The sequence below is a fragment of the Neolamprologus brichardi genome, chromosome 8 (assembly GCF_056152115.1).
Source record: "Neolamprologus brichardi isolate AB-2024 chromosome 8, ASM5615211v1, whole genome shotgun sequence".
Lineage (NCBI taxonomy): Eukaryota > Metazoa > Chordata > Actinopteri > Cichliformes > Cichlidae > Neolamprologus > Neolamprologus brichardi.
Window position 1 is genome coordinate 7,506,910 of NC_142111.1, and position 284,809 is coordinate 7,791,718.

The 284,809-nt window shown below is 40.6% G+C and overlaps 16 protein-coding genes, 1 long non-coding RNA gene and 3 other non-coding genes across 43 annotated transcripts in view; 8 read left to right on the plus strand and 12 right to left on the minus strand.

Moving 5' to 3' along the window:
* Positions 1 to 26,057: 26,057 nt before the first annotated feature.
* rhbdf1b (rhomboid 5 homolog 1b (Drosophila)) lies at positions 26,058 to 65,992 on the minus strand. Of its 3 annotated transcripts, XM_087845354.1 has the most exons (20): positions 65,708 to 65,992; positions 44,866 to 45,007; positions 44,146 to 44,279; positions 43,688 to 43,834; positions 37,247 to 37,475; positions 36,165 to 36,371; positions 34,759 to 34,881; positions 34,359 to 34,501; positions 34,018 to 34,272; positions 33,829 to 33,940; positions 33,661 to 33,735; positions 31,312 to 31,473; positions 30,827 to 30,927; positions 30,571 to 30,634; positions 29,106 to 29,200; positions 28,884 to 28,959; positions 28,448 to 28,548; positions 28,141 to 28,294; positions 27,814 to 28,037; positions 26,058 to 27,015 (listed from the first exon to the last, which is right to left on the minus strand). In XM_087845354.1, exons 2-20 carry the CDS (start codon positions 44,977 to 44,979, stop codon positions 26,820 to 26,822), a joined length of 2,712 nt encoding a protein of 903 aa, XP_087701480.1. In that variant the 5' UTR covers positions 44,980 to 45,007; positions 65,708 to 65,992; the 3' UTR covers positions 26,058 to 26,819. The 3 variants fall into 3 exon arrangements, with proteins under 3 accessions (XP_087701480.1, XP_087701481.1, XP_087701479.1); XM_087845355.1 differs by lacking the exon at positions 43,688 to 43,834; XM_087845353.1 differs by having other exon boundaries at positions 33,661 to 33,940.
* Positions 28,688 to 28,781, plus strand: trnai-uau (transfer RNA isoleucine (anticodon UAU)). Its single transcript has 2 exons — positions 28,688 to 28,725; positions 28,746 to 28,781. It is a non-coding gene; the product is annotated as a tRNA-Ile (tRNA).
* Positions 46,483 to 46,576, minus strand: trnai-uau (transfer RNA isoleucine (anticodon UAU)). Its single transcript has 2 exons — positions 46,539 to 46,576; positions 46,483 to 46,518 (listed from the first exon to the last, which is right to left on the minus strand). It is a non-coding gene; the product is annotated as a tRNA-Ile (tRNA).
* A 6,505-nt stretch (positions 65,993 to 72,497) lies between the features above and the next one.
* Positions 72,498 to 85,258, plus strand: hbae4 (hemoglobin alpha embryonic-4). Of its 2 annotated transcripts, XM_006800899.3 has the most exons (4): positions 72,498 to 72,609; positions 72,757 to 72,872; positions 73,337 to 73,541; positions 84,755 to 85,258. In XM_006800899.3, exons 2-4 carry the CDS (start codon positions 72,781 to 72,783, stop codon positions 84,881 to 84,883), a joined length of 426 nt encoding a protein of 141 aa, XP_006800962.1. In that variant the 5' UTR covers positions 72,498 to 72,609; positions 72,757 to 72,780; the 3' UTR covers positions 84,884 to 85,258. The 2 variants fall into 2 exon arrangements, with proteins under 2 accessions (XP_006800962.1, XP_006800961.1); XM_006800898.3 differs by having other exon boundaries at positions 72,520 to 72,872.
* On the minus strand, positions 74,687 to 81,281 carry LOC148101731 (uncharacterized). The gene is made up of 4 exons (XR_015719455.1): positions 81,199 to 81,281; positions 79,389 to 79,421; positions 75,239 to 75,398; positions 74,687 to 75,022 (listed from the first exon to the last, which is right to left on the minus strand). It is a non-coding gene; the product is annotated as an uncharacterized LOC148101731 (long non-coding RNA).
* Positions 85,259 to 93,467: 8,209 nt separating the features above from the next.
* On the minus strand, positions 93,468 to 94,245 carry hbbe2 (hemoglobin beta embryonic-2). Its single transcript, XM_006800901.3, has 3 exons — positions 94,087 to 94,245; positions 93,784 to 94,006; positions 93,468 to 93,698 (listed from the first exon to the last, which is right to left on the minus strand). The coding sequence occupies exons 1-3, from the start codon at positions 94,176 to 94,178 to the stop codon at positions 93,570 to 93,572; spliced, it is 444 nt and encodes a 147-aa protein (XP_006800964.1). The 5' UTR covers positions 94,179 to 94,245; the 3' UTR covers positions 93,468 to 93,569.
* A 1,910-nt stretch (positions 94,246 to 96,155) lies between these two features.
* On the plus strand, positions 96,156 to 97,242 carry hbae5 (hemoglobin, alpha embryonic 5). The gene is made up of 3 exons (XM_006800900.3): positions 96,156 to 96,315; positions 96,584 to 96,791; positions 97,033 to 97,242. The coding sequence occupies exons 1-3, from the start codon at positions 96,221 to 96,223 to the stop codon at positions 97,159 to 97,161; spliced, it is 432 nt and encodes a 143-aa protein (XP_006800963.1). The 5' UTR covers positions 96,156 to 96,220; the 3' UTR covers positions 97,162 to 97,242.
* On the minus strand, positions 96,456 to 96,549 carry trnai-uau (transfer RNA isoleucine (anticodon UAU)). The gene is made up of 2 exons: positions 96,512 to 96,549; positions 96,456 to 96,491 (listed from the first exon to the last, which is right to left on the minus strand). It is a non-coding gene; the product is annotated as a tRNA-Ile (tRNA).
* Positions 97,243 to 97,496: 254 nt separating the features above from the next.
* Positions 97,497 to 100,260, minus strand: aqp8a.2 (aquaporin 8a, tandem duplicate 2). Its single transcript, XM_006800902.3, has 5 exons — positions 99,956 to 100,260; positions 99,077 to 99,203; positions 98,771 to 98,985; positions 97,701 to 97,835; positions 97,497 to 97,615 (listed from the first exon to the last, which is right to left on the minus strand). The coding sequence occupies exons 1-5, from the start codon at positions 100,210 to 100,212 to the stop codon at positions 97,573 to 97,575; spliced, it is 777 nt and encodes a 258-aa protein (XP_006800965.2). The 5' UTR covers positions 100,213 to 100,260; the 3' UTR covers positions 97,497 to 97,572.
* Positions 100,261 to 104,439: 4,179 nt separating this feature from the next.
* LOC102798950 (aquaporin-8-like) lies at positions 104,440 to 108,359 on the minus strand. Its single transcript, XM_035912156.2, has 5 exons — positions 107,654 to 108,359; positions 107,105 to 107,231; positions 106,094 to 106,302; positions 105,249 to 105,383; positions 104,440 to 104,675 (listed from the first exon to the last, which is right to left on the minus strand). The coding sequence occupies exons 1-5, from the start codon at positions 107,923 to 107,925 to the stop codon at positions 104,633 to 104,635; spliced, it is 786 nt and encodes a 261-aa protein (XP_035768049.2). The 5' UTR covers positions 107,926 to 108,359; the 3' UTR covers positions 104,440 to 104,632.
* Positions 108,360 to 108,492: 133 nt separating this feature from the next.
* Positions 108,493 to 115,710, minus strand: lcmt1 (leucine carboxyl methyltransferase 1). The gene is made up of 11 exons (XM_006800904.3): positions 115,392 to 115,710; positions 115,025 to 115,116; positions 114,716 to 114,837; positions 114,476 to 114,552; positions 113,738 to 113,799; positions 113,525 to 113,627; positions 111,728 to 111,848; positions 111,412 to 111,513; positions 110,935 to 111,026; positions 109,258 to 109,355; positions 108,493 to 109,030 (listed from the first exon to the last, which is right to left on the minus strand). Exons 1-11 carry the CDS (start codon positions 115,475 to 115,477, stop codon positions 109,008 to 109,010), a joined length of 978 nt encoding a protein of 325 aa, XP_006800967.1. The 5' UTR covers positions 115,478 to 115,710; the 3' UTR covers positions 108,493 to 109,007.
* A 3,582-nt stretch (positions 115,711 to 119,292) lies between these two features.
* Positions 119,293 to 153,115, plus strand: arhgap17a (Rho GTPase activating protein 17a). 6 transcript variants are annotated; one of them, XM_087845356.1, is made up of 22 exons: positions 119,293 to 119,823; positions 127,074 to 127,113; positions 134,740 to 134,844; positions 135,051 to 135,083; positions 135,512 to 135,588; positions 136,299 to 136,410; positions 136,977 to 137,053; positions 137,241 to 137,358; positions 138,026 to 138,094; positions 138,269 to 138,350; positions 139,785 to 139,912; positions 143,795 to 143,906; positions 144,191 to 144,272; positions 144,609 to 144,689; positions 144,782 to 144,895; positions 145,107 to 145,198; positions 146,503 to 146,650; positions 146,854 to 147,126; positions 147,945 to 148,087; positions 148,561 to 149,091; positions 149,193 to 149,212; positions 150,714 to 150,826. In XM_087845356.1, exons 1-21 carry the CDS (start codon positions 119,771 to 119,773, stop codon positions 149,195 to 149,197), a joined length of 2,475 nt encoding a protein of 824 aa, XP_087701482.1. In that variant the 5' UTR covers positions 119,293 to 119,770; the 3' UTR covers positions 149,198 to 149,212; positions 150,714 to 150,826. The 6 variants fall into 6 exon arrangements, with proteins under 6 accessions (XP_087701482.1, XP_006800968.2, XP_035768040.2 ...); XM_006800905.3 differs by lacking the exon at positions 149,193 to 149,212 and having other exon boundaries at positions 150,714 to 153,115; XM_035912147.2 differs by lacking the exon at positions 149,193 to 149,212 and having other exon boundaries at positions 147,948 to 148,087; positions 150,714 to 153,115.
* Positions 153,116 to 154,070: 955 nt separating this feature from the next.
* On the minus strand, positions 154,071 to 192,907 carry grid2ipb (glutamate receptor, ionotropic, delta 2 (Grid2) interacting protein, b). Of its 5 annotated transcripts, none has more exons than XM_087845357.1 (25): positions 192,785 to 192,907; positions 192,309 to 192,638; positions 189,726 to 189,880; positions 177,437 to 177,718; positions 174,545 to 174,630; positions 172,903 to 172,972; positions 169,246 to 169,398; positions 168,958 to 169,113; positions 168,340 to 168,491; positions 168,057 to 168,191; positions 166,912 to 166,997; positions 166,541 to 166,664; positions 165,753 to 166,054; positions 164,885 to 164,929; positions 163,105 to 163,851; positions 161,691 to 161,843; positions 161,203 to 161,290; positions 160,668 to 160,745; positions 159,249 to 159,445; positions 159,009 to 159,164; positions 158,832 to 158,918; positions 158,617 to 158,746; positions 158,350 to 158,468; positions 157,134 to 157,298; positions 154,071 to 156,852 (listed from the first exon to the last, which is right to left on the minus strand). In XM_087845357.1, exons 2-25 carry the CDS (start codon positions 192,636 to 192,638, stop codon positions 156,781 to 156,783), a joined length of 4,068 nt encoding a protein of 1,355 aa, XP_087701483.1. In that variant the 5' UTR covers positions 192,785 to 192,907; the 3' UTR covers positions 154,071 to 156,780. The 5 variants fall into 5 exon arrangements, with proteins under 5 accessions (XP_087701483.1, XP_006800972.2, XP_087701484.1 ...); XM_006800909.3 differs by having other exon boundaries at positions 160,668 to 160,757; XM_087845358.1 differs by lacking the exon at positions 164,885 to 164,929 and having other exon boundaries at positions 160,668 to 160,757.
* A 4,784-nt stretch (positions 192,908 to 197,691) lies between these two features.
* On the plus strand, positions 197,692 to 199,760 carry zdhhc4 (zDHHC palmitoyltransferase 4). The gene is made up of 7 exons (XM_006800914.3): positions 197,692 to 197,853; positions 198,134 to 198,263; positions 198,402 to 198,475; positions 198,556 to 198,734; positions 198,825 to 198,950; positions 199,051 to 199,295; positions 199,393 to 199,760. The coding sequence occupies exons 2-7, from the start codon at positions 198,141 to 198,143 to the stop codon at positions 199,690 to 199,692; spliced, it is 1,047 nt and encodes a 348-aa protein (XP_006800977.1). The 5' UTR covers positions 197,692 to 197,853; positions 198,134 to 198,140; the 3' UTR covers positions 199,693 to 199,760.
* A 622-nt stretch (positions 199,761 to 200,382) lies between these two features.
* On the plus strand, positions 200,383 to 202,577 carry pgp (phosphoglycolate phosphatase). The gene is made up of 2 exons (XM_006800915.3): positions 200,383 to 201,247; positions 201,557 to 202,577. The coding sequence occupies exons 1-2, from the start codon at positions 200,653 to 200,655 to the stop codon at positions 201,880 to 201,882; spliced, it is 921 nt and encodes a 306-aa protein (XP_006800978.2). The 5' UTR covers positions 200,383 to 200,652; the 3' UTR covers positions 201,883 to 202,577.
* A 2,169-nt stretch (positions 202,578 to 204,746) lies between these two features.
* bricd5 (BRICHOS domain containing 5) lies at positions 204,747 to 209,040 on the plus strand. Its single transcript, XM_006800916.3, has 6 exons — positions 204,747 to 204,888; positions 205,089 to 205,226; positions 205,304 to 205,453; positions 205,546 to 205,653; positions 206,794 to 206,944; positions 208,469 to 209,040. The coding sequence occupies exons 1-6, from the start codon at positions 204,835 to 204,837 to the stop codon at positions 208,561 to 208,563; spliced, it is 696 nt and encodes a 231-aa protein (XP_006800979.2). The 5' UTR covers positions 204,747 to 204,834; the 3' UTR covers positions 208,564 to 209,040.
* mlst8 (MTOR associated protein, LST8 homolog (S. cerevisiae)) lies at positions 208,960 to 213,502 on the minus strand. 3 transcript variants are annotated; one of them, XM_087845360.1, is made up of 10 exons: positions 212,261 to 212,359; positions 212,161 to 212,174; positions 211,918 to 212,065; positions 211,011 to 211,062; positions 210,758 to 210,920; positions 210,603 to 210,678; positions 210,347 to 210,499; positions 210,110 to 210,234; positions 209,862 to 210,025; positions 208,960 to 209,551 (listed from the first exon to the last, which is right to left on the minus strand). In XM_087845360.1, the coding sequence occupies exons 1-10, from the start codon at positions 212,357 to 212,359 to the stop codon at positions 209,433 to 209,435; spliced, it is 1,113 nt and encodes a 370-aa protein (XP_087701486.1). In that variant the 3' UTR covers positions 208,960 to 209,432. The 3 variants fall into 3 exon arrangements, with proteins under 3 accessions (XP_087701486.1, XP_006800981.1, XP_006800980.1); XM_006800918.2 differs by lacking the exons at positions 212,161 to 212,174; positions 212,261 to 212,359 and adding an exon at positions 213,470 to 213,502; XM_006800917.3 differs by lacking the exon at positions 212,161 to 212,174 and having other exon boundaries at positions 212,264 to 212,360.
* A 30-nt stretch (positions 213,503 to 213,532) lies between these two features.
* Positions 213,533 to 234,462, plus strand: LOC102799539 (voltage-dependent T-type calcium channel subunit alpha-1I-like). Of its 7 annotated transcripts, none has more exons than XM_087845363.1 (33): positions 213,533 to 213,615; positions 215,385 to 215,563; positions 215,772 to 215,835; positions 216,816 to 216,952; positions 217,700 to 217,788; positions 218,845 to 219,004; positions 220,386 to 220,671; positions 220,864 to 220,956; positions 221,120 to 221,277; positions 221,582 to 221,624; positions 221,709 to 221,834; positions 222,071 to 222,219; positions 222,547 to 222,732; positions 223,345 to 223,462; positions 225,455 to 225,610; positions 225,724 to 225,798; positions 225,919 to 226,035; positions 226,145 to 226,230; positions 227,098 to 227,221; positions 227,667 to 227,735; positions 227,887 to 228,071; positions 228,217 to 228,343; positions 228,548 to 228,673; positions 229,144 to 229,233; positions 230,079 to 230,250; positions 230,381 to 230,529; positions 230,634 to 230,743; positions 230,833 to 230,966; positions 231,081 to 231,139; positions 231,281 to 231,359; positions 231,616 to 231,737; positions 231,890 to 232,048; positions 234,004 to 234,462. In XM_087845363.1, exons 2-33 carry the CDS (start codon positions 215,559 to 215,561, stop codon positions 234,109 to 234,111), a joined length of 3,861 nt encoding a protein of 1,286 aa, XP_087701489.1. In that variant the 5' UTR covers positions 213,533 to 213,615; positions 215,385 to 215,558; the 3' UTR covers positions 234,112 to 234,462. The 7 variants fall into 7 exon arrangements, with proteins under 7 accessions (XP_087701489.1, XP_087701487.1, XP_087701490.1 ...); XM_087845361.1 differs by having other exon boundaries at positions 215,385 to 215,539; positions 215,732 to 215,835; XM_087845362.1 differs by lacking the exon at positions 213,533 to 213,615 and adding an exon at positions 214,073 to 214,111 and having other exon boundaries at positions 215,385 to 215,539; positions 215,732 to 215,835.
* A 148-nt stretch (positions 234,463 to 234,610) lies between these two features.
* On the minus strand, positions 234,611 to 242,949 carry meiob (meiosis specific with OB-fold). Of its 4 annotated transcripts, none has more exons than XM_035912182.2 (14): positions 242,874 to 242,949; positions 242,464 to 242,546; positions 242,244 to 242,301; positions 241,940 to 242,071; positions 241,702 to 241,774; positions 241,350 to 241,545; positions 239,096 to 239,196; positions 238,810 to 238,862; positions 238,525 to 238,620; positions 238,236 to 238,328; positions 236,182 to 236,323; positions 235,903 to 236,089; positions 235,610 to 235,696; positions 234,611 to 235,529 (listed from the first exon to the last, which is right to left on the minus strand). In XM_035912182.2, exons 2-14 carry the CDS (start codon positions 242,518 to 242,520, stop codon positions 235,413 to 235,415), a joined length of 1,392 nt encoding a protein of 463 aa, XP_035768075.1. In that variant the 5' UTR covers positions 242,521 to 242,546; positions 242,874 to 242,949; the 3' UTR covers positions 234,611 to 235,412. The 4 variants fall into 4 exon arrangements, with proteins under 4 accessions (XP_035768075.1, XP_035768076.1, XP_035768074.1 ...); XM_035912183.2 differs by having other exon boundaries at positions 236,185 to 236,326; XM_035912181.2 differs by having other exon boundaries at positions 234,612 to 235,529; positions 236,182 to 236,326.
* Positions 242,950 to 270,738: 27,789 nt separating this feature from the next.
* The window catches only part of si:dkey-121b10.7 (heparan sulfate glucosamine 3-O-sulfotransferase 6), a 19,639-nt gene continuing 5,568 nt past the window's right edge, over positions 270,739 to 284,809 (minus strand). Inside the window, exon 2 of the mRNA XM_006800921.3 lies at positions 270,739 to 272,280. Within this exon, the coding sequence (XP_006800984.1) occupies positions 271,638 to 272,280 (643 nt within the window). The 3' untranslated portion in view covers positions 270,739 to 271,637. The remainder of the gene's footprint in view (positions 272,281 to 284,809) is intronic.

Below are 284,809 nucleotides of genomic sequence, written 5' to 3' on the forward strand. Positions count from 1 at the left end.
TATGTGCAAGGAGCTCGGGGGGGGGGGGGGGGGGGGGGGGTAGGAAAGGTTGTTGCGGATGAACAGATGAATACAGCAATGTAATTGTATCTTGAGACAAGATGTAAAGTTCTATTAACTGAAGTAAGCCAAGGTTAGAAAATGAAAGTGAATTAACTACAGTGACAGTGAAAAGGATGAAATACTTCATCTCAGTATACTAAAGTTTCACACTGGGATCATATATTAGCATGTATCTATGGGAGTGATAATGGTCATCTAACGGCTGGTAACATTTGAAGCAGGTTTGATGACTTGGTTCCAAATTTCCCCCATTGCTAAGAAAACATGAGGCTGTGTATCAACAGATGGGAATGTAGAAGTCAGGTTTAGGTGGGATCTATCTCATAAATGGCCTGGATAAAACTTGGCCCACTTGGATTTTGCAGATCTTTGTCTACTAAAGAAATTCAAATATGTTTAAGTTCCATTTATGCAAGCCAATCAGCTTTTGTCAAAATAGGTTTATTAGGGTTAACAGTTCATTGCTTAGAGTTTGGGGGTTTTCATTGAGTTTAGGTCCTTGTCACACAAGGGCTAGAGACTGGTTGGCAACCACCAGGCAACCACTGGTCACTTTGGAAAAATGAGTATTCCCAACCAGTTTCAAGTTATTGCTGGAGATCAGTGACAGTTGCTGTGAAATCAATTGCCAAAGCTCCAGCCATGTAAGCCTAGAGCCCGGACAATGACCTCCACCCCAGCCCTAGTTAACTACTGTTCACTAGACCAAAATGTTTATTTCCAGAAGGGAGGCTGCTCCTGACTCTAGGTGAAATTGGTTGCAAAAAGGTATACACCGAAAACCTCCTTGCAATTTTTTAGGTAATAATTCTGTAGCTTTCTGCAGTAATTTGCAACTATGAAGTGGAACAGGCTCGATTTGGTTTGCTTCACACTAAAGCTTCGCCATGGCTAAGTGATTACTTAGTGTTTCCATGCATACTACAGATGACTGTGTCTATCTGCAAGTGACCAAAGCAATCGCCCACTGACCAACTTTACCTAGCAACAGCCAAGAACCTTTAGTTACCACTCACCACCAGTTAGGTCAATCTACATTTTACCTTACCAACTGATGGGGGGCGCTCATTGTGTTGACCTAGATCTTACATAAAAAAAGGTTCAGCTGACCTTCAGATAGACTCACATAACACTTTCTGTGTCTTGTTTAAGGGCATGGTGCTTAACCTCTAGAGCAGGTGTGTCGAACTCCAGGCCTCGAGGGCCAATGTCCTGCAGGTTTTAGATATCACCCTGGGTCAACACACCTGAATCAAATGATTAGTTCATTAACAGGCTTCTGGAGAACCCCAAGACATATTGAGGTGGTAATTTAGGCATTTAAATCAACTGTGTTGGATCAAGGACACATCTAAAACCTGCAGGACATCGGCCCTCGAGGCCTGGAGTCCGACACCTGTGCTCTAGAGGGCATAACACATGCAAGCAGGTCTATCTCATAACTTGGTGTATAGATTTGGAGAAAAAATACAAAATAAATTCCACAACTTAATCTTACTAAATTATCCAGTCAGTGTAAACATTAAGAATAAGTGAGTCCAAAAAATATTGTTAACGCCTAAATATTCGCATGGATTTTACGCATATGATGTGTAAAGTTGCGCACTCAGTTAATGCATAAAGGTTTAATAAAGAGTAGTTAAAGTAGGTTTAACCTATTGCAGATATTTTACATTTCAAACTGTCCCAATATGTGACTAGAGTTTGCCTAACTATGATAGTCACATAAGAATTGTTATCTAGACATCATTTGTTCAAAATATTCTGTTTCATTGGGTTCGGTTATGGTAAACAATGAATCCATAGCAACATTCGGTGTTTTACTGCAAAATCACTATTTTCTGTTTTGGCAAATGCTGAATTGAATGTCACCAAAATATACACCAGTACACTTTTATCGTCTTGAAAGATGTCGGTTTTCTACATTTAAAAAAAGGACAAACAAAAAGTAGTTTTGATTACGTGATATCAAAACTAGTATCTTATTCAGGGTCACAAGTCCTGTTTGTCAACGATAGCAAGTTTTCAAGTTGTTATTGAAAATAATGGTGTAAGTATAATATCTAATCTATGCTTGGATTTCACTTATTGCCCTCAGCAGCTGTATTTTTGGTTAACCCTGTGCCGAACATGTGTCAGTGCCAATTTCATTCCCAGTGCATCTAATACACTTCAAAAGTATAGCTGAAAACATCTGAGCAAGTAGATGTTGTGCCAAAAATGTTGTTACATTTTAAAAGGTTTTCAACATGAGGCGGTCTAAGCTGCCTAATAGTGGCGTAATGATTGAAAACCTCCCAGTGGAACAGCTTTTAACTTTTGTTTTAATCTGACAAGTTTTCTTGCTTCGGATGTAGAAAACCTTTCATTTTTGGCATATGCTGCATGCTGTTGACTATTTACCTTTTTAAAAAATGTCACTAAGAGAGCAACGTGTGCACAAACAAACTTAGTTTGCAAGATAAATTAATTTAATATTGTGGATAAAATGTCACGCCATAAAAAAAGGTTCAGCTGACCTTCAGATAGACTCACATAACACTTTCTGTGTCTGAAGAGATCTTGTTATGCTTCAAGGCTAGACAGTTCTCCCTCTGATGTCAAATAATAAACGACACAGCAGTCGTTGTAGTTAGGGACTGCACTGTGAAAAAGGGATTTGGTTTTACACTTTACACTTTGATTTATTTGAAAGGTAATGTCAGAAAATGCATGTTTCTGAAGGCTGAGCTGTTGTCTCACAAGTAAGCTGCATTTGAAAGCAACATGCCGACAGTCAGGGGTCACCAGATGTGAATGTAGAGGACAAAGGTTCTACTTGTGCCTCTTTGGCACAACATAGAAGTCATACAAAGCCCAATGTGGTTCCATGAAAAGGACATGGCCTCTGTTTTTCAGTTAGTGTCAAAGCCTTTCATGCATGGTTACATTCTTTATATCAGTCCAATACACAAACACATAAATTCAATTTTCTATTTTTCCTCCTCATTATAATCGCAGTCCTTCACATTCATCGCTGAATCCTTGCTTGGTTGTGAGCCTCTACAAAAGTGTTTGGAACCAGGGCATCATGGCACTTGTGAACAGGCATCACAAAATTGGAAGTTCTTGCTTGCTGTGGGGAACTTTACATTAATGGTAAATATAAATATTCAGTCTGAGGTATTTGTAGATTAGATTATACTCACGTTCACTGTTGTGCCGAGTTGCTGAGACTGACACAGATAAGTTAAAGTTACACTTAAGGACCAACTTAACATAACATAACCTGTAAACCCCTGCTAAGTAATTATTTACATTCTGTGTAATAGCATTCATAGCTAAGATATGCACAAACAGCTATGGGCAGTTGAGAGTATAGCGAGTTTGTGGGGCTCCAGGAACCTGTCTCTTTTTCTGTACATGCTAGCTTAGTAGCAGCAATTATAGCAACAGTTTGCTATTGTACTGCTTAGCTAAATTTAATTAGTTTTACTTTCCATTCTATTTTCTGTGTTGTTGTTTGCCCTATGTCATGATACTTGATGTTACCATGCAAGATCTGCGGATGGTTTTATAGCCATGACAACCTAAAAACACAAGGGTGCTAGCACAATAGGATTATCATGCTAAGGTTAGCTTATTGAAGTTTTGCAGACACATGATCGCTAACAACATGATGTGAACTTGCCCACTATTTTGGACGTGTGACAAGTGATTAAAGTCTCAATCACTCAATCTCAATCTCTGACCATTCGCAAACCATCTGGTGGTAGGGAAAAGCATATTCCCTAATCAGTTGGTAAAAACCTGCTTGTTATTCCCTTGGTAGCTAGCATATTGCTATGGTCATAGTTTGAATGGAAGTGATGGACTTGCATACAAACACTTTCCAGCTACTCTCTGAGCTGTAGTGAAACTAAAAAGTGTGACACAACCTTGAAATGGGGACCGTTTGGTTGCCTTCAAATTAAATGTCGCACCTTTTGAAACATGCATTTACTACTGCTCAGGTTGTATTTATAAGAAAAACTACAGGCAACCATGGTAATCTGCAGCCAGCGGAATTGCCAAGAGGTTTTTGGTCCAGCACCTTCTTTACATCAGATTTCACTGAGCAAGAGCCAGCAACCCCCATGAACAACTGCAACCTAATCAATGAACACACATTTTTCCATAGCAACCAGAGGCTGAATCACGTCAGATATAGTGGACAACCTCTCCTGCAAAGTGTGCTTGATATCACGTGACAAACATAAATACATGAACTTACATTCTTTTATTTGTTCACTGTGGTACATAATTCTTGCTAGTTTTTACTCTGTTTTCTGTGCTTCAAATGTTTTCCATTTGAAGTGCCTTGAGGCGACCGATGTGATTATTAGATGAATAGAACTGAGTTAAAGAGTATTTCATGTCATACTTTGACATTAGAATTTTCACAGAACATTCACTTTCTCTGCCTGTCAACTATGGCATTGCTGGGTTTGCATTGACAATGCACACCCATGAATTTGGAGGCTGCAGCTTCTAAAGGTGGACTTTTTAAAAAAAAAATTTTTGGCTTTACCAACCTTTAAAACAACCAAATACAACACGTGTTGCTTGGCTTTAGTGACCAGAATTTGAGTTTTGATTTTTAGAAGCAGTCAGTTAGATGACTTCAGAAACCAGTATCCTCTGCACTTCTTTCTAGAGTCAGATTAGCTGGGTTTCTGTTAGCCTGTTTCTGCTACTTTCTTACCCTTTTTAGATTTTCGTTTTAGCCACTTGGGAAACAATAAGATGATACATTTCAAATAAATTCTAAAACATTTCATCATTAAATGTCTTCCATTTGGTTTTTCCAAACAGGTGAAAAAACAGGTGTTAACAGAACCCCACCAACCCTAACCCTAGATCAGTTGCCACTGACCTGGGTGATGTTAAGACTGATACCCTCTCACCTGATACTCACAATGACTGCTGGGCAGAGATGAGGAAGGAACCATGGATTAATCTTTCCCAGTGCCCCTGCTATCATCATTATCATTAATATATAATTTGTACATGCATACAAATTGTATATCATCCATGTTGCAGAACACTTGTTACAACAATAATGAGAAAAACCTCTAAAAGGACACTTAACTACCCAGTTCTGATATTTAACCTTAAGGTTCTTATACCACCCGTGGGTGATCTCTTTCAATCACAAGGCTGACTGGAATCACTCTCAGACAAATTTGAGAAGATTTGCAAATATTGCTGCCTAATTTAGAAATACAGACAGACTGTTAGCACATACTGAGTGAGTCTGCGCTGATGATCACAGCTCATGTCATGTTCCAACAGAGGACTCAGCTGTCTGACATCTGATTGTCCATCCATCCATCCATTCGCTTCCGCTTATCCTTTTCAGGGTCGCGGGGGGCGCTGGAGCCTATCCCAGCTGTCATAGGGCGAGAGGCGGGACAGGCGGGACAGGTCGCCAGTCTGTCGCAGGGCCAACACACAGGGACAGACAACCATTCGCGCTCACATTCACTCGCACATTTACACCTAATGGCAATTTGGATTTTCCAATTAACCTATCCCCACAAGCTGCATGTCTTTGGACGGTGGGAGGAAGCCGGAGTACCCGGAGAGAACCCACACAAACACGGGGAGAACATGTAAACTCCACACAGAAAGACCCCGGCCTGATGTTGGAATTGAACTCAGGACCTTCTTGCTGTGCGGCAACTGTGCTAACCACCGTGCCACCGTGCCACCGTGCTGCCTCATCTGATTGTATTCTGATAATGTTTATATATAAAAAAAACGAGGTTGGACACAACTGCAGTTTTGATGACTCATCACAGTTATTTACAATGTTGATGTAATTGCCAGTTAAAACCCATTCAGTTGCAAAAACCGATCAACCAAACTGATTCTGCCAAAGTTGCTTTAAAGACAGCAACTGTCTGCAAGGGGCTGGTCCGTCTTCAAAGCAACTAATTCAAAGGCAACAAGATCAGAAGTTCATTGTGCCTAATCATGCCATGATCTCCAACCACTATTTCCCCCTAGTGTGATGGTTTATTAAAGAGACTCGGTTCTGTCTTTTTACTATTTCGATACATGAACGCTCCCCCATATAATCTCTTGGACTAAAGCAGAAAAGGAGGATCAGGTAGGAGAGACAGTCATATTCTCTGTAATGAGTCGGGCTGAGCCTGAGCCAAATTTGGACCAGACCCACGGCAGCTTGGTCCAGCTAATTATGCAAGACTGCAGGCAGCTCTGGCAGACAGAGCGGGACGGCAAAAGAAGAGAAGCGATGAGGAAAATGAAAGAGAACGAAGGGAAACGAATGAAGAGAAGATAGAGACTAAATAAGTGACATGTCTAGAGAAAGCAGATGAAAGACAGGGGGTACAGGCAGGACAAAGAAGGAAGGAGTGAAGGGGGAGACCAGCACAAAGAGAGGATGAGAGGGAGCGGGGGGAGGGATGCAGCAGAAAGGGGTGAGGTTTGTCCTTTGGTCGATGGTCAATTAGTGGTGGGGAGAGTAAAAGGCCACGGTGATCTGTGTGAGCGGCTGCAGAAAGCTCTCAGCTTGTTTACTCTTCTCCTGAGGGAGACAGCTGAAGAGACAACACCGAGGCCAGCGAACGTCATCAAGGGAAATATTAATGGGGATGAAAAGTTTCATGTATTTAAGCAGAAGAGAGAAACAAATCCATCCACTTTATATTCAGTGCAGATTCAGCTTTGTAACTATTGCAGTTTAAAAAAAAAAACGAAATTACTACATTTGAATTCTGGAAGAAAAAAAGCTAGGAATGAACTTTTGGGAAGCATTTTAGGATGAACTGGGAATCACAGATTTTATGTAAGCAAATGTAAAACTTCTGGGAAGGTGTAGGACACTTGTTCCAGTTCCAGCATTTTCCCTTTCAGACTTTAGAGTCACACAGTAAAAAGAGAAAAGGGAGAAAAAAACAAAAAGAGAAACCCCACTTTACTATTTTACTCTTACAGGGCCAGTTTACGCGTTCCTGGCCAATCTCTATTGAGTGCTGGCTGATGTGGGCAGACGTACCGTTTGCACCATCCTCTCTCCAAGCATTCCTCTGTTTGTCTGCACCTCCATTAAGGGCATGCAGTCTGGCCTTTCTGTGTTTGTGTGACTGGCCGGACTTGGCTAGATGGCTGGCACAGGCCTGGGCGAAAGAGGTGCGTATGTGTGGGCGGAATGCTAACTCGGTTTTAATTGTTCAGTAGTATCAAAGCATGTAAAAGTGTGTGGGTGTGTAGGACTGTAGTCATGTTTGAGTCATGTTTGAGGACACCAAGGTAATTTTTCTTGAAAATCCCACCCTCCCTTCTCTTACTGGGTTGATTTTGGAAGCCCCTAGTCTACATTTAATGGATGAAGAAAGCCGATACAAATGAGGTAATGACAAGTAAACCCTCTGAAGCTTTTCGGGAATAGATGAAAGCATGATGCCAGTAGGCTATAAAGAGGAAAAAAACAAAGAAAAAGAGCACACAAATACATGTGATTGAGGATGATGGACTCAAAGAGAGGCTGTCACAAGGGGAGTCTTTGCTCTGGGTTTACACAAGAAGGATTCATGTCATTCATATCTACTCCATAACTGTAAATATAATTAAATAAAACAAACAAGGGCGTCTTTTACTTTAAACACCCTAGATGAATACAAATGATGTGCAAATGCTGGAAATGTCCTAACCAGTAACAGAACAGCTTGCGGTGCAGGAGACTTGAGAAAATGTAGCACTTTTAATTTTCTTGATATCCTGCCTGAAAACAAAGGGAAGAGTGGGGAACATCTTTTGTGAAAGCTCCAGTTTCTCTGCGACACCCCTTCTGTGCTTCCCTGTGATTAGGTTCAGAGCACATCGCACGGGGGGGTGAGGGGCGTGAAATCATTTGTGGTTGTAATTATGGCCTCCCCTCTCCAGAGTAATCACGAGCTATTAAAAACCACCCTGAGCTCAGCCCCGCCACCCCAACAATACCAGTTAACGTCTGGGTTTCCTCTGGGAAGCTGGAAGAAGGAAGAGGAAACCTACCTTTAAAATGACGACAAATGTTAAGCGGTAGTAAAAGTGCATTAAGATAGGAAAAAGATGCAGAATATATGACACACAAATGCATTGTTTTCCCTGCTATGGTGCAAGTTCCCCATTTAGACTCAGGTGCTGAAAAGCTTTTGCACCACAAGTTGCTGGGCCCAAAGTTGGAACCTTTTAAATCATTGGTTACATAAAAGAATAATGCATGAAATTCAATCACAGCATTTCTGTCCATCATGAACTTCCAATTCCTAAAGCTACAAAACATTTTAATAGGTTCTCAGGGCTGAAATGTACTCTGGCTTTCAAAATGATGGGTTCGTTATTGCAGTGGTAATGACAGTAGAACAGTGGAAAATAGCAATCAAAGAAAAACAAAAATGTCAAAATGTGTGCTGCTCTAATGCAATGAAATGTCTGGTGAATTTCATACACTCCTTTAAGCAATCTTCATATAAGAAATATAAGGGAAGGTGTCATTATATAAATGTATAAGAGTGCGGTGCTAAGAGGATATAAAGTATAAGTATACACTTTTGTATATAAAGTAGCATTGTTCCAAGGTTATTAAAGGGCAACATACATACAGAAATATATGAAAACAGTGTCATAAATTTCTGTATTTTTCGGTCTAACCTTGTATTGTTCAGCCAGGTTTAAAAAAACAAAATTAAACCTCACAATTTATATTATTTTTGTAAGTACATTCTAAACTCTAAACATGAGAATATATAAACAGAATACACACACATTTGTTTCATGTACGTTTATATTAACCCTGCTGGATCAGCTGGTGCTGTTTGTTTCTGCATGTTGCAAACAGGGAAATAGCAGAGTGCCCTCTGGTGGCTAAACTATGCAACGTCAATGCCCGTAACACAGTTGAAGGGTGTTTCTCCAGTCTCTCGTTTACACTATTCATTCTAATTTATCCGCAGCTATATATGCCAACACCCATTAGCAAGTAACTAATATAAATAAAGTGGCTGTGGTCTGACAGACAATGAATGATGCCCTCATTCACACCTACATCTGATTTAGAATCGGTAGTTAACCTAAAAGTACGCCTTCTTAGGTCTCGTGAGAGAACCCATGCAGATACTGGGAGAACAGCGTGGATTCAATCCTAGGATGTTCTTGCTGTGAAGTCAGAGTGCCAAACACTGTATCATACTAATTATTAAAATATCAAAAATCTAAATGTTATGACTGACTAAAAAATATAAAGGATTAAAGTGAGCATGGGAATCTTCACTTTAACAACTTCTGAAAAACATAACAAAAACAAAAACTAAAAACTAAAAAGCTAGAAAAGAAATTCAAAAATTTGTCTTTTTATTGAAAATTATGGGATGAAAATGCAAATAAGAAATCTGGACGTCATTAGGAAAGAGGATCATGTTTTCTCTCCAGCCTCTCTGACAGGTTCATGGGCTGTGTGCTGTCCTTCATAGCACCCTAGTTCAATAAACCTAATACCATTATCAGTGACAGTCAATTAAACATCTAAATGCCAATTTCTGAATGCTTTATGCTACGGCACAGAGGGCAATTGAAGATCGTTGGCCATTGACTGATTGAATATGCTTTGGGGGAAATATTGAACTAGAGACACACTGAAAACATGCTTCATTTCTCTAGATGTAACCTTTGTAGTATCGCCTTCTTCTTCTTGCCCGCACATACGTTGCTTTTTTTCAATACAGCTGTCATTACGGGCTCATTTTGTGGATGAAAAAAAGGTCGTTTTTCTGGTCTCGCCGCAGCGTGGTATACAGAAAGTTTTGTCTCGCGAGGCGGCCCCACTGCCCGCAAAGACAGGCCGCGGCAAACAGCACAAGTAAGAAAGGGCAGAACAAGACGAAGACGGATGAAAAGGTTGTATCATGTGTTTGCTTTATTGAGAGGGAACACTGGTGAAAATTTCTGTCACATTGTATTGACACAGCAGGGAGTGGGAGAAAGGAGAAGCAGAAGAGGGGCTGAGCGATACAGAGAAGAAACAGTGAGAAGGAGGAGTGTTTGTTCTCTTTTTCTTCCCTCCTCAGCCTCAGACTTTTCCCTCCCTTTTTGTCCATTTGATGGTGTATGTGCTTCTGTGTGTGTGTGTGTGTGTGTGTGTGTGTGTGTGTGCGTACACAGTCTCTGGCACACTTGAATCTTTTACTGATTACTTCGCACACGTCACGTCTTTTTGAAGGGCTTTTAACGCTGGAGGATTATCAGGCAGTCGGGCGCTTTTTAACCCTTTTTCTGCCCTCCCTGCTGCAAGCAGGCAGTTGATGAATGCTTCAATGACGTCCCCATTCCAAAAACTTTGACATGCACTTTTTTCTAATCTTAACGACAAATTAATACACAGTTATTAAGCAACAGGACGTCCTCATGTTACTCGACGCGGCTGTTATACACCCCGTTGTTGTCTTCTCCTGTTCACAGTTCAAATAGGAATTGAAAATGCTGCATGAACAGAGAACTATCGAGCATCATTGGCATCAGCAGTCATGCTTAATATATTGTTTTCACTTGTTTTGATACGATTTTTTGTGTCTCTATATACTGATTACACATTAGCAGCTCCTTTTTGCAATGCAGTGCAAAATCAAAGGCAAAAAGCCTGAAAACCCCCCAATAGATACATATTTAACGTTCAATCAAATGAAGATCATTTCATGTGTCTGAGATGAGACCTAACGCACAAATTTGTAAATTTGCACCTAATTGACAGCCTTGCAATTACTGGCACTGCAGATGTCATTCGTTGACTTCAACTTGAGGACATTTTCGAGATCCTTCCTCCTAGAAATAATAGCGAAATCTCGAAGCCTGGATTTTTAAAGCTTTTGATTAAAGACGGAAGATTTGTCAAGTTTAGTGGGGGCGTAGGGGAGTGACCAAATTAAATACGGGAAATGAGACAATGCCTTTCTGCTTGCTCACATGTGTCATCTCTAAGGTGGTCGTGTGTTTTGTCTCCGCTCCCTCCTTCTCCTCCTCATGTTTTCCTCTGTTTTATGTGTGTGTCCTGCTCATCCTTTTCCATTCAAACCCCCGTTTACCATGACAATAGTTGCCCTGCAGAGACCCTCTCCCATGTATAGCCCGACCACCGCTACTGGCAGGAGCCCATTCAATCCCACAACTCGACTCAGGCTATAAAGACCCTGGCAAGACCAACCAGGCCCCCCTGTAAATGGTCGAAACCACACTTGTTCTGTCTGTTGGCTATACTATCAGGGAGAGGAGGCAGGGTGGTAGAGCAATTGGGTTTAAATACTTGGCTTTGTCAGGGGTAAAAAGGAGGCGTTCAGCTTTATGTGCCCAACAGTATAGAGCTGCAGATTGAATGGACAGGAAAACTGTTAAGGACAAACTGTCAAGTGTTTACTTTGAAAAGGAGGAACAAAGGAAATGGTGTATGACCAGATTGTTTCAAGATGAGATGTGATCATGTGAGCTTATGTGCTAATTTACTCTCAGAAACCTTTATTATGCTGTATAACAAGTACTGGGGTTACCTTTTTAACTATGTGACCGTTCGCATCTAACTTGAAATGTCAGAGAAAGTCCCAAATTATTAGCTAATCTTGTTTTAAAGGATGAGCTAAGATTAGCTAAGATTAGCTAAGATTAGCTAACTAGCTAAATGATGTCTACTTTTCATGTACACATTAATCTATCTTCTGACTTTCAGGGAAATTTGAACTCATTACCAACTTTTAAAGACAGTAAAACGACAGATGGAGTTGCCTTTTATAACAGTATATAACCAGTAAGGAAAATATGGATAAAAACTTGGTCCCTCAAGTCAGGTAAAAAGAGGCCTCAAAGCCCCTTCTTAATGAAGTTAAACAGCTACAATGCACACTAAAACATAATTTCTTTGTACCCTTTCATCAATTTAGACTTATTACAAACTTGCATATGACTACTGTATCCTTACGTTCTTTTGCTTACCATGTATAAGTTTAAAAAAATACTGCTATATTAGTGTTGCCTACAGTTTTTCTTGCTTACTTACTATTCAAGATTTGTTGAAAACTATAATTTACTTACTGTTGCTTGGTGACTGCACCGAATTATTTGGTAGCTGCGGTGACCAACTCCTTCAATCGCAGTTTGATTACATGAGTCACCTGTTGGAAGGCAACCTGGCTCTAAATGATCATGGCCAGAATGACTGCAGTCTCTCAGATTTGCAAGGTTTGCAAATAATCACAGTCTAGTCTTTAAACACAAACTTGACTGCAACTTTTTTGCAACAATTTTTTTGTAGCGGGGAACTGTACTCAGGTTGCTAACTGCTCGAATTCCTGTTGTATTCCTACATAAAAGCAATGAATCTCTGTAGACAGCGACAGATTTGCTGTGTTTGCTGATTTTTCACATTTTGTGATCTTGTTGCCATTTTATTGCCATCTTGACCAGTATTACCATGTATAGACGCATTACATAGTAATGTGTTGATGTAACATTTCAGTAAAACTTACCTTTTTGTTCCTGCACACCTGTAGCACAGTCGCGTGATTTCAGTTCCTGCACTGGGAAGAGGAAAATTGTGGGTTTTTGAAAAACCTTTTTAAAACTCAAATAAATATTTTCCTGTCACGTTATCTTTTTAATTACACATTTGTCACTGTCTCACACTCACATCTATGCATTAGACAAATGTAAGTCTATCATTCTTATTTTTTAGGGGCTTGTATTACTGGGCACCATGGGTGAACTGCTAGTGTCAATGCTTTAGGTCATTTTTACAAATCTTTCCTAAAATGCTCTGAGCAAAATGAGTTACAGCTGCAGAAAAGAAGTCAATTCAAAATCCAGCTTGCCTTAAAAATGCAGCCTGACAGTCTAAAATGAGGACGTTTGAAACTGTAATGTACCCACTGATTCTGGAGGTCATTCTGTTTTGTGCAGATGATTGCCAAATTATAAGAAACGCAGTCATAAAATGTTGCCCGCTCTCTTTGGTGATACTTGGAGGTCATACGGGTTAGCAGGCAACTGTAGCCTCTTTAGCAGAAGCCATGTATGATTGCTCCCCATCTGAAGAGCTGCAAATCAGTAATTTACTTGTGGGGCTTTTGCAAGGTCTCCATTTGATTGGGCAAGCTGTGTTTTGTGTGTGTGTGTGTGTGTGTGTGTGTGTGTGTGTGTGTGTGTGTGCATGCCTTAGACCTTGGGAGGGCTGGCTGTGCAAGTCCCAGCTTGCCCCAGCGATGCCACACAGCCTGTCAGAAATGAAAGATAATGGCAGCCTACAGAGGGGAAATGTACGACATACACCAGTAATTCTTATGAGAACAAATACACAGCCAGCTGTAACACAAAAGCTGTGATATATGATCCAGCCACACTTACTGGCCTTTTTTTATCCTGTTACAAATCTGCGATTATCTCTCTAGAGAGAGAGAAAGAGCTGAGAAAAGAAAGAACAAGGCATTTATCTGGAGGAAGAGTTGCATCCAACCGTTATTGACGGACGCAGGTGACCCACAGTCAACAGATTGCAGTGTTTAAGATTAAACAGCTGACAAGTACTGCTTGTGTATCAGTGTGTGTGTGTTTGACTGTGTGTGTTCACTGACCTCACACAGCCAAACACCTATAAAGAAACAGAGCACAAATGCCTACAAATAAGCAATGAGAGGAAAGAGATTGTCGTTGATTTTACCTTAATCCTTTTTAGAGGGACGACAGAAGTTGTCGCAGAAGTTGTGATCAATTGGAGGCACCAGGTCGGATGTGGGATTTTCCACCAATTTGACCCAGGAAGTGTCACTTTTGTCTCTAGACTGAATCCTCTGAGCTGTCAGAGGCCAGTTAGCCAATTACATGATCCTGGTATACAGTAACAAAGTAACGAAGAAGAAAACCAATCAATACTATAGCTCATCAATGTTAGAATTTTCAAGCAAGTGTCAGAAATACAAAGCAAGGGAGTTTTAAAGATTAAAGCAGCATGGCTGGTGATAGTGTTTGGTCTGAACTCATCTTATGGATGAGTTCATGAAGCTGTGCCAAAAATATTCATGAGATGCCGAATTGCCTGTCAAATTGTATCTCCGAAAGGAGAGGCTCTGATTTGTTGCTCTGTGGAGAGATAATGGGAGCAGATGAGGAATAAGAGCGATGGGATGTTAAGACATTTCAAGAACTAAAATTGGGATTGAGCTTGATTTGGATTGTGATCATCGGAAGCTGAATGCATTTTCTTTGCATAAATTTGCAACGGAGATAAACATACAGTATCTGATCCAGTTTTGTGGTCGTCCTGCTATAAAAAAAACAAAAACAAAAACCCAAAAACCCAAAAACTGAAGTGAAGTTTTACATTAAAAAAACAAATAATCTGCTGCTTAAATAAAACTAAAATGGGTGAATACAACCACATTGTGTCTTTATTAATGGAATAGAAACTGAGCCAAAAAGCATTTTATGTGATGTTATTAATCTGTCATGTGGCAAACATTAAATCCTGCTACAGCATTTCAGTCAGGTTGAGGTCTGGACTTTGACTGGGTCATTTCAGCACCTTTATTCTTTTCTTTTTCAGCCACGCTGTAGTAGATTTACTGCTGAGCTTGGGACCATTGATCTGTTGTATGATCTAATTTCTACCAAGCTTTAGCTGTTGCACACATTGTCTCACATTAGACTGTAGAATATTTTCAGCATACAGAGTTCAAGGTTGACTCAGGGATTCCAGGTGCTGTGGCTACAAATCATCGCTCCTTCACAGCTGATGTGACGTTTTTGTGCTGATGTGTTGTGGCTGTTTTTCACTGTGCATTATAATCGGAAATCTCCACTTTGGTATTCTTAGTCCATTGTTCCAGAAGCCTTGTATTTCATTCGGGTGCAACTTTGCAAGGTTAAACCATGCTGCCATGTTCTCTTTTAAGAGGAGAAGCTTTCTCCTGGCAACCCTTCCAAACAAGTCCTACTTGTTTAGTCTTTTTCTAATTGTGCTGTCATCTTTAACATTTAACATACTAACTGAGGCCTGCAGAGCCTGAGATGTAGAGATGTAGCTCTTGGGTTTGTTGCAGTTTGACAGAGATGGGCAGTAACGCGTTACTGTAATCTGATTACTTTTTTGAAGTAACGAGTAAAGTAAGGGATTACTATTGCATTACTGCATTACTAAAACCGTGATTTTTTTTGCGAGAATGTCTCATGACAGTGACGTAAGCGAGTGCGACGTTTGTGACAACAGCTGTGTGCAGATCAACAATGGATCATATATCGAGTGCGGGAGAGAGTATGAGCGTGCAGCGTTTAAAGCATGGAAGTACTGACCTTACTTTGAGTTTGATTCCATAAAAAGTGACAAAAACATTAGTGTCCATTGTGCGTGGAAAGAAAACTTATTTTTACAGCGAAAAAAACCCCCTAAACAAGCACCGAGTGCGCAACGACGTAATGGGAAATTTACAGAGAAACTTGTGGATTCTTACATTGACCGCTGCCATACACCTGCACCAGGGCACACCTCCGCCTACCCCACTCCTGCTTTACACCTGAAAATAGAGCAAAAGGACCGCTAGTCTTTGATTTTATTTATTTTCTGCTGTGTTTTACTTGCATCTATTTGAAAGAGTGAGTGTAAACACAAAAAATATTTTATTTTATGTGCTGGAATGTGCAGAAAATAGGTTTAAGTGTTAAAACTAATTTCTTCAAGTCAGAGAATGGTCCATATAATTTATTTTTTACTTGATGCATAAAGTTAAAAGATTAAAACTGATAAAACAAGTTTAAAAAAAGAGACTTTTCCATTTGAAAAGGGAAGAATAGCATCAGTAGTTCAATAACGATGTAATTTCTGTCAAATTTCATAAATGTAAGCTATACACTGTTAAAATTAGCCCAGTCTTATCCCCCCTGTGAAAACTTTATTTATTGACAGGTACAGGTGTAGTAAATGACTTAATAAAAAAAAAATCATCATTTAAAAACTGCATTTTGCATTTACTCTGGTTATGTTTGATTAATATTAAAACTCGCTTGATGATCTGAAACATGTAAGTGTGACAAATATGCCAAAAATTAAGAAATCAGGAAGGGCATAGGATGTGAACAAGTGGCCTCAAGCCCAAGTGATGGACTGTGATGTGCTTAGTTCCTTCAAGTACCACAATCAAAAGAAGAACTGAGGACATGTCAGATGGTACAGATGGTTTTTTACGCAGGTATGATGATGGCGTGCTTTGTGTGCAAAATGTTTGCAAAGCAGTCACTTAGAGAACGAAACAATTAAAATGCTCAAGTTTTGTTTGGATCAAGAATACCAGCTGCACTGGTTTTACTTTCACCACGTGTCCATATCCTTCACATATGCTGAGTCGTAATGGCCCCATAACACCATCGTGACTGACTGGTAACAGCCAGCAGCTGCTCCTCAGTCCGGGCAGGTCCAGGCTTGCCTTGTTCAATGATTATTCCTGCTTGTCTTACACTGGACACAATGGCCCCTTCCTCTTAGCCTCGCACAGCTATTGACCCAGTGCTAACCAATTGGAACAGAATGAAACGAGCGGGGTAACCAAACCGTTTCATTAAGAACAATAAGAGAAGTGCGATGTGGGAGAGCCACATTCCTGATGTCTGTAATGACTGCGTATATTAGTGGAAATGTGACAGGCTGTTGCCATTCTCATTCACCTCACAGAACTACGCAGTGCTTTAGTGGATACTTGGCACTGTCACATCATTCAAGCCTGTGACATACTAGATAGTAAGGATATAGTAATGATATCTCTGCAATAACTTTAAGGTACTTTGTTAAAGTCCGGGGCACTATTTAGAAATAGATTTACTTTTTATATCCAAGACAGGGATCTAGTAGCTCCCTTATTCATTCATTTATTCAAATTTTCCAGAAATTGAGCATTTGGTTTGTTTGGTTAGTTAGCAAATCCTACCATGTCAGCTGATCTCAGTTCCTGCCCACATCAGCTGAAGGCTCAGCTGATACCCTTCTGTACATATGTCTGGCAAATCTCATAGCAGTTACAGCACCTGTGCAGGCCGCTTTGCAACCCACATCCAATTCAGCTTTTAGTCCTCTACCATTATCATATCTGTTGTTCCATCATATCATGGATGATATTCCATCATATCATGGATGCCTCCTCTTTTCTTAGTGGAGGTTATGTTTCCTAAAATAAACTTAAAACCAGTGGTGGACCATTATGTCTTTGTTCTGGACACTGCAGATCTTCTGCCTCAATTTCACCTTATCCCTAGCATCCCTAGCGCCAACGGTCCACATGTCTTCCTCCACTACATCCCACAACTTCCTCTGAGGTCTTCCCATTTTCTCTATATTGACTATTCTTTGTCCAGTATATCCACTATCCCTCCTCTGCACATGTCCAAACCATCTCAGCTTTGCCCCTCTACACCAAAATCCTAAAAAACAGTAATATTCCAGCAGCTGGAGCGCCAAAATAATACCATAAAATAACAGAAAATAACTTTCTCATAAAAATATGGTTATTTTCAGTAATGACAATACAGTTTGTTGCCCTAATTTTCCATGGGATTTTGCCTTTTTCAAGTGCTTTTAAACATTAAATTAGGAACAATTTAATGTGATTAAACAATGAAATTACCTATAAACAAGGTCAATGAATGCAGCAATATGAATAATAATACTTAAATGTACAGAAATATACAGTTAACAGTTGGTTTAAATAATAATGGCTTGCATTCATATAGTGCTTTATGAGACCCTCAAAGCACTTTATAATTCCCCTCTGGCCATCACCAGTAGGTGGTAGGTGAAGTGTCTTGCCCAAGGACACAACGACCGAGAGTGTCCTCAAACCGCATCCTTCTGATTGCAAGGCAAACTGCCAACTCTTGAGCCACGATCACCCTAAATAACAATGATAATAATAATTATTTGATGTAAAAAAAAGTTTATACGAATCATTTTATATATTTTTCCATTACATTTAACAGTTCAATCTTTCAAATAACGGACAAATATTTGTGAAATTATGATGCATTTGTGAATGTATTTTAACAATCTAAATATGCATATGTACAGGCAAATACATTTAAAAAACAAGATAATTATGTTTTATTACATTTACAGTGATTTTACGTTAATTTACATTTGAAATGTAAGATCACAGTCTATTTATGTGAATTTAATGATATTCTAGAAAAACAGTACAAAACTGTGAAATACACAGTAAACTACTTTTATATTACAATTTGTTTTTCAGTGTAATTTAGTCTCCAAACCGCTCAACCCGAGTTGTCCCTCTAATATACCATCTTGTAAACCTTCTCTTTCACTCTTGCTGCTATGCTTCTGTCACAAATCCCCCCTGATGCTTTACTCCACCCTGACCACCCTTCACCTCCCTTGTACACAGTCCATTGTTGGCGTAATACTACAAATTTCAGTTTACAATTGCTGGGCAGATCAAATTTAACGGCACAATGACAGAACAGCACTTTACATGTATACACACTTCAGCATTGTTTTTTTTGTTTGTTTGGCAAACACAAGCACAAATCTTTGCATAAAAAGCAAAATAAGGAAAAAGAAGAGGACGTGGTTAAACAGCTGAGTCACAGATTGGCTGGCTTTCTTTCTTGCAGCTCAGCGTTGATTCCAAACTGCAGTTTAATGAAAAGTTTGTATGAACTATTAGAGGGTTTTTTTTAGTAAGAAGAACAAATATATTAAATAGGTGAATTGAATATGATGATATAGATCCATCCTTTTATTTATAGCTTTTAAGATTCGTTTGAAAAGGGACTGCTGGTATAATTATTGCTTCCATAGCATCCATCCTATATGTAATACACTGATGTTAGTACTGAATTTCTCTAAATTTTATTTTGCAAATGTACTATTTTATTTACTGATGAAAAAACTGTGTTAATGGGCTGCACATTGGCTTCAAATCATTTCTATTGTCTTGTTAATATTTAAACCAGGACAGAACAGGTCAAGCTGCTATGTTAACCTTTCCATAGCCGTTCTCACTGTTGCTTCACAGCTGTTAACTCAACTGTGTAAACCATGTCTGTCTAAGTAGTTTTTGCACTTATGGACAGAGGCAGTGAAATAGTTGCTGCACATTTAAAATTTGCATCAGAGTCTGCAGGAGACAACTGGGTTAGATGTTGGGTGTTCACAGAGACCAGCTCAGAGACCTGGCTTTGCATTCTGGGTTTGGGCAATGATCCCATGGTGGATTTGTGTTTCCAAGAAGCTACCAACGGTGTTTCTGCCTCTTGGCAGAAATCTTAGTCCTTGTCCTCTTCTTCCCTTTTTGCCTCTAAAGTGACCGCCTATAGGATTCTCACTTGACATCATGTCCATATTGCTTGAGATCTGAAACGGCCACCTGTTGTTGGAGAAAAATATGGATTTCCTAACTGAGGGACACTGGTTCCTGGAGGTTGCTGGTGTCATTACTCTAAAAAAATAGATGTATTACACACATTACACAGAACACTTTTCTTAAAAGTAATTCAGTACGTTACTCAATTATTTCCAGGTCTGTTTGCTGGACATTCACTCAGCTGTAACATCACATAACATGCCTAGCTTAGTGTCTGCATGCTTTCTGCGCAGATGCTTGCAAAGAGCCAAAGTTGTGTTAGCAGCATAATGCAGTTGTTTCTGTCCTGGGTGCAGTTTGCACTTTAGCATTGCGCTCTCATCCTTTTGTGCAATAAAAATAAAAGTCATGTCCCTATCCACACCGTAGACTGCAGCACTGCTTTCCTCCTCTGGCACAAGAACTCAAATCAGCTGATTGTAGTGCAAGTGCAAGAACCAATAAGCAGAATCAATCGGTAAGCAGACTAACAATTCCAAGAAATTGTTTGTTACTTTAGAAAGACAATGCACCACTTACCTATCTAAAGCATCAAAACCAATGTTAGCGCATGAAGTCTGGACTCCATTTACAGCTGCTCAGCACTATAGGGGTGTGCTGCAACAAACTAGAGATGCAGCCCTAAATCACTTTCTTTATATTTGCAAGAGTGTGCACTTGCAGATGACCACGCTCTCTTAATACGCTTTGAGCTTTGCTTTCATTTTTGGGAAGGGACTTGCTGTTCAGAGGCATTTGGTATATGCTACTAGTATATCAGTTACTCTATAAACATAAGTGGAAAAGAAAAGTTTAACAATGCTGCAGCATGCAACAAGGGGATATTGTTACTAGAAATTTGTTATAACTTTCTTCACAGTGTGGATAGAAAGCATCATCGGGTTACAAATGATGTTTGGTTCAGAATGTAGCTGTGTATATGTAATGTAATTCCTCTGATGCAATGTGTGTTACAGTGTAAGTGTTATTGTTATTTTTTTGTCACAGTTCAGTTGTGGAATATTACAACATATAACCTAAATAATAGGGGTCCTAATAAAGTTCCTTGAGGAGCACCCACTGATGACTTCATGTCAGCCCACTTAGTGCACGGTTAATTTTAGCACGCTTTTCTATTTTGCTTTTGAACGTTCTCTTCTCTTTCCCCTCCTCCCGTGTGTACTGTGTGAACATCACATAACAATTCCATGAAAATGAATCCAGTGAGACGTAACCTACACACAGGGGGGAGCACAGGAAGGAGGGGGTGGGTGGTCACAAAAACATGGACACGCAGAGCGAGGAGAAGAAAGAGAATTACTAACCATCGGAGAGAGTCTGAGAGAGGAGGAGAGGAGAGGGAGAGAGCATTGTCAGAGTGATCACTAATGAGGTACGTGCATGTCGGTGCACCTATGTGTGAGTGTTTGTTTGTTTGTGTGTGTATGTGAGTGTGTGTGTAATTAGTGACTGTGAGCCCATGAGTGCAGGATAAGAGCAAGTCTTCAGGGCGGCTGGAGGACACATGGCATAGAAGGGGAGGATTGTCCTCTGGAGATGACAGAGAGGTGTGTGTGTGTGTGTGTTCGTGTGTGTGCGCGTGTGTGTGGACGGTGTTGCACCACTTTGATATTATTTGGCACAACTATCAACAAGATAATGTTGCATATAACAAAGTCCATTAAGAAACTAATGTCAAACCCAGCCCACAATTTCATGGAAAACATGAAACAAGACACACACAGACACACACACACACAGACACACGCAGACACACGCACGCACATATATGTGCATGACTACTTGTTTGGAAGGTCTGTGACCACTCGCAGTCAGTTGCCACCCTCATCTTGAGTGTATCAAGATGGCAATAAAACAATCATTTGCTATCAGCCTGCTATGAGTTTGCAACTGAATGGGGTCAAGTCGGCAATTATATGCAGTCTGTGATGATACGGCAATTAAATGTGATACATTGGCAAAGAGCAGGCACAGAAATTTGCATGAACTAACTCATATTCAGAGTCCATTCAGAACCTCATTGATTTGAAGCAGAAATTCAAATATTTTTCCAAGATTGGTGACATCACATAGGTGCTCTGCAACCTAGCTTTTATGCAGAAATGTAACCAAAATGCAACCAGATGGCAACCTATTGCAAACAGACACGCTGCATATGAGTTGCACTTAGCAGCGTAGGCTGACCGACCGCAGCGTGTTGCCAATCATCAAGCAATCATCAGTTTTTTTCTAGTTGCAAGGAGTTTGCTATCTTATTTTTGCTCTGGTGTGACTGAGCCATAATGGATCCAAGCTTTAAAGAAATGCAAATGAGCTACAGCTATAGTTGCAAATAGACAAGCTGGAACATTAGTACAAAAATGTCACTGTGGATACACATCTTACAGTTTCAGAGAGCAGAGATTGTCTTATAACCTGCACGTGCTTGATGTTTGTGAAGCTCGCAGATTAAGCAGCTACTAGATAAAGATTTACAGTGAATACACACACACACACACACACACACACACACACACACACTAGCGGGAGAAGGTTTTTCAGCATTAGTCCAGGTGGTGTATGGGACCATGTTGGGGGAGGGTGCTATAACATTACTCTCCATCAGCTCTGACATAGGTGGGATCATCAGCCAGGTGTGTGCAAGCCCTGCGGTACAGGTACACCTCCCCCACCTCTCTCTCTCTCTCTCTCACACACACACACACACACGCACACATATAAATACAGCCACCCCTCCCTTGCCCACTTAGTAGACTCCTTCACCTGATGGCCAGGGTGCTGAGTCGGAGGAGTCTGTGTGTATTATTATGTGTTCCAGGCACAATGAAGAGAGAGGGTCTGTCAGTTGCCACCTGTTGGCCAGCTGTCAGGGTCCCATTTCAGGGTCATCTTTCCACGCAGTAGTTACATCTATCTATCTATCTATCTATCTATCTATCTATCTATCTATCTATCTATCTATCTATCTATCTATCTATCTTACCTGCAAGTGACATAAGTTTAATTTACTCCTATCAGGCCCGAAAAACCAACCAACCATTACGACACTACACAAGGAGGTGGAGGAAGAGGAGGTGGGGGGAGGTTCAGGGAGCACCGAAGGGGTATCTAAATGTGTCTCGTTTGATGCTGATCAATGGGTCGCAGATACCACCCTCTTCATGTTACATTACCATCTCTATGGGAGCCTTGATGGAGAGTTTGAGGGGTGGGGGTGTGCAAAATGGATGGATGGACTAGAAAAACCAAATGATGAATGAGTGATGGAAAAAGGGAGGCATGAAATGAGCATGAGGTGGAGGAGGAGGTGGACGTGACAGGGGTTGGATTGGAGAAGGGATAGGTGCAGAAGTGTGTGTGCGTGTTTTGCGGGGGCGGGGGGGTCGTGAGAAGGGAGAGATAATTTCCTCTGAGGAGTCTGAGTGGTGAGGTTGGGATGGGGAGGTGGGCAGGGTGGTGGTTGTTGTTGGGCGGGGGGGGTAATGGCTTTGGGTGCTGCCTTAATTACACCAAGCAGCCAGTAGATGACAGAATGAGATTATTTTTCAGGAATTGTACGCAGGGTCATTAACTTGTCACTATTAGTTGCTCAACCATACAGCATAGACACAACACAGAAAAAGGAGATCATAGGAGACGTCTTATAGTATAAAATCACAAATCACCACAAAGTTTTAGTTTATGAAATTTAAATAAGCCCATAGAGAAAAAGGAGGTTGAACTAGGCGCCTTCTTCGTGTGAGGCAACAGTGTTACCCATTTATCCACCCACTGTGCCACCATGCAAAGAGTCCAAACAGTTCCAACTGTAGAAAGTGTGCAAACAAAGCAGTTCAGTGATTTTTTATCTACTTATAGTGCTAAAGTTTTATTTCACTTAAATGCTACGTATAAAAATCTCAACTCGGTTACTGGCAGTCTCGACTTGATCAACGTATAATCAAATTAATTAAAAAAAAAAAACACTGCAAGTTAACACAATCTGCTGGTGATTACAAAACAACAAACAAACAAAAAACAGCCTTTGGAACAATAGGTTTGGGGTTTGAATCCTGACCACGGCATGCCTCCAGTAACTGTCCCCTGGCTAAGTCCTTCATGCTACTCAAGCTTACTTTGGGGTATGATTGAGAGACACATAACTGAAGCTATACCGGCTCAGTTGTTGAGGAACCAGGACACCACACCAGGCAGGTCTCCAGATACAGGGTGTGCAAAGATACCCCTGAGACTATCCAGCACATAACAGCAGGGAGCAAGAGGCTAGAAGCAGGGCATACATGGAACACCAGAACCAAGTGGCTGGCATAGTAAAGGGGAAAATGGGAGTCAAAATGGAAGATGGCCCTAGAAGTTCCACGGGATCTTTGCTTGGTTATGGTCAACCACCCTAGGTTGACCATAACCAAGCAAAGATCCCGTGGAACTTCTAGATACAGACAGACAAACCAAGTGATAGTGATAGAAAGTGACAGCAAGATCAGGAAGAAGGAAGAGGAGAAGCTGGGGAAATAGGGTGGAGGGTGAAGGCAACAGTGGTCTCAGTGGTAATCGCAGCAGTCGGGGCAGAAACCCCAAACTGGGCCAGTGTCTCCAGATCCCCGGAACATCCAAGATCTCGGTCCAGAAGAGCGCAGTCGTAGGAACAGTAAAGATAATGCGCAGGAGTGGGGAACTTTCTTTTTTTTTATGCATTCATATATAATTATTATTTGTTTGTTTCTTATAATTACAATTCAATTTAAAGTCCATTTAATTACTGGGGAATTACACCCTTGCACAGGCTGTATTATGAAGCATTACTGTTTTTTCTTTCATGCTTGCAGAACTGGCTTAAAGCAGCTAATCAAGCCGGATTTTGATCAAATATGAGATTTTTAGATCAATTAATTAATTGTCAATTAATTAATCCTGCATTCCTGACCCAATTGCATATTAATAATATTAAGAGAATAGGACAACAATTATCACAACACCAAAGTCAACTCCAGCTAGTCGTACAAAGACGACTTCTGCTCCATTGTGTATGCAGATCAGTGTTGTCTGTGTTTGTGCCGTTTGTCCTCTCAGCTCCTCTCTAGCATAAGTGCGCACTTATTTAGAGTCAATTACAGACAAGACTTAATGAATGCCAGAGCAATCACACGTGTGTATGTGCATGCAAACGCCAGCATGTGCGTGTGTCCGTGCGCGCTCAAAGAGAGGAGGAAGAAAACGTCGGCGTCAACAAGCCCATCGGTGCAACACGCGGTGAGCATCAGGGGCCGCAATAAGCGCTCTGCACGCTGATAAACCTTCTGCTTGAATTAATGACATTCAAATCCCCGAAAACACCACAACAGCATTGCTGTAATTTGAGCTTCGCACCCTCAGCGGCGGTCATGTTGCACCCCAACCTGTAAGTTATTGGTCTCGGTTTGCCATCTATTGGCCGTTCCCCAAACGCAGCAAGACTTCTATTTGTCCGGCTCTGACCAGTGTTAAGAAATTAGCCATCAGTATTTAATGGTGTTTATAGTTTCAGTGTAAAAGGGCACTATTATCATTGTCGGCTTACGTTATTGCACTCACAAGGCATCACATCTGATTTGATTCTTTCTGCGTGCCCAAGAGAGGGTTACTGATTATCTGACAAACCGAAAAGGTCAGTTTATATGCCAATTTCATTATGATATACCATACTCAGAATTTTAAAAAGAATCACTTCTGTTAGCAGTAACATAAAGTAAAATATCTATATTCACTGAAACAAAAAAAAAAGTGTCTTTGAATTCTGTGTGAGTGATTAATGATGTTAATGTATTAAAAACACAACTTCAAAGTTAAGAAATAAATGTGCAAAATGACAGAAAATGATCTGGTAGCTCATTGGCCAGACTGTCCTGTAATTATAAAACAAAGTTTCTGTGTTAACTCACAGAAAATGGCCTTTTTTGTGTATTTGTTGTAAATAAATATACATTTACATAGTCAGTAGTGAAAAAACAGGAACTTTTTTGTTATTTTATTGTTTATATTACTTGATTACTGTGGTGCAATATGAGCAGCTGTGGTGGTGGGGATGGGGCAAAAATGCGGCTTTTCCAAAGCCATTCAGCGGACCAGATTGGAGTCTTTTCCAGGCCAGTTCTGCCCCTGGTTGTCAACCGTGGTCTAAAATGGGGAGGGGGAACTCCAGGCTTCAACGGCTGGAGTCCTGCAGGTTTTAGATCGCACCCTGGGTCAACACACCTGAATCAAATGATTAGTTCATTACCAGGCCTCTGGAGAACTTCAAGACATGTTGAGGAGGTCATTTAGCCATTTAAATCAGCTGTGTTGGATCAAGGACACATCTAAAACCTGCAGGACACCGGCCCTCGAGGCCTGGAGTTCCCCACCCCCTGGTCTAAAAGATCTGTGCGAGACACAGTCATTCATGACAAAAACCACAGACACAGTGGGCTCCAGTGGTGCAGTCTGGTAGCGTGGAGTACTAACTTATGAAGCAATGCTGAGGTTGTGAGTTTAAGCATCAGTCTCTGGCTATCTGAGAACAGACAACACACAGTCACGGATTTTGTCCTCTTGTGTTCATTGCCAGGTAGCTAAAACGCCACCACTTTTAATAAAACACACACACATACACAAATTCACCTTTTAACAGCTTTCTACAATTGAGCGCATGAACCCACCTGTTTTTGTTGTTGTTTTTTGAAAACATATATATATATATATAAAAAAAGAGGTGAATATTAAAAAAACAGAACATCCATTTGTGACTGGAGTGCTTTAAAGGCTGTGGTTTCCAGAGTGGTAAACAAATAAACAAAAATGGCATTCCAGCCTCCAAATACTGAAGTAAAAAACATATTTGACATGATTTGTGTCTGAAAGCAGTTTCCACAGACATTAAAGTCAGAGGCTGTGCTGTATCAGTAAGGCACGCTGATGAATTTAGAGCCTCGTGTCCTTAGAGTTCACGGCAGAGCGTCCAGGAAGCTGTGACTGCTGGGTAAAAAGTACCAAATAAAACTTCCATATGGCCACTAAGGTGTACCGTTACTGGCCAGTGCAAGTGGACATTGATTAGCCCAGGACAACATCAGTCACACACAGATCAGTTATTAGTCCATTGTTCTCCTTGTTTCCATGCATATTGATATATTCAGTCAAACTCCTAAAGGCTTTCATGCATGATGTTTTGTATATTGAAAAAATACATCTGGAATTCACCAGTCCGTACAAAATCTAGAAATACTGATGGTTTTATGAGTCGTAAGTGCTACCAAGCACCATTTCACACATCCTATCTTATCAGTGGACATCAGCTTGGACTCCAAGGACTAACAGTCAGAGGAGGTGTGCGTTTAGGTCGTACTTCTCGCAGAACTTGTCTGTGATGGGGATGCAGGTGAGGTACTCGCACCAGTCGCACTTCACGGGGTAGATGTAGAAGAGAACGGCCAGAGCGGAGAACAGACCCAGGAAGATCAGCAGGAAGACGCAGATTTGGACTCGCTTTCGGTACATATCGGAACGGCCGAAACTGGTGGGTGAAAAAAACAACAACAAAACAACAGTGACATCATTACTTCCCTCAGAGAACTGTCATTGTTTCGCATCAAACCTCTTAAATCATGAAAGACATAAAGGGAGTGAAAACTGCATATAGACGGAGGTCAGACTGAGGAAACGTTCAGTCAAAGGAAAGAATAAAGAATCTAGAGGTAAGCCAAGTGAATGCTAAGCTAAGCTAACTAGCGCCAGCTTAATTTAGCTTTAAATATAAAGTGGCAACAGTTTTCAGTCTCTTCAATTTCCACAACATGTGAACCATTCCTTTCATTTCTTTATATTTTGCTTCCAAGGAGTCAGACCTTCCTTCAGCAATAGTCCTCCAGGCTTTCTGAAGGTCTTTCAAAGCTTTTCTTTGGACACTGACTGCTTTTTCACTCGTATTCAGAATCTGTTTTAAACTGTATCTTTAGGCACTTTGTTACTAGCAGCCTGTCTTAAAAAACATAGAAAAGATAAAAGAAAAGAGGAAAGGAGAAGTAGTAGAAGCAGATAAACAGTAGATGAAAGCGTTTAAGAGATGCATCTGGCCCTTCAGTTAATCCCTCTACTCCATCAGACAACACTGAGGTATGCTAGCTATAAGAGCTACACAAGAACTGGACTGAACACACATAAAAGTGCAGTCACATTTTGACCTACCATGTAATACCACCTAGAAAGCATCTGATTAGCAGCTGCTTCATTTCTTAGCATCAAAATAGCCTCGAATGTACTGCCAATGCAGTAAAGCCTGGATAGAAAAGCACACAGAGCAATAATCACTTACCTGATGTATGGGAGGAAGGCAAAGGACAGGAAGAATCCGGAAACGAAACCACAGATGTGGGCAAAGTTGTCGATCCAGGGAAGCAAACCGAAAGAGAAGAAGAACACAGAGATGGCCAACAGCTTAGCAAACGCTCGCCACGGTCGCTCGAGGATCTGCCAGCTCTGAAACAGCTCCACAAAAAGACAAGCCAGGATGCCGAACTGGCTGCCAGCAGGACCCACCTGCAAGGAAAAAGACAGGCACCTATAGATCGCACACAGATCGACTAAATGAAAACAATGTATAACTATGATGTTTTTTGGTAACATCAACATCAGCTTGTACCTCTGCTCTATAGGGCAGGAAGATGGCAGAGGCCAGGTTGCCAGTGATGCCACTGAGCATGTAGATAATAGAGATTCTGAGCCAGCCAGCCAACTTCTCTATATCCCTCAGCACCGTCATCTGGAACAACACCGAAACCAAGCAGTGCAGAATTCTGCAGGGACAAGACAGGCAACCAGTTATCCTTAACATTCCACAAATGCATGCACAATTTCACTGAAGTATTCAGGCAACTAAGTTTTTCCCATAATTTAACATCTTCATGGCTGCTTTAAATACTGAAGAGAGAAAGGAAGAGTGCAGTCACCCAGCATGAAGAAACAGGGACAACCAGAGCCGAGAGAACTGATCAGGGACCTCTGGGTTGAGGAAAGGCAGCAAACCGCAGACATCGTCCATGCAGGCCACCTGCGACCAATGAAAACAACAATACAATCAGTCAGGGTTACGGCTACAACAGTCAGTGATGCTCTGCTGCCACCTTATGGTGGAACATGCCAGAGGTGAATGCAGTCCACAGTCCATTCTGTTGCATTGTGCACTGCAGGCTCCAGTGGCGCAATCGGTCAGCGCGCGGTACTTATACGACAGTAACCTGCAGAGCAATGCCGAGGTTGTGAGTTCGAGCCTCACCTGGAGCAACAATGTTTTAAATCACCAGGCTCTCACTTAAAGGAGCAAATTTACACTAGCCACTGTTTTTAAACATGCAGGTAAAGGTGTGTGCGTGCTGTTTGTCCTACCTGTGAGCAGAGAGTAGCCTCCTCATGGAAGTAGCCATGCATAAAATCACAGTACTCTCTAGAAGTTATTTCACACCTGCAACACGAATTCAGGTTTTTAAGTAGAGATCAGAGTACTAATCTTTTATTCAAACACATTTATTATGTAATCAAAAGGTGGATCAGTTCCTTTTTTCACTGCACCATAAAGATGTGTTGTAAATAAGTGATCCCGATCCTCACCGTCCTTTGGTTCCGATGCAGCAGGGCCGGCCTGTGATGGTGCAATCAATGTGGGGGAGGTTAGTGTGATTCCCAGAGTTGAACCTTGTGCAAACCTACAGATCAAAACCACAGTGAAAGTTTCTCATCGGATTACATGTCTGTGAAGGTTCTCAGTCATCCAGGTGATCGTAGTCAAAGGAGCTTGCAAAGAAAAGCGTCTGGACTTCTTTAAGTTACTTGAAGACGTTTCACCTCTCATCCGAGAAGCTTCTTCAGTTCTAAGGAAGACCCAGCAACACGCTCAGACAAAAACTGGTTCACCCGAAAGACAAAACTCCAAAACACAGACTTAACAATGTGGTATATGCTGTACAGTGCAGCGAGGAATGCCCAGACCTCTACATTGGAGAGACCAAACAGCCACTTCACAAGCGCATGGCACAACACAGAAGAGCCACCTCCACAGGACAAGACTCAGCTGTCCATCTGCATCTTAAGGATAAAGGACACTCTTTCAAGGATGCCAATGTTCACATTTTGGACAGAGAGGACAGATGGTTTGAAAGAGGAGTGAAAGAAGCCATCTATGTCAACTGTGAGCGACCATCTTTGAACAGATGCGGTGGTTTACGACACCAACTCTCTGCCATCTATAATCCAGTTTTGAGTTCCCTTCCCAGACGCCTTAACACCCACTCACATCCTGGGCCATCTGACCTCAGGAATTCGCTGGTGGTGGGGCCAGGTTTCACAATGAACTCATCCGAAACTCTGGCTGATTGGGACCCACACCCAGTTTCACACCTTGGCTCAGGTGATTAGAGGATCATCAGGGGGTCCTTTTGTCCCTCTGTGGGGGGACACTCCCACCAGGTTTATATCTGGGACTCTCCACCATTTGACCTTAGAACTGAAGAAGCTTCTTGGATGAGAGGTGAAACGTCTTCAAGTAACTTAAAGAAGTCCAGACGCTTTTCTTTGCAAGCTCCTTTGACTCATCGGATTACAGTTACAACAGTTTAGAAACAAAAAAACACACACAAGGAGAACAAGGAGACAACTGTTTGCCTCACATTGACTTGAACCAAACCACTTAAATGCAATATTACATTAGTCTTTAGAGACTCTCTTGACTCTCTTGCAGTACAGTTGTACTGAGCTACAGTTGTATAATCAGACATCTTAGCCTTTTGGTATATGACTGGCTTAGAAACAGAATCATTGCTACCTGATCCATGTATCTACTCGTTGATAAATAATAGTATCAGATGAACACTTGGCCCATCTGGAGTTAGGGGTAGGGTTTGGCTTTGGTTACGAATTTTAGCTGTAACACTGAAAAATGCTTAAAGACTTCAGTGGAAATGTATCTCCTAGTTTCCAAACAGTGGCCTGTTCAGCATTTGTTTTATATAAAACCAAACCCTTAATCTAACCCTGTGGATGTTGTGAGGTTAAACTGTTAACATGTTAGTGCGCTTACAGGCCAAGAAGTGATGTCATCCGGCCACTCATGCGGTGAAACAGAGGCTGGCTCCAGACAGATTCTGCAAAATCAAAAGTACAAGAACTAAGAGTGAACACTGACGTCTTCCAGCAGGGTAAGTCGGCTCCAACAGCTCAGCCCACACATGGATAAAAACAAAGTCTGTCCAGCAGACTGTTGCTCTTGTCTTAAGTTATGAGTCCTTCATCCAAAATTGTTTTCTATTAAAGCTGAAGAATGATAATCATGTTACCTGGGGTCCTGATGGCAAACGGCACCATGTTGCCGGAGTTCACTGTTCAAAGAAGGAGCGCTGGGGTGCTGAGGCCACTTCACCCACACTGCCAGTGTGCTCTGCAGAGCAAAGACATGCCATGTATATTCAGAATGCACTGACACTATACGTCAATGGACTGGTTCTTGTATAGCACTATCTGAGTACTGAAAGTGCTTTACACAACTTGCTTTACACAACTTGCTTCATTCACTGTTTTCTCCAACAGCATCAGAGAGCAACTTGGGGGAATATCTTTCCCAAAAATATTTAGCATGCAGACTGGAGCAGACAGGGATCAAACCATCAATTGGTAGGTGACCTGCCCTACCAGCCAAGTTCTGCGTAGCATCAGTAAGGTATCGTTTTCTAAGCACAAGTTTCAATAAAATCATAGTGTGCCTGAAATAATCAGGTCGTGGTCGGTGCTGAGACTCTTTCAAATCTAAGCTGGTGTCACCGACCGAACACTCCTCCTGTAGAGTCTGCAGGCAGCCGGAGCGATCATTCCTCACACAGCAGCCCGATTCTCTCTCTAGTGCTCGCTTCTCCTGGATCAGCTTGTGGATCTCTTCATCCTGACGCATGCACGGGGAAAACTTGGCTCCCAGGTGAATCAGCGCTTCCTGTGGCGAAGAAGAGATGACGTGACAACACTAACACTACGCCTCTGTCAAAATAAGTCTTTCAAGACACCAGCCACAGAAAACAAACAAATACATTTGTGCATTCATTTCAACTGAACATTGTGTGATTGATTTAAATATGGAACCTGGTGTGTTTAAATCCTACTACAACAGAAAATGTATATTTCAACCATTTATTCCTTTATTTAGTCAAAAATCCTACATGCATTTACAGTGGGGCAAAAAAGTATTTAGTCAGCCACCGATTGTGCAAGTTCCCCCACTTAAAATGATGACAGAGGTCAGTAATTTGCACCAGAGGTACACTTCAACTGTGAGAGACAGAATGTGAAAAAAAAAATCCATGAATTCACATGGTAGGATTTGTAAAGAATTTATTCGTAAATCAGGGTGGAAAATAAGTATTTGGTCAATAACAAAAATACAACTCAATACTTTGTAACATAACCTTTGTTGGCAATAACAGAGGTCAAACGTTTACTATAGGTCTTTACCAGGTTTGCACACACAGTAGCTGGTATTTTGGCCCATTCCTCCATGCAGATCTTCTCAAGAGCAGTGATGTTTTGGGGCTGTCGCCGAGCAACATGGACTTTCAACTCCCGCCACAGATTTTCTATGGGGTTGAGGTCTGGAGACTGGCTAGGCCACTCCAGGACTTTCAAATGCTTCTTACGGAGCCACTCCTTTGTTGCCCGGGCGGTGTGTTTTGGATCATTGTCATGTTGGAAGACCCAGCCTCGTTTCATCTTCAAAGTTCTCACTGATGGAAGGAGGTTTTGGCTCAAAATCTCACGATACTTGGCCCCATTCATTCTGTCCTTAACACGGATCAGTCGTCCTGTCCCCTTGGCAGAAAAACAGCCCCATAGCATGATGTTTCCACCCCCATGCTTCACAGTAGGTATGGTGTTCTTGGGATGCAACTCAGTATTCTTTTTCCTCCAAACACGACGAGTTGAGTTTATACCAAAAAGTTCTACTTTGGTTTCATCTGACCACATGACATTCTCCCAATCCTCTGCTGTATCATCCATGTGCTCTCTGGCAAACTTCAGACGGGCCTGGACATGCACTGGCTTCAGCAGCGGAACACGTCTGGCACTGCGGGATTTGATTCCCTGCCGTTGTAGTGTGTTACTGATGGTGACCTTTGTTACTTTGGTCCCAGCTCTCTGCAGGTCATTCACCAGGTCCCCCCGTGTGGTTCTGGGATCTTTGCTCACCGTTCTCATGATCATTTTGACCCCACGGGATGAGATCTTGCGTGGAGCCCCAGATCGAGGGAGATTATCAGTGGTCTTGTATGTCTTCCATTTCCTGATGATTGCTCCCACAGTTGATTTTTTCACACCAAGCTGCTTGCCTATTGTAGATTCACTCTTCCCAGTCTGGTGCAGGTCTACAATTCTTTTCCTGGTGTCCTTCGAAAGCTCTTTGGTCTTGGCCATGGCGGAGTTTGGAGTCTGACTGGTTGAGGCTGTGGACAGGTGTCTTTTATACAGATGATGAGGTCAAACAGGTGCCATTCATACAGGTAATGAGTGGGGGACAGAAAAGCTTCTTACAGAAGACGTTACAGGTCTGTGAGAGCCAGGGATTTTCCTTGTTTGAGGTGACCAAATACTTATTTTCCACCCTGATTTACGAATAAATTCTTTACAAATCCTACCATGTGAATTCATGGATTTTTTTTTCACATTCTGTCTCTCACAGTTGAAGTGTACCTCTGGTGCAAATTACTGACCTCTGTCATCATTTTAAGTGGGGGAACTTGCACAATCGGTGGCTGACTAAATACTTTTTTGCCCCACTGTAATTTCGACATGCGTTTGAATCATTTAACTTTTAACTAACACTTAACCATTTTTCCATTGCTTTATTGTACTATTTATACATTATATTTATATGATATTTGTGTGTATTAGTAGCTAATGCAACAAGTGTTCATGAATGCATGAGCAGATTATACACACTTATGGTTAAAGAGGGCGTACAGCCTCTTTCAATTCTACATCACTTTGTTCTTTAATTATCGCATTCACAAGATTTTTAGAAGACTCGACTTCTGACCTCTGACCTTGAGGCAGAGGTCACTGAGATTCAAACTCGCCTGGGATTTTTAGTAGTGTGAAAGGCGGTGGATAAAAGACTGGAAGTACTTACAGAGCTCGGACCCACCCAGAAGTTTTGCTGTTGCACAAACTTCACGTTTTCGTAAACCCCCTTGTTCCTCAGCACCTCAAAAATGAAAAAAAAATATAAATTTTTAATATTCAAAAATTTGTAACAAAGCAGCATTGAACTCTTATAAAAGTCGAACAGTTTACTTACCGAGTCGACAGTTTCGTGTTGCGAGAAGCCGATAGGGGCAATACCGTAAATGGTGACAGCCAGAATGGTAATGAGCAGGTGGACGCAGGTGATCCAGTAGGTAAAAAAAGGCCTGGAGAGGGAAGCATTGTTAATGCATTGTTTACTTTTTGCATTTAAACATTTCTAAACAGCCACATCCCATCTCACCTGTGATCATCCATGTCTTCAATCTGCCGCTTGACGTAGCTGTCTATGCGTTTGCGATACGACCGGTTAGTGAGACGTCCGACTATGCCCAGCCCGTACGGTCTCTTCTCTCTGGCAAAAAGCTTCTTAACCGGAACCACAATTCTTTGCCCTCGCTGCTGATGGCTGTTGACGCTCACCACCTCCTGTTTCAGGCGGACTTTGGGTTGGACCGCAGAGCCGGATTTTGCCTTCCGCCACCCTCGCTCTAAAGGCCTGAATCGGGGAGGAGGAAGCATTGTAAGGGATTGCAGCTCCTTTCATTTTTTTGTGTGCATGTGAAGGATACGGTGGAGACCTACATCATGAGATGACTCCTCTCTAGTTCATTCCTATCCAGAGCGCTTCCCGTGAGCTCGCTCTCATCTAGCTGTTTGAGGGCAGCCTCCGATGGAGTCTCAAAAACCTCGTCAGCATAGCTGGACAACTCATCCTGCAGGCCTTCCTGCAAAGACTCATCTCATAAATACACCGTAGACAGTATTTTTAATTTATTTCACAGAAATAAGCACACATGCTTTTGCTACATAAAGTCTCTGCGGGCTATCGCATTCAGAAGATTGCAGAAGACTGCAGAACTGAAAATTATGCTGCAGGAAGTTCTTATACTGAACGAAAAAATGCAAGCTTTATCAATCTGTGAATTCAAATGAATGTCACAGTGACTAAAAGTCGCTTTGGGAGAGTGTGTCCACTGCTCACTCTGGTGAAGAAAGAAGTATCTAGTTCATCGGGGAAATCCGCAGTGTCATCTTCGAAGAAACTAGGAGGCATGAAACTCCGTCTGCGGCACCGCCCAGCGGTGCTCTCGCCTAACGTCCGGCCCTGAGAAACGATCATAAACACGACAATTCAAACAAAGATGGAGGAAATTTTCTAAATCACATCGACAAAAGCACCTTAATAATAAAGGTATTACTTTATCATTGCGAAATGAGAGCTGGTTTCTATTAATGGAGACAAAATATCACCATTTTTTTGTCAAAGCTACTGGTGACACAAATGCACACAAGGTGGCTCACTGGGTTCATGGTAATAGTGAAAAAGCTCTAACCTGCTCACCTATGAACCCCTCGGCGTCACACTTAACCCTGGAGAACCAATGGGGTCAGAGCCGACCCCATTGGTTTTCTAGGGAAACCATGGGGTCAAATTTGACCTAAATCGAAGTATCATGTAAAATGTCCTTTCTGTATTTCTTTTTCTAAATCTTTTTTTTGGCCTGTCTGTCGTTGTAGCAACCAGAAAAATGCCCAACAGATTTACTTTCCCAAGTGGATCATTATGGCTTTTCCCATACTGGTCTACTTGATTGTCATTGCTTGTTCGATCTGCATTATTTATTTATTTTACTTTTATGAAAAGAGAAGTTGGGAAGAGGCTCAACAGAAGGAGAGGGAAAGAAAAACAGAGGAGAAGAGAGACAGAGAGAAAAGATACAAAAGATCAGTTTGTAAAAAGAGAACAACACAGTAGTGAAACTTTTCCTAAATCTTCCCCAAGTAGTTTTTGGTAACTAAACCTAAGCACTGACGCAAAAGAGCGAGACGGCGTATCGTTTCTTAATGATGCGATGTGGCCTCTGCAGGTTTGCACCTACATGAGCTCAGCTCTTCCAGAGTGCTCTGAAAACAAAGCAGCAGATAACTGAGCATTCGCTGGTGTTATCACGGACCATCTGCTGGTAAAACCCCCAGTAATCCCCACCCACCACACACACACACTCTGAACAGCAGCATAATTCCTTTACATATGTGTTCTGTAGCTCGTGGTTCACACTAGGACAGTCACGTCCACACTGCTGTAAAGTATAGCGCCTGACTTTAATCCCCAACAGGACACGCAAATCTCCTGTATTACACAACATGCTTGTGTACATAAAAAAAAAAACTGCCAAATCATTATGGTAAGTGTATTTTTTCTGGGACAAATAAGAAATAACTTAATGTAAATCAAAGTCCTTTTATGGGCTATCTTACTAGAATCTGCTTTTAATACCAAGAATGAGGAACATGCATGAATATCTTGACAGGCAGCAGCGTAGAAGAATTCAAAGGACAGCAAGACCGTCTTAGGTAGGAATTCTGGAATAAACAACAAATATGCACCTTCATTAGCGCCGCCGCCGCCTTGAGACTCATGACGGCGACAGATTCTCGCTTGCGTCGTCGTGGGAGACGATTGAGGGCGGAGCGGGAGCTGGAAAATGAGCAGAGGGAAGCTGTGCCGGGCGTCATGGGAGTTTGCAGGGCGCTCAAGCCGTCTACTTCTTCCACATTGCGGAAGGCACGACCCCGAGCCAGGGGGTCCACGATCTGCACACAAACACAACGCGTCACACAAGTGTGTCGGTTCACCACAACCTTTTTCTTTTAAGCTCGATTGACACGACAGAACAGAAGAGGCAACAGGGACGCACATACACATCGATATTAGGGTTAAATTGATGTAAAAGTAGATTTTACTTCACATGTGCTTTATGTTTTACGTCTGATATTATCTTTTATACTAAAATTAAGGGCAAAGTTTCAGATAAATTTGCTAAACCAAGGGCTTTTTAGGCTACTAGCACTACGCTGACATGCTATTAGCTACACAGAATTCACAATGAAAGGAGTACAGAATTATTAGCAGAAGATTATTAGCATTATTTTGCAGTTTTAACTTGGGACTGATGCTTTCTAAAGTGACGGCTCAAAGTTTTGCAGTTTTAACTTGGGGCTGATGATATTAACCCTGGTAATTTTTCTTTTTTTCTGAAATAATTATATTTTTCTGTGACAACAGAAATAATTGATGCTTTCTAAAGAAGTCTAATGTGTTTAAAAATGCTACTTGGAAAAACCATGAGAAAAACGTACAATTTCATAGGGTGGCAATTAATTCTGCCGTCATCTGTAACTGTATAATTAATATCAGTGCTGCACTCATTATTGTGACTTTCAGTGGCTTGTTGTTTTTGCGGTTAGTCAAACAAATCGTCAATAAAACGTTCTTTCTCTGTTAAGACCCCATCAATTGAACCCTACGAAAGCGGACAAAGCAAGGCGCTAAAGCGACCCCGATTTTCAAGATGTGACATGAAGAACAGGAGGAGAGAGGTGGGGGAGAAATGTGACGAAAGAAAAGGTGCCCATCTACGTCTCCATCCCTCTAACATGCTCCCCCCCCCACATTGGCGCAGGCCTACCCTCTGCATGCCATAGTGGTGATGACTGGGGTGGAGGGGTGGGAGGTAGAGGGGAGGAGGGGTCTCAGTGCTGGCAAGGGAGAGATTGTCTTGGCTGTGAAGCTCCATCTCCCTCATCACCTGCGTCTTCAGACCCCCGTACAGATGACTGCAGTGCTGCAGGCTCTTCCTCCTCCATCGCTGGGTGCTGTCGCTGTCTTTACTCACCCCAAACCAGTCAGCCGTACCCCTGGGGGAGAGGACACACTCTGCTTAGTGAAAGCATATACTTTTTTTGATGTAGAGGTAGTGTGTCAGAAATGAATCAGGTTCATCTTGGCACAAGAACTTAATAATGAATCAGGATGAAATACGGGCCATGATTTTAAAAAGTCAAGAAAACAACACTTTTATATTATAACATCTAAGATGCTCTTCTTGTACTTTTATCTCTATCTAATGTGTGCAAGTTTGAACCCAGCTTTGAGAGCCTGGATGACATACACTGTCTTGTTTCCTTATATAATTTACAGCCCTCTGCTGGCAGAAAAGAAGCAGATGTTGCCTCATATTCCCAGAGTAGATGACACAATATGGGTCTTTGTTTATTACATTCAGTTCGATAAATGTGCATTCAGGTCCCCCTTTTTCCAAGAACTGTGTCCGCACATCAGGCTGCGTGTTAACCGATCAGTGGGAGGAGGGGGAGGCTGTTTAGAGAGCAGAACGTTTAGTAATAAACACTCAGCCCTCATCATCAAGAAAAACGCCAGCTGGGGAAGCCTTTTAAGGCTGCACAAGGACAGGGTGGGGGAGCCCTGATTACTGTCCCTCCAGAGAGGAATCTCTTAAAAAGAGGAAACAGGTTTGGAACAAAAACAAAACAACGGTAGGATTTAGACTGGATGCCTTGAGCAAGAACGGAGACGTAAACAGCGGGATTAGAGACAGAGAAATAAGGAGGACAGGAGACCCAGATTTGAAATTCTGAAAAACTTTTGCACAGTTACAAAATGTTTGTTTCCTTAAATGAAGCTAGCAATCACACAAACCTCATAAACAATATTAAATCCTGGTGGAACGACAAGGCCAAATTTCAGAAATGGGCTCATTTCAGGGTCGGTGACAGTTGTTTGTTTAGAAAAGCAGTTCTTTTTCTTTTTGGGCACACGCACGAGGAAGCGAGCACGTCTTTTTCTTTCTTTTCTTTTTCTTAGTCACCCACACAAAACGCGAACAAAACATTCAGACTGCTTGACGACAGCACGAGACAACCACACATCGCAGAAGATTAAAGCAGTTTTAACACGCGTGAATTAGTCTCCACATCCTCCAGGTAAGGCTGGTACACATGAAACAACAGTCGACGTAATTATGGGCTCACACGGCATTTTGGGCATCAGGGAGAAGAAACGGCAGAAGGGTAAAGCTTTGCACAATCCAAACAAACACTACACAAAAAATCCAGGTAGCTATCAAACAATTAGACTACTGCTGGTTCAGTTTGCACATGCCCAGTCTCATTCATTCATAGCCACATGTGGAGGCAGCAAGTGTGACCACTGATAAAATTACTATTAAAGTCAAAATAGACATTATTTTAAGAATGCATTGTAACTCATTCAAGTTGTTTTCATATGTACGACTTTATGTTGGTTTACATTTTTCCTATAATTTAATATTTACTTTTCAACTTTTATGTTTTCTAGAAACAATACGAGTTTTTTTAACTACAAAGAACAACATTGTGCTGTGAGGTAGGTAAAAGGTTCATCTGCCCTAGTCTGAGAAGTCCAAAGTCTCTCTCATGAGTTACATTTTCTAAAGCCTGAAAAACGTGTGCAGCACTCTAGTTCCCTCTAATACTTTTGAACCACAATATGCTGAAAGGTCATCGGGGATTTATTTGTCCATCCATTGAAAGCTGGTTGTCTACACCACTTTTTAAAAGGCCAGCATGTCAATGACGTAGTGTCTCATTTTGCCATTAAAGAGACAAAAAAAATATAGAAAATTACTCATAAAACTCATAAAAGTATGAACTTAACATTGACCTTGGTTCATAATTTGGATTAGTTGATGATTCTGTGCAAGTTTCACAAAAATCCTGTAGAGATTCTTGTGAACTGTGGATGGACGGACATAGAGACGGATCAGTGTCTCGCAGTTGTATAAACTTGTTGGTCCTTCAGCTCAATGAGCCTAATAATGGCACCTTTAAATGTCACAAGTTAACAAGTTTAATCGTTTTTGTTTAACTTCCATAGACAGCTAAAAAAAACAAAAATTATATGCTACCACTGAACAGAGCTGTTTCAGTGGCAGTGGGTTACGCTAGTAACCAATTATTATACACTTTGATTAGATCACAGTTAATCATCTCCTGGCTACAGTTTAATTTATATTTATCCCACATATATGACAGCTTTTATCAGTCTTCTTACTGAACTTCCTAAAGCAAAGCAAATAAGCCACTTTATCAGAACTATTCTCTTCAAAACTTCCAATTTTTAAAGAGATGGCATAAACCAGATGAGATCTACATGCTGGCAATCACAAACCCTTCCGTAAAACTCAACATATAAGACTGAAAGCAATTTAAAATGTGAGCTGCTAGTGACTCTAAATCCTGTAGTTAATTTTGAGAAAATCTTAATCCCCCTCAAAGACAGAACAAGTGCTTTGTTGAGAATTTTCACTGACTTTCCAAAGCATCTCATGCTGAGCCAGATGTTTTGCTCTGCTCCAGTTTGCCTCAGCTTACTCACCTGTCCTGAGATCTCCAAGAGGGCTTTAGGGTATGGCTCATTCCTGATTGGGCTGGGGACTCTGGAGCTGAGTGATCTCCATCGCCAGTACTGTCCCCGCTTAACCCCTGACCCCTAATAAACCTCAATCTGCCAAATACAAACTGATCCTTCACAAATCCCACATACAATGTTCCATAAGGGGATTTCCTGATATCCAGGCCAGCTCTACGTCAGCAAAGAGCGGAGGATCAGCACATGTCTGGAGTCTGCTGAACATCCCTTTCTTCTACAGTGCTCTCCTGGTTAATCAAAGTTTGAGAGAATCCAGTGCTAAACTCCTCAGTCAGTCGGGAGGCTGATGTCTACATCATGACGTGAAAAGAAATCCACAGAGAGCTTCCGATTTCATCCAGCTGGACTATATAACACACAATGAGTGGGTGGATCTTTGTTTTCTGAACTTGTGTCACCAGCACACACAGCCTAAATTTCCATACCCGACAAAGAGCGTTAATTTGTCTGGAGACGTCCCTCCTTAAGAGCTCACATGAAAGGATGTGACCTACTGGGCAAAAAAGACGGCGATGCTGGTCCTCGTCAAACTGAACATTTTCCCACATCAACAGCCCCCAACGATCTCTATCAGTGAGTCCCCTCTCCCTCTGCCTGCCTGAGTCTCTGCCTTGTTTTGCAGGAGTGAATGTAAACACCAGTTCTCCCTCTAACATACCACAGGAAATGGAACGTTAGAAGGAGGGAGAGAAGAAAGATCATCATTTGCATTAGGAGGGAGAAACGATGAAGGGAGTGCACCTTGGACATGCCTGGACATGACACATACACACATACTGTATATACACACACTACCGGAGAGGTTTATTTTCTCATCGCTCCAAGCTAAAACCCCAACGTGCTCTGCAGTTCGGAAACTCGCGTCAGCTTCTTTAAGGAAGTCAAACTGAGCATGTGAACTTGCGGTGAATGGCAAAGTTATCTACCGTTTAATTTTGTGGCCTCCTTAACATGAATAATGACCCGTAAAGAGCGCTCCGCTTGTCCTCCAGATAAACATCAGGGTGTCCTCCAAGATACCCCGCGAGCACACAACAAATCACACTCAGAGACGTGCTTTGTTTGAATAGTAAAGATTTAGCATGGATTCATGAACTCTTGCGGAGGAGAGACCTCAGCTAACCTCCACGAGTCACATACAATCGCATTAATTCTCTCACAAACATCAAACGCGTCCTGTGCTTCTTCCACAAATGCAAATAAAAAGCTAATACATTTCTGCAAGATGAAATTAAGACATTAGGACACTCTCTTTTGAAGAGTATCTGCAGGTTTGAGTTGCGGCTCCGTCTTCAAACGTTTACATTCAATTTAATTCTGCTTAAGCAGCCGCTTTGAAGTGGTGTGACGCACATAAGATAGCCAGAATGAGCGTTTGTGTTATGTTGTCTCCTACAAACCACGTGGTCCTGTGTATGACCTGGACTGACACCAACAAACCCTCATAGCTGTGGCATGAAGAAAATGTGACCAATGAGTGTGAAAATCTTTTAAACCACGATGTCAACTAAAAACATAACAAAGACAACACATTAAATGCTGAAATTTGTACATCTTAATGTTTTTTTGGAAAAGAAGTTGGGACAGTAATGTGTTTTCCTTTGTGTCGCATCAAGTGTGAACCAAAGACGTCAGTAGTTTTAGTTTTGAAAAACATGTTTGCACAGTTATTGCTTGACACGCAGTTTCAGCCACTCAACGCTGTCATATTTAATAATGTATCAGTTACTGCAGGCAGGCCAGTTTAGTACTGTCATACAGTACTGAGCAAAACTCATGAGTCACCCCTCATTTCTTTATGTTTTGCTTCCAAGGAGACTGACTTTTCCTATCATTTTTTAAAGTGTTCTTCTCTGGGCTTTCTCAGGCTCTTTCATTGGCTGCTTTCAGTCCCATCCTTGTATCTGACCATTTTCAGATGAATAATATTTTTGTTTGTAAAGCCACTTAACACTGACCTATGAATCATTCAAGCATAAAACAGGATGAATAGGATGAACCAGTGTTGTTTCTACACGTAACAGACAACTTAGCAGTAACCTATTGTAAACTGTATATTTGGACACTTACTAACAGCCTTCTAAGTCAGGAACACATAATTTGTTCCAGTTTCTTTGGCTGAATCAATGAAAAATGCCAAAAGTAAAACAGTTTTGACAGACCTAAAATAGCATTTTTGCATTCATAAATGATGACTGACATTAGGGCTGTTCGATATAACGATATATATCGGATGACGATCGTTTCATTTTACGCTATTGTTTGTTTTGTGGTGTAAATAAACTGTTTACGGCAATATTTTTTCATCGTTTTGATGGTCACTGTAGTGGTTATATTAATTTCTTAAAGTTCTCTCTTTCTCTTATATTTTATATAACCACAGACGGACAAGTGCCTGTTTTTATGCGTTGTCATTAGCAACAACGATGGTAACACCATCGCATGTCCGCTTGTTTATGTTCCACTTAAACCTTTCACAATAAAGCTCAAGATCCTGTTGAGACTTTTCAAAATAAACTGAATCACGTGAAAGAGCAGATTATTTACGGATGAGAAGTAAAAAAAGAGCCGCCAGGTGCTAAAAAATAAACCTTAGACTCAAACGTTACAACAGGCTTTTCCCCACAGCACGCCGTGTAATAAATACTCACAAAGAAAACGGCGGCCTTTACAACTTATGTCTAAAAATGTGTAGTTTCATGCATCGGTTAAAACACTCGACTCCAGGTACACGACGCGCAGCTGGAAACACTTCACGCAAGTCGAGCTGCCCGAGATTCACAAAATTTACAGAAAATGTTACATTTTTGTGATTTATATCGTTATCAGGACGATAGAATTCTTATATCAGGATATGAGATTTTGGTCATATCGCACAGCCCTAACTGACATAATGTAAATATAAATATGACATTAAGCGTTCTGGGTGATAAACATGTCATCATCATAAAATGTATCAAATCTTATATGAACATTTCAAAATAAAATCATTTTTTAATTTATTTCTATTATTTTCAATATAGCGTGTAAATGCTTCACCAATCAGCTCCATTTTTACTGAGAATATCAACATGTTTTAAAGATAAAGCACAAACACAACACAGATATGTCACCTTTGGAGTTAAAGGTGTGATCTTACAAGCAAACAGCAGCTGTTTTGAAGACTCAGTAGTTATTTGATGTCTGTACGTTAGTCCACCAGCTTTCAGTCTCAGTTTAGCTGTTTTACTCAATGTTAAGGCTGGATTAGACATTAAGCAACAAACATATTTTTAGCATCACTGGACAAAAAAATAAACCTAAATTAACCTTTCAGCATACTGCAAATCAAGTGGAGTGACAGAGAACTGGACTCCTTTACTTCCTTTTGGGCTTTGTCTTTGGGATTTAGGAAATCGAACCTGTGCTGAAAGCCCATTTTCAGGTCCTGTTTTAGATCAGGTGAGTAGTTTAAAGGATAGAATTTGCGTTGCAACGGGTTAAGCAGTAGCTTTTCACCTGAAAGTCTGAGTCAAGACTCACTTGACAAGATGTTTCAACTAAGTAAGTCCATGCTGGCATCCCTGGAGCTTGCTGAAGCCCAATAACTAACAGCTTCTACTCGCTGTTATCCTGGCCCCCTACTTCACCTCTCATGTACCTGATGATTTGTTTTGGTATAGATGAACGCCGCCGGGTCAGTATCTTGGGGATACAGGACCGCCTTCGGATGGCTGACACCCTCCTGGGGCTCCTCTGGCCCTTTGGGGGAACGGTGTTGATGCGTTCAAAGTGCACCCTTTTCTCACTACGTTCACGTCGGAGTAAGAGGTTTGAAGGGAGACAAAAAGGGAAAGAAAAAAGAAAAAAGCAAGGCCAAAGTAAAAGGGGGGAAAAGAGAAAAAAGAGAGCAGGATTAATTGAAAGGAAGCAAAAGCATCTAATAGTTTAGTTGAGGAATTATTAGAATTATGGATTTTGCTTGCTGAAGCAGAAAGAGGAAATTAGCAGCTGGAGAAAATAGGAAGAGAGGACAGAGGAGTTCTCTTTATATACCCGTGTGTGTGTGTGTCTGTGTGTGTGTGTGTGTGTGTCTGTCTGTCTGTGTGTGTGTCTAACCTTTTAATGGACTGAGTGATGGAGGGCAATCTCTCCGCAGGAGGTCTGAGGTAGTTGTTGGAAGTTTCCAAGGCAGCAATGCAAGTCTGAGGGTTTTCCCCTGGCATGCTGACGCTGCGCAGGCGCCTCGCTGGCTGTAACGAGCACATAAACACACATAAACACACACACAAATGATACAATCATGCTCTGTACCACTGGGAATGAGTGGCTGCATGTCAAGAAACAAGCTAATTCCACACAGAAGAAGCAGGGTTAGAGTTTTCAGTGCTACGGTCTTCTTCATTTGCTGGAATTTACTGAGTTGCCACCAGAGATGGGCAGTATTGTGTTACAAGTAACGCGTTACTGTAATCCGATTACTTTTTTCAGAAAAAGTAGAATTGGGCTGAAAGATCTATCGCTTTATCACCTATTCAGGTTGTAAATCATGTTTTTAAAAAGTAACTAAGTAACTAAGTAATTAATTACTCTTGAAAAGAAGTAATCAGTAAAGTAACGGGATTACTTTTTGGGGGAAGTAATCAGTAATTAGTTACTGATTACTTTTTTCAAGTAACTTGACCAACACTGGTTGCCACCACGTGAAAGTCGCCAGATGTTGTTGAAAGCGCTCAAAAACATTGATTTTTTTCCAGTATAACGTGTGCTTGTAGTCAGAATTTTACACCTCTTATCTTCCTTTTACTCCTGACATGCTTTTGAGTCCTGTGCCTTCACCTGGTTGGGTGCTGGCGTGTCATCCGGTGTCAGCTGGATGGTTGGGATGTCCAGTTTCAGCCATGGTGGCTTCTTCCTCTGGAGGCTGCTGTTCCCGCTGCTCGGCTCATCCATGCTCGCTGCCTCTCCTGACACCTGCCAGCTGGGCAACACAAACAGAGAAGGAAATGGGTTTTTGGAAAAAGTGCTCAGACAAATTACCGAACTGTCACAAGCCAAAAAATCCAAAGTTGGTCGATTAATCGCAGACAGTAGACAGAGCGTGCTAACAATAAACAGTTGTAATCCACATGATGTGACCCAGACACAGTACTGAGGCAAATTCCTGAATAATCCAAATTATGAGCCACTAGTCTGCCAACAACTTGAAGTCTTTTCCTAACAAACTGAATCACAATGTGGCGTGACACTGAACCACAGTTGAGCAGATCTACTATTATGATCTTCTTTCAGATGATTGTGTCGACTGAATTACTGAGACTGAAATAAACATACTGATAGTATTAGGAGCAGCGGCCCACTATTTTCTTATTCTGGCCACAAGCAAGCTGCACCGTTACGCCTCTGGTGTCCTGAAGTTTAACTCCTCAACACTGATAGCTTCAGTTTGCTCCTTTGCTCCAGGTAGGGCTCAAACTCACAACCTTAGCATTCCTCTGCTGTTTGCTGTCTTACAAGCAGCACATTATTTCAGCTGAGCTTAAACTTTTCCCAAACACCAGTTAATATTTTGTCCATTCCCACAGGATACTGAGCATTTATCTGCAAACTAAGATCTACCAGTACTTACTCCTCCCCTGGAGTTTTGGAGGCACGTTGGTGCAGCTATGTTTCACAACCACAAGGTGGCACTAAGCTGCACACATGGAAGGCTTGTGCTCAGAAAAAACACAAGCACGCCACTTGTGTGGAGAGAAAAGGATGCTGTTGCACTGCAGGCCTCCCGTTAACAGACAGCATCAGACAGAAAATTTGACCCAAGCTGAGCCACACCAGCAGACGGAAAGACAAAAAATAAAATAAAATAAAAGGCCGAAGCTTCCACTGATCCCAGTTGCTCACTGGTTTATGACTTTGAAGGCATTCAGAGAGTGAAAATGGGTTTTCCTGTTTATCTGTTTCCACGGCAGCTGTATGGGAATTCATGAGACGTTTCCTCAGTTTGTGAATGTTTGCTCTGGAACTTTTTAATAATGTGCAAAACCAAAACTGTCATTTCTTTCTCAAAGCTGCTGCTGCTTGATGATGTGTGCACATTTTGCCTGTTTACTGTCTCACTCTTTATTTAGTTACTCTACTCTAAAAACGATCCTGATCTACTGGCATATGTGGATTATCTGATTAATGATCTGTGTTGGTGTAACTGATGTTCTATATGTGATATATTGTGAAAAGTTCTTGCACCGTCTTTAGTGTAATTTTTAAACTAGTTTGTGCTCATTGCTTAAAGAATATCAGACAAAGTATTGTGTAGTTATCAAAAGCCAGCAGTGGGATGAGTGTTTTTGGTTTGTGAGGTTCAAGTTGTCATCAACTTAGCACTACTCTACCCTCCCACGCACACACACACAAACGGTCTGGCTTAAATCTCATAAACCAAGGAGCATAAAACTTGACTGCTCCAGGTGAGGCTCGAACTCACAACCTCGGCATCACTCTGCAGGTTACTGTCTTATAAGTACCGCGCGCTGACCAGTTGCGCCACTGGAGCCCCTGCAGGATGTTTGCATTTCAGCTCATTTTGAGAAGTCTTTCTCAGATCACAGTTACAGCCTGTGCCAAGTGGAAGTCCTTATGCATGAGTGAAGGGGACTATTACTGCATAATAGGACATCTGCATGGGGCTCCGGTGAGAAGTAATGGGCGACCACCGCCAAGGAGCTCCCGTAGGTTTCAGCTGCGAATTGTTCTGTAATTCGTGGCGGTGAGTGAAATTACAGGCTCTCCTCTTTTGCCATAAAGTCATTAAAGTTAACAATAATCTCTTCCATCATAGGTGATCCCGGAGCTGATATTCAGACTTCTGGCCAGAAAATCAAAGGCGGCAGCAGGAGTACTTCTTGATGCAAACGAATCCAGACAGGATACTTCCAAAGCCCAAGAACTCCTGCACAACCTATAGAATTGCAGCAAAACCGTGAAGGAATCTCTTTTTTGGATAACTTGGCTTGTCATTTCGAGAGTGTATTTTTCAGTAAAATCCGTGTATCTGCTCTCAGGCGAAAAGGCCGTGTCTATTTTGATAGTGATCTTTACATGGCAGTGCCTACAGAGCAGGTGTGAACTCGATGTTGTCAGTATAGGGTGGGCGTTTGCACAAATAAAGCGTGATTACTCAGCTGCAGATGGGAGTAGGAGTAGTGACACAACAAGGAGCGTGAGTTGTGCATGTTCTTTGTTGTAGACAGTATGTTTAGCTGTATTATATGCTGGAGCTATTACGGTTGGTGGAGTCTGGGAGGTTTGGTTTGGCTAAAACAAACTCATTTCTGCTAAGCACAGTTTATTTTGGAGGGGTTGTGACAGATTTAAATGAAAAGTGGAAGGGTTCACCACAATCATTTGTCTAGGTGGTAAAAACGTCAGTCCTGACAGAATAATTGTACCTTCTGTTGGATTGCTTCAACCTTAACTGTATTGTTCTCTAATACTCAGCCTACACTATAAATATTCATGTTAAATATCAACACAAGCCGTTAGTGACAGCAGAACATAAGACTGAAGGAGCGGCAGCGTCATCCCTTATCAAATAATGTATCTCAATATCGCCTTAGACTGCCAAATATTTTGTGCAGACATTCATGGTTCCCAGGGGATAAGTCTACTGACTTTGACGATCCCCCCGATTGCTCAGCCGCCACCATGAGGTTTATATTTGTGGTTTTGCATGAGCTGTCTAGACTGCCATGAAATTTTGCACAGATGTTTCTCTCTCTCGAGGTAAATCGTTAGGCTTAATTTTCACCTTATCCAGTACTTTGTTTTGCATTTAAAGTCTGCAAAACTAATCACAGCTGGCTCTTTGCGCTTTGTCTTTAGTCCAGCAAGATTTCTTAATGACCTGTTTAAGATTATTATAAATGCTTTTTAAGACTTATTTCACATCCATATTGGCAGAAGAAAAGGATGAGGGATACAAATGAGAATCACAGAGCCAGAATTAGTCCAGAGCACCACCACTTTAATGTCAGCATAGCTCCAAATTCTGTCTGGAGCTATAGGAGTGATGCTGCTAATGCAGAGTGGGTTTCACTGGAGTGGGATTTTCGGTACTGCTGTTGGTGTGTTATGGCAACCAATGTTTTTCTGACTTCCTGTGCAACTGTACAGCTTTAACACCTAACATGTTCACTTATGAGTGGGTATGTCGCATTAGCAGGCACCCCACACTGCAAAACAAAACACAAGCCCCCCCCCCTCCAAAAGAAAAAGATAATTAACAAATTTATAAAAATAACTTCAGAATGTGGAGGTTTTTAGACACTTTAAGGCCCAAAATTAATGTGACTGGAATTTACACTTTAAAGACCCTCTTATAAATACCTACTAACATGGTAGAACACTAACAAAAATTTTCTATCCAGAAATGGAAATTTTTACTCTATTGGCAGCATGTTTGGGATCATTGTCATACTGGATCAGTAATTCCATCTATTTTGAGAAGATCTTCAACACTGCTGTCTGAAATGCAGCCTCAACCCATGAAAGAGCCTCCACTGTGTTTTACAGATGGCTGTAGACACTATTTGACCTCTTTCCTGACCTACATGAGAATCTGAAGCAAAAAAAAAATAGACCTAAAAAAGACCTAAGGCAACTGATTTTAAATCCAATTCTTGTTTAATTTGGCACATCTCTGTCTTTTCCTGTTTCCTTTCCTTAAGAATAATGGCTTCTTGACAGCCGCTCTTCACTGAGACAGACTGATGAACCAAAAGGCCAGATGCATCTCTAAGGTCCTGTGTCAGGTCTTTGTTGGATTATTTCCTATTTCTGTAAATCATGACTTTCATGTACTGTTCATCTGCTGTAAATAGCATTTAGGCCTGCCACTTCTTCTCTTGCCCTCCACTTGTCTAGTTTCCTCAAACTTTTCAAGGAAACACTGCACAGCATGCTCAGATTAGACCAAGTTTTAGGCTTTTTGTAAAAATGTACGGTTTATTGGTGCAAAAATACTGTTTTACGTCTGTCAAACATTTTTTATAGATTCAACTAAAGAAAACGTGTTTTTTCAACTGGCTGCTAGCAAAGTAATTCAGTTTAAAATGGGTTCTTTGCTATGTTGTCTGCTATGTGTAGACACAACACTCTCTCCTCCTTTGAATTGGGTTCTTTTTCATGATTGAATGATTCATAGGTCAGTGTTAAGTGGTTTTACAAACAAAACATTCCTCTGAAAAGGTCCGGTACAAGGACTGGACTGAAAATAAGTGCTGATTAAAGACTGAAAGGCCTTTAGAAAGCCTGCAGAACAGTTGCTCAGGACCACTTTTTAAAAATTACAAGAAACTCTGGGACAGTACAGTATACAGTAAACACTAGCGTGCTACTGCCAAGTTTCAAGATGATCAAACAGATGTAATTACAATGTGGCTTTGAACTCAGATTATCTAATAAAGTATTTTAGAATTCTTCTTTGAAAGTTGAGAATGCACATGTAGATGTAGAGTGCATTCATGCACCGGGCCAACGCAATTTTAAAATATCAAAAAGTAAAATATCAAACAAAAGTTGGATTCCGTTCTTTTCGCCTCTCAGCTGCCTGTGTCAGTGTTATGGTCCCTCTGCGGTCACATGAAGGAGTCTGCGCGTTCTTTTATAAACACACCCCTGCAAATAGAAGGCTTCACTAAAATCCTTTGCTTCACCACATCCTTTGCTTATTTTGTAGTGGTGATATTGTGTGTGCACGGCAACATGAACTCAGGCACTCTGATATGCACTTTTCAAGTAAGGTCAAAATTCGCTCACATGCATATACTACACAGCGCTCGCCTCAGCCCCCTCGCATCAGGTCTTTGCAGGTCTCTGCTTGAAGGTGCAAAGCGGTCCAAAATCAATATCCCCATTTTTCATCTTGTTTTGTAACATTCGCCATTTGTTATTCTATAATCTTGATCTCTTTCCTCTTTTTTTCCTCTAGTTGGATTTTTCATGACAGGCAGATTAGGGTATGTAATCCCCGTGCTGTATGCCACATGACATCGCCCTGCTGTTCAGCCACAGAAGCTTGTACTGCCCACCGATTCGATGGAGGTGATGCTGTGATAGTGTCGTGAGCAGGATGTGGTGTCACTGATATCAATGAGTCAAATTCAGCAAAAAAGCAAAAGATGGTGTCATCGCATAATCCAACTTGCCAGTAAAGAGCTTCATATTTCAGTTCTGAAAATTATCCTCTCCTTTTGAAAGCATTAAGACTGACTACTTGCTCTGGATGAAGTAGCATACTTTTTATGATAGCAAAAAAGAACATTTAAAGGCTTTTAAGTTCTTATTTTGGCTTCAATTTGCCATCAAAACTCCAATGTTGTCAAAGTGTTACCTCAAAGGAAATATGAACTTCTGTGCACAGCCTGCTGTGCTTTCAGGGGACTACAGCAGAATGGTAGCGTAATTGGATCTGCTTTACATGGAGTGACATTTGCTGACGTGTCGAGAATAAAACAAAGGCATCTCTTTGGCACCGAAGCAAGACTTGTCCTGACACTGCTCCCTGATCCTTTGCCTTTGGGGTCGCTGTAGCTCAGGTGGCGGAGCATGTCATCTACTGATCGGAAGGTTGGTGGTTCAATTCCTGGCTTCCCCTAGTCTACATGCCAAATATCCTTGGGCGAGATACTAACCCCAAATTGGTCTCTAATGCATCAATCGGAGTATGAATGTGTGTTATTTAGCTAGAAAGCATTTAGACAAATGTGCTCGGGTGAATGCACAAGTTGTGTAAAGTGCTTTGAGTGCTCAGAAGAGTAGAAAAGCGCTATATAAGAACCAGTCCATTTACCATTCTGGTCTTTGAGGCTGCAACCAGTAACTGTGCCATGTAAAGCTACCGTGACTGCATGTCAGTAAGCTTTGATATTCAGTGGCTCATCATGTTAAGCAGCCCACAATCTGCTCTCTGCACTGTCTCCCTTTTATTCTCTAAATCTCTTGCCTTCTTTGTTCTCTTTCTTTCTTTCTGGCTCCTCTTTGAGGGTGCAAGACTTTCATTTACTCTGCTTTTTAATATTCAGTGTACTGCCCAAAAAGTGTTTGGGTGCTTTGGTAGGATGGCTAAAAACAAATTCTGGATATGCAATATCTAGCTATATTTAAATCAAAGTGCTGTATTACATCAACTTCTTTCATGCAAAGACCGAATAACACAGTTAACTTAATCCATGCATCTTTAGAATATTTAGCTTTAAAAGCTCTGTGACAATGTGACACTTGGTAAACTAGCGTACCTGCCAGCCCAGCTGCTGCTCCTGCCAGCCAGGCAAAAAACAGTCAATTAAAACACCCAGGCATCAACTGTTTCCTGCTGTCCAGTATAATCTCTGGGCAATGGGTTGGTTTTAGTGTTACTTTTCATTGTTTCCATTGGCAGGATCCATCTGAGCTTCTTTTCTATTTTCTCTCCGGTAGCACATTTAGCACCCCTGGCATTTTATCTGTAATTGTGCAGAATTTCATTCAGTAAGAAATCACAGAAGAGCAAAAAAAGGCTTTTAGAGTACTGGGAAGTAAGCAGGCTTAGCTTAGCTAGATTCCCACAACACAAGATGTCAATGCGTCTCTGTATCAGTGACTCCAGGCACTCTTCTACTTTTTGTAACAATTCATGTTCTCAGAGAGAAATGTTTTCTTCATTTTAAAACTCTTGGCTCGCTTTCCCTCAAAGATCAATAATGTCTGGCTAAATTTCTGTGCTTTTGTTTCATTGCTGGAAGCAAATCCACAAATCCCAATGATTCCACTTGATTTAAATACACTTGCATGGTGTGGCCTTAATACCAGCATAATTTTATTTTTACATATTTTGAATTGTGGAAAACCAATAAAAGTTTTTCAGCTGGCTGAAGCCAATTTCATTGCAACCTTAATATACTGACTTTAGACAGATTGCCTAGACTAGTCTTTTGCATTACTGTTGCCTTTGATAGCAAAGCAACAGCAACTCAAAAAACAATTCGTTACAAACCAAGATGTGCAGAAGAGCATCTTTGAATGCGCAGTATACTGAACTTGAAGCAAATGGGCTACAGCAGCAGAAGACCACACTGCGTACCTGTCAGCTAAGAACAGGAAACTGAGGCTACAGTTTGTACCAGCTCACCAACTGCTACCAGTTGGACAAGATTGTAAAAGCATTGATGGTTTGATGTGTCTTGATTCCTGCTGCAATATTCTGATGGTGGGTCAAGGATTTGGCGTGAACAACATGAGGACATGGATCCATCCTGCCTTCTAGCTTGCTTCAGGGTGGTGATGTAATGGTGTAGGAGATATGTTTTTGGCAAACGCTGGGCCCCTTAGTACCAACTGAGCACCATTTAAACATCACAGCCTACCAGAGTATTGTTGCTGACCATGCTCATCCCTTTATGACCACATGGTATCCATCAAGATCACATAGTATGTCACATTCCTCAAATCAACTCAAACTGGTTTCTTGAACATAACGATGAGTTCACCGTAAATAAACGGCCTCCACAGTCACCAGCTCTAAATCCAACAGAGCACTTCTGGTATGTGGTGTAATGGGAGATTCATAACCTGAGTGTGCAGCCAGCAAATCTGCAGCAACCGTGTGATGTTATCATGTCAATATGGACCAAAATCACTGATGGATGCCACAAAGAATTAGGGCAGATCTGAGGGCAAGAGAGCAAGCTCTACCTACTACTGTATCCACTGAGTGTTAGTGAAGTTGTTACTTGGATTTTATTTGTGCAGTTCTTTCTAATGATAATGCCAGACAACTGTTAAATTTCAGATCATATGTTTATTTTCATTTGATGGATGTATGGTATATTTAGTAAAGAGCCCCGGTGTTTCCTTTGCTCTCCAGCAAGAACGTTTTATAAAACTGACAATTATCAGTGCAGTTCCAAGTTGACTGGCTTGGACTCAGCATAAGATTAAAACTCAGACAGCCCAGGAGGGTTTGAACTTTATTACATTGGCACTGCTCTGTTCTAATAGGCACTACAACCTGCCAAACAGCACCACTGGGCCCATTTCAACTTCAGTGTTAAAGTAGTTTTTCTTCGCAGGGCAGCGCTTTTCTGAATTGCTGCCATTTCATTGCATTCATCTGTTCCTACAGATCCTTTTGCACACAAAAACCCTTCTTCCCACAACTGTGCATCTTTTCTTTTAATTATTTGTTATGGTTATGTAACAATGCATGAAAATTGAATTGCATCGAATTATCTTGCGTGCTTCTATCATCCTACCCTCAATCCCAACCCCCTACAAAGGGACTACATTTGCTCTGGGCTCTCATCTGTGCCAGATGTTAGTCATAACACAGTAGGTCATTTCCTTTCTGTTTGCAGAGTTTGGATGATGAGTGCATGTGTGTGTTTCTCTAATCTGCTACTACCTCTAAAACAAACACTAATAAATGATTAAACATCTGCCGCTACAGAAACAGAATTTCGGTCATGTCAGTAAGTAAAAACAAGGAATGATGAATGACAAATAAAACAGAAAAGCAGTCACGTCTTTCCTTGCCAAAAACATTAATTAAAATTGTATGTTGACTTTTGGACTTCCTGACTTTCTAAATTTGGCAGCATTAAATGCTTCTTTTAGAGGGTTTCTTACTGTAAAAATATAAAAGTACTGTGCTGAATAAAAGATTTACAATAACATGTATAAAAGTAATTTAGATCTTTAGACATTATTAAGAGGAGACTTTAACTATTGTGTCTATACCCGGCTGTGGGGATACAGCCTTATTTAACATTTTGGCAGCCACGCTGAGGCCGAACGCTAGCCAGAAAAGATTATTCACCACAGAAGTCTAAGTTGGACTCATTGCTAAATCGTGTTCTCAGCTGCATATCCAAAACATGCAATATGTTTGAAAAAGAACAAATAAATGAATAATATGAACATAACAGTTTATATTACCATCAGTCTTTGTGCCATAATCCAAGCAGCCACCTCCTCTCGTTGATACTATTTTTGCTTTTTCTTTCTGCAGCCTGCTTATTAAATGCGCTGGATGACAAAATGATTTTGCCCAGGTTAGTTATAATTAGGCTCAACCGAAATAAATGAGACTCAAATTTGACAAAATAAAAACATTGTAAAACAGAACAAGACTGTAAAGCAGCTCCTCAGAGACATCAGTGTTCAGAGTATTCAGCTGCACTGAACTGAATTATCTGGACTCACGATCAGATGAATTCAGCTATTTATCAATTATAAATGTCCCAGACACGGGAAGGAAAGTGAGGATGTCGACTGATATTCATACCATTATTTGGTGATTTAAAAAAAATCTTTTTTCTTTCAGATACACGAAACATAAGCAGATTTCCTGACATTTGTCATGTGTAGTTATTTGTTTATTTACAGTATCCCTCCGATGTCTATCTTTTAAATGCTCATTCATTGGCCAATATAAATGTGAATACTAATATATTGGTAAAAAGCTAACAAACTGGTAAATCGGTAAGTTTCTATGCATTCTTACAATAAAGCCCACCACTGATTGGTTTATATGCCACATCACTGATTCCTTTTCCAAATTCTAACATCAATCTGTAGATTGTTCACTTACGAGTTTGATTGTGCTCCAAAACGCGCTGACAGACTCACAGTGGGGGGTCTTAATGAGTTCAAACCATCTGTCTAAACACTGCTTTGATTGTCCTGCGGCGTCTGTCTTTTATCTTCTTACCGCAGATTACACGACAGTGAGCAATTCATTAGTCAATCAGCCGCTGTGCAGATCAGCGCACAGGGGTGCGGGAACATATCCCACCCACTTAGACACACACACACAAAACCACCAAAAAGAAACCCACACGCAAGTGACGCTGCTACTTAAGGCTACTGTATGTGTGTACATAAACACGTCTCACTGTCAAATACAACACACTGGGATAATTTATAAAAGAGACAGGCTGATTAAGACCACACTGTAGTCTAAACCTGTCACAAAGACGTCTTTGACACCTTGCATCCCGTTCCTTAGTGATGCTTGGTTTTCTCATTCACAGAAGATGAACGTTTTTCAAGCAATTTTTCCATCTGCTTTTGAATCTTTGCACCATCTGCCACGACAAAAACTCTCAAGAGCTCCTCGTCTATTTTAGAAGAAAACCACTGCCCTCACCTTCCTCTATAAGCAACCTCCCTCTGTGCCATAAAACAGCTTTAGTCAAACGTGATCTGGTGGCACACCTTGCAAAACAATCTTGAATTATTAAATGAAGCTGCAAGGCTTCTTGTTGACAAAATCGCTTGTTTACAGCAGTTTATTGATGTTTCAAATGTCACAAAAAAGAATAAAATGTCAATTGATATTATAAACTTTTGAAACTTTGCCTACAATCAGAAGCAGAATTAAAATAAACAGAAATGTGCCGTGTTCATCCTGTCTGCCTTTCACAGCTACACTGTAGGCTAGGAAATGCCTCACATTCCTGAAAAGCGCCCGAGTACCTTGCAGCCTACTTCTACTCTAATTTGTCAGCTGCAGTATGATAAGTGTGAGAACCGTGACTGATCAACATCAGGCTACATATACGATGATCAACTTTTCCAAGGAATGTGTTACTAAAAAGCAGATTTTTATTCTTGTGAAACTGAAAAGCTGACAGTGAATAATACTGACTACAAGAGGTGCGAAATCTTTAAAAAATTCAATTCGATATTGTGGTTTGACACATATTAATAAATGTAATAGGGGCAAGTTTTATTATCTCTAGTAAAGCTTTATTGCTTTCCCTTAACAATGGGTTAGAGGTACTATCGCCCAGTAAAGGCTAAAAAAAAAGACACTTTTTTATTCAATATTTATTCAGTTCTATTTACAGACCACCAGTTTGCAACAAAAGCCTTTTATGCTGTAAGGAAAAAACTTATATGGAGAGTAACCCATAAGTCTCCTGTAGGCAAGCAAGAACTCCAAGAACCAGATTTTATCATTAAAATAATTTATACACCCTAAAATCTAAATGCAAAGTGTATCTGCTTACAAATATGCTTGGCAGAATTGCTAGAATGTCCTTTTGCCTTAATGCAGAGGGGAACGGCATAAAAAAGCTGCTTAGCTATACAAAGATAAACAGAAGCCCAAACAATGAGAGCAGGTCAGAGGTCAAATCTGCCTCTGAGTACAATCATGTCTCTCAACTAGTGAGCTATCGAAGCAGGATGGATTTAATTGGGGCAGAAGCGGGAAGTAAAAAATCGACACCTACACTTCCTGCACTCTTGGTTTTGCATAATCCAACAGTCTCAGATGTGTTTCACAAAGAAAAAAAAAAGTCTCCTATGAATGTCATTAAGAGATTAAAGGATTGGCACAGACTACCAGCATCAAGTGTTTCCCCACTGTAGATTGACACGTGGCCCGTGGGGAAGCAGTTTCAGACTGACAAGCAGGAAAGGCACGCAGACGTGCATGCATTCAAAATCCAACCCGCTGCACTTTAATTCACACCCACACAATTCTGATGAAGCAGTGTGCATAGGAAGACAAGCCTTTTTATCTGTGCAGAGCTCGCGATCGCGTCGAACCTCAAGGTAACCATTGCTGGGAAGCAAACAGTTCATAACACATCAAACTGTGACAGTGATGCCAGTAAAAAAAAAAGTTCATTAAGGCTGGGAAAGGTTCTCCAAGGACGTTATAGCGTGATAATGGGACGCGACCTCACGCTGCCTCTTGACTTCAGATGACCTGGAATGCATCGAGGCAGAGAGGAGAGGAAAAACAGAACAACAGATGGAGAGAAAATGGTTTTTATGTCATGTTGGGAGAAGATGAAAGATGGGTAAAAAAAAAAAAAGACATGCTGCACCAAGTCAAAGAGCATAAAAAACCCAAAGGAAATCCAGTGCAGCAAAGCAGAGAATAAACAGTGTGATACTGTGTGGAGAGGAGATGGACACAGAACACACAAAATATCCCTCTGAAATGTCTAAACAACATAAACAAGCTGTTTGTTGTGTATGTGTATGCATCCATGTACACGTCTGTCTGTCTGCTATGCCAAACATCTGCATCCGTTTACCTGTTTCTGCCTTTTAGTTACAGAGTTTCGTTTCGGTGCATGAAATCCTTCACATGTTCATCTTGTCAGAGCATTGAGAAGCCTGTAACTGAATTTCCTGAGCAATGCAGATATGATCAAGCTTTGAATTACACTGCACTATTAGGACACATTAAGCAAATGAAGCATTCGTGTGGCAATCGCCATCTTTGTGTACTGAAACTGGATGTGACAAGCGGATATGGATCACACTGTCAGACAACACATCAGTCGGCATTTGACTCGTCAGTCTCAAGTCCGAGGCCCACTTGTCCTGTAAACTTTCCACAGACTTGTAACCACAGCTATCGTCCCCCTGGTGGCTATCAAAAACATTGCAAGCTTAAAGGCTAAAAGCACTTCTCTTCATTTCCCTCAAAGCACTGAATCCATCTTTCATATTGTCTATGGACACAAAAAATGCCAATAAAAACATGTCGGGAAAGGTTTTACGTAAAATCTTTTCGGATTAATTGATGGTATCATTATTAGTTTAAACTGTAGGTAATTACTGGCAACTGCAGATAATTCAACACAAAAGACTCGATGGAAAACCTCTCTGTAAGAATTAGCCTGCAGCATTGCCATTCATCACTTTAAATGTTCCAACACCTCATAGCTTCATAGCATATATCGCTGCCAAAAATGCAGCTGGAGAGAGCACAGCAGTTTACAGCCCCTGTGCCTGGTATGGGACTTGAGATGATGGTGCAGAGTTTTGCCAGCAAGAACGGAAGACTGGTTCCCCCGCCTACCATCCTGGTCTGTTATAAGGTGGCAACACCAGACTGAACAATAACGTGAGGGAAGAAGAGACAAAAAGAAAGAAAGAAAGAAAATACTGAACAAAAAGTCAGTGACAGAGGGTAAGACAGACAGAAGCCAAAACAGAGTGAAAGAGACTACACAGTAACAGCCCCAGGAGAGCAGACTGAGACTGACGATGGGTTTTATGTTTCATAGCATCTTAGAACCAGTGATCATTAGATCCTCAACAATAAATAAAAGCAGCACTTTATAAGATTGATTCTGGGCGCTTTTAGGACTTCCCTTTCAACTAAAAACAGGACTAGCTGACCAATCACTATGCCCTCTTCTGGGACGGGCAAGGGGGAATTTATGTAAAATCAAAGACAGACACTGACTTACGCCAAATAACTCTGAGTCTGATGGTTAACCTCGGTTAGAGCACTTCTTTAGAGTTCTAGCTGAAATAGCCAGAAAACACCAGGGGACAAGATTTAACCCTCATTTAATGTCAAAGGCAAAGATAAGAGTTATGCATAACCAGAGATGGGAAGTAACGCATTACAAGTAACGCATTACAAGTAACGCGTTACTGTAATCCAATTACTTTTTCAAGTAACGAGTAAAGTAAGGGATTAGTATTGCAAAAAAAGTAATTAGATTACTGTTACTTTCCCATAAGCACACTACGTTACTGCTTTACTAAACTGTGATTTTGTGAGAGTGTCTCATGACACGTGCGACGTCTGTGGCGTGTGATCAACAATAGATAATATGGAGTGCGGAAGAGAGTACGACCGTGCAGCGTTTAAAGCTTGGAGGTACTGACATTACTTTGAGTTTGATTGGTTAAAAAGTGATAAAAACATTAGCGTCCGCTGTACAATCTGCCTGGGAGGAAAACGTCTTTCTACATTGAAAAATTAAACTTCAAATCTGAGCAAGCACCGAGCACGCTGCCACGGGAATGTGAGATTCATAGAGAAACCCCCGGATCCCCCCACTGACATGACCGCTGCGGCACCGGGCAAACCTCCACTGGCTCCACTCCAGCTCAACAGCTGAAAATAGACTTAAGGGCAGCAGGACTTAGTGCTGCTGAATCTTTGATTTTATTTGTTTTTTGCTGTGTTTTACTTTCATCTATTTGAAAGAGTGAGTGTAAACACAAAACATTTTATTTCATATGCTGGAATATGCAGATAATAGGTTTAAATGTTAAACAAATTTCTTCCAGGTAAAGACAGTCGCATATAATATAATTTTTGCTTGATGCAGTGTGCATGAAGTTAAAAGATTAAAACAAATAAAACAAGTTTTAAAAAGAGATTTTTTCATTTCATTCAATTTTACATGATGGATTATGCAGAAAAAATAGAATTGGGCTGAAAGGTTTGTTGCTTTATTACGTGTTCAGGTTGTGTTTTAAGTTTTTAAAAAGTAACTAAGTAATAAGTAACCAGTGAAGTAACAAGATTTTTTTCTTGGAGAAGTAATTAGTAATTAGTAACTAATTACTATTTTCATGTAACTTGACCAACACTGTACATAACACAATGAAACTAAACAAAGCATTAAAAAATGACTGCTCAGGGAAGAAAAAACTCATTTCACTGAAATTTCCACAATAAAGTTTTACCACCATTGATTGCCGACACTCACATCAAGATAACAATTTAAATGTTTCTTTAAACGTGGTGTTGATGGCCAGTCTGAGCCTTGCACAGGTGCAGACTAAACAGCAAAATCTGTCTTTGAGCGAGTAAAACAAATGAACCCTTGAACTCAAGTCAAAAGGACTTTAGAAGAACACTCATATAATGTAAGTCAGTGACCTTAACTGGCTAATACTGTCACACTTATAATAAGTTAAATAATGAGTGGTCATTCTTACAACTATAATTAAATAATAATATAATACAATAACTGTTAAAAGGGGCTTTAAACCAGCCAAACACTGGGGCATTGAGAGAATGCAATAACTAGGAAAAGAAATATTAATAACGACTAAAAACGAGACCAAGGGAAGGGTTGACTCGCAGGGAAGGCGACAAACAGCACATGCGCCTCATATGAAGCTGTTTTGTGTTAGCTGCATGGTGACAGGAAGGTCACCACTACATTAAGTGTCTAGTCAAGTGTGGGCTCGCCTGGAGACATGAATAGGCCTCCTCAGCAGCCGTCTAACCCTCCTACTATTCCTCCTTCCTGCCGTCTCTCTACGTTGCCAGCAAATCCACGCTGTGAGCGCCAATACAACAGCTTCCTCTGTTGGCTGGCCTTGTATGAAAAGTTAATGGTAATTGCCCACAGATGCCACATTAGAGTAAGATAGCGAGGGGGATAGAGAATTGGCTCTGAAAGGAATATGAAGGAAAAATGGTGGTCGTAATTGTGGTTTCAAAGAAACACAGAGGAGTTATTCAGGATTTTCATAAAGCAGTCTGGCCAGGGGATAGCATTGTCATCAAACAGACACTGAAGAAGTGTTTGGAGGCCACATAATGGCCAGATTAAAATTCTTTTTTGACAGGCAGCTTTCTATTCAACCAGACTTTTATTTTTTAAATTTCGAGATAAAGATGATCTTTTCTCACTGATTTTCTTTTCATGCTGAGTGAAAGTATTCTCGCCAAAGTCACAAAGAGGCCGGAGTGATTCGATGTTCCAGCAATCCTCTACGCTTTATGATATTACCACCTGCAACAAGTCATTTAGCAAGTATGTCCCCAGTTAGAGTGCAGTAGCTGTGGAGCAATAAATAGCCAACACTGATGGATGATGGATAAACAGATAAAATATTTGTCTTAAAGTTAGGATTAAATAGTAAAATACACTGGATACACAGCTGAAACATGCTAGGAATACTAATACTGCCTAAGAATTCTGGATAACTAGGTAAGATTAATATTGTAATACTATATTTTCCCAGCTGGCCATTACAAAGAACACAGGTTTAATTTTGGTACCAACTGAAAGACCTCCATAGTGGGTACACTGCTAGCTGTTCATTTTAATCCATGTAGAAGCAAGTCTCACCATTAGGCAACCATTCTGGTAGCACCTCTGAGCAATTATTATCTAAATGAATGGAGAGAAAGTCTTAACTTTTCCAATAAAACTGCTTAAGTAGAATTACAAAGGATTATTACTGAGAAAAAAAACAAAGCTTGTTCCATAGTGTTGACATGAACAACACCCCCGGTGCATTCCAGAGCTCTTGAGCAAATGCCGTGGTAATTCAGATTATAGATTTAGTAAGCCAAGAAAAACAATAAGTAGACTTACCTGCATTTATGCTAACAAGCACATGTGCCTCACGTCTTTCCCTGTTTGTCTGTTTATTGCTTCTTTGGAGGCAGAGGCAAGGCAACCGCCGCCTTTGTCATTCCAGAACTCTCGTAAATATTTGATTCAGGATACTTGGAGCGCCATCTCTTTCACTTTTAATATCGAAGTAAGGTATTGTCCCTCCGGTATCACTGCACACCCACTGCACGTCTACTCTTCAAAGACTTAACATACACTCGGGAAATCTGTTTATGCAGCTCCCACCCAACTCATCCTGAAACAAATGTGTCACAGTAACTGCAAGACTGCACATCTGCCCATCGGTCATCACCCCATCACACACTTATCACACTGATCCACTCATGACTGTTCCGTGACCTGCATGTCCGCACTTACACTGATGAAGCACGGTACTTCATCGACTTTATGGAGTCACAATTCCAACAGCTGATGTTTTTTTTTACGCGAGACTTGAATGATCGAGGAAACTTTAGAGAATATTCAAATCAAACTAAAAATGCATACTTATGTCAGAGTGCAGAGGTTTCTCTCTATTTATTGCTTACAGTAAATAAAAAGAACACACATATGAATGTGAACACCTTTTTTTTACTATCTGTCACTACTTGCATGGTGCACTGAAAGCACCTGTCTGATCTTATCTGAGGAAAAAAATGAAAGCGCAAGCACCATGTAGTGACAGGAAAAAAAGAAAAAAGAGGAAGAGACACAATAATGGAGAGAGAGGATTAGAGAAATCCCTGTCCAGATCTGTGCAGATCAGCTCAAATCTTGATCATTTGTTTCTTCCGGGGGGTGGGGGTGGATGCAGGGTAAAACAAGCTGCACATACTCAATTATTTAACCATTACCTGTTAGTGCACATTTAGGAAAGTCATGTCATCGCACTGCTAATCATTCATGCTACAGCTGGAGGTCTGAATTTGTTGCCAGCCAGGAAAGGCAGCCGCGGTCTGCTGCCCCTCTGCACACTCTGACTAAGACGTGACTGTAAAAACAAACTTTTTTATGCAGCCAGCACCAGACTGTTACCAAACAATCAGACAAATCTCACATTGCTGTGGACACTATCTACCCAAAAGTATGAGTTAACTCATGTTGGACTTGTTAAAGATGGCTAGAGGATTCACACCTTTTACCTGGCTTCACTACAGATTTTGAGCTAATCTGCCGATGCCTCAGACTTTCCTCTTCCAGAAAAACACATAGGTAATTTGTGTGGTACACGTGCATGTAAATCATGTGCTGTGCTGTTGTCATTTTTAGATGTAACAGCATCCTGGAAAGGCAAGAATGGCAATGGAGGTTTTTAGCAAGTGTTAGTGCCAGTATGCAATTGCATGTGCACGGGCGGGCACACAAACGGAAGTGCACAAGAATAACAGAGATCGTCAGCTGCCCCGGCACAGAGAGAGGAGACTTTAAGTCTACCTTTTTAAAGTAAACCTTGTTCTGCTCTGCAGCTACAGTGGGGCAAAAAAGTATTTAGTCAGCCACCGATTGTGCAAGTTCCCCCACTTAAAATGATGACAGAGGTCTAGAAAAAACTGCATGTAGTTAACCCAAACTGGGGGTTTTCCTGAACGATAACCAAATAGGTTTTGTGCCAAACCCTAACCAAACCACGAGTGAAAGCAAAACATAAAAGCAGCCAAGACAAAGCTTGAACTCCAGTCTGTTGATCAGAAGTCAAGAGTTTGTGTGTGTCTGCCACTTAGACTGCAGACTGGCCAGGGTTGCCTGCAGCAGCCAGCTGATATGACAGGCACAAATCGCCAACACAACCATTTAGTTGGAGGGTTTCTTGAGAAGAAAGATTACACTTTCACTGAGTTAGTTTAGCATCAGTAAACCATTGTTTAAATACTCCTAAACTGAAATTGTCACTAAGGCTGGGGAGGATGTTGCTTCTTTTGCAGTTATTTGATCAATTTAACCTCCTTTTGTAAAAACACGCCTTTAGAAAAAATGTCTTTTAAAAAACGGACGACCAAAGGAACAACAACACCTCCCATTCAAATTTGCGCAAACCTATTTACCGGCATTTCCTACATGAATGAACTAGTTGCCCGATAACAAGTAGTTGCATAAATCACATGAAAAATGTAGAGTATGGCTTGTAGGCACTAGAGATGATCCACTCCTGGGCAAGCTGCCATGAAAAATGAGTTGTAGAAAATGCTTGAGGGCTCCTGTAAAACCAACGCAGTTTTCCACCCTGGTGCACCCAGCGGAGAGGGCTCAGTATAAACATGAAGGTGCATTTCACTTGTGAGAGCAGCAGCCCAGAAATAAACCTGCTATTGTCACCGTCGCTTTTATGTCTAACTTGTTCAAACAAGCTCGATGCGGCAACCTCAGTGCGCCCAGGCAAGAGACAAAGACACACCTGCAAAACGTCTTCATGCTTTACAGATGCCTACCGTTTTACATCAAGGTTACGCTGTTGGCTTCCTGTTTAGCGCTTTGGGTGCATGTGTGCTGTCGTACTTTTGTCATCAGGTTATATTAGGCGCTCTCAGTTCTAATTTAGGGCCACCATCATAATCAGGACTTCACAGCAGAGGTGATTTATGACACCATGAGCTGCTTTTCCACGTGTATTTATAACAGAGTTGTAGAGTGATGAAAGGATCTGTAATAACAGCAATTTAAAGCAAAGTTTAAAAGTTCATATATTTCCTTTAACGTGAGAAATTGAATGTTTTTCACTTTAGAAATGTTAGTTTGTTTTGATTATTATATTTTAAAGATCAAATGATATGTACAATACCCAACCACTCTCTTTGATATGCCTGTTCAACTCAAACATCTAAGCAGCCAATCACACGCCACCATCTCAGTGCATTAAGGCGTACTTGGTCAAGACGACCAGCTGAAGTTCAAACTGAACATCAGAATTGAGAAGGAAGGTTTGTTAGTTGGCTTTAGTGCCAGACGGTCCGAGTATTTCAGAAACTGCTGATCTTTCGGGGGGTTTCCTGCACAACCATCGAACCAATGATGGCCTGAAAAAGTGAAAATATCCAGTGAGCAGCGTTGTTGATGTCAGAGGTCAGAGCTCACAGGAAGACAGCAGGAAGTCAGATAACCACTCTTTTAACCTGAGGCATGCAGAAGAGCATCTCTGAACACGCAAAATGCCAAACCTTAAAGTAGATGGGCTACAGCAGCGGAAGACCACACCAGATGTCACTCCTGTCAGCTAAGAATGGAAAACTGAGGATAAGATTCACAATAATTGGGCAAGTTATGACTGAAAAAACGTTGGTTGGTCTGATAAGTCACGATTTCTGCTGCAGCACTCGGATGGTAGCGTCAGAGTTTGGTGTAAACAACACAACAGCATCGATCCAGCCTGCCTTGTATCAACAGTTCAGAAAATCATAGAAAACAGCAGGTTTACTTGTTTAGAAGTGGTATAAATCTAGACATTTTTCATAAAATACTTCGTTGTATGTCCAAATTCACTGCCAGATCCATTTCCCTCCAAAATAAAGAGCATCCTGGATCCTGTCCTATTAGTAACATCAGGTACTACTAACATACAACACAGTTACAGCTGAAAGAACAGAATCTTAACGAAACGTGTGTTTGTGACAGCTGAGCAATGAATTTGTTTTTGCCACACTCCATTAAGTCATCACTGAGATCGCAGGTTTTAACCCTGACCAAAACTGCTGTGTCCCTCAGTAGGGAGTTTTGTACAGCTGTGCCAGGTGATGTGTGTGTTTGTGTGTGTGCGCGCGCTTCACAAGTGTGTGTGCAAGTGTATGCTCCTGCCATCTGGCCCAAAAAGTCAGCTCCCTACCACGTTTCCGAACAGGAAGGCAAAACAAATCCTTGATGACACGGGTCAGTGGTTTAATTGTCTCTGTGGGATTCCTGCGCAGCCAGCAACTCTAGCAGTCCCCTTCATCTCAGCAACAGACGAGCCTGCAGCACACTGAAATCAATTCATCACTCTTAAAAACCTGCAAGTGCCCTAGCGTGTGTGTGTGAATTATCCAACCCTGCCTTGACTTACTATATCATTTAAGAGTAGACAACATATTAAGATATTTTGCCAGTGGGTAACAAGGTCTGCCTTAGTCTGACTTTCCCGTTCTCTCTTTCATACCTCATTAGACCCGCTGATGGTCCTTATGTCTTGGACTTCCACCCATTTGACAGACCAAGGTATGTGTCACACACATTTGCTACACAACAGCGTGGCGTTTTAATTCACAAGGCTTAAAGGACAGTCCAGATGTGTTAAACTCCCTTAGTACACACACACACACACAACAAGCATGAACGCACAGTGCCACCAATGGGTGTTTGGTGTGAGCCTCGGGAGACCCCACCCAGAGAGCCCGTGTGCTGCAAAGCAGTTAAAACACAGCGTACCTGCACCACGAGTGAGATGCTGACAGCTCAGCTCCCGCCTTACAAATACTACACGGTGTGTATTCATTGAGCAGCCGGCTCAAGCAGCGACGATGTCCGCTATGACAGGCGACGTTATTCCCACCTACCTTCAAGATGAGGCCGGTTCCTTCTGCCGAGTACAGCACAGAGGGGTCCCCGCCGGTGAAACGCTCACTGCCCTACATAAGTTCTATCTGCCTCATCACGCGGCCACAAGGAAGAGTGGTCTCCCTGTTAAGCGCGAGCTCCAGATGTTAGTGAGGGCGGTACCGTGTTCACGTGCCATAAAAATGTGAAACAGCTGCCAGCTGAAGCCTCCGTACTATAGCGCGTACACCGGATTCACTGAGCTGCTCATGTGTAGTCTCTCACCCGGTCCGCCCACTTTGCCGCTGCTGCCTCCACCGCTGGATGGACGCCGACCGACAGACCGACCTACGTGCGACTGGAGGGCGCCGTCTATCGGCGATAAAGAGCAACTACAGGCTAGGCGATAAAACAGGCTACATAGTTGTAATTGTAAGGTTTTTAGGCCAGGGAAGATTAGAAATACCATCTGGTCTCACAGTTATTTAAGCCGTTTTTTTTTTCAGTTTAAATTCCTAGTTGTACATCTATGTGAGAATTACCTACTTGAATAATAAAGGTTTGCTTTAACACTATTTTCTTTCATTTATTTTTCCTTGAACTTTTTCGATTGTGAGCACAGTCAGCCAAAACTAAAAATTATAAAACAGTATCTGAGAGTGTACTGTTGTTTCTTTTCCTATGAGTTTGACCTTATCTTAATACAGTATACAGAAATCACTGTAAATGTCATGTGCAGTATTTTAACCTAGTTGCCATAGGGCAAGAGGCAGGGTTCTGGGACAGGTTACCAGGCTAACACATGGAGACAGATAACTATTTACACTTATGGGCAGTTTAGAATCACCAGTTAACCTAACCCCACTAACTGCATAGTCCTATGGACTATAGGAGGAAGCCAGAGAACCCATGCAAACACAGGAGAGAAGAGCCAAACTCCACACAGAAAGGCAGAATAATGGATTTGACCCCAGGACCTTCTTGCTGTAGGGTAGCAGTGCTAACCAACATGCAACTGTCCTACCCCTCATTGCATGATATAATAGCCAAAAAAAAATTCTGTTTGGATCAGTTACAGCATGAGCAAGGTTGATATAGCAGAAATCCAAATTTCTGCTAATTTGGATCTGGAAGCAAAGTGATGTATGAAAAAGTACTTTCCTCAACATTCCTTTATAAAGCACCTTGAACACTAATTGATATATAAAACTCCTACAATTTCTTAAAGCCTATAAAAGTGTCACAGCAGTAAAAGTATGTGTATGATCAGGAAATGCCCTTAAAGCATTACAAGGAATAATAAGAAAAATGCTCACAATTACAAATGCCGCCAGTGTCCCAGTAATTCAAATCATTCCAAGAGCAAATTGTACTCATATTGTAGGATTTAGAAGTGTTAAAAGAGACAAAACATTGTTAACTAAGAAAGCATATTTAACAACTGGACATATCCCTCATTATTAGGGTCTAAGTGAAGAAATAAAGTTTATTATGTTCCAGAAGCACTAAACATGCATGAAATCTATATTTAAGATCCCGCTAGACCCCAGGAATATTTGTGTACTGTTAAGCTAGTGAAACCTAATGTAATGACTGAAGAGCAGAATTGTCACGATCAGAAATACATAACTGATATGTTATTGCATTAGTTCAACAGAGGCTTTGGAGAGATGAAGATAATGGCTTTAGCTTTTTTGTTTGCCACCAGGTAAAGAAGTGAAAATACCTTCAATCTATTTTGCATATATTTTGGCTCAATGATTCAGTCAACATATATGCAAAGACTTGAAACCAACAACAACAACACAATTAAATGCAAAAATAAAATACAATAATTTGGGTAAATTCAAGGTTAAATATTACAAAAACATATGCATAAAAAATAAAAAACAAATCAAAGCATGAAAGAAAAAACAGGTCAAGGTACAGACTAAACAAATACAAAAAAACAAAATAAAATTATAGGTTTATCACATTTCATAAATGAAATAATGTCTGCATGAATTTTATTACTGTTGCTGATGCATTAAATGGCATTTTCTTTATTTATCTTAGATATTGGTGTTTTAAACATCCATATTTCTCTGTATTCCAAGGATAAATCTATCCAAGGGTCCTATATATATGCTGGAAAAAACATGTCATATATATATATAGTAAAGTAATTTTATCTTCTTGGTCAGAGATCTCTTCCAGCACAGGTACTGCAGTAGTGGTTTATTCGCCCTAAAACAGACTCCCCTTCAGGGTCAGTGTCTTGGTCTCCCGGATCTTCTTACCATCCTCTTCTATACACAGCCATCTAAAGTCTTTAAAAGGTTTATCTGACCGCTGTCTCTCATCATAACCCCCACAACATTTAGTTCACACAGCGATGTGATTGTTGTAAGCGAAACAATATTGCCCACAGGTTATAGCCTAGAAAACGGATCATATTTGCGGTCACAGGTTGTGCAAGCCTGGCCAGGTGTTCCTGGGTGTGTTAGGGATAAATTTTCACTTCAGTGGAAATGGAGGTTACATGAAAAAATAAAGAATGCAAGGCAGTTACTTAAACCTGCAGAAATGGTCTAATGACTAAAAATATACATACACAAAAAAATCAAAGCGAGAAGTCATTGAACCTTTGGAAATGTGAGGGATTACAATGTCCAAATGGGTGAAAGTAACTTACAAGAACTATTCAAGGATGGATGGAAGGGAAAGAAGCTAATGTAGAATATATTGTATTTTCAAGTTGCTTTTAAAATTAGGTTACATCTAGTTATACACAAGAAAACGTAAGATGTTAAAATGAATTGGGAACCAGTTGCTTAATAAAGTGTTTCACTTATGCTTAAATAAAACATGCTTACAAATTTGCACACTAGACACTGGTCTCCTTGAAAAAAAAGAACCATTGGCAAAACTGTTTAGCTTTGCTGAGGTTTGAAAAGGGATGTTGTGTGGTAAACAGCTGTGTGCAGTTTGTCTTTTCTGAGTATTGGAGAGCAAGTTTCCTCCTGCTGCCTGTTTAGTTGTGAGTTGCTTGGCTGCATGCAACACTTCAAAGGCCACTTCCTTCTACTGCTGGAGGCCAGAACAGGAAACAGCATTTGCCAAGTTCTTTTTTCTCAACACTATACTGAGAGGGACAGAACCTCCGCGATCGTAAATGCTGTATCGACCATCCAAATCCTGGTTTAAGCTCATTTACAGACACTCAGGTAACAGCACAAATACAAGAAGCCATAAACATGTGCATACATGTCACTTAAAGCTATTTCCAGTTTGTTGTGTGGCACATCACGTGGGAGTACAAAGAACCGCTTCTGTCTGTAAAAACTGCTTGTGTTGAGGAGCTGCACCAAACTAGCTTTGAGGATAATTAGCTGGGGTAATCAGAACAGACTCGTGCTGTGCTTTTAGGAGACTTTTATCAGTGTTAGAGGGAAATATGTTAACTTTTTTGAGTATTATTTTAAAGGTTGAGATTTTTTTTTAAAAAATTAGAGTACAATTTAACACAGGATGAGTGAAAGATAAGTAGCTAATGTAAAACAATCATAACTGTATGGTTGTATGTATTTTACTGCTGACAAGCAGTTTATAAACATTCAAATCACACAGTCTGGAAACCAGTGAGTTAGTGGTTACTAATTTATATAAGGCAAACAAATGTAAATCAAAAATAAAGTCAACAGCATACAGTATTTTAAAACATGTTTTTGCCTCATATTGTTGGATTTCATTGAACTGTCATTAGATGGATCCCACAGCTTATTCGGTTTATTTGGTTTTGAAGGCAGCAAACTTATTTATTATTAATGTTATTTCTCTAACAAATAAAGGGCTCTCTGTGTGTTGTACTGCTCACTGAAACATGTACTCCTGCTGATGCTGGCTTTTTTTGTTACAGCAGGTAGAGAAATCATTTTATTCGTAAATAAAGGAATCTCTGTATGTGTGTTCATCTTTCTTTCATCCTAGTCTGGCGATCTAAGTGAGTGAGTTTGAAGTCATTTAGGTAAGCAGTGGTCTTTTGGGGCGGTCTTTTACACATAAACCTCTAGCAGAACTAGGCTCAGGAAACGGCAGCCATGTGCCATTAAAAACCAGTAAAACTATTTGCTTGGTTTAATCAACAGTTATCAAAAATTAATAATTGATTTAATCTTTATATTGCAACTCAGCTCCAGTGGTGCAGCTAGTCAGCGTGCAGTGTTTCTAAGGCAGTAATGTATGAAGAAATGCTAAGGTTGAGGATTCAAGCCTCACCTGGACTCTTCAGTGTGGAAATTATGTTACATGACCATAAATAGCAATTTAATCTATGTGTTCGTCTCACTACTTAATTTAAGTAAACGTTCATAAAAACCATTCAAAATCTTCCATTTTCATTTAAAAGAGCTTAACAGAATTTCAGCACCATTAATGTCACGGTTTGCCAGGGCAAGCCGTGGGGAATGTTAGAGAAAGGACCCAAACGCTGGACTTAGTGCAATTAACAGTGCATTTATTTACAGTGGGGGTAAATATACACCACACAATAAGTCTCCCGAGTGTTCCCTCAACTCCTGTGTCGTGCCTTCTCCCAAGTGCTGGTATTCCGTGCTCTCTGCTCCTGTGCCTACGCACACCCCGTGCGTCCTGCAGTCCCGTGTTCCGCTCTCCTGAGGAAAAACCCACAGACGCAGCCGTTATGGCACCACTCCAGCAGGCATACACTTAACAGTACTTGCGACACTGACATGGAGTCTAACTCAACGATCCTGCGCCGGAGGAAGCTCCATTGCTCTGTTAAGTAGCTCCCCCGACGAGCCTGATCAGAAGCAGGTGTGTGGGAACCTAGGCGTGACCGGCAGCTGGCAGGGCCACACCCATCAGGCCTGCAGGTGGCTGTCCTTCATCCTCCAGCCACACCCGCAGACACACGTACACACACACACACACACACACACCAGCATGGAACACAAGAGCACAGTGCAGCAAACATACACGCAATAATAATGATAACAATAACAATAAAAGGTTCACACCGTTCACGGACCCCGAGTCCCAGGAACCGGGTCCGTGACAATTAAGGAAATCTTCAGTCACAGTCTGGTGCTCCAGTGGTGCAATCAGTTAGTGCACAGTACTAATGACAGTTCTGAGTTCAAGCCTCATCTGGAGCAGGCAGCTTTAATCAATAGCAAATATGGTGAACAACAAAGAGCACATTCTAGAAAACCTAACGGTCCACCTATGGACATAATGGTACTATCCATTTCATTTCTTAAGCACTACAGGACACATACTCTACATTAAAAGGCTTTTTAAATCCTCATGGCCAGTCAATTTGAAGCAATAACTATAATATATGTCTCTAACAAAAAAAACTGCATACCTGTTTTAAGAATACGAGCTTGGTCTTTGTAGGTGTGGACAGATTCACACGTGGCAAGCCTGAAGACTCAGAAGACTGTTGGTGCTTGTTTGAAATCGTATATCTTGCTCTATAGTGGTGTCATTGTAATGTATTTACTTTTATTTTAATTATCTGTGCATGTTCTCATTTTTGTGAATTTGTGATATTATTTATAGTGTGGCTAAAAACAGTGGTAGGGTTTACCTACTGACAGGAGACCATTATCAAAACTATGTTCCTATAGATGTTCAGTGTATGTAGATGAGTAATTGTTTGGAGTTGTTTCTTTCAAACTGAACAATTCTGGCTTTTTATAATCTCATCTCTTTGTTTTTCTATTCAGCTCAATTCATGCGTTAACTTACTTTGGCACAGTATATGTGTAACACTAAATTCAAGTTGACAATCATAATAAAACGGTTATTTCTAATTTACCATGTTAAGCTTTGGTAATAATTTTGAGCCATATAAGAGGTTTTATGTGACTTTTGACATGAGAAGATTTTTGTTTTTTTTGTTTGTTTGTTTTTTAGCTTTATAGCTTATTATTCTTCCAATTATTATTGATGTAATGTTATTTAATGACTATAAATATTAAAGGGACACTTGAGTAACGGTGACTCTTCAGCATTAAACATCACTTTTAATGTATATTTACCCAAACAAAAAGACACGTGCTGAGTTTTTTTGGTTCACCATATAAAACTGCTATGGACAGCTAGAGTCAATGAGGACAATTAGGAGTGGCTTAAAAGGAGAGGAGCTAAAAAAAAAAAATAGCTTATTTCAGATAGTGGATGATCTGAGGAGCTGTTAAAAAGTTAAAAAACGTGGATCTGGAAATGAGCAAAACAGCTGCCCAGTAAGTTTACCATTGCTAGAAATCCAAAGTTTCCAACTCTGAATTTTGGTATCCAGAATAAACATTTAGTTTTATTATTTGTTTAAACCTCACTCAAGCTTCAAATTGGAAACAGAAAGAAGTCCAGTAAACAATATTAGCTTACATACAAGGCTCACTGAGTCTAGTGAGGCAGTTTTACACTGGCTGATTTTCACGTCTTGTGTTAAGATTAGCAGAGGCATTAAAACTTGGCTTATATGTATGCGATCTCTATGTGCACTGCAGTGTGGTTCATAACGTTATGGGCTCACACCCACTGTTCTGTAACCGGCAACTTGTGGACCTGCAGATAACAGCAGCTGAGACAAAAAAAATTATCATCCAAATTACACTAGTATTGACTCATTTTCTTTATTTTAATGTTGCTAACAGAAGCACTAAATTCTGTTTTAATAGTTGCTAAGGTTTAGAGAACATATTTAAAAGAATTCTACCATCAATGAACAGCTGCACCTTGAGCTCTACCCCACTAATGATATGGTAAATACGCAGTGTGACGCACATACGGTAGCAGATAGTGTGGTGGTGTGGAGCCCGCACCCTGCCCTGGCTGCGGTCTGATAACACAGAGGCAGAGAGACAACACATCTGCTGAGAGGTCAACCAGTACAAGCTGTTTTCTTCAGGCAGTAGGAACTATTACTTTTGCTCTTTCACTCGTCCTTCTTTTTTAGCATTTAGGTTAACAGGTTAATGCAGCGACAAAAAATGGTTGATTAGTTTCTTGTTTGTTTTTTTGGCTGTAAAGACCTAACACTTTGGATATTTGGCTACAGTGTTTCTGTGTATGATAGGCCACAATGTTGTCCAAGAAGGAAAAAGACTTAATTAAGGAAATATGGGAAAGACTGACTCCTGTGGCAGCAGAGATTGGAGCAGATGCACTCCTTAGGTAGGTTGAGACTTACCTGAGTAACCTTCATACTTTACTGCATTGTCTTTAAATGGTTTTGCATGAAGATTTAGGCTCCTACACACAAAGTAACATCTTCAGTAAGAGTGTGTGTTGTGATAAATAGATTCCTCTACCAATAAGCTTTCATTTCAGTTTGCAGATGTTAGTATTAGATTTTAGTATTGCTACGTGATTTCCTAGCCATTCCTAAAGTAAGTAGTTACTGCAAACAAATCCCACAAGAGAATGTAATGCTTATCTAGTGCTCACTGCTGGGTAATTCCTGAAGTCTCTAATAGGGATTTCAAGGTGTTGGCAATGATCCGAGATCATTTTAGAAACTTGTGGGCCTCGAGTTCACACAAATGATAATTGGTGACCAAAGACAGTCAACATGTAGCACTTACTCTGTTGCTCCTATCATATCAGCATGGAAATAATTTCACTTTTCCCTTCTTAAGGATGTTTGCTTCTTATCCGGGCACCAAGACATATTTTTCCCATCTAGACATCAGTCCTAACTCCTCCCACCTGCTTTCTCACGGGAAGAAGATAGTCCTGGCTATAGCTGAGGGGGCCCAAGACATCAGTCAGCTAACTGTCACCCTGGCTCCCCTGCAGACTCTGCACGCCTACCAGCTTCGGGTAGACCCCACAAACTTTAAGGTGCCCAAACACCTCAGACCTATTTACAGCCCTTCCATCCCCTTCTTGCATAGGATTTTTTTTAAATTTACTTTTAATCTTTTAATCAGTTTTTTGTTATTCAGATTTCCCTATTAATCCCAGCCAACATTTATATGTGGGGCCCATATGGTTTGGAAATGGGCTGAAAAATGGGCCCCGTATAGGATTGTCCGCGGGTTCCGTAATGGCCCCATATTAAATGCCCATATAGGTGTTATGTTAGAAAAATCTGGGAACTAAATGGGCCCCAACTGAGCAAAGTACACAGAAACCCACCTGGACCCCATCTTTCCAGTTTTTTCTGGGTACCATGTGGGCACCACATAGGCTAAAAAGTGGGTTTTAAGTGGGATTGTCCGCGGGTTCCATAATGGCCCCATTTTATAAGCCCATCTCAGTGTTATATTGGTAAAATCTGGGAACTAAATGGGCCCCAACTAGGCAAAGTACATAGAAACCCACCCGGGCCCCATCTTTCAAGTTTTTTGTGGGTACCATGTGGTTGCCACATAGGCTAAAAAGTGGGTTTTAAGTGGGATTGTCCGCGGGTTCCATAATGGCCCCATTTTATAAGCCCATCTCGGTGTTATATTGGTAAAATCTGGGAACTAAATGGGCCCCAACTAGGCAAAGTACACAGAAACCCACCCGGGCCCAACCATTCAAGTTGTTTTGTGGGTACTATGTGAGTACCACATAGGCTAAAAAGTGGGTTTTAAGTGGGATTGTCCGCGGGTTCCATAATGGCCCCATTTTATAAGCCCATTTTGGTGTTATATTGGTAAAATCTGGGAACTAAATGGACCCCAACTGGGCAAAGTACACTGAAACCCACCTAGGCCCCATTTTTCAAGTTCTTAGTGGGTACAACATGAGGAAAATATGAGCTAAAAAGTTGGAATGGCATTATCAGTGGGTTCTGTAGTTGCATCTTACTTCTAATTTGAATTGACTAATTTCTGGCACTGAGTGGGCCCCATGTAGTAAAACAGTCACAAAATCAATTTTTCAGACAGCTAATACGGGTTCTGTGACACAAAGACACCAAATATATTAAAGCTGACCGCAAACAAAAACTAGTTTGTAAATAAAACCATTTCAAAAATCACAAAGGTACACAAAACAACATTTTTCACATTTATTTTGTCCAACAACTGTGATTTTACGTAACTGTATTCCAAAGTGCGTAAACTTTTAAAAACTAGAAATATCAAACTACAGCAAAATTCCTTAGATATTTGGAACTGTAGCAACATGGGGAAAAAGTCAGATGGAAAACTCAAAAGCTTATCTTGAATAAGCAGGGTTTCTTTTTTCGTTTTTTTACAGAGCCGTAAGTCTATTTTGTACCCTTGCAGCCCTCGGTCCTCCTCTGTCTTTAGCTCCAGTGAACCACTTGGACAGAGCCTTCTCTGCTTCTTGCAAGTTGACTTTTGATGTTAAATAATTCTTCAGTGCCTCTGCAAATGAAGAAGAAAAATGGGCAAGCCAAAGTAAAGTTAATCTTAGCTTACTTCATTTGGTGATGATTTGCAAAGAACAATGTTTATTTCACTTTATTGCCTCAAAAAATATATACAAATTGCATGATAACCAATCTCAGTTACACTTTCAAACACTTTATTAAAAAAGTTTAGTTTTCTAAAGTTCAAATGTCTCAAGTGAAACTAACTTACCATACACAACATTAAAAAGACGCAAATCTCTGAACTTTTTTTCTCCATGTCGGCCAAGCATGTTGTACTCCACAGCCAGCTCAGGTGATATGAGGAATTTCATCATCCTTCTTGTGGCATCGTCTACACTTGTTTCCCCTGTATCTGCTACCATGGAAACCTGAGGGAAACATACAAAAAGGACAGATTAGATACTGGCATCTGGTTAGGATGCTTCCCTGGTGAGGTGTTTTGGGCACGTCCCACCAGGAAGAGACCCAGAACACCCAGGACATCCTGGAGGGACTATGTTTTTCGGCTGGCCTGGGAATGCCTTGGGATTCCCCGGGAGGAGCTGGGTACCGGATTGGGTCGAGGGGCAGCAGCCTAAGCTTAAGATAATGGACCAGAATGGAGGATACATGGACGCTTTACATAATGCTTAATGTTTACTGTGTGGTATTAAAAAAAATATGGTAGTAAACACAAGCTAAACTAAAAAAATTAATTGCAGTTCCTTAACCCTTTATCCCCAATAATGTTACGCAGGATAACTGGTAGGTCTGGTAGTTTTTTTCCTCTACTGTATACTATATGAATGTAATCAAGGATTAATAACAGAAGAAAAAAAAAGAAATTGAAATTTTGCAATTTTTACTAAAGGCAATCAAAATGTACATGAATAAAATATTTAAATTAGTAAATTCAAATTAATAACTCTAAAACACTGAACAAAATCAAGTATTTGACCCTGTGGTTTATTTTCGGACTTCTCTTTTCTTCTAAAGGTCCAGTAGTGTTGGGCCCCTGGCAGAGCTCAGGTTTGACGAGACAGGTTTGGAAAAACCTGTCGCTGGCGACTTTTTGGGAGCTAAAGGGTTAAAATAAATAGGAATTGGCCAAAATTTGTATAAACTATCATAGCAGAACAAAAGTAAAAAAAAAAAAAAAAAAACTTTATCTGTTATCAGAATCAAATATTTGATTAGAATAAAAAAATGTAACTTTCTGGAAGATTTCTCGTTACATCTGTAACGTAAAGTAACAACATCTCAGAAAAGAAACATGATAGCAACAGAAAAATATGATAGCAGTGTGATGTGATGGTCCCTGGCCAGATTTTTACACATATTATAAACCCTGTGACACAAAAACCACTGAACTCTGACACGCACAGACTGTTTTCCTTCGTGGTAATGAAGAAAAATGCTGGTCTAGTATGTAAAAGGGAATTTATTCTTCCAGGAACTGAAGCTCCGTAATGCAGCCCTCCAACAGCCAAACCTATCTGTTCTCTGATTGTCTTGATGCATGCTCAATCATCCAGGTAAGTGAATCTCCAAAAGTTGATTCTGTTCATCTGGACGTAGCGCTTGCAGCATTTTCTCCCACTGAAAATGCTACGTCCAGATGAACAGAATCAACTTCTGGAGATGTTGTCTGATTGGATTGTTTAATTGGTGATTGACATGAAATTGACCAATCAGCTGAAAGGAAGAAAAATAGGGTCAAAATTTGGATGTGTAAGTATAAATCCACACACAGCCAGGAAAGCCGAGCACAGAGTTGTTTGTAGCACCAATTCAGCCAGAGTGGAGCCAGATGGATTTTCCATCCATCCACACTGTAAAGTCTATAGGCCAGCAAGTGATAAGTTAAAAGTGTTGTTGGTATTTTCTAAAACAGTTGTATGCAATAGGAATTGCTGTTTATAGTCCTCCTGTATATCTGCATGTTGCCTCCCAATTAAAACCTGTGATAATGGAGATTCAAATTCATGTCATATCTATACCAACAGTTATCAAGTATCCGGATCGACCTTTACTGATGTGCTTAAAGGAAAATTGTTATTTCCATGTATTTTCCTGTTCTGCCTTCAATTTTGAGGACTTCCCCCCACATTTCTAGTTGTGACAGTGCACCTACAACAAAAAAAAATCTGCTGTGATTTACATTTGTTGAAAGAGCAATTTTGTAAAATAGTCTATTTTTGTATGCACAGTTTACAAATCTGTCCTGTACAGCATGGACTGATTGCATGCTAAAAAGTTGTTTCTTGAAAATAGATTACACAATACATTTTTAATTAATAACATCAGCAGAAAGCCTTGTTATTAATTAGATGTACAATTTCTATAGAATACGAAACAACTAAGTTCATTTTTGATCATATCAATACCAGCATATTACACAACTAGTGATGGGATTTTCGTCTCTTTTTAGAGAACCGGCTCTTTCGGCTGGGCTCGCTAAAAAGAGCCGGCTCTTTCGGCTCCCAACCGGCTCTTCAGGTTGTTTTGTTGCTTTAATTAATTTATTATTAACAACAATATAAAATTATGCACAAAAGGAATTACTAATGTAAAAAAAGAAAGTGGTTTTATTTATATATGTTTATATATAAATATATATGGTGGCCCCTAGAGACAAAGCACGTACAAACTCCAAAACCCATTTCTAGCGTTAACTGAACTTCCAAAACAGAGCTACCTAGATCACTTAATTTACACAATTGAAATCATATGTGTATTGTTTGTGTATTTATACACAAGCACTCATATATATTCATAAAAAATTCCAAAAACTCTTCATTTACCTGTTACTACCACACACCAAATCCGGTCGTTGGTACTTCCTGGCTTGTGTAGCCCCTAGGTAACAAAAGCTCAACACTGTGCCTAGCATCCTGGAGCACTTCTGTTGTGTTTTGTATGTGCTTCGGGGTTTGTACGTGTTTTGGATTTTGTACGTGCTTTGTCTCTAGCGGGCACCATAAATATACTTTTATTTATTCTCTCCACAAAAATGTAATAAATAAATCATATAATACAAAAAACAACTATTTACATTTCAACTTTTAACTATTTAATATTTCAGCTTTTTCCTTTTAAACTAATTTAAAGTGAAACAACACAAAACACTGCATACCACAACACAATTAAATATAAATTAAAATATGAAAACAAAAAGAAGATGCACATTTTCTGTCATATGGACCTGCATGAATATGCTTTCTGAATCCTTTATCATCCGCAATTGAAAATAGTTGTGGATGATTACTATACCTTTCTAATGTGACGTTGTTTTCCCTGGCTCTCTTTCTCTCTCTCTCCCTCCCGCTCTGTTCCTGTGCTACTGAGTGTGTAACTACCGCCCCTCCCCCCTCTGCCCAGCGCAAAGCACAAGGTTCGCGTGCAGAGTGAGAGAGGGTGAGAGAAGGGAGAAAAAAAAAAAAAAAAAAAAAACACACTCGCGTCATTCACTTCAACGAGTCGGCTCTAAGAGCCGTTTTGTTTTGACCAACACATTACCAACAACCATGATGAAAAACGCTCATCTGCTTCCATCACCATCAGCTGATTAACATTGAGCTGCTGCAGTCAACACCATCAAAGTAATTTAGTGTTTAATGTTATGTTATTTAATGCTTTTATTTTTAAATCTTTACCAGCGCTTAAAGACTGTAGATGTTCACACCTGGTGTTAGAAAACCGAGCTCACAGCAGTATTTTTTTTATAACAGGAAATTTAAATTTTTATTGGTTACCGTGTTTATTACCACTTTTATCAGTAATGTACTTCCTATAAAATATAGATTTGATAAGTTACCGGTTTATTGAAATCAGCTAGTGAACACATCGATCACTTTATTGAACTACACGCCTTACACTCTTGTGAGCTCTGGTTACTAACAGCAGGTGTGAATGTCCAAAACGCAGATAAAGATTAGAATAACAAGGCAATGTAAAATCGGTTTAATGCAGTTGATAGTAGCAGCTCAGATGGAAATCAGCCAATTGTGAGGAGAGCAGAGGACCAAAACTGTCAGAGTTGTGGGACAAGTGAAGAGAACACTGTTGGCATTATTGTTAGCATAAAAGATGGAAATTTAAATAAATGTTAAATTTTAAAATCGATCATTGCCTTCTGTGCATATATACATATATATATATATATATATATATATATATATATATATATATATATATATATACACATACATACACATATATATATATATATATATATATATATATATATATATATATATATATATATATATTGAATACCAGTAAAAAAAAAAAAAAAAAAAAAAAAAGGATGCCCCAAAGACCATCACTTTTCAAAAATAATAATAATAAGTAATACAAATAATATGGAAGTTACTTACATGTCAAAGATGGTGCTTGTGATCTTGAAGAATCTAAACGTGATAAGGAAATGAAAGAAAGTTAATGATAAAATACAAACATTTTTGTTTTTTCCCAGGATAATTCCATATAAAAGATTCTCTTACTAATGCCCAAAATGAACAGTGTAATTAAAAGTTTGAAAGGCACTGCATGTGTTTATATGATAAACTGACTAATTCAAGCAGCAAACACTAGCAGTGCAAAAATGAATCTAACTAGCTGACAGACTTTACAGTCACAGGAAGATATATCAAAATGGTGACTTAAGCCAGAACAAATGACTTGACAGACATAAATCTTAAATTCCTTTAAGTAAAAAATTGGTGACATATTAATAAGTGGTCCCTAGTGGTTTTCAAATTATTACATGGCTTGTTAATTTTTTATTAAATTATTAAGAAGCCAGATGACTTCAAAACATTTACAAATTACTATAAAGCACTATCCAAACTTCAAATCAAGTGGCAAAATCTCCACATTAAAAGTACTCACAAACTATAAAAATTTGATTATATTTAAAAATATGCAAAAACGAATTCAGTGGAATTTTTACCTGCTCAAGAATACATTAAACATGCACTATTTAATTGAAAAGGACAAAATTTGTGTACTTTTAGAAAGGATTATTAAATATTTGGGGATACTAGCCATAAAGAGGGTCTCGTACATTTATGGGCATCTAATTTCCTGGATTTAATGGTTTAAAAGTTTAATAGGTCTTTGAACTTGATAATAAAATTGAGTCCATTATTAGCAAAAATAATTTTTAAAAAAGAGCAAAAATGCTTAATATATAATAATCGTTTTAAACTTAAGCTTTGTAATTGTAGCAGATTTCATTATGCCTGTAATTTTTTATTTAGCCCCACATTAGTAAAAGCCATAAATGGGAGTTAGATTTATTACTAGTATTTTACACAGCATTCAGCTATAGTAACATGTTCTGCATTTTCCTACTTCACCATCTGATCTGAACAGCTGCACTCTCTTAATTAATTAATAACCTAACATTTCTCAGTAACCAATAACTAGATGGGACAGCGCAGTATCTAAGAGAGTGATCAGACAGTTTTTGAGCTAAAGAAGCTGTGTGTTTCTTTTGGGGGCTTTTTGCACACTGATCCACCACCGTTTTCCTATAGTACAATGCATATCTGGTAACATTACCGTAAACGTGACCAGTAGGTTCACGTTCAGATCAGAAAACTGTTCCAGCTGCAGGCATCTACTCCTGTAATTTAAACAATCACCTCATACGCCTCATGTTTTACACCCCTATAAGGTGAGCTTGCTACACTGCACATGAATATTAGGTAACATGGTATGACTAGCTCATGTTCTGACATTTAAGATACTGTTCAGCCATTTTGTTTACTGGGTAGGGCATAATGGCCGAGTTAGCTGAGCGGGAATCCACTAAAGCCAAAAAAATAATATAATTTTTTTTAATTAATTACAAAAACCTTAAAGGAAAACCTAAGAAACAGTTGCAGAAGCACAGAAAAAAAACTGCCGTGTTGTTATAGTGTGTAAATTCAAAATCTGTATAGAGAGAATGGTGCAATGAAAACAGAATAAGATAAGATGAACTTTATTGAGTAGAATATAGGCAGTAAGAGTTTTGTAATTAACTTTAAATTATGTTTGCCAAAGACAATGCAGTAAATTAACCCAGTTCTACCTGCTAGCTAAAGATGTTATGCTTCTCCCCCTTATACCATTTAGGACGACTATAGAAAGTTACTAAAATAATCATTGATGAAAACTTAGAAAACTTTAAGTATTTACCTTTGTCATAGTTTTCGATTCTTTGGTATCCTTTTGTCCTCCATGTTCTCAAACACCAGGGAGAAAAAAGGCCGCAACTGACGGAAGACCGCGAAGACTAGACGCTAGGCGGTGCAATAGGCTCCTCCCTCTTTTTAAACGAGGCAATAGGAGCTGCTCACATTAAAAACAACTTTATTTAAAAAGTCGTTTTACACCTGATACAAACATTTTAAAAGTCAAACAATGCACAAGTTTAAAAGAACAATTTTATTTTTAAAAGTTTTTTAAGCATAGGGATGGTTAATATGTTTAAAAAAATTATATATAATATTTATCAAATAATTGTCACCCAAATCAACATCATAATAAAAATATAATTAATAAGATATATAATAATGATAAGAAGAAGAATAACAGTTTACCTAAAAGCTCTTCTAACATTAGACTGCTTTTGAAAAGTTTCAACAGTGTCAAACAAGGGAGTTTCACAGTTGAAGTGTGACTGCTTGAAAGACCCCATTCCCTCTCCTTTCCACTAGTTCAAAGAAAATATAAATTATTTCTGGTTATATAATTTGAGGGCACAAGTTTGAAGAGTAACATTTTAACAGATCGGTAATATACTTCAGGAGCTTTACTGGATCTGATTAACCAAAACTTCCATCTTCCATGTAGCTAACTGTCTTTTCTCTAATACAGTAGAGTGTGTCTGATCTACTAAAAATCCTCAACTGCATGTTTGCTCAATTAAATAGTCTTAATTGTTTGAACAACTAGTAATCCTTATAGTAATCCATATAGGTTTTTTATTTGTATTTTTTGCTTTTCTTTTTTTCTACTCTTGTGTCCGTTTTAATCACTTATTATTGCTGCTGTGACAAGTGAATTTACCTAAGAAGAATCATGAAGTCATTATTTTATCTTATCTGAGCTTCACCATGCAGCCTACCATGCAGAGCGCTGAAAGTTCAAATTAAGTACTTAAAATGAAATCTAAAATTTAAAAGTAACCAGTTTCAAACCAGTTATTTGGAATAGTGTGCAGAGTGTTTTGAGTAACATTGAATGTTCAAAAACATCAAAGTTCCTATAGTCTCACTTGACAGCTGGGTTGTAGTGTCTGATAACACATAACATCTTGAGGTCTCAACGTGGACTTTGAGTACATTTGCTAGCCAAGGCTAAATACTGAGAGGGTCAAAAATGAAGGGTAAAGAACATCTGACTGTACGTAAGGATAGCAAAAGTGATAGACTGAGGTTGTGCCAAATATGTTAAAGTTAGGGTGATTTGTTAGAGAATGGTACCCCATGGCTGCCGTCTGCAGGTTACAAAAGAGAGTTATGTTCATACTTTCATTTTTTTACAATTTGACTTTCAGAACTCCCTGGGTTGTGTGCAATCTGTGATGGGCTTGTTTGGAATAAATCCTCCTTTATTCAAATAACACTTTCTCAGGCTCTTCACAGAAGAAGAATCCTCACATAAGCATGTGCTACCATTTTGAACCAATGTACACATTTACCATCACTGACCCAACTAGGGTCTACATTGGATGCCCACCCATATGGCTTTCATGTGAGAAACCCAAGTGGGTCCCATATATACTAAACAATCTTGAGCCCATGTAAAATATATGCCCATATTAATTTAACATAACCCATTTGGGGCCCACATAGACATGTTTTCAGGGTCTGACTTGCATTTGCCCATGTGTGACACATATAGTTTGACCAGGTGGGTCCCACCTGTGTCATCAGGACTAAAAAATATATACTGATTACCTCACTTTGCCCCACCTGGGGCACACAGCAAACGCTTTTCTTTAAATGACTGTGTTTGCCCATGTCTAACCTAGGTGAAAAACCCAAGTGGGTCCTACGTGTGTTTTCCATTTTGAAACAAATGAAGTGTTTCCCATATTTGACCCAGCCATATATATTTATATATTTCCACTTGGTTTTGCCCATATGGCTTTCATGTAAACCCAAGTGGGTCCTAAACCCAAGTGGGTCCCATATATACTAAACAATCTTGAGCCCACGTAAAATACATGCCCATATTAACTTAACATGACCCATATGAGGACCACATAGACATGTTTTCAGGGTCTGACTTGCATTTGCCCATGTGCGACCCATATAGTTTGACCAGGTGGGCCCCACGTGTGTCATCGGTAATAAAAAATATATTGACTACCACACCTTTGCCCCACCTGGGGCCCACATAGACATGTTTTCAGGGTCTGACTTGCATTTGCCCATGTGCGACCCATATAGTTTGACCAGGTGGGCCCCACCTGTGTTATCAGTGCTAAAAACATATATTGATTACCTAACTTTGCCCCACCTGGGGCCCACCAAAACATGTTTTCAGGGTCTGACTTGCATTTGCCCATGTGCGACCCATATAGTTTGACCAGGTGGGCCCCACCTGTGTTATCAGTGCTAAAAACATATATTGATTACCTCACTTTGCCCCACCTGGGGCACACAACAACAGCCTATCCTTAAATGACTGTGTTTGCCCATGTCTATCCCAGGTGGAAAACCCAAGTGGGTCCTACATGTGTTTCCCATTTTGGACCAAGTTAAGTGTTTCCCATGTTTGACCCAGCTAGGACCTACTAAAAGTACCCACTTGGGATTGCCCATATGGGTTTAATGTGAAGAACCCAAGTAGGCCCCATACAAAAAGCCCAGTTTGAGCCCATGCCCATATGGTACCCATCCAGCCCGAGCAAAAACCAGGTGGGGCCCATATATACATGTTGGCTGGGAATTATATCTACTAATCCAGTAAAGCCTGAACCACGAAATAATTGCCAGAAACTCATGTATCAAATATGATGCACTTGCTATTACAGGGTTAATATATATACTTGTGCAATTTCTTTGTTGTATGCTATAAGGCGTACAGGTGACTGCAATGTATGAAATTGTATTTATTTGTGCATTTTAATTCTGCATGCAAAAGATAATCCTATTAGTATGTAGGGATTTTTTCAGTAATTCTATAATAGAGTTTAACTGAACTAAAAAGAAAACAACAGATTTACTAACTGTAAGTCTGCTGCTGTTTTGTTTTTCCAGCCTGGAAAAATGGGGTTTTTTTTATCTATTGACAGCACTAATTAAAATAAATAATACATTTGATTAAATGGGTTCCTCCAGGAATATTGAAATGGGGTGCACAAAGGCAGTATGTGAACCTTATAAAAAATTATAAGTGAACAAAATGATAATGTATATATTAAGTATATTAAGTATAAGGTATTATATTATACATATATGACAATTGTGGGTGTTTGGGGAATTAAAAGCTGTGAAACTAGCCATTGTGAGGCGAGAGGGTGAGGAGGAGACGATATTTTTAATGCATTGTTTGGCACTTAAAATGATCAGACATGCTTTCTGTGCAAATTACACAATACTACATCACTATATTAACAATAACACACTGAGGACGACAAATGGCAGTGTGTGGGTTCATGATTTTCAGAAAACTGACACATACTATAAATTATGTAAGTATGTTGTTCACTTTTTAACAATCTTTTGTGTTTCTCCTGCAGCTGCTGTCGCACAGTATGCTCGTCAGCCTTGCCTGTTACTTGGGGGATGAATTCACACCGGTGGCTCACGCCGCCATGGACAAGTACCTGTCAGCGTTTGCTGCTGTTCTTGCTGAGAAATACAGATGAGACTCAAGCACTGGGTTTCCAGAAAGCATATGAGGCATTTATGATGCTATGTAAAATCTTTTTGTTTTTCTCTCTATGTGTCACTGTCATTACTTTGTTACATTTTTTAATGGTCAAAAATGTGCAATTCGTGTGTTAGTTTTTGTGCTGTTATATTATCAAATAAAAACAAATCGAATCTGTGGTTTTCCACGCATTATCATATCACGTTCAAAATGCATTGTGTTGATCATTTTCAAGGAATTCATCATTTGACTGAGTTAAGTTTTTGTAGTTGCTCACTGTCATGTCAGCTGATAATTTACATGATTTTACTTAAGCAAGCTTTCCTACTGTAAAATATTTTTATAATAAATAATACATTTACAACTACAAAGGCACATTTGATATTAAATCTAATCTGTTTTTGTTTTATTGTTTTATTTTTCTAGTATTACAGAAACAAAGGATTCAGGTTTTAACACCAGTGAATTGGGAGGACTGACTCTCCAGGTTTATCTATGGACCTCAAATATAAAGTATTTACGGTACACATAGCAACAGTGCCCCCATTTGGTAAACTGGTGGTAATACAGATGCATACTGCTGCGATAGTCAAAGCAGCTCATAGACAAGATGTTAAATGTCAGTTTTTTAGTTATTTAAGTGAAATATCTTCTGTAATTTACAGACATCTTTGTTGTGAGGTTGATCACACAAAAATTAACTTTTTTTTCAGGATTGGATTGTGATGCTTTTAAGCCGAAACGTGCTAATACTCTTTTTTACTTAATGGGAGTGTAAATGTTTTTAATATCATGACAGCAGAATGAACTGCATTAATTTCTTCATCCTTGCTTTTACCTTTGCTGGGTTTTTTGTTGGGTTTTTTTTTAAACATTTTGAGTTGATTGTAGCAGTCATCTCATGTGAAGAGCATGAGAGATAATTTATGCCTTCTGTTTGTATCTGCGCACAGTTACGCAAGGTTGCAATTTTACAATCTACATTTTACAGGCTACATAATCCAAATAATACCAAATTACTCATAATTTAGGAGCTGTACTACGATTAAGTTGAAATCCTCAGACTTCTTTCCCAGTAAAGTAAAAATGCACAGGTTCGATAGTTTCTGTGAACCCTAAACTTGCAGAGACTGGTGTTCTCACCTTTGGTTCTTATCTGTAGCTTCGCGTACGTGAAAATCCATGAGTCAGACGAGGTTGAAATGTTTTTAATGAGAGGGAAAAAAGACAAAACATCAGAGACACAGATGACATTTTTATACACCTGACATCTGTGAGGACCGTGCCCTGTTGGTCCGAAGTAAGAGTTTGCTTGAAGCAATCTTAGCATTAAAATGACTGGGAGACTGTGCAATATGTAAGGAAGCAGTTACAGTTAGAGCACATGCTGAAGAGTAGGTGGGGTGTGGGTGTAGATGAGATTGGTAGAGGAAGGGCAGGTGATTGAGGGGATTTGAGAAGATGAGAGTTGGAGATAGGGAGGGTGTTCAAACGTTGAGCAATCAGCAGTCTCCTCCACCTTTCGGCTGCTGTATTGAAATGTAGTACTGTGGGACACCCTAAAACGTACATTTTTCTTCATAACTCACTAATAAATAATAAATTTTCTATAATTTTAATAATAATAATATTACAGTAATATTACATTTAATGTAAGATGTTAGAATATCTAATTTTTTAACAATTTTTTAATTTTTATATAGTTAAAAACCAGGTGTAGATGTCAGGTACGCAGTGGGGGGAATAATTATTTGATCCTGAGGTAAATTTGTACGTTTGTAATTTGCAAGTTTACTGTACAGTGACTGTACAGAATATCAAACAAACATCTAGAAAAACACATGAGACAAACATTGTAAATTCATTTTCAGGTCACTGAGGGAAATGATTATTTGATCCCCTACAGTCCAGCCAGAATTCTGTTTGTGCTCATTTCTTTGGAAGTGAGAAAAATACAAATTCACCAGAGAATAAAACAATTATTTCCTCATCTGTACCATCAGACTTCTGTTCAAACGTCATGAAATGTGACCTCCTTGCAAGTAAAAGTGACTCTAGGTAATTTTGAAGAGTTTAATTCAATCTTTACCAAATATTCTTTAGTATCATAGACATGTTCACAATTTCTCTTAAGAATATTGTTTGAATACATGAATTAGATACTTTTTAAAAACCCAAATAGCCTGTGTTTAATAAGGAGCTGTGATTTAGCTCTTCAATACACCATTTTTCAATGTCATTTGGTGAAAAATATTTCTTTATTGACAGAAAAGTTTATTCTCATGGAAAGATAAGGTCCTTTTGTTGGGCCTGATTTTACAGCCATGACTCCAGATGTACATTTACAAAAGTTACTAAAGTGGAAGAAAATAAAAACTGTAACGTCCAACTGTAACTGTGATTAGTTGGTTTGAACCATGTGTCCACCAAAAGCCTTGGGCGCCCACAACCACGTGGACACTTCACCGGTGATCTCTCTCTGGGCATTTGTTCTCGGTAGGTTATGAAGATATTCTTCGATCGCTATGTGTTTGTAGTACTTTGTAGTTTGTAGTACTTGTACTTGTACTAGTACATGTACTTTTTCAGGGTTGAATTAGCATGTTTAATGTGTAATGTATTTTCTGAAATTATACGTTTTTGTTTTCCATTATTTCATCAAATGTGAAAAGCACAAATATCTACTTCTATCTTGTTGATAATGTTTAAAAACATTCATATTAAACATGAAGCTGCTGTGAGGACGTTGAACACGGCGCTGTCTCTGGTGCTGAAATTAGTTTGATTCCACTGCACTTAGCTATAATTTTGTATTTTCTAATTAGTTGTTTTTGTATTCAATGTCCTTTTTTCATTCATTTTTTTAAGTGTAGTGTAGGTTTTTTTCTGTTAATTCAGATTTTTGTTTGTTTGTGTTTTTTTCCACACCTCATTTTAGTTTGTAGCTTAGCTTCAGTTAACTACATTAACTCTTCTGTAAATAAACACAAATATCTTTATGCCCAGTTTGTGGTTTATAGATAGCTCTATTGTAAAGATGTGTAGAGGTGAAGGGCTAATTGATCAAGTAGTGGGGCGGTCACGTGCCCGCCCAAGTCCATGGGTTCACTGTTGGGGCTATTCCGCCACATTTGATAGTTTGCGTTATTCAGCTATAACTAAATAAACTAATCAAATGACCGAGTGACGTAAAGTCATCCGCATGACCATTTTTATCACTGCCAATTCTATCACAGCACCCTGCTGCTTTTCTGTTTCTTTCCCCGTAGGATTGTCTCCCACTTTCTCTCTATATATATCTTTAATGTCATCTCTCTCCCTTACCTATCCTCTTGTGAATTATGAATTCTGCCGCTTTTCACAGGGTTAATGTCAGAGTTACAGATATATGGGACAGCTCAGGAACAGCACTGTATCACAAAGTCTTCCACCGTGTAAACCTGAAATCAGTGTTGCAGCTGACCTGTTCCGCTGTGGAGAAGAACAGCTATTGAATGTCTTAGATTTAAGACATTAATCTTAGACACTTCCACTCTTTGAGTCCCGTCAAAACTTTCAGTTTTGTTTGTTACAGATTAGAGGGAGGAAGGAAACAATAGTCTAACGCGAAACTTACCGCTTATAGCTTCAAAGATTAATAATTGTGGGAAAAGGTAGACAGTTGATACTGATTTCAGTGCTTTCATTTTTCTCTCTTTTCTAAATATAATACATTTATTGCGCTAAATAAATTTGCCAACCGGTTAAAGAAGTCCCCAAATGACCTCACCAACGTAGACTTTTGTCACTGCACACTTCTTAATGCCATTCAAACCCAGTCTCACAGACTTGACAGTGTGACGGGGATCTATTAAAATCAATGCCCCTTTTAATAAACCATTTACGTACCTTTTCCTACTGTGACATGTTAAAGTGTCTCCTGTGGAAAAGGAAGTACTAAAAGAGATGTTGCTGCTGCTGAAACCGATACCTTTCTTTCTCCAAACAACCAGTTTGTGTCCTGTATAAAATGTAGCTCCAACACTGAGTCATCTTTTATTTTGTGCCAGAAAACAGCAATAATGACTTTCTTATTGGTCGTGTTACAAAAATACACACATGAACATTTTCCAAGTTTCTGTTTTTAAGTATTAAAAGATTCATTGACATTCATTGCCAAGTCCAATTGTTGTTACTAAATATGCCTTTAAAAAACTCTGTCATGTCCTTAAACAGCTGGCCACTATGGGTTTGTTTGTTTGTTTGTTTTTGTTTTTTAGCCATACAAAAATCAAGGACTAAGATCAACCCACTGAAAAAAATTGTAGTTAAAATTGATCATTTACAGCACTGAAGCCTGAGGTTTCAGCTCATAGAGATTGCCTGCATAGATATACGAGAGGGGAACATTCACTGGCCACTTTATTAGCTACACTTTGCTACCATCAGGTTGGACTCTGTTTTTGCCTTAATTCTACATGTATAGATTCATCAAGGTGCTGGAAATACCCCTCAGCGATTCATCCTCTTTAAACTGATGGCTGTGGGGGGAATCTTTTTTTAATGAGCAGCCTAAAAGAAGCCCATTTGTCAAAGGTAAAGAAAAAGCTAAGTTCCTTGGAACTGATGCATTTTTTTCCACATAAACAAATAAGCAAAAACTGCTGAGACTTAAAGGAAAAGCGTCAGTAATGTTCAAGTCAGTCCAGCCACCTGCTGGATTTAAGCAGAATTTGCACTTTTTTCTTTTCTTTTCTTTTCTTTTCTTTTTTAATTAACGCCGCCCGAGCTTATATAAGCGCGATGAAGTTTGCAACAGTGAATCTCATAAAGGCTTCTTCCCTGTCTCTGTCAGTTCCTGCATCCTTAAATGTCTCCAGTTGTCCCGAGATCTCTATAACTGTCTCCTTGGTGCATTTAAACCCCTGTTCCTCCCTGTCCTCATTGTCTGTTGTCTTCATCTCCGTTATCAGTCATCATAATTTTACCATCTCTGTGCAAGTCTGCAAATTTCTTTATTAAATCATAAGATTCTTAAATTCATCAAGTCTCTCTGTGCCTGGGTCCTCGTCACAAAACATGACATCACTGTTTTGTACATTTTAACACAATTTAATCCCACATTTGTGAAAAAAAGCAAAACACTTTTTTGAAAAGTTTGTAACAAAACCATCAAATCTGATCAAGGTTATTTAAATGCTGAAAAAGAAGAATGGATTGGAATAAAAAAAAAAAATACATATCCTAACCTTAATTACTGGGGAAGAATAATGAATGATGTTCATAGTGAGTAAAAAGTAAACTGAGTGCATTTTTTGGACAGAGATTCACTTTTAATGTGTATGTATAATACAATACAGATACATAAAAAACACTCCCAAAACAGAATAAATTATTACAAATAAATTATTACAAAATATTAATAAAAAACTATAAAAATTGAGGCAACTTTGCCTGTGGTAGAATGTATAACATGTATGAAAAAATCTTTACTGCAGATACTAATTTTACTAATTTAATAATACTAATTTTGTGTTGTAAGATTTATGAGTTTAATGCATTCATAGTGGTACTTAGCTCGACATTTTTATCAGGTGGTACACACTGTAAAAAGTTTGAGAAATACTGATAAGTGTATGTGTGCTTTTGGAAAACATTTAAAGCTGCAGTATTTTTGAAACAAGCTTAAAACATTTTTAGAATATAAACAGAGCATCTGCTTCTCTTTACAGCTCCTCACTCCACCAGGGCTGTTTGGCACTTTCTGACAGTGTGCAAATGTGATGTATGTAATGCAGCAGACATACAGACAACTAGATGGTCCAAAAGTTGGCCTACCTATTATTGGCTGAGGTTTTAGTAGAGTTGTGGCTGAACCACATAAAAATATATCATTCATTTTAATCTCCCCAATCCATTATAATGTTATGTTGGAATGTTGTTAAAGAGGGTCAAAAATGTTTCAACCCAGTTTGTTTAGCAGATTCTGTATAGCAGCTTTAATATAGGGAGAACACAACTTCCAGATTGTATGAATTAGGGATGCACCGATACCGATATCGGGCCTCGATACCACATTTTCTAAAGTACTCGTACTCGTTAAAAGTCCCCCGATACCGAGGACCGATACCACGGTCTGAGACCTGTCTATGTTTGAGCGGCATGTAAGGGGTTAATCACAGGCGCCGAGTGCCCGCCCCCAGAACCCGGCTTCATCTCAGAGCTGGGAGAAGGCAAGCCAAGACAAGTCAGCCGGGGACAGCTATTTCAAAGTGAACAAAGACACGAAAACAAAGGCGGACTGCAAACTGTGCTCAGCGAAATTGTCCAGAGGAGGCTCAAAAGGTAGCGCATTTAACACAAGTAATTTAATCAAGCACCTAAAATCCCAACACGACAACGAGTACAAAGAGTTTACCCACGCTTATTAGCACAGAGGAGCATAGCTGATGCTATAGCAGTGGGACGGAAAATAGTTGGGCACTTTAAACATTCCGCCTTAGCCTACTTCCGCCTCGAGGACATTCAGGGACAGCTCAACCAGCCAATAAAGAGACTGCAGCAGGACGTACAGACGCGCTGGATATTGCATATTACATGCTCCAGTCCCTCATTGAGCAAAAGCGAGTGCTGGGCGTGTATGTGTCCGAGCATGAACTCCCTGACTATCTCACCGCTCACCAATGGGCTCTTATGGAGACGACTGTTGCCATCCTCGCCCCCTTTGAGGAACTAACTAAAAAAGTGAGCAGCTACGACGCACTAGCCTCTGATGTCATCCCAGCTGTGACTGTGCTAGTGTGACTTCTAAACAGAGAAACAGACGAGGACCACGGTGTCAGTTGCACTGACTGCCACAGTTCTATGTCGGTGGATGTTGTTAGTTTATTCAAATATTGTGCACTAAATGGCAAAGATGTTTATTAATGCCCCTTGTGTTGTCCAAAGCGGCAGAGTTTACAATAAACTGAAAAAAATACTTGAGTTGTACTGTCACTGTTTAAATTATTATTTATTCTGTAATATGTTGCATACAACATGCTTTTCATTTTAAATAAATGTTCTTAATTCCAAACCAGTCCCTTGTTTTGTTTTGTTTTTGTTTTGTTTGTTTTTTTGTTAAATTATAGGACTAAAGCTGTTACCTGTAAATTTAAATCATGTTTTTATTAAGTACTCGGTATCGGTATCGGTGAGTACTGAAATGCAAGTAGTCGTACTCGTACTCGTTTCTAAAAAAGTGGTATCGGTGCATCCCTAGTATGAATAAAAAAATTTTTTTTCTTTTTGTCAGTTTAATAGTTTCTGTTTTGCCTGTCACTGTTCCCTGTCTGTTTTCTTACCTGGTTCTTCCTGACCTTGTACTTTCTCCTCACATTCCCCTCTTTCCTCTCTCCCTCTTTGGACTGACAATCATACACAAATAGATTGTATTCAATTAGATGAAAATTTGCATTAATATGAAAAAATACTATTAAGATCACTAACAAAAAAGTCCCCTCCCAGTGTACTTTCAACCAAAAGGCAAATAACCAAACCACATGAACATCTAATAAAAGATATACACATTAAAACGCTGATCCAACATTATTCTTGATTGACTGATCATTTGATTTTACACTTTTACCTGAATGTGGCTTCTTTTTTTGAAAAAACTTCCTTATATCCATTATGAACCTGGCTGTCTCTCTGTACACAAACGCACACACACTGCACACACACACACGGCCTCTCACTTCCGCACTTCTGGTACTTGTAATATGCACCGTACGTAGTACGCGTAGTGCACGTACTTCAAGCGTGCAGACCCTGAATTGGGACACAGCCTCATACTCTCTCCGTATTCGATATATTATCCGTTGTTGATCTGCACACAGCTGTTGTCACCAATGTTGCACTGGCTTATGTCACTGTCATGAGACATTCTCGCAAAAAAATCACGGTTTTAGTAACGCAGTAATGCAGCGTTCCTACGGGAAAGTAACAGTAATCTAATTACCGTTTTTTGCAATAGTAATCCCTTACTTTACTCGTTACTTGAAAAAAGTAATCGGATTACAGTAACTCCTTACAAGTAACTGCCCATCTCTGATTGACAGTGAGGAGAGCGGCATAAACAGTGAAATAGAAAGTGCAACCAAGATAAATAAAGTACATTTAAAAAATATAATCTTAAAATTAAATGTATGTTTGTTTGTTTGTTTATTCCAATTGTAATTTACAACAAATCCCCAGCTGTGCACGCAATTCATCGCCCAACAGAAAATGAAATAAACAAAGTAGTATCTAGTATACTGAAAAACAAGTATAGGGTACTCTCGTTAGAATGAAGAACAGCCTGCTACTGGTCATTTTGCGGTTATGGTTGTTTTTACTTACAAATCCTATAAAATACATTTTTTTATTAGTTTCGTTTTAATTATAACCTTTGCAAGAGTTAAATCCGCTCTCATATTTCGCCATGTTACAGTCTAAAAACATAAAAGCACTAACGAGATCCTTTATTTGCCCTGTACTCGGCATCCAGCCCCCCAGTGTGATATAAGATATAAATATAAGCATGTGTAAAATTAAAATAAATACAAAGGGAAAACGTAAACTTTGCTTCAGTGGGCCTTTATTTCTTTTTTGAGGTGATCCATAACATATTGAAACAGGCGTTAGATCTCCTTCTGGCTTCCAGATGCAGACGGATCTACATTTTAGTGGTACTGCCTTCCGAGAGCGGACACCACCACGGCCAAGAACTTCTGGAAGGTAGCCTGAATCTCTGGGGTGAAAGCGGAACCCATTTTTCCAGCAACAACAATGGTCAGGCAGTCAGAAAGCAGCTGCATGGAGAAAGAAAAAAAGGCATGAGAAAATGTCGTGTTTGCATTAAAAAGAAGAAGAAGAAAGGCGGGTTCTGAGGTTTACCTTGAAGTTGTCGGGGTCGACGTGCAGCTTCTCTGAGTGCAGGACGCTCAGCTCGGCGTAGGTGGCTTTAATGTTGTCCATGTTCTTCAGAGCGCGGTCCAGACCGTGGAGCACTCTGATTCCGTGGGCAGCAACTTGAGGGTTGTTGCTGATGGCTTCGGCGTTGTAGAGGTTACCGAAGGAGGCGAAATACCTCTGAGTCCAGGGGTAAACGATCAGACACCTGCAAGGGAGAAACACACGTGAGTTTGGCCCCAGAGCACGTCATAGGAAGGCTTGTCCTCTTGCAGATGTGTTCCTTACCTGACCAGAGCCTTGGGCCCAATGTCGTTATAGTCCAGGTTGGAAAAGATGTTGGTGATGATGCTGCGTTCGGTTTCGCTCCACTCAACCATGGTGGCGTTTGATTATGATTTTTTTCTTCAGGCTTGAAGGAAAAGGCTGAATAGTGCTTCACCAGACCCCCTGCATCTATTTAAATGCGTCGAAGCTCCCCCACCCTAAATGAGAAGTCTGCTGTGATAGGCTGGAGATGATGCGCGTGAGATAAACTGCAGACTTCACCAGAAGTTTCTGGATTTGTTGATACGGTTTTGTTATTCGTGTCCTGCGCAATTTTAGCAAAGCCAAAAACAAAATTTCAATTAGCGCAGTTATTGTGCGGCCAAAGATTCCAAAGCCCAATACTTTATGCGCAAAATATTCCCAATATTTATAATGTATATATTCTATTACAGTTATTTCAAATGCAGTCCTCAAGTCTCTGATAATTCTTATTATTATTTTTATTTATTTATTTATTTATTCAGCTATTATTAGCTGAATCCTGAGTTGCTGATGATTTTTTTTATTTTATTTTATTTTATTTTATTTTATTTTATTTTATTTTATTTTATTTTATTTTGCTTTTAAACAAATCACACAGAGGATAAAATTCATAAAATGTAAAATAGGCCTTTTGAAAATTATCTGTCAACATTGATCAAAGTGCGTCCCCCACTTTTTAAAATCTAAATAAAGTGTGTATATATTTTTAAATGTGAATTCTGATTTATTTATTTTTTTAATATGGAAATTCATAATTCGTCTGTATCTGGCTGATATTATACAAATAAAGGTTCAACAACTTCACATCTTCACAAAAATATCAACATTATATAGAAATATAAGTAAAAAGGCTAAACATTTATGCGGAGAAAAATGAAAGAATTTATTTATTTATTTAGTCTTTATTTGTCTTTATTTTAAATGTGAGGAATGGTTGCCAAGCAGCTCGAGAGTGTTTGACGCTCTTTAAGTTATATCTCGTAAACCACACCGGCGTTATCTGCAGCAGCGAACCCCCCTCCACCCAAACCCCCCTGCGCCCAAAGATGCATGTGTTTTGATTAAGAACACTTGAGCTGGCTGATAAAGGCCGTCTGCTCTATTTTCTACCACTGATAGGAACTTATTTTATGGCCCGAGCCAAAAAAGAAAAAAAATGCTGAATTAAAAAATTAAATCTGATAAATCTGAGAAAGCTTTAAACAGCTTCAATTTGATAAGAAGAGCTGTTTTTTAATCTTGTATTTTTAGTATATCCTAGATCCACCGAGTGTATTTGCATATATTATAGAATTTTGCGCTCTTTTCTGTAAATGCGTAATGTGCATGCACGCATTTTTGTAACTCCTACCTGCATCCATAAATGACCCACATTCTTTGCGATCACGAAACCTGTTTTTTTTTTTTTTTACAAATAGATCATTTTCTTATACGTATATTGTACTTCATTGGTAAAATTGTTTAAATGATGATCACATCACGAAAATATACTTTATTTTTTTTATTGATTGATTTAAGTAGTACGAATCGAATCGAATTGTTTTCTAAATATTCAAAATGATCATTATTATTATTACTACTAGGCTACTATTACTATAATTTACTTCGTTCAGGCCTCAGTAAAGCTGGAAGTAATAGAAAAATGTGTTCAGTTTTATGAATCAATCAGTTTTATTGGCATTAATTTCACAGCAACCCCTTAGACACGAGTTCACTCATTGTTTTTAGAACTGTAGACTTTCTGCACATGATATCACTCCGCCTGAGATGTTCTCCACTCATCAGTCATCAGGGGACCATGTGCTTCACCTCTAACTTCTCACAAACTTGCAAAGCAAAAAATGTGGTTACGTTGCACTTTTGGTATCCTACACGAAAAAATGCTGAGTGTTTTTGCAAATTCACACCCAAGATGTCACCAGCAGATATCACCCTCTGCGTTGGCCTAAAGCCAAACAAGTTTCTATCAGGTCCGGTGAATGAGTCCTATCTGCGTCACAGCTTGCGGCTTGGTATCAGATGCCGTGGGTGTGACCGAGGGGGGAACTGAATTTAAGCAAAGCTCCTCGCCGGGTAGCATCATCAGAGAGAAAGAGACAACCAATCCAACATGAGTCTGAGTGAGAAAGACAAGGCTGCCGTCAAGGCACTCTGGGCCAAGGTCTCCAAGTCTTTGGATACTTTTGGAGGCGAAGCTTTGGGCAGGTAAGGCTGTATAGGCACTTCTTTATTGAATTCAGTTCAATTGAATTTTATTCATACAGCGCCAAATTACAGCAACAGTCGCCTCAAATATTTAAATACGCTTCAAATTAACATGACTTCGACTACTTAAAATAAGCTCGTGCTCCAGGTGAGGCTCGAACTCACAACCTCGGCATCACTCTGCAGGCTACTGTCTTATAAGTACCACGCGCTGACCGATTGCGCCACTGGAGCTTGTGACCCACCATGTTCATCTCTGCTTTCACAGGATGCTCCTCGTGTATCCGCAAACCAAGACTTACTTCTCCCACTGGCCGGACCTGACTCCCGGTTCTAACCCCGTGATGGTTCACGGAAAGCTGATCTTGGGTGGAGTCACTGAGGCCGTGTCCAAGATTGACAACCTGAGAGGCGGCCTGCTGGAACTGAGCGAGCTGCACGCTTTCAAGCTGAGGGTGGATCCATCTAACTTCAAGGTAAGACGCGGATCATGTGCATATGCGATTTCAGTTATAAACAGAGGTTATTGTCTATTCCTATTTCACGCACGGTTAATTTATGTAACAAAGTAATCCAATGTATTGAAAAGATTGTTTTTAAGAAGATCGAGTTTATTTATGTTTGTTAGCATTTGTACTAACAAACAGTCTGTTTATTAAAAGCGATTTCTGCCGAGCAAACTTCATATGTGGTGTAAACTGTTTCCTCTCTCTGCAGATCCTGGCTCACACCATTATGGTGGTGATCGCCACTATGTTCCCTAAAGATTTCACCCCGGAAGCTCATGTCGCCTTCGATAAATTCTTGGCCGCCGTGGCCCTGGGTCTCTCTGAGAAATACCGTTGAGATGTCGGCAGTGAAAAGCGCAGTTTGTGACCATTAAAATCATGGTTGGAAAACGAAAATAAAGCATGCCGCCAAAAATAATCCTGCTCTGTGTGTGTGTGTTTTTCTTTTTTAAAATATCACACTGTGTCGTTTCACACCTGCACACGTGACACTGCAGAAAAAAATCCCAATAAAGAGTTTAGATTAAATGACAGTGTTCTTTTTTTATGGGGAAGAACTGAGAAAAAAAATGATTTTATGTATTTTTCTTGATTTATTTTATACTAAACAACAATCCATAGATTACAAACTGCCATGGAATAACAGCATCAAAAAGAAATATCCAAAAGTATGCCCTTTTTTAAATATATGGAGTGAAAGACAGAGCTTATGGATATATTGAATCCTGCACCACAGCTGTAAATGGAGTCATTTCATTATGATTCGGAGTTTATCATCACCCAGAATGATCCTGCAAAAACAGTAAGAGACAGTGACACTGGTGTATCATTCCCGCGGTTTCATTTAGTAATCCATTTATGTGTAACTTCTCTTACCTGACCAAAGCAGCGGCCACAAGACCTCCCCCAATGGGACCGACCCAGTACACCCAGTGGTAAGTCCAGTAGCCGGTCACCACAGCTGGACCGAAAGCCCTGGCAGGATTTAGACACGTTCCTGATATATCACCCCTGCACATAAGTGATAAAGTTAAACAAGAGGAAAAACAAGTTTTTAAATCATTTACTTAAGCACAAGATAAAATCCTGCTTAAGTAGGCCAATAATGCAAAACACTTTAGAATATGCCTAAAGCACCAAAAGCAATCAGACCAGGATATCATATATTTTTACAATATTATTAATGGGTAAAAGTTTTTGATTCATTAATATATAAAGGTGAACAACACTAGAGGGCAATTTCAAGCCAATAGCACAAGTCATCTTCAAGTGCAGGATCTACCATGGATCGCACTACCAGAAGGCAACATTGCAGAAGTTGAGGACAGCTACAAGTACCTGGGAATCCCACAGGCAAATAGCAAGAACAAGATCCAGGCTATCAAATTAATATCACCGCCCTGCCCGTGATCAGGTAAAATGGTAAATGGCCTGTATTTGTATAGCGCTTTACTAGTCCCTAAGGACCCCAAAGCACTTTACACATTCAGTCATCCACCCATTCGTGATGGCAGCTACATTGTAGCCACAGCTGCCCTGGGGCACACTGACAGAGGCGAGGCTACCGAACACTGGCGCCACCAGGCCCTCTGACCACCACCAGTAGGCAATGGGTGAAGTGTCTTGCCCAAGGACCGAGACTAGTCTCGAACCAGCAACCTTTCGATTACAAGGCAAACTCCCAACTCTTGAGCCATGATCGCCCCGCAGGTACACTGCTGGGATAATAAGCTGGCCACTGACATCAAGACAAGGAAGCTCATGACCACACATGGAAGATTTCACCCTAAATCCAGCACCTTGAGACTGTACACTAAGCAGAAAGAAGGAGGCCAGGGGCTAGTGAGTGTCTGAACCACTATCCAGAAGGAGACAACGAACTACAGTGAGTACATGAGGAAGATGACCATAACTGACTGCCTGTCCAGCAGGGCCCTGCGTCTCACCCTGCCAAGACATTGATTATGACCGTACAGCCCACCAGGAAAGGAGCCAGTGGGGTTTTCGTCCTGGTATTGACGGCCACCAGCAGCACCACCAAAGTTATCAGGCAGGTCATGGCCACCTCTCCGAATATGGCTCGTGACAGCTGGCTGTCTGACTTGAGGATAGTAAACGCTGCTCCCGTGGCATTGATGAAGCGTTCTGGAGGGGTCATCAGCTATGAAACAGTACAGTTGTGGTGAAAATTCACAGGATATTCAAACATGCATCCGTTTAGAAGATGTGAAGGTGCTGAACCTTCAACTGACCTTGGCCATTCCAGCTCCCACCACTCCTCCAATCAGCTGGCAGACAATATAGAGCCCCGCCATCATCAGGTCCATGCCTCCACACAGGTAGATGGCAACAGTGAAGGGAGGGTTAAAGTGAGAGCCACTGGGAGGAGGCAAAGGAGCAACAAAGACAAAGTTGAGAACAAACTGAGCTAACTCCACTCAAATCTGGTAAATGTCTACATGGTAAACCTTTAACCTAGAGTTGTCAAACATATAGCCCAGGGGCCAGAATGGGCCAGCAAAGACTCCTGATAAAGACCTCCCCGTGAACACTCATGCTACTTCAAAGTAAAACAAGGTGATAGATTAACAGTGAAATGACACAAAAAAGTTTTTTTCGTCACTTATTGTAAAAATTTATTTTTGTTACAGTGAAGCCACAGTCAAATAAATAAATCTGTGCATTAACAAAAAATGGTCTGTTTTATAATTACAGGATAGTTTGGGCGATGACCTATAAGAAATTGTTATTTGTTATGTGATTTTACACATTTAATTCAAAGAGTTATGCCGACAGATTTCTTGCATTTTCTGCAGTGACGCGCTGTCGAAACTGACCTTCCTTTTCTTATATAAAGACATCACAAGGATTAAATGTGTCATATGTGGCACGCTACGTCAAATCCCTGCTTTACCCTCTAGATATTTTAAAATTGATTTATTTGCATTAATTATACATACACTGCCTCATTTATCTACAAAAGATATCCTGAAAAGATTTAAGGTAGGTAAATGAACTTTATCTTTAACCTTCAAGTGACCAAGGTTAAAGTTTGACATAAATGATATTCAAACAAACAATCCAACAACTAAAACATAAATGCCAACGTTTGACTTAATAAATAACTTTACCTGATTTTATCCATGACAGCCACCAGCACGGCTACAGCCAGACCGTGCACCAGGGCTGGCTGTAGCCGTCCAGCTTCTGGTACGTTCTCGATCACAGACACACAGCCGATGAAAACAAAGAACAAGGTCCCCACAGTTTCAGCCAAGCAGGGCTGGTACAATCTCTCGTATTTGTTAGGTTGAGGTTTCAACACGGGTTTAGTCTTCATAGGCTCCATTAGAGCAGAATCGCCCATTTCAATTTGCTCCTCGCCCATTGTCGCTCCTTATTTGCTTGCACTTGCAGCTGGCTTCTCTGTACTCAGACCAGTGTGCCGAAGTGCCAAAGGTGCTGCAAGGTGTTGGGGTTTATTAATAATCATCCCCCATATCCTGCACACTGCAAACATATTGCATCACTGGTCATAAAAGCATAAAGAATGAATTATTGAGCCATATAAATGTTCTTCACACCTGTTCAGCCATGCTTGGCAGTGTTTGAAGGAGTGCACTTAAGTGACATCTTTAAAAAAAATAAAACATAAAACGCATAAAACATAATGATGCATGAGGGAGGGGTGGAGGTCACAAGTTCCAGAGTTAAAGTATTCTTCTGTCATAACAATCATTGTCTTTGCTTTATTTGCATCCCCTGCCAAACCTAAAGCAATCGCCAAGCGTCTATATAGATAAGCTAGATTAGAGACTTTGCAGAAAGTTATGGTCCAGGGTAAGTGGATTTTACACTCTTGGATAACAACACTGAACTTTAGATTATGTCAGACTAATTACATCCTAAACTAAGATAAACATGCATGTACCGAAACATATTTATATTATTTAATAGACAAATGGCATCAAAGAGGCCAAACGTCGCAAAGAACAAAGAGAAAAGAGCGGTCAGAATCGTGCATCTGACCGTGAATCTAAATCTTGTTTCTCACTTGTGGATGAGATCAAATTTATAACACAAGCAGCTCAGCCAGTGCAAATGCAGCAGGAAATAATCAAACAGTGTCATATGACAATATATTAACCACTGGGACATTTTCTTTTTCGGCAAATCTTCTTTTTTTCATATGTGTGACATTTTTTTAGTGTTTATGCACTGCTGCAAGTACTTTGATACTTTCCCTCTATTGACCCTGAGACGAGACGGATTCAATAAAAAGAACTGAGAAAGTAAGTAAAAATATTATTTATATAGCACCTTTCAGGACAAAGATTACAAAGTGCTTCACGAGAAAAGAAATAATGTCGGGTCTGTGCAGTTTTGAGTTTGTTTTGTATTTTTGTTTCCTTATATTGTTGGAAATATGTTAAGTTCTTGTGTTGCCACTAGTAGTTAGGATTTCATTCTCGTTTTACTACTTTTATAACATTTATAAGTCTTCTCTTGTCTTCAGTGTCAATATGTCGTGTTTCTTGTCTGCGTGTTACATGTTATCAAGCTTGTGTGTCACGTCTTCATTTCTCTGTTTCCTGTTTTATTTTGAAAGTCTCTTGTTTCTTTGTTCAATGTGTTTAGTTACACATTAGTGTAATGCGTTTACTTTTCCCCTGTGAGGTAGTTATGTTCATTTGTGTCAGCTGTTTCTACTTCCCCAGATCACCTCCTGTGTGTATTTAATCTGGGTTTTTTTTTTTCATTCATTCCTTGTCAGGTCATCTGTTGTTTCTTGCCATGTTTCCAAGTTTCTTGTCCAGGTTTGTTTAGGTTCATATCAGGGTTCTTCATGTTGTTTTTTTAGTTCTCCCAGTTTAGGTTAATGTTTAGTTTTGTATCAGTTTGCCTTACCTTTTGTTCTGCTTCTGAATACTGTGACAAATACCAGGACATTTAAAACAAAGACAAAAAATTAACCAAATGCAATTCCAAAAAGATGAGTTTTTAGTTGTTGTTGTTTTTTTAAAGAGACTACTGAGGCCACAGATCTCAAGCTCACAGGAAGAGAGTTCCATAATGTGGGGGCCACAGTGGCAAAAGCTCTGTCTCCCTGAGTTCTCAGCCTTGTTTGCTGTATAACAGGGGTGGGCAACTCCAGGCCTCAAGTCCCAGCGTCCTGCAGATTTTAGATGTGTCCAATTCAAATTTTTAAATGACCTCCTCAACATGTCTTGAAGTTCTCCAGAGGCCTGGTAATGAACTAATCATTTGATTCAGGTGTGTTGACCCGGGGTGATATCTAAAACCTGCAGGACACCGGCCCTCGAGGCCTGGAGTTGCCCAACCCTGCTGTATAACAAATCGGCCCTGATCACATGACCTCACGGACCTGCTAGGGACACAGGGCTGTAGAAGTTCAATAATCTAAGCTGGTGCTTGTCCATGAAGAGCTCTAAAAGTCAGAACCAGAATCTTAAAATGGAGCCAATGGAGCTGTATTAGCAATGGCGTCACATGCGAGTACTTTGGTCAGAAGCCTTGCTGCAGCGTTTTGAACAACCTGCAGATGTTCCAGGGAGTTTTTGCTTAGACTTATAAATAATCAATTACAGTAGTCCAAATGTGATGAAATGAATGCATGTGTAGCAACCTCCAGTTCAGTATGTGACACAATAGGACTTAGTAAATAAGTAAGTTAGATTTTTTGATTGTTTCATTGATTGATTGATTGACTAAAGCTTTCTTACAAAAACACTAGAAGGTGTTGTGACCCAACTTGTTTTCCTTGAAGTTTACAATTTCTGTTAATTCGTACAACCTGTTTCTTCAATCTTATCACCTCTCACAGTGAGGTTAGATAAGATTATGAGATAGGGATTAAAAGATTATAGTGATAAGATTGTACTATAATGTTATGTGTATTATACAACACATCTATTGACGGCATTCTTCAACGGAGTAATTGTACATCCACCTTTTTCCTATCTTAAATCCAGTACTGTGCAAATGTCTCATTTCTTTATATCTTTCTTTATATCATTCTCCCAAGGACAGACTTTATTGTTTTTTGGTCTGGAAGTTCTCCAGGCTTCCTAAAGGTCTTTCAAAGTTTTTCTTGGACATTGAATGCTTTTTCACTCACTTTTAGTCAACTGCTTGTACCTGAGCATTTTCAGAGAAAACCAGAGCCACTTAACACTGACTCATGAGTCGTGATTTATTTAACCATTTAAAAAAGCACATAACTCAAGGGATGAACCAGTGTTGGGTCTTCACATAAAACACAAGTTAGCAAATAACCTATTTTATATCTTTAGGCACTTTGCTAATAGCAACCTGTTGAAAAACGCATCATTTATTCCTTCCAAAAGGTTGATTCTCCTTATCTGGACGTAGCATTTTCAGCATAGCGTAGCGCAACATAGCATTTTCAGCGTAGCACAACGCTATGTCCAGATGAACAGAATCAAACCTTTTGGGATTTACTTACCCGGATGATTGAGCATGCATCAAGACATCATTTATTTCTATTTGTACAGTTAAATGATGCTGACATGGTTTGACGGGCATAAAATTGTAGTTTCGCTCCACGAAGCTGATTACCAAAGAGCTATTAGCTAAAAGCCTGACATATCTCAGCAAAACAAGAAGTGGCAGGCTAAAACCTAAAAAACAATCAACAGTAGGGGAACAGTATCTGAAAGTCATGTCCTTAAGACTTGACAAAGGCCTGTTCACTGAAGCCTCATCAAAAATGGTCTCTGTGGAAGACTAGCTGTTAAGAAGCTGTTCTTAAGGAAGGCTAAGGCATGCTAGCTTACACGAGAACTGGACTGAAAAACGGCGGGAACGGGTTTTATGGTGTGTTGAATTGAGATGAGAATGTTTTGGCTTAAACTCTCAAGCAGGTCAGGAGAGAGGTCCAACAGCGAGTGTTTACAGCCATCTGTAAAACAGGTGGAGGCTCTGTCATGGTTTGGAGAGCCAGTGGTGTTGAGGATCTTGTCAACATTGATGGAATTATGAAGACAGACAAGAACAGTCGGATTTTGATCTGCCACGCAGTAACATGTTTAAGGCATCTGATTGGCAAAGGCTTCATTTATTAGCATCACACCACCACTGCAGTAAAAGCATACGTGTATAGAAACACACACAGTGGACACTATCAGTCATGGGCTGGTCTACTTAGGCAGAGAATAAAAGCGCTACATAAGAAGCAGTCCTTTTACTTTCAAACTCAACAGAATTGTACAAGCTAGGTTTTTTCCTTATATGCTGTCTTTCCACATGTGTTAGCACGTTTCAATAATTCCCCGACGAGATTTACAATGAGTGACTCAAGACTTTTGTTCATTTTGATTATGAAATTTTCACTTGCAACCAAGTATTTTGTCTTAAAAAAAAAAAAAAAGAATCTACGTTTCAAGTCTCATTGGATCGAAGTACACCAGTTTATGATTCTAATCTGCCTTTATATTTTAAGCCACTGGCCTGTCCTTGTACCGTCATTTAAGTAATAAAACTATTAAAATACTCCAGTCCTTACCATGTGGGACTTTGATTCAAACAAATACAAAAGACTCAAGTAAGTAGTGCAGACAGTGTGAGCGTTTGGAAGAAACTTTTATTGTTAAATATGCCTGGACTTTTTCCAGCCCAACAATAGAAGCCAACAGTTATGGTGGATATCTGTGGGCACACATTCTTCACATGTTGCTGAGAAATGTATGACCATCCGAATGGAAAAGATGCCAAGATACCCATCAACTGGTTGTGGTCTCTGCAGTCCTCTTTAATGAATTAGGCCTTCACTTTAGCACAACTCGAGTTTTATGGTCACCGATCAACAACCTGCGAAAAAAGATCATCTTTACTGCTTATTTCCATCACATTTATTATCCATTTATTGTCATGACCTTTCATTCATCTAAGAAAAATTTGCTAAAATGCACATGATGTGGTACAAAGCCACTGTGTGCTTTTTACACATATTCCATCTTTTGTAGGATGTGTGTATTCTGAATACACAGATTCTTCAAAGAGGCATAATCTAAATAGAAACAACATTAGAGAGACTTAATGTAACTGCAAAGTGTGTCTCATAAGACCCCAGGAGTTCCAGTATAGTAGGTTTTTTGGGTCTATAAATGGTTAAGAAGGATATAATACTTAAGCATTATGATTGGCCTTGCAGAAGTAACTAATAATAAATAAATAACACCTACCGAAATACTAAGAGTATTTAAAAAGGTGAACGTAATATTGTGGCTGACTTGCCACCCACTTTCATCCCAACAATAGTACTGCAATGCTACATGAATATGGCCTTTTTTACGAGGAACTACAAATCTATACTAGACATATGTGAAATGTGCACGTTTGACTTTTGGATGCAAAAGCAAATAACATGTCCTGAATCTTTACCTGATGATGCTGACAGTTAGCAGTGCACCAGCAACGGGTCCAACCCAGAAGACCCAGTGATTGTCCCAGTGGTTGGCAGCCATGGCAGGACCAAAGGCACGGGCAGGGTTCATGCAAGCTCCAGACAAAGTCCCTCTGAAATAACAGTCATGACAAACCAACACGTTAATACAGCTGGAAATCAGTGATGCAGATCAGCAACACACTTCTCATGCAAGAAAAACAGGATATACAAGCAATGGGATTATGGTCCACATGCTTGTGCATGATATAAAGACTCATTTAAAAGGGAAACTTGACAAAGTTAATAAACTCATGAGGATATATTAGAGGAACAGAGATTAACCTGTTCCAGTGGTTCTCAGACCTTTGCTGTCATGCCTTGCTTTATGAGCTGAAAGAAGTTCACACCCTACATCTTTTAATTTGTATCAGTGATTTAAGTCAAAAAAAAAAAAGTTTAATTTTAGTAAAGTAAAAAGATGATGTAGTAGCAGTAGCACGCTCTTGTTTATTTTCCCTAAAAAAAAAAATCATATTATCATATCATACTAGTTTCACTTTAATTTCCCCCCATTAGCAACACCCCCCAAGGTGGCACTGCCCCACAGTGTGAGACCCCCATGGGCTATAATAAGACCCAGTATCTTTAGGTTCTGCCATTTTGAGTTTTACTTTTTCTCCTTTTCAGTACTTATTACAAAAGTCAACCAAAAGCAGGACAAAATAAACAAGTAGACCTTTTTTTATTATTATTATTATTTTAAATCTGAAACCACGGCTCCTATCGTGGCCCTAATAGTGATTAGAGTCTAGCTCCCAGTGATTCCTCCTGAGATTCTTACCCAGCAAGTATGTTGGCAGCCACAGTGAGGCCAATGCAAAAAGGAACCGAGTCCGTTTGGGTTTTCCTGTTGACGGCCCCCAGGCACACCACCATGGTGAGGATCAGGGTCAACAACATTTCTACCAGGGTGGCTCTACCAGCGTCAGCAGAGACCGCTTTAAAGGCTCCTCCGAGGGAAGCGGTATAGTTATTAGAGGGATACACTGCCTAAAAGCAGAACAAGTAGAACACATAGGATATAACATGACTGGAACCTTAACTTTTTTTCAGTAAATCAAAATATCATTTAATGATCTTAAGTTACAATCTTGTATGGTAAATGTTTTTGGCTCAGTCTTGATAAGGTCAAGTCAATGATGTTATCAATCTTGAAGTCAAAGTGCTGCTTGGTAAGTAATCAAAAATCACAATTCTGAACTGTCATAGTGTGTCATCCATATTTATACACAGTAAGTCAAAAATATTGGGTTCAATGATGCAAAATGATGACATAACCTTGTAAATTCACATTTTACATGACAAAACATTAGAGTCATGCCAGATCAAAGTAAAAATAATGAAATAATGAAAATTCAAGTCTTGAGAGCCCAGTTTTACTGATTTTTACAGATTTTAAAACATATCACTCCATCAGTTAATTAGTTAATTCATTAATTAATTATTATTATTTCTGCATTGCACGTTTGTTTTTTCTTACTTTTACATTGAAATATAGAAATAAAATAATTAAATGAAATATATAGTGATTTGCACAACTTACAGAAAACTATTTGTAACAAAATAAAACCCTAAATATAAATTGTTGACATCTTCTTACCACTGTCTAAAGGCCAATGATTACAAAGAAAAACAAATTTTCCACATTGGTAGTGCATGAAATAACATTTTTTTGCATTTTAGCATATAGTTAAAAAATCAGCAATTAGACTGACGACAAAATTTAACATCTTGATTTATAATGAATTTGCGTATCTTTAGTATTTCGTCTTTTATTTAGACTATATCTTACCTTTGACAAAAAAGCACCAACCACTCCTCCGGCCATCTGAGCTACGATGTAAGGTACGAGCAAAACCAGCTTCATCCCCCCGCACAGGTAGACGCTCAGCGACACTGCAGGATTAAAGTGTCCCCCGCTGCAAGAATTGGAATTCATTTTAGTCTATAAAGTGATCAAGCAGTCACAACTGTCCGTCAAAAATGGATGAATAGATGAAAAAGGATCAAAGAATAGAATGGGATGAATAGAGCGTTTGAATAATGTGTTTACGTGTGTGCTACCTTTGTTGTATCAAACTGAGGCAATACAAAGTGTGACAAAAAATGCATCAGAATATTTTTAAAAGGGTTTTTTTTTTTTTGCTGTGGTTTCCAACACCTAGATGCTCTTTAAATTAAAGCAACTTCTACAAGTTAGGGCTTTTTACTCTAAGCACTAAATCCTAAAAATATCCATAAATTTGTTTTTTTCTTTGCTTTTACACTAACCAAAATCCCAAAAATTCTATTTTAATACTGTAAATACAAGAAGAAAAAACAGTATATAATAAATCTGTACCTGATTTGCCCAAACACTGTGATCAGCACTCCCAGGGCCAGTCCATGTGCCAGGGCAGGCTGGATGACACCCCCCGTTTCCACGTTCCCGATAACAGAGGCACACCCCACAAATACAAACAAGCAGGTTCCCAACAACTCAGCCAGACAGGGCTGCATGTACAGCTCATATTTGCATCGTATCTTACTTCTGTTGCTAATGTCTTTCTCCACCTTCGGCTCCCCCATTTCGGTTACTGTGAAGACCTCTGTCTTACTTTCTAGCCCTGACATGCTGTATTTGAAACCTTCTGCCCTGTGCTTGACTCCCTCCACTTCCACTGGTGGACTACAGTACGATCAGCATATAGTTCTGTATATAAGCCACACATATGATGATGCAAAAGGGAAATGCGTACGTCCATGCGTTTTCGCTGTGATGCCCCTCCTTCCTTCAATTTTTTATACTGCCAAAATATTTAAGATGAGCTTGTTAAATGATTAGTCTTGTCGTGGAACATCAAAGTAGTCAGGGTGAAGGTCCTGTTACACAATCACAATGTTTAGTTGTGTTTTTTTTTTATTGCTGAACCTAAGCTCATCAATAAGCCTACAGATACCAATACAAATAAATAAGTAACTTTTATGATCTATAAGGTCCCCTAAATAAAGTCATCAGTCAATGATACAACCCAACCCAAAGTCTACCTGCGCAATTAATGCGATCAAGAATTCTCAGAACTTATCGTGGTGTTCACTCCCAAGAATATCGCACGCACTCTGGATAAGCCAAGGCTTTAAACATAATCGTTCAGATATGACGTCCATAACAAAGTAGATAACTGACAGTTCAACGACATCTTACACAAAAGATTTTCTTTAATTATCTGCACTTGATTGATCATCAAATATAATCAATAACAAACTAATCTGTCACTTTCTCTCAGCTAGGGACAACATTTTGCAGGTAAATGTAAAATTAACGAGCATTTGTATGCATTTCACTATTTATGGCATGCAAGGAATAATCTGATCAATAAATTAAATTAAAATGGCACATGAAAATCAGGAAAGCACAAATATGTAACATCTGGGATTCTTAATACATTCTTTCATCTCCATCACACAAGAGCAGATTTTGTTGATTTTTTGGACATGTTCACAATTCTCATCATGTCTTCGACACATACAGGGATATCAAGGATGCTTGTGAAACTGCATTTTGCTGATGCCGGGACTTTTCACACCGGAACGAATCCCAGATGAGGGGCTCGACAGAGAATTAATGACTTCCTCTTTCCTTAGGCCTCCTTTGACACGTCTTCTCCCGCTGTTGGTTTTGGCGGACACACACAAAAAGTGGCGCAATTTAATGCTCAAAACGCCAACTGAGAGAGACCTGCGGAAAGAGAACATGACCTGTTCTTGTTAATGGCCACAGCAGACATTCAAACTGATGAGCGGGGGATCTGAAAAACACGCACGAGTACGACAAAGTAAATACGCTGACAGTCAGTTTGTCACCATTGTAGTCAGAGAACATCCTGAAACATAGCGTCTGTCACTTTGATGTCCTCTCACAGCTTACGTATCCATTCATAAGGCTAACATTAAAGTGTGCATTACCCAGATTAAGCTTATCCTTGGTGGCCCAGCAGATATTGTAGTGCTGAAGAAGTTGTTGCAACAGTTCCTTCTCATCCAAGAACTCCAGACGCTCAATTCTGAAAGAAATGAAAATCTACTCAAGACTTTGTCTTAAAATGTGACTTCTCATTTCAGGAAGCCACAGTCATGTAGACTGGGTTGTAAAATTCAGGTGTGTGTTAACACAATGCCACATTCTTCCCATGGTGAACTCACCACAGCGACAGATCGTGCAACGCTCAAAAGAGAGACAAATCAAGGTGTTGCAATGGCCCAATCAAAACTGACTCCTCAACTCTGAAATCCTGTGGCAGGACCTTAAAAAAAGCTAAACTGATAAACTGAAGCAACACTGAATGATTTGCTCTTCTAGGTTTCAATAGATTGCTGCACTCAAAAAACGAAAGTAATCCGGGGGGGGGGGGGGGGGGGGGGGGGGGGGGGGGGGGGCTTAAGACACAGTACATTCAATACACAATATTCAATATTCTCGTTATCTCCAGTCAGAGAATCCATAAAAATGGACATCAATTATACTGTCAGGACTTCAAACTTTACTGGCCTTCACTGGCAGCTTTACTAGCTCATAAAATGGTAACAGTCACAATTTAACTGGATTAAGATGAAGAAGCAAGACAAGAACCCGAGCAAGCCCACTCTACGCTCGGCGAGTATCAAACATAACCACCAAAGCCTGAACTATCGACAATAAGAAAACTGGAGATATAGATTAAGCTTAAAAATTCTTTATTGAGCTAAAAATCACATAAAACTCAACTAATGTATATAAAGACATAAAAAATAAACCATTAACTGCAATAAAGAAATGATTAAGTGAAACAATTTTAAAAACATTTCCATATTAAAAAAAACAGATAAAGATGAATTTATAGCTGAAAATGAGAAAAAAAAATGTGGAACATTTGATTTGCTAAATATATATTTGCTTACTTAATCCAGTGTAAATGTATAATGGTAAAATAAGGAAGTGAAAGCACTGTGGGAAAAGAGCAGAGAGGTAGAGAAAGGGGAAGGATTTGAAATAAAAGAGTGTTTTAATGAGTCAGCAAGGTCAAGAGTTCATGGACGACAAGAAGCGAATTTCGGGTAAATGGCCTTGGAAATTTACCAAAATGTGTAAGTCATGACTCTGCCACGGCATTCACAGCACTTCCATTTACCACCTGCAAATGAGCTAACTTGTAATATCCGTATCGGAAAAGTGAAAAGGGTTATAAACATTTAAAGCATTCAAGTTCAGAATCGTCTGCTTTAGCACAGCTGAGCTGCTTTATTTATCTTGGTTAAATAAAGCAGCTATATGTTGATATGTTAGAGGACCTGAATACTGGGACTGAATTTAGGTCCCACTAGAAATCCCTCCACCATCCACACACAGGTGGAGATGGGGAAAAAAGACAGTAACGGAGAGCCATTGCTGGTGCAGAGCCAGCACTCTGACAGTACTTTAGTGCATCATGACATAACGTAACCAAACATTACATGGAGTTACATAATAAGTGTTTGGGTAATTTCTACAGAAGCACAGACCAGATAGCAGATAAGCAGATATCCATCCTTCCATAGAGAAAGTATTTATATAGCCCCAAATAGCAACAACAGTTGCCTCAAGATGCTTGATACTGCCTGCATTACCTTGCCACATCATCCTGAGGGAGCATACTGTAGACCGTCATCATATCTAGAGCGTCAACGTGTTCCCAGCCAGTTTTCAGAAACCGATCCTTCTGCAAACGAAGACAAATTAATGTCTGCAAAACCTCCCAAAACAAAATAAATAATACAACCAGCAACGCAGTGTCATTTGTTAGTGTACACAGCATCTCTTGGATGTTCAGTTCAATTTTATATAAGGAGCTTTATTATTGTAAGGTAAAGACCTCAACATAATAAAGAGAAAACCTCCAAAATCAGCTGACCCCATGTGAGCAAGTACTTGGCAACAGTGGGAAGGAAAAACTCTTTTTTAACAAGAGAAAAAAAACCTTCTCCAGGCTGAGTGAGGGAACTCAACTTGTTGGGGGTCTGTCTAAAACTTGACAGCTAGTTAACCTGCTCATAATAACTGATGTGTATTGATGCTAACAAAGTAACTGATGAGATGGAGGTTACCTGAGAGTCCAGAGTCTGGCAGGCCTCCACCCCCGCCAGGGTGCACTGGCGACGCTGCAGGTTCTCGATCATCACTTGACCAAATCGATCACTCATGTTGACCTGGACACAAAGACAGCACACAAATCACATTTTGCTCCCTTCATAAAAACCTCCCTGTTACTCAGCTCCAATCTACACGAAGCATTTCAAATACTCAGTGTGTCATACTTAGGTTGCAAACAGTCGACGACTAGAAAGGTACAAAAGAATTTGCAACTAATGCTTGGAAAAAAAAAACCAAGTACTTAATTATGAAGTTGTTAAATTTGTTTACCTGTTCATAGTTGATGAACATGGCAGTGTGAAAGGTTTCTGCTGCCCAGTGAACAAGGTTGGAGGAGTGAGATGGTGTCATGTAGACCAGCACACACTCTGACAGAAGCAATGTCGGTAACCTGGAGACGAGACCAGCACGTAAAAGAACATATCAAGAATGCACTTAGTGAGATCTCGGCAAAGACAAAACATTTATCCACATGCAGAAGAATATAATGTGCAGAAATTTCTTCATTTAATCCAGTGTAGTGGAAAAAAGTGAAGGTGCTCATATTCCTGTAATGCCGGTAGACTGGGGAAAAAACTGCTTCCTGTTCTTATGCAAGCTTTCAATAGTAAATTAGGCCAAAAAAAGAAAAGTTCCCAGCTATCTCAAAAAGGTCCGCTAGCCCTGCTGCAAAAATGTCCTTGTCTTATCTGTCTTTCCCATATTTTTATTCAACACAACTGGTAAAGTGATTCTACAGCTGGAATCTAAATATCAAACAGCTGAAGGATAGAAGGTGGCTGTAAAGATTCCTCATAACAAAATGTATTAAAGTGGTGTCTAAGGTTGTAAAGGCAACCACAATAACTTAAAAATGAATAATCTATTATGGAGGTACACAGTCATATAACAGACAGAACAGGAAACCATAAAAGCACACCACTGTCATGTTTTTAAGAAATTCAGTATGTTAAGGTTCTTTGTGGTTCATTTATAAAGCCAATTACTGTGTAAAATGGAAATGAAAAATTAAAAAGCAAATGACTTCCAAATCTCACAAACCCATATTTTATTCACAATAGAACACAGAAATGTCACAGTGAGAAAATGTACTATTTTAAGAAAAACGTTTTTTGATGGCAGTAACATCAAAAAGTTCAGAAAATCTGTAGGAATCTCTGTGCGCAAGGGACGAGAATGTACATTTTGCACATCCTTTACAGGCCCCCCAATTGCTCAGTGACCTCATGGTTCTACTAAGAGTTTTGGGCTCCTAACGCACAGGAAGTGCAAGACACAATTTTCTAAACTCTTATTTCAAACATTTTTTTCTACAGATCTTAAACGGGATCCTGCATAATTTTAAACGTAGACAAAAGCTCATTTGTAATAAGTCATAAATAATCTACAGTGCTGTGTAAAATACTTCTTTTAAAATGTATTTATTTTAGACATGTGTCACACTTGCATGTTTCACAAATGCAATTTTTAAATGATCATTTCTAAAGGGAAAAAACTTTTGCTTGCGTTTCTCGCTGGCTCTTTTTGTGTGTGTTGCAGAGTTGTATGTGTTATGTACCTGTAAATGCAGTGGTGTGTGGCATACAAAGAAACACTATAATATAAATAAACCACAACTATGGCGGTTAAAATGAATCTTCCATGTCGTGTTTCGCAGTAGAACAAATTAACGCTCAGATCTGCTGTTCATGAGTCATGCTAGCTCCCCGAGTTAGCATATTTAGCAGAATGTAAGCAAAACCATGACTAAGCATACAGACGCATTTTAAGTCTGACTGAGTTTTAGTGTTTCATACTCAAGCGTGCCTTATGGGCGTGGCATGCAAGCTGCAGAAGGTTGACATTCCATCTGCTTTGCAGCCACACACATCAGTAGGGTGCCCCTTGTTATCTTCAGCTACTTACACACAACAAAGAGATAAGCTGCAATTCTTGAGGCCCTGGGCGAAAACAAATTACAACTGATAGAGAGCTGTAAAAGGTACTAATAAAGTGGAATGATAGGGAGGTTTTTTAAAATAGATTTTTCCATTTAAGAGATAAAATACGAAAATGTATAACACATACTCTGGGTTAAGTTGAAACTTTTTCAGTTTTTCATCCAAACTGGAGATGTCTCTGAGGTCCGCCCCAATGATACAGTAACGATCTGATTCGAGGCTGTGGGCATCTGGAGAAAGACAGAACCACAGTTAGAAAGAGTTGGAGTCATATAATTGGTATTTATAGCCACTGAAGCATCATCTGGATACCAAAATAACTGCACCAGTTACTGTGTACCTAGCAGTAAGGAGTCTGTTGAGTGGGTTTCGATGATGGGTTTGGACAGAGGAGGTTTTGTCCTAATCAAAGAAAGTAAAGTCATAATTAAAACACAATATCAGCAGTAAACAAGCATTCAGGTGTTTTACATACAAACTAGCAGAAATTTTCAGTTCCAAAGTGTTAAAAATGTATTTATACATTATAAATATACAAATCAGAACTACATAATTATTAGTTCATTAAGTGCATGTAGCTTTTAGTGTATTTTTTAACTCAAATTCCCTGTTAGTAAATTAATTAATGTGGCGTTTAAATTTTTCTTACAGGCTGATTTGTTTTGCAAATACAGTTACAATGTTACTCCAGCCCTTTTGCGGCCCAGCTGTAAATGATCTTTTTTATGAAACAAGAGGTTCTAGCTCCCTCTATGGATCGCTCCTCTACATTACAGTCACCAAAGAAACCAATATAAATATGACATTCACTTTCCTTTCATTTAGTCATAATTAAATCCGCAGAGGAGGTTATAAGAGCCATTCTGTATGCAAATATCATTGAATGAGGCTCGCTTCATTCCCCTAGAAAAATCACAGATGCAGGTATTTGATTCTTGCATGTATGCACAAAAGGTTCAGCCTTGGGTGATCTTGTTATATGTTTAATGGATATAAATTAAGATAAACCTAAAATGATGACTAATATGCAAGTTCAAACTTAGAACTGGAATAGAGCAGAAAAATCACGTTGTCTTACTTTATATTGTGTATTTTCCTTGCCACAACAGTTGGAAAGTCAACTTCAAAGAACTTCCGTGGCATGAGGTTTTCATCCTATAACACATATAAACACACAAGATTAGCAGTAAGTTTTTTGAGGGCAAATAGAAGGTACTTGGATGCAGTCATGTCACAACATGAGACATGATTAAAGTCACAGATGAATGAAAATCAGATTTAGAGCACAGCGAAGAAAGCAAGCTCATTGTTTGCAAACCTTTAGCCTCCAAAATGTGGTATCCAGTCCAGCACCCAGGTTGATGACTTGACAGTCACACTGTGTTTTCCTTAGAAACGCATCGAGGAGGTGGTTCACTCCCTGCACACGGGCGTAGTAACCTGTCAAATCACATGAGACATGCAAAAGCTAACTAAACTGTACAACAAGTGTTATGAGCTGCTTATATTTCACCAGCTTATATGTTAAATTACAAATTATGAAATGATATTACAAATACTACACAGAGATTGTCCAACAAGCTATAAAAGGCCAAGTGCTTTTAAGGAAAGCTGCTTCATTACTTGCCTCTGTTGATTTCGGGGGCCTTTCGGTCTCCTACAGATCTTACAAAGTATTGGATATAAGGGTCCTTCCAGTAGCCTTTACTGGTAGCAAACCTATAACATAGATTTTACTACATGAAGCTGTGTCATACATTCAAAGACAGATTACTCATTGAAATATTAAATGGATGCTTATGATAGAAACCCACAAACAATACAACTAAACAGCCTAGTTGTGTCAACAACAACCAGAGAGGAGTTTCTGTATTTCGATGGTGTTGCTGTAAATAACGATAGCATTGAAATATCAGGGTAACTGACTCATGCAGAATTAGCCTTTGACTTCTTCGCCTTAAGTTACCTTTACTGACTCCAAATGATGCTGTTACCTTTTGCATGTGGTTGCATCGTCACACGTCGCCCTCACTGCTTCATCGGCAGTGTCCGTGTCTGTGAAGGGTTGCCGAGCTGCCATTGGTGATTCCCGTCCTGCTGCTCGTCCACCTGCTGGTTACCTGCTATAAGCTAACTAGTAAAACTGCAGAGAAAACACCGCGAGCATAGTCGGGAGGCGGAAGTCCTGGTGAAAAACCTGCAAGTTACGAGATGGCAGAAATAATAACCGGTACGTAACGAGGCTATAAATATCGCTGCCTATTTACAAACTACTTGGAGCTGAAAATGTATGAATAAACAACTGCCCGGAAGCAAAATATAATCACTTCCGGCTTGGGTTTGCTTTTCAGATTAAGAGTACTACAAGTGCTCTTATTTTGAAAAAGGAGGAAATAAACCTCAAGAGGTTAAAGGGGAAAAAAAGCAACGCAGAGTGCTGCAGTACTTTTGTGCAGTACTGCAAATGTTAGTATTGATCATATACCAAATAAATAGAGGGTCAGTACAGACAATACCAATACCAACACTAATACCTTTAACGTATAAAGACCACTTATGCAGGGGAGAACGGTGTGTCATGATTTATGAGATGAATCATCACCAATTAGCAAATTTTTTGACACATTTTAATGGGCCACTGAATCACTGTGATTGTTAGTTTCTATAATAATTAGTTAATACATGGGGGGAAAACACCTTGAAATATTTTGAAACTGGATTATTTATTTATTTATTATTTATTATTTATTTTGAGACCTGGGATCCAAATGCACCTGTCTCTGAAGCACTTTGGGTCAGCTTCTGTTGTTTCAGTGTGGTATAGGCTATGAATAAATTAGACATGACAGTCAACACAAAAATGTTCAGACATTTTTCATTACGTATGTTTGAGATATCTTCTTCATCGGATGATACCCTAGACAAAGTATGTTAAATTTGGAGCTGCCAGAGAGGACGTTCATGCAGAGGGCTGGTGTGACAGAAAGCTCTGGGTCGGTTCAGATGGGAGGCAGATGATCCGCAGTAGCGACCCCTACAGGGGACAGCTGGAAGAAAAAAAGAAGGTGTGTGAGGTAAACCAGCTCTTACAGGATAACACTAACAAAACCACAACCATCAAAAGAGTTAAACAAGCAAGTAGGCGTGCATATGCAGAACAATAACATATGAAATTGGACCTCTGACACAGTTGTGGGCAAACTGAAAGGGAAATCCCACCACATTAAAGTCAGTCTCACTGAGGACACTGAATGTCACTCAGATAATCAGATAATTAATCCTTTTGAATTCTGCACAGGAAGATAACAAAGTGTACAGCTGCTGAGACCATGAGACAAAGACTGTAATAAGCAGCTGTGAGGTTTGCATTAAACAGTCTGATACTGTCAGAGTGATTTCCGAACAATCCACGTGACTGCATTAATGAACAGCTGAGTTGCAAATCTTTAAAATCCACAGTTTCGATCTTACAGAAGCGTAATGCATTTGGCTCTTGGCACAAGTCTTTTGGAGCTATTTCACTGGTGTCGGTTACTTGAGTTGAATGGCATTAGCCTTTTTTATTGCTGCATATCAAAAAGGATGTGGGCTCCATTCCCAGACTTGGTGATGTCAATGCTTCCTGTAAAATGCATCTCTTTCTGTGTATTGTCATTGCTTTCATTTTATTTATTTATTTATTAGAAAGAACATCTTTTGTGTTCATTCTTGTTGGGTTTGACATAAATTTGAGATCATTCAAAATGTTAAACCCTGGAAGCCACGTTAACAGAGTAGATCTTTATCAGTTGAATGAAATTCCTAATTATTATTAACATAAAGCCACATAAAAAGTCTGTAATATCAACAGTTGAAAGTGTCTTTTGCAGCAGCTGCATACCCTGCTCCCATTTTTTTCACTTCCAAGCTGTTTAGTCACTGGTCTTTGTGGAAAGTCCCATCAGAAGTTTGCGGCTTTACTTGCATTTTTTCCTCATCTTTTTGTTTTATAATGAGCCTAATTTCTTTTGTTTCAGGTCAGTGAAACTTTTTATTGTATTTTTGACTGGCTTAGGTCAGAATATATTCAAATGGTAATATGTTTTTTTCTTTAGATTTTAGTGACTTGTCGTTTAGGAAAGCAGCAACCCAAAGGCTCTTCTCTGTCCTGCCAGTTTAAATCAAGTCTTTTTTTCCCTTTGCTTAAATACAGTGAGTCTGGAGACTTTTATTAGATTTTGCATAGTGAATTTTTGGTGGTGTGACTGTAGTTAATGATGTGGTCCATCTTCATGTTAAAGAAAAGGAACATTACTGGAGTCAAAGTTCATTACTGGAACTTAAAACAAATTCCTATAGTTTTACAGTGGAACAAATTATTGGGCAAAAAAACACACTGCATGAATGAGCATATAGAGGGCTTTCAAGCCTGCAGGAAACATAAAGCAGGAAATATTTACAAACTCACAAACAAGCTAACAAAGTTAAATCTACAGTTGTGTGAAACAAAGAAGGTTTTTAAGCATACCCTCAACTACTTCTGTTGGAATTAAGAGGGTCAGAAGGAGCCAGCTGCTAATGCACCTGATTCATTGGCCATTAGCAAGTGTGAGCACCTCTGTTTTGGCAGTTTGTAGGTCTGGAGCATTCAGGTGCATTAACATAATACCACAAGAGAGCACATTTACTCCGAGGTCAAACCGTGCAATGCTCAGAGAAACTGAAAAAAAAAACCCCTTGAGCTACATCTTAGACTCTGCAGGCTTCAGTAACTCATTAAATATTAAAGTTCATGACAGTACAATTAGAAAAAAAAACAAGTATGACTTGTTTGGAAAGGTTGCCATGAGCGCTTTCTACCCCCCCCCAACAAAAAAACAAACAAACAAACATGGCAGCATGGTTTAGGTTTGCAAAGTTGCATCTGAACAAACCACAAGACTTTTGGAACAAGGCGAGAACAAAGTGGAGATGTCTGGCCATAATTTGGCAAAACCCGAACCAGCACAAAAACACCTCAGACCAGCTTTCAAGCACGGTGGTGGAGGGGTGATTTGGGCTTGTTTTATAGACACAGGATCTGGGCGCCTTGCAGTCATTTAGTCAGCCGTGAACTCCTCTGTACATGCAGATATTCTGGAGTCAAATAGGAGCTCCAACAGAAAGACTGAAACAGGAAGGAAAGGTGCTGCAATCACTCAGCCTGACTGAAGTGCTGTGGCAGGACCTCAAGAGAGCTGAGCATAAGAAACAGCCTGCAAACCTCAATAAACTGAAACAACACTGTAAAGAGGTTTGGGCCAAACCTCCCCAACAAATATGCAAGAGACTGATAAACTCACACAGAAAGCAAACACCTGAAGTTACTGCTCCTAAAGGTAGCTCTACAAGCTGCTCAATCACTTGCACTTAGTTTTTCACAGAAATGACTGAAGAAAGAAAGCTTCTTTTTTTCACACCACTGTAGATACTATTTTTTTTTAACCATTTTAACCTGCTGGGAAGAGGAAAGAAGGTTGAACAAAATGAATGTGGTTCTATGTGGAAACCCTGTGAGCAAACTCCTAGATGCTTTATATTAACTAGACCCACAAGGTTTAAGTGCATTCAACCCATTTGAGCTAAACCCAAAAATGTGTCTGTGATTTTTCACTATACTAATATTAGTGATAATATATGATAGTGATATATATATTGCTAGAAGCCCTTTCTACCCCCCCTTCCCCCATTTTCCACTATACTAGTATTAGTGATACAAATGAAAAACAAAAACAAACATCCTGGTGTTTTAGTTTAGGAAGGCATTGTTTTGAGTAGGTTTCTCCTGGCAGTGTCCAGGGGGAGGTGGTGCTGCCTGGCAGATGCTGGCCGTGCACTTACGTTACTTCCTGCCGCTGTGTGTGTGTGTTGGCAGTGGCAGAGGTGAGGTGCTGCTGCTGCTGCGCACTCAGCTCTCAGTCATCTGCTGTGCTCTGGTGGAAAAAAGCGGCCGACGGATTATCCAGCTCCCCTAACAGTGTTAGCTATTCGGCTAACAGACAAGCCAGCAACCGAGAGCAGCCATGAAAAGCCGCCGGAGCCGGTGAAAGTTAGCCACGGGTTACTTTGGGACTTTAATGCACGCAAAGATACCAAAAAGGAGGTTCGCGGGTCATGCCGTCGCCCCCAGCGGGAACTTTTGCCTAGAATTTCCACTTGGGAAGGGCTAGCTCGGGGGGCTAGCTCGGCTACGAACTATTTTTAATTGGCTTTGGGCTCAATGGCTCTCGCTTGTTTTTCCCTGTCATAGCGACAGCTTGGAAAATTGGGAGAGGCCCCCTTGTGAAGTTCATGACAAACCAAAGGCCGGTTTTGAAGCTTAACTTCGGACGACTAAACTGGCAAGGGAGCGAAAATGAAGAAGCAGTTCAATCGGATGAAACAGCTCGCCAATCAAACAGTCGGCAGGCAAGTATTGTGTTCAGCTCCGAAGCTTTATAGGCAAACTAGCAGACACACTTTTCTTCTTGCTGTTCTCAGCAGCTTTCCAAAGCTTGTTGGACCGGAATTTAACTCTTAACCTTATTGTAAACTAACACCAACTTGTTTGGTAGCGGTTCTGGCTGTGAAATTCAAAGAAAGAGAGTCACATGAACTGATATTAATAAAAAAAAAACCTAATAAAAGGAAAGGCTACACTGGCAAGTAGAGCAGACTTTCATGAATGAATTGTTTGACAACCTGACTGAAGGATGAAAAACTCTTAAGGCTGAACTGATTTAGCAGCTTTTCAAATGTTTTTTTTTTTGTAAGTGCTTATGTAGAAGAGGGTGAATATTTCAAACCTGCCCATTTATTATTAAAACATTAAAAAACAGTTATAAAAGATACGATATGGGTTTCCTACCATATCAGTTGTTAGAGTCATATAAAATGATAAGAGTCTGTGTCTGATACCTCATGAACGCTATACTGATATGTCTGTGACAAAGGGGTTAAACCTTTGCTGTCTAGTCCATGTCTTTTCTTGCTTGCCCCCATGCAGCTGAGTGTAGGCATCAAATTCAAGCGCTGTGCTGACTCTAAAGCCTATGAGACCGTGGCAGGGGCTTTATGTGCCGCCTCCACTTTTATTTTTGGGTTGTTTTACAGTTAAAAATAGCCCTCTTTTATTCTTGTCGGAGCCCTTCACTCAATAATGGGTCTGAAAATCAGTGTTTTAGCTCATCTCTCTTGAACACAGCACTCTTCTGGTTGATTGGCTGACCCTTGCAAACAGAAAGTTTGAGCAGCTGCTTCAGCGCTGGCAGCCAGAGCTGTGTGGCTGAGATCACTCCAGAAGTGATATCCTCAATTATTAAAACTGTCTGAAATGGAGCTTTAAAGCAGTCCAAAGCCTGAGATTTGGTTTAATATTCACATCCGTCATTGTAATAATATATAAAGGAAAGAAAACAGAGAAGAGCATAGCAAATCTCCTTTCGTCATTCCTTTGAATTTGAGGCGTGCGGCAGTGTTGAAGCTAGATCCATTCTTAGAAAAATTAAGCAAGGGTTTATTTTGTCATGTGTGGACCTGTCGGCAAGTGCTTTTATGTTTCTGTGTGATGACACATGCTGTCCCTGTGTAACTGGATATCTGGCGATAAGCTCAGCCTTGTGAAAACATGAGGGTGAGACATGTCAAAGGATCTTTTCACCCTGAGAGGTTTTTCTCATGATGTCAGGTGTTATGGGTATGCACCTTAGGCAGATATTGGGCACAGCCAACAGTGCATGGTACCAGATAAAAGTCCCTAACAGGTGGGTTCAAGGATTTATTTATTTATTTTTACAATGGTTAACAGTGGTTTAAAAAATTGAATATATAAGTTGCAAAATCCAAACTCAAAGCTATATAATTTCAGTTTTATTTTTATTGTACTGTTTTATATGATGATTACATCTTTTATATATCAGTCAGGCAGTGCAGACATAGGATGGCAGATGTGTGTTATACACTTTGCCTAATTTAGAAATAATTTGTGTAGTTTGGACTTGTAACATTTATAAGTAATAAATCGACCAACTAATCAGCGGTAAATGAAAATGCACATGAGCAGACAGGGCTGGCAGAAACTGAGTTGTTGGCAGCTTTGTTAAGTTGCAGTTATTAGTGTGTTGACGTGCATTCTGTGTTTACTTTAGCAACAGCAGCACTAACACGGAGGTCTATGGAGATATTCTGCTCCTGAAGCCAAAAACTCAGGACCAGGAGAAGCAGGACAGCTGGAATACTCATAATTCCCTGTCTGCACTCAGCAGCAGTAAATTAGAAATGGAGAGAGTGTAATGCAGAAAACAGACACGTGTGTGCATGCATGCATGCATGCAGTAGTTACTTGCTCTTATGTATGCACAAGTAGGGTTAATCCCTCATACACTCATATGCACGGCCTTCTGAGTGAGTGGTCTGTCAGCGGTTGGATTTGGAGCGAAGCGAGCATGCTCTGTTTCGTCCATTATGTTTGTGGCTGCTTGAGTCTGCAAAACGCCTAGGAGTGCAAAAGGCCGTCTCGGCCTGCCCCCCTGGGTTCCTGTGATTGTGCGAAGGCAGAACACTGTGTCCAGCGAGCAGCCGCTCTGAGGAAATCTCTCCTTCTACAAACAGGAAGCTGCGTCCCAGAGCCACGCTTTCTAAAGAAGAAGAAGGAGAGAGAGTTTCGGGAGAACTGATGTTGAATCAGACAGTGAAACAGAAAGATAGCGGCATGTGATTCATGTTGGGGATTTTATTTTCTCCTCTCCTTTTAGATTACTATGGTTTGCTGTCGATGAACTTTCTGACCCTTTGTCTATCTTTGTTTGCGGCAGGTAATGTGCTCAGATAGTGACACCTTTGGAGGAGATAACTTGGCAATAGGAAGTTATAGACTATGACTGCTGTCTGCATTAAAATGAATGCTCACAGTCCTTGAATGCAGTGAGAATTTTACTCCATATAACTTTCAGTTAATGGGGACTTCATATGCTTTTCCTATTTTTTGCCATACAGTTGATGATCTGCATATTAAACATGACCAAAGCCTCTGGTGAGTTAAAAGTTACAGCTTCAGGCTGCTCTAAACACTTTGTTTCAGACAGTTTTTCTACTTGTGAGAGAGCGTATATCCTTAATATCTAAGGCACGCATCAAACCCACAAACCTGCCAGTCAAATTTTATATTCAGAAGAAAGCTGGCTTACATGGAGCCTAAACGCCTTGTTCTGATAGTTGATGAAAGCATAGCCTAAGATAAGAATTATTTTGAATCAGAGATCTACTCTTGTTAGAGAATAAAGCATAAGGAGCTGGAAATGCGCGTCACAGATCTTATCTGTGTTTCGTGGTGATGTCAGGAACTAAAGTGACAGTAACACTTTGGCAATAATGGGTGGTGCTGGTGAGACAAGCACATGTATGTGTGGGAACTCAGACATAGATGAACCAGAAAAACATCTCAAATGTTTAGAGTTTTTCCAGTTAAGCATGTTGGCACACCCCACTGCTTACCACCTCAACTAAATTTAGATGTGTGTGACATTATCTGGGTTGCAGAGGTAGATTGCTACAGTCACTTGCATCTCTTTTAATTATAGCTGCTTTGTTGTGTGCCTCTATTCTCCCAAGCGTGCGGTCAGCACATTGCCAAATACTTTTAAATATCATCCTCTCTGCTTGCACTGTTTTCATCAACGCTTTTATCCTCCTCCCCCATTGTTAATAATTGACTGGCTTTATAAACAACAATATTATATAATCCTCTTTTGATGCTATATCTAACAACATAGCTGAGTGTTATGCAATTTAATCATGCATTGTATTTGAAAGTCCTTGATCGACTTGAGAGAGGCTCAAGTTGAAAAGAAACTCTCCCTACAGGAATCAACAAAATGTCACCGTAGAGCTAACAAAGATAGGTGACTCTGGGCGTTCCCCCTCCACATGAACAATGGCATGTATCAGCTGGGATGCCTCTGTGGCACTGGTAAGCTATACGTGCAAGGTTAGGCTGCTGTTTCCAAGTGCTGCTTAAAACCAAGCGCTACATCTCAAAGACTTAAAATGACAGTGTACTAACAAGATCACTACCATGTGTCTCAATAATGGTTCCATCATAAAAAAGTTCAAATAACATAGAAAACTCCCTGTCACCAGGGGAAAAAACTGGTGGTTGTCAAGTGATTGCACTGAATATTTTTTGCATTTGGTGATTGACTAAAATAGTTGCTTGCTTGGTTAAGTGTAGAGTCAATTCAATTCATATGTTGCCAAATCACAACAGCACTCACATCAAGGCACTTTATATTGAAAAATAGAGACCATACAACTTTACAGTGAATCCCAACAATCAGACGTCCCTCTTTCAGCAAGCACTTGGCGACAGTGGTAAGGAAAACTCCCTGTTAACGGGATGAAACCTTTAGCAGAACGAAGCTTAGGGAGGATGCAGCCATGTGCCGTGACCAGTTGGGGGTGAGGGGAGGAAGAGAGGACAAAATAAAAAGCACACTTTAGAGAGAGCCAGAGCCTAGTAATAACTTATGATTGAATGCAGAGTGGTGTATAAACGCATAATGAGTGAACAATTGGGGCATCTGGTTCCAAGGCTCTGCTGCAATTCTACTTTTAAATATCCCAGCAACCATAAGTAACCCAGCGTCCAATTTATCGCAAGGTCATCTGGTCGGAGGTAACCTGTCTCCACCCAGCTACAGTCTGACTCACACTGATTGCTAATTTGCCGACACGTTGCAGTCAATCTGAGTCAGTCTGCGCTGAAGAGCACATCTCGTGTGCACATGTGGCTTTGTAGCAGGTGACTCCATCTTATAGCAGTTTAATCGCCGTCTTGATGCACCACAGTCACTTTGAAGATGGCAGCTAATTATGAGTGGTTGCTGCAATTTCAAAGCAACCATTTCAAAGCCAATGAGATGGCACTTCATTGCACACAGCCACAGTAATTACTCTAATAGCAAACATGGAGCTTATTTAAGTTTCAGTTTGACAAAATAATTTTTAAAACTCATTTTCTGCAACTTTCTGTCATATTTGAGACTTTTGAATCAAGAAAATAATTGTTGTTTGCATCCCTTTTACGGTTTTGCACACTGGACTGTAGTTTAATTACCTAGTTATTATTACAACATTTGGATATGAATATTGGTGGTTAGCTTTATCTTGATCTGGCTCTATACATCTTTGCTGTTCGTCTCCATCTTATGCTTCAGGTTAATTTATCAGCTTACGTAATCAGCCACATTAGATGCGCCGTATGAGCTGAGTCACTCCATTATACCTCCAGCTCCTTTCATCTAGGCCCAGTATCCATTACCGTATGCCTTAAGCTGCCAACTGTTGCTGCTGTAAGTGCAGACCCTTTTTGGCTCCTGAGTTTAGTGACTGTGTTGAGTGGCCGGTAACAGCCGCTGTATTGTGCTCACGGCTTTGCTTAATCGCTTTCTGCGTTCATAGTAGATCACCATGGTTACCATTCTGAACAAGCAGCATCCACGGCCGTGTAGCGAGGCGCTCTTGTTGTTAAGAAGTCACATGCAGCGCACAGTTGACACACTTTTCTCCAAAGGCTGCTGCTTCAGTGAGGCACGTCGGGGTCAGCTCTATTCACTGTCAGTCAGCTGATGCTGGCAAAACAATTATTGTCTTGTTTGTTGTTTGTCCTCTGATCTGGCTGCACACAGCCTATTTTTGACTCTGTGACACTGCATTTAAAGGTTTAAAGTGTTGCTTTCAGGTGAAATGCCAGCGTCTCCACGAGTGGACACGTCATAAACACACCTCACCAGGTTTCTTTGTTCACATCAGCATCAGGAAGCGGAGCTCAGGGATACCAGTCAACTTCTTGTGTTTCTCTTGGCTTGTAAATGGTTTAGTCTGGTTTTGATTCAGCTCATAAATCACACATGTCATTAATTGGGCCAGATGCAAAATGAATGTGTTTAAATGGCATGAATATGGCAGTGAGTTTTTTTTAAAGTGCCTTTCCCACAGTTTTTGTTGAGGTACCCTAGAAGTGTAGCCACTTCTTCTTATTTTTTATTAAACCAAGGATGTCTTGCAGCATCTACATGAACAATTGAACAAACTGGTTGGATAGTATGCCCTATTTAATGATCTGTGAAACGGTAGCACCACTTGGCCAGCTTAGGCCTCAATCACACAGGCCTGTATTTTCCAACTGGTTGGCTCTCAAAACCTCCTTATGATTTCTTTGGTTGCTAACATATTTAATCTAAAATTGAATTAATTAAAATGATTCTAGACATAACCAAGTGGCACAAGGGTGTGAGCTGTAGTGTTGCAATGAAGGGAAAAGTACTTGATTTTTAAGATCAGGACCACACCAAGAGCGCTCCAGCATGTACACTAGACCAAAACATGGATTGCATATTGTGGTTTTGTAATCACTTTTTGCATGTGTGCACATTACTGTGTGTGTTTGTTTGTGTGTGTGTGTGTGTGTGTGTGGATGGGGCGTGTTTGCATTTTTCCACATCTATGTTGAAGTCTTGTCTGTAGGTTTCTGTGGGTTATTAGATGTTTTACTGTGGCTTTCTTTTGGAGGGCATCTTTCCATTCATCTTAGATTCCAGATTATTCTGGTTTGGAGTCTTTAACTCCCCCCTAATCACCTCTGAAAAACATAAATAAATAAATGGATTACCCTATTTGTGCGTCTTTCCTTCGGACCCCAAACCTGTGCTCCCTTCTCTGTCAGTCCGTTTCTCCTTGCTCCCTGCCTCTGTGTGGTAATTGAAAGCAGCTGTGTGGAGGTTACCATAGTTCATAGAGAGCAGTTTTTGGAGGAGGGCCCAGGATTTGTTTAGAGCTCAAATCTCCCAAAATTCAGGCAAATGACCGTCTTCAGGTTCTCTCAGTTGGAGGACTGAACCTGCACTTGGAAAAGTTTGCACAATAATTGGGCACAAATGCATCAGTGTAGACTGCTTAAATGTCATGCCTCCCTTGCTTGACTCACAACCATTTATTAGTTCATCCCTAGAAATTCGGATGTTGGCTAAAATACAGCACTTATTCATTGGAAGTATTGCTTGTATGAGCTCAATATAACTATGGCACACAAGGAAAAATAACAATACAACAGGCAGTAAACTGTCCCTTCTCTCTAACAAGAAGCCACCACCCCGTGTGAAGGCATTAACAAGCAGTCTGAGGTGTGCCTGTGTTTTCCCAGCCTTCTCTCTTTAAGTGAATCTAATCTGTCTGACCTCTTCAAGTCCAACTATTAGTTTGCTATTAATAGTTCAGGCAGAGCAGGGCTGCATGCTGTGCGCATGAAGACATGAGTCTGAGCTCCTGCAGCTTAAGGAAATCAAGGCTTGTTGAGCAAACAAGAAACTGAAAGAGTAAACAGAAACACACCTTCTGTATTGTTGCTCGTTTTATTCAGTTTAAGGACACGCTGAAGTTTGAAGAGAAACGTGACTTGCTTGACTGCTTGAGCCATGGAAACAAACTAAAAAGATCAACACACTCTTTCAACATTCCCACAGATTCCAAGGGCACAGCTTTGATTTTAATTTAACTGTGGAAGCCAGCGTTTCAGGGTTAACGTCATTTCCCTCAGATATTTTTCAAAGTGTATTGAACCACTTGTCTGCCGTCATCTGTCAGTGCTAATTTGTGCTCTCTTGTTTATTTTTTCTCACCCACAGAGCAGAGAAAACAGAAGTTCTCAGTGATGACCTCCTGCAGGTAAATCATTAACCGGACACTGTAGAGCTCTGACCAGCTCTCAATGTGGGCGTATGTGTCAAGCAGGGTTTGTAGCTGGTTGTGCCATTGTGTCTGTGTTTTGTATGAAATCAGTTTTTATTTACATCTCTACAATTCAAATATTTGGAACAGGTGAATTGATGACATGTTCCTCAATAAGGAACCAGGAGTGCTCTCAAATGCACTGAGTATTGAATCCAGCACTCCACTGTGGTGCTGACATTGAGCTTGAGCTTATCGTCTACTGAAATCTCTAAAGTATTCTGTAGTAGTGTATAACTGATTGTCATTAGTATTAGATGTACAATGCTGTGGAAAAGTCTTGAGTCACCCCTCATTTCTTTATGTTTGACTATAAAAATAAAAAATACATGCAGTGCTTTGTTGAAATATCTGATATATAAGGCTGCTGCCGATTGGGAACCAAAAATTTCCCTTTTGGGTTCATCACCTCTTGCTACCGACTTTGAGTCCTCGAGCCTTTTCTCCCTGTTTCCCTTCCCCACGAATGACTTCTTGACAGCCAAACTAAAATTTATACCATTTCAGATTCTGCTTTAGCAAACAGTAACTGGATCAACTGAAGGTCCAGATGCCTTTCAGGTCCTCTGTCATTTCTTTGCTGGATTTCTTTTCTGTCTCTCAAGGACATAAATGGGCTCTAGATGGTCTTATACACCTGCCAACTTGTGCAACAAGTTGAAAAAAAAATGTATCTGAAAATGGGCATCTACAAGGACTGGATAGAAAATTACTGAAACCAAACCAGAAACACTGCAAGACTTTCAGAGGGGCTGCAGAACAGTTGCTCAAGAATTCTCAGCTTCAGCCGATTAATACTATAATTTTGCCATTTTGTTGCTGCTTCATGCGACAGTTACAGCCACAGTGTAGGACGGATCGCTGTCGTAGGAACTTGATCTCGACAGCAGTCAGACTGTACAATACCCACACAAGATAAATGCTGTATAAAAGCACATGTATATTTTATCACTCCCACTGCACTTTATGTACATATAAAAAAAAGAAAAATATTGGTGTATTCTGGCTTTTCTTTTTTTCTATTTAAATTTTTCTAATATAGCGCTAATTCGCCCTTTCTTCCTGTCGCTTGTGCAGCTGTAACAAGTGAATTTTCTCAGTGTGGGATTAAATAAAGTCTATGTTTATGTCAGTTACTTGTCTTGTCTTCTAGGGTAGTCACTGGGAGCACTTTGGTGTTGACTTCTCAGTACTATGAAGTGATGAGCCAGGACATGAATTTAAACCACGGAAGCGTTAATTTTTAACTTAAAGAGGGACTTCACTGAGTACTGTAAAAGCTGGGTGAATAACAGTATATCAGTGCATTCATTTGAGTAGTACTTGTGTAACTTGTGTGGCTGTTGCTGGTACAGGTGAGAGTCACCCCGCAACACAATATTATTGTGATTTTTTTTTTAACATTTTGAGATATGCCGAGTATTGAATAACATATATTATAACATCTATAGTACTGAATATTGTAATAACGTATTGCAATTTATCACCTTTTTTAAAACTGCTTTGTTTATATCTGTTTTAAACGATAAGGTACAATCATCTCACTTTGGCTATTTTTTGCTGCAAGATAAGATTGAGATAAATGTCAGTCAGTCTGCACTTGAATGTTGCAGTCGAGTTGGCAACTACATGCAGTCTATTTCTGATAATATAGCAATTAACTGTGATAAGTCTTGAAAATCACGTATCTGTTGCTGCCTACAGAGACAGAAGTTCACAACACCCTCACATTCCAGACACAAGCTGCAGTCGGTCACAGAATATATAAAAGTTCTGTGCAGCCACTGATTTTTGTAGATGCAAGGAGGTTGCTGTCTTGTTTTTACTCATGTGACTGAACAGGTAGGAGACAGCTTTGTTAGGCTAAGTTTGTCCAGTGTTGAATGGTGTTACGATTAAGCTGATTTAATGTTTACTTAACGTTAATGTGAACATGCTTGAGATGAGCTCTCTTGTTTGTAATATTTAATTTATTTCATAAAAAAATTCAAATACTACATTGATACAATATCACCATGCTAAATATTGCGATACTATGATCTATCAATTTCTTTCCACCACCTCATTGCTAGAAAAGTGCTGTGAAGCACATGCAAAGTACTTCTGAACTCTGCGTGCAGAGTAGCAGATATATCTGTCTGCTGCCTCTGAGCTGATCTGAGGCAGACAGCAGGTGGGGCTGGGGCAGAATACTGGCTGCTCAGCAAAGACATTCCAGCAGTGAACATGGTCTCTGTTTTAATGGGAGATGAATAATAAACTGTCAAGGAAGCTCAGCTGCCTTTGCGCTACTTCCTGCAAAGAGATGCAATGTCCATCACCCTCTATTATTTTCATTGGTCTCTGCACTGTCACCTTATATTGCTGATTATCTAAACCAACAGCACTGACAGAACAGTAAATGAGAGATGATGGATGTGAAAATAAAGTGAGCCTCATATGGACAAAATACACATTTGAGTGACAGCTAGAACATCCGATTCAGAGCCAGCTGGACTTACTATAATTCAAGTGGACAATAGTGGTGACTTTAACCGCTTGAGGTGCTTTTTCACTGAAGAAAGGAAGTTATATTTTTCTGACAATTGACTTTGACCGCTCCTCAAAGACACTGTTGTTCTACGTCTGTCTGGAAATCAGCTGTTGTTTTTCTGGAATCAGTCTCTCAGATCTTTCTGATAAAGAAAAATGGAGTGAGTCACTCAGAGATGGCGACTCAATCACCTTTAATTCCTACGAAGGCTGCTTTCACTTCTTGTCTCAAAATAGGAATTCTCTGTTTGTTTCTTAGTAAGTTGAAAACCTGCAACTTTTGTGTTGTCCTAATGTTTTTGCAGAAGACAGTTTAATTTGTTGTAGTACATCTTCTGTTAATACCCAGTGATAATGTATAATTTCCAAAAATGCTTTTAATCCCACCTACTGTATAGCCACTACAGCAACAAATACTCTGCTTTAACAGTAGATGTGTTGAGTATTGTTAATTTCTCATTTCTCTCGAGGGCCTTCTGAGCATGACTTAAAACGCTAGTAAGATACATTAGTTAACATAATGATTGTCTATACACTTAATTAATATCCACTTAGGTTCTAATACATACCCTCATAAAACAACAACAACTTTGTTTGGATGTACTGTATAGAGCTAAGTGTGGCCACATCAAAGCAGTAAGAAAATCCTCATTGCATCTTTGTATCCAAGCAGTGAGTCGAAAGAATTCTCATTCATGTTTTTGTTTTTTTTTATACTGTCATGTTGCAAGCCTTGCTGCCCATTTGCAACCACTGTAACTCATTCAAAATGCCACTGGTAGAATATGGATGAACAACAAGTAAAGATAAACCAGTGCTCCAGTTTTTTAGATCCTTAAATAGCTTCCAGTTAAATATCGAGTTTAAGTCTCATTATAGATAGATGTCATAGATGTGTTTGCTTAGTACAAACAAGGACCAGTGATAACAAGAATGACCACTGTAAGTACAGGCAAGTATTCTTAGTAGTTTATTTTGCTCCAGTCCACTCATAAAATCCAGTTAAAGCCTGCATGTTGGCATGGTAACCCATTAGTGTTGACTCAAACCTACATTAGATGAAGGTGGACAGTTTGTTCCTGAGTGTCTGGCTAGAGATAATCAAATTCCCTACGTAATCACTGCTTATTGTTAATCTGCTATTGTGCCTATGTTCATGTTTTACTTATTTGTGTCTTTATTAAGTTTGTCTGTAATATATTTGGTTTTAATTAATGGCACTTTGATTAATCTCTTTATGTAATGAGGGATGATGAAAGTACTGTCTGAGAAGCAGCTTAGATTAGAACAAAATAGAATAGAAAAGAATAGCTCTTTATTCGTTATACATGTAGAACAAAATTGTGGTTGCTCAATGCCAACTATGCAGGAATAAAATATAAATGATAAGACACCAGGCAAAAATAACAAACAGGGGAAATGTACACAATCAAGAAAAAATATATGCAAAACAAGAGAAAGACACAGAATGCAGAACAAAGTGCAGTCAGGTTCAAAAAGTATTTGAGCAAAGACACAATCTTTTTTTGCGTCTGTACACCACCACAGTGAGTTTGAAATGAAACATGGTGTGATTGAATTGCAGACATTCAGAACCATTTTTATATGTAGTCCTACATTTCAAAGGCTTTGGATGGATAAAATTCCTTTGGAGTCTGTGACTGTCTGAAGTCAAGAGCCCATGGACGTCACTAAATGCTGTATTTCCTCTCTTGGGATGCTCTGCCAGGTCCTCAGCTGCTGCTTGTTTGTGGGCCTTTCTCCATTCTGTTTTGTATTTAATAACTGGAAAGCATGCGCTGTTGGACTGAGATCACATGACTCAGTTGGCTATTGAAAAGAACCCACTTCTTTTCCTTGAGAAACTCTTGCTTTTGCTGTAAGCTTTGGGTCATTACCCATTTGCACTCTGAAGTGTTGTCCAAGCAGTTTTCAGGATTTGGCTAAAGCTGAGCAGAGAGTACAACCCTGTGAACTTCACAACATCCTGCTACTTCTATCAGCAGTCACATTATCAGTATATCTTAGTGACGTAGTTCCAGTGGCAGCCTTACATGCCTCCACTATGTTTGACAGGTGTTGTGCTATGCTTCAGCTCATGAACTGTTTCTCTCCTTTTCCATCTTTTCAGTTGTCAGTCCAGTACTTATGGAAACTTTACAGTCAGCTTCTTTCTTAGCTTGCCTCAAAGCGGTCCTCTGCTTGATCCTCCAAGGTGGGAAAGAGTCAGCCAGCATTCCTGTGCCAGCTGCCTGCCCATTTCTTCTTCTCTGTATATAGCATCAGTCCACATGGGTACTGCAGAAGTACTTCAGAAATATCGTGTTGCCAGTGTAATAAGTTTGGAGCCACCTGTTTGAACACTTCTGTCATTGATCCCTCCTGCAAACAAAGAATATTTTGTTTCCCATCCAAGGCTTACTGAATAATTCCACCCTTAATGCGTCATCTCTAGCTATTTTTTGCTCTTTCAGGACATGTTCAGACATGTTAACATCATTTCTCTTAGGAACCAATAAATAAACACATCCACTGTCTGTCTTTTTCCTCCCTGTCTCCTACATATTATTGGGATTCCCTTTCCTATGACGCATCATGGGATTGACCAAGTATTGACCTCATCACACGGCAGGAGGGGAAAAAAACACGCCCCGCTGCTTTTCAGCTTCTTTTCGGATCTGCCAAGACTCCTCAGGATAATTTATTCTTTCTCTGGCCCCACTTTCTAACAATGTAAGGAAGAAGGTTCCTGCCATGTAATCCAAACATTTCCCATACACCCACACAGGAATTTAGGCCCTTCTAGAGCATAGGGAGGGGAATCCCCTGAATGATTTTGTACCAGGCACTAAATGAACTGGGTCTAATCACTGTTCCCAAGCCTATAACGCGTGTATCCTTGTGTTCATGTGTGTGTTTTGGTTAGATTGTATTTAAGCCAGCTGTTTTAGGAATGCCGGGGGCCACCATGGGTCGGTACTGACGTAAGAGCGCGAGGAGAGGGAAGGGGTTGCACACGGAGGCGGATATCTGCTGTGCAGTTCCTGCGTTCCGACTCCATTCTGTTTTTGGAACACAATTGTGCGGTATTTGGTTTATCCTCCTCCTTAATTCGCCTCCCTACATTTCTGTTCATGTTACCGTCTAGATCTCACTGTTCCCCTTTATAATTTTAACATCTCGTAAGTGCATGTTTAGCGCTTTGAGACATTTATAGAGTTCTGATTTCTCACTTCAGTAGAAACCTGTTCTGTGAAGTTGCTTTCCCATTCTTCACAAGTAAGGCCAACTTTAACCAATTCCTTGCGTGGTCACGCTGTGTTCACCAGACTTCTAAGTACATGTGAACAGTAACTCGCCATCAGCCCTTCCATTCACGGGTTAGCGACAGTCGGCCTAATGTTGACGCTGACCATCGCGGTCAGACACCTGGCACGACAAGCACAGTGAATAGTGACCCTGCGGCGTTTCAGTTGGCCTCTGTCCTTCAGCCTGAATAGCTGTAACTTCAATCAATGACAGTATTATATCTGGTGTCAGGCTAAAGGCACAGAGTGGATCTGTGGAGTCAACCGAGTAAACAGGAGAAAGTCTGTGTAATCAAAAAAGCCTTTTCAAAGCCAAAGAGCTGCTCGCCATGGGTCACATCTCGGTGGGCGCTGCTGGGAAGACATTTCCGATGAGTCACGTGTTTCGAAGATAACATTCCAGCGTTGCTCCGCAGGAGCAGGCCTTATCAGTCACGCTTGAACTTTGACCCCTGACCCTGACAAGGCCATCACAAATCATATTTCTGCATGGAGCTGGAGCTCATTAGCCCTCAGCTGGGCGCTCTGCCATGTTGGGTTGTGATGACAAGTTAGTGGGGTTGATGAGATTAATCTAAAGTTCTTTGAAGAGGCTGGTTATACTTTTCCTTTTACAGTGGTTGACACTAGGGTTAGTGTTTGCATAGGCCAGTACAGACAGTAACATCAGTGACAGCACTATTAGTCTAACACAGTGGTGGATGTACAGTAACATAACTGTAATGTATTTGTGACACATTTCAATGTTCTCTTAGGTAGTGCAGAGACGAGGAAAATAGTTTTGTTGTCTGAGGTCGTGCTGTGCTTCTGGTTACTTGGCATCATATTTCCACGCTATCAGAGGTTGGCTCCGACTGTTTGTCTAGCCGCTGATAGACTTCCTCAGCTTCAGTCTGGGATTTTAACAGAAACACGACACAAATAACTGCTAATCAGTTGAGTTGACAGGTTATGGGCAGGATTCATCACATTTGCTGCCTAACTGCTGCATTATTATTCTGTTATTAGCCACAGCGGCTATCGGGTATAGTGAATGTTTAGCATTTAACATGTGCACTTTCCAAGCTACCTTAAAGTGTTGCTCAGTGTTGTAAACATACGCTGCTTCAGCTGCTAGTGGGGGGCAGAGCTGTGTCAAGTTGTGTATCAACTGAATTTTCTTTCTGTCTCTGAACTAAAATCTTCATTGCTGCGTTCCAGTTGCCTTGGAAGTTGGGTGTCGGCCACTTCTGAGTTGGTTAGCTTGTGGCTCTATATAATGTTAGTGACAGCTAATATCCCTCTCATTGGTTCTGGCTGTGATCACTGCAGACCTACCCAGCTGCTGTTTAAACCTTCTGTTTGTGATGGGCAGCCAATCAGAAGATAAATGAAATGTAGACAGGTAGAGGATGATGTGGTGGCTCGTGAGTCATGTGATATACTCTAAAGGAGTGCCTGAGCCTGGTTCTGCTGGATGTTTCTCCTTCCCACTGTCACCAAAGTGCTTGCTCATTGTGTTTTTCTCTGTTGCGTTATTGTAGGGTCTACCTTACAATACAAAGCGCCTTGACACGACTGTTGTGGTGATTTGGTGCTGTATAAATAAAAATATGGTTGTCTCCTTTTCTAATTGTGATAAAGTATAACATTTCTGGGTGTTTGTGTTCTCAGTGTGCTCTTTCTACCTCAGCAAAAAGCTCTTTATTTGCCTAAGATCTCTTCTTGTATGTCTTGTGCACAGATCGAACGGCGCATGGAGCTGGTACGCGTGGTGTCCCACAACACACACAAAAAGATGGTGTCGTGTCTACAGGGACACATCGGTGCAGAGGCAGAGAAGAGACATGTAAGCCATCAAGTTTGTGGATATAAAACCTGTTAAAGCAAATCAAGCAGCTGTTCCAGGATTTAACTGTTCCTCCCACACACGTCGGGTTCTTTTTTATTTATTTATTTTTTTTTCCTTGAATGTGTCCACAGTAGGAAGCACAATCTATAATTTCTCTTTTGTTTTGTTTTTCTACCCTACACCACCCAAAATATCCACCTCAGTCTGTACCACGCCTCTATACAGGAAATGGTCAGGTAAAAGCACTTATTCCACTTCTCCAATCCTCAGCACCACTTGCTCCATTTCCCATTTCCAGCATCTGTCATCTTCATTCACTATGCATGACACGCTCGTCTTTGGGGATTCTCTCGATTAAAAACAGGATGCTGCACACACATCAATGTTTATTCGCTGATGTAAATCATATAACTGTAAAAATAAGCTGTCATTTAGCAGATGTGTCACTTCCTTAGTTTTCGTCTTAAATTGTATTCATCGTCTATTTTTTTTCTCTCTTCTGCTCAAAAAGCTCGCTTCCTCTTTCTGAATTACGCTTGATATGTTCAATGGAAAGTCCTAAACAAGTTTTCCATTGGCTTGACCTTGTATCCATAAGTTCATGTGTTTGTGCACCCGCATCTAATCACTGTTTGCATTTTTTCCTCCATTAAACACACAACAGAAAAAGCTTCCCCTCACGGCACTGTCCCAGGCAATGACTGAAGGTGGAAGCCAGTTGGGAGAAGACTCCTTAATAGGGTGAGTTTGTGATTGATTGACACACCAGAAATCCAATTGCCTTGTCTGGGCAACGGTTGCCGATATAAAGCAGAAGCACCCGAGAGAGTGTGAAATACAAGGTCTCACATTCAGGGTAAGCGGCCTTCCCGGTTCTGTTTGTCTGTCAGGGGCTTTCAGCAGTTCCCTTACAGAAGAATCAGATCAGCTATTCTGGTGCTCATACGCAGAGTAGTTGAGGATCTAGAAAGTAGATGTCTACAAATCTACACTGCAGCTATGAGTCTGTCTGGAAAGAATAAGGAAGGGGAAGTATGAGAGTCTGCTTGCACTTGTGATTCAATCATGCCAACAGTTTTATTGATATCTGGAACTCGCTGTTTCTCGTGTCAAGGCTCATAGGTTTCATATCTGGGAAAACTGCAGCTCAAAACTGATTCACTCGTAGATGAAGTGTCACTAGGTCACTTTGTGCTCCTGGCTTTTAGCGGCTAGAAATGATGACATCACAGTGACCTGGTTTTGTTCTCAGCTGCTGGCTGTGGTTACGCAGACTGTGATCCTTCTGTGTTGTTATGTAAATTCCATTTTGCAAAGAACACGTGTGATTACACTGGTTACAGAGGACCTAACATCCACATCTGTTAGTGCAGATATGTTAATGAGGCATATGTGTGACTTTGCTTGATTTTAACAGGCCTGTCTCTCTCTCTTCATGTACTTGTCAATAGGAAAATGATGGAGGTGTGCGGAGATGCAGAGAATCGCCTGGCATCAGAGCTGATGCAACATGAGCTGCAGATAGAGAAGGACGTTCTGGATCCACTTAGCCAGTTAGCCGAGGTCAGAAACCCTATGCATTAATATTAACTTAATATAAAGAAACTGCTTTTTGAATGGCTAAAATAGCAGCACCACCCATTTCTCCACTTTACTGGTCTCATTTATACTTTATATGATTAATTTTCTCTTGCTTTGTGCTGCCCAACTCCAAATGAACAAAAGCTTTTTAGTAAAAAGCAGCTAGTTGCTAGAGCGGTGACCCATTATGGTGATTGTCCTGTGTTTTTCGAAACATCCCAGCCCTTATAATACTAGCCAAAGTATCCATGTCCTAGATACTGAACCCCGAGTTGCTCCTGATCAATTCACCAGAGTGTGAATGTTGGATAGTAAGCACTTGGGCATAGAAAAAGTGCTTGTGTGGATGAGTGAATGAGACGTTTTTTAAAGCTGTTCTGAGTTCTTAACTAGAGTACAATAGCACTATATAAGAACCAGTCCATTTAACAATTACCATATTTTATTCCACCTCTAATAGTCATGCAGGAAAATCAGTGGCAGTGCCTTGCAGGTCTTCTTCAGAGGTATATTTTCGTAAGCTTGGTGTGTTTTAACCATTCATTTAGGTGGAAATCCCTAACATCCTGAAGCAGAGGAAACAGCTGGCCAAACTGGTGTTGGACTATGATTCTGCCAGAGCAAGGTGTGTCTACAGCTCAGTGTGTCTGAATGTCTTTCTGCTTGTTAGGCGATGCATTCTAAAATACCTGGAACTGCTAACACAGTAGCATAAATCAAATTTATTCACAGGCATTAACTTTTTTACAGCGCCCACATTTTAGATTGCGGTCTGCATTTCCTGCTTTTTCCTCTTTTCTTTCCATATTCAGATGGTTGCAGGCAACCAAGTCAATAATCTCAGGAACAAACACTCAAGCACTGACGGCCAAGGCTGACTTACTCAAGGAAGAGGTGGATGAGGCCATGAACAAAGTGGAGCTTTGCAAGGTAATCTTTATGTGCAAACATACTGATTCATTTCTGCAAGTCTATATCAAGGCAAACTACCAGTCATGTCAAATCAGGACCATATCGAAGAAATGCCACTTGCAAGTTCATGACCTGATTGATAATGTAACTCAACTGATGCCATTAAATGTAGACTGGTTTATTCATGGCTACTTGTTGTGTTTAAGACTACTTAGGCTTAAAAGCAATCACATAGCAGAGTTAAAGTGATCTGAGTAAAAGAAACTGGAAATAGGCCTGGGAGTAAACTCATTAGAGCAACAACTGGACATTCCAAGACCCTTGGAATGGCCGGTTTGCTGACGCATGCAAAATGACTCTGTCCTGTCAGCTCTCTGTGTGTTTGTGTGCATCTACTGAACTGAGTCACTGGTGACTTTAGTGTCATGGCTCCATGATGTGTTTTTCTGTTCAGGAAGTACAGAACTTTCTGTAAAACTTAGGATTTATGAGTTGTGCAAAGCTTAACCGGCCACTGACGCCTGAACTTGTGCCACCTGAAGCACTTTTTCATTCGAGGGATGACACTAGTAGATATGATCCTCTTTAAGTAGCCTCACTAATTCCCCTGTTTTCCCTTATAAATGATAAGTTAACATCATCTTTATATATCTAACATCATGCCTTTTTGTTTCTTCTACAACAGGATCAGCTTGCTGCCGACATGTACAGTTTTTTCTCAAAAGAAGGCGACTATGCCCACTATTTCGTAACGGTGAGTTCACTGTGTCAACAAGCCGGCGCTGTTGTTGCATGACTTTCTGTGGGAACGTTCACAGCTGCAGAGTAGCTGTGGGGCGGATGCTTGGCAAGCTGTTTGTATTTACTTTGCTGTCATGTACTTTACTGCTCTTATTATTCTGCTGTGTGTGTCTCTCTGTTTCTGTAGCTCTTAGAAGCTCAGGCAGATTACCACAGAAAGTCTCTCACTGTTCTGGAGAGTGTCTTGCCAACCATCCAGGCTCAGCAAGGTATAAGATATGCAAACATGCTTTAAGCACACACACCTGTTTAACACAAAATAGTGCAACGTTGTTATGGGGAAAATAAATGGACATGGAAATTCACTCATATGTGTCCTGACTTGCAATGAGGAGAATCAGGTTTTCATTCTCAGCTGACTCAAGAAATCCAAAACCGCTGCTTTCAGTTACATCCCGCCAATCTCTTTTTCTTCCCCACTTTTTGTCATTGTTAAAGGTACAGTGTGTAAAATATCACCACTAGATGTCAATAGATTACAGATTGCAGTCAACTGAATTCTGTCTTCTTACCTTGTTAAATTCGAGTGCATAATCTTAACGACGCCGGCCGCTCTGGGACAATCACTTGGCCCTGTTTCTATTAGTGTTTGTTATAACATAGTTGAATATTATCAACACTTAGCAAAAGATCAGGAATAAAATGAAAATGGATATGTGTTAATTAAATATTTTGGAGTATTTTGCGTATTAACTCCATGTCTCTAGCTACGGTGGCCGTTTTAGGACAAACAACTCTGGCTGCCGTTCATCTGTAGTGTGTAGGCGGTCAGTGCGCTGTTTACCTCAGCTGTTCATCCTCGTCTATTCACGGGGAGAGAAGGAGACTGCAAAACTTTGAAAAAGGTATCCAATGCAGTGTGATGAGTCAGGAAAGCTCACTTAGCTGTTGTTGTTGTAGATGGCGGGGCTTCCACCAGTCTGTGCCCGCTCCTTTGTATTTAATGGGTTAATTCTAAGTTCAGTTTTTTGGAAAATGTAATAAATAATCATATTTATGAGTACGGTATTTTTCTTTTCTATTAAATAAACTCTAAACATTAATTATTGTACCTTTAAAGGGGTCCTGACATTAAACAACAGTCCTTGGCTCTCTGAAAATTTAGGATTGTGATGTCTCCTCTCAGTTTGTTTTCATCTTGCGTGCACTCTTTAGCTGTGTCTTGTTCAAGGAGTTTGTTTTTTCTGCATTAAACACATGTGGTCTTACACAGACTAGCCTGGTCTCCCAGCATGTGGCAATGACTCATGAGCTCCACACACACCCACCTGGTTTTGGAGCGCCCCACACCACCCCAAAATTCTTTCCCCGGCCCTCCCTCTTTACTTGCCTTTAAGCTCACGTGCTCACACTCGCTCATAAACACATAAAGATGACGAACAGTCACTTCTGTTGGCTGAGAGCATGTGGTTATTATTTGGCGACACCTTGTAGGGGGAGTCAAGACTGGTTTTTTTGAGGGGGGGTTGGTTTTTTTAAACAAAATGGCCCAAGGGGAAGTTTTTGACCCAGATATCTACCATCCAAACCAGTAACAGGCCTTACTCACACTTATATGTTTTATATATTTTCATGTGTTTCTAATTCCACTCTTTGCTCCTTTCTTCTCCTCTCTATTTATTATTAACTCTCTTTACATTCAGATTCATGGATGGAAAAGCCGGCGTTTGGCACTGGTTTAGATGAACACCTGAAGAGGAGTGGGAGGGAGATCGCCCTGCCAATAGAGGCTTGTGTCATGATGCTTCTAGAGACGGGCATGAAGGAAGAGGTATGGAAGTTATAGATTGTGGCAGGGAGTGAGGACGAGATACTGATTGAAATTTAAGTGCTTTGGATCATCGAAGTAAGATATACGGTCACCAGATACTTTCATTTAAACCTTATTAGTAAGTGGTTGCTTTATGGCAGAGATTCAGTAAGGTGCTCGCAACCGTCCTCAAAGGTTTTGGTTCATATTGACATGATAGCATCACATAGTTGCTGCAGATTTCTTGGCTGTGCATCCATGATATGAATCTCCCATTAAACAACATACCAAAGGTGCTCCATTAGATTGCGATCTGGTGACTGTGGGGGTTATTTGAGTACAGTGAAGTCATTGTCACATTCAAGAAACCAGTTTGACATGATTTGAACTTTGTGGCGTGGTGCATTGTCCTGCTGGAAGCAGCTAACAGAAAATGGGTACATCGTGTTCATAAAGGAAGGTCAGCAACAATACTCAAGCTGTGGCATTTAAACAATGTTCAGTTGTACTAAGTGGCCCAAAAATATCCCTCAAACATTGCACCACCATCCTGAAACAATGTTGTTTACATCCGATTCACCATCCAAATGTTGCAATAGAAAACAAGACTCATTGGACCAGGCCATGTTTTTCTCTTATGAAATGTAGCCTCTGCATCCTGTTCGTAGCTGACAGGGGTGGTACCGAGTGTGGCTTTCTGCAGCTGTAGCTCAGCGGGTTCAAGGTTCAGAGATGCTCTTCTGCATGGAGTGGTTGTAATGAGTGGTTATTTGAGTTACTGTTGCTTCTCTGTTAGCATGGTTGTGTCATTCGACTTGTGGCACTGTGGTGGAAAATGCCAGCAGATCAGCAATTTCTGAAATACTCAGACCAGCCCATCTGCCACTTAAACTGGGTCATCTTAATCATGTCTATGCGCCTAAATTAATCGATTTGCTGACTTATGATTAGATATTTGCCTTAAGGGGCAGTTGAACAGTGTATAAGGGAGCAGCCCAAAGCAGCTTTAGAAGAATTTCCATTTTTGTCTTGTTGCTGTTTTGCTTGTTTAAAATGTGCTCGTCCATTTGTTAATATCGGTTGGGAATAGTGCAATAACGGAGTTGTCATCTAGCATGTAGCATGTATCAGCTGCATAACTACGGCAATTAGTGCTTTGCTGTCTCATAGGGTTGCCAAGTGGCAGCATGCATAATGAGACAACTGCCCCGTGCAGTACCACAGGAAGTGTTACGACTGTTTGACAGTTGATCTTCAAAGGTGCTGATATATGATTTAGTGAAGGTTACAAATGATCTTCTTATGGCCTCTGACAGTGGACTCATCTCTGTGCTTGTCCTTCTTGACCTTAGTGCAGCATTCGATACTGTTGACCATAATATTCTATTAGAGCGATTAGAACATGCTGTAGGTATTACAGGTATTGCACTGCAGTGGTTTGTATCATATCTATCTAATAGACTCCAATTTGTGCATGTAAATGGAGAGTCCTCTTCACACACTGAGGTTAATTATGGAGTTCCACAGGGTTCAGTGCTAGGACCAATTCTGTTTACATTATACATGCTTCCCCTAGGCAGCATCATTAGAAGACATAGCATACATTTTCACTGCTATGCAGATGACACCCAGCTCTATCTGTCCATGAAGCCAGATAACACACACCAATTAGTTAAACTGCAGGAGTGTCTTAAAGACATAAAGACTTGGATGGCCACTAACTTTCTGCTTCTCAACTCAGATAAAACTGAGGTCATTGTACTCGGCGCTGAAAAGCTTAGAAATTTGGTATCTAACCAGATTCTTACTCTGGATGGCATTACCTTGGCCTCCAGTAACACTGTGAGGAACCTTGGAGTCATTTTTGACCAGGATATGTCCTTCAACGCACATATTAAACAAATATGTAAGACTGCGTTCTTCCATTTGCGCAACATCTCTAAAATTAGAAATATCCTGTCTCAGAGTGACGCTGAAAAACTAGTTCATGCATTTATTACTTCCAGGCTGGACTACTGCAATTCATTATTATCAGGATGTCCAAAAAACTCACTGAAAAGCCTTCAGTTAATCCAAAATGCTGCAGCAAGAGTACTGACAGGGACTAGAAAGAGAGAGCATATTTCTCCTGTTTTGGCTTCCCTTCATTGGCTTCCTGTTAAATCCAGAATTGAATTCAAAATCCTGCTCCTCACATACAAGGTCTTAAATAATCAGGCCCCATCTTATCTTAATGACCTTGTAGTACCATATTACCCTATTAGAGCACTTCGCTCTCGCTCTGCAGGCCTACTTGTTGTTCCTAGAGTATTTAAAAGTAGAATGGGAGGGAGAGCCTTCAGTTTTCAGGCCCCTCTTCTGTGGAACCAGCTTCCAGTTTGGATTCGGGAGACAGACACTATCTCTACTTTTAAGATTAGGCTTAAAACTTTCCTTTTTGCTAAAGCATATAGTTAGGGCTGGACCAGGTGACCCTGAATCCTCCCTTAGTTATGCTGCAATAGATGTAGGCTGCCGGGGGATTCCCATGATGCATTGAGTTTTTCCTTTCCAGTCACCTTTCTCACTCACTATGTATTAACAGACCTCTCTGTATTGAATCGTATCTGTTATTAATCTCTGTCTCTCTTCCACAGCATGTCTTTATCCTGTCTTCCTTCTCTCACCCCAACCGGTCGCAGCAGATGGCCGCCCCTCCCTGAGCCTGGTTCTGCCGGAGGTTTCTTCCTGTTAAAAGGGAGTTTTTCCTTCCCACTGTCGCCAAAGTGCTTGCTCATAGGGGGTCATATGATTGTTGGGCTTTTCTCTGTATCTATGAAGCGCCTTGAGGCGACATTTGTTGTGATTTGGCGCTATATAAATAAAATTGAATTGAATTGAATTGAATTGAATTGAATATGATCTGAACCACTCAAGAACATTATTGGAAAAACGTAGACGCACTGCTCGTGAGAGTGAGCGAGGATTTTGGGATCGGTCTTGTCAACAGCTGCACTTAAGCCAAATAAATAAGAACAGCAATCTTATTAGCATCATACCGCAGTGAACACGTACTATGGTGAGTTTCTGTGCTCTTTATCAGACTGGAACCTATCAGGGATGACAGATCGCTTTAAGAAAGCACAGACTTCCATGTTGTTCTGCTTTTACTCAGTGTGCTCCCGCCAAAGTTTGATTTCTATAAGAGGTTTTAGTACAGCCTCTTTTTAATGCTTTTGATAGGTTGTCGATGCTCGTTTTAGAAATCAGTTCTTATCTAGTTTGATGAGCTTATTGGCTTTTACTTTACTACTCGTTTTAACCAGTGAAGTGAAAGTAATGCTGGCATTTTAATTAGAAGTGACATAAACGGCTCGACTGGTCATTGAGAAAATTGAAACTAAGCTTTTAATTGTTTGTTTACACGAACATCTAAGGAGATGAGCAAATTGCAAATGATTTTCCGTAACGCTGTTCCAGAGAAATGGTCGCCATGTTATGGTGAACGCGAATAGACACGAAATGTTTACGTCTCCACCCTGATACAAATTTAGAATACAATGTGCTGGGACGTGCTCGTCTCCTGTCCATAAATCAGAAGGTTTTGTTTCCCCCGTGATTGTGTAAAAAGGGAGGGAGGAAAAAGGGCAAGTGTTAACTCCAAAGCACATTATTTGTTTCCCGATTCATTCCCCTGTGAGTGCAGTCTGTGTCATTATGGTGTGAAGACAGCCTTTGTTTATGTGTCAAAGTAAATAGCTCGCTATGCTGTGACTGGTGGGTGTGTTTGTTTGCCTGCTTTAAGGTTTCATTGTGTGCAGCTGGCAGAGGGAGTATACGTAGTGGATACAGAGTCCGTCTGTAACTCTGTGTGTGTGTGTGTGTCTGTGTGTGCGTGCGTGCGTGTGTGCGTGCGTGTGTCAGGGTCTATTCAGAATTGCAGCAGGGGCGTCCAAGTTAAAGAAGCTAAAGGCGGCGCTCGACTGTTCCACTTCACAGCTGGAGGAGTTCTACTCTGACCCCCACGCTGTCGCTGGTACGTTCCAAACCGGCACCGTTCTTCAGCTGTTGTATCTCTTAGTGTAAAATTTGGACCAAAATCTAAAAAGCAAGCAAATATTTGCTGTTTATTATAATTAATGTTTCTTTTAAACTTTGTATTTTCTTCTTCATATTTCAGTGACAAACTCAGGGATAGGTCAATTTCACTCTTCACAATTCTAACTGATAAATGACGTAGCAGCTCGATTTTATTTCATCTACATTTTTGCCTGTAATAGTGTTTTTAAATAAAACTATTGTGCACGTGTGTGGTTACAGGAGCACTAAAGTCCTACCTGAGGGAACTCCCTGAACCTCTAATGACCTTCCAGCTTTATGATGAATGGATCCAGGCATCCAGGCAAGGCTCTTAATAGTCCTGCTGAATCTATCTTTGCACAGCATAAAGGACGGAAACTTCTAAAGTTGATAAATAAACATGCAATCAAAGGTTTTTAATATGCTTCTTTAAGTTTCCTGTATAATGTGAGAAGTGAGAATGATGACAAAAACTCTCAAATGAATTTGATTAAAGTAAAAGCAATTTTAAATTTGCCATGTGAAACCTATAAATAAATTTTAATGCTTTATTTTGGTGGATTTGAAATACATATTTTTATGTATATTTTTGGCTTCTTATGTCTTCCACAAATAATGAGCTGTGCTGTTATTTATCTACTTTCTTCTATCATTCTAGTGTGTCAGACCCAGACAAACGGCTCCAGGCGCTCTGGGTTGTATGTGATAAACTACCAAAGAACAACAAAAACAACCTGAGGTCAGTTGCTGAAACCTACATAGGGACTGATTTTGCTTTTGTCTGTCACGCAAGACTATTCTCACCTCTCTGCCCTCCGTGTTTTCTTTTAGGTATCTGGTGAAGTTTTTGGCCAAACTGGCTCAGGAGAGCGAGCAGAACAAAATGACCCCTAGCAACATTTCCATTGTCCTGGGACCCAATTTGCTCTGGGCCAAGACTGAAGGGTGAGCGGGCAAGACAGAATAATCTGTTGCAGTTTACTTGTCAGTTATGTTTAAAACAAGGGAGATGTAACAGTGTCTGGGAGGTCAGAGCCTAGTCTAGGGTGGTGAAGAAAACGTAGAAACGATAGTCTGTTATTTAAGCTTATTTCAGTTTATCCGTCATTATGTCAGAAAGCATCTAATTTTTGCACATCTATGTATGCACACCCAGGAGTCTGGCTGAGATGGCTGCAGCTACCTCTGTGCACGTGGTGGCCATTGTTGAGCCCATTATCCAACATGCTGACTGGTTCTTTCCTGAGGGTAGGTCTTGGGTTTCCTCTATAGCTGCTTATTTTCAGTCTGACCTTATTTACCTTCTTTGAAGCCATTAGTCCTATCAGTATATAAGGCAGTCATGGGGAAGGCAGCTGATATTGATTGCCTTGCAAGGCCGATAATCAGGAGTAAAAGGGGACTGAGATAAGATGACCAAGGTCAAACAGTTTTTTGTACTTTAGAGGCTGGCTGGAAGATGTCTTTTATTGAATGTCATATACATAAAGGTTGCTTTAAACACTCACCAAATCCAGTGAACTGAAGAACTAAATGAAAGTAAAACTCCCTCTTACTGTTAATGTGTAACAATAGTTTACATGCTGGGTTAAATAAACACACACGCCCCCACTAATATCTGGTGTACTCTCCCTTAGAGAGTCACACCTCGACCAGGTGCTTTTGGTGGATTCCAGAAAATCCCAAAGACTTGTGCACCCAATTCTTGTTTTTTTAAGTCATTAAGGATGGATGGTGTGCATTGCACCCTGGAAAAAACTGTTTAACAAAATCATGAAAAGCCAGAAATACCATGACATCCATACTGATGTTGGATGTATGTAAAGTTCTGAGGCAGCTGCATATTTGTCTGGGTTGCACAGGCAGGTTAGTTAAAGCCTCTCTTATAGTCTCTGTTGAGGGCCTGCATCTTAGGCAGAGATGATATATTACTAGTGTTGCCATAATTGAGCATCTCTGGTGCACATACAGAGAGGGATGATGAGACAGTGGGAGCTATCACCTCACAATAATAAGGACTTTGGTAAATTGCTGACTCTGTTTGTGGAAACTCCTTTCACAGTCTGTAGACAAACACTTTCAGGCAAATCTTTGATTCTTAATTTCGTTCAGTTAAATTTGAATTGTGTGTTTTTGAGCAGCTTATGAAGGGTTTTTGGTGCATTCCAGCCTAATGTAAACTGAATAATAGGCTAATGTTTGTGTCAGAATAAACAAAGTAAACATCTGTCATCTGGCAACATCTGCTTCTTCTTACACATAAAAATGAGTGTTTTCGGCTTGTTTTCTGTGTTTCAGTCTAACAAGCTTGGATAACGACTCGAGACCTCCATGGTCTTGTTCAGTTAGGTTCTCCCTCTATCACAGGTCACAAGCTAGCCTAAAGAAAAGAATGCAATTGGTTGAACATTCTGTGCATTACAGTGAATAACGTTAAATTTACGTGAAATTGTTCGTTTGCTGTTTATTTAACCAAAAGGGGGCGCTATAACACCCACCTGCACTCTTTCTTTATACAGTTTAACCTGTTTTTCTTAACTGTGTTTTTATAGACGTGGAGTTCAATGTTTCTGGCATTTTTGCGATGCCCACACCTGCATCCAACCACAACAATCACTTAGATTATGACTCTGGCACCATTGAAAGGAAGAGACCTGGCAGCATGGTGGGACCAGAGAACGACGCAGGACGCAAAGACAAGTAATCCTCCAGAAGTTGCTCGCTGTTCACTCTGATTCATTTGTGCCTTTTAATCCAGCTGCTTTCTTATGCTTCTAGATAATGTTGGTGTAAATAATCCGGTCACTTTTCTCGTTATGCTGTGGTGATTCTGCCCTAATCATGAATCTCTTTTGGTGGTTTTTGTTTCTCTCCTTCACCGTCTCCCTGCTATCCCTGTGTAGTACCACTAACAAGCACTCGGACCACACCCTTCGTAGAGGCAGTAACACTTTAGGTAGAAAGCAGCACACTTCACCTGCTTTCCAGCCTCCTTTACCCCCCGTGGAGGCTCAGGGACACGGGGCTGGGCAGGTTCCCCAGGCCTCGGCTGAGCCCCAGTCACAAGCTTCACCTGGGGGTTCAGGGTCTGATCCTTTCCAGCAAAGTTTGGCACAGGGTCTTGCTGCTCTTGCAGCTGCTCAGCAGCTTCTAGCCCAGCACACAGAGGAGCTCAGGTAAGAGGTGTTTCCCTGCATCTCTGCTGCTGGTGGCAAAAACGTAGCATGCCTTACAAGCACACATGCATGCTTTTATGTTTTCAGGGTTCAAACTGCAGGAAGACATTAGTGAATTGTCGGTAAACACACAACGTCAATCTGATTAGTTGCATAAAGTGGAGAGGTTTATTAATGCATGGCTCACTGGCACCTCACAGACATCAGCTCTTCTCTTGGTCACCTTAGATCAGCTGGTGGTTTCTCTAACAAAACCACAAGTTTTCTTACGCCACCACCAGTTGCAGCTATGCAGACGACTCTAAAGTCAGCCCACTGAAATGGCACAACAATGGCCTCTGTCATTCCACTAACAGTCGCTCTCAGGGCCTCTTGACTTCCCATCCCTCTGCTTTCCTCCCCAAATCACTAGAATCAGCAGGAAACTCACACTAACTGGCTCAAACTGCTTTGAAAAGCCTGGACATTGGCGCCTGTTATGCAAAGACTGAACGAGTGTCTTTGATTTAGTTGCTGAAAAGACAACATTCATTTTCAGACAGATGACACTATTCAGTTCAGCATTTTTGGCTCTACAGACTCCACTGGGAAAGCAAATTTAGATGAGCCTCCCAGATTATATTTGTGGCACATACTATGCAGCACATGAGAGGGGTTTGCTACTACTAAAATAATCTGGTTCTACTTTAATAGCTCTTAAAAACATTCAAGGCTGGATCCTGTTGCATATGTGCTACTCAGTTTCGGCCAACTTGATGGTTTAAAGCTTCTTCTTTCTTTTTCTTTTTTTTTGGTGTGTGTGTGTTCTTTCTCTTAAGCAGCCCAAAGCTACGTGACTCCACCCCAACCCCTGCGCTCCAGAGGAATGGCTCTGGAGGAGGCAGCCAGGCTGCCGGCCAGCTGGGCACTGGAACCCCTGTGGCTGGATCCATGGGGCCCAGTCCACATATGATGCGCAGAGGTAAGAATCTACACCCTAAAGTGGTGCAATAAGTCAGTCATTCATTGCTTAGAAATACTAATTAAATAAAGATCTAAATATGTTTAGGACATCGATACAGCTTCTGCATGGGTTGAATTCCCATAATTCCTCCCTCTGAATAGCCAGACCCATGCAAACAGACTTTAGGGTGGGACCATCACTGTTTGCATGGCTCTTGGAGATGGTATGACATTGATGGCTAGTGAAAAATTAATCCAGTACCCAAGTCCCAAAAAATTACAGTTCCTCTAATGGTCACTTCAGGTTCCAGCAGCTACTCACAATTGATCAGGGAATACACGTCTTTCCCTCGTGACCTGTGGTTGGCAGAAGGTGTCTAGGCCTGTGGGACTGGGGCCTAGATTTTCTTATACAGATGGACATCGTATGTATACTTTGGGACTTTTATTTATGTTTCCCACCAATAATGGCAGTTTACCTTTTGCTTCCAGGTACCAAGAAGCAGGCTCCTGCTCCTCCCAAACCCACAAACCCTCCACCCAGTCAGCCCTGTAATTCTGTAAACCACTCCTCATCCTCCGTCTCCTCCCAGACTTTCAGTTCCACCCCCAGACCCCTGTCTAGCCATTCGTCCACCTCTGCAACCTCCCCCACCTCACATCCAAGTGCCACACATCGGCGCCATTCGAGTAACCAGCCCCCGATCCAGGCGCCGAGCCATCCACCCCCAGAACCTCCGACGCAGGCCAATCCCTCTGTGCAGCCCACATCCTTCGGCCAGTCCAGCGGGGACCAGCACAGCGCCGACCCCTCACCCCCAGGAACCCCAACCCCTCCAGACACCCCTCCACCCTGCCAGGATGCAGTTACCCCTCCATCCCCATCTCCATCTCCCTACCAGTCGGGCTCGCTTCCCCGGCCGCGGCCTGTCCCCAAACCACGGAACAGACCCAACATCCCCCCGCCGCCCCAACCCACCACAGTGACCAATGAGACCAACGGGATCTGCACCAAGATGATGGGTGGGTACCGTTTCTTATGTGAAGTGTGTGTAATAGTGTCATTACTAACCTAATACTAATGTACTGTAATTCTAACACTCTTCACTGTAATACCTCTGCAGGTTAAAGACACACTTGTGAGGTTTGTTGATAATTGACACTTGCAGTAGCACTTTTTTTTTCTTTTAAATATATATCATCATCACAGCCTGCCGGCTCTTTCACGTCCTTTTTTTTTAAACCAGCTTTGATGCACGACTGTCCCATGATGTGTGATGGATTTTAGTGAGAAACCCACTTCTGATGTGAAAAGCAGATATTTGATACAGTTGCTGCTTCCAGTCTAATGATGAGGAAGAAATCAGCAGATAATATTTGTTCCTCTTGAGATCTTTAAAAAAAAAAAAGAAGAAAATGTTGTGTTTTTAAACACTCAAACTTCAATTCATCAGTTGAGTTGCAAAGTATAGAGGGAATATAGCCTCACTGATCTTTACCTACTTATAGTGGGCCATTCATTCGAGTCATTGAGACACATTTGGATTAATGTCCTCTTCTTCTGTACCATACAGACTTTGCTAGCTACTCCAATATGTAAAGAAATACCTGAAGGTGAAACACGAATCATTAAAATCTTTCCACTGAATTTTTTGGCTTATGTTTGTGCACTAACTTTAAAAATGTTGTGTTTTTTCCATTAACACGGAAAGACACCTGAGAGCTTCACACTGATGGACTCGATTAAACTGTTCACTTTATCTTCCACTGCTTCTCAAAAACATGTTTCCAGAAGTGGATGTCTCACTACAGGTAATACGGCAGTCTGGCATCAGAGCTGTCATTGCTCACGAGTCATTTTCATCGGCTGTCACTGTGTAATCACAAACAAAAGGGTTTGAAACTCTGATCAGCTCTTAGCGAGGCTTTCAAACCCTTCACTGTCCGGGAAACTCCGTTCAGATTTTCAGAAATATGAAGTGATCTGTGTTGTGGAGTTTTTAAGCTGGTTGCCCCTTTTTTGTATTTTTTTAACTCATGTGCACCTCTAACATGCATGTTTGTGTTTCCAGTATTCAGAATCATGTCCACCCCTCCACCCACCCCCAAAACAGTGTAATGCCCTAGTTTTATTAATTGCATTCAAATGCAAATGAGCTTTCTAGCTAAAATGAAACAGAAACATCTCTCCGAACTTTACATTTTCTCTCTGCTTCCACTGGTTTGTTGCACTGCTGCTCGTCAGTCTCTGTTGCACAGCGCCACCTGCTGGCTGGAGAACTCCTCACTTGCCAAACCTCTGCTCCAGTTTAGTTTTAATCTGCGGAAAATATGACACAGTTTGACTGCTCTGCAGCAGCTTTAAGTGTTTTCATACATCGGGCACGTGTTTGCCATTATGGCTGCTGTTTGTCATGTGGGCATTTATCTTTTTGGGACATTTATGTAGCATTTTATATGAATTCCTATGTGCATGGGAAACCCATTTGCAGTCCCTTGCTAACATAAACAGTAAGTGGAATTATCTGCTTCAGCTGTTACATCACACATCTCCTTTTATCTAAAGATTATTTGCTATTGTGACTAAGCTTACGTGTTTCCTCACCACAACTAATCTGTCTTCCATGATGTGTCCCGCTTTGTAGATCCGGTGATTCCTTTCAAAGGTTTGAGTCGAGCTTTGGCCCCTGACCTCACGGCAGTAGACCAGCAGCTGCCGACTGCCACCGCCTTCTCCTCCTCGCCGCCTCTTCCTAAAGACTGTGACCTGGAGAGCGAGAGCACTGTCCTATAAGGAGGCGCCTGCCCATATCTGCAGCCCTCGTATAAAAGATGAACTTCTCCAACTGTGCCTGGTCATGAAGGACAACAAACTAATGGTGGCCATCATGGAGGTCAAACAGCTTCCTGTCAGCAAAATACATAAAACATTTCTCCAGTCACATGATTAATCTTTGACATGCTAGTTTATTATATGCGAGCTCTATTAGTATTTATACCCACTACTACACACACATTTTAACATCACATTATTATAGGCGGTAAACTAGATGAGTGGCAATTTGTCTTAGAGCGTTACTACTGGTTGTCTTCACTTTTATAAATGCCATAACTACAGCTCACAGTCAGTATAGTTATTGATTATATAACACATCTTTAAGCTAAAAGGGGTAAAACATCACTATAAATTCACAGAACTGAGCTGATCCCAGCTCACATCAGCTAAAGGATCTCACACGCAAGCCACTTTGCAACCCCCAGCTCCTTTGCTTCATTCTGTTTTTAATTTAATTCATATGTGTGAAACAGTGTGCTAGGAAATCTAGGAGTGATAGTCATGTAAATGCCAAATTTTTGGTTTATAGTCTGACAACAGAGGTAGCGTCCACATGCAATTGGTGTTTTCCACTGTTTCTACTGTTGTTTAGTGCAGTTCGTGTGTCTCAGCCGTCATCGGCACTCGCTTCCCGACAGTCTTTTCGACCTCCATGATGTTGCCAGATGTGATTTTTGCAGGGAGACTCGTGATACAAAGCCTTCACCCTGCGACATGTACCGGCCCCTCTGTCTTTACACCGCACTCCCTGCAGATCAAGCTCCAGACAATCGTCAAAGAAGAGCGTAGCAGAAACGAAGGGCAGATGTTGGATCAGCACTGCTGTTAGAGACGGTGTTACGGCAATATAAAAGCACGGTGGGGTAATGTGGGGCGGTTGCCAAACTACGGACTGATAGGACCCAGTTGTATTTGGTGTAAGGTGGGGTTTTTCTGTGTGTGAGTATTTTTCAGTGTTGAACATGGCCTTAGATCAAGAAATAAATAAGTTGCATTTTTAAAAGGTGGATGGAATAGAAACCAAAACAGTTGAAGTGTAGCTGTGACTGCAGGTTTCCAGTCGTCTCAAACACTTAACTTTCCCTTTTCTCCCCCTTTATATGGAAACCCATACTTTTATTTCTTTTTCCTCCTGCCTGTATTTATTTACCAATTTAAAGCAAAAATACATTCCCTAGTGGCTTGACATCTTTAATGCAGTCTTTAAATATGCACCATGCCTTATCGGTTTCTCCCAGAACTATGAAATACGCATTTACTGTATAGAGGAGGGGGGGTATTCCCTTCTAGTACCACAGTATTTCTAAGAAGCTGTGTCGGTAGCGGGTATGTTTCAGGCCGTGTCCGATAAGAAACTGTGCGCTTCTGCATTGTTCTGCAGAAGTTGTGTATTTAAATGTGTTTTGGGTTTTCTAAGCAGACGTAGCAGGGGTCGACCTGACCCTCCCAGCCTGAATGCAGTCAGTATTTTTTGCCTTTCTGTTTCTCCAGTCTATCTTAGTGTGCTCTCCGGCGTTCGCCAGGGCATTACACACAGCGGGGCTGAGCGTGAGCGAATGTAGTGAAACATCACCCTGAGCAGAAAGATGCATAAAGAGCTGATTTTGCACTTGAGCGCAGGCCAGACTCATTGAGTGGTTTTCTAGTGAACTCGGTTATAGAGGGCTTGGGTTTTTTTCCCTCTCTCTCTGTCTTTCCCACTGAGCTGAGTGAACACGGTGTTGTGATATCTCAGTAGTGATGTGGTGTTAGATTTTTGCCCGGTCTGTTGTTTTTGGATTTTTTTAAATTTTAAATGGCTTTGTTGTATTTTCTGTGTAAACTTTGCTTTATTGTTATTATTATTTTTTGGCCTCTGATAAATGCAGATTGTGGTTTTTAGAGAGCTGACCCAACATAGTACCAGGTGAGAAGGTCTTGGATGCTGCAGTTGCCCTGAAAAGAAGTCGAGTTGTGTTTTTCAGAGACAATCTAAGCATTATGATCCCCTCCTTTCTCTCTCTGTGCACTCTTGTACCTTGCTGCCTTATCCTTGTGCGTTGAGAGAACAAACAAATGCCATTAAACTAGAAATGATGATAATGATGCTGCATTTTTAAGTTCCATAGTTTTATATGTATGCTGTCTGGTGAGCTTAAATATGGGGGAAAAACATGTAATATGAATGCTTTCCTTTCCAAAGAAAATAAAGTATATGAAGAAACTATTTAACTCTGCTCCAGGTTGATTGTCTTGTGCCTCGACTCTTGTCCTGTAACAGCCTTAAAGAATGAGGGTTAAAATATTCCTGTAATATGATTTTAAAAAGTTGCTAATGTCACTGATTAAAAATCTTTTTTTTTTTTTTTTTAAATTGCATTAACAAAATGTTACCAATAAACACTTTTTCCTGTTGCCACTGAAGGGCTATATGCAATTATGCTAAAACGATCAGGTTAAACTGAAATAAGATTATTTGGGTCATTAAAATATTTCAGTTGACTGTAGACTGAGCTGTTCACATGACGACCATCCACGCTTTCCACGAGGAGGGTAAACCACAAAAGCCTGACCCTTCAGAGTGCTGCCACAGCGGATATTAATGGGAAGATGACTGGAAGGGGAAAGGGTGCACAAGCAACAGGGATGACTGCAGCCCTGAGAGGATTGTTGGAAAAAGTCGATTCAAGAACTTGGGAGACCTTCACGAGGAGTGGATTAAAGCTGGTGTAAGTGCACCAAGAGCCTCCGTCACGCTGCTGTCACGTCCCTAATATCAAGCCACCAAAGACCAACCAGATGAAGTGTTTTTACGTGGGCTAACAAAACCAAACTGTTGCTAAGTTGTTCCCTTTTCAGATGAAAGTACATTTTAAATTGACTAAAGTCTGGAGGCAGAGTGGAGAGGCTACTGTTTCCACAGTCGCGTCAGGTGCTGCTGCTGGTGCTGCTCTGTGTTTTATCACGTCCAGAGTAACAGCTGTATATCAGCAGGTCGATTTATGATACTTCATATGCTTTCTTCCTTTTACTGCAGATTAGAATTCAGCAGAGATTTGCACATGGACTGATTTATGTTGATACTTATATATCTGCTATCAGCTGATAATAATGGGCGTTCAACACGTGGGTCACTCTAAACCTATCACCTGAAAGCACAGATAAATCAAACGGCGTTACTTTCAGGCATTTTTTTTTTTTATTTAAAACATTTTAAACATATCCTCCATCGGAAAGCAAACAGAAAGGTAAAATGATCACAAAACATTAGCAACTTTTCATGAAAACATATAAAACAGTTATAAAAGAGAACCAATAAGTTAACCTAGCTAGACTAACAGAAGTGTATTTAAACCTAAATATCCAGGGAGGGTAAATGCTACCAGCTGCACAGCTTTTATACATTAACTGCACCGACATGCAAATGACGGGGACGAGAAACACTGTTACTACACCTGTAGCAGCTAGGAGTGTATTTTTTATTTTTATTTATTTATTTTTACAAGGTCACAGTCACCTCGTGAGCCTGACTAAAGCTATACATTAAGAATAAATAAAACGGTAATTTCCTGGTGACACTCTTGAATAAGAAAGTGAACTGGGACTTGGAGGACAGGGGAATACAATTAAAAAAGAAAGAAATGATGAGCAGTGCATAGCAAAAAACAATGAATTTACAATTTCAATAGTTCATAAACAGAAATACAACACAGCTACAGGTACACTGTACTGTAGAGGAGTCATGACATCACCATGACAACCAGAAACGCAGGAAATGTCCATTTACAGTGTGTTTTTCCTCTCCGCTCCCCCTGTTGACGCGCATTCATCCAGAGGCCGCCCACTTGTTGGAGCAGAGATGCATTCAGAACACTAGAAAGGCTCCACAAAGTGCACAACCATTAGCCGTTTGCCAGAAGCAAACAGCTCACGCTTCACAATGAAGCTGGCTTTCACCTTTGAGTACAGCCAACAACAAAAAAGGACACTAATCACCCACATGCTCTGAAACTACAGAATTTGACGATGTGCCGATGGCGGGCCGTAAAAGGTGCAGCATTTTTTGCAAAACATCACTCAATCCTCAAAACAAATGTGCAAATGAATGTGGATTTCACCAAGTCCTCACAGGGAGAACAGCAGTGATACTGGATGAATACTAGCGGATGTTCACAGGCTTTAGTTTGGGTGCAAATGGGCTGCATTTACTCAGTTAGTCAATGCGCATGTTGCAATGGATTGTAAGTTGCAGTGACCAGCTGCTGAGGAGTCATAAGGAGACTGCAATTGTTTGGAGACCGGTTGCCTGGTGGGAGGCAACATGTCTCCAAACAATTGCAGTCTGCATCTAATTTATAAACGCAGACAGATTGCATGTTACACTGACTCTGAGTCAGTCTACGCCAGTGTACGCAACTCATCTGTGTGGTTTCTCTTTGCAGTAGGGAATTCAACTCAACAGTTTGCCAATTGGTTGTATTCTGTTTATCTTCCTGTAAGGTTGCCCAGCACCTATTTGATTTGCAGTTAAATCGCCAACCTGCAGCAATTACGTCACTAGTGGTGGAGGAATTTATGGGCTTCTGGCTGGACTGGGAATACAAGTGGTTAATTTTTATTTTATGTGAATTTGGACATCAACAGATTTCATTTGATTGCTGGCTTGACCCCCTTCAATCGCAAACTGATAGCAGTCAGACTCCATCTTATTGCCGTTTTATTTCCATCCAAGTCTTCAACGCAACAATTCAAAGGCAAAAAATTGATTGCGAGCTGTCATGGTAGAGTGTTTACACTTGACTGATATAAGTAACAATGTAACCTTAAAGGATGCAGGCCAAAGAATTCTCTTCAGATCTGTTTGTTTGTTTGTTCAAATGACAAATTTGATTTTATCACTGCAAGATGAGTTTTGACATTTGGCTTGAGTTATTTTAACACATTTTATAATAATAATAATAATAATAATAATAATAATAACAAGAAGAAAAATTTAAATATTAATAAAACTTAAATTTGTAAATTTCTACAATCTTTACGGCCTTGCTTTGCTTCCATAGACATCAGATCCTCAACACTTTAGGACCAGAGCTGGGTGTGTGTGACTTTAACTCGCCTCTATCAGAAGAGAAAAGAAAAATGATTTTCATTTAAATTCACAGTAAAGGAAATAAATATGACTACAAGTCATACAATTCATGTTCTAGATTCACAATTTGGACATAAATAGTTTAAAAACTCCTACCGTCTACTATTTCTGAATGTTTAAAATATATCCTGCAGTATGGGAGGCAGTGAGCGCACCATCAAACACTAACACTGAACTACACCTGTCAGTCATCTTGAGTCCAGATAACTGTCATCAGCCTACATTTATGCTTCGTCTTTACAATTTTCAAATATGATCTGATAGAAAATATAAACTTTATATAGTCGTATAATAAACATGTAAATAGTCATACCAGTTGTTGTCGTTGCTTAAACCTCACTTTAATGCAGCATCGCAATCAAGGGCCTTGAAAGGCTTCCTTCTAACAATCTTTACAAACTTACCAATTAATGCGCATTAAAAAGAGATGTAAATAACGTTAATAACTGGCGGGAGTATTGCGTGTGTGCTGTGGAGTTCCTATTGATCTGTGGACACCTGAATAGTCCTGCTCTACCAGCACCTGAAGTAATAGCACTGCTGCACACGGGGCACTCGTTAACTTGTGGTTTATCTACATACAGATACAGCGCGTTTCCATTGTGTTTGCTATAGATGACGTGGTCTCTGTTCCCGTTGGTTTGAGTGTCTGTGTGTGATCTTGGCACTTTGGTTACAGAGAGCAGAGTGAAAACTGAGCCAGCCGGCCTTTTCGGTTTGGCCCGACATCTGCCCGCATTTCTTGCTTCTACCAGGCCAAAGGGGAAGACAGTCTGGGGCTTCTGGGGTTTTCCGGAGTCTGGATCTCACTGAGAGCTCTCTGCAAAAGAAAAACCATAATCTCCTCTTATTTATACTCATTTTACCCCATTATTTTCAGATTTAGAGCACATTCATTTATTCCATAGACAGTGCCGCTTTGCAGCCTAATCAGTTTATAGCTGCAGGCAGCCGGTCTGTGTGAATGCCTCATTGTTTAGTAGGTTTGAGTCTGTCACACGCCTGCTGAATATATCCAAAATATGACTGTCGCCTTCTGGAACAAGTCAAATTTAGCCTTGCTCATCTATCAACACAGAGAACAGTGGAGTAATAACTCACCTCAAACTTGGATACGAACTCTGAAAAAATGCCAAAGAAGGTCTCTGTGCTGGAGGACTTGCTGTCCTCTCCAAAGTAGGAGGCCACCTTGGAGAACTCCTCCATGGCTCTGGTCTGCAAAGATTCCAGAGACTGGATCGCAGGGTGGCTGTTCTCCAGGAAAGTCTGTGGGCACAGACGTTAACAAATATACAGGGGCTCTTGATGAATTGTGCAACTGGGTGAAGAGTTAGAAAACAATTAGTGATGCTGCCATGATGCCCTGATTTCTCTTGTCTCTATATTTACACTCCTCCATAATAATGGATGGGTGCTACAAAATTGTTTGAGGCAAAGCAAGGTGCCACTACCTGTACACTAACTGAAGTAGTCCTGGTTTGGAGATGTTATTGATATCTATTGAGAGTCCATACAAATATGTCTGGACTTTCCTCTTATACTTCTGGTTACTGACACCTAATAACACGAGCACAGGGAATGTATCGTATTGTTTCTTTGTTGTTTTTCTCCAAATACCCTGCTTTCCTCCCACAGACCGAGGAGCTTGCTTGTTAAATTCGGATTAAATGATGAACTAACCATAGCTGTAGATGTCAGACAGATACAGTTTGAATGAGTAGCTTTGTAGTCAATTAGACCGTTGAAGTGCAACATTATCATATTATTTGTGTTTGTGTTATTATCATACCCAACCAGGAAACGGTTAGCTTAGCAGTGCGAAGCGGGCAAGTCATTATGTCGCTTGTTTCAACAATATGGAACCCAGACAACAAAACCAGCTGATTTTGTTAAGTTTTTCCTGAGCTTTTATAATATTTTTTACACTTATATTATAACCTGTATGGTAGTAAACATCAGAGTGCTTGTAGTCGATGAAAACTGGACAGGGCTAGCCAAGTGATTCCTTTGCTAAGCTGGAACTGCAAAGACACAAGAGTGGCTCTTTAACTCTTAACCGTTGGTAAACATCATTCATTTATTTACAGATTTTACTGTAGGGGTGCATGGTGGAACAGTGGTTAACACTGTCACCTCTCAGCATAAGGGTTCAACCCTGCTGCCCACCTGGGCCTTTGTGTGCATGTTCTCCCTATGACATTAATCTGAGTGTCGTTCCTACTGTTTCAGCTTTGTGATAACATGCAAACTACCCATTGTATACCCTGCGTGTGCTGGAATAGGCTCCAGCCTTGAAAGTGGATGGGTTTTATCGTACACTCATGACTGAAGTGAAGTGATCGTCAGGGGTAGACTGGATCTTCTGACAGGCCGCCCTGATGTCCTGCACGGTGGAGTGAAGGTCACTCAGCTCTGTTGTAATGGCCCTCTGGTTCACTGTCACGGGAAAATATTGGAGATGAGGTAACAAACCCATTGAAACTCAAAGGAAATATGCAAATCAAACTGTAACAACAGCATAAAATATGCAAAAGAAGCACACCTGATTCTACTGTATATTAACTATTAACTTAGAGCATTGTACCTTTAGCTGCCAGAGGCACTGTTGTGAGGTCTCTGGGAAAGCTGAGCAGCTCTGGGAAGTGTTGGCACAAAGACTTGGCCAAAATGTGGAGAAAGGTGGATTTCCCGTCTACTGTTTTGGTTGTGCTTAGCTAAGAGACAGAAGGAGAAGCGCATGAGCGACTAAACACTGAACTCGAGCTTACCGTGTCGAAGGCACAGACATCCATGCTGTACCTCAGTTAGGAAGTTGATCTTAAAACTGGTCGTCCTGTTGCTCTTCGGCTGCCCGTTGTTCAGGTAATTTCCCATTGCAAGAACAAACTGTTGGTAAAGTAAAGCCGTAAGTATTCACTGCTAACACAGATATTCACTGATGGCTTTATTTTCATTTCGACTGCTCCAAAGCCTTACCTCCAGGATCTTGGCTAGTTTCTTGCTGCTCCTGAGCTCCACTGAAGCCTTGTAGATGTAATCGTACGCGATCTTCATCTCCTCCGTCCTCTCCTGTAGGGTTGTTTTAAAGTAGAGGCTCCGCAGGCGAGTCTTATAATCAGGCACCATTAGCATCTGAAACACAGACAATGTTAAATCATTTAGTTTTACTCTTTAAAACATCTCTGATCATCTCTGACATTTTTCCCCCACAGTCACCTGGAAAATGAACTGGTCCGGCTCGCTCAGCTTGCCCGGGTCCTGATCAAACTGTTCGTACTGTTTCACCTCTTCTTCGTCTGGGGCATACAGCAGCAGCTGCTTGATGTGGGCCGGCTCCAGCCTGTCGGTGGTCATGTTCATCAACACCTGACGCAGCTCTTCGGGGGAGATTTTCAGATGGGCGATGAGGATGGCTGCAGGGAGGAGGAGGAGGGTGAGTAGGCGGGGGAAAATGTGGAGAATTTATGTACCAAAGAGGATCACTGTGTTCCCGCTCTGCTGACAAACCCTTCATCTGCCTGTCTTTCACTCACATTTATTACCATGTGTCTGTAACATGTAGCTCTGAAACCCAGAGTCACATCCTAAACTCGCTAATTAACAGTGAATTAGCAGTGCCGTGACAGAAGACAGAAGTTGCTGTGCCAAAGAGTCCAATCTGGATAACTGCAGAGAAGCAAGGCATCATTTTTAGACTTTTCATTGTCTTGCTATATTGCTACACTGACCTCCATTGTTACGCTGACGTAAGATGACTCTTTGTAATTCTTTGATCAAATTTGGCCAAATCTGATCCACGATCTAGGAAGAACATAAATATACATGTCTTTTTCTTCTTGTAGAGACTCACTCTTTTTCCTTGTGAATGAAACATGAACGACCTGTTGGTACCAGTTAGCACAAAGCAAATCTAGAGAAAAATCAGTCAGAAGGTATAAGGAGAGAGCAATGATCTGTGGCCAAATCCATTTTCTTTAAGGGAGTTATCTCGCTGTTACTTCATTCCAACCAAGGGAGGTGAAATAGAGTCATGATGGTTTATAACTGATATTCCTGAACTTTAACTCACTTGGATCATCCAGTGTTCCTTTAATTTATTTGAACAGTGTAACTGTATCCATTACGGTGGCCCTGAGAGGTCAAATGCAACTTAAGAACATGCAAGCAGGTAAAAGCACAGAGCACACATGGGAAGCTGAATAAGTAGTAGCAGAAGTTTAACAACTGCAGAGTCAGTGGTAATTTTCAACTCTTGATTCTGTTCTATTCTCCTTGTTATGCTAATATATATGTCTGAGTGCGCTCTCACCTGAACCCTGCCCTTCGATGCAGCGTTGCTACTTCAGGCTAACATGTTTTTATCAGGTTAATCAGTTTATCAGTTAATTTTCATCAAGTTTATCAGCTATATATTATCTTGTGGGCCCAATGTGGATTTGATACCTTGTCTAAATAGTGTCTATAATTCCTCTTCCACATCAGTGACGCAGAAAATGTTTGGCCTTCGTTAAGTGATGTTCTTTGTCTTCTACTTGTGCAACGTTTTTGTAACCAGCTGTAACTATAAAAGGTATTTTCGCTGCAGTCTCACATCCTTGATCCTCGACCCTTGTGTCGTGTTTGTGTGGCACTCACAGGCATTGTAGGCTTTCTTATGAGACAGAATCTCCACCACGTCTTTCTTTTTTAAGTTCTCTGGCTGGAAGGCTGGCTCTGGAGGAGAGACTGATAATTTTAACAAACAGTGTAAGGATGCGTTCTCCTGGCACCAGGGGTCAATATGCAAACTAAGTCACAGAGGCTGAATGTGGCGGGTTGGTGGGTTAATAACACACTCTGCCATTAGAGGCCAATAAAATGATTTTTAATCGGTCACAGCAAGTTGTGTGGTTTGTTTTTTACATAGGCAGATCTGTGTTATTACTGATAATCATGACAGAAAACAAGACGGGGATATGGTGCCGTATGGAGAATGGATTTGAGGTGCAGGTGAATGAAGCAGCTCCAATGGAGAACATAACTGTGAAGGTACAAACACAACAGGCGACGTCAATAAAGACACACATATATTCAGATGCAATGCAAATGTATCGTTTTAGACACAAAGAGGTTAAGATGACTTGATGTGTATGAATTGATGAAGACGTGACAAAGTTACAAAATCACTCACTGGATCTGCGTTGAGTCCCAAAGTGCAGGTCCAGGTCTAAGTGCTTCACCATGTCGGTGAGCTTGTCATACTCCGAATCCTCCCCGAGCTAAACACAGACAAGGACACACTGTACTCTCCGAAGGCACAGTCAAAATCAGCTTTTTTAACTTATTTCTTTTATGGATGGTGTTCAGACTTTATTCATGTCTGATAGGACTATATGCTGGGATCAAAAAGGCTCAACGTTTTAACATCTAAAAGCAGATCAAGTCTGGCACAGCCTCTGTTTACAAAAACAACATTGTTGCCTTGATGACTCATCGGAGACACATAAGGAGGTTTTTCCAAATATGGATGGAGATATGTAGGAGTAGTGAGAAAACTCACAGTCCGAGTGGGTAGATTCACATGTTGTTTTCTTTTTTTACTGACAGAGCCATACATATACGTATCCGTACAGCCTGTAACCACAGGGTAATGCAAGATAACTGGAGATCACCACTCACCTGACCCCATATTGTTCCCTCAGAGTTCTCCACCTGCTCCCAGCGGAGCCTCTTTACACTCATGTGGTTAGCGTCTGAGGCTTTCTGGCCCAGCTTGGGCAGCGGAGGTGGGTCACAAGGAGGAGGTAATGGTGGAGGAGGTGGTGGTGGAGCCTTGAAGATGGAAAAACAGTTACTTAACACTTAAGCCATAGTGTTCTAGTTCAGCACAAAGACAGCAGTTCTCACTACTGAATCATATTCCCACTGTGCGCATGGACCTCACACGTTTCTTGTATACTCTTTAGCAGTTGCAGACAAAGAAATTATTACTGCTATTATTAGTTATTTAGGGTATGGGTCTGTCATGGAAAGCAACAGCAAAACCGGGGACAGAGCATGAGGTTAAGTCAGAAAGAGCATGGCAGGAAGTAGTGGGGTTGAGATGGGTTGCAAAGTGGCTTACAGCACACTGTGGACAGGATAAAGAAGATTAAAACAAAATAAATAGATTTCCCACTCAGGTCTATAGGAGAATATCAGCTGAACTGTGGGTTGCAATGAGATCATGTGACCTATCGGGATGAAGTTGATGGTCTGCCTGAGTGCTGTTCTCGAGTAATGAAGTCCAATTAAGATCTGAGCCAAACAATCAACTGTATGTGTGATCCCACTTAATAGTGGACACTGATTTTTGAGCAGATGTTCATGTTTTAAATGGATCTGCATGAAAAGAAACATAGAGTTTATTAGCTTCTTCCAAAGAGGCCATGTGAGTTGTTTATTGTCTCTGTGTTTTTGTCTGTTTGTTAGGAGAATTACTGAAAGAGTATGGTGTAAAAATTCTTTATCCTGGATCTTTACACTTATATGACACTGAAATAAAAAAAAAAACGAAGAAATCTGGAATCATGTTCAATTCACGAACAGTGTTGGGGGAATTTGGGGTTTTGGTGAAAGAATACAGTCTCAGACTGCTCATGTAGTCCTTTTATTTCTCCTTATCCTCTGACGTCCCACAGGTCAAACCACACAGAGTCAAGGTTGGGCTACACTTAAGATACTGAAGGCGTTAACTTTCAAATCAAGCCTCTTAAGTGGATTTTGGCCTAATAGATCTTCTGTCATAAAAGGCACATTTGGGGATGAAATAGATTTAAAAAGTTGCAAATAGATCAGACATCAAATCCGAAACTGGCTGCTGGCAAACATGAGCGATGTTAAAAGGTTAAAACGGGGCAAATGATGCAGAATGTTGATTAGCACCAGAGTGTTCAAGTGCTAGTTTGCACCTCTGTTGCTAAGTGCTCTTGATTGCAGCACTGATGGAGTGAACCTCTTTGTGTTTTCATTTTCTGTTTCTGTGTGCTGACGTCTTATTTGTACTTCAAGTAACAAGACAAAAAACAAACAAACCACAAAGTGCAGATGTTACCTGTTTGGATGTGTGGTGTTCCTGCCTTGTGGTTTCCAAGGTCTTCATGTGACTGGGGAGGGAGGAGTGAGAGGTTGGAGGCTGCGAGAGCAGCGAGGAGCCCGCGTGGCCCTGGCTCTGACATTGGGATGGGCTGTGCTCCTGGAGGGACGGCGGCAGTGGGCCCTGGTAGCTGTGTTGGTGGTGGAGCTGGTGGTGCCTCTGCAGGACGAGCTGGCTCGGCCTCAGCAGCTGCGGGGAGGGCTGCGGGGAGGGCTGGCGGATAGGCTGAGGCTGGCTGAACTGTCGTGGGAGGTAGGTAGGGCGGGAGCGCAAAGTTTTGGTGGAGGTCAGGGTTGTGTGGCCGAGGCGGGTGGTGGGTTGGAAGCGCTGGAGAGTCTTCTCATTTTCGTCTCTGCTCGGGTGCTTTTTGTGTAGGGGAGAGCGGCTGGACAGGATGGTCCTCGGAGGGGGTGGAGGAGGAGGGATGATGGGGTGGTGCGGTTGGAAGGGCATCCGGCTGCGGGGCACGTGCTCGGGTGAGAAGCGCACTGGTGGGAGAGGGTCGGTAAACGGAATGGGAGGGGGTATGAGAGCCTGCAAGGGCGGAGGAGGCGGGGGGCTTTGGGTGGGAGGTGGTGGGATCGGTTCGGATCCAGAGGAGTAGCAGGGAGAAGAGGCCTCGTCACTGCTGCTGTGATCCTCACTGCTGCCGCTGCTGAGCTGCCGGGGCATGAAGCCGATTTCCTGGTCCTCCTGGAAGCTCATCTGGAGGGAGGAGGAGTGCACCATCAGCCCCGAGAACCACCTTCGCCTCCACATGGTCTAGTAAACGGCTAATAAACAGCTTCTACGTTTTAAAATCCAGTCTATTCAAGCTAATTAGGTTATTATTAGGTTCATTACGGCTTTGACGTTTGCTTGAAATGTTGTACTGAAACTTACTTCACTGCCTGTTTATATTTGAACAGAAAAAGCGACACGGGGTGCGATCAGAATGTTTTGGGACTCTGACAATTTATTTTAAAGAAAGATTTGTCCTTGTGCACCTCTGGACTACTTCTAATAGTGCTGCTATTTTACGTCCCATTCATCTGTGATTTCTATCTAGACCACAAACGTTCGCTAAAAGCCGACATCTGTGTCAGACTGACCCAGCTTTAATGCCCTGAACCATCTGTGCTGGTGAGAGGTGGGTGTCCGGCTACCACCAGCGAACCAAAAAGCAGTTTTCAGTACATAAAGTCCAAGCTTGCTCAGGAAGGTCAGACTGTTCACACAAACTTCTACTTCAGCTCCATGCAGATCTGGCTCCCTGCAACTCTATCTTTTCCCCAGAAATAAAGTTAAAGTTAACTAGTTCACTAAAATCAATGCAGAGGTGCACAAAGGTGCAATCTTGAAGGGGTGACTAGCCAAATTCAAGTTTGCTTGTTTAAAAAGGAGATTTTATTTTACAGGTGTAATCCCAAAATATATTTATCACACTTCATAGCAAGTTCAGAAATTCTGCTTTTTTTTTTCTCTCTCTTTTTGACTTTTAGAATAGAAAATATCTACAAAATAACATCAAATCAAAGTGCTGATCTACAGAATTTAAAACCCATGCGCTTAAATATCTCCAACCCTCTATATAAAAACTATGAAAATAACAATACAATATATTATAATATAACATAATGTGAATGGAAAAGAACCGTGACAATGCTATAAAAAGCCCAGTACTTATTCTAAATACAGATTACTAAACAGAAATATGTAGATAAAACTCTATGATATAACTGAGTATCGTTTTACTTACAGGCACAACTCTTCTTCTGAAACCATGACAACCACCTTGATATATCTGTTCGTGTGACACAAGTGTTCATTGTAGCGTACATTAGAGGTGCTCTAATGTAAACATGCAACACTACAACGTTAAAACTTCTCTAAATGTTCAACTTGCTTACTGTTTATTAAGGAGCAAATGCACAAACAACAGATTTTCTCCTTATCGTGCTAAATATATAAATCGAGATCACGGCGGTCTAACAGCTTCCACGCCGCAGCGGCGCACATTCTGTGCAACTGAGTCAGACAGGATGACATTTTCCCGTCTGGCCCAATCAATATTGTGGCAGTGAAAGTGAAAGTATGACCAGCATTAGCTTTTATTACAGCATTACTCGCACTCTGCATTGAAATTTAAACTCATTTGTAATTTAAAAGTAATGAATGTAGCAGCTTTAAATGTGAAATATAGACAATAATAATAATCCTGTGATGCATGACGCACGTTAATTGCAGGCACGGCTTCCAGTTATTCCTCTCACTGAACCAGCACCTATAAGAGTCTGAAGGTTTAATCAATGGAGATTTTATATTTGTAGAATGTAAACATTACAGAAGCTAGCTTCTTCTGCATAGGCTGCTGTAGGCTGAATAGTAAGTCACTCACTCTTAAGGTTAGGTCCATAAATTGTTAGACAAGTCTGGTTTAAAATCCACTGTGGGTTAGGGGTCAGGGCTCAACAATGAGAGCGTTCCACTTTTTCTGCTCCTGCTCCAAATAAAGGTAAAACACTTGTTCTGCCTCTCACAGCTGGCAGCTCAGTGGTGGAATAACTGAAAATCACGTCTTAAGAAACAATAACGCTCTAAGATCGTGGCCTGTTTTTCTTCCTCACCTCCTCGTAGTCGTTCTCCCCGGGCACGAAGTCATCCACCAGAGTGACCCGGTGGCCCAGCTGCTCGCTCAGAGAGTCCAGGAACTTGTCTGTGTCTCGGCTGCGTGGCGGCCGGGAGAAGGTGAACAGTTTTTTGCGGTGGGTCAGCACGTTGTGGCCGCTGTCTGAGTGATGAGGGGAGGCCGGGGGGCTCTCCAGACTGACATAAGGGTTGGAGTCTACGCTGCTTTGATGGTGGATTTCATACACGGGAGTGGGAAGAGGCTCCTTCCAAGACAGGGACAGGCCAGATTTACGATTACCTGTAGAGACGCACATTAAAAACGATGGCCTCGATTTATATTTAGGCCACCTTGACGTGAGAATCTTTCCTCTTAGTAAATATCTGACATTCTACACCATGTAGTCACCAGGAGGATTATTTCTTCTGAGAGGTAACCATTGCAAAATAAATTAAAAAATAAACTGAAAGCTTGTGTGTTTGAGTGGTTGCCATGCCATGTTCACATCAGACTGGCAAAAAAACAAAGCATCCCTTAGCAGCAATTCTGCTTGTTTGCCACCTATAAGGACACATCGTCCACCACAACCCCCCAAATCTCATCATGATGTAAACATGGCATCAGTCACGTGCCACCAAGGCCCAAAACTGATCAGCTTCTATCACTTTGCATGTCATTTTATCTCTTCATTATGCAAATATGGGACCCTGGTGGCTTAAAACAGCAAGATGAAAGCATGTATCTGAAAGCGTGTGGATGCGGTGAGTTTTTAGGAACCCAGAATACCTGTGAGGGTGGGGAGTGTGAGGGGAGAGAGAGGGCTCTCGGGCTCTGGTGAGGAGCCGCACTGCAGAGGAGGCACACTCTTTCCTGCGTACACGTTCTCCAGCTCCGTATACACACCTGTCATCTACAGATGAAGGCATGATCATCTCATTAGCACATTATTGCTGGGCACATTTTCTTTGAAGGTCTGCTGCTTATTAGTATTTTTTCGGTTAAGCTGCAGACTCACATCTGACCAATTATCAAAGTAATAGTAATGATCAGCAAACCTTCAAATCAAGTGAGACCAGAGAGCACAGAGATCATAGCTAGCGTTCCGTAAATGCCAGTCGGTGAGGAGCTAGGCGCGGGAAAGCTGCGGGTATACCTACATGATTGAGGTCAGGGGACTCGGGGAAGGAGGTTCCATCTCCTGACTGCCTCTCCTCCGGGCTCCCGGATTCATCGATATGAATTCCTAAAGCACAATAAAGCATGAACAGTGACACGTGTTCATCCACCATCCACCTCCAGCCTGGGAGGAGAGTGGATGAAGCAGAGCAGAACAGCGCAGAAGGAGCAAAAAAAGCTCAGGTCCCGCAACGGGGGTTAGCAATGGTAATGGAAAACTGGGGAAAAAGTAAAGTACCTGAAGCCTGAAACAGCCAGGAAATAAACACTGTTTCAAACTGAGAGCTTGGGGAAGTTTTTAAAAGCAAACGGATGCTGAGAAATGGATGTAATGTATGACCTGGTGATGACTTTTTTTCTTTTTGTTAGTAGCAGTCCTATGTGAGCTCAAACACTTACACACATTCCCACCTGGGACTTGGCCACTGCAAATAAAGCCTCATTACTTATCTCTGATAAGACCTGGCTCAATGGGAATTTAGGTAGCGGCGCTTGAATAGTACAGTAACTTCATCAGGAATCCCCATTTACTGTCTCATCGTCGATTTCTCTTGTATGAGTTGTGTTATAACGATGGGAACACTGAATTCCTTATAAGCAGATTTAAATAAGCACACAGCTTATTAGCAATAACAACCCCATTTAAATCCCTCTTGCTTTACAGATTTCGTTAAAGCGGCATTAACATTCTGTGTTGGTCACCTGGGGCAAACAACCTTGTTACGACACCATTTCAGTTCATCCAGCAGTGATGAAGCGACGTTCCCACTCAAGTCTCTCTTTTTTTTGCCTCCCGAGGGAAAAAAATCTTCATCTTCATCAGCTAAATCTTCACCGGCTCTACCTTTAATTGCTAACTTTGTCTTCCAGCTGTCTTTGCGCTATAGCCTACAGTGGCTTATTAAAGCTTTTACATCAAAGAAAGGTTGCCCGACGACAAGATAAATTGCTTAAAGCGGTTATATTGTAGCAGATGTGTTGCAGGATGGAGCTCGAAGGCTTTTTAAAACCTTTGAATCAAACCCAGCTGAACAATTTCTGGAATTATAATGATTTTGTGCTAAAGGACAACAGGCTCTCATTCAACGTGTTTATCCCACTGGGACGTTGCCGTGCATAAGCGTACCCATTCCTAGGTGAGTCCCGATGATGCAGTCATCGGAGCTCCTCTCTCGGACGTTGTTGCGGTACGATGACCCCGTCACCCGCATGGAGCTGCTGCGCCGGTGGTGCTCTGGACCGTTGTCAGGCTCTAATAATGCTGCAAAACACACACACACACACACACACACACACACACACACACACACACAGGGTCAGATTGGCTATTTATATAAAAAGCACAATAAACATCGATAGTACATCACGATAAAAATCCAATTCAACTTCTCATTCGTTTCATGCCTCACCGTTGCTCTTGTAGCCAAGGAAACGAGACAGCTTGCCCTGGCAGCGCTCCTGTTCATCGTAGGTCAGCAGCTGGTAGATGAACTTCCAGATCAGCTGCTTGGCTGGAGTGTCCAACACTGGAAACACGTCCACGATCAGGGTGTCCACGTTCCTGCAAACACACGTGCTCCATATCCACTCACTGCCTTCTTTATATAATTCCTGCTTATGGCTGACTATCATTCAGTGCAAGGGTTTATTTTATATTCTTTGTACCATGTAAAGCTGAGAAAGAGATGCTGGGAGAGAGCAATGAAAAGGGTGGGAGGATAACAAAGATGTCACTTATGGTATGATTTATGTTGTTGGGTGTACGCTGTATGCATATACAGTTGAATAACAGTGATATTTTAATCCTGCTGCCTCACATGTTTGCATCATCTGCTGAGCTAATTCATCATCCCGCCTTTCTCGATCCCTTCATCCTATATAGGAAATAATATCGGAACCTAACTTAAGCTGTAGCTTCCTGCTTCCGCTGCTAACCCTTCATTTGCTCAATAATCCATGTCTTCGTTTGCTAACAGATTTCTCTGTAACCCTGTAACCCTCTGCTCCCTGTGCCTTCGCTCACTGACCTGTGCTGGAAGAACGTCTCTAAAGCTTTGCAGACACTGTATCTCTCCTGGATGGTCAGCAGGTGCTCCAGCTGCTGGCTGAAAGTCCGCCCGTGGACTTTGATGCTCGGTGGAAGAATCTCTGCAACCCACTGCAGAGAACTGAGACCAGGAGACCTGGACAGCATGTATGGAGGAAATCGAACATTAATTTTCCCATTCCTACTTACTGAACTAATCCTTCTCCTTCATTCAAAACGAATACACTGCTACAGGCTCGGTCTAGTGTGAGATTTTTGGTGTGCTAACCTAGAGCGTGGCAATGTGGCGGGGGCCAGACTAGAGGATTCATCTGCATCTGTTTGGTCTGAAGAAAAGTCAGATGGACCCTCCTCCACCACGAGAGTGGGCACTGCTCCGCTGCCCTGCAGCATAGACACCACCTTCTCATGGGAGCAGTTTCTAAAGCAAGGGGAACAAAAAGGAGAGACGATGGCTGTTAGCTGTATAATAGAAGGACTGAAGCAATGTGCACAAACCAGCAGAATCACTGCATTATTATGTAATACTAAGATAAGACACAGAAATGATCATTTTACAGCCATGATTGAAAAATTATGTAAGCAGACATACATAAAAAATACATTTAACAGGATTATATAATAAAAAACAATTTGTTTCAGTCTGCCCAGAAACACTGCTGCTGCTCTAAGACACCTTGCAAGCCACGAGAAGCTTCCCACACTTACTTCTATATTTTGGTACAATATGTGAGAGCGTCTTGTTCTTTATGTGATGTACACAGACACTATGAATCCAAATATAAGCCCTGGTAATCATGTACTGCAAAGTGTCCATCATTATAACAAATATATCATTTTCCACATTGTTACAGACGCTTTGTAAACACTAGACTGTAACATCCAAATCTCTTGTACTTTCTTTTCCTCCTTCTTGCTGGCGAGCACCTCCCACTGTTTTCCTGATCACCTCCTACGGCTGCAGCAGCATGTTATCAGGGAGAGCAGCGAAATTATACATTGCCAATCAAATGAATACATCAAGCAGCCTGGGAGATGCGCTGTGACTCTTCTTTCACATGGTTATCAGGGTGGCAGGATAAGTAGTGCCGTTTCCTCACATGGAAATACTGTCTGATGTATTGCTTGGTATAGTGTATTTGCTGAGCTCGCGCAGGTACAGTTCAAATTCAGATTTCTTATGTGCACTCCCACACTCACTCACGAGAAGGAGAAGGTCAAGAAGTTGTCAAGTCTACAGAAGAACCACAGGGACTCCCACGAGGAAAGTTCAGTTTACATAAAGGCTGCGATCACGTTCATCGGCCCATGCGCGCATAGGGCACCTGCACACGTGTCAAGGTATGTGAAGGAGCGCTTCATTCACATACCCCTCAGGATGGGATGTAAGAACCCATTTTTCCTGGAGATGTAATTACTTGAAAATGTGGAGATATGATTGTCAAATATCCAATAAAAAAAAGAGCTGAGTACTGTGCAAAAGTCTTGAACCACCAGTTATATTATCATATTTTGCTTAGAAAATGCGAATAGGTACATCATTTTGTTTGCACAGTTTTAATTAGCTTTAAAGTCAATATTTGGTATAACCACGTTTTTAATAAAATCTGACTTTACTTTTCGGTGCTCATTATTAGATCCCCAACTGCAGCTGTGAACATGACAGTCTCTACTGTTTTTTACAGATGGCTACAGACATTCACTCCAGCATCTTGCTTCTGACGTTCTCTGTACATATTGGACAAAATCTGATCCAGACCTGTCAAATTTCATCACTCAGTCAGACCTGTGACCGCTGCTTTTCAGACCAGTTCTTGTCTAATTTGGTATACTTCCACATTTTCTCCCTGCTTCCCTTCTTTGAGAATGGCTTCTTGACAGCCACCTTTCCACTGAGAACCCTTCTGATTAGACATTATGTGTTTTTGTAACAGGCCGCTAGTAACAAAATATCTAAAGGTACAATTTAAAATGGATTCTTTGCTAAGTCGTCTGTTAAGTGTAGACACAACACTGATTCATCCCTTCAGTTAGATGTTTTTTTAATCCTTGAATGACTCATAGGTCCGTGTTAAGTGGTTCAACATGAAAAAAAGTCCCCAAGACCACTTCAAAAAAAGTCTGGCTCACTGGCAGCAAAATATAAAGAATGAGGACTGACTCAAGGCTTTTGCTGAGGACTGATAAAACGTGCTGGTGTAAAAAAAAAATGCTATCTTTGTAGGTTTTTCAAAACACTAAAAATTCTGCTCATATATAAAGGTAACAGGAGATATATAGTAACAGATATAGTTATGGTACACATCCCTGAACTAAATAATGACTCTAACGAAAACACTGCTGTACGTCCTGACATTGAACTTAATGCCAGAATATTAGGAGTTGGTGGGCATGCGTGTTGTGGTTCCTGGGTTTTTGTTTCCCTTTTCGAGACACAGGTAGGCGGGGCGGTGCTTGATGGCATTCCGGCGCACCTGCGGCGCATCGGACGTCATCAGTGGGAGCATTTATGGAACTGAGTGATGGACGTCTGGTGTCGGAGTATTGTCGCTTCCACAAGTAGTAACTTGCTTTTGCAAGATTAATCTGTTGGTTCCGCACTACTGAGCTGCATGTTTTAAGATTCGTCTCCTGCCTGCTTTCCCTCTGCACCAGCCTGTCTCGCCGCCTGCTCGCCTGCCTGTTTCTTTGTGTGCTGGCCCTCTTTGGATCTGTGACAGAGACTTACCTCGCGCCGGCCTGTGACCACTGCCATACCTGTATTTCAGTGTTTCAAGTAAGCTCTCCAACTCTCCCCGTCCGCCTCAGTTTTACTCTCGACTCTCGACGTTATCCCCTAACTCTGTTTTGTCCCTCGTCCTCAGGTAGCTCCGGTGCGCCATCTATCCTCCCGCTCCGTTTCATCCCCTCGGCTCTGTCTCCTCGCACATTTTCCTGGCCACTGTATATAGCCCCTTCCCTTGTAAATATTCCCTTATCACTGTAAATAAATCTGCTTCACCGCGAGCTGCCTGTGTGTGTTTCTGCCACTAAATCCACCCGTTTAAATTCCCTTAACACAGAATTTAGCCTGAAAATGGTCACTGTGTAACAAATTTAACAGTAACACCATCATTCGTGCTGTGAGTTGTAGAAATGAAAGATTTCCTGTAAGGTCTTGACTCGTCTTATCTTGTGTTGACTGATCAATAAAGTTAGTGCTGCTGTGCAATATGTAAAAATGCAGTGTGGGGATACTCATATGGATCCTGCTGCTTTAGATCATTTTATGAAACTCAGGTATAAAATCAGAGGAAGAAATCCTGTAAACAGCTGAAAGCAATAAACACTGTTCTCTTACAGACAGCACTCAAGCATGTCTAGAGCTTTTTGTGTTTTCTTTGATATACATATGTTGGATTATTGGTTGATTTGCATCAAAGTAAAAAGTCTGATAACTAGACTTTAAATTGTGTGCCAAAAAAAACTGTCTAAAGTTAGGCTCTGAGATTTTTTTTGTATTTAATGTGAGATTTGTTTGGGTAGTGCTGAACAGTTACTAAAACCTATGGTCTTGCAGTGCACAGCTGAAGACACAGTCCACAAACTGTTTCTATGATGAAAATCTCATAAAATTCAGCACAGAAACTACGAAGGAGAGTGTTCAGAAAAAAAAATAGAAGCGTCATGTGCTTGTGAAAATATCGAGGAGAATCTACGTCAGAAAAAAATCAGAAGGGTTATGTGTTTGTGATGGATTATCTGGCTCAGTGAGAGCTGTTTTTCATACTGAGGCAGAATAAATGGCAGCAGATGGCTTCTGCTGGAGAAAAACAAGTGCTGATGTCTAAATATACTGTGTAAGGTCAAGAACTCGGGCAGCAGGGAAAGGCAAAATACTACAAACTACTACTGCTGCTAACAATAATTTCCATTAAAGACAAACCTCATGTCCAGTCCGTTGAGAAAGAGGATACGGTCGCCTGGTTTCAGTCCACATTCCTCTGCAGGACTATCTGAGAGGTCGACAAAGATGGCAGAAAATCAAACATCAATCAGAGACTGAACAAAACCCCCTGAAACCAATCCTTCCAGCTAACGAGGTGCACAGAACAGACGGGCACAACGGGGGGAGAGATGGTGACTAATGTGATGCTGTCAATCTGTGTATGAGATCCAACAAAGCCCATCAACAAACAAGATGAGCTCCATGCTAAATCTTATTACGTAAGGAAACAGTGCTGTCAAAACAATCCCTGGCAGAATAAGTTCTGACTGCACTGTACCCATCGCCTCCTCATCTGTCAGCACACTGCGGATGAGGAGCTGTCACGTCATTTGTTTTTTTTCCTTGTTCTTTTTTAACCCAAAGTTTGGATGCAGTAAAGTCTTAATGGGGAAACGGGGTTGTGGCTTCCGGGCTATCGGCAAAGAATCTGTGGTCAGATCACGATGAGAACTATGCCACCCACCTCCACAAGGGCCCACTGAGTCAGTCCGCTCTGGCTGTTTCAGCACATGTTGGTGGGGGATGATGGTGGGCGGGAGCAGTGCCGTCATCGTCAAACACACACACAACGCACACGCACACCGCCTTCCTCACCAAGGAACCTGGCAAATTCCCTCAGCAGTAGCTTCACAGCCTCCTTGTCTGCTAGTTTTGCTTCAAAAAGCAATAACTGTGAATTAAATAACCTTTTACTGCGGGAAACTTAAGAAAGTAATTATGAATATTTCACATAAGCTCTAAGTGGAAATTAGATTTAAAAGCTAGCTTTAATAAAACAAGCAAAAACCGCCTGTGAGAGTCGTTCAGTATGGCCTTATAGTCACCCTATATGTTGATGCAAGTCTATAAAGGAAAAACATATTAAACAATGGCTGCTTGTAGAAATAGTCGACAATAAGAAAAAGAACAAATGGGAAATCAGCCTAATTGCATGTTTGACCAGAGTTAGACACGGAGATCAACAGCTAGGCTGGCTAGATTGCTATCAGGCATTTAACTGCCCACAAAACCCCAAGCTGACAGCTCTAAGATGACGTTTTCTGCATGGCTTAAATATTAACGATGAAACCTGTTGGTAAGTAAGCTCCAGAAGAGATGATTACCACAGCAAGCTGTTTTGTCTTGTCCTCAGTCCCAGAAGCATTTGAGTGCCCTTCATTGTAAGTATATGACACTAATATATTTGCAGTATGACTTGATGTACAAAGGATTTACTCCTCCACCCTGTGACCAGTTAAACTGCACAGGAAGAGCAATAAACAGAATATAAAGTACATCTGTGCGGCACTGACTGATCACAGGTGTACCTGCTGCCGCATAGTACAGCCTGTTAGCATTTCACTAGTGAGTCAGATAAGTCCACTTCCGGCAACACTCACAGTCTCACACACACACAAACGCCTCCTGATCGCCTTCGGCCCCGAGCGGCTGGCACCACAACAGCCCCACTCGCGTAAAATACATCTGCCCCCCTCACCGCCCACAACACGGAACGGCGCACGAGTGAAAAGCCGCCACACAAAGAGAGGAGGCGTCAGTCAGGACTGCACTGTACTTGGTTTTTTTATAAAAGCAGTACCTGGGATGACGGAGTCGATGCAGACGGGAGCGTGACCCCGCAGCGTGAAGCCAAAGTGCTTCTTCCCCCTGTAGACACGGATGATCCTGAGGAAGGGATGCAGGCAGGAAGTGAGATGAGCAGTTCATTCATTCAGATTTAGAGCTCTCTGAAAAACCTTCGTGACTAAATGTTTCTAACAACGAAAAGCTTTGTGCCTGTCTACTGGCCTTCAACTTTCAAAGAGGGTGACACAAACTCTACATGAAGCAGAGCGCATTCATGGCATTTATGTGCAAAGCATTTTTCCTTTGTTCTGAACACTTTCAGCCGACGCTCTCTGCTGAATCAAATTTTCGAATTTCTTGTGCTTGCGTCAATCCATCCTCCAAAAGCAGCACCTTTAACCGACTTAAAAGCTTTCAATTTGAGCAGTAACCAAAACCTGTAATTTATTTTTTTGGCTCTTTTGATTCCCTCATCACCCATTTAGTCAAAATGTGAACAGTCTAAAACGCAAACAAAGGAAGAAAAAGCTGGAAGTGGAAAATGTGTGGAATTTGTAAAAGTGATCAGTCAAACAAAATCTCAGTGTTGCTCGTGACGTCATTTAACAGCATCGATGGCTGTGAATGAATGAATGGGAAGCCCAGCTGTCCCCGGAGTGAGCACTCACTCGCTGTTGTTTACAATCCTGCCTGCGCTTCGTTTTTGCTTTTGTCACTTCCTGTAAGTGGGAGTCTGAACAAGCACAGACGTGACCCTCTGTTTGCTGCGATCCAAGCTGACAATTTTCTAACGTAACCCAAATCAGTCCTGCTTGAATGCCAGACATTGTTTTTTGTTTCCGGCTTGAATAAAATAATTTGGGACATGTTCAGAATAGCTTTGACATTTTGCTAAATGCGGGGCTCCTCTCTCTCATTCACCCCAGTCGGAAGAATACGCGTCGGAAAACCTCCCGGTGTATCAAAGATGAGGCTCGTTCAGTCTATCCGTGGAGCGTTGCCATGGAGATAACTAAAGGCAACACTGCTTTGGTATATAAACAGGAGGAAGGCGAAAAAGACAACAAGAGAAAAGAGACAAACCTATTCTTTGATAGCCGTGGTTATACGCTCTTATGTAAGCCAAGCTAAATGCAGAAAGGCACACTGGGTGCTGAATGTGGATTTGTGTGTGTGTTTGAGGGCTGACTAGAAAAAAAAAGAAGAGCTCACAGCATCAGCTCTGAGCACACTTGACAAACTAAGTGTCTGTGACTATCAGGCTGCTTGAGGCCTCTCCTCGTTCCCTCTGGGTTACACCAGCAGAGCTTCATACACTTATATATAATTTCACATGACCTCAGCTGAATGCACTCTGAAAAGGTAAAGTCTGCTAGTACATCAACAACCGTCACATTGTACACACACGATACAGACAGCTACCACCCTATAGTGCTTGATTTTGTGTATCAATAGTCAGTAGAACATTTTGTACAACAACACATCTGGGGGTGGATTTACCCGAAATGTTATGTCGACATCTCTCTCCACCTGTATCCCACTGGTCTATCGATCTCTTTCTCCATCTCTCTACCTAAATGTCACCATGTTTCTCGGTCTATTTCTATCTCCCTGCCTTCGGCCATCTGTCTGTCACTGTTTCTTCACCTCTGCCAATCGGCTTTTGTGGTCGGTTTGTTTGTCTGGCAGGATTACTAATGAAGTTATGGACAGTTTGGCGCAACTTAGAAGCAACTAACTTTCACAGCCTATCTAGATCCACATCCAAAATCTGGTGTTTTTGAAGGTTTTTTTGACAACTCCTTAGTATTGCCAGATAACTGGAAATGGGGAAAACTGGGGGACATGGTCCCGATGATGTCAGGAAACCTAAATAATCTCTTGGATTCAGAGGCTCACTTTAATTTATGCAGATTTCCAGCTGTTACAGAGTTATGCAGTCTCTTGAATTCTCTCGTTCCTATATGTTTTATCTATATTTATTTCCTTCTGTATATATAATATTTCGTATATAAATATATAGACTGCATCTATATCATCACCTCATATCACTCTTTATCACTCCGTTTACCTGTATTCCCCATCTCTCTATTCTCATTGCCATCGATCTCCATCTCTACATCTGTTTATTCCTTACTTCTGTTCTTCTCTTTTTCTGTTGATATCTATATCTATCTCTCTGTTCCCACCTCTAGCTCTGTCTCTCGCTCTCTCTCATTGCTCTATGCATATTTCCAGTTACTGTGGAGACACAACAGTGTTACACAACAGTCTTTTGGGTTTATTCAGCGCATGGAAGGCAGCAGCAATGCAGCGCGACTTCTTACTGACACATGATGCCCCTTTAACACAATCAACTCACCTCCTACTGCCTTGTGCCCGACCTGTATGATCACACTTGACATAAAGGGCCACATGTTTTTTAAGACCTCCTGTTGCTGAATACTCAAAGACCCCAGGATTTTATTAGTTAGCTCGCTATGGAGATTTACTGCCACAGTCCTGTGCTGCACCACGTCCACTGTGGTGTTATTAACTGGACAGTCATGTAATCAAGTGTGTTAGTGGGTGGAGGAAAAGTGTCAAATGGTCAGGGGGAGAGTCTACCCCATGTAGGATGGTTGCCAAGAAACAACCAAGAAGATGGTAGAAGATGGTTACAATGTGATGTTTTGTTAAATGAAACAAATACGCAGCTGTGTGTGAACATCTTTGTGCATGCACAGACTTGCTCTAAGTGCAGCTTTATAAAACTCTGAGGAAGAGGAGTTTTAGCACACGATAACAGATAAAGCAGTCCCTGAAAGGGACTTCTCGGCTCTTGAATTATGAATTAACAGTTAACAACACTTAAAACCGAGCGAAAGGACTCATGAAACCTGCTGTGTTTGATATGTGTGCTTACCTCTGATTGGGTCCAATAGGGGGATGCACGGGTATCCCTGAGACGGACTTCCTTAAGCCCCTGTCTCTCTCCGCTTCTCCCCTCCCTCCGGGTTCTCCTCCATCCCTTGGCACTGAACTGGCCCGTTTGGACCCGCGGTGGCGGTCGGAGTGATCCTCGCTCCGACTGCGACGGATTCTGCCATGCGGCTCGCTGATGCTCTTGCTGCGGCAGAGTCGGTTGATCACGTTCTGGGAGACGGTGTCGTCGAAGCGTTGCCGGTGCTTCTTGGGAATGAAGATTCTGGCCAACATGGCAGCATATGAGGAAAACAAATTGGTTGGTGTTAACTGTTTTTCCATAAGAGTTCCTCTACGAAAAGCAAAGAGATGGTTAGAGGATGGATCTACATCACAGATCCACCTCGATCCATTTTAAAGACTCAAATTCCACAATCGCGACTCTGAGAGCGATGACAGCCAGTGTTGGAAGAGATTAAAAGTTATGATATACTTCAAACTCTACTGAGAAAATGTTCACAGTCCTAGTCGGCACAGATTCGGCTCAACAGGCTTCCATCTTCATGTCTCAGATCTGAAGAAAAGGTGAAAAGGTTTTGACTGAATGGAGAGTCTTTCCCCTGACTGAAAAAGAAAAGAAGTTGAATTTGATGCAATCGTTCTCTGAGGAAATAGACGGTGAAGAAATCGCGGCGTCACTCACTGCTTGCTGGAGTCTTACTGCTGCAGCAGGGGTACCAGAGCCAGAATACAGCATGAGAAAAAGGTGTGGGAGTGAGTGAGCAAGGGATTTCTCCTCTCTCTCTCTCTCTCTCTATACAGCAACCGATTCTCGGTCTTTCCTACACTTCCGTCTACACATCACCTACAACTGAGGCAGGAAGCTGTCATTTCATCCACCTAGGCCCTGACAAGGAAACTCAAAGTGTAACGCACTGGGATAAAATAGGGGCAGGGGCATCAATTACAGTGAAACACTGAGTTAAACTGTATAAAATCACAATGTTTTTTTATTTTATAATCCAATGTGATTTCCTACTAAACACCTACTGTTTTCATTTAAATATCAATATACAGCTATGACATCGATAAAAGTTATTTTCCTGAAGTCTTACTTTCAGAAAAGTCAAACACTTGAAATGTTATGCTTGTAATATAACATTTTAAACATAAGCAGTCACAGTGACTATATGTTATAGCAGCTGAACATTGGTAGGGTTAGTCGTCATCACTCATGAGTGATGAGTAATTATCCCCTGTGGAGCCTACAGTTGGTTGCTGGGGTGCTGAAGGGTTTCAAACAGTAGCCGTGCTGGCTTGTCAGATGGAGGGGTGGGACATGCAGCTGACATCGAGAGTGGGAGCATTTATCTGGTTTATGCTGTGAAAACAATAAGACACATTGCAACAATCCAGTGGGGATGAATTCATTATTTTAACCGCTTACAAACAATGTATCTAACAATGGAATGTTTTTTTATTTAACCCTAGCCCTAATCCTAGCCAATCAGAATTGAGGTTTTTTTAATGGTATTATTCTCCCAGAACAAAGAAAATAATCTAATAATCTAAAACTATACATCTGTTTTTCTCCCCCCAAAGAGTTAGGTTTTGCCTTTCTCTAGGTTTATGATCTACGACGACCGATACCTCAGAGGGTTAAGATCGAAAGCTACATTATCCACACACAATAATAGAAATAAACATTGTGCAACACTTATGAATTAATGTGCATTTAATGAGGTATAAGTATTTGATCACATTTGTTACTTGGTGGAGTAACCATCCTTAGCAAGCACAGCTTTTAGATATTTCTTATAGCTATTGCTAGGTTTGAGCTGAGTTTTCAGATCTCCTCTTTCCTGATCTTCTCCAAATTCTTAATGCTACTCCACCTCGAGACTATGATGTGCTTCTTCTTCTCGAGGGACTCCTTTGTTGTCTTGGCATATGCTTTGGATCAGTGTCCTACTGGAAGACCTGCCCATGATGCGTTTGTCAGGCCTCGGCTGAGTGAAGGAGATTCTTGTCCAAGATTTGTCCATCTTTCCAATCCGGTCGTTAAGTCTGACGTCACTAGCCGTGTCTGGGCCTAGACTCCACTGCAGGTCCATATATCAAACGATCACTATGGCATTACTGAGAGTTGAAAAACTGTCTAAAGTCTTTCATCTTTAATAAAATGATTAGCGTTCTGCTCTACCAGGTGTAACAATTGAGTTTAACATCCAGGCATCCATGAAAATGGAATTTATGACATTTAACAGAGTTAGAAGTTAGCAGGAAGTTAGCTCGCTAGCTTCTATCTAAATACAATATAGCATGTCCTGACTGCGGGGTTTTGGAAACAAATTAAAACGTACAGCTCTGTTATCACTTCCAACATAAATGAAGACAGAAAACTAAACAGCAGTGACGTTTGTAGGGTTACTGAAGTTTGGCTAGCTGGTATATAATGATGTGCTACGTGACCGCTAGCGACACAGCTATGTTAGCATAATATAAACAAGCTAACTTTTTTTCCACTCGATAAAAGTTAACGTGAGTGTTCTCGGTGGTCAGGAACAAATGTAATCGCATGGCAGGATGCTGTAAAAGGACCAAACTTCAGCCAGGAGAACAACTGAGATAATCCATCCACAATACGAGGTTAGTCATTCATATACTGCTGCATGGGCTGGGCTGTAGTTACATCCTAAGGTTTTAAAAACTGAGCTTAAATAAATTATTAGCGGTAATAAAAGCCGAGGGAGGTCAACAGTGACTGTTAACAGTTACTGACTGTTTTTAGGAGCTTTTTGAGATTAAATAGAAGAAAATACAAAACATTAAACATGTTAACAACACAAAAGCCATATTAAACGCAGACTACTTTAGGCCCGGAAGTAGGATTCGTCACGTCATCACTTAACGACCGGATTGAGCGATACAGTCATCGTGTAGCTTTGGCAGAAAAACATCCTCAGAGCACAAAGCTTCCACCACCATGACAGTAGGGATGCTGTTCTTGGGGTCACATTCACCCTTCTCTTCACTCCAAACACAATGAGTGGATTGATTCAAACCAAGTCAATTTTGTTCTTATGTAACCACATCACATTCTCAGAAGTCTCACCTGAATTATTCAGGTGTTTCTTTGGGTGTTTTTTTTGTTTGTTTTTTTTTGTTTTTTTTTTACAAGTTTGTAAGAATTTGACAATTTTTGCTACGCAGCGTTACAGATACTTTTCGCTGGTACCGAAAACATGTAGAGGTTCTCTTGCTCGTCTTTCTAAGCAGACTGGGAACAAACTAAATATCAAAGAGGGGGATAAGAGTGAACTGTACATGCTGTTTCTTATGGAGCGCTGCAAACAATAGCAGTGACTAAGAGACAAAACAAAACAAGTCCCCACTCACCAGCAAACACACACACACACACACACACACACACACACACACACACACACACACACACACACACACACAGCAGAAAACAACTATTCATTCAAAAGATTAGAACTGCTGCCAGGAGACAAGACAGCCACCCACACACACATACACGCACACACACTTTCTGGAACTATATTTCTTAAATGTAGATGATCTAACATTAAATGACTGATCATCAGGTTTTAAGATATGCATAGCTCCGAAATAAAAAACAGTTGGAAAAGTCAATAATCTTAATATTAGGTATACAAAGTAAACAAAATATCCAAGAAAATTGGAATAACAGGAACCCCCCTCCCATGTTTATGTGGTTATTCCGATCATTTCTACCTTATAACAGCAGTTGAGCTTAGATTACATACTGAACACAGTGGGAGAAACAGCTCGCATAGCACCGTCCACTCATTTAAAGTGGATTTTCTATTCATTTCCTTATTTTTTTTCATTAATAGATAATTACATGCTCATATATTTAGGGCAAGAGGTGGGGTACACCCTGGGCAGATCGCCAGTCTGTCACAGGGCTAACGCAGAGACACACAATCATTCACACCTATGTCAGTTAGATTGGATATTCTTAATATGGTGGTCATCACAGATACATACGTTTGTAGCTGTGACCACAAAAGTTCCTTCAGCTTTTTCTTTACGAGGGGCAGAAAACTGAAATGTAGGAAATGGGGTAGCTTTTTTTAGTAGATGATCCCTCAAGTCCTTGTATAGAGTCTACCTGTTTGTCTATATAGATAGTTATTTATCCCCACATGAATTCGAGGAGATCTAATTCCATAAGTATGCTAAGGCTACTTTCAGGTTGTCACAGGAGGTTGTCACAGCAGATAGGCTCTGCCTTTTTGATTTGGCAGATTGTTTTAAGCTGATGCCCTTCCTTACGCAACTCCCAGGGGACTTTTGTCTCCCACCACTGGCAATAATATATCATTTGTTAGGTGAGTGTGTAAACCACTACACTGTGGAGCTACTCCTTTCTGTACACTGGAAAAAAACCCAAAAGAAATGACCCCACCTCTGAGAATTTATTAGCACAAGCACATACTGCCATAAGAAGGCATCAGCCTACACATCCTGAAAACAATGCATGCTGTATAAAGTCTATTAACACTACACTTTTTCTCTACTTCTCAAGGATCACATGTGAAGGACATGTAGAAAATTCAAAGAGCACCAAAAACATTTGAAGTTAACATTTGATGATTGTTGGATCAGTGAGCTGAGGCCGGACACATATTTGCACAAACAACCATTTTGATTCCCACCTACACCAGTCTGTTGTGCTCTGACTGTCTGCTGCCGCTTATCTGCTGATCAGATGAATCAGTCATTAGCAGACAGAGCGCAGGGTCGGTGAAAAACAGCACCAGTCAAGCAATTAACCATGAACGCGCAAACAGAAAGGAGGGAGGAACAACAGCTACCGCTGTTCTTGTCCATGCGGAGCTAATTAAGCTGCAGCAACAATTCTGACAGCTAAATAAAGCAATTAGGACACTCTTTGGAAAGAGAGAGAAGCAACTTCACAGCAGATGTGACTTTTCGCCAGCGTGCATTTAATTATCCATGGCTGCTGAAGTGCTTTATTAGGAGGTATTCAGCAAAATATGCAGCACCTTCAGCCCTGTTCTGTACTTGTAAGTTAGGCAAATAATGAAGACTCACTCACATCCAGAACCTACGGGTCACAGCTGCTGTTAACAACTAGTCAACTAATGAAGAGCTTGTTTTTGAAAAACCTGCCCAAAACATTTTCACTCTTTATAAGCTGTAGAAACAGGCCTGTAGAGATAACAATGATGTCATTAGAGCCTGAACCATTGTCCTTCTGGCCAGCTGTGGTATTTGACACTGTAATAGCTACAAAACAGCAGCTGATGTTGACAACCAGTATAAACCCATCAGGCACATTTCAGCGGCAGTCTTTAATGACAGCAGCCGCCTCCAGCAGGAGATCTTCCAAGGTCACAAATAACAACATCAAAAGCATCTACTGCCAACATCCCACTGCAGCTATAGGTGTGGTGTTTGTGCCCCAACCTGTCACAGCTGTTTTGCCAGCATGCACAGGGAGTACACAATCTTATACTAAAGGTAAACTATTTAAGTAGTCTTCAGGAGTAATTTTCCAGGCCTCTTGAAGGACTTTTTGGATGTTTTCTGCTTTCTGATCTCTTCTCTATGTCAAGATGATCCCACACTGCTTCAATAATGCTCAGGTACAGGCTCTGAGGAGGTCAATTGATGACTGATACTCTTCCGCTGCGTGTTTTTCTATCCAGGTACGGTTTTACTGCATCGGTAGTGTTTTCTGGGAGCACTGTCATTGTCAAAGATGGTGCTGGGAAGGGCACGCTCCAACATCACTAGGCAGGCTCTCAGGTGGAACCCTCAAGGCGAAAGAGAGGCTGCCCAAGAAACACCTGGAGATGAGACCTCGAGGCAGAAGTAAAAAAGATGGAGCCAACTAGAAAGAATGGCTCAGGACAGAAATCTCTGCAGATCTATCTTTGGCTGCCCTTACCCTGGCAGGGGTGATAGACAGTAGTCGTAGTAGTCATGCTGAAAAATGAAGCTGTTTCCAGACACCTTTCAGATTGCATTGCATGATCTGAAGGCGTTTTTTTGCATTCATAATTCCATCAATTTTAACATGAGCTCCAACAATATTGGCTGAAATGCTGCCCCAAACCATGACAGCCTCCACCATGTTTTACAGATGGGTGTACCCAGGGGTAGGCAACTCCAGGCCTCAAATGCCGCTGTCCTGCAGGTTTTAGATGTGTGCTTGAACCAATACAGCAGGTTCAAATTGTTAAATTACCTCCTCAACATGTCTTGAAGTTCTCCAGAGGCCTGATAATGAACTAATTATTTGATTCAGGTGTGTTGACCCAGGGTGAGATCTAAAACTTGCAGGACACTGGTACTCGAGGCCTGGAGTTGCCTAGCCCTGGTATAGACATTCAGCGTTCCTCTCTCCGTACATCCAGTATTAATGATCTGAAGGAATTTGTCAAGATTTTTGCACAAAAATACACACCAAGATACAACTGTTTTAAACTAAGTGGGCAGGCCGTGTGGGGCCTTGTTAATTCAAACAATTTGCATCTTTTTTCTAGATGCTTCTGTACAAATGCATAAAGAATTCAGACATTTCCAACTTGGTCCAGTGGTTACCTTGCAAAATTTCGAGGGAAAATCGAACTCCCATTTAAACTGGAGGTTTCTTCCTGTAAGAAGGGACTTTTTACTTCCCACTGTCACCAAGTGCTTGCTCACAGTCTGACTGTTGGGGTTTTTATGCAGTCTTTACCTCACAATATTAAACACCTTGAAGCGACTGTTGTTGTCATTTAGCACTACATAAAAAAACTGAATTGAATTGGAAAAAATTACATTTTTCCCGATTTCAAGGGTCTCACAGAACACATAAGAATAGAGTGATCAGATGAAATCAGCAAAACAAATATTGTACTTCTGACAGCGACATATGTGCAATTTTAAGTGTCAGCTCCTTCCTATAAGCTCTTTGGTCTTTGGTCAGCTGATGCTGTGGAGAAAATGACACTGACTGTGTCATGGCGATGATATCATGTTGTCACTGTGCCTGTGTGGATGCATGTTAACATGCTAACTGGGAGTTTTAAATTGACTATAGGTGTGACTGCGAGTGTGAATGACTGATTCGTCTCTTTGTTACCCCTCTTTGTAACGGACTGCCCTGAATCTCGCCCAATGACAGCTGACACAAGCTCCAGTCTAGGTTAAAAAAAGTGGATGGATGGATACTAATTCGCTAAATCATTAAAACGCTAACAAGCTGCATTATGGGAAATGTGAAATACAAGGTTTAGAGTATGTGAACCATAAAAGTCAGGATTACCTAAGCTCTACTGTATAAGCTTTGAAGTTTTTCCAACATTGCTAAACAACATAGTTTACAAGTGTAATTTTGCACCCATCTGAAACCACACCCAAAAGTAATGTCAAAGTCCACAGGCATGCCTGAGAGTACACTCCCCCATCATCACAGCAAAGTGGGAAATTAAACAGCTGCAAATGCGCAAGATCAATGTTTTCTGGGTGTTTTGAGGTACAGGGCAAAATATTCACAGAAACAGTCTCACCAAAGAAGTTTAAATAAATATTACTTTTCAGAAATATTACTTTTCCCCCTCTAATAAAACCTGCCATTTGCAGAAAACTGCACAATCGCGCTTGCAAAAATGTCTTAATCATCAGCCAGGCTCCAGGTTTAGCAACATTATTTTTAAAGGCTTAAAAATCCACATGCTGCAACTTTAAGCGACCTGCCATCCTACACCATTTGTTAAATCTTCTTTCAGGTTTTTTCCCATCTCTTGTTTTAGAGAAGCTTTTAAGCGCTCGTCTCTTTGAAACAAATCTGTTCAGTTAAAGATATAGGACACATATTCTTAGCCCGCTGTCACTGTCTCTGCAGACTTTGATCAGGCTGAGGTGTGGATGTATCTGCAGCCTGAGACAGTGTTGCCTGAGCACAGACTACTGGCTACAATAAGCAGACTCCCTAGATATAAATAAATGTTCTCTTAGTGCCGTAGGTGTAGCAGCCCACACAGCCCTTCTCTGCTCTCTGTGCCCGCCTGCTATTTACCATTTATTCACATCACAGCACTGTTATGCCCTCCCATCTCTCACACAGAGATGTGGTACCTGTCTACGCAAGGCTAATCTCTGTTGGAGTGTAGCTGTGGCTATTAGCATCTTTTTATATATATGTGTGTGTAAATGCAGCTGTTTACCCACCATATAAACACAGCTATCTGTTGCAAACAACAACAACATAATCAAAAGAAGTTTTCCGCGTCAACTCTTGGAAACTAAATGAGCGCTCTGATTTGACCTCATTTATAAAGAACGGAGATCTATAATTATCTGAAGGAGGGTTGTGGAGGAGGAAGCAAGCTGGGAGGAAGGGACAGATTTCTCAGAAGGGAGGAATGACAAGCAGAAAACTACAAAGACCTCATTTCATTTTGAGTGTCCAGATGTGACTCTGATGCAGAGAAGGAAGTTTGGTGCAAAGCCTAAATACATATAGGTTGGATAAGTAAGATGGGCAGATGATGTGATCTGTTAAAGTTAGCAGAGCATCTTCCCTTCTGACCTTTTGAGGGCAGATCATTAAAAACACTGCAGTTTAAAATTAAAGTGTTGCAATCAAACTGTGACCACAGTGATGAAAGAAATAGCAATTCCAGATAATTAATATAACATAAATTATTTAAACAGTGATTAAAAAAGACAAAAATGAAAGGGATATACACTCACCAGCCACTTTATTAGGTATGCCTGTTCAGCTGCTTATAAATAAATACCCAATCAGCCAATCACATGGTAGGAACTCATTACATTTAGGGATGTAGAAATATAATGAATAAGGAACAAATTAGTAAATTAGGAAGTAAACTTAGTCTTTGTCATCTTATAAAAACAAAGAGTCTATCTTGGACAGTCACTCTAGCACCTCTGCGAGGCTGTTCCTGAGCAGAAATCGCGCTTTAATATCCTCCCACGCTCGAGGTGACGGCGCTAACGCACTAATTTAGCAGGTTCGTGGTAGCATATGTCCGCTATCCAGTTAGTGTGTTTGCCATCAAACTGACTGGATAGTCTGAACATAAAAAAGTGAGTGATGATTCAGAGCACAGAAAATAAATGTTGTAAAAGGATCAGAAACTTAATTTAACTTATAATTTCCACGAGGCAAAAAAAAAACCCCACAAAAAGGAAAAAGGCTGCTAGAAAAAAGGCCGTATTTAAAAATACTGCAGAATCCCCCAGAGACTGCAAGCTGTGCATAAAAGACAAGGCTCAGAAATACATGAAGACTAATACTCACTGTTCTAGTCACACAGAAATGCTATCGTGATACACAACGTGGTTCAGAAAAAGCCGTGACACTTGTTCATTGATGATCTGGGTTTGCCGTGATTAACAAGGCTGGCCCTGTCAGGGGCCTCGGGGGTCTTATAAAGGCCATCTGCAATGTATGCAGTTCTTAACTGATTATTTCTTTCATGCAAAGAAAACTTTTTCTTTGGTGCCTTTCAGAGGACTTTGGTTTCCTGCATGATACTGAACCATCGCCCTGCTACAGAAGACCACAGAGACACCAAAGACTCGGGTACTATGTTAAAGAGACTTGAAAGACCACCATCATTCCTTTTTAACCTGTGGAGAATCTGTGAAGCAATCACACTCAGAAAATCTAAAGGTCAGACAGTATACCCCGAGGCAGCTGCTTGCTTGGAAGGCAACTGTCATCCTCAGCTGGATGGTGGTTGAAGTGATATCAAAGAAGCTCATTTAGCGAGAAAAGCTTTCTCCAAACTGAAGAACATTCTGTCATAAAAAATATAACAGACATCTGTTCATTACGATCACCTGGATCTCTCCAAATAATCAAATGCCATCTGCATTTTGTTTTGTCCCGCAGCTATTTTCATACTATAACATATTTATTGAGTATTGATCTTCTCCGGCAGACTGTTCTGGAGGAACAGACACATTTTGCAAGTGCTTAATCATTTGGAACAAGGTTTACACTAATAGCAGGAGGCAACTTGTTCCACTCTCGACTGTACCCACTTTGTACTTTGTGTTCACTTCATTGAAGACGCTGTACAAGGCTCCTGTGAGGAGCTTTTTTTTTTCATGTACCGAGTACAGTGCAGCAGTAGCTCGGGAATAGTTAGAAACAAGCTCCAGCCTCTGATTCCTGCAGTCAGAACTAAACACCATCATTATCAGCACCACTAACAAAGCAAGATTTGTGCTCAGTGTGCAGTATGATGAGGCAGACTACTGCCTGCGACCACATCTGGATAATTGTTTTTAATGTCTGAATGGCTACAAATGAGAGATTTTTTTTGACTGATTTATACATTTAGCCGTTAAAAAATAATAAACAACATAATGAATATTTTCAACTGATTATTTACATAATCTCAGAGTCAAAATGATGGTCCAATTCTAGCACACAGACATTAACTGAACCACACCCTCTGCTCATACACGTGAAAAGAGAGTACACCTTAAAAGCAGAGACTAGAACCCCCAGTCACTTCATACACAGACACGAAAGCGTTGCATTGTTAACTGTGTTGTTAACCACAAACAGTTTTTATCAACCCAAGTGAGACTGCATTACATCAAACTATATGAATAAACTGCCAATGGTCCAAATGAGCTTTGTTATCCCCGAAGTCAGGGGGATAATGAATTTAAAATCTATCAAACATCAGCAGCAGCAGCAGCAGCAGCAGCAGCAGCCTTTCCTGTACTTTAAGGACTGCATTAAACATCCACTCAAGCTCTCACATTATTACACCTGCACAGCCACCAGCAGATGGGAGGTGATAAAAATTCACAACATCTGCAAAAATACACAAAGAAGCCACATTTCACACAACACTGGAGAATATCAGCAATGAGAGGAGGATATACTCACCCCAGGCAGTTCATTGCTTTAGCTGTCAGCCATAGCTCAATAATCAGCTAAACGTCTGCACAAGTCTAAAAGCAGCAGTGAGCAGAATACTGGGCTCGTGCACTGCTCCTGAGCTGCTCCTCTGTGGGGGATAAAAGGTCTTCTGGGACCTCGGTGCGGCCAGGAGGCCGTCTTCGCCAAGTGTCAAGAAAAAAAATGGTCACCGCACAGAGAAAGCAGGGAAACAGTCTGAGCGGTATAATGAGAGGACAATCTATCAGTGCTAAACACAAACACCCCTTAAGAGAGAGGGAGAGTGAGGTAAGAGAGCTGGGAGACGGGCAAGGATGGAAGTCCACAGAGAGATGCTATTAATGCTGGTATCGGTCCTTGTAGCAGATAGGAGTGTCCCTCATTGCACAAATACCAACTCTCAGCTTTGGATTATTCGTGCCTAATTGAAGGCACTAAAAATCGTGTTGCCTATCTCAGCAGTGACCTCATACAAATGGAAACCCTTCTTACGGTATATTAATATCACAAAAGAGAGTTGAAAGTGGTGTAGTAGTACTGGAGGAAGGAAGCCAGCGTAGTAACAGAATAAAAGCTTCAATTGGCTGGACTTGTGGATGGAGAGGAATCTGTGGACAGACTGTCTGGGGATTTATTTTGGCACACAGACAGCCCATAACTAAAGAGTTGTTCACGTTTGGTTACCTGGCACAATTCTGTCTGGTAGAAAGCCACCTCCACGCATCTTCAAAAAAAAAAAAAAACCTGCTGGATGTAGCTCCAGATTTTATTTTAATTTTTTTTTTTGAAAGGGCTGCAGAGACAGAGAGAGCAGCATGGCTACCACTAGTTCCACGAAGTGAGTACTCTACTAAATCTGTGAGTGGCTCATCATCACAGGCACCTCCATGCAGTGAATACAGAACATTTTGCCAATCCTCGTTTTCCCCCCTAAAACTCTAAGCTCCCAGTTACAGACCCGTCCTTGTCAGTTTAGTGTCTCAATTTCTTTTTAAATGACAGTTTAAGAAACTTGGGAGGGTCACTGTGGATTTACCACGTGTTGCAGATGGAACCCACACATTTCTCTAATCTGCAACCAAATGTGCAGGAAAATCCAGTTTACAGTCATTATGATTTCAATCCATGCAGATTATTTTAGTTTTCACTAGGACCAAACACGTGCAAATCTCTGTGATGCAACACAAAGAGATGGTAACGTACTTTAGAGAGCATTTGACGTTTACTGCTCACTCACAAATTGCTTGCATTGTTTGCATCTTTTTGCATCTTCTCCAATGAAGACTCTAATCTACTTCCTACCTGTGCAATGTGAGCTCAAACCTCTGTCCCCTACCTGATGCTGGAGATGAGCTGTCGATGTTCGTCAGTGGTGAGTATGTCCGGCAGGACAGAAGCTAACCACTCAACTTTCTTCTCTGCGGCGTACTGCTTCAGCACAGCAAAGAGTCTCTCTTTCACTTCGGGATCGTCACCTAAAATCTGGTCGACCTGTTGGAGATTCAAAAGAGGGTAGCTTCTGGTAGAGAGGAGGGTAGTCAGTAAAAGAGGAAAAGCTATGACCTCACTGTTTTTAGCATAGTACCAAACAGAAGTATTTATTTTTGTGTATATTTTATGCTGTAATTTTCATTTCTCTTGTTATCATTTAACCAAAAAGCAGCGTGTGAAAAACTAGTACACCCCATGATTCAGTAGCTTGTAGAACCACCTTTAGTAGCAATAACTTGAAGTAATCATGTACTGTATGGTTATCGTTGTGGCATTCATTCATGCACAGCTCTGTTAACTACAGCACTTTTCAGCCAGGAGTAAGGGAGATCATTGTTTTTTTGCATGACCCAGTTTGAGACAGGTTTTAGGTGCTGGACAGATGGCCTCACCTTTGACTCTAGAACACTTGTGCTATACAAAGTTCATGGTTGACTCAGTGATTGCAAAGTACGTAGGTTCTGTAGCTGCAAAACAGGCCCAAACCATTTACTGTCCATCACCGTGTTTTGCAGTTGGTATGTGGTGTTTGTACCAATATGTTGTGTTTGTGGCACTATACATTATGGCCAAACATCTCCACTTTGGTCTCTTCTGTCCAAAGCACATTTTTCCAGTAGTCTTATGGTTTGTTGCAGGAGTACTGACAGGGACAAGAAAGCAAGCCTTCAGCTTTCAGGCCAATCTTCTGTGGAACCAGCTCCAAGTTTGGATTCAGGAGACAGACACAGTCTCTGCTTTTAAGATTAGGTTTGAAACATAGTTAGACTTTGATCATAAACCCTCCTTTAGTTATACTGCAGTAAGCCTAGGCTACTGCAGGCTTCACTGAGTGTTTCTTCTTCACTCACCTTTTTCACTGACTCTGTGTTTATACACTTTTATACAAAGTGTTTATACACATTTAATTACTAGTTACTATGAAGTTCTGGCTCTTTTCCACAATGTGTCTTTTGTCCTGACTCCCTGGGGGATTTTCCTGTTAAATGGAAGTTTTTCCTTCCCACTGTCGCCAAGTGCTTGCTTATAGGGGAATCAGATTGTTGGAGTTTTCTCTGTATTATTGTGGGGTCTTTACCTTACAATGTAAAGCTTCTTGAGGCAACTGTTGTTGAGATTTGGCGCTATAAAACTAAAGTGAAATTGAATTCAAATGCAACTTTGCAAACTTAAACCATGCTGCCATGTTCTTTTTAGAGACGAGAGGTTTACTCCTGGCAACCCTTCCAAACAAGTCACATTTGTTCAGTCTTAAGTTTAAGATTTAACATGATAAGTGAACCCCGAAGAGTCTGAGATTCCTCTGAAATTCCTCTGAAATTTACTGAAATTTACTGGGATGTCCAATCCTGGGAACTGGCAACTGTCCTGAATGTTCTGTACTTTTGAACAATCTTTCTCGCTGTAGAATGATGTACTTCAAATCCACTGATTTTGGATTTTGGCTTTGTTTTTCTTAAACTAATAACAGCATGGTGTAATATTTTATGTGTTGCCTTTTTATTTTAAGTTATGTTTAAATAATTTGATAACCTGGTACAAACCAGAATAATATTTTCTTTGTGACCTGACACATAAAGCCTTCAAATTGAAAGAGGGTGTGTTTTCTTTTCCACATGACTGTAAACAGAACGTTGTTGAATTTTGAGTGATTTTATAGAGTTACTATCTGGCCTATCATAAGAAAGTGGATAACTATAGACTTTCATTCATTCTGGTCTCAAAAACATGTTGACATTCTACATTCGATTACATTAAATATTCATGAAATACGCACTAAAAACACATACAACTTAAAATTTAAAAAAAACAAACATTGTTACATGACATCCCCGACCTCATCTGAAGTGTGTACAATTGATTAGTATATATATAAAATGTTGGCAAGTATATAAAAGTAATCCTGTTTAACCCAAAGCTCCTATTCTGTTGAGCACCAGGCTTCTCTGATCTTTGACTGTATAAAGCACTCTGATGATACAAATTTCTTTATATGGTTATCTGCAGTAAGCACACAATATACAGACAGTACAGCTCAGAAGCACTGGGTGCTGCCCCTCATTTGGCTTCTGGAGGTTGGCCAATCATAAGAAAGACAGGTTTTAGTAAGGGAAGCCTTGAAAATAAAGGCGCTTGTTTCAGACACGGGACAAATTGAGGGACTGTAGGATAAATAAGGATTTTATTTTAACCATGAATCATGCAAAATTATTCCAGTAGAGAAACAGAAAAAATAAACAGCAACCATAATAGGTCCTTAAATTCATATAAGGTTTTGCAAAACTCTGCTTGGTGCACGGAAATACTTATTTCTTTTTTTGTCAAATAAGCCCTGCCCTCTCCAAAACAGTTGCATGGGAACAAAAAAAACAGCTTAGGCAGAGAATGTTGTCTTTAATTAGAAAATACCTTTTAACTCGAAACCTACCTTCCTGTTGAACTCCAGAGCCTTGTGTTTGCGGTCCAGTCTCGCCCCCTCTCCACCCATCTGACTGTCCTCTATGCTGATGCTCCGTTTGTGCCTTGGCCCAAGGCACAGCACTCCCAGGCGGAGTGTCCTCCCCTGGGATGCCTTGATTAGTGCCGCAGCCATCTCGTGCTGCCTGACTGGGATACCGTTCACTTCCATGACATAATCCCCAGCCCTCAGGCCTGCACGGCCAGCTGGAGAACAAGGAGAGCAGTCCTCCACCAGTAGGGGGCAGTCTCCCACAATGGTAAACCCAAAACGACCATCTGGACCTGGCGTGATGTCCATCTGTACGAGACATTTGCCTCAGTGTTTGACCACAACAGCTATCCACAATAGTGCAGATATACTGCTTACTATATTATGACATGCATTTCCACGCCCATTAACCTACACATGCACTATAGATCTGAAGGATTTGAGAGCTGCATGACCTGCTGTATGCGGGACACCACTCCAATGCTGGGAGGGATGTTCTTCTGAGTCTGGGCGATGGCGATGACAGCTTGAGGACCTAGCGTCGACACATTGTGGCCTTCGATCTCCAGGACCTGATCCCCCGCCTGCAACCCTGCCAGGTGGGCACTGCTGCCTTCCTCCACTGACAAGATGTAGCAAGGTCCAGCCCCACCAAGGTGGAAGCCAAAATCCTCAGGCCAGCCCTGGTTGGATGTCGGCATGCTGAGGACTTTTAGAAACAGGGAGAAAAAGACAGTGAGGTTGGCTTCAATATGGAGTCTCGTGGTACTTAGAAATACTTACCCACTGTAGCCAGTGGATTCAAGTTCAGCGACATCGCAAGAAAACTCTATGATACAGTCTTTTGTTTTAAAGAGATTCAGTTTGTTCTCTGTCTCCTTCCCTGTCTTTAGCTGTACATCAAGTGTGGCTCTGTAACCCTCTATGCTGAACCATGACACACTCAGCAGTCCCTGACCTGGTTCATAAACCCTTTCACAGCCAATCAAATTAAAGAATTGAAAGATTGTGACCTTAATTAGCTCAGGAGACAGAAGTTCCTCTTGCTATTTTTTGCACACAGAGCACATGCATCTCTCTTGTTGAACGGTAATTGAATGGAAAAGCAATAACGTGACAGAGCACACCACTGGCTGCATGGATGAACAGGTAAGAGGTTGAATTCCAGGTTAAATAACAGGATTATTTCCAACTAAATGGGAAAATAGCAGGAAATATAAGGCTTTCAGAACCACCTCTAATGGAACAAGTATAAATTTCACAGCAATGAATTGCTATACACCCTGTAGCTCAGCTGTAGGCTAATGATGTGCTGCACAGCTTTCCAAAAGCCACAGCGCAGCAGAATTCACAGAGCTGACGAAGACGAAGGTTATAAAGACTTACAGAAATCTTTGGCTGGATACCGAGAGCCCCGTTTGCTCTGGCGGAAAGAGTATCTGCCCTTTTTGTTTTGCAAAAATTTCTTCATCTTGAATGTCAGATACCCGGTGGCCTGCTAGGAGGCTGTTATCCAGTCTTCTCAAGTATAGTGTTTTTTAAAAAAAATAGTATCCCCACAACCCAAAGTCAAAGAGAAAAGGTGACAAACTCAAAATACTGCCCCATTCCTCCTCCCTGAAACCACAGCAGTCTCCTCATGAGCAAAGGGTGAGTGTGCATGAAAAGCAAGTGCAGTCTCTTCCTGTGAGTATGTCAAGGAGTTGGTCCTGCATCTCATCCCTGATTCATCCTAGGGCCAGCCTGCTTGCACAGTGTTAATCAGAAAACTGGGACGCGTGCACCCGCGCACCTCGGTTCCTTAATAATTCTCTCTCCAAAAAGGGTATTGTAAGGCCTCATTTTTCTATAAATACACCCATGTGTCTTTTTTTCCTCCCCCTCCTCTCTTGGCAAGGTGGCTCTCCGTGGGACCGCTCCTGGCCCAGAATCGCTCTGCGTCGATGCGAGAAAGCCCGAGGAGCTCTAATTGGAGCGTCTGCATGCCTGTGATTCTCTGCGTACTCTGAAATGGTCGGTCCATTGATAAGGAGCGGGGGCAATTTAAGACTTTAGCCTGTGGGATTAGTGGGATTATCAGCTGAATCTGCTCTCCTCCACCCCCCTTGTTATTAATACTGTAGGAACACATGCTCCCCTCCCGTATTAGATATTTCGAGTGCCTCTAGTGAAGTTTATTTTAGCACTGTGCACACTTTTAGACGTGTATTTATGATGAAATAGGCTAAATGCTGCTCTAGTTCAATTCAATTCAATTGTATTTATATAGGGCCAGATCAGAGCTGAAAACTAAAACTTAAAACTGAAAATTTATGGCGTCAATGTGCTGATTAAAAATCAGCCCGGTGGATTTATCAGCACATATCAGCTATTTGCCCACATATCGATATCAACATCAAGAAGGAAAAACCCTTCAACCATGCTATGGGTGCTGATGTTGTGCTCTGCAACTTCCCTGTTGGCAACACACGTTTGTAAGACTGCAAACACAATGACCAGCTGATACCAGCAGAGTCGAGCAGAGCATGAAGATCTTGTTGTGACGGTAAAACATGACTATTTTTTAAACTGCAATGCTTTATCTTCTTAGTAAGGACTAATGAATGAATACACATAACAATTTCTAATCCATTTATGTATGTGCGTCTGAAAGAAAAAAACATATCGGCCAATATATCAGATTTTTTAAATCACCAAATGTTGGCATAGGTCTTAAAAATCCTATATCGTGCAGACTCTAAGCTGCACGTGTAACTATCTGCTTATATCCTTGAACTGAAGCTCACATCAAGTTTTACTTTTACAGTATTATGCGTATTTTTTTTTTAACTGACATGCATAACAGCTGGAGAGGAAGCTGAGGAAGTGCGCAGGTGGGCTTATTGGAGTGTAAACTGTCATTCGTGCCAAAGCGCACAATAAGGAACAAACAGTTCAGTGCAAACTGAATAATTAAACACAACTGACTGCATCTCCAAACACACTTTTCACTTCAATCAAACTCTCCTCTTACACTTACAGTCTTAAAGACGATTGAGTCGTCTATGACAAGATGCGTGACAGAAAAACTTTAAACCACCTGAAACAATTTATCTTTTGACAAAGAAAATTGTCGTTTCAGGTATAAAGCTGTAATTTTGATTTCAAACTGTAACAGCAGATACGCTCGTGGCACTGTAACTTGATTTATCCGACATAAGAGACAATAAAAAATGATTAAGGCCCCCAGCACAGCACATCCAAACATTCAGTACCTGTTTAAGCAGCATTCGGAGATGAGCCTGCACAGCTCCCGAGTAATGCTCCCCTCTGCAGCTCTGTGAGCTGTAATATGAGTGTTGGGCCATGTCCGCAACAGTATCCACTGACTGGTGTCCTGTGGTGCCTTGATGCATTGTGTGGAGGACTGGATTGCAGAGACAAACAGCAAACAGTTAATGATTTTATTCAGGCACCAAAGTCAAACACTATAGGCCTATATTAACCTCGATGGTGGGTATCAGTCTATAATCAAACCAGATGACAGTATCTGATATTTGTTGGTCATTGTCAGATCAATTTATGAACAAAATACATGTTCAAAGCTAATATGATGAAAGACATTTTTTCATGTCTCTGGCACAAAGGGTGGGATAAAAGCATCGCTCACAGCACTGTAACTTGATTTATCTTATATAACAGTCAATAAAAGATGATTAAAGCACCAGCACAGCGCATCCAGGCATTCAATAAACAAAAGGAAGTTAACTGTTGTTATACTGAAATTATATATTTAAAATTCTCCTTTTTGAAGTTTCTGTGCTAACTTTTAGACAAAACCTTTTATGCTTCAATGCATGTTTTGAAGTCCCAAAAAAGAGAGAGAGAAAGTATAAAATACTCTAATTACTCACGTGTATTTTGGACACAGGAAACAAAACATTACTGTTGATGCTATCTCACACTGGATTCCTCAGGTAGCAAAGCTCCAGACATCACCTCTCTCTTTCTTGAACTATAGAAACTGCAGGCAGAAATTCTCTCGATGAAATAGTGAATTAACCAGTAACACATTTAACAGTAAAATCAAGAGTAATGCATTTATAAAACATGGCCTCAAAACTTCCAGTTTATACACTGACCAGTCACTTCATTAAGTACACCTTGGACACCCGTTTGCCTTCAGGACTGCCTTCATTCTTTGTGGCACACATTCAATATTCCTCCCTTAACACAGCACATGATCCAGCTAGAAGCAGCCATCATAGAGATGTACATGGTTGGCAAAAATACTCAGGTGGGATGTGGAATTTAAATGATGCTCATTTGGTAAAGGGGCCTAAAGTGTGCCAAAAACCATTACACACCATTATACCAGCAGCAGCAGCAGCCTGAACCATTAACACAAAGCAGGATGAATCCCTGCTTCATGGTTTTTACTCCAAATTCTGACCTTGACAATTACATGTCAAAGCAGGCTCCGGGCAACATTTTTCCAGTCTTCTGTCCAAGTTTGGTGAGCCTGTGAGAATTCTAGCCTCAGTTTCTTGATCTTAGCTGAGATGGCACCTGGTGTGGTCGCTGCTGTAGCCCATTTTCTTCAAGTGTTGATGTGTTTTGAGTTTAGAGTAACTCTGTGATGAGTTATTTAAATTTTTATTGCCTTCCTGTTTGCTTTTTCTTTGACTTCTAGCATCAACAAGACATTTTCACCCAGAGAACTGACGCTCACCGGATATCGACTCTTTTTTGGTACCATCCTCTGGAAACCCTAAAGATGCTTGTGTGGGAAAATCACAGTCAACCAGCAGTTTCTGAAATGCTTGGACCAGCCTGTCCAGCCCCAACAGCAATGCCACATTCATAGTCACTTAAATCACCCTTATTCTGATGCTCAGTTTAGTGAACTTCAGCAGGTCGTCTTGGCTATGTCTGCATGGGTAAATGCACTGAGCTGCTGCCATAGGCTGATTTAACGTCTGTGTTGACAATGTAGTAACCAGTGAGTGTATGTGGGTAGTGATGTGCATCATAGCTCTTTTTTTTTTTTTAAAAAAATAGTAGATGTTTAAGCAAACTTTAAAAATGTCTGAAGCCTGTTTTAGATATTGGGATGGGGATGTAAACTGTCGAAAAATAACAGGATTTTCAATAAAAGAAAGAGCTGGCTGAATGTAGTTGTCTTGCACGCCTCCTTGTATGGCTATTAATACACGTTTATAACAGGAGACAGGGACTTTTAACGCAATGTATACTTACAACATTTAAAATTAATAATCCACTATCTTAAAAAAACCCAAAAACAAAACAGACTGTTCATTTATTTCAGTGTAAAGTAAAAAGAAGTAGGACACATTTCCACTGTCCTCTCACAGCGGGGAGGCTTCGACGTTAGCCCAGCCCATCAGCGATGCTAAGGAAGTAGCATTGTTTACAGGGGCAGGACGTGAGCATGGAGCAAAAGTGAAACTAGAAGCCTTCTAAACCGACTCTGTTGACTTGAGACAAACACCAAAAGGCAGCTATGTATAACCTCGACTAGATGGTAAGGGGAGAGAGAGCATGAAAATGGGTTTACAAGGTGAAGAAACGAAGACTTCAGTTTTGCTAACGCTGCTTGTGTGGGCGCTGAGAGGTTTCAGTGGATGCTAACGTAACTTGTTCACCTGAGTCGTTTTTAAAGGTCTTTAACGCGTTTAAAGGAAGTAACTATGACTAAGAATTAACTGTAACAAAGCTTAATTGTTTCTTGTTAAGCTTTCTACCTCCTCTCGGTGAGTTTGTACCGTAAACACCTGTTGTTTGCCTCTCTGTGATGCTGCCAGGTGAGATATGGATTTCCTGACGCTGTTTGGTATTTACGTCGTGGTGGTGCTCACATGCATAGCTCTAGTGTGCAGATACTCCGGCCAGCAACACAGCCCCCTTAATTCACTCTACAGCTTTGCATTAAAGGTAAGAAAAGAGCAGAAACAGGATGAGTATGAAGCTTTTCTTTTCATGCAATTCCAAAGACCGACACTCTGTGGCGCTGTTGTCTCAATATAAAGAAAACCTATCCACTCCACTTACAACTATGTGCTTTTTTCACAGAGACTTGCATCGATTACTCCAAAATGGCTGCAGAAGTTTTCACAGTGGACTTTGCACAGACTCTTCCATCAGAGGTTTGTAGTTCTCTCTTAGCGTTTACAGAGTTTAATGTTTATTTAAGGCTTGATTCAGTGTTATTTGAATTTGACTGCAGGAGCAACGCGTTCATATACCTGCACATCCTGCTGGAGGGCGCCGTGTATGCAGAGTTCACTTACGAGGTGTTTGGCTTCTGTAGGGAGATGGACACCACTCTGATCAGCCTATCTGTGCCTTATATCCTGTTGGCCATCAAGACCTTCTTCTTCTACCTCTGCATCAAGACAGACCCAGGTTCATTTTAGTTTGACCACATCTTGTTTAAATGTGTGGTGGTGGTGTCAGCAATGGCAGTGTGTTATCTCACTTCTCTCCATCTGTCAGGCACAGTGACAAAGAAGAAAGTTGCCGGTCAGCTGCACATCTATTCGTACGACAGGAGATTGTTTCACCCGGGAATCTCATGTTCGACTTGCCAGCTTGTCAAACCAGCCCGCTCGAAACACTGTAGTGAGTGCTTTTTAATTTGTCAATGTCAGCACCTGAGGTACTGGGAGAAAAAGAAAGGTAGCGTGTCTCAGTGCTGACTGTAACTCCTCCTGTGATTCAGGGGTCTGCAACAGGTGTGTGCAGCGTTTCGACCACCACTGCGTCTGGGTGAACAACTGCATCGGTGCTCAGAACACACGTTACTTCCTGCTTTACCTCTTCAGCGTCTGTGCCATGGCGTGCGACATCGCCCTGTTAACGGTGGACATGCTGCTTCATGTCGTGCTGCGCACAGGGCTCCTGGGGGCCAGTTACTTAGATGAGAACGGCCAACGGCAGCCAGCGGGATTTCTGTTTGTCGTGCAGGTACTGCTGACACACTGAATATTGCACACAGCTGTTTTTGCTTCTAACTGGAATTGAATTTTAATCACCCGCCCCTCCTCCCACTTTTTTCTTCCAGCATCTCTTCCTTACTTTTCCCCGAATTGTCTTCATGCTGGGCTTCTTACTCTTTGTATTCTTCCTCCTGGCGGGTTACACCATGTTCCATTCCTTTCTTGCTGTTGTGAACCAGACCTCCAATGAGTGGTACAAAAGTCGAGGCTACGTTTGCCAGCACTGCCACCCATCTACAGCGGCCGATATTCTCTGTAGCCCCGTCCCAGATCACTCTAAAAGATACTACTACAGCAGGGGGGTCCTCCGAAATCTGGGGGAGATTTTCTTCCCTCCACGGCCTGTTCAGAAAAAAGACAATTGATTGGTTACATTTACTGTCTACGATAACTACTGTAAACACTACTGGAAAATAAAGTTTATTGGTTTCTTTATGGCCTCTGGTTTGTGAATTGCTGATTGTTTTAATTAACTGTTGCAGCTACAAGCTTACCAAATCAAACACTTAGAGGTAGCTTCTATGATTATGTTAAAGCACAAAGTAGCTGCTGCTTGTGGGATTAATGGGGATGTATTTACACAAATTATTTTGATGGCTGAGGAGGGTTTTTTTTTTTTAATGTTATTACGTTTAACTTCTTATGACCAGTATGTTGGAGTAATGAAGTCACAATAATATAACATTGAAAAGAAAAATCTGACCCTACCTTGGAACTTCAGCTAAATGTAGGGAGCGTGTTTCCAGTCAACACTGAACAAAAAAAAAATAGATAAAAATCAGCTATACATCCAGTGTTCTGATTTTTTTTTCTTAAACTTTATTAAAACCACGATACAAAGTAACAACAATTAAAAAAAATCAGAACATGGGTTAGAAAACAAATGTGTTTGCTGATTGAGTTATTCGCACAACAAATCATCATCATAAAGCACCTGTTCTTCTCATTTAAAAAAAAAAGAAGATTTTATTACTTTAATTTTATCAAAGCGGAAGTTTGATCGGACTTCTTAGTGTGTGGCTCCTGTCACTTTAAGCCGGTGCGGAAGTAGTCGCTGCATTGATGCAACACCCGGCGGTCAGAAGGTCAGGCTGCTTCTCCGGAGCTCCTCACACAGCACACCAAAACCGGTTGTTTTGACCGGTTATTAACGGTTAACAGTTACAGCTTGCATCTTTGACTCCTGACATAGCGCTACTACTTTACTCGAGTAAGTATCGTGACATTAGCGGCTTTTTTCCCCGGCGAGGAAAGCAACGTCCAGTAGCCGATAAAGCTTCCCGTTTTTACATTTCTTCACGCTCCGTTCACCGCAGTCTTCCCCGATGTCTGTGTCAAAATGCACCCGGCTGAGTGGAGCTCTGGTGAAGCAGCTACTGGACTCTGTGGACAGCATCCTGTTCGACTGCGACGGCGTCATCTGGCGGGGGGACCAGGCCATTCCCGGAGCTCCTCAAGTCATAAACCTTCTCAAGGAAAAGGGCAAGAGGGTGTTCTTCGTCACTAACAATAGCACCAAGTCCAGGAAAATGTACGCCGATAAAATGACCGCACTCGGCTTCGACGTGACGGAAGATGAAGTGTTCGGGACCGCGTACTGCTGCGCTATGTACCTGAAAACGGTCTGCGAGCTGGAGGGCAAAGTGTACCTGATAGGAAGCAACGCGATGAGGCAGGAGCTGGAGGCGGTGGGGATCCAGCAGACCGGGGTGGGACCCGACCACATCTGCGGGAAGCCGATTGACTGGGCCAACGTGCCCTTGGACCCCGAGGTGAAGGCGGTGGTGGTCGGTTTCGATGAGCATTTCAGTTACATGAAATTGAACCGAGCCATGCAGTATCTGACCCAGCAGGGCTGTCTGTTTGTGGGGACCAACAGGGACACCAGGCTGCCCCTGGAAGGAGGCAAGGCCGTCGCAGGTAAACAGTTACTCTGCACTTTGTTCCATTTAACGCATTTTTAAAACCTTTTATTTGCTTTTATTTAGGTCAGAAAATCCACAGAACTGTTTTCAGGGTGATGTCAGCACAAGGGATTTATTGTTCAGCCTTGTTTAACCCTAAACAGATGTTCGAACACCTGAATAGAGGCAGTGCTGAGGCTTTTAAGTTTATTGGCAACAATTTATTTTCAATTTTTTACTTTCCTGTCAATCTGAACAGACCTGTTCTGTTGGATTAAAGAGTAAACGGTCACCTCACCCACTGACTGTCACTCTTAACCTTCAGGTACTGGCTGTCTGCTTCAGGCCGTTGAGACGGCAGCCCAGCGTGAGGCCCAGACTGTTGGGAAGCCCAATCACTTCATGTTCGACTGTGTGGCCTCCCAGTTTGGTGTGAAAGCCGACCGTTGCCTGATGGTCGGTGACCGTCTGGATACTGACATCTTGCTGGGCTCCAACTGCGGCCTGAAGACCCTTCTAACCCTCACGGGGGTCAGCACTGTGGCAGATGCCGAAGCCCATCTGAAAAGTGGCTGCCCAGAGAGGCAGGGGATGGTGCCGGATTACTACGTGGAGAGCATCGCGGACCTCCTTCCAGCTCTGCAGGGATGAGACTGAGAAACCTGCACAACACTCAGGATCCAGTGTTTTTTGTTTTGTTTTTTTCTTTTAAAAAGGGAATTTTTTTGTTTTGTGTTGTTTTCTGCTGCTTCAGCACTGGAACAGCACTTACCTGCTTGGACAGGAGACTAAAGCTATATATATCTATATTTTATTTTATCTGCTAAACCTAATTTTAATATGTTTTAAGTGATTATTAACAGCGTGAGAACAATAATCAGTATTTTTTCAATGTATTTAAGCGTTGAGTTACGCTGCAAAAATGAGTGTGTTCCTTTTCTTTTTAAAAAAAGATGTCAGTGAACTATAAAGGCCCTCACCAGATATGCAATGTAACCTCTTGAGCAACTACAAGTCAAACTTGGGAAGAGAAGTGAGCACACATGAAGTGTCAACAGTTTAGTAATAAGGTTTACATCATTGTTCCAACGGGCAAAATCAGACTGAAAGGCGCTGAACTTGAGCTTTGTTTGTTCTGTATTCTGAGACCTCAACACAATGTTCCGATATCTGCATTTAGATTCAAGGGATTGTGCAAGAGTAATATTTGGATCCGTCATGTTATTTATTACTTCATAAAACAATCACATTAACATTTTAAAAAAATGTCTGACTTTCCTTAACGGTAAGTTTCATATACAAAAAAGACATGTTAAACTCAAAAATAAACTATTTTTACATGATGTACCATACCCTCTGCCTGATTCATGTTTCTTGTTTTTCAACACATTCACTGATTTCCTGATTATTACTTTTAAAATTGTTGAAACGTCTTATTTTTGGGTGGTTTTAATTTTCATATAGAAGATGCTACAGCAAAATTCATCAGCTTGATAGACTATTGACTAGGACATGTCCTTCAGTGTTCATAGTAAACACGAATTGTTTTCATGCATTTGCACAACATCTCTAAAATGCATGCACAGGGACTAGAAAGAGCATATTTCTCCTATCACTGGCTCCAAGTTAGATCCAGAATCTAATCTAAAATCCTTCTCCACACATACAAGGTCTTGAATAATCAGGCCTTATCTTTTGTTGAAGACTTCATAGTACCGTATCACCCCAGTAGAGCACTTCACTCAGACTGGTAGCCTACGTGTGGCTATTTAGAGATAGAATAGGAGGCAGAGCCTCCAGCTTCCCGTTTGGGTTAGGGAGATAGACACCCACTCTGCTTTTAAGATTAGACTTAAAATCTTCCTTTTTGCTAAAGCTTATAGTTGGGGCTTGTTAAGGTGACCCTGAACCCTCCTTTAATTATGCTGCAGTGGTCTAGGCTGCTGGGGGCTCCCATGATGCACTGAGCGTTTCTTTTTCACACAGTGTGTTTATAAATCACTCTGTATTTCACCATTAGTTATTATTCATCTCTGGCTCTCTTTCGCAGTGTGTCAAACTCACAGTGTGTCAACAAAGAACACGTTTTACATGCTGTTTTTAATCTAGTCCTGAACATGAAGTCCATTTTTTCTGGCCACTTGTGTGTTCTTTTTTATTCACTTACGATTTGAATCCTGTTACTGGTTAACATATAAATACAGAAAAATATTTTTTATCATCTTTCTGCACATAGGTTTTCTGTTGTTTTTAACACTGATAACGCCTTCCCCCTTTCCTGGACAGCCATGTAAATTCAATTGTGCATTCTTCCTTTTAAAACCAGAAATGGCCCCTCTGCTAAATCCTTACCCTGGATGAGTAACAGTATTAATAATTGATAGCATTCAACAGTGGAACGTTTGGACCAGGCAGACGGTGTGGTAGATGCCTTGATTATTATAATTTACTGTCTTAAAAGCTGAAAAAAGGAGACAGTCAAAGTTCTTTAACTTTGTGAAGACATTTCACTTCTTATCCAAGAGGCTTCTTCACTTATAAAACACAAAACTGGAAAGTCCTAGGTCTTTAACCCCGACTGGGGTTTGTTCCCTTGGAGGATTATGTGTTTCACCACAAGAGCCAAGGTGTGAATAAGTTAAGGATGAAACCACTCAAAGACATCGTTCTACTCTATGGCTTATTGAGGTCACCTGAGGCATGGCGTGAGTGGGGATTGAAGCTTCTGGGAAGGGTTCTCAAGACTGCATTGTAGGTGGCTGACAGCTGGTGTCATAAGTCACAACCTCTGTTCAGTGAGGGTTGTGCACAGCTGATATAGATAGACTCCTTTACTCCTGAACCTAACTCCTGTGGATGCTGTTGATACCTTTGAAAAGAAACTCAAGAACCACCTGTGATGGCATGCCTTTAGTTAGTTGTATCTGTTTATAGCATTTTAGTTGTTGTATCTTATTCTGTAAAGCACTTTGTGACCTTGCTTCCTGTAAAGCTCTATATAAACAAACCTTACATACTTACTTCCTCGTTGCTTTAGGTTTAGAGCTTCTCTCAAAGTCCTCAGTCACCTTGAGCTGTCATCGGCTGGATGCAGCACCAGCGGCAGCATATCACCCCTCACCTGACGAGAGAGGCTTCCCAGCCCGTGCCTGCCTTACCTCTTTGTCCATTGTTTGGACTGTTGGGGAGAAGCCAGTTCCTCTCGTGTAAGTGTATGTTGGAGCAAGGGTGAAAAGGAGTGGGGGGACAGGGGCAATAAAGAGATGGATCATGTTAAAGAGGTGTATTAAGCCACATTAGAGAAGACATGAAAAAAAAATGAAGGTAATTTCTGGAAGGCAAAACTTGGAAATTGAGTTTGGCGAGCTTAGGAAGTTTTGGGTGAAGCGTGACTTCTTTTTCCCCGTTTTTTGGGGGGAGGGAATCTGTGAGACTTGAGGAGGGGATGAGGGGAGGGGGAGGTGTGAGGTTTGTGAGGACAAAGAAAAGAGAAGCCGGTCAGGTGTGCCGAGTCTCAGTCCAGTGCTGGTCATGACCACAGCTCCATGCCGGTAGCTACGAGACGGGAGCAGACCGAGTGAGGAGCCGCCAAGGGACACAGCGATGGTGAGGTGCTGGAAGCGTTCAGAAAACTGCCTGGAGGAAGAAGAGTGCACGGTAAGCGCGTTACAGACAAGATGGAAGATTTGAAATAGCTGGGATATGTTGGTTACTTACAGACCCCACTTTTGTTGTATTACAAGTTTACAAGTTTATTGCTGGGTGGGTTCCTGTTCTGCCACAGCCTGGGATTTAAATACCCCAAATAACCATCAAATAGGTTTTTTAAAGCCTGTTGCTGGTTCATGTGTTCTCAGGATGGGGGCCCTGAGGAGTCCCCTTTGTTCCACTTCCCGCACAAGGCATTCTGGGTCAGCCTCTCAGCCTGCCTGCTCCTGGTCATCCTCGCCCTGGGTTTGACGGGGCACTTCGGGAGGTCTCAGCCTCACACTCAGGTATGACGCACACCTTCCCTTATCATGCCCCGGTTTACATTTTCCAACTTCTGATTTACAAATCTCTGTTTTTTCAGCCTTTGCAGACTGTGAGGTTCACTGTTTCAGATCAGACTGGCGCGCTTATCAACCAGTCAGCAGTTGTTGACCAGCAGAATGACTTGGTGACCTTCTCTGTGACCTCGTCGCTGAATCAGACGTCCACTGTGCTCTTTGATATAAAACATGTATGTCCAGATGACTTGAATTATTCTGAATAATTAGAAAAAAGGGGGAACATCTGCGAGTTATGATGGGTAAATGTGTTTCTGTGTTTCAGAGTCTGATCTGCTACAAGCCCGTCAGCCAGGAGAGATGCTTCCTGAGAAAGATGGAGCAGTCAGACTACAAGAATGTGAACTCCGTCCTCCACGAGACGGCACGCAAGGTAGCGGGCAGGGGACATGTTATATAATATGGTCTTCCCCACTGCATTACTGCATTACGAGAGACATCAAAGTGCACCAGGCATATTAAGAAAAAGTTGCCCTTTTAGCTCTGCCAGGTGTTTCTAAGGTAGCAGCCGCACTACTGTGTGAACTGGCATTTCAGTGCACTGCACCACTGAGCCAGGACTTGGTGGTTTTGCATGACTTTGTTGGGTACGCCGTACAAAGAGAGAGGTGAAGCGTACAGGGCCTTGAAGAGCCTCATAGTCTGTCTCTCTTACTCCGATGGCTGAATTCCTCAGCACATCTGATCCCTTCAGCCCCCTCGGCGTGCCCGAGGATATTCTTACAGGAGGTTACGGCAGCGAGCCCGAGCCTTGGCCTGGGCACAATGGCCGCTCTGTGTGAGGGCTTTTCAACTTTTAAGGCGCTTCTTTTTGGATTAAAATACAGGTTGATGCATTAAAGGGCCAGCGTGTATCTGCTTGTTGACAAATGCCTGGATCTTGAACACTGACATCCAGTCTTTAAAACGTTTTCATCTGTGTCATTATCTGATTCTTAATTATGAATTGACAATATGATCAGGTGAATGGTGCTGGCCCTGGATGAATGGAGACCTTGAGATGAGTTGTGGGACCTTGGAGGTAAACTGAGAGGGACTTCTTATCATCTTTTTACACAATACCCAAGTTCCTCGTCTCAGAAGCTGCTTTTCTGTGATCCATGGTGTCACATATCTCATACAGGCTCTGTGTATTCAAACGTAGCTGCTGTAGCCATTTAATCTATGATATTGGGGCTAGCAGATGTGGCTTGTTTGTGCCAAGGCACAATGGTCTTATTGGTTCTTTTTAACAGAAAAGGAAAACTGGTTGCTGTGTGAGCTACTCGAGCACAACAGGACTTTAAGCGGTTTGTTATCAGAGCCAATCAGAGTTGTAAGAGGTGCAATTACGCACAGTGTTTGGGGTGAAATCGAGCACAAATTCAAAGTTGGCCTCGTCAGTGTAGATTTCAGGCTAATAGGAGCTCAAGTTTCCATCTTTTTTTCTCGCTTTTTCTCCTTTATGAGTTTAATATGATAAAATAAGAACTCTTTGTTGTGGATATTGATACTGCGGTGCTGTCCTCGGCAGAGCCAGTTCCAGCTGTCTGGGAATGAGACCCAGAGGCAGATGGAGTTCCTGGGAGTCCTGGCAGCCAGTCAGGTGAATGTGTCCTCGCTGGAGGAGCCTCTCCAGGCCCTGTGTCAGGACAGGTCGGTCCACTGGACCAGGAGGACCGAGGGTGAGGGGACTGCTTTGGCTCAAACGTCAAACGTTCAAAAAAAAAAGCTTTACAATTATTCTGATAAGGTTTAGGAAAAAAAGTTAAACTAGTGAAAAAACAAAGCTGATATATTTTGAATTTTACCTGTTGTCAACAAATCCTCATGTTTTCACTGCGTGACATCTTTTTGCATTATTAGTGGTGGGATATCAATAGTATCAGTATCAATACATCCAAATATCAGTAGTATCGATACCAGCTTTAGTATCGATACTGGATTGATACTTTGTTTCTATCCTCTATCCTCTCAGTATGTAGCTCACTGAATTGTGGTGAGAAAAGTATTTTTTTGGGATATGAAAGAATATACCTCAAACATGCACCATGAAAAATGTCTGAACCGGTTTGTGTCGACTGTCACACACATCAACAACAGAAGGTGACCTAAAGTGCTTTAGGAACAGGTACATTTCAAAATACATGACCACCACGAAAGGGTTGTTATACTGATTAACTCATTTAACTAACTATTGTAGACAGTAAAAAATTACAGTGATTTAGTGGCCATTAAAATGTGTTCAGAATATACAAATTGATGATTGATCTCACAGACCACACACACTGCTCTCCCCTACATAAGCTACCTTTACGGGTTAAGTATCGATATCTGCAATACTGATCTTGTATATATTTAGTATCGGATCAATACCAAAATTTGAAGTTTTGCACGGCTCAAAGATCAAATGCGCATTAATTCGAAGCTGAAAATATCTCCCAAAATATCTAATGATTTAATCCTGAGTTATGTTTTCTGAATAACTAAAAAAAACAGTGTGCTGCATTTCTCCTAAACTTACACTTTCAGGAAAAATGAACTGGCGTCAGGCTCAGTTCCTCAGGAAAGTCAGAACATTTTACGGGCTCTGGATTTTTGATGAAATATGTCTTTATTTGGAACATAGGCTTTAAAAACTGGTTTCACAATTTCTGATACTGTTTGACAAAGCTGCACCAAAGAGCACCGCGGAGTCTTTTACTCTGACGATGATCCCCTTTAATATTCAGAAAACAGTGGAATTTTCTATAACCACCTCAGAGCTGTTCCCTATTAGTTTCATAGACTCATTTATGAATCGACTCTTTTTTCCAGACACCTGAGTCACAAATTGGGAGAACAGAACAGAAATTATGCTGAAGTTTTCACACAAGGGCTCATTTGTCAGGGTCACCGGAGCCTGCGCGCAGAGAGGTTTTTCAATTAGCCCTGCGGCCGCTCCGCAACGCAGCAGCGTGTCAGGCTGAAACCTGATTCGTGGCCTAATGTGACCTTTCCACAGGGTGAAAGTCTTTTTATGTACTTTACTGTGTGCTCCCTCAACAGCATGTACATGAGCCCATGCTGAACACCAAACTAAATCTGGCTGCTTTTAAACCATGAATGATTCATGCAAATGACTGCATTTCTAAATGATTTGTTTTCAAGTGACACTTGAATCTAAATTTGTATTTTTTAATGAGTCACATGACCTCTCATTTTCTCAGGCCCAGGCAAACAGAGGTTGGTCTACTTCTGCATCGACATCTGCTTCCCCAGCAACATCTGCGTGTCCGTGTGCTTCTACTACCTTCCAGAGTGACTCTGCATTCTCTCTCGATCCTCCCGGCAAAAGATCAGGGAAACAAAGTTGTCTTTTTTTTTTTTTTTTTTGGCTCCCTCTTCAAGAACAAAAGCGAGCTTTGACTGTTTCCTTTGTGCCATACAGCCACCTGTAAACCATTTTCTTCCTTCCGAGAAAGAAGTGAGCTGGAGACGGGCTGTCACAGTTATCGCCAAATCCCCATCATCACTCTCTTCATGTATAATACCCTCTCTGGTGGCACGCTTCAGAGATTAAAGAAGAAAGAACCCCCGCTCCCCCTTTTTTGTTGTAAATGCCTCTAACTGTATGTCCTGTAACGGACTGCTGTGTGTAACCGTTCCTGTTACAATGTGACTGTTTTGTTCTGAGAATAAAAGACACAACCTGTTGGGTATAAAGACATTTCTGTACACCATTTATTCAGCAGTCCACCTCCACATGACGAAGAACAGAACAGCTGTTCAAATAAATCATACATAGAGTAAGAGTAAGTCTGCTGCACACACAAAGCACCTGTGATTAATGTGGTCTTTTTTACAATAAATACAGCGCTCTGTAAAAACAGAGCTTTGCAATTTGAATTAAAAAAAAACAAACTATTATGTCTGCCTCGTCATTGGCAGATTTCTTTCTGTACGTCTGTGGAAACAAAATAGGTCCATTAAAACAGATTTTAGCTTTACAGATTTTTATTTTGGCTGTGTCGCTCTGCATATATGCCAGAGATGGCCACTGTGCACGCTTCCCCGAGTCGATTGTTGTACTGGCGCTGACATACGCGACATGAGTGGCATCCTCATAAGAGTCTTTAGTTCCTGTCTGACAACCTTTTATCTCTTCCTTCTGCTTCCTCCTCCTCCTCCTTCTCAGCCGAGCACGCTGTCATTAAAGGCCAGACACACCACGGCCTTCTGGTGGCCGCTGTATTCCCTTTTGATCTCACCAGTTTCCACGCACCACAGGCGAGCCAGGTTGTCTGAGGAGGCTGTGGAGTGAGTGAAAAAGTAGAATTAAAACAAAGCAATGTCTAGCCTTACATGAAAGTGTCTAAAAGTAAAAAAAAAATCATAATAATGTTTAAACCATTTTAAACCCCTTTTACATAATTCCAGATGTAATGGCAGGGCAGGGGTTAGTATGACAAATGAGGACAAAAATCAGAAAATGAGACGTCCTTTTTATCTTACAAACAGCCACATTTCACATCTGCAGCCCTCAGATGGATTGCAATGTTTTACTTTAACAACTCTTATTCAGTTTTGAGATCTGGTGTTGCAGTGTGCTGCTGTACGGACCTGTAACAATATACTGCGAGTCTCCGGAGAAAGCGCAGTCCCACATCCAGCCTCTGGATGTTTCTCCCGGATTATTGCTCTTGATGCTGAGCTCCGTCATCAGTGAGAAATTGGACGTCCTCCAGATCTTACACGTCTGGTCTGCCGAGCAGGTGGCCAGCAGCCTGGAGGCGACGACGAATGCAAAATGTCAAGTTGTATTTTCGGTGGGGAACTGAGGGGTAAATTGGAGAAAAAGGTTCACTCACGTGGAATCGGGGCTGAACTTGCAGCGGAGGGAATAGCGTTTGTGTGCAGGGATCTTGGTCTTGGGAATGAGCTGAGTCACTTCATCCCCGATGCCTCCAGCGAGGTTCCACACATAACAGTTTCCCTGTAAAAGAGAGCCGGGGGGGAAACAAGGTTTTCATTAATATAACATGCTATAAAAGAGTGAATGTATTATCCTGCGCCACATATGCTGCAGATTCTTTTAGGCAACTGACCGAGCTGTTGACTGCTGCCATGTAACTCGCATCTGGGTCGATGTGAACTGAATTGATTGAGACCTCCGGCTCTGGAATCAGCTGCTCATTATGGTCTGTCTTCAGATCCCAGATATGGATCACTCCACTCTGGTCTCCAACTATCAACTCTGCCTAAAAAAACATAATGAAATCTTCGGCATTAAGTACAAATGCGCCAGATAGTAACCAAGAGCACAGCCTCACCTGATTCATCTGTGTGTACTGAGTGCCTCACCTGGTTAGGATGCAAGCACACGCAGTTGATCGGAGCGTTTACTTGGAAGATCCTCTGACACTGCAGATTTCTTGACCTACAAGGTAGAGCAGGGATCAGAGTTTAGTTTGCTGATCATTAAATAAACAAAGACCAGTGAGCTTGTCCTTTAGTACCTCAGATCCCATATGCGAGCCATGCAGTCCTCTCCTCCTGTGTACATCCAGCGTCCATCTTCGTGGAAGCCCACAGACGTGATGTTCTTGCTAACTCCATCGTAGTTGATGACCGGGTTGGGGTTGTTGGAGTTCAAGTCGTACATGCGGATATGCTGATAACCTTGAAAGCACAATGCAAACATTACTATGAAGCAAAGTAACATTAAGGTGAGAAATGAGAAAAAGGATTGTGGGGAAAATTGTAACCAACCTGCAGCTGCAATCATACTTCTGTCAGGTGTGACCTCGAGGGAATTTACTTGCTGAGAGTAAATGTTAAGGAAGTGGACAATGTAGGTTGCTGCTGAAGTTAAAGCAAGTGGAAGAGTGTCTGGAGAGAGAAAGAATGAAAGTCAGCAGAAGCAAGACAGAATACATGTGTGAATGAGAGAGAGACAGCCATAACAGTGAAGGTAGCTGAGTTTAGATACCTGAAGTCAACCAACTAAAGTAAGAGACAGTCCGCAAGAGAGATGACAAAGAGTGAGCAGGCAGGCTGGAGAATGTGGGGATGAGTGTCAGAAGGATAGCAGCAAGAGTGAAAGTGAAGGTTTATAAGATGGTAGTGAGACCTGGTATGATGTGTGGTTTAGTGATGGTGACACTGACAAAAAGACATGAAACAGAGCTGGATGTGGTAGAAATGAAGATTTCAAGATTCATTCGGAGTAAAGACAGCGGTTTGGAGACAGGTTAGAGGCGAGGCTGAAATGGTTTGGACATATGCAGAGGAGAGACAGTGTAAATGAGACCTGTGTAGTGTGAATATGGAGCTGCCAGGCAGGAGGAAAACAGGAAGACCACAGAAGAGATTCTTGGATGTAGTGAAGAAGGACATGCAGAGGGTTGGTGTGACAAAAGAGGAGGCCAGGGACAATGTGAGATGAAGGCAATTAACCCACTGTGGCAAACCCTAAAGGGTTTATAGAAGATCTATAAACACAGAACTAAAACAAAAGCACTTTTTGCGTTCACGTGGATTTTTGTGAGAAGCTATAGATAACATCTGATTAACTTTGAACTTAAAACCTGAGATTTATAAATGGTCATAAGCTATAATTATTCAAACATGACAGTACACATTCTGCGTAAGCCTCCATATATCAGGGTAAGGATACTGAGTCCTGGTGCTGGACCGTCCTGGTGCAGATCCCGCTGTGGGCCTGCCAGAAGCGTACAGTGTGGTCGTATCCAGCCGTGGCCAGAATGACCGGGTCGCTACCCACCGTCCCCTGATTCACATTCATGACGAACTCCTGGCGGATACTGCAGGGAAATTCAATTTGCAACAATTAAAGTAAAATACAAAACACAGCTAAAGCACAAAAAAGGGTTAAACTGTTAACGTATCATAAGCTAACTTTAGCAAAAGAGGCTAGCCAAACTTTGCTGTGCAATAAACAATAAACGTTTTCTAGTATGAAACCATTAGATCCCTTAACTGTAACAACACAGCAATACTACCGTATTAAAAGGACAAATTTCTTTAGTTCCCTTTGTTGTTGTCAGTGTTGAAGTCAGCCAAGAAGTACGTCTCTTTAACGCGTCCCTTAGAAACATAATAGTGTTTCAAGAGTTCCGGTTTAATCACTAGATCAGTATTGCCCTCTGCTGGTGTGTCCACGAGGAATAGACATGCTGCAATTAAATACAATGATTTTCAAAGAAGTGTACACCAATAACTCATAATATTAATTAAGACTAAGCGGATCTCATTATGTAATGTTGCAACATCTTTTAATTTCAGCTTTATCAGCATCGTCTGGAAAGTTTCTTGTGTCAATATGGTGACATCTCAGTCCTAATACTCGGTACTAAAGTAAAAGAAAGTAAATAATAGAAAGTTGAAAAATGCCATTGAGTCAATAGGATTTAAGATGATCGCTTCTATCACTGTATCCTGTGTTATTCTAAGTACTACTAAACTTTTTGTACATTTCAAATGGCAAGGGTTGAATAGAAACATAGCTGGATGTATAGAAACATGCCAATATGGATACACGATTGTTGCGTAACTAGTAAGGTTTTTTTTTCGGTTTATAAAAAATTACAATCCAACCGCGTGACATCATCCTCTGTCTGTACAACAAGTTTCTCGAACCGCTCAGAAAAACCTCACAAATACTGTACTCTGTACCACAATCAACAGTAGCTGTAACAGGTACACATCTAGTATCAACTTGACAGTTATGAAAGACTCATTATTAACAATGTAAAAACAAAAATGAAACAAAAACTATTGCAAAATGATATAAAACTAAGACATTATAAATCAAAAATCGTCATGGTATATTGTCCCCTCATAGTTTCATATAGGATCTACCGTCTGGAATGCATTGATGTACAAAATATAAAATTATTAAGATTGAATTAAGATTGATCATTATCTAAAAATAAAAATCAAATAAACAACAACATAAAAACTCAGGTGATTAAAAAAAAAAAACCATGAGGCACAATCAATATGCTTACTATTTGTTTTTGTCCTAGTTTAGTATTTATTCCTAATTTTGTGTCAATTTTTGGTGTTTCTTTGGGGCAGATCCGGTTAGAAAAGCATTGCCAGTTAAGCAACATTTTGTACAAAAAGTTTAGGTGCTGTAAGCTTAAGCTTCAGTCTCCACCTTTTCAGCCAGTACTTTAATGATTAAAATATTAGCTTCAACACACCCGCTATCAATAGTTTCTTGCTCTTCGTTGTCAACATCCGGTTTCAGAATGGTTGCTGTTGGTTACAGCTTCACGTCAGAGTTTGGCTCATTTACCTTTGATTGGCCGAAGTCAAGGTGAAGAGGAGAATTCACAATCAGAAACCTGTGAGTCTGTTTGTGGGAAAAATGTAACTTAAGTGTTTTTGAAAATGTAAAAATGAACATTTTCAGAGTTAATTGTAATAAAGTGGTTTTAAATTTGTTTAAAATAAATTGTAGTATCATAATTACAGTACAATTTAGCACCACAGAAATGTACAGGTACAGAAATGTCCTCAAAGCATTGTTGGATTTTCTTTTGAGTGATTGATTGATTGATTTATTGACTGATTGATTGAGCTAAATTAGGAAAGAGTTTTCCAAGTTTTACTATTGTATGTTTACTGCTGAACCTGAGGATAACATGTTTTCAAACTGTTAAATGTTTATCTCCAGTGCCTATAGTTATTATTTAAAAGAGGCTAGTTAGTTAGCTAGCTAAGTTTATGATTGTGTGTCGCCTATTAAGTGTCATACTAACAGCCCCATCATGTAGCTTCCAATGACTGTAGCTTTAGGCTAACGCGAAGTCACTAAAATGTTAGCATGTCGTCTAAATAAGGTACACTTAAGATTAATGTCACTGCTCTTCCGGACATACAACTTAAAACTGTCAAAAGTTGTCAATTAATTTCAGTGAGAACTACAGTAATTTTTATTTTATTTTATTTTTTACCTTTATTTGACAGCTTTATGTGACAACATGTCATTGGTTCTGACATGTTGCTAACACTCAGCTATCATTACCCAGGTTGATACTTTACACTTATTTTACATTTCACAGTAACTGGTACAGGTGTCATGCCAAACATTAATCCTATGATTTTATGTGTGCGCGATTATTAGTTTTATTATTATTTGTCTAATATTTTTGTTATATTTCCAATTATTAATATAATTAATGAATTCTCCATCTAACACACTGTAAACACTGTAATAGTTACACCCTTTTTGCACACTTTTCTACTCGGTAATATTCCTGTCAATGTTCTTGATATTTATTTATTATCACCTTTGTCAATCCTTGATATTTATTATTGAGTGATTTGTATATATTGTGCTATTTCTTCAATTTGCAAATCTGCGACATATTGTTTTGTTAAATAGTCTAGTCTGTTTCTGTTACTGTATTGGAGCAAATGTAACCCACATAATTTCCTTTGGGATTAATAAAGTATACTGGTTCTGATTTTGACTGATTGACCTGTTTTGCAAGGATCCTTGCAAATAGCTGTGCGCTATTTTAACTACTCTGTATTCTACATTATAATCAATACAGATTCTTTTGGCCACTGGATTTCTGCTGCACACTCGGCATTTTTTATAACTTTCTTCAAATACATTTCAAGACATTTTTAGTGTCAATGGAAGTTTTTACCTGGATGATATAGTCACTTTGACAGAAACTGATTGCAGATATGTTTGAGAGCAACAGTTTCTGAAATACTCAGACCAGCTCCTCTGGAGTCAACAATTAGCCACATTCAAAATCACTTAAATCCCCTTTGTTCTCTATTATGATAATCAGTTTAAATTCCCACTGTTATTCTTGACCATGCTTGCATTAATAAATCCACTGAGTTGCTGCCATGTGATTGTCTGATTAAGTATTTGACTTAAGGAGCAGTCGAACAGGTGTAATGAAATGTATCCAAACATTTAACAGAAAAATCCATATAAAGCCATCTCTATTAGTGTGGGACTACTTAACTTTTTTATGCAAGAAAACACCTCGCCATGCTCTTCATACTCTGAAAAATTATGCAGCAAGTTGTTTCTCCAAATAGATCTGTATATCATGGTTTTCTTTACGCCTTTTTCCTGACCTCTCTCAGATGCGGTTCTGGTTTCATTATGCATGAAATCCATGAGAGATGTAGAGGCGTCGTTGTAGAGGAGCAGCTTCCCTTCCCAGAGGTGGCGCCTGTGTGCTTCAGACTAAAGCAGACGAGTAGACCCCGCAAATGGTTCCTCAAAATAGTCTCTGGCCCATATCCTTTCTGTACTGAATGAAGTAAGAATGTCATTAACTCAATTTCAAACCTTTTTATCTATTTTTATGGGTTTTTTTTCTCTTGTATACCACTCAATATGTCCACGTAAAATACTTTTAGTATGAAAGCTTCATCTGTTGTTGATGAATTTTATGAATGTGTTTAGACCTTAACCTCTTCTTCTTCTACATGGTTGGATTATTTGTCCATACTGATGGTCCTGCTCAGCTGCGTGAATGACGGCATGTACCAGCCTTGTGTAGAGGTGGAAGAGGAGAGCTTCACCCGAGAGGTTGTTATAATGAGCTGAGCGTCAGAAGAAGAGACTAGCAGACTAGAAGTGTTTACTAGAGACCTGCTTATGTTTTAGTCCAATGCTTATCTCTGTGCAGAAGAAATTATGCATCTTCATCATCTTTGGTCTAGTTTGGTTCTAGTTCTGTAGAAAAAAATGTAAATTTTGGGAATCATGAATATTTTGCTAATATTTCTACAGCTGAACTTCAAATCATAGCAATTTAGATGAAGATGGCACAACAGGCCCAACAGAAAGTATACAAACGTACAACACGTGAACTGTCCCTTTAAAGACTAAGGATAAGCTGTAGTTTATAACACACTTTGTAAACTCTCTCATTTGTTAGTACCATAATGTGCTTGCGTAATCTTGATTCTTGGCTTCACGATGTCCTCGTTGAAAAATCCCAAAGTGCTTTGTCAAGGACAGGTTTTAAGTTTAAAATGTGAGTTTTTGTACCATATATGATACTAACAGTGGTAGTCCTACACTTAATATTTCAATTCTGCAGCTGCTTTTTAAATGTTCTTCTTTAAAAACTGACAGGATTACTAACATTTAAAGGATTTTTTGGTTTGTCTTATTTGTGGCCAAAAACAGATTTAACATAGAAAGAGAGAATTTTGAATGACAAACATGTATTTCATTTTCACCTATTTCTGTTGAATGACTTTAATTAAAATGGTTATCTCTTTTTTCTTAACCTGACATAAGTCAGCATTAACTTTGTCAGAACAGTCACTTAACAATATGTCATCTTAAAGAGGAGGTAACTTATTGCAATAAGTCAAATTAAACAGTAAAATCTTGTATTAATGGATCAGAGCCCATAGCCTGACCCCAAGACCCCCTTAAAAGCTCAGATGCAGCATCTGGATATAGTATGTTATATCTGTGCTACTGTTACTGTTAACAGTATGCCTTGCCTTGTTTTGATATTTGATACGATGATGTTTTTCGTTCTCTGTATACAGATTTTGGGTTCTCTCGTCTTTCTTTACTTCATCATGGAAATGCTCATTAAGACAATAGCCCTGGGATTCATCGGCCATAAAGGAAGCTACCTGAGCAGCCACTGGAACAAGTTTGACCTTTTCATCATCTTTGCAGAGTTAGTATCCATGTGTCTATATCTTTTTTTTTTTTTTTTTTTTGCCTGTCCCATTTGGTTCTTTAGCTGTCAGAATTGTTGTCTGAAGACCAACAAGGATACCCAATGGATTTATTTTGCCAAATGGATCATCATGGCATTGCCGAATTGGTCCATTTGATCGACCTTTGTTTTTATTATTTATTTTATTTTATTTTCAGTTGTTACAGACGGGACAGACATGAGTGAGGGATAGGAAAGGGAGAAAGAAAGAGGAAGGAAAAGAAAAACAGAAGGGGAGAGGGACAGTGAGAGAGGGGGAAAAAAATATATATCTCCGGGATCACCTGTTGAGAGAAAAAGAAGAGAAAACAAGCAAAAAAAACAACAAAGCAATATACTAAACACAACACCATCGCATTAATCTAGCTAAGTGTAAACAGCAGTAAATACTAAATATTGAATGTTGTTGTGCAGCACGCAGGACAGACAGCGCACAATGTGCTTTGAAGTAGCAGCCAAGAAAGGTGTGATTTAAGTCTACGAACAGTGAACACCCGTGTGCACACCTGTGTGGATCGCTTGTATTCAAATGGTTTCCCCATGTGTCTATATCTACGTGTCTCTAGAATTTAGCTTCAGTTTAAAAACCTTTGCAGGGCAACTCCAAAAAGATGCAGTTTTACATTATTGGAAGGCACACTTATTTTTATAAATGAAAGAAAGTAAAGCTCTTCTTCTTGTTTGTGTCTGTAACTGCCCCCTCAGGCTAATGGATTATACGTTTAGATTCTTTAATCTCCACGTAGAAGCATCTCATGCCATCAAGCCAGTGAGACTAATCAGCCGAGTACCAAGTAAGTTGATATTTACAGAGTTTGAAGAGAACAGAGGCCTGATGATTGTCATTATTTAGATTAGTATGGTTATTTTGAATGTACACTACATTGTTTAGACTGGAGGGCTAAACAAGGAGAGTTTTAAAAGGCAGGCAAGCATGTGGCATGGTCATCCAAGTTTGTGAATTTGATAACTCAAGTACAAAGTGATGTATGAGTTTCAGTACATCACCTATGATATCATAGATGTATTTACTAAAAATCTTGGACTAATTCAAATCTCAGTGACCTCGACCTCAAGCTCAAGTTTTCTGAAAACCTTGTGATTGCGATAATTCGAGAATAAGGCGACGTAGGATTTTGTAATTGAATTCATAGGTGTGTCTACTGGGAGGTTGAGGGGTAGCAGTGTTTTTTCTTTGTTAAAATCAGATTTAGTTTAAAATGTTGAAGCACTCCAGTTAAACAACAGTAACAAAGAATTTTGCTCCACAGGTTGTTTATTTGTAACTGAATACTGTGAATAAAGATATTTGCTAATTTATATGTGATTATAAAGGGGAAATGTAATATTTCATCACTGCATTGTAAACGTTGTGACAAATCTCCCTGAAGTATACAACGTCAATAAAATATCTTTTAAATATTTAAGATTTCACACTAAGTAATGTAAGTAATTAAATTCTGAGACATTTTTTGTGGAATCTTTTCAAAACACAAACTGTAATAAGAAATTAGTGAAATTTGGCACTTTCGGATGTTTGGTTGATTTTCTGTCCCTCTCCAGTAATATGAAACCACCATAAGACCACAGAGAGCAAACTTACAATTTCAGGAGGGGATCAAATAATTATTTCCCCCAGTGTATGGATTCGTTGTGTGGTCATTGTCGAGCATATGGAATGCAGTAATTGAGTTTCTGTTAAGCTTTTTACTATGATCTATACCATTACACAGTACCTGCTGGATCCAAGGAGAAGGGTTTTAGTCCAGACTTACAAAACAAATTAAAGTTTTCAGAGAGAGTTTAACTATTATTCATGTAAGCTACCATTTTCTTGCTCATTCGTGTAGGTATGCGGATATTGGTGACAATACTCCTTGAAACGGCCCCCATGCTTGGTAATGTTCTCATCCTCTACGCGTTTGTCATCCACATCTTCGGAGTCATTGGAGTTCAGATGTGGGCGGGGAAGTTGCTCAACCGCTGCTTCCTGGGCGAGGACATCCTGACGTATGTAAACTGCTTCATCTTCTCTTCTAAGACTTCCATGTTTTTTCTTTTCTCTCTGGGCAGCACAAGCTTCTAACAAACTTTAACCATTTAATTAATCCAACTCTCTGCCTATAGCAAATAATGTCTTTAAGTATTGCATTTATCAAATGCCTTCCATCGATTTTCTTCTGCCTATCGGGGGCAAGGTCGTGGGTGCAACAGCCTAAGCATAAAACCCAAACCTCCCACACCCCAGCTTATCCAGTGGAACACCATCTGACAGATGTAATCTCTCCAGTTTGTCTTGGGTCTACCCCGGGACCTCCTCCCGGTGGGGACTGCCTGGATCACCTCACCCAGGAGGCATTCCAGTCAGATGCCTGAACCATCTCATCTGGCTGCTTTCGATGTGGAGGACTAATGGCTCTACTAGTGAACTCCTCAATCTATCTTTAAGGAAGAAGCCACCCTTTGGAGAAGTCCTATACGCTCAAAGTACCCCCACAGGATACTCAAAAGGACGCCGTCAAATGCCTTCTCCAAGTCCACAAAACAGGAGGGGAGAGAGCAGGGGTCTCAAACTCCAGTCCTCGAGAGCCGGTGTCATATAACTTTTTCATGTGTCCCTGTTGCAACACACCTGAATAAAATTAGTAGGTCATTAGCAGGACTATAGAACTTGGCTGCATGCTGAAATGGCAACCCCTAACCCTACTCAAGTAAATTTAAGTAAATGTAAGTGTTTGGAAAAATATACTTCTAAAAGGACTTTCATTGCACCATGTTCATTCACTCATGATCAGCTGTAACATGAATCAAATGGCTGAATTGCCACCTCAGCATGCAGTCAGGTGCTATAGTCTATGGAGTTTGTTCTACCTGTTCTGTCTTTGGGTTTTCTCTGCTGCTCCGGCTTCCTCAAACAGTCAAACACACACGTGCATGTTCGGTTCGTTTGTGGTGCTAAATTGGCTGTACATGGGAGGTAGATAAATGTACTTTTTCACACAGGCCCAGGTAGGTTTGGTTAACTTTCCCTTTAATAAGTTCAATCCTCATTTAAAACTGTGTTCTTTATTCACTGTGGTCATTTTTGTCTAATAGTAAGTGTAACAAATATGCAAAAAATGAACAAATCGGGAAGGGGCATACATTTTCATGGCATTGCAAAAACCCTACAATATTAGACAGAAAACCTCAACATCTGACATGAGCAAGTACCAGGTGACTGTGGGACAGAAAAAAAACATTTTTACAGAAAGAAACATCTGGCAGAGCCAGGCTCAGGGAGGGGTTGCCATATACAGCAGCTTCTCATACATACAACACTGAAATGATTGACTATATTTAAATGATTGTTTTACATAATATGTGCACATTGTTATCTGTTTCTATCTAGAATGTATAACGTGTCCCTGAGTCCATACTTTGTGCCCATCTTTGGTGGACAATCCTTGTTCATCTGTTCACCTGACGACAAGGGTGGAGGACGCTTTTGCAGTGATGTGCCGCCCTATCAGGAGCATGGCAAAATCTGCACACTGGCAGCAGACGAGCCGATCCAAGCCGGCCAATGTGTAAACTGGAACGTGTACTACAATGTATGCCGTGCTGGGGACCACAACCCTGACTTGGGAGTTATTAACTTTGATAACATCGTCTATGCCTGGATAACCATTTTCCAGGTAAGAAATTGTTGATAGGCACAAAAAAACATCTGGATTATGTCGACCTCTGTATGGCAGTTCACTCAAAGATTCAAAATTCATAAAACAAATGCATTTTCTTTGGCATGTAGTGCAGTTTATCTGTTCATCTGCCTGCTGTTTTGCCATCTGTAATGTAGAGGGATAGTATTTATGTCTCTCTGCTCCCAGGTTGTGACACTTGAAGGATGGACCAATATCATGTATTATGTTATGGACTCTTGTTCCTTCTGGAGTTTTGTGTTTTTCATACTTGTCACTATTGTAAGTACCCACACCTGTTAAATCATTTTTATTATGTATTCAATAACAAGTATTGACGTGCCTGTCTGGAAACCAAAACCACTAAATCGGACATCAACCCTTCATAGTTGGTTGTGCAATTTCCCCAGAAACTCTATAGCTTATTCTTCATCTCCTCAACTAGATTGGCTCCTTTATCATAATGAATGTGTGTACAGTCATCATTGCAACCCAGTTCTCGGAGAACTTCGCAAGAGTCACAACAGAGCAGCATGCTGGTCCTCTGTCTTTTAAAAATCTCTTCAGGAAGTTTGTTTCCTTCCTGAAGATGATGACCACCAGGTAAGAAAAGTACTGTGGCTTTAAAATCTAGACTTTGTTGTGTTTGAGGTCAGATTTGTAGTTTACAGGGTGTAAAAGTATGTAAGACTGTGTCAGGTATGTAGTTTTAAAAGTATTACTCATTTCAGGCTAGGTAAAAAAAAAAAAGTTGAGCTTTCTTTACAAATGGAAGTAAAAAGAAGAAATATTTAAAAAAAAAGAATACAGAAAGTACTAGAAGAACATAGGTCACAGCTTAGGTCAATGAGGTCCTTTTGTTAGCTATGAACAATTTTTCACGTGCTGTGTGTTTACATCATAACAGGGTGCATCCCATCAAGAGCTCAACACATGTCAAACCCACACTGGTAAGACCAGTTTGCAACTGGGTGCAGTAACATCAGTCACAATAGCTGTTTGTGATTCGCCTAACCAACTGTCTCATCTTCCAGCATCAGGTCTGGATCCGTTTCAAGGAAAAGTTTAACATTCTTATCAACACTAAACTCTTTAAGCAAATCATCATTATGGCTATTTTCATCACTATTGTTACCATGGCGATAGAGCACTACAACCAGGTGAGACATGTTTGCGATTATTTATCACATAAATTTGATCTCAGTGATATAAGAAGCTTGCGCTAACTGTTAGATTAAGAGTAAGAAGAGATAAGAGGCTTCATTAAAAAAATCTATATTTACTTTTGCATCTAATGATGACTCTTCCCTTACGTTCATGCATTTAAATGATTCTTATTTCTCTTGTCTGTGTGTGATTCTGTTTTCTTATTTATTTCCATTTTCTCCTCCTGCAGCCTCAGGAGTTGACGCGAGTATTAATTGTCAGTAACATAATTATTACCATTATATTTGTGGTGGAGATGATAATAAAGTTGATCGCCCTCTCGTGGATGTACTTTGCGGACCTTGACAACATCTTCAACTTTGTGGTTGTTCTCACCAGGTATAAACCTTTATCCTTTGACTTTGAAACTTTGCTTATTGTTTTATTGCGTCACATTCACAAACATTTCTTTGTTTCTTCAGGGATTTCTCAAGTTTAAATAAATGTAACTTTATTCTCGCTCTTCTTACTTTTGTCATTTTTATTTTTCATATAAATATTTCTGAAGCCACATCCTAGTGTTTGTATCATGTTAGATGTATTTCCAACAGGTCAGACTAATGATATCAGTATAATAAAACATGATCTCAGCATACGGTTATTAGTCATTGTGGACAAAGTGGTCTGACAGAGCTGCACGTTAACGTGTTTGTTTGTGGTTTTCAGTTTATGGGAATTAGGCTCCAAAGCTGAGGGCAAGCTGTCAGTTGTTCGAGCATTTCATGTGCTGCGCTTCGTGAGGGTGTTTCACTTCCTCCCGTACCTGAAGAGGCAACTGCTGGTGCTGAAGAGGACGATTGGAGTGGCATCCACTCTGTGCTGGTTAATGCTGTTTGTCATTTTCATTTTTAGGTATGTATCCACACACCAAGAGTCTCGGTGTAAACATTTGTGAGCTCTAAGATGTTATATTCATAGACTGTATATAAACGATCGACGTTGTTTACTGGACTGAAAAGTAAAGCCAATACCAAAGTTCCTTTAAATTACATTCTGCCTAACAGCCACCAGGGGGCGACTCCTCCAACTTCAAGGTTTTTTGGAAGTTTATGGGTCTGTGAGTGAGCCTGCTCGCATCAGTAAATAATCTCCTGATAGAGACATTTAAAAATTTAAAATTCTTAATACATTGTGGTGCTAATTTTATAAATTATGAAAAGTAAAAGTTATTATGAAAATGATGGGGAAAAATGATTTTAATGCACTGATACTTTGCGCCTGCCAAGTGATTTACATATGAGCATGCAGTGTCCTTCGCTCCAAAGTCAGAGCTACTAGTTACAATTTTAAAAAAACTTGATGAATAAATAAATATATTTAAGAATTTGCACAAGTTGAGGCTTCAAAATGACTGTATGCTTCTTTAAATACAGTTTCTGATTTAGTTGTTATATTTTCTGTCACCCTTCAGATGCCATATTTACATACATGTGATTCTCACTGCAGCTTGCTGTTTGTTTGCAGCATTGTGGGCATGCACCTATTTGGATGCAAATTTCACTTCAGGTCAATATATAATGAAACCGTTGATGATCGAAAAAACTTTGACAGCCTGCTGTGGTCCATGGTCACTGTGTTCCAGGTGAGGTTTTGTCTTTGGGATGTGTGTTGTTTTATTGTCATGTACACTCAATGGGCACTTTATTAGGAACATGTGTCACCATCAATAGAAAACCTCCGGGATGTGGGGGATCAGGAGATTTACATCGTCGATGTGCAGCCGAAATGTTTCCACCACCTTGTTGATTGTTCTTTTTCCCTCACCTCACGTTCAACTGGTTGCAGCAGATAGCTGCCCCCTCTAAGCCCGGTTCTGGTGGAGGTTTCTTCCTGTCTAAAGGAGGTTTTTCCTCTCCACTCTAGTCAAGTGCTTGCTTTCAGGGAGGGCCATCTGATTGTTGAGGTTTCTTATTGTAGGGTCTATGTTACAGAGTCAACTGTTGTTGTGATTTGGTGCTATATTAAAAAAACCCTGAATATTTGCCATGAAGTAAAAGCAAAAGGGAGTTCACCCTGGTACTAACAATATGTACATAATAAAGTGTCTAGTGAGTGTATGGCCGGAGTCTTTATGCATGGAAAATGATGTGCTATGTGTTAATAGATAATCTTTTATTATACTACATATTAGAGCTGGGCGATATAAGATTTTTTCATATCACAATATGTTTTTTTCATTTCAGGCGATAACGATATATATCACGATATAAGCCAAATAACTATATTTGTAAGATTTAAATGTGCTGTTGCTCACAAGTAAAATGTGAAATAATCAGCAGCTTGTTTTGATTTAAATATTTATTTCCCATGATAAGTTCAACAGTGTAGATGTACTTAAGGAACATGAGACTTTTTCAGATAAATAAAGACAAATATTGCAAACTACACAAAAGGCAGCCACTAAAGCGTTTAAGTTTCAAAATAGAACAAACAAAAAAGACTACTAAATTATCAATTCCACTTAGAAACAAAATATTAATTCTAAAAATTAATCTTAGTTTGTTTTACAGAAGAACAGACAAAATTGACTAACTTTTGTCAATATCAAATAAACTGAGAACTAAAAGGAAATTCTCAATCTCTCCTTGTTGTACAGCTTAGCTTTTCAAACAGTTTTAACAGTTACTTTAGTCTGACAAAAGCCGAATGACGAATTAGCGCTTTCAGTCAGAAAGCGATTTATTGTATTTCCAGATTTGCTTTCGGCACAATTTACAGTGCATGCTACTCTGTTTGTCAGACTTGAAATAGCCGAAATACCTTCACACTACGGAACGTCTCTGGCTCTTCCGTTCGACAATCTCTCCGGAATTGGAACCATCATCTGTTTTCTCTTCGGTAACCTTCGGTCACGCTCTCGGTTGATTTTTCTCTAGTCGGCGCACTCATTTCCTCCATTACCCGGGCGGCACGGCGGCTGGCTGCTTCCCAAACAAATACACATGTGCGGCTTGGCACTTGTGCTGTACGTAACAAGTCACCTGACGTGGCGCTGCGGCTGTGATTGGTTCGGCTCTGCGCTACTTAATTTGGATTGGCTGTTCTTTTTTTTTCTTTTTTTTTTTAAGAGGACAAGAGAGATGAGGTCTGTCGCAATAGTTTAACTTTTCTATCGAGAAAAAGTTATTTCGCAATACATATCGTTATCGTTCTATCGCCCAGCTCTACTACATATTATCAAAGAACTTCTAAATATTCAAGAACATAGAAAACTCAATGAAAATGAGGCTGTAGTGTAGGATGTGGGGGAATGTCATCAATGTCATTGATGTACAGCTGACAAATCTGCAGCAACTATGTGATAATAATGGATTGCATTTATATAGCGCTTTTCTAGGCAACGAAAGCGCTTTACAATTCCACTATTCATTCACTCTCACATTCACTGGTGCAGGCAAACCAGAGTTGTAGCCACAGCTGCCTTGGGGCAGACAGACAGAAGCGAGGCTGCCATATCTGCCCCTCTGGCCACGTGATGCTCTCATGTCAATATGGACCAAAATCTCCAAGCTGGATTTCCAGCACCTTGTTGAATCTGTGCCACAAAGAATGAAAGCTTTGTTAATCTATCTAGATTCTGACTCAGGACGACTGGAACGTGGTGCTTTATAATGCCGTCGCTGCCACCTCCCCGTGGGCAGCCATCTACTTTATTGCCATCATTGTGTTTGGAAAAATTGTTCTTCTTAATGTACTGGTGGGCATAGGGGTTGACAGCTTCCAAGCCAGGGTAAGAACTGTTTCAGTTTTCTTGAGTTTAATGTTAAGTTACGATAACATTAAAGGTGTGTGTGTGCACACACACCGCTGCCGATCTCTGTTTCCTGATGTACCTTCTGACAGCCCAGTGAAAACATTCATCAAGACTCCTCTCGCTGTCCCAGCCTGGCATGTGAGGCAGAAAGCTCCCTTGAGGAGGTACTGAAAAGGCTTTTAATTTGACTTTGCTATTTGCTGATTTATAAATCCAGCAACTGGCTGAAGGTGCCTTTGTTCAAACATTCACACTGCCACTCACCTTTGCTCATGTTATTCCAGGGCCCCAGAACAATCACAGGAGAATATTCTGTTCCTGCCACTGAGCCCAGCAGATCCAATGGGAGTGCCTCAGCCTCTGAGATTCCCTCCACACAGACAAAAAACAACAGTTTCACTGTAAGTATAAAAATGATTGTTTTTAAGGTCTAGTTTGGCTTTTTTTCAGTATTTTATTTATGCTTTGGATAAAGAGGAGTGACCGATGTGTGACCGTTGACTCCTGCAGAGATTTTTGAATAGGATTCAGAAAGTGCTGCTGTGGTGCCAACAGCATAAAGACTGGTCATTGTACATGCTGTCTCCACAGAACAGGTAAGTGATTCACACACAACAAGGGACACACACTTCATACTTAGTTTCATGAGATTTTTTAGTCTTTACTTTATTACGTTTGACTGGACAGAGCTCCGCTGACTTTTACGTTTTTACTAGCTGAGATTTCCTTAACACTGAAGCTCATTCAGGTCCACTAAACTAGTTAATAGTTACTTAGAACTTAGAAAGACTTTTCCTGTGCGGCTCCACACATCTGTAATTTACTTGGATACAAATCAACAGTCATTTAAATTGTATTTAATCCGCCATCACTGCTCTGGCAACCAGTCCTATCTGTTGCTGGCATTAACCCTCTGGAGTCACCGAACACGGCAGCACATTCAGATCATTCACACGTTAATGGCACTTTGATGCAAATAAGTCCTACACCATGAAAATAGATTGAAGCTAATAAAATAACCATGCTTACAGTATGATGAAAGTGGCCCCAGAGGGCTAACAGCAGCATGTTTAGCTGGAGAGACAAAGTCCTAATGACGGCACCTGAATAGTGTATTTACTGTCCATGTCCTGTTTGTTATGAACTGCACAGGTTCTCCCTGATTTCCTTGACCTTGTAAGACAATCAACATTTTATAGAAATAAAGGTAAAAGTATAAAATTCTACACTTCTGAGGACCAACTGGATTCAAACATATACATATTTTACCTGTATATTCCATGAAAGGTGAATTTGTGCATACACATACCTAAGTTTAAAATTAGTTATCTAAAATATTCAAATGGTTTTACAGAACAGTGAGAGGAATCCTCGGGACATTTCAAGCCTCATGTTTTTCTGACCTTAATTGTGTTTGTTTCGTTCTTAAACGACTGTAATTAAAGTGTCGGTGTTTGTTTTAGGTTGCGTAGATTTTGCCAGCGTTTGATGTCTCACAAGGTGTTTGACCATGTGATTTTCTTCTTCATTCTGCTGAACTGTGTCACCATTGCTATGGAGAGGCCCAGCATTAACCCTAAAAGCATGGTGAGACCCACCTCTGGAGCAGTTACAGATATACTCACTCAGAGAAGCACCAATATATAGACACATTTCAGATGTGGCATCTGTGTGGAGTTACATGCTGCCAAGCTGGGTGATGAACACTTCAAGCCTCTGTGCAGTCGTGTAAAAAAACATAAAAAGATTTAGCCTGTAGAGTCTGAGGTGTAGCTCTTGGATTATTTTCTTTGAGTCTTGCACAGTCTGACTTTGGGGCGAACTTGCTCCTGAGAAGATTGTGGCATTGTGTTAACACTCACTCGAACTCCCCAGACCAGCAAACGGACAATACTTTTGCTTCTGTAGAGGTTTTCACACTTGCACGTAATGTGTGAAACTTCTTTAGTATACCTAATGAAGTGTCAAGTGAGCGCATGTTTCTAAAAGAAAACACGTGTAGGTTACAAGTGAATGTCGCTCTGCTCTAAAGGAACGCTTGATCCTGAATGCATCCTGTTCTGTTTTTACTGCCGTCTTCCTGATCGAGATGGTTATTAAGGTAAACACCAGATTTGCTTTTATTTATTTTTTTCAAAATAACGTTCTTCAGTTTTGATCAAACATTTTCAACCTCAGATTGTGAGTACTTTCAGCTGTGGGAATCAGGGATGTTTTGAATTTATACTGTTGATTTATTGCTTTAACACAAGGTTATAGCTCTTGGCTTGGTGATCGGGAAGGGCAGCTACTGCCGGTCATTCTGGAATCTCATGGACGGCTTTTTGGTGATTCTGTCCTTAACCAACTTTATTATCACTTTTGTCACTTCTGACAAAAAGAACATGCTCAGCATCCTCAAAGTTTTTCGGCTGCTAAGAACACTTCACACGCTGAGGTACCGTGTGTACACACACGCAGTGTAAATAGATGTTTGTTGTCATATGCAGCACCTCATTTGAGATTTGTCTTACTTTTCTCTGTGTATGTCAGTGTGTAGATGTGCTGGCGTTAATACATACATATATGTTTGTGTGTCCCAGGATGATCAAGCAAACCCCAAAACTGAAGCTGGCTGTCAAAGCTCTTATTGCCTCTGCTAAACCAATTGGGAACATTGTCCTGATTTGCTGTTTCCTCTTCTTTTTCTTTGGGATCCTTGGGGTTCAGGTTAGCCCCCACCCCCTCCCAAACACACACACACACACACACACACTTTTTGAACAAAATTACAGCATGACTCCTTGTTAGCTTTTAGCCAAACATTCACAGTTAACACCTAAGAGTGTGTACTCCTTTTGGCATCAACAGTGTGATAACCTGACATCGAAATAAACCCTCTGCCTCTGTCTTTATTTCACACTCACGCTGTAGCTGTTTAAAGGAAAGTTCTTCTACTGTGAGGGTGAAAACACTTCAAACATCACCAATAAGGCCGAATGTCTCTCTGCTAATTATACGTGGGTTCGGAAGGAGTACAACTTTGACAACTTTCCTCAGGTACGGACTAGTTCCACATTGTTGTTAAGTACAAGTATAGAAACGATCAACAGCTCCATATTTAACACAACTTGTCCATTATGTCCACATTCCCCCCTCTACACATGTCCAAATCATCTCGGCCTTCCATCTCTACCTTTGTCTCTAAATCAAGTTTCATATTTAAGTACACCTCTAGATCAACCTTCCCTCTCTCGTCCTACTTTGTCTTCGGCTAACAGTAGCATGGTTTCCACTGGCTCTGTTGGTCAACAACACTGTAGCCACTGTTAACAGTTAACCCTCTCCTTTTATCTGAGGTTGGGATAGGTACAATGAGTACAGTGGCATGTGGCGCCCTCTGTGGCTGAGTTTAAAACCCAGACCTCCAAAGGAGACTGTGACTTGTTAATATTAATGTTCTATTAATATTGGCACCCGGAAAATAAATGTATGTCAACTTAACAGCTGTTTCTGTGTTTCTTATTCAGGCTCTGATAGCCTTGTTTGTGATGTACTCTAAGGACGGCTGGATGAACATCATGTATGATGGACTGGATGCTGTGGGAGTAGATCAACAGGTAGTTTTGCTACCAGTATTTTAATGTATGTTTTACATTGTTGCTAACACACATTATGAAGTAAAAGGATTGTGATTATATGGGATGATGTAACTAAGTTCATGGTTTGAATGGACTTTTTTTGTTTTTCAAGCAAGTTTCATGGGTTTGCTAACTGAGTTCTTAGGATCCAGGAAATAAATGAAGGTCTGAAGGACATAATAAAAAAACATCGACAAATTCCTGTAGAAGCAGTAAGGGTGCCCTTAGTTTTTCACATACTATTTTTACATTTTTGTTTAGTTTTTGTAAATTAATAGTAACACAGACTAATGCTTGATGTGCTTTTGTTCATCTGAGGATATATTTATGTCATTTTAAGACCTGGTGATGTCATGATCTATAAAAATTTGAAAATTTGACGTCCACCAAGGTCTTCAAGGTCACCTCAATAATTTAAAGGTCAAAACACTGTAACTTAGAGACTACAGTTCCTAAAACTGTGGTGTGTGTTGTCAACATATAGAAAGTACCATACAAAAAATTAAAATATCATGTCACATGACCTCTGCAATATTTGTATTGCAATATTTTCACTGCACTCCAAACTTTTTTACAATACATTTAAAAATAACAAAGAAAACAATGAATATATACAAAATACAATACTATTACTGTTACTATTACAAGTAAATACCTCCCACAGAGTGAGGTGCCCTGACAGAGGTTTGCTCTCTGAGCGCTTCTTTTACATGTTTCCAGTCCTTCACTCACTCAAGTCTAATGTGACTATAGAACGATTATTAAAGTCCGATTATTTAGTTCTTAAATTTCTCACAGACTTTCCTCTTGTGTTTCTTTTTCAGCCTGTGAAGAACTATAACGAATGGATGCTCATTTATTTCATCTCCTTCATGGTGATGAGCTTTTTCCTCCTCGACATGTTTATCGGCGTCATGGTGGAGACCTTCCACGTGTGCCAGCAGCAGCAAAAACAATCACTGCAGAGAGGAGGAAACTCACGGGATAAACGTAAAGGTGATGAAAATAAAGCATCGTTGGGCAAGATACTGAACTTTGAGACTTCCTCTCGATGCACCTATCAGAGTGTAGGTGTTAGTGAATGTTTAAATACCTGTACCCTTACATGTGTACATGTCTCTTCCAGGTAGAGAGGAGAATTATTTCAGGCACTACTCCCTCTTGCGTCGCCGTATCTATGACCTGAGTACCAGCAGATTCCTTGAGTTATTCATGACAGTAGTCGTCTTCATTAATGTCGTGTTGATGGCTTTGGAACACTATAATCAGCCTTTGGTAATGCAAATGCACACACACACCTACACACACACACACACACACATAATCCTTTCAAAAAATGGACATGTATCTATGATCGAAATGCATGTGTGTGTGTTCAGTATGTAGATCAGATGATAGAGTACTCCTTCTATGTGTTCACTGTCCTCCTGGTCCTGGAAATCATGCTAAAGGTTGTGGCGTTTGGCGTACTGAGGTTCATAAAAAACAGGTAACACAGTTATGCCAAGAATTTAACTTACGTGGTTTGTTGGGTTTTGTAAAGGCCTGATTGACTGCATGATGTGTGTGCGTCTTTAGTTGGAATATGCTGGACATCGCTATAGTCTTGGTTTCCTTCATCGTTATCATTTTCACCGAGATGAATATGGAACACCGTCTTCCCATTAATCCCAGCATCCTGAGCGTCACTAGAGTGCTCAGACTAGCACAAGGTACACACATACAAACACACACTTGACAATATGAGATCTTTTTTATTACTAAGGCATTTGTGTGTTCTACACATCTACAAACACTTTGAAGACAACACTTGTTTCCCTTTTCAGTGCTGAAGGCCAAGAAGATCAGAGTTCTGCTGAGAACCATTACTAAGACACTGTCACAGGTAAACACCCAGAATAAACTCACTAAGACCAGCTGATTTTACTTTCCATGCTTAGAAGTCTTTAAAACAAACCAAACGTAGGATATATAAATATATACATTCAAATCTTCAAAGAGGATTTCACAGGCATTTTGGTTCCAGGTTGGAAACCTCTGTCTGCTCTTTATGTTCTTCTTTTTCATCTACGCTGCACTGGGAGTGGAGCTCTTTGGCAACCTCGGTCAGTCAAACTACTATCATAACAGTCACACACACATAAATGTATTGTGCATGATGCAAAGGAACCTGATAGATTATTTATTTTATTTGCACTGTATCTACGTTGTTAAGTAGAAAAACAAGGAAGGGAGATATTTGCGTAACTTGTACAGCAGTTTGGTCAACTGAGGTTGTTAGAAATGTGCTAAACTGAATTATTGCATTTATCAAGGAGGCAGTGCAGAAAAATCACTGTCTGTGTGTGTGTGTGTTGTCAGAATGCACCCCAGACTATCCGTGTGAAGGCATAAATCAGTACGCTAACTTTAAGAACTTCGGGATGGCGCTGCTCACACTGTACAAAGTGTGCACAGGGGACAACTGGAGTGACATTTTGAAGGTATGCTTGTACTCATTCACCCATGCACACAAACTCTGCACATGTTGTCTTTTAAACAGTGAAGTCCAAAACCTGTATGTAAGGAATAATCAACACTTGAATCTCCAGTCAGGGTTTTATGGTTCATTTATACCTGCTCTGTGTCTCTAAAGGACACATTACGCCCATGCCGTCCCAATGATAAAGCCTGTCCCAGCTACCTGTGGTGGGCCTCGCCAATCTGCTTCGCCACCTTTGTGGTCATGGTTCACTTTGTTCTGGCAAACCTGGTGGTGGCAGCTGTCGTGCAAGCGTTGGAGGAAAGCAAAGAGGTAGTGTTGCTACATGTGAATAGACTTAGAGAGCCCACAAACATGCAGGTATTCAGCAATAAGAAGATCTGGTTTTGAAACCGGGATCACGCTGATAACCAGTTGTTCTCTTTTAAACCTCACTCACAGTATCTCACAGTGGGAAACGATGGCACGTGTCCTGAAACAGATCAGTGTAATAAGCTGAGACAAAGGTGACCTCATTAAGGTTCTGTTTGGACTGGGCTGCTGACTTGTAAACATTCTGGTACATGGAGGCGGTGAAATGCTCTGTCTTACCTAGTATAGAACATAAGTTTGGGTGGAAGTGATATGCCACCAGCTGCTCCACCACTGGGGCCTCAGCAGAACCCAAAACCGCCAGTGGTAACCTCCAGTCCAAAATGAACCTAGATGAGAACTATGTGGTCTAAAGATTATTCCAGTAACACCCCAACTCCTTCATATAAGCTGGAACAGTGGGCATAAGCTGCTCAGCAGGTTCTTGATAAGAGGACATCATTTTCCTGTTATACAGATCCCTTTCCTGCCCCATCATCCTTTGCTGTGAACCAGTTAATAGACAACCTTGCTGGTGCATTTGGTATCTGTCAGCTTTGATGGCAAATCACCACTCAAATGGCAACTGTCACCCTCAGATGAGGGAAAATTGGTTAGTGGGTAGTCATTACAGGAAGTAATAAACATTTACAAATCATTTAAGAAACAATGGAAAAATCAACATTTATTAAGTCAGGACACTGTAAAAGTTGGTGAAAACTCCACGCTAGTAAGTGGAGTTTTGAACCTCTTCTTCTGAGTCATTGAATGCCACTTTGTACATCACACAGCTGCTCAACGTTTATGAGTGACAGCAGCGATGGTGCTTTCTTAAATTATGCAGGGCCCTACCCATTGTTTTCTCATCCACTTAAGTTCAACTTTAATCACCTGGAAAAGAAGAAGTGCAGACTACACCAATTCATCATGGAATTTAAATTAAGTGGATGAGAAAACCATGGGTAGGGCCCTGCATAATTTAAGAAAACGCTGTCAGAGCTGTCACTGAGCGCTGGAAAAAGCATGCTCAGTGCTCCAAAAACACCATTTTTCCCACCACTCAGAAGGAGGCGTTCAAAAAGGCACTCGCTGGCATAAAATATGGTGTTCTGGCGGGGTTTTCCCCGACTTACGGCATCCTGACTTATTAAACTTTTTAAATCATTTCTTAACCAGATGGGTTGTAAAATTGTTGATTTATGGCCTTTTGAAACCTGAAAACACTGACAGCTGTTAAGCATGGTGGTGGTACCATCATGCTCCAGTTCTATATTACTACCAGTGGTTTCAGTACATAAAAAGTAGGTGGAATAATCAAAAAGGGTGACTACCTCAAAAGTCTTCAACTTCACCTCAAGTCAACTGCCAGACAACTGAATTTTGGACACAGGTGTTTAACAGGATGATGATTGTAAACATCAGAAACTACGTTTGAAATAGATAAGGCAGGCTAAGATTAAGCTTCTAGAATGGCCTCAACCCAATAGAACACTTTTGGGATGAATTAGAGCGGAGACTGCGCGCCAGGCCATCACAGATAAAGATTCCCATGAACACACTTCTAAACCTGGTGGAAAGCATTCTCAGAAGAGAAGAAGCTGTTGTAGCTGCAAATGGCAATATAGTGCATGAATGTCTCAGAGCATAGCCTCTATTTTTCAAATATAATAAATCATTACAACACAGGAATCTCTGACGTTAATTATATAGTTCATTTTAAAAAGGTATTTAGTGGCAAACGTGTATAGTATCCTATAATATCTGAAAAAATGCTAATAAAATACCTTGAAAACTGTTTTGTTGTCCATGGATTAATCCTTATTAATTCTGCCACATAATAATAATCTAAACAAATCTTGGATTTCTCACGCTTAAAATGAAATAAAATCTTACACAACAATATTTAAATATTTCAGAAAAGGCCTAAGACTGAATCCTCAGACATCATGCAGCAACCCCAGGAGTCTCCAGGCAAACCCGTCATATCCAGCTCAGCTGGTACCACCGAAGGAGTCCAGTTGTAAATCACTTCATACCTTAGACTTGTTTTTGTTTATACTTCTCTGTTACTGTGACATTTTCTGATATCCTGTAAATGTTAAAATTTTTATGCCTATGTACTTTTATCTTACTGTAAACATCTTTAACAAAATTCACTTAAATGTTAAGTTACTTTGTTAATAGTTGTTTATATAAACTATAGGTAAACACTATATATAGATAAATACTACAGACATACACACGTTGTTTACAATTAGTAGTATTATAGTAACTACATTACAGGTGTGTTTAAACACCAAGATCCATGATCTTATGCACTCTTTTAAATGATCAAACCTTTAAAATGTAAAGTAATAAACTTCTTATAAAAAGTAGCTGAACTGTCTTTATTCCAAAATTATTTCAAAATGAATTAAGATGATTTCATAGATTTATCACCACACAAACACACACTCATGGTTTACGGTATAAGTGCTTTCACTGTATAATTAAGCAGTGTCTACATCATGGCTCATTCTACTTTAAATGAGGTGTGTAAATGAGTTGAAATTATTAAACACATTGATGACTAATATCACTGAGACAACAAACTGATCCAATCAATAAAAGTCACTTTTGGATCACTGGAGAGTTGGGTACAGATTATTGGTAATAGAACAGTACTGCCCTCTGCTGGTTTGCAGAAGTATGGCAATATTTCTTCTGCATATTCATGCACCAAGTTTGGGTTTGATTCCTTGTTTTGCAGTTTTTTAGAAAACTTGACAAATGAAGGCTAAAAAAAAGAAAACAAAAGACCAGAAAATCCATTATATTTTTTATGACTCTTGGTCTGAAGAACAGAAAAACCTTTTCATCAACTAATGCATAAAATTCAGAGATTAAATGGTGTCAACTTGACTTAATTTTTTAAACAGAGCAGTACCTAATCTTTAAAAATGCTTCAAAAGTATGTATCACACACTTCTAGGGGCTCCAATGACTGAAGAACATGAAGAACACAGCTTATTGTCTAACTTGTGCATATTTGGAGATGTTTTAAACCCAGACTGCTCGTTAGCTTTCATATAATGGAACATAAAAGTTGCAGTGTAAAACATAACACATTAACATGGAGCTGATGAAGTTAGTGTAACAGCTTTAAAGTCAAACAACTTAGCAGCATGTTTATAAATAAATACTTTTACATAAATACATTAAATAATCTGGAGTCCTAATAAATAATTGGTAATAATTAAAACTCAAAGTGCACATGCATGAAAGCCTGTTGTTAACATGTGAGTCCAAAGACCAAACAGACCAAACACGTGAGTGAGTATGCTGATCACAGGCGCTGCTGCAGCAGGGCAGACATGTGCTGCTTCACCTCTCCTGGATCTGCCAGCGAGCAGTCCAGGACCATGCCCCTGATTCCACTCTTCAACTTAGGAGAAGGAATGATCTACAGCACATGAGATTTTTTTCAACACTTTGTTTTTACAGCTAATAGCTTTTGCAGCTTGGTATCAAAAGCTAAGGTACCTTCACATATATTTTGCATCTCTCCAAAAGAAATTTCCACTTCATTGCAGTCCTCTCACCATCAGTCAAACTGATGAACTCCTCTGTCTGAATCAGATCAAACAGAAAAGGTGATGTGGCAAAGCTATCAACCACCGCCATTCATTTACTGGAGGTTCATCTGAGCAATAGCTACAAAATACAGAATATTTACATAATTTTGTAACTGACATCTGAGCCATACAGCACAGGTGTAGGAACACAAGGTTTAGAACTGAGACTGGAGAGGCGTCTTTCTATGAACTGATACTTACTGTGCATCCCAGAGCCTTTTCTGCCACTGGGCTCCTGAGGCTGCAGGCGTGCAGAGTGCCGGTGTGGTCTGTGAAGTCCACCAGGAGATCAAAGCCTGTAGTGGCTGAAACAATCTGATCCTTTCCTGGACATAACTGGTTGGTGCAGCTGTTCAAGTCCTCAGTCACCAGGAATTTGCATTTCGAGCTGAAGCAAAGACAAAGCAATAAGCTGCTCTTTGTTCTTGTTCAAGGAAGTGGCTGTCATGGTTATAGTTAGTAAACAATGTGTGAATTTACCACCGTGTCTTGATGACTTTTGAAACAGACGAGTCGAGGTCGAGCTTGGAGATGAAACTATATGTGATGCCAAATAAAGCCTCGGGATTCTCTTGGGCCTTCTGCATCAGCTGGCTCACTGTGTAAACGTCGGTGATGGACTCTACTGCAGACCAAAACAGCAGCATACATGTGCACCCATCAGCCAATCACATGGCAGCAGCCAAATGCATCTAAGCATGTAGACATGATCAAGACCACGTGCTGAAATTTTAGAAATCATCAGAAAAGGGTGAAGATGACTTCACTGCTCTGTTAGATTCATATGACCAGATCTTGGTCCAATAGAGCACCTTTGAGATGTGGCAGAATAAATCATTCACACCATGCAGGGCTCTAGAGTGCGACTAATTTGGTCGCACCATTTTCAATGTGTTTACGTCTTTTTTGCGCTAGATTCTGAGCTGCAGGTTTTGTCTCTCTCCAACCAAAATTCACCGAGCCAGCAGCAAAAGAAGCAGCAAACTACTCTTCACATTTGATAAATGTTGTCATGAATTCCCTGAAGTCTCACATGTATCAATACTGATAAATGATCAGAATTATAATATTTCTGACTGTCTGAGGCAAAATTGAATCGAATCAGGACTTTGAGAACCAGAATCAAATGGGTTATAGAAATCAGTGATGATACCCAGCCCTAGTGAGTAGCCTAGGCCCGACAGAAGAGGATGTAGCTGTGGGTAATAAGAAAAAAAGAACTATTGATAACTTTTTTGTTAAGTTAAGGCCTGATCGTGTGTTGTGTGTCCCCTCTCCCCTCTCCCCACTGCCTTTCAGCAGCAGGCAGCAGCCTGGTCGTCAGAGGAGGCCGAGATGATGATTAAGTTTAACATTTTCTACAATATTGCCAAAGAGTGCCAAAGCACTTTAAGCACAAGTTTGTTAGTTAATCATTTACAAATGAATATGGTCTGTATGGACTGCAATGTCCCCCCAAAAAAGTGCACATGTAAAACTGCAGTGTTAAGCGATGCGGTTGAAAAATTTGAGTGCGCCTAACTTCAGTGCAACCATGGCAAAAAGTTAGTCTAGAGCCCTGCCATGGATGTGATGCCGGAAAATCTGCAGTAACTGTGTAATGTTGTCATGTCAATATGGACCAAAATCTCTGAGCAACGTTTCCAGCAACAATTACGGTGGTTTTGAAGGAAAATGGGGTTCAACCAAATTACTAGCAAGGTATACTTAATAAACTGTCACAGTCTGCAGTCTTTATACAAAGAAAATCCTGATGTGTTTCCACTGTAAAATAAAGGAGCCAGGATACTGATATACTAAATATTAAATAAAGAAATTCCTCCTCAACAATTTAATCGGTGGGAAAACATGTTTTCGGACTGGTAAGTCATATTTTCTATGTTGTTTAACACATCTAGATGTAACTACCAGGGAATTAAAGCTAAAACTTTTGATCTCACACTCGCATGTCTCAGTGCACGGCAAAATCAAAAATTTATTGGCATCATAGTCTAAATACCTCCTCTGGAAACACTCTTAAAGCCTGAAAATCTTTACACCAGAAGGTCTCTATGTGGACTGAGAAAAAATAAAATAAAATAAACTATTGGTTTTCATTTTCAAGAAGAAAAACAACAGCTAGAAAAACAGCAGCTAGTGTTACTGTGTGGCTTGGTAATGTCCTTTTAATGAGGAGCTGAACTGATTGTGCGACCACTGGTCAGTGATGGAGGTCTAAGCCACAAGTTAGCCGTACTCGTCCGTCGGATCCTGTTAGTTTTGCTCTTTTTAGGGGATTTACCAAAAATGGGGAAAATGACTTTATGATTTGATAATAGCATCTTGCATTCACCTTTTAAACTTTCCTATATGCCCTCTGTAACCAAAAATATAATTATTTAATATAATATAATCTTTTGCTTAAAGATCCAAGACAAAAGCAGGGGAAATAACAGCTTCTGATGCCTCAAATTCAAAGAGTCTTTTACATTTAGATGAGCAGACTGACTTATATGAATATGGGGAAGTCCTGACAGGAACTCATTATAACTTACCAGGGACATCCTCTGGCATGTCATCTTGATCCAGAGCTCCAGACTCTGACACTTCTTTAGCATAACTGAACAGCAGGCTGGCCTCTCGGGTGTCTGAAAACAAATTATGATTGACTCTAGCATGTTTCTCTCCCTGCACAGCAGGAAGGAAAGCTCCATTTCTTTCACTGTCTACCATGACTGATTGGTTAAGTCCAAAACCAGCATTTCAGTCTTGTTTTTGATCAGTTACACCATTTAAATCTCTATCAGAGCCTGTATTTTTGTAAGTGCCGCTGTGATCTCTTACCAGGATTGACAGTGATAATGCTTTTCGAGTTAACGGTTGCCACCATGCTGCTGCGAAAGCTGTCAAAGCTGATCTTCGCGTCGGCTATGAAGAGCACTTGGAATGAAGAAAAACAGTTGAAACAACAGAAAACCATCTTAAACGCAAACACGCGGTTGGATCTCAGGTAACCACCACTGTGTTTGTCTTTGGCACAGTATGCTAATGGGACATGACGGGCAGGAATAACAGTTAAATAAAGATTCATTTCTGCAGCAGAGAAAGAGCAGCAGCCCTCAAACCTACCTGTCTCCCTGGGTATCAGAGGTTGAATGAGCTGAATGGCTTCTCTGTCCCAGCTGTGAGTGAGACAGAGGTCAGGGAGTCACTCAGGGGAGAGCACAGTCAAAAATCAAACACACATGTAGTTCAGAGGGGCAATCTAAGGCGTTGTATCGCTAATGTAAATTTGTGGTCGCTTAAGGAGACACAGCGGTGATACAAAAGGCAGTAAAGATGGAATATGGCACAAAAGCAACAGAAGTAATAAATCTACGTTCATTTTCCAAATTAATAAATGCCTTTGACACACCAGACGAGGGGGAAGGAAGAGACGGAGTCATCAAAGAGCCTCACTTCCAGCCTCTGCCCTCTGCGTCCGTCTGAAGTGGTGAACTGCTTTATGTCTCCGATCTGAAAATGCAAACACGGTCGCTTGAAGTTCCTATCACACTATCTCCCTTTCATGTGACACTGAGATCAGGGCGGGTCTGGCCCGTGTGTGAACTTTGGGGCCATTATGGTGAGCTGGTATGTTCCAAAACCAACAACCATTCACCATGAAACCACACGCACACAAACACAGACACAGTGTAGCCTAATTGACAATTTCTAAGATGTAAATAAAAACTCAACTTATTTGATTGCTCACTCATCACACTCATACACATCAGGGTTCCCACCACAGCGTCTCTCTGACAGGTTATGTGACTTTTCCGTGACTGACTTTAATAATCCAACATCGAGCCACTTTTTAACAACCCTCCCTCTCTTTTCTTGTTAAAGTTGTTTTTCAGCTCAGGAAACTTTTAACAGACTATTTTCCACCATAGTTCAGTTTATGGTAGAGGAAAAAACAAAACAAACACCATCTAATCAATGTGGGAGCAAAGTTGGAAAATACATATTTTACTAACTGAAAACCACCTCTTAAAATATGAATACATTTAATATACTCAAGTTTATATGATTGCAATCTGTTACTTGGCAAAGAATCTACTAAGCACATAAACATGCTATAAATACTGAGCATTTTTTACTTTATTGCATTGTCTTTGGAAATCTAAATTTTTGAGCACACTGGGTCAAACCAGGTCAATAAAAATTTGGTTGATTATTGTTTATTTATTTCCTCTTTAGTGTCAAACTAAGTTTACAAAACCTGTGATGCTACAGAACAAATAAACACAGGCTGTCAGTTCAATGTGAAAATCCTAGTTGATTTTCAGAGAAGTTAACCATCTGACCTTAACCTGGAGGTTGACGTCACTGAGATTTGAGATCATATGAGATTTTTAGTAGATGCACCTATGGCATGAATTTCAAAATCCTGTGTTACCTGGTTCTCGAGTTATCACATTCACAACTTTGGGTGTCTAACAGGTGGCCTTTTACAGCTGAGGAGCAAAAACTATGTTTAGCAGATGAACAGTATCTGAGAATCTAGGAAACAATCCAGCAAAGACTTGACAGAGTATCTGAGAAACGCTTGATCCATCTACAGTTCACTGAAGCCTCATCAGAAATGGTCTCAGTGCAAGTGTCGCTGTCATGAAACAATTCTTAAGGAAGGGAAACATGCAGAAAAGGCTGAGGAATGAAAATTACACAAGAACTGGACTAAAAACCCAACAGGTCTTCTGGAGTGACAAAGACGAATTTGAAATGTCTGGTTCAAATCATCATCAGTAACACTATCAGTCATAGACTGGCCTCTCCAGAGACCCCACCTCAACATTATTAAAGCAGTGTGCGATCATCTTGATGAACAATGGAACAATCGGCAGCCAGTTTTGAAAGTCCTTCCAGAAGCCTGAAGAACTGTTCCTGACTACATAAAGAAAGAAAGCTGCCTAAGAGAGTTCAGTGTTAAAGAATGACGATGAGCAGTGGCACAAAACTTTTGCACGCTAATATAGAAAGAGAGAACGTTTTCTTTCCCACTTAAAGAGTCCTTAAAATGCCATTATGGAAAACTGGGAATGCTTTTGGAAAGGTCATTGCTTATTTGATTGCTGAGAATTTGAATATAAAATAAAAACTACTTCAATAATTAAACTGTAAATATATAGCTGCCAGCATTTGGCCACAAAACAAAATCCAGAAAATTGAGTTCAATAATCAACATTTTATGCCACATTCTGGCCACATTTTTAAAAAATAATCATCTTACAGAGACTTTGAAAGCAGTTTTTTAATCTTTAAATAGTGCAAGCTAAGCTACTGAGAGTAAATTTTCATTTGACATCAGAGTGAAGTTAATCTTGATACATGTCATTTTTCAAGAACTCAAATATTTATTTCCCTAGTTGGTGTAATGTTTATTGCCTTTACTGCACATTGCAGCAGTGTTCTCAGATCTGTCCATGCATGTATAGAAAAACACTAACCTCAGTAAAAGCAGGTGAAGTGGGTTCATGAAAATTTCAGCACAATAAATATGTAAATAAAAAGTCTTTGTGATTAACAGCTTACAGCACTCTACACAAAACCTTAAGTGTATAAAAGGTGAACTTTTCTCAAACTCCTATGTAACACTGAGCGATTGAAGCCTTAAAGTGTCCTACCGATTTTACAGCAGCAAGTATATTTATCACCGAACCATCCAGCTTTTGCCCGTTGGCCACTATGTCTCCCAGAGAGTAGAAATCTCTGGAGTCCTTAACAGGCAGGTGAATCAATGGCAGCAGTCTGTCAATGGTGTCCATATCAGCACACAGACACACCTGGGAATGAGCCTCCGTCACCAGCAGCCTGTAGTGGCTGAGACAGCAGATGCTATCATTACACATTACTCCCTGTTACACCGTGCTTTGCACAGTGTTACATTATGTTTGCCTCACTTGCCATCAGCTACCTAAAAGCACAGTAAGGAGAACATGCTTCTTAGATACTATCTGTCTTAAAATGCTAAATTACCTCGGTGTTGCAGGACAAAATCGATCTCCTTTCTCCAGGTCTTTGGTGGCAACTAAAGGGTTTTCAATTGTGACTGGAAAGGAAGAAAAAGAAGCAGTTCTGTTTCCAAGCATCATTATGTAATTTCTATAGGCAAGAAATACATTAAAAATGTTTCAGTTTATTAAAAAAAAATTACTTTAATCGCGAAAGAGGACAGTAAAAGAAATCGACACAACTTTGAGAGAGACTTTCTCACCACAGTCCCCAATGTTGAAGCTGCTGGCCAGCCCGTTGACATAGGCATCATTTCCCCAAGTGCTCACGTTGATGAAGAAGTCCGGAGAGTCTTTAACAGTGAAGCCAAAGGTAAATCTGTCCATACCAATATCTGTATTTCAGAAATGGAGGGTTAGTTTAGTGATGCAGTTCAACGGAGAAAAAAGAAACCTAAACATCACCACCAGGAGAGGGCGCTGGTGTACAAGACACTGAAGTGCAGAAGAGGAATGTTGAAAATAATGATGAAGGTGCACTGATAGAGATACAGCCAGGATACGAACTTTTTCTGTCAGGGAAGCTTTTGACGTCAGTTTTTCCAATGATGATGCCTGCCACTTTCTGGAAAACATTACAAGGACAAGAGTGCATCATACTATTTAATCAAACTCGCTAAAACAAGCCTGAAAATACACTGGGCTACATTAGGGTATAAGCCCTAGGAGAAAAAAGAAAATAAAGGACATGAAGTTTAAAAAAACAAACAAAATCAGTTGAACTCACTGAATGAGAGATGTTGGGATGCAGCTCAGAGATAGCGATATAGGTGTGAGCAGCCATTTTGTTTATTCATAACCTCTGCAGGTCTATAAATAAAAATAATAATAATAATAAACAGAAGTCAGGGACCGGGCTTCAGCTCAACCTCTGCAAGACGGTTTCTACATCAGCTCTGAATACACTAAAACACAGTGAGTAATGTGTAAGAGCTACATACATTTACTAGCTAAATTTAACCTAATGCGGTAATTATATAAGTAGCAAGCTAACACTGGATTCTTTTTAGTCATTTTAACGCTAAATTTGATTCAAACAGACTAATATCACAGTTCTACTGTAGCCTTAATACTAATTAATTTAAGTCTCAGCATGTTTTTTTTTTTTTTTTATCGTTTGCTGTCTGCGGTTTTTACCTGTCTCCAGCAGTTCTCTTGTCACGTGACATAAAATTTTCGCGGTAAAGCTGTTGCACGCGACGTTGTTGCTGGAAATTTCTGCATTAATACAGCTGCGTCTTCAGGCTACAATACACACACAAACGAAAAAAAAAAAAGACTTAAAAAATAATCTCCTTTCATAGTGGCATACATTAGTAAAACGTACAGAACAACTGTTAGTGTGAAGTAGGAGTTTTCTTTATTATTTCATAATAAAGGCTTTATGCCGGTTAAAATCACATAAGACTTTACTGTCATTGTACCACTATCACATGGTCACCGCTATTAGGTTGTGCTAAAAAAAACCCCAACCCAATAAATAATCAAATACAAATAATACTAATAATAATAAATATAAAAGTCTTAAATACTGTCATATAAATAATCAAATGCAAACATAAAATATTAAAGGAAACACACACACACACACACACAAATATATATACATGCAATATTATTCAAGTCTTTTAGCAGCTTCACTTCACTGGTCCCCTACGATGTTGGTGGCCCAGTTTGGGCATTGGGGCTTGAAGATGTCACTAATTGGAGTTGCTGGATCCCAGTGATTTTCTGGGCCTCCTTGGTATTCCTCTGTAGTGCCTTCTGAGTCGGTTCTGAGGTCACCCAACCTTCCTCAGGTTCCTCATGAGATCTAGGCATTGCTGAACATTGCCAGTGACAGCAGAGGCTCGGGATCCTCTGAGAAGGGGACACTGAGGAATTTAAATCCAGAGATACTCTCAACAGCATGGATGTTGACATTTAGTAACTAACTAACTTCTTTTCAACTAAGCATAGCCCAACAATCAACAAAATGCGTACATGCTACTGAACTCCTCATTAGTTCAACTTCTTTATTCAGAAAATACAATATGAATTAAATCTATTTCCCCAATGTAATCATCATTTTACATTCTGATAAAAAACACTGACTGTTACTATAATTTAAGCAAATCATTACTGTTTCACCTTTCTGCACTTTAAACCTACTCTTTCTCAATTCCACTAACTGATCAGTTGCATTAATCTTGATTTCGTAATAACGAACACAAACCAGGCTCTATTCACCTAATGTTTTGTTAGTTGCTGTTTAATGTTGCGCAAGATGAAATCTACAGTTTCAACACGCATTCAGTGTGGTAAACACCGATACACCTGCGCAAACATGCATTGAAACAGCAGTAACAAAGGACACAATGACTGAAAGCTGTCAGTTATGCACACTGAAACACGCACACGTTTTATTTGAGTCATCTGTTTTAGCGTCTTTGTACCTTAGACTTTAATATTAGCTTGATGATCCTACCCAGCTATCATTCACAACATGGGATTTGTGCTCAGACAGCCATGCTGAGATTAATTTGACAGCTTCCTGGTTTGTTTTGATAGCACAAAGCCGTGTTTGACATATGATACTGTCTCATGCACCTAAGCAGGAATCAAAAGGTGTAACAGTAAACCCTCATTCAGCTTCACAGAGCCTTTGCTCATTTCCCGTGTTGACTAATCCTCACAGTCGGATCAGATAACTGATCCCTGTGACTAATGTTGATTTTTCAGACAGTAATGTCTCTGGTGATGTGATTTTATGGCTGCTGCTAGAAAAAAGAAGAAAAAAAAGAGAAGGCGGGGTACAGTAGCAGTCATGTGCGTAATAACAGAGTAAGAAAACAGCTAACACAGGTAGATTATTCCTGAGCAGATAGCCTGATGTGTAACTATCCATCAGTGCATTGATGAGCTTTGTATAATCTTGTGTAATGTTAAACGGAGGTGGTTAAATGCATTGAACTTTTATCTACACAAAAAGGAATCGATTTGCTTTTTGCAGCAGCGGCAGGCTATTCAAATGAAAGAAAATTTCAAATTCTAATTTCATTAGGGTTTTTCTGACTAAACTTGGTGAGTCCATTAATCAAAGCACTGTAAAGTGTCATCAGATAAATCAAGTGAAACTTACTGTTGGTTTGATGAATTATTCATAACGAATTCACCTGTCATCAATCACACGCCGATCAAACGTTCAACTGGTTCTTTTGACGTCATTTGAATAAACTATGTAAATGTCTATACCAAAAGCAGTCAGCTAAGGTCTTGCTTGTCACCTTCCAAAAACCTGACTTTATGCAGAGCCGAGCAGGATGTCGCATGCACGCAGTCGCCGCAGGAATGTGCTGTGATCGCGTGGCCTCTCTGCCTCAGGTCGGCTCCCCAGAGGGCCTGCAGCCGTGTGGCCACTAATCGACTATTAATCCATCATCTCATGTGTGAGTATGAGTATGAGCTCCTTTCTGTAGATGCGCCATGCATGTCAGTGCATACAGCACATCTATGTTTACTGTCATCAAAAGGACAGTTCAAAGTTCATAAAGAATGTCTGTAGAAAACAAGAACGATAACTGCAATAATCAGAGGTGATGCTGTTTAGAAACAGATATTCAAATGGACAATAACATTCATGCAGGAAATTTCATATCTTGCAGCTGCTGCATCAGTTACTGTCCTGATGAACTGTCATGAATAATTCAAGAAAATTGCTTTTCTAGATTCATATTAATCTGTAAACTTACAACTGTTCAAACAGCACATTTAAAAGCTAATTTCATAAAGAATAATGTCCATGAATGTAAATACTCCACCAGCTTAGCTTTTGCTCACATCTCGCATGCTTCAGTGTTTATCTATTGAGCATCTTAACAGACTGAAAAAGCTCGTGCTTCACATGATTCAGAATCAAATGCATTAGAGCTCAGGCAAATAAATACATTTAAAAAACCAAATGTAACTACATGGTAGTGCAACTATAATAAATTTCTCATTTTAGATTTGCTTAAATTTTCCACAGGTAAAAATGATTTTTCACCTCTACAATTTACCTCTTTTGAAAAGGTCAAAGAAAGTTATGAAAATACATAAAGTAACATAAATAAAAATATATTTGCGTTGAAAAGGTATAATTAGGAAGATGTACAGTATGACTCAAAAAGATATTGGGGTTTTTTTGCATTAAAAAAATTATCTGAGCACGTAAAATGTGATACAATAATATATAGAGAGCTGTTTTTACTCAGTGGTGAAAAGTTGTGTAAGCTTCAACCTCTAAATACTGCTCAAATGTTAACGTTAAAAAAAAGGTGCCCAGTATAATCAAAATAAATTAAATAAGACTGACAAGAACCTCCAGATTGCTTTTTCTCTTACAGTACTTGGATTTTTGTGTTTAAGTGTTTTTACATTGTGGTATTGCTATTTAGAGCAGCTCCAAAGCTCTTCCTCTTCTTTCACAGCAGTCTCCTGGACCTTATGTAAAGGCACCAGACAGGAGATTTATAGTTAAACTGCAAACCATGTATAAAACATGAGAACACTGGAGGGAGTAAAACCACCACAGACCTGCTCGGAGACCAGGCGACACAAAGACAACACGAAACCAAGTTGAAATCCTTTAAAACTGCAGAGATTCAGAAGTGCAGATCTGTGGCACCTTCATATATCCTGCATGCATCCAACAGCAGAGGTTCACAGACTGATGGTTTGATTGAAATGACCTTTTCCAATCAGGAAGTGAAAGAGCCGGTGTTTACACTATATCCATATGTTTGGTAATGTACCAAAAAATCTTGTACAGGGTTTTACATTGCTGCAAAATGCTTTACAAGAAGTGGGTAGACAGGTTGTACTATTTAGATGGTTTGCACTCACGTGTGAGAAGGTGCCCATGATTGTGCACATGCGAGACAAGGGAGCCATTGTTAAAAAAAAGGAAAAAATGGGACCAATCCTCATTATTTTATTGTATCCGACCATTAAAACATATTGTTCTGCGCATGGTGAGCAATATCTTGGCATAACTCAGACTTCAACATCCAACTATAGCTTTTGCAGTCGCTGGCAGGAGCCTGAGCAGTCTTTATTGGTTTCCACAAGTGGAAGACGTCCAAGCTACAAGTATGTGTACACTGTAATTTCCCTGCCACCTGTGTGACTGACTATGGTGGAGCTGCTGCTGCTGAGCCACTGGGGCTGCTCAAAGCCATCGGATCTGCCCGGCTCTGGTAGAACAATGCGCTCCGTCTCCTCGTCCTCGTGCCCAGTGAGATGGGGATGTGGAGGAAACTTTAAATGATGTTAATAACATGCTGTTGAAAAGCAACACGAAGACTGAAATCGGTGGCATGCACGCATGATGTCAGCTCCCATCATTATGCCACCATGAGGTAATGGGAGGAACACTGCGGCGTTTGTCATGCGATTGCTTCGGCTGGCTTTTTTGATGTGCTGTTAGCAGATTTAAAGTCTTGTTTTTCAGATTAAACTTTGCAGGAGTTAGTTAGAGAGGAAGCATTTCAGTACAGCGAAGACTGAAATACTGATGAGGAGGAAATAGAAATATGAAGGAAACGAAATTTGTTGAATATTACAGCACAACAGGAGCTTTCATGAAACTGTTTTCACAAAACCGGTTACACCACTTACACACCCAGATCACGGGTGTTTTCTATTTGTGAGGCTTGCTCACTTATGGCCTTTATCCCATTTGTGGTGTGCTGACTCACAGGTTTGACTGGACAGGTGAAGAGTATAAGCAAAACTTCATCAACCATTTTTCATTATTGAAGTTAAACCAAAATGTGACTATAGAAAGGCTGTTTTCTGCAAAATAAGTTTCTGTTTTCGAGGCTGTGCGCGGCTGACTTTTAAGCAAAACCTTTAATTTTTTCTGTGAACGCAATCAATTGTAAGATTTTATTTAGTTAGGTCCAAAAATATTGGTTCAATTTTAATCAGGGTTTGGGTTATAATAGAGTATACAGTGTGGTTACAGTGATTAACATGTGGTTCGGGTTATGGAAACGTTGTGACTAAAAATAATTTTGAAATATGAAACGACGAGGCTGTATAGAAGATGGATGTAGCTGCAGTGATGTCACTGGTTTGTAGACTAATTTAAAAAAAAATTAAATCCTGCTCTGTTAATGCATCAGTAGCAAAAACTGCACCTAACATAATGAAAATAAATTTTTTAAAAAGGAGCTTTTCCAGGAGCCTGCAGACTTTAACTTCATTTTTCTGACTTTAAGACTCACATATTTCTATTTGAGTGTTTTTAAAGTCCCGAATACTTCTTCCTTTTTAGCAGCAGCCTCCTCGATCTCTGTAAAGGCACCAGACAGAAGATTTATAGTAAAACCATGCAAACCATGCATAAAACATGAGAACAGTGGAGGAAGAACAGACACCAAAGATCCCCTAAAAGACACGACGGCACGAGAACAACACAAAGTCCAAGTTCTTTAAAGCTGCAGTGAGTCAGAGACTGTGACATCTATTCCCTGCATACATCTAATAGCAGATTTTCACAGACTGATGATTTGGTTGAAATTACATTTTGTAAACAGGGACTCCATGTAGTGGGTAATGCATAAAAAGCAAGAAAAGAACTTGAACAATAGCTCAAGTTTACAGCTTTCAATTTTTCATAGTCCGATTATTAGAACGAAGAGGCTGGTGGGAATGCCATTCTTTCTGATGGCAGCTGGTTAGAAGTCGCCAACGTAGCAGACAGACTGACTTGATGATTGTGTAGTAAAAATGGCGACTAGTTTTTCTTAAAGGGAAATTTATTGTCTGCATCAAATGACAAGAGAACTCAACCAATAGTTCTTCAGATTTAATCGAACATTCATGGTAGCATCATGTGAAAGATGGGCTTTGGCACTTTGTGCATTTTGGTAACGGCCGTGTTGTTTTGCATTTTTTTGAGTCAGAACAGACCAAATTTGGATGGGAGAAGTACAAAATTTTCAGTTACCTCTAGCATCTATAAATGCTATGAGATATACACAGATACGTGTTAATTAGTGCAAAAAGTAATAATGTAACATCAGAATTTGAGTTGCTAAGACTGGGGCTCAGTTTGTTGGATGGTCTGAAACACACAACAGGCCGTATTTGAAAGATAATTCCATTACAAAATACTCTAAAAGCCTCTAATGGCACAGAGATGTGCTCTAGCAGCGTGCATTGACACCTATCAACAGAATCCATGGCTGTAAACATGCTCTGTTCAGCTGTAAAGCTGTGCTTTTTAACATGGGAGTTTCCCTCGCTTCTGGAGCTAGCCTCAATTGGCCAGTCCAAGAACTGCAGTTTTTGGACCTTTAATGCTGGCTTGATTTTCAGTTCTGGATGCTATACCATGAATAGAATGGAGATTTTATCAGGGTAATGGATTTTAATAGTAAATTTTATGGTAATTGAGCCAATATCTGTTGAAACAGCCCAGAAAAACAGACAAACCAGAAATACTATGTCTGGAGTCCATGCAGTACTAAATCTTTTTCCTTATATGTAATATGCAGCATATCTACACACGTTCCCCATTTATCATGACTTACTGATCTGAATTTGGAAGATGCTAAATGTCTGGCATGAAGTTGTGTGACTTGGAGCGAGTGTGTCTTTTCAGATTATATGAATGAATATTTGCACGTGTGTGTGTGTGTGTGTGTGTGTGTGTGTGTGTTTTGGGGTTTTAATATCAAGTCAAAGGGCATCACTCAGTTCAAACTTTTTATCCTCCAGGACAAAACTCCGGCCTGATATACAACCACTGTCAATTTAATGTTACCCAGAGAGATTTTTCATCCATTCGTCATTTTAACTGTGGAAAGACCTGGAGCTGTACTTCAGCTACATCAAAGCCAGTGCTGCTGTCCCAGTCCATCACAAACGTCCTCACAATATCTACTGCTTAGGTAGTTCCCCTCAGACAAACCCTGACAGAAATATTGCGCCCTAGATTTGACCCCAACGCTTTCGAATTAAGAAAGAGCCCCTTTTATATTTTATTTTTTTTGTTCCTCAAATATGTGAGAAACACATTTCTTCAATTATTGCCGAGTGATATATGAAACAGAAGCTTTCTTTTCTGTGCCGCATGTGTTCCACTGAACAATGAAATCCTTATATTGTGGAGTAACATGGCACTGAGCAGGACACAGTTTCATGCGTTATGACAATAATGCTATTTATTATTGTTTAATGATTTCAGTGTTGCTTTGATTAGGTGCTGATTTTTTAGCATGTGGAACCAATGTCCTATATAAAGAATCATCTGTACTGTTGAAACGCAGATAAACTCCTTCTGTATTATTTACAATGGAAAACAACTTTTCACTGATTTCCTTGGAATAAAAGTCAAAAAGACTGGGTATCTGGAACATTTTGGGGATGAGTCATTTGTATTTTTTTTATTTTTTTTGCTCAAAAGCAGAATGATCAAACTGAAATTCACGTCCTCTAATTTACTGGTGTCATGGTTAGAAATCTTCAGCCTAGAATCTTATTGTAACAATTCAAAACAAAACATGAATCCCACATGTTTTTCGATGCCTATCTACTGTTTATGTTCATTGCGTGGTGCGTTCAAGCGTTGCACTTTCATTCTTCTCCGTTTTGTCATCGTTACGATCTGTTTTAAGGATTTAATATGAGGAAAAACAGAAACATTCATGTTCTGAGTTTTTAGGGGGCTCGTTGTTCTGCCCCTTAACAAGAGATAAGTTTTGTCTGCGCTGTGCTTATCCAAGCGTGTCTCTGCAAAGGACGTTGAGTAGAGTCATTAAGTTTCCTCTGTTTTTTACTTATGAGTCACATCCATTAAAAATCAATTCCATCCACTGAGAAGCAGCTTCATCCATCAGAAACCAATTAATTTATCAGAAAATTACACTTTTGGATCTACATTGTTTTAAGTTATCTGCCCAGTTTCCAGTGACTGACTGAAAAGTTGCCAAGCATTGGATGTGTTTGCATAAAAGGGTCTAAAACACCAAAGTGCTTGTTGGCATTTTTGGAAATATGCTCACATAGTTCAGGTTTTGCCATGTGACCCTTGAACTCATCTGCCATTTTGAATATATGATGCTGTGGGGTCAAGTAAAGCCACAGGAAAACAGATTGGTCAGTGATCCCTCTGGCAACCACCTGTTGCTCGGGCAAAATGTGTATTACTTGACTAGTTGATGAAAGGTTATTGGAGGTTTATGGCAATTGCAATAAGAAACTGGTTGCAGAGAGGTATACGGTGTTGCACTGAAAACCTCGCCTTTGCTTTGGCCGTTAGCACTTTGCCGAGGTCGCTTGCATGGAAATGCCGACATGTCTGTAAACATCCAATATGCTGGACAAGTCTTGAGCAATATCCAGGTGACATCCCGTGAGAACTCTAAAAAAACTACTTTTCTTTATGCAGACTTTAAGTCATGTTTTGCTATATTACTTTATCTGCCTGCAAGACCAAGACATGCCACTCTAATCCCAAATCCTATTGGATGTCATTTAGGGCTTCTTTAAACCAAACTCTACCATTAGAGGGAAAAAGGCTCCGCCTCATCTGTCTCTTCTAGTCCTGTCTCTCCTTTGGATGCTAGTAACATCACATATGGAAGACATCAGGCTGTTACAGAGCAGCTCTCCTCACCAAACACTAATAACAGTGTGGCTATGGGTTTAATAAAAAGGAATGGAACGAATTATGGCCCCATCCTAGTCAGAGCCATCATGTACTGCAGCGCATTAGTGTGGCCTCAGCAGCCAGACCAGACCAGCAGAGACGGGGAGGGGAGATGGGTTGGCGTGGGTGGGCGTGGGGGGGGGGGGGGGGGGGGGGCTGACTAGGGACAACCAGACTTTCCCAGCAATAACTAGTCAGACTCTTGGGGTTCAGTGCTGTGGTATTGAGAGGGGGAACACACAGAGAGATATAGGGAGAAGTCTGTGGGCAGCTAAAACACGGCCTCTGCCAGAGGTAATGGGACATCAAGAGGAGTTTGACAAAGGTTAAACTGAGTCTTCCAAATGAAATTATGAAAAAAAAAAATCACACCCATCTAGAAAAGTGAAAACATAGGAATGCCATGGGAATGGGAGCTAAGAACTTGCTAAGTTCTTAGCTAAGAGCTTAAGAATGAGAGGAAAAACAAGCGATCCAGAGCTAAGGGAATGTAAAAGAGAACTCATGCTGCAGACAGGTGATAGACCCCGTCAGTGACCCTCATAACAATTTGGTTTGCAAGAAAAAAATATCCAAATGGAACATCTTCCGCTTCTTGGCCATTGTTACCCTGCAAGGTTTGCTTAGTTTCCTCTTAAACACACACACACAGGTCTGGCACATCCCACAGGTGCCTCAATCTAACTCGAGTGAATTGACATGTGGGGAATTTTTGTTATCCTGCTGAAAGAGACCACAGCCAGCAGGGAGTAACGTTTCCATGAAAGAATGCTTAAGTCGGTGGCATGTGTCAATGTAACATCCTCATGGACCCAAGGTTGCCCAGCAGAACATTGCTGAAAGAGCACACTGCCTCTACTGGCATACCTGCTTTGCATAGTGCATCTTGGTGCCACACAGGTGCGTAATTTCCAGGGGGTTTAGGGGGGTTATAACGCCCCCCCCCCAATAGTCAGACCCAACCAATATAACCCCGCCAATAAATTTATGAATTATCTTGCATAAATAGGCTGTTGATTTTCTTTATTCATTCCAGGTATTACCAGCAAAATACAGTGGAACCCTGACTTATGAAATGAAGTCGTTCCAGAGGGTCTTTTGTAAGTCAAAATTTTTGTAAGTCAAGGCAACTTTTTCCATCGCCTTTTGAGTGAGGCGATGCTAGCTGAAGACGAAGTTCTTGGTGAAGGGAGAGGTGGCTGAAGAAAGCATACGAGCATCACTCGAATCACTTGCAGAAAGTTTTTTCGGCCCCATTATGAATGAACGATAGGCTAATTGCTAACTGCAACAACAATACGTCTTTCACGTGGAACAGCGAAACGCAAGTACGAAAGCCAAGGGGTTATCACATGATTCGGAAGGCGTTGTGGGCATTCTGGGCTCAGCCAATCAGAGCCAGCGGATTTCGTTACATGGGCATTTTGCCGTACCACGAGCAGAAATATTGCTGTTAAGTGTCTTTTTAACTTGAATCTTTTGTTAAATAGGGTCTTCGTAAGCCGGGGGTTCCACTGTAGTTGCATGTTTAATCATCTGGGAATTTACCAAGATTTATTTATTTATTTAGACAGAGATCTTGACCCCCCTCCATGTTCAGCACAAACTTACGCTGATGGTGCCACATGTTCCCCAGGTAAGCAATTTGCACGGACCCAACCATCCATGTGATGAAAAATGTATTCTCTGTACTCATACACGTCTCTATTAAAACCAGCATTAGCTTTTTTTTAGCAAGTTAAGCTACACAGCGATTCTTCACTCTCAATGTGCATCAGTGAGCCTTGGCCACCCATGATGCTGGTTTACCACTGTTCCTTCATTGAGCAATGTTTGATAGATACTGACCAGCGCAGATGGAGAACACCCTCACAAGAACTGCAGTTTTGGAGATGCTCTCCCCCATCTAGGCAACACAGTTCAACTCTTGTCAAATCTCAAATCCCTACGTTTGCACATTATTCCTGCTTCTCACATCAACTTTGAGAACAAAATGTTGCTCCCTGCTATATCCCACCCACTAACCGGTGCCATGATGATGAGATGATCAGTGATATTCACTTCACCTGTCAGTTGTCAGAATGTCTGATTGGTGTAGGGGAGACCGGGGATAGTTGTAACATTTTTGACATTTCTGTCTGTAAATTGGAGCTCTTTTAAGGTAGTGGATTCAAAATGTAATGCAAAGTATTTACATGTCTCTGCTATTAAATAGTGCAGCTATTTTCTCTGCAGCACAATTACCCATTGCATGGTATGGTCTCAAACACAAAGAGTGAAATGTTACAATTAACCCCATAGTCTGGGTTAGTTGTAACATATCCTGGGGTGAAATGTAACACAATGAAATAAGGGTACTAACAAAACATTAACATGTAATCTTTGTTTATTCAACACATGAATGCACTTAGAGCCATTTATGTAGCTACGTGTGTGTGTGTGTGACAGAATGCAGAAATCTAGCTTTTGAACATATGTCAACCCCCCAAAAAAGACAAATTATGGAATTTTCTGCAACTGAATATTTCATTAATTTTGGTTGGTCTTCCTTGAGTTTGGCCTCATTGGCTCAGTGGGCATTATAACCTACAACTCTTGCACCAATTTTGAACATAACAATGAAGCTGAAAAAATGTAGTTGTTCACCAGCATCGCAATTCCACTACTTTTTTTATCATGGCTTACCTTGGTGTGGTTTGCAAAGTGCTTCAGAGAGATGAGGAAATCTGTTTCTTGCACCCATCCTGATTTATTTCCATTACCAGTACTTCCTACTGGTCCATCTCTGACACAGTGGTCTGCATAATGTATGTGTGGGAACACAAACAGTGGAGGAATTGTGTTGCCAATGGCATTAACCGCATATACAAACGCGACCAGTGAACCTCTCTCTGCTGATGTCGTTGCCCCAACTTGTTTAATATAAGTTAAAGTAATAGTGTGGTAAGTTGTAACATCTGCATTATTGTTACAACTAACCCAGACTGTTGCTGTTACAACTGACCCAGACTGATATAGCCATGAACTAGCTAACATTACAGCCAATGGCTAAAACATTAGCACTAAAGACCTACACAGAATATATCCCCATAGACATACAAATAACATAATTTAAGTTTGATGAGTTTAACTGCAAAGCAGATAATGCTATTAGAAATTGAAATAAAGTAGAAAAACTTACTTTTTGGCATAAAAATTACTTTTTTTCGTGTTAAATTGTCTGTGTTTGACCAAATGTGCTGATTTTTCACATGTGATAGCAGAACTGAGTTGGGCATGCACAGGATGAGTCACATCATTTGAAACTTAGCCCTGATTGGAGAAATTGGAAGTGTTACAACTGACCCACGTTACAACTATCCCCGGTCTCCCCTACACATCCATATTTACCTTTTAGAATTCTCCTTCATTGGATTTGTTGGCTTGCTTGTTGAATTGATTGGTGCAATAATGTTACCAAATGTTGAACAGAAAAGCTACTTAAACACCATGCTGGCCTGATGTGTCGAGTGCTCAGCACGCTGTGTGCTGAATACAAATAACATAAAGGCTTGCTTGCAGAACTTTGATTTATTTTTCCGTGCTCCACAGAGTATCGGTAATATAATCTGTACTGAATTTAACCAAGATCCACTGAATGTGTGTAAATGAGGTACTTTCAAAATTCTTCTTATGACTTTAATTTGATTCAATTCATAATAATAATAACTTTTATTTGTATAGCCTTTTTGAAAACACGGTTACAAAGTGCTTAACAGTTTGAATTAACCCACACATCAAATGTAAGTGTAGATGTGTAAACATACAAACATGCAGTCAAACATACGCTCTTAGATTAAATCCTGCATACACCCTTCCATACACACATTAGGAGAACAAGAGCCAAAAATAATGGGCGGAAAGCTTAAGGAAAAGCTAACCAATAAAAACGAGTTTTCAGCAGTCGGTTAAAACAAACCACAGATTCAGCCGATCTGATAGACTGAGGACGGCTGTTACAAAGCAACAGATTTAAAATAAAGAGTGTGGGAAACAGTTAAAACACTGCTCTGGAATGAGCAGCGGCTCTGCTTTATGAGCAGGAGCCTGGTCATGTAGGGATTTATATGTAATTAATAGAAAAAACGGCAGTACTCCATCCAGGTGCATCCACAGAAAGAGACAGAAACACACATATATCCACGTTTTAGAAGAAGTAATACAAGTGCTCACACCTCTGACACAATTTTCGTTTTATTAAATCGTTAGCCTGCTGCCCCCACAGATGATCTGACCTCTTCCTTGCTCTTTGTGTGGTCTATGGAAAATGCATGGAGAGCATTTTTGAGTGCTTGCACCGCTTGTTTGGGAAATAAAATATTACTCTTTGACATGTGAATATAAATTCTATATGTGGCACCGTGGAGTAGATATAATGAGGGAAACACACAATAGTCACAGAATTTATGTATTTGTTTATTTATTGCTGGTGAAGCTTTCCACATGCGGATTCTTATTTGTCAAGATCATGGAGACATCCTGGCTCCCAGCTTACGTCTTTATTTTTGCAGGTTTTCACAGAAATCCCAGCAATGACCCTTTGGCTTGTGTATATTTCTTTATGTAGTGGTCTCTGATTAAAGAGCTATTAAAAGTGATATATTGCACTAATCAACATAACATAACAGATATTAACGTATAGTAGCTTTGCCGTGATTAATGTTGCCCTTAAATAGAGCAGATGAAGACGAGCAGAGCAGCTGGGAGCGAGAGTGGCTGCTTTTACTTCATGGGTGGGCAGATCTGGTCCTAACCCTTGTCTCTGTATGCAGTGACATGTCTGTCTTTAGCTCGGCTGCCGCTGGAGGAGGTGACAGGTTAGTTTAGACCTACAGCACAGAGGGAATCCTAATGGCTCCATCATGATGTGAAGGCAAACTTATGTTTAGTCAGTGGCAGTCAGGGCTTCATGTCACTCAAGACTTAAATTCAGCAATTTTGCCACCATCTCCTTCTCTGTTTAACTGGGTTTTGCCACTCGATACTGCCTTCTATACCAGCTCACAGTCATGTCTGTGTTTAAAACCAGCCTGCTTTATTGAACCCACATACAAGTCTGTTATATTTGGATCAGGAGACACCGGCTCGCCTGATTTGTTCTCCCCACCTAAGTTGTTTTCCTCTTCACTGTCAGTGACGTTATACTTTGGACCACCAGAGTTGGACTTCTGGTATTCCACTCTGGCCTTGAGTTACCTACATTATATGTAAGAATAATTTGATGTAGAAGGACTTTCCCTGAAAGAACTCACTGCTAATCAGTCCTGTCAGCTCAACTGGTTAACCCAAATGCTACTGCATACTGTACGATTTCAAAGAATAGCAGGAATGGTCACGGACTGTTCAGTAAATACAAATTTACTCACATTATTGACCTGAAAGCTTGTCCATCTAACAAATTCTCTGCTAAAATTTTCTGATACTAACAACACAGTCTCTGTGTAATTGATTTCCTTTAGGCCTTATGACTACTCCAGTGACTCTGACTATTAAACCCCAGAGAGCTACAGTCTGAAGGGTGGATGCTGCAAATGCAAAGGCATGTCAGGCTGACCAAAGATACATCTGCGTTGTAAAAAGATATATTAACTCAGCCGCGCATGTGTGCACAGGAACTCTGCATGCACACACATACACACGGACGTAAAATCACATTCATCTTCTCACCGTCCTTGTAATCGTGGCTACGTCAATAGCATATTACACCTTTTCCTTTAGCTGCTTATTGAGCAAGCCTGCAGCAAATGTTCATGTGTTGGTTATAATGTGATCTATTACCTGTGCCCTAGTGTCAGGCTCTAAGATCAGGGCGGTAGGACTGGGATGTGTCGCTATGGGCTGGGGGTTGGGAGGATTATGGTTTGCCTATAGATCTCTGGGAATGTGAAGAGCCACTGTCTCAGATGGACACTTTATAGCATATGGGGCATGTTGTTGTGGCCTGGATAGGATGTATGGGTTAGCTTTTAATCAGTATAGATTTCTAAAGGCTGATAATAAAAATGAGGGTTTTCTATTTAACATTATATTTTAAAGTGGCCATTAGAATGTCGCTGCACGACCAAATAACCCTTTGTTCGTGCAGCACTGGACTATACTCATTTGTATATCCAGCAAAGGAAATTTTTAAAATGCAACCACAGTTTGCCATTCTAGGAGTAATTAAGCTGCACTATAGGGCCAGATTTAGCCAGAACGGAGGTTGGGAGCCAAAGGTGTTAACACCTGAAGTGCTAAAACACAGGAACACAAAATATTGCAGAGGGCCAAAATCAGCAGACAAACCAATCTCAAACCTCTAACCAGCCCTTAAAAGAAAAAAACAACAACCCAACTGATAATGTCACATTCACACAAGCACTTTTCTGTGTCTAAATACTTTCTGGGTAAGATTCACACAGTGAACCGAGCGCATGGGGACCAGCCTTGCTCTACCTCCTGAGCTACACCAACCAACTAACCAGCTAGTGCCTCCATACTGTAGTGGTTAACATATTTCCCTAACAAGGGGGAAAAAACTGGGTTAATCACCTGAGGAGACACAAATCCTTTGGGGCTGCATTACAAAGGGTACCTGGTTAAAAAAAAGAGCTGCTATCAAATATGTGCCCTATCTGCTGTGGTGACCACATGAGCAGCTAAAAGTAGCTTACTATTAAAATAAATATATATATAAAAAAGGTTGGGCAGCACGGTGGCACGGTGGTTAGCACTGTTGCCGCACAGCAAGAAGGTCCTGAGTTCAATTCCAACATCAGGCCGGAGTCTTTCTGTGTGGAGTTTGCATGTTCTCCCCGTGTTTGCGTGGGTTCTCTCCGGGTACTCCGGCTTCCTCCCACCGTCCAAAGACATGCAGCTTGTGGGGATAGGTTAATTGGATAATCCAAATTGCCACTAGGTGTGAATGTGCGACTGAATGTGAGCGCGAATGGTTGTCTGTCCCTGTGTGTTGGCCCTGCGACAGACTGGCGACCTGTCCAGGGTGTACCCTGCCTCTCGCCCTGTGACAGCTGGGATGGGCTCCAGCGCCCCCCGCGACCCTGAAAAGGATAAGCGGAAGCGGATGGATGGATGGATGGATGGATGGATAAAAAAAAAGGTTTTACTACAATTAGCTGGATTGTTTTAACAATAGTCCTTCTCTCTGTAAGTTCTTTGTTTCACATCCCCAAGATGCTTTAATACAGCGGTCCCCAACCCCTGGGCCTCGGACCGGTACCGGTCCGTGAGTCGTTTGGTACCGGGCCGCGAGAGTTGAGGCTCAGGTGTGAAATGTATAGTTTTCAGGGTTTTATCGGTTTTCAGTGTTATTTTGTTATAGTTTTTATCGTTTACTCGGTTTTCCTTGGTCTTTTCACGTGTGTTATGAATAAATTTTCTTTTTTTCGGTAACGGTACTAGTTTTATTTTGTTGTATTTATCCACGACACATTAAAGACCGGTCCGTGAAAATATTGTCGGGCATAAACCGATCCGTGGCGCAAAAAAGGTTGGGGACCGCTGCTTTAATGGACTGAGATCTGGTCAATATGGAGGACGTTTGACTGTCATTTTCAAGAAAGCAGCTTTGTGATGTGACAAATGTGATGTGCTGAAATCATCATCATCAGAAGATGGATAAACCGTGGTCATAAAAGGATCGACATGGTCAGCTCAGGTAGGCTGTGGTGTACTAGGTGACTCTAAGCATGCCAGAAAATACCCTCAGATACCAATGCATGCAAGACAGGCTGAATCCAGGGCTTCATACTGTTTACACCAACTTCTCACCGTGCCAATGAAATGTCTCAGCAGAAATGAAGACTCAGAGGAGGCAACATTTTTCCAATCTTCTGATCGTCTTCGGAGAATGTGCAAACAGTAGCATTGTTTCCCTTTTCTTAGCTAGCAGAGTGGCACCCTGTTTCGGTGTATGTGATGTGTTGCACATTTAGACTCGTCTTCAAAGTCTTGCGCACACTTTAGTTGTAACAGATGATTATTCGAATTGTTTCCCATCAGCTCAAAGCAGTCTGGTCCATCTCTTCTAACCTCAACAAGGCATTTTTGCCCAGAGAATTGCAGCTCAGTGAATATTTATAAGCCCATTCTTTGTAAACCCTAGAGATGTCTAGGTCACCAATTTTTCAAATACTAACCTTTCTTCTGATGCTCAGTCTGAACTTCAGCAGGTTGTCGAGATGCACGAGCTGCTGCCATACGACTGGCTGATTACATGTTTGTGCAACCAAAGCAGCAGATGAGTGTTTGATTCAGATTCATGACATTTTACTGGAACTGGCTGGAATTCACCTAGAGAGAGCTCACGTGACAGCCCCTTGTGAACGATGAGTCAATGAAGCTAAATGACTGAAATAATAATTTATTTTTTAATTATTTAATTTTGCAAATATTAGTATTGGTTCAGTGTAGAGTCTTTAAAAAGCTGATTTTGGCCATGAAATGTGGGCATTCAGCGTGATTGCTGAGTGCTGATTGCTGATGTATGACAGGACATTCTCCGTTGATTACAATTATTTCCCTAAGGGATTACTTCAACACACACTAGGAGTGCGAAGTCAAAACGGGTGAATGCTGTAAAATGTCATTAATACTTGCAGAACAATATTTTATATTTGTATAAAAATATTTTGCCACCAGAGAAACCGAATACTGTACTTACTAAACCTTTCTTCACAGTGCGCTGAGCTGTTTGATGTCAAAGTAATTTCCTACATATATATATATATAAAGAATTATGATTCCACTGTAATGTTTGTCTTTCCTTTCTCATGCACTGCTTGCAGTCATTACTACCAAAAGTAATGGACGTGTAATTTTTCTTTCTGTTAATTTCTGGTTTGTGTTATCCGCCCCCTAACCATCATGATGTCAGTCTGATGTCTGAGTTTCTGCCTCAAAGTGACAGCAATGGCTGAGCAGCAGCGTATGGCCGCTTTGGTCGGAAAACAACGTGATGTTTCAAAGCGGATGAATGCGTAATTACGACTATATTGTCAGTGCACCAATATCATATAATGTTTTGCGATGATTTAAATTGCGAACGATAACCACATCTGTTCGCAGTTAATGATGGCGAGGTTCTATCTCAGCTTCTATGTTGGAGAAAGAAAATAGAAACATGGAAAATGTGCGCGGCCAAAGATTTCTACTTTTTATGGCATCGCTCATCTCATTTCTCTCGCTGGAGCTGAACGGTTCGCTCCCACTTTCTCCACGTCTGGTCACCCTCATCTCATCTTTTTGCTACCTCCTTTTCTCCACCACCAATTACTCCTCTGTGCTGTCTGAATGTGCAACAATCTCTCTCTTTATCGCTGTATCTCTTCACCCCCTCTGCAAACTAATGTCCCTAAATCCCAAGCTGGTTGGCCTCTGTGTTCAGCTTTTTTTGAGTGTGTGACATGCTCCTTATTGAACAGTGACCCATAAATCTCTGACCTCCTTGCAGCCTCTGAGTAAAGCACTCTGATATTAAATAATGAGACTCAGGGAGGTGATGTGGTCCTCTGTCAGGCCCCCCAGGGATGAGATGTGATATTGTTCCCATATCTGCCTCCAAAGTGGGAATTAACTATAGTCTGGATCCCAGCAGCACACAAGAAGAACACTGTCTCCAATTTGTTTGAGTAACCACTGTAGATAATAAAGCACGATGATCTTTTCTCATGCTGAGTTGTAATATTTGCTTAGACTGAACTACTCTGTGAGAAAACAGTGAGTCAGCATATTCTTAATCTATAGCGATAAGTTCGTTTTCTTCTTAATCTGTCGTGTGACCTCTGATGAAAACAAGAGAAATATACCTGAAGAAGAATATAATGTCCTAAAGAAATAAATTAGCTGGCTAACTTCTAGGGCTTCTGGTGTAGTCAGATAGTTATTAATGTATTTTTGTTTAGTTTAGTTTAGTTTTTAGACTTTTTCAAAATGCAGATGAATTAAATAAAAATGCAAAGTAAACATTTTAGTTTAAGTAAATTGAATTAAATTAGATTTAACACCCATAGGTTAAAAAAAATACTTAAATGTTTGCCAGATGATAGCTGCTAATCCTTCTTTTTTTAAAAAAAAAAACAAAAAACAAACAAAAAAAAATCTTGATTAATTGCAACTAAATCTGTTGAAATATTATTGGCCAACAGAACTCATTAAGCAAACTCCATAAAAAAGGTCCAGGAAGCAAAAAAATCTTTACCCAGACTACTATTTAAATTCAGTTTTCAGATACTTTGACTTTCAGATACTGGGAACTTCAGTAGATGCTGTCATGTTTTTGGCGAAAAGCTAACAGCGTTTTGGGAATCACCTTGTTCGTGCAAAAATACTATCTTATGTTTGTTAAACTCTGTTACTTTTGGCACTTTGTGTACATTCCACTAAAGAAGAGAGAACAAATTATTTGTTTTTATGACAAACTGTCTACAAGAAAGTCCCTAAAACTACAATTTAAAATTGTTTCTTTGCCAGCTTTTCTGTTGTATGCAGACATGAGACTAAATGAATTCTTCATAGTTAAGAAGTAGTGTCACAACCAGATTACTCCCTTTACAATAGATACAAGATAAGGTCAGGATTAGACTGAAAATGAGAAAAATAAAAATATTTATATAACTGAATATAACTGAAGAATTATAAGAAAGTGTGTATCCTTGGAAAGGTGAAATGAAATGGTGGATCAAAACTTTTGTACATTATTGTATTTTTAACTCTTAACTATTCAACTGAAGAGTGACAAACTGTCAGCTACAAAGAGAACTTTTTTATGAGAACAGGGCTCAAAGAGTCGACATACTTTTCACAAGCATGTTTTCTGCAAGCCATTTATCGTCAGTTGAATTCAATTAGCTAACAAGCTAGCTAGCATCAGTGTTAATCATCTCCTCAGAACTTTCCTGCCTAATACTTTCATAACCAGTTATTAAAAACAACAAAAACAAACCTTCAACACCCTTAAAGATTTAATAACAGTCCATGATTCATGATATCATGTTTAAATTTTATTGTTATTGTTATTGTTTAGCTAGGATGCTATTTGAAAATGCTAGCGTGTTAGTCACAGAGCTTTGTTAGTAACTTGGTAAAGATACAGAAACTCAAGGATAAAAAGTGAAATGAAAAAAAAAAAAAGAAAACACAAAAGTAGTCAAACAATGTAAAATAAAAGCAATTTGATTATTTTACTGGTGACATAACAAAAATGTTTTTTTTTATAGGCTAATCCCATTTACTTACCTTATTTGGTTATCACTAATAATTATTGATGAACTCAGCATAGGCTATGTTTTGCTTGTGTTATTGTTATTGTGTTATTTTCTTTTTCTCTTTATCACTTTAGTTTTTTGTTTTTTTTTTAAGTATTTTACACTTAAAATTCAAACAAACAATTCAGTGAATCAGTTAATGGATGGCTAAGTTAAAAGACACAAATAAAATAAATATTGTTAGTAAATATATTAATAATCAGTTTTTATTAGACCATGTGTTTCTATTTTTCCACTCTGCATTGTCCCCCAAGCTGCTGAAAGCTGATCACATCCCTAAAGATTTGCTCCATCTTCTCTGTTAGGGTGATAGGAAACTCCATCTGACCTAAGAGAGCTTAAGAGACACTGAGACAGTGTACAAGAGGTGACTTGACTCCCAAGACATCTGTTACTTTGAATGGCATCTAATTTACCTTTTGGTGCAGAGGGAAAATAAAGAAAGGGAGGTTTGTGGGAGGGAAGCATAGAAGTAAGCCTGGAAATGGGAGGTCTGTATGCATGTCTCTGTGTTAGAGTCCTATTCTGCTGCATACATGGCAAAACCCTGTGACCTTTTTCATTTGTATAAATGTAGATTATACCACTCTCTGTCTCTGACTAAAAAGTGTCCAATAAGAAATAATTTAATTTACTGCTGCATAGAAAGGTATAAATAAAAAAGAGGTTATCTCAGTGTGCCTCTGCAGTTTTCCCAACACTTAGTGGAAACAGGAAATTGAGATTTAGGCATCAGAGGCTTGGATGACTTTTTCACTGTGCAGCAGTGTGTAGATCAACATGATCAGTGCTCGCTGAGATGTAAACTCAAGTGAGACTGTCTGAGCGCAGGCTGAGCAAAGGATCTAGAAACAGCTGTTTAACAGCAGGTCGCTCAGGCAGGGTTACACCATCATAGCAGGCTAAAAAGACTGACTGAGTAACTCTTTACACTGTACTTAGTTCCTATAGGAAAGAAGAAAAGCAAGCACAGGATGTGAATGGGTGGAGACGTTTTTTAGTGTAATTAAAATGATAAAAGTCTTTTATTTAGCCGTAATGGTCATTTTCATTTTCCTTTGTTATCAATTTGTTTTTTGTTGTTTTGGGGTTTTTTTGGTAAATTTCACTGTGCATTTTTCTTTTAATGGGAAAGAATTAACTTGCTAATGTTATTATTTTTATTTTCATATAAGTTAATAATACCACCCGAGGGATTAATAAAGTTTCATCTAATCTAATCTAATCTAATATTTTAAAATAATATTAATTATTAATAATAATAATAATAATAATAATAATAGTATAACCACAGTTCATGTTAAAACTAAATAACTGTTTATCCCCAGTATGACAACTAGCCTGTCTCTAAGAATTTGCCTGTTTCAGGATCTTGACATACCCTTTCAGGGTCAAAGGTAGCCCATAGATACCCTGTGTGGGATCAATTTCATTAGGTGTCAATGATCCTCTATATCTTGTAACAAGGTGCAGTTGTCGGCTCTTCTTTCCACTTTTATTTCTAAACTTAGCTTCTTTAATGCATCAAACCACCACATCTATAGCTTTTGTTATCTATCTTTTCTTTGATTAGTTTCTTTCCAAAATGAGTGAATTACAAAAAACATATCAGATGTGAAAAAAAATGAACATATGGTGAAATCAATGTGAGAGTCCATTCATTAAACAAACTGTCACCAAGAGGCCATTCCTAAGAAATTCGCCAATGAGAGCATATAACATAGGGACTTGGTTTTATTCCCAGTGATTTAAAAAAACAGCGTATGTGTAAATGTATGTAGTCCATGTTTTTTGTCCGTCCCTTGATCTGCTAATTAGAGAGGAAGCATGGGTGCAGATTTTCTCTGCTTTGCTGCAGGAATGCAGCTTTTGCAGCCAGAACTCAAACGTTTGCTCCTAATTTGAAGCTTGCTAGTCAAGGTAGGGAAGACCTCATATTAAACCAATCATGGTCTGTGTAATTTGGCATACATTTAGACAGTTATGATGAACAGATAACAGCAGGAGATGAGGTTTGAATGACACCTTTTGATGTTTCTGGCTTTAATTTCAATTTGCTTATGAGATGACCAAGATCTTGTTAGCATGAATGTGAGCGAGTCTCCGTTTCTTAAACTTCCAGTGGAGTACCTCAGAGGTGTATTTTAAATTTTTGAAATAGTTTAAAAACACAATAAGAATTAGGTGTAAAGCCCTGGGTCTTCCTTAGCAAAATGAAAAAGTACATTACTATATTGAGTGTTAACGCTTGGTTTATTTGGCTTGTCCATGTCTAGTGTAGCGATCATCCATAATAAAGGCGTGTAAAAGGGTTCTCCCTGAGCTGTAATGACTAATTTAGTTCAATCATTCACAGTAAATTACTCCATTATTAGAATTGGGTAATAGATTAGTCACTTTCTACTCATCAGTCTCAGAATAACCTTCAGAGCACGGGCTTTAGTTGACCTTAAGTGACCCTGGCGGTGGAATGCATTTTGAACTTTGATCTCAAGGCGGGCCACAGTGCTGATCCTGACCTCCACAGGGAAGAGCACAGTGCAGAGGGGGACCAGAGACCAGTTGCTCAAGTGACTTCAAGAGTGAGAGGAGACGTTGTTTTGGTCATTAAAAGGGAATGTGGACAGTAGATGGTGGATATGGCTGTTCTGTGTTGTGGGAACAGAACAGGCTTGTTTTGAGTTCGCTTATTGAAAACAAGCTTAGACATTTTAGCTCTTAATTGCGGAATGCAACGGTGGCACGCTTTGGTCAGCCTACTGAGGATCATGTTTAACCTGCACTGAGAGGTTTTCATAGGAAAAATACTGTCACTCGAGTTCAGTAGGGCTTAGTTGGGCTGTTTGTTGAGAGCAAACAGGAAGCCCAGGAAGACTGCTTGTGGGGTAGTAGAAGGCTTCCCACCAAAACATACAAGTCCTGTCTAGGATTGCAGATTACAGACATTATGTTATTTTTCTTTCTGACTTTTCCTTTTTTATTTTTTATTTTTGGTTAGACTTAGGATTGAATTCTTGCTTGGATATTAAAAAATTGCTGTTAAAAGGGTACCCACTCTGACCGAGCATCAGAATAACGATTTGGAAAGATAAACAATTTGTCACAGCACGATAGGTTTCAAAGAAATGGTATCAGTTCCTTCATCCCCCAGAAACTGCCAGCATGCTCTTGCTACATGAGGCTGGGGATTGTGGATCAGAACCTAGAGGGCTAGACAATCCAAACATCTCATCCCGATACCTAATAGTAGAGAGAGTCCCGATGCCTGGCTTGTGAAGGTCCCTACATGAGAATCTCTCCGCGGACCATCACTGACCCACCACCAAACCAGTCAAATTAAACTGTCCTCGGCTGCTCTAGACCATGTCACGTCTGTCACATGTGCTTAGGGTGAATCTGCTCTCATCTGTAAAAGCCACATGGACGCCAGGGTGGGAATGCCAATTCTGGTATTCTTTGGCAAATTCCAGTCAGGCTCCACGGTGCCAGGCGGAGCTCTCTAAAAGATGTTGGGCCCTCAGGCCACCCTCGCGAAGTCTGTTTCTGAATGTTTGGTCAGAGATGCTCACACCACTAGCGAGAGCTCATTCTGTAGGGCTCTGGCATTGCTCATCCTCCTCCTCCTTACTCCAGTCCTGCTGATGGGCTAAGGCCTTCTATGGGTCTGTCCAGCTCTCCTAGAGTAACTAGAGAACTGGAATCACCTCCATGCTCTTGAGAGTGTGCTGGGAGACACAGAAAACCTTCTGGTAATGATGCCTATTGATGTGCCAGCCTGGTGGAGTGGGACTACCTGTGCAGCCTCTAGAGTCCAGGTATCGCCTCATGCTACAGTAACACTGAGCCCAGCCAAATGCAAAACCAGTGAAAAAAAGGTCAGAAAAGATAAGGAGGGCAAAAATGTCAGTGGCCTCCACCTGAAAAACCATTCCTGTTTTGGGGGCTGCTCCTCTAGTGCACCTGCTGTTAATTTTATTAACACCAAAGCAGCTGAAACTGATTAACATCCCCCTCTGCTACTTTACTGACCAGATCAATATCCTAAAAGCTTGACTGACTAGATGTTATACTCTAAATGAAAAGTATTCCTTTACTTTTTTTTTAGCAGTATATTTGTTTGGCATATCAAAATGTGTGGTACAATTTGTCCAGTTGAACTACAAATTAATTCTGAACCAGTCTGTGCGTCTACCCTGCGAGAGTTGGGGTTTCAATTAGCCTCTCTCATCCTTCGGCTGTTGCACGCTTCACCGAACCCGTGTGGTGCCCAGTAAGCAGGCTGGCAGAGTGGCAGGCAGTCCTCAAGCAGCCTCCAATCCACCTGAATAAAAACACTTGACCTCCTCAATAAGGGTCACCAGTCACTTTTATTAAGGGTGCAAAGATCTGAAGGGGTGACATTTGCCCATCCATCCCGATATCCGGGTTTTGCCTAATCCATGTGTTTTTGGATCCTATGCACAGTCAGTGGAGCCAGACGCTCAAATGGCCCATTGACGGGAGGGGCCATTGTGTCAGCGACAGTGAAATGTATAAGGAAAGAGCAGGGGGGTTTTGGTTTTTTTTTTGGATAAAGGTCTGTTCTGCAGACCTGAAGCTGAACCATCTAGTTTGCATATCAATACCTTCAGGCCTGAATAACTTCAGTCAGCTGATGAATGAGAGATTTGCTGCTATCTCAGGTCTCAGGGCTCTCTGGTGCAGAGAGAGACATAAAGGAAACTTTTCAGCAGCGGAGAGCTCAACGACATAGCCCGGTGGTTCCCTTTACGCACTCCTCACCAGTGAATGGGATTGTGTGACTTGAAGATATTCTATAACTAGAGAGTATACACTGGGGAAAGTGAACACCACCCGCCTGTCAAACGTTAGCACGTTTTGGTTTAAAAAAATCTGCTGAGGTAACCGATCGCCTCATAACTCCAATGAAAATGTTGCTGGCAGTGAAAGTGGCTGCAGAATTCTGAATGAAAAAGCATGTGGTCTTGACCTGACACTGCAACTTGCTCCACTTTCATCCCTGTTTTTTTTTTCTTCTTTTTAATCTGTTATAAAATCTAGCCATTAAGCTGATAAAATCCAAAAGCATGCAGTGAGTTCAGAAGAGAGCTTTGCTTAAAAAACAAGGTACTTAAAGCAACAGAAGCTGTAAAAATGGTAAAAATGTATCAAACCTGAAAGTTGCGCATGAAACTGTTCAGGGCACAGCGGTAGTTGACAATTCATTATGTGCACGCCAGATTCAATTTCTGCTGCTAACACAAGTTTCATCCAAGCTTTTTCTATATTAATGGTAACTGAATTAAACTGTTACAACTGCTGATTCAAATCTAATGAAATAAGAATTTAAAATAATGAATAAATTCAAAAATAGATACATTTCTCAGGCTGCGCAACTCTTGAAGGATTAAAGTCGTAATCAGGTCCAGCATCCTTGTGAGTAGCCCCCCTCCCCCACCCGTGTATTTGTGTTTAGGTGCTTCATCGATTAAAGATGCAGGAAAGATCTATCATTTGATAAATAATATTATACAAATACGATAAGTATGACAGTGACCCATACCTGACCCCAAAGCTAAATCACAACGACGCTGGAACATGGCACCTATAAGCACATATCTCCACCACCTATAAACTAAAGAGGCAGCTATTGATTGGTAGCATCTCCCCTCAGTGGAGGTCCCAGAGGTTGAGAATGTAATATTAATGGATCGGGAGGGTGTTGCTGTATGTCTCTGTGTGTGTGTTTATAAGTGTGTGAGTGTGTGCATGCTTCTGCGCTCGTAGTTCAAGCTGGGTGACTCCATTAACCAGCATGGCTATAGCGGTCAGCAGTTTATGGTGACCAGGATCAAAGGTCAAGGGGGAGAGAAGAGGTCAAAGATTGCCATCCCTAAAAGGTCTCCAATCACCCTGGTGAATTGATTGCTTACACATCAGAAGAGCCACTGTCCTGTGTTAACTTCAAATTTAACCGCAGACGCCTGCAGCTACACGACCCCTACAAAAAAAAAAGCCACCCCAACTATATCCAGCTCCAGCCACCAACTTTAGTCAGTTTTTGGCACACACTTAAAACAAGTGTGTGCCAAAAACTGACTGAACATGTGTCTACGTTCAAATGACGACAGCGCATTTAAAACTGCTGAGAGGCTTTCTGCAGTTTTACGCTGTTAGAGCCAGAGTCACTTTGAAGAAAGCATTTTCCGTCATGGACAAACGTATAGTTTGACATCCTGGTGAATTATCTTAATGCTGAAAGTTAGATGGGAATATTGATACCTCTCTCACATCTGTTCACTAAATATGACGCTAAAGTCAGCAGATGGGTAACATAGTTTAAACTCCAGGAACTGACTGACTAACACTCTGGGGGATACAGTCAATTTTTCGGGTCTTTTGTGGCCAGGATGTCCTGATAGTAGATAACAGATATTCAGTTCCAGACTTCCTGTTCCATGTGCCATTTATTCCTTTTGAACAAAGATAAATTCCCCAAAAGCTTATACAGAGCTTAGTCATCAGGTGATGGCTGGTTGTTGATGATTTGTGAGAGAAGGAGAGCCGAAAGATTGAAAAAGAAAGTTTACAAGGAGGTGGTTAGACCTGCTATGAAGTACAGTGGGATTGGCTGAGCTGAAGGTGGCCAAGCTGAAAAGTTAATAAGATTTTAATTGGAAATGATCAGAATGGACAGGATTAGAAATTAATTTATCTAGGAGAGATAATTCAGGCTGAGCAGTAAGATGGTTTGAACATATGCAGAGGAGGAAAACTGGCTATACTGGACAAAGGATGTTGAATATGGAGCTGCCGGGTAGGAGGAAAAGAAGAGGAGGACTACAGTGATGCAGAGGGTTGATGTGACAGAGTAGGGTTTGGTAGAGATAGGGTTTGATGGAGGCAGATGATTTGCTGTGGCGACCCTTGAAGGAAGCAGTCGAAAGAAGGCGATGGTGATGACTCTGTGATTACGTTTCATCGTATGTGATCTCTTTTCTGATCTCCAAAACGAATGCTTATTTCCATAAAACCAAACCTTTTTCAAATGTGATTTGAGAAGCTTTTGCATAGTTGCACGCATATATCTGTTACTAAAGATAAGCACAGTTTAGACTGAAAACTGGCTTGATTAGTAGGCTTTTTCTAAATTTAACAAATTTAGCCCACCAGCACATTTAAACCTCACTAATTAGACATGACATTACCTTTTCACTCTGTAGTCTTTATTCAAGGACAGGAACAACCCTAACAGATTGGCCTCACCAGAGCTTGAACTTCAGCAATGTGGGATCATCTAGATGGAGAACAAAACAAAAGGCCGCCGACATCCAAAGAAAAGCTTTAAATGTCCTTCAAGAAGCCCGGAGAATGATTCCTAAAGACTACTTTAAGAAACGACAAAAAAATATTTCCAAAGAGAGATCAAACTGTGTTGAAGAATAAAGATGATCATACTGTTTTTGCCTTGTATAATCTATTTTTGTTTGAATAGGCACAACAAAATGGATAGATGTCTGCCTGGATACTATATTCCAATTTATGTATTCATATATTTCAATAAACAGCTGCACCATGGAAATAGGTGACTTTTTGCGTAGTACTTTACAGTAGATGTGATGGATGTGGAACAGAGGCTAGCTGTGGTGTGAGATCATGACTGCTGAAGTGCCAATCTCATTTTAAAGCTGCTTATTCTTTCAGGATGAAATATTAAACAAAAAGTCTATACAATTTCATATCATGTAAAGGAATGGGGTCATTCCTACATCATCTCTTGCAATAACACAACACAGATTAATTGCGCGTTCTTTTCTAGTCATCACGAGTCTCGTACATCTTTTCCAGGAACCAGCAAATCATCTGCCCCGCAGATGTATGTTGTAGTCTTGGCAGCAGCAAACTCAGCCTGTCTGGAATAAATTCCATGAGTTTGATCCGAATACTTCTCAGAAATAAATTGCAAAAAATGACCCAAATGCTTGTTTCAGAACAAAATATTTAGTCTGAATTTCCAGCAGAATTTCAAATACAAAAGTTTCAGAGAAAACATCTCAACAACACTGTGCCACCTTATAAATTAGACTTTTAGAAATACATGTAAGTACTGTACCATGTGACAGGGTAAGTGTTAATCAAACAAAGTGGAAAAACAGTCACCGGTTTACTGGCTGTAAATGTTCCTCTCCAGTCTTTAACAATGCACTTATTGCATTAATGACATAAATAACTGCAAATTTACAGGATGTAGTTGACCATGGCTGGTTTCCCTCTCTAACCTTTTTTCATCAGAACCAGCTATATCATCTTTGCTACATCTTGTATTTAAAAAAATGAAATGATAGTCCATAAAACAAACGTTAGACTTTTTGTAAGTGTATATAACCAGAGTTGAACTGTTATTTATGTTGATTTAGTGTAACTATTTCTGAATGATCAACTTGTGTCTCAACCCATTTCCATTTATTGTGATTGCACCATTGTGTATCAGTTACTGTCGTTTGGTTTCTCATGGCTTTGTTCACCCATCGAATCTCTTTTTCTTTTTGGTTTAACTTTGTGAACGTCTGCCATTGTCAGCATTTTGGATAGCAATGGCAGCTTAACTTGATTTAAGTAAATAGGCATTATGCTTTAGTTTGCCTTCTGCTTGTCTGTATGAGCACAAAACAAGCCATTTACACAAGACTTTGTCGAAAATGCTTGCTCAAGTGCTTCAACAGATTGAAGTTTTTCTAAACGTTGTTAGCATGGTAGTTATAAAGCCAGGTGAAGGCTCCTTTGTGCATTGGCATTCAGCTATCATACCTTAATAAATGAAAAACAAAAGGCAAGTTATACAGAGTAGAACCTTTGGCGACAAAGAACACACAGTATCCCTGCCTGTGTTTAACTGTTGGTGAATAAAACTGGCAGTTTTTAAGAGCTTTGGTGAGTTGCCATTTGGTCCCAGCCAAAGTCGTGGCCAGTCATTTGGTAAAATTTAAGATTAAAAGGTCTGTAGAAGTCTCTGAGCCTGAGTAGGACTTCAGAGGGTATCTGTGGATGGGGCCTCCCCTTTGACTTCCCCAGGCAGCGAGGCCTGCTGCTCCCCTCAGGCTTCTTTAGGCAGGGGAAACCTTTGGTCTGGTTGAAGTAGAAGTGCTTATCTGTGACCACGCGCTTGAGCCCTAGGAAGTCCTGGACCCGACCCATTTCACCCGCCGGGTCTGTTACAAGGCGTTCGCCGCTGACAAACAGGAAGCGCGACATTGGAAAGTAGCGCAACCAGTTCTCTAGGTGCTTGGCGTAGATGCCGATGCGTACGGCGCTCCAAGACGTGTCGATGAGGCCTGTGGTGGCGTTACGAAAAGCCAGGTTCTGAAAGGATGGAAGCCCGGGAGATTTGGACAGAGTCTGCGTGTAATCGGAAACAGCGCGCGTCACAGGGTCCCGAACCACCACGATAAGCCTGGTGTGGCGGCTCATGGAGAAGACGCGCCGAGGAGCTTCTTTGGTGATGAAGTAGCTCGGGGTTTTCTCCATGGTTATCTGGCCTTCCAGAGTACGAGGCATCAGGTTCCTGGATGAAAGAGAGAAAAAGCCATTTAACAAAAAACCCCACTACACTGTAGTTACTGAGAGCTCACATATTAAGAGTACATATTAGAGAAATGATACATTCCCTTAATATTTCCAGCACATTCCATTGACGATGCCTCACTTGCCTTCGAGGCTTTTTGATTTCGGTTTGTAATTAGAGGGATAAATCGGTGATTAGAGAGAGATAAACATGGCATTAGCTGCTGGCACTGATGGAGTGACCATGTGAGTTTAGTCTGGGAGAGAGCTACTGAACGGCTACTGTAGGAAAACCACGAGGCTATGCTGACCTCAGAAAAGTAATTTCCTCATCTCATCCGCGGCCTCCTTCTAAACAAGCTCATAACCGCTGCTCTTGCTCCTGTGTTCCTCGATGATGGGAGAATGTCCGGCTGGCCTGAAGTAATAGCCACACTGCTGTAATACCACTAGCATTTCTTACAGCACTGCTCTCATTGACACCTGGAAATCAAAAGTATAGCAGCTAACTGTTACCTAGCTAACTTTCACTATCTCGTACTGCTTGCTTTGAATTGCAAACACACTTCCAGCTGTCGGTCTACCGGCTGCTGTCGACTAAAACAGCTGCATGCTAACTACAAAAGCTTTCAGCAATCACGAGGCAGTTCCTCCAGAAATTTAGTTTAGATTACTACTTGAGTAAAATGTTATTTTTGCAGTTTGGCCATCTTTGCTAATCAAAAACACTGCATTCACTCGCCAAGCGGGCATTTTTCAACAGCAGACACTTTGACCTGTCACATTAGGAAACCACAGGTGTTACTAATTACTGACAGCGCTCTGTCGTGGCTTTTCTCAGCAAGCCGAGACAGGACAGCAGAAAGAGTATCGCACCGGTACCAGGGCCCCGAAACTGAAGCTGCTAAATGGAATTCAACTGTCATTAATTTTTTATTATTTACATGTGTGCCTTTTCTGCAATGGCTAAATGTTTTTTCCAGAAAATCGTCTATTGCTCACATAGTCAAGTTATTTGGACAAACACACACTTTAAGGGTTTAGATAATCTACAAAAGCTCCAATATGACTCTGCTGTTGGTTTCATGCATATTTAGGCTTTATAGTCAAAGCCAGTCAAAATATGTAATATGAAATATTGTTTGAAAGTAATTTGCACCGCTGTGAAATTTAAAACGTCAGCTCACAGTTTAACCCGAGGGTAGAAATGGCATGCGTTTTTTGTTTTTCATCACTTGCAATATGATGAAGAAGTTACTGTCAAGAGGCAACAAAATGAAAGTCACAGTAACTTTGCACCATGCCCACTCTTTGACATTGAAGTACATTATGAAGTATGCTTCAGTTTGTCTCTTTTGCTCCCCACATTTCAGTCCACTCCTCTTTGCTCTCTATTTCCATTATCCCTGCCCGAGTGGACTGACCTCCTGCTCGCCATTGCTGCCACATCTTTATGACGTGACAGTTTATTTTAAAGAAGGATGCTTCAGTAGAACAAAAACTTATGATTAGACTTACTTTGTGACTTATTTCGGCAGCGTCTAGGCACGGCAACACACTGTCCTCATGCACCGTGTCATGCTGATTTTTAGTTGTAATTTAGGCCCAGTCAGCAATCACACAACATCTGTATGCCAATACAGCTGAACCATGCCAGAGCCCACCTCACCTCCAAGCAGGCAGTGGCACAGAAAACTCAACCACGCCTGAACGCAGTCAAAGAAAGTCGACTTTGCAAATGTAGATTGTGTAGAACGAGGTACGAATGAAAAAGTAACCTTAACCCCCGGCCAGTCAACTGATGAGGCTTGGGGCATTGGTGGAATAACCTTTACTAAATCCTCTAACTTTAATGTCTAATATTTGTCTTTGCAGGAAGCTTAAAGTAACATTTTAACCCTCCATCACCAAGTATCTCATATTTGATGCATGAATTTATGACTTTAAAAAAATCTAAATCAATTGCATAAGATGTTGCAAATATGATACAAATTAAAACCAATATATGGAAATTAATATTTGATTAATTTTTGTTTTAAGTTTTTTTTAGAATGTTCAATAAACTAAATTTTATGGCTAAATTTAATGTTACAGGGTTAAAACTGACATGATATGACCACCTTGTGGCCTAAAATAAAATAATTTGTGTTGGTGCAAATGGCTTTTTGGTTCATTACCTTTGCACCAATATGCCTAACAGACTGATGTTATGCAAGTCTTTCACAAATTACTGGGAGCTGGATTTGGACAGATTCCTTTTATTTTATCGATCAATCCATGCTAACAAACTCAAGCAAAGTAATAACTAACAAAAATAAGATCCAAACGATAAACTGGGATTGTTATTTAATTTATGGACTATTTGGGCTGTGGTGGTGTAACTGCATTTCTACATTTCAATTATACTACTGCAGCAGTTATACTTGCGGACTGCATACAGCCCAAAGGTATCCTATAATAGGGCTCACCATGTCTACTGGTCCAATCCTGTTATTGCTTTTGGCTCTCTGCTTGTTATTATCAGTACTTGAGGTATTCTAGGCACACTTTGGCTTTAAAAAAAAAACGGGCTGCCCTCTTCCTCTTGATCTTTACCCCTACTTAGATGACTCAGACTGAGAGGACATACCTCAAAAAGTTCAACAAACCCTGACCGAAGCCTGTGTTTGACTGAGAGTCTCCATAACCTGCCAGAACAGATTGTATATAAATCGGGGGGAAATGGGAGGGAAAGGAAAACCTATTTGTCTCGTATCGTTTACTTCATTCAAATGCTACCGTAACACCAAAATGGAATCTAATAACCTCCGTTGTGAAAAATATTCTGCCAATTTTCCCTCTCCTAAAAAAACAACAAAACGCACTGGTTTGCAAAGAAGATTCAAATCGCAGGCAGCAGTTTGTGTTATAGAAATCCAAGTGGAGAAGAATGCCAGTGTTGCAACTGTGAAAGATCCCTCAGCTAATTTCCATGCTTCCCCCCTTCCCTCCTCAGCAGGCATGTGGTGGCGGTTGGGTCGGAGTCTTCGTGGTTGGTCTGCAAGTGAGGGGCTTACTGGGGCTCTGGTGTGTGGTGATGGAGACTCCATTTCTCTCTCTCTCCCTCTTTCTCTGATCCAACACACACACTCGGCTCCAACTCCGGCATGTCCCCTGGCATGAAACTCTGAGGGTAACACCAAATACACAACTTATGGCATTCATAAGAAATGTCTGACTTGGATTATGGGGGCTGAGGCAAAACAAAATTGTGAAATGTACAACAAATACCTAAAAGAAAAAAACACAATGCTGTTCCCATGAGTCCTCTCTTCATTAGGGTGTAGTGTAAGCTACAACCTATAGCTCAGACGTTTCTAAGCATGTCGGTCGCGAGTTTATTTCTGGTGACCACATGATATAAGTGGCAATATAGTTTTTATGGATCTGAGTCCCAGAAAAAAAGAAGCTTGTTTGTATCCCAGGAAAGTTTAAGAGCTCTGCCTTTCAGAGGAAACTGCACTCTCACATACAGTATGGGAAAAAGTTGTTGAAGCTAGGTTAAGAAGATGCTGAGAGAGCACTACAGATGTGATGTTTGCTTTGAGAGTGTTGATGGGGAAGTATTGAGAAGCTCAGAGTGTTTTTGTAGAATGCATGTATGTGAATGAGAGACAGGTGTAACAGTGACGATCCAACGAGTACAAGTAATGAAGGAGGATCATTTTAAATACTTGGACTCAACCACACAAAGCAATGGACAGAGCAAAAAGTAGGTGATTTGTGACAGAAGGATAGCAGCAGGAGTGACAGGGAAGGTTTACAACATGGTAGTGAGATAGTTTGGAGAAAGGAGCACTGAGAGAAAGACAGAAGTTGAAGAAGACCAGGATGGGACAGATTAGAAATAATTACTTCTGAGGAAATGACTGGAGGAGGGATGGTGGATATACTGGGCGAAGGATGCTGAATATGGAGCTGAAGAGCAGGAGGAAAAGAAGAAGAACTCTGTAGTGAAAGAGGAGAGGATGTTAGGGATAGAGTGAGATGGACGCAGATGACCCATAAAGGGAGCAGCCAAAAGAAGTGGAAGAAGAAGATATAGTCGCATCCTTTAATGATCATATTTTCTGGCCCATTAATATTACTGTCACAGGAATCAGCCTGACACCGGAAAAACTGATATTAACACCATCGATACCCCCTCCCCCTCTTTTTTTTGTTCTTGTATTTTTCTGAGTTTCCAGCATGTTTGAACTATTTCGTGAGTGTGCTGCGGCACTAAATGGATGTTTCATTTCAGTCAGGCTAATGAAAGCCACAGTAACCTGTTTGAGGAACAGAGGGGCTTCTATTGACGTCGTGTTTACATTTTTAGGCCACACAGTGATGGAACACAGGGTGGGGGGAGGAAAGGGGATGCCGGTAAGGGTGGATTACAGCTGAGAGGAGATAGAAGAAGAAGAAGAAGAAGAAGAAGAAGAAGAAGAAGAAGAAGAAGAAGAAGAAGAAGAAGAAGAAGAAGAAGATCAGCGATTGTGAGTCTAAAAAAACAAAAGGCGATAGCCACAGATGGAGAGAAGAAAAGCAGCAGCGAGAAAGCACAAAACAGGGGCATCTCATCTAATCTCCCATTATCTCATGAAGATGAGATGAAAATCAAAATGTTTGTTCTTTTTATCTGATCACAACTGGTGTGTGTGTGTGAAATGGTGCCAGAGAGAGTTTAGGGCGACCTAGCAACCTGATGTTTGTTTTCATCACACCTCTCTCATCAGCATCTGGAGCAGGAATGCGGTTTGGTCCGAAAGTATGCTGATGTGCGTTTATCTGTGCATACAAATGCATCCAGGCACACACACTCTCTCTTTCGCACACACACACACACACACACATTTAGCTTGTGGTCTGTGTGGGTGGGCTGAGGTTTATTAGAGACTGTTTAAATGGCTGCAAACTTGTGGGCTTTTATTTATCAACAGAAAATGAGCACACATCAGTTTAGTAGTTTGTGCTGCCCTCAAAGGCAAGAGAGAAGCAGGGGCTACTTGACAAACAGATTATCTGAAAAAGTATTTTTCAGCCACCCCGATTAATCAGAAAAAAATGAATAATTTTGGATTTTGATGAATGGAGGATAAAGTTTTTCTACAGTTTGATCATTACGGAATATAAGGCGGGACTTCTCGTAGCTAACACTACAGAGTTTGATCCTTTATAAAAGCAAAAGGAAAATATCCCATGTACTAAATCGTAGGTTAAATTGATATATCTATTTTCTTTCTAATACCCAGCAAAGATTATGCACATTCCTACCACTTTTTGCAACCTGAACGCCATATTTGTTTTTAAAAAAGCGGTTTGGTAAGGTAAGGTACTGTGAATGCCTATTATCACTTTTCCAGTGGTAAGCACATTCCCCGGCCATTTCCATTTCTGTTTGTGCACAACCCATCTTGCTCTGTCTGCCTTCTCCTTACACACACATATATAAACACAGCGCACACATGTGCACACTGTAACCATCTGAACATGCCCTCCACAGGATGGACCCACATCTGGGAGCAATGAAGTTCTTAGTTTGTGTGCGCGTGTTGGATGTGTGTGCGCATGGCGGAGATGAGGGAAGTGTTTCTGGTTTAGGAAGTTTCCCTCTGGTCCCAGGGTTCGGAGCTCTGAAAGCTGTGATCCATACAGGCTCTGCCGGGCCTGAGGCCAGATCCCCGGACCCTCTTAATCCCCACCAGTCTGCGCTGCACGGAAATGGACTCTTCCACCCCGAAGGTCAGGGGCAGATGGTTGCGTTTCACGGAGCGAGACCACCGGGGATCACGGAGATCATGTAATGCAACATGTCATCACGAGCAGACTCTCTCGTATGTGTTGTGTTTCCTTCCTCTATCTCCGACATTTTTTCTCGCCTCACCTCCTTTCTTCCACTCCTGATCCCCCTTTTTTCTAACAACTTCAAACCTTCCCCTCGGCCTCTACTGTATCCTTCAAAGTAAGAATGTTATGAATGCATTTGACATGTGTGAAGGGATTTTAAAACACACTGACATCCTCAAACCACTACAGAGGGACGTCTGAAGACGGATACAGTTAGCCTGCGTGTGTTCAAAGATCTGTAAAAGCTGCTGCGTGGAGGGAGAGGGTTGTCATTACTGTCGGCAAATACAGGGCTGAGAAGTTTCTGTGGGCTGATTAGAAGTCAGCAGGGACTGTAAGCAACTCAATAAAAGGGGAGCTAAAGTAGTGCTTCACTTTGAGTCTGTTGGAGTCGGGCCATTGCGTTAGTTGGATGATGTTTTTGGCTGGTTATCTTTATTTAAATGTACCCAATGCCTTGTATAAATACAAGAAATCTTGCACATCTTCTCCTTTACGTAGGTTTTTAAATTTCTTCTTCTTTGGCTGCCAAAAATAGATGTGTCTAAATGCAATTCAAGAGGCTTTTTTTAATTCAAAGAACGACACCCTACAGGGTTTACGCAGCGTTCATTAAAAATGTAAGACCATTAAAATATTCCAGGCAGTGATATTTAATTTTATATTACATTTTGTTAATACTTCCCAGCAGTATGTAAGAATTCCTAGCATTAAAACTTAATTGACGGGCTGACCCTAATCAGACAATGAGCTTCTAAGTTAAAATAGATTTAGTATGAAGTATTGGTAAGAAGTGGTCAAAAAGCACTTACCAACTAATGCAAAACTAGCTGAAGTTACTGTCTCTGTTAGGACCTATAAGAATTTACGCCTGCTTACTGGACGCGTATTCAGTGTTTTTAATGCTTCTTGGACATCTGTGCTATGTTATAGGTTGGCACAAGAGTCTTACACAATATCTGTGTGACATAAATCCGTCACAGATCGTGTTACACTCCCTTCAGTTGTGTACGTGTGTGTTTTTGCGTGTGTGTGGCAGACTATTACACGCTCTGAAGGTTGCTGTCTGGCTGACGCACCAGGGTGGCGATGAGTATTTTTACCGAGGAGGTTTGCATCACTGGGGTAGGTCGGTAGGAAAGAGCTGAAGAATGCGTCTAGCTGAGGGGAAAAATAGAGGCGTAACAGTTAATAGACACATCTCAAGGCCCGAGAGCGGTGAGTGAGCGAGCGAGCGAGGAGCAGTCAGAGTTTCCCCTGAAAAAAGATCAGAGCAGATAATGAAAGAGGAAGCTCGGCATGGTTTTGTTGTCAAACGTGTGTGTGAATTTCAATAAAACCACTAAGCTGTAGCATTCGGTGGAAACCGACTGCACTGAATGAATGTGTTTTATATTGAACTTCTGCCTTTTTTATAACACATTATATTTTTTGGGGGAGTAGCTTAACATTTTGGAAAATACTACACTCGTAAATCTCTTAAAGAAGACAGAATGAAGATCAGGAAGAAAGGATGTGGTGATAAGATCTTACTGATAACAGAACAGCCCGTAATGACAGAAAGCACTAAAGTACGGAAACCCTCATGAGTGTCTGGGTGTGTGAGTCTACTTTTTTGTGCCCGTACAAGTGAGTTTAAATAACTGTGTGTGTGTTTGCACGTGCATGTCACTTCCCCTGATTGCTCCCACCCTGCTTGACTTATCAAGTGGGAAAATCTACTGTTGTGCTCCTGCCGGGGCCCACAGCGGCCCGCTTGTGGGGCTTTATCTCCGAGCAGCTAGCCAGGGGGCCTTTAAGGGGCCCCGCCCTGCCTTTCCCCATCTCCCGAATGCAGGATGAATACGGCCAGATAGAGTGGGTGGAGAAAGCGAGGGACTCTTCCACTTCCTCCCTTCTCGAATGTAACCCCGGTGATGTCACAATGTCACGATCTCACCGACATCACAGGACGCTGCGGTTGTATAATTAGGCTGGCAGTAAGATGTCAACACTTGGGAATGCATGTGAGCATGAGAGAAGTTTCTTTGGAATAAGCAAATACTCAATGAACTGCCCTAACACCACTTACTCATATGTGAATGTTTGCTACTTTATCAAAGAATATCCAGAGGAAGAGGACACAAATACACGACTCAAGAGCAAGAGCGAACCAAATTGTGTAGAAGCATGAGAAAAAAACAAAAGAAGCTACAAGAGGGAAAAAAATAAACTGCTGGAAAATTTGAGTGTAATGAGAACCAGATGAGCGAGCAAGTGGGAGGCGGGAACAGGTGTGGTACGTTAAACACAGGTGATACTAACGCAACTGAGGGTGGGACAAAACAAATCACAATAGAGGGAAGTCAAAGACAGGAAGTAGAAATCACTAATGTATAAAAAAAGACCACAAATTACAAAATAAAACAACAACCAAAAAAAGCAGACTTTGGTGTTATAATTATGTTATTACTATGTTATCTATACTATGTATATATATATTTATATTATTATTTGCTCTTGACTGATGTGCACTGTTTGGCCTATTGACTGAATGACAATAATTAAATCAAACAGTGCACGTCTACAGTTCATGTATGAGCCTGTTTTGGACATAATAATGAATATGAGCATTTCTAGTCACTATGTTCACTATAAAAATAATGAAAACATTTGATATAAATATATTAAAACCATACGGCAAAATGTATATCATTTTTACAGCTTGACAAATCTATAATAACAGTAATTAAAATTTTATACCACAAATATGACCCATCATAGCAAACAGATAAATTGCTGTTTATTGCCTTTTGACTTGCTGTTAGTTTGCCCTCGGCACAGTTAAATATTAAACATGTACAAAGAGGTACATGCTGTAATGTTTACCCTTCCCTTTGACCGTGCACTAGCACCAGGGAACACACGCTTCCACTAATTAAACAGCTCCTCTAAATGAGTACATACACATGTGGGACAAACACACCTCAGCAACGCTATAATTGACTCAATATGGACTTTTGCTTGCCTGGCAACTCCCCAGGTCCCGACCAATAAGAACACTCGATACTGTACGATCGTGGAAACCCACTTCCGAGCAGTTGCAGCCTTCATCCCTGTGGTTTCTCAGCTCATTGTTAGCACTGTCTTAAGCTGAAAAACGGAAATGACTGCTGGCAGAGACTGGGCTTTTACAACTGGAAACCATCCTTGCAGCGGTCTGCCATTAGTAGCATCTATCAGGCTCTTTGCAAGCTTTGGCTACATTTGTCCAGACATCAAACATTCAGGACACAGAAGGCTTTTGGATGTGCATGAAGCAGGAGCTGGTGTTGGTTTCCAGATTTCCACCCATCACCGTGTCTTGTTTGATGTTTTGCTTGTCCTCAAATTCAGCTGTAGCTCTCTCTGCCAGAGTTTCAGGCATAATTAACCTAATTTCCTCTCAAAACCCACACAGGCATCACTAACAATCAACCAGTTATTCTAAGTTGGTTAGTTCCAGTTTAGGGGAGTTTTCTAGGAAGGTTTTGTAGCAGACAAAGAAAGGTGTGTTTTTCTGTGGCTGCAGGTTCTCACGACCCACCCACCCCCAAGCCCGTCAGGCAGTCAGACATTAAACAGAGATGGACACCAATGAGAGGTCAGCAGCCACACACAAATACACACACCGTCAATAATTACCTGCCTCTCCAGAGAGAGCATTTGTGGCAAATTTGGTGTGGATTTGTGGATTAATATTAACTATGAATAAAAAGCAGGAAACATTGTAGAGGAAGCAGAATTAAAAGGAGATTTAAATGCCTGAGCTTTTATAGATTGTGGAGCTGACTAAAAATCCCCAGAAGATGGCGAATATATAAAAGAATATAAAGACATTTTAAATATTTTTCTGTTGTTTTTTAGAACAAGCATTTTGAACATTTTAGATTTCAAACTGTTTTACTAACTATTACTATACATTAGGGTTGTTAAACGTAAACGTATAAAATAAAAAAATAATTTAAAAAAAATTAAAATAATGAAAACAACTTAAAATAAATACAAAAAAATATATAATTGAAAATATATAAAATTAAAAATATAATAACAAATATGAATATATAAACATTAAATTAAGTTGTAGACATAATTCACCAGTTTGTGGTTAGAAAAAGTACCGAATTTTTGACATAATGTTAAATTGAAAAAAAAAAAAAAGATTTATTAATCACAGTTAAATGAATATCAATGTTGCATCATTAACATGGGCGATGTACTGGAGTTAAAAATATTCATTTTAAAGGGATATAAAACGGTACTTATATCCCAGAACTGTACACAGCTTCAAATTTGCTTACCATAGTTCCTCAAATATGAATAAATATGGCCAAGAGCTACAGATCAAAATGAGCCTATGACTAACTCTGGTATATTTAAAGTAATGTCCACCAATGTAAACTGGGGTTGTTAAAAAACAGTAGGTTTCTGATAATGGCCAGAGGTGTGGTCGACATGATCAAATAAAGGTCTCAAACAAGCAATAATAAGCTGCTTGTCTTGTATGTTTACCCTCCTTTTGTTCGTGCAGCGGTCATTAACGTTCACGTTAGATTAGCAAAGCTGTGACACCATGAGTGCAGTGGGTAGCTGCTATGAGTGAGTGGAGCATATAAGTATAATAGGTGCTTATTTAAGTGAAATAAATAAAAATGTGTGCTGTAATGTTACTGTAACATGTATATTTTTAAAAAATGTAACGTAAAAGCCTTTTAAAAGTAAAAGCGTACATCTAATTTATAAGTATATATATATATATATGTGTGTGTGTGTGTGTGTATATTCATATACACAATATGAAGAGTGTTACCATTATTATATAGTTATTGACTCGTTAGTTTTGTTTCTCTCCTCTCACCTCTTTCATTTCCTCTTTTTCATTTATGAGTAAGCTACGTCTGCAGATCTTGCACTATTTTTACCCCCCCTCCCCCCATCTTTCCTCATGCACGCTCATTTAATATAAAAAGACTAATAACAGTGTAAAGGGGGAAAAAATAAAGCAAGACGTTTGGTGGAAATGAAGGCAAATGATGTGATGAAAAGAAGGTGAAGGAGGTAGAAATAGGATTATTATTTTGTCGTCTGTGGCAGCTCATCAGTCATCCTGATCTCGCGGGTCTCCTGCAGCATCGTCTGCTCTGTCTGTTTAACGAGGAGAGGCTGATTTCAATGAGTCTGCGACCGAAGAACAAGAGCGACGCCCCCTCTTCTTTGAGTCTTACTAAAAATGCCCATACTCAGCACAGCAGTTTGGAATTAAAACCGCAAACAGAAGAATTAAAAACCAGTCTGAGTGATGAACAACACAAACTTTCTCTTTCTGTAGCTGTGATTGAAATGTGGGAAGTTTCATGCTTTCCCCAATGATCCTTTCATTGTTCATCTCTCACCAGTCATCTGTTTCTATTAAATTTGACTGGATGAAAATGGCGTGCTGGCGGGGGGAAAGGTCGAACAGTGACGAGCTGTCAAAAAACTGATGACAGGGCTACATCAGGCCTTTTTTTGACCAAGTAAAAATCCATACCTCCTCCAGAACAAGTCTAGTTTGATTGAGTCACATTTAATTACAGCGCTTAAGCTTTTCCAGCTGAATTTTGTACTCGTTCTGATAATAAAATCTCTCTATATATAGGTAAATAATCTCATGTGTGTCAGTTCTGAGAGACATGTTGGATGATGCTACTGATGTTAATGGTTTGAACCCACTTGTATATTCTTGTACAGCTTCAAACATCCAAAGCACTGAACCCTGTCTTCCAAGGAAAGCTGCCTTTCTTTCTTTGCATTTCCTATTTTTCTGAATTCTTTATTGAAAGTGTCTCTTTCCCTCCCAGTCCTCGTTTACTCTAAGAAACACTCCGTAATACGCAGCTTCCGAGAATGTGAGTACTGAGAAATTCAACCAGAGAATCCCATGTGATTGGTGCCCTAACAGGAAATACAAGCTGGACATTACTGTCTAGGTGGCGCATCTAACCCTCAGCTGAATTATACAACACGCTCCCTTGGTTTTACAACAAGAAAACGAAATGAGTCGATAAGGAAAGAGAAAGAAAAGTAGTGACTGTGAGGAGGCATAAAGAGAACGAGGCTCTAAAAGGAGTGAGAGCGTGTCCAGTGGCTTTACATTACACAGTTTGAGTGACCTGAACAAGCCAATAAATCCACTCCATCAACACTCAGACTGTGGGGCATAAATGTCAGCCGCGGATGGGAGTACGAGCTTCTTGTCAACAAGATGGAATATTCAGAAGTTAATTCATTTCTGTTGCAACAGCGTGATAAAGGCAGAGAGGAGGAAATCGATAGGAAGAACGTATTTTAGGTGATCAATATGGGGAAATGACATTTATATCTGCGAGATATTTATAGCGTCAAGAAATGGTGGGGAGAAGAAGAAGAAGAAGAAGAAAGTGGATGGAGATCAGGTATACAGCTGAAGCAGTGTGAATGAATCCAAGCTCCCACACATGCTCACACTCACTCATTGCACACCATGGCTGTCTGAACCCTCATTCCCCACCACAAAGCCACAGAATCGTTTCCAGTAGATGGTAAAGCCAAGGCTTTTCCACATATAAGCATTTTTTCTGAAACAATTTGCCAAATGCTTCCTTTAAGGATGTCCATGTGTTTTG

Bases quoted from the DNA above. Each gene is read 5' to 3' on its own strand.
- LOC102799539 (XM_087845361.1), top strand. From the start codon at position 215,404: ATGCATGAAATCCATGAGAGATGTAGAGGCGTCGTTGTAGAGGAGCAG. The intron at 225,611-225,723 runs GTAAGAACTGTT...ACCTTCTGACAG, and splicing joins TTGACAGCTTCCAAGCCAGG to CCCAGTGAAAACATTCATCA. The intron at 227,222-227,666 runs GTGAGACCCACC...TCTGCTCTAAAG, and splicing joins GCATTAACCCTAAAAGCATG to GAACGCTTGATCCTGAATGC.
- arhgap17a (XM_006800905.3), top strand. From the start codon at position 119,771: ATGAAGAAGCAGTTCAATCGGATGAAACAGCTCGCCAATCAAACAGTC. The intron at 138,095-138,268 runs GTGAGTTCACTG...CTGTTTCTGTAG, and splicing joins ATGCCCACTATTTCGTAACG to CTCTTAGAAGCTCAGGCAGA. The intron at 149,092-150,713 runs GTGGGTACCGTT...CCCGCTTTGTAG, and splicing joins GATCTGCACCAAGATGATGG to ATCCGGTGATTCCTTTCAAA.
- LOC102798950 (XM_035912156.2), bottom strand. From the start codon at position 107,925: ATGTCAGGGCTAGAAAGTAAGACAGAGGTCTTCACAGTAACCGAAATG. The intron at 106,303-107,104 runs GTAAGATATAGT...TTCTGCTTTTAG, and splicing joins TTGGTGCTTTTTTGTCAAAG to GCAGTGTATCCCTCTAATAA. The intron at 104,676-105,248 runs GTAAAGATTCAG...CTTTTTTCGCAG, and splicing joins CTAACTGTCAGCATCATCAG to GTTGTTGATCGGTGACCATA.
- meiob (XM_035912181.2), bottom strand. From the start codon at position 242,520: ATGGCTGCTCACACCTATATCGCTATCTCTGAGCTGCATCCCAACATC. The intron at 242,072-242,243 runs GTTCGTATCCTG...TCTGAAATACAG, and splicing joins AAGCTTCCCTGACAGAAAAA to ATATTGGTATGGACAGATTT. The intron at 235,530-235,609 runs GTACCTTAGCTT...CATGTGCTGTAG, and splicing joins GATGCAAAATATATGTGAAG to ATCATTCCTTCTCCTAAGTT.
- zdhhc4 (XM_006800914.3), top strand. From the start codon at position 198,141: ATGGATTTCCTGACGCTGTTTGGTATTTACGTCGTGGTGGTGCTCACA. The intron at 198,264-198,401 runs GTAAGAAAAGAG...CTTTTTTCACAG, and splicing joins TCTACAGCTTTGCATTAAAG to AGACTTGCATCGATTACTCC. The intron at 198,951-199,050 runs GTGAGTGCTTTT...CCTGTGATTCAG, and splicing joins AGCCCGCTCGAAACACTGTA to GGGTCTGCAACAGGTGTGTG.
- hbae5 (XM_006800900.3), top strand. From the start codon at position 96,221: ATGAGTCTGAGTGAGAAAGACAAGGCTGCCGTCAAGGCACTCTGGGCC. The intron at 96,316-96,583 runs GTAAGGCTGTAT...CTGCTTTCACAG, and splicing joins GGAGGCGAAGCTTTGGGCAG to GATGCTCCTCGTGTATCCGC. The intron at 96,792-97,032 runs GTAAGACGCGGA...CTCTCTCTGCAG, and splicing joins TGGATCCATCTAACTTCAAG to ATCCTGGCTCACACCATTAT.
- bricd5 (XM_006800916.3), top strand. From the start codon at position 204,835: ATGGTGAGGTGCTGGAAGCGTTCAGAAAACTGCCTGGAGGAAGAAGAG. The intron at 205,454-205,545 runs GTATGTCCAGAT...TCTGTGTTTCAG, and splicing joins TGCTCTTTGATATAAAACAT to AGTCTGATCTGCTACAAGCC. The intron at 206,945-208,468 runs GTGAGGGGACTG...TCATTTTCTCAG, and splicing joins CTGGACCAGGAGGACCGAGG to GCCCAGGCAAACAGAGGTTG.
- mlst8 (XM_087845360.1), bottom strand. From the start codon at position 212,359: ATGTTTCTAAGGGACGCGTTAAAGAGACGTACTTCTTGGCTGACTTCA. The intron at 211,063-211,917 runs GTATCCTTACCC...ATTTACTCTCAG, and splicing joins CGGTCCAGCACCAGGACTCA to CAAGTAAATTCCCTCGAGGT. The intron at 210,679-210,757 runs GTACTAAAGGAC...TCTACCTTGTAG, and splicing joins GCTCGCATATGGGATCTGAG to GTCAAGAAATCTGCAGTGTC.
- rhbdf1b (XM_087845353.1), bottom strand. From the start codon at position 44,979: ATGGATGAGCCGAGCAGCGGGAACAGCAGCCTCCAGAGGAAGAAGCCA. The intron at 43,835-44,145 runs GTTAGACACACA...ACGTGAACGTAG, and splicing joins ATCACTCAGTCCATTAAAAG to TGAGAAAAGGGTGCACTTTG. The intron at 28,295-28,447 runs GTGACTGCACTC...TTGTCCCTGCAG, and splicing joins TCCCTGTTTCTTCATGCTGG to AATTCTGCACTGCTTGGTTT.
- hbbe2 (XM_006800901.3), bottom strand. From the start codon at position 94,178: ATGGTTGAGTGGAGCGAAACCGAACGCAGCATCATCACCAACATCTTT. The intron at 94,007-94,086 runs GTAAGGAACACA...TCTCCCTTGCAG, and splicing joins GGGCCCAAGGCTCTGGTCAG to GTGTCTGATCGTTTACCCCT. The intron at 93,699-93,783 runs GTAAACCTCAGA...TTCTCCATGCAG, and splicing joins TCGACCCCGACAACTTCAAG to CTGCTTTCTGACTGCCTGAC.
- pgp (XM_006800915.3), top strand. From the start codon at position 200,653: ATGTCTGTGTCAAAATGCACCCGGCTGAGTGGAGCTCTGGTGAAGCAG. The intron at 201,248-201,556 runs GTAAACAGTTAC...CTTAACCTTCAG, and splicing joins AGGAGGCAAGGCCGTCGCAG to GTACTGGCTGTCTGCTTCAG.
- lcmt1 (XM_006800904.3), bottom strand. From the start codon at position 115,477: ATGGCAGCTCGGCAACCCTTCACAGACACGGACACTGCCGATGAAGCA. The intron at 113,628-113,737 runs GTACACAGTAAC...GTCTTTCTCCAG, and splicing joins AACAGACTCCTTACTGCTAG to ATGCCCACAGCCTCGAATCA. The intron at 111,514-111,727 runs GTAAACAAATTT...CTTTGTGTCCAG, and splicing joins TGTTCATCAACTATGAACAG to GTCAACATGAGTGATCGATT.
- hbae4 (XM_006800899.3), top strand. From the start codon at position 72,781: ATGTTGTCCAAGAAGGAAAAAGACTTAATTAAGGAAATATGGGAAAGA. The intron at 72,873-73,336 runs GTAGGTTGAGAC...TCCCTTCTTAAG, and splicing joins GGAGCAGATGCACTCCTTAG to GATGTTTGCTTCTTATCCGG. The intron at 73,542-84,754 runs GTGCCCAAACAC...TTTCTCCTGCAG, and splicing joins TAGACCCCACAAACTTTAAG to CTGCTGTCGCACAGTATGCT.
- grid2ipb (XM_006800909.3), bottom strand. From the start codon at position 192,638: ATGGACATCACGCCAGGTCCAGATGGTCGTTTTGGGTTTACCATTGTG. The intron at 177,719-189,725 runs GTAGGGGACAGA...CATGTTGGCCAG, and splicing joins CAGCTCATCTCCAGCATCAG to AATCTTCATTCCCAAGAAGC. The intron at 159,165-159,248 runs GTGACTGTGGGG...TCTGTGTTTCAG, and splicing joins CGGACCAGTTCATTTTCCAG to ATGCTAATGGTGCCTGATTA.
- aqp8a.2 (XM_006800902.3), bottom strand. From the start codon at position 100,212: ATGGGCGAGGAGCAAATTGAAATGGGCGATTCTGCTCTAATGGAGCCT. The intron at 97,836-98,770 runs GTGAGACGCAGG...ACTTATGTGCAG, and splicing joins ATAATCAATGTCTTGGCAGG to GGGTGATATATCAGGAACGT. The intron at 97,616-97,700 runs GTAAGAGAAGTT...CTGTTTTTGCAG, and splicing joins GTGGCCGCTGCTTTGGTCAG to GATCATTCTGGGTGATGATA.